The sequence below is a fragment of the Arvicola amphibius genome, chromosome 2, assembly GCF_903992535.2.
Source record: "Arvicola amphibius chromosome 2, mArvAmp1.2, whole genome shotgun sequence".
NCBI classification, from domain to species: Eukaryota; Metazoa; Chordata; class Mammalia; order Rodentia; family Cricetidae; genus Arvicola; species Arvicola amphibius.
In genome coordinates this window covers 34,759,166-34,977,817 of record NC_052048.2, presented here as the reverse complement: position 1 = coordinate 34,977,817, position 218,652 = coordinate 34,759,166, and the positions used below count along the sequence as shown (strand labels likewise).

Below are 218,652 nucleotides of genomic sequence, written 5' to 3'. Positions count from 1 at the left end.
AAAAAATGTGAAACACGCACATATCAGAGTCTGACAAATCACCCAGGTCCAACTATGAATTTACTTGAAAAAAGAAAGGAAGGGGGGAGAGAGAGCGAGGACAAAACCTATTTCTGGTTACATCTTGAACCTGTATGAATAATGAAGTCAATTATGTATTATCTGGTATAAATTCAGCAGTTTCAATATGTAAGACAACTCTTTCTGCATATAGTAATTCAGTAACTATAATGAAAGGTTCTTCAAAGTCCCTTAGTACCATGAGAATAGCATGCAATCCTGCCTTTTGGACAGAATTGTAAGGGCTTTTTTCTACCTTACTTAATTCTTCTGATTTGTAACCTGCATTTTCTGACTTATTTGCATTAGTATAAAATGTACAGGCTCCAGTTATTGGTACATCACATACAATTTGGGGTAGAATCCAAGTAGTTCTCTTTATAAAATTAATTCTATCACTTTTGGAATAATTACTATTAATTTCTACAAAAAATAGCACAAACTCTTTGCCATGGTTCATTGTCTTCCCATAACTTTTTAATTTTACCAGCAGTAAGAGAAACTGTAATCTCTTTTTGATCTATACCTGCTACTTGACAAAGTCTCAATTTTCCTTTATAATTAATTCAGAGACATTTCCCACATAAATTTTTAATTTTTTACTTGGTTGATATGGTAAAAATATCCATTCTAAGACAATATCTTCCCTTTGCATTAAAATTTCTCAAGGGGGGCTGAAGAGATGGCTCAGAGGTAAAGAGCACTGGCTACTCTTCCAGAGGTCCTGAGTTCAATTCCCAGCAACCACATGGTAGCTCACAACCATCTGTAATAAGATCTGGTGTTCTCTTCTGGACTGCAGAATACCTGTAGGAAGAACCCTGTATACATAATAAATAAAAATCTTTTTAAAATAAATTTCTGAAGGGGAAACTCTGGAAGGCAATATGACTAAAATGCAATTAAGATTTGGATTCACAGCCGGGCGGTGGTGGCACGCCTTAATCCCAGCACTCGGAAGGCAGAGTAAGACGGATCTCTGTGAGTTCGAGGCCAGCCTGGTCTACAAGAGCTAGTTCCAGGACAGGTTCCAAAAGCCACAGAGAAACTCTGTCTCGAAAAACCAAAAAAAAAAAAAAAAAAAAAAAAAAATTTGGATTCACCCTATCCACATATGCCTCCTGTAATTTTTCTTCAATGATAATCAATTCCTTTTCTGCTTCAGCTTTTAATTCTCTGGTACTATTTAAATATTTGTCACCATCTGAGGTTTTGTTTAAATGAACTATCAGATTAGGTGTTATTCCAACACCTGGTCATAGACTGGAAATGTTGCCTAACAATCTTTGAAAGTCATTAAGAGTCTGCAATCTATCTTTCCTAATTTGTGCCCTAATTTTCTGTAAACCTACTTTATAATCTAGGTAATTGACAGAATATCCTCTCTGTATTTTTTCAGGAGCAATATTTAATCCCCATTTTTGCAAAACTTTCTTTGCTTCTTCAAACATTCTTCTAAAGTATCTATGTTTGAATCAGATAGCAAAATGTCATCCATGTAATGGTAAATTACAGATTTAGAAAAATTTTTATGTATTATTTCCAATGGCTCACTTACAAAATATTGGCATAGGGTGGAGCTATTGAGCATTCCCTGTGGGAGACGGTCCACTGAATCTCCTAGAAGGCTGAGAATTATAAGTAGGCACTGCAAGGCAAATTCTTCTCTGTCCTTTTCTTGTAAAGGTATAATGAAGAAAATATCTTTCAAATAAATAACTATAAAAGGACATCCTTTTGGTAATAGAGAAGGAAGAAGAATTCCTGATTGTAGAGGGCCCATAGGTCGAATTACCTTGTTGACAGCTCTTAGATCTGTCACCATTCTCCATTTACCAGATTTCTTTTTAACATCAAATACAGGAGAATTCCAAGGACTGGTTGATTCTTCAATATGGCAAACATCAAGTTGCTCCTATACCAGCTGTTCTAAAGCCTGCAATTTGTCTTTCATTAAAGGCCATTGTTTAACCCTTATGGGTTTTTCAGTTAACCATTTTAAAGGCAAGGCTGTTAGTACCTCTGAAATCTTGCTATTTGCTTTGTGTTCTTGTTCAGCCTGAATGGCTGGTGACCTTTGTTTATACTACCTTATAATAACCTTCCAAGAAATATGAGTTTTGGGGACTGCAGGAATGTTAACTGGGTATTCCATTGCTGCAATAGGTCAGGACCCCATAAATTCACTGCAATATTAGCTACATATGGCCTCAGCCTTCCTTTCTGTCATTCTGGCCCTTTGCATTCAACCCACCTCATGCTTTGTTTCACTTGAGATACGGTTTCAATTCCTAGGAATTGAATATCTGCTTCTTAAAGAGACTTATCTCGATGCCAAGATTCTGGAATAATGATATTCACGTCCACACACCTAGTAATCCCTCAATTACAATGTCATTTATACACACTCATGGCTTTGGTCTTTGATCATTTTATAGAAGTCTGCCAAAATATGCATTTCCTATTTCCTACTGAAGTTTTTATTCATCCTCCATGTCTATTTCATCATCCAGTACAGTTTGGTTTTTTATTGATTTTTATTGAGCTCCTCATTTTTCTCTGCTCCCCTCCCTGTCTCTCCCCTCCCCTTTAACTTTCTGCCAAGGTCCCCATGCTCCCAATTTACTCAGGAGATCTTGCCTTTTTCTACTTCCCATGCAAATTAGATCTATGTATGTCTCTCTTAGGATCTGCATTGTTGTCTAGGTTCTCTGGAACTGAGAATTGTAGGTTGGTTTTCTTTGCTTTCTGTTTAAAAACCACTTATGAGTGAGTACATGTAATAATTGTCTTTCTGGGTCTGGGTTACCTCACTCAAAATGTTTTCTAGCTCCATCCATTTGCCTGCAAAATTTAAGATTTCATTTTTTTCTGCTGTGTAGTACTCCATTGTGTAAATGTACATTTTCCTTATCCATTCTTTGATCGAGGGACATTTAGGTTGTTTTCAGGTTCTGGCTATGGCAAACAATGCTGCTATTTATGTAGTTGAGCACATGTCCTTGTGACATGTTTTAGCATCCTTTGGATATATATCCAAAAGTGGTATTACTGGGTCTTGAGGAAGGTTGTTTCCTAATTTTCTGAGAAATCACCACACTGATATACAAAGGGGCTGTACCTGCTTGCACTCCCACCAACAATGAAGGAGTGTTCCTTTTACTCCACAACCTCTCCAGCATAAGTTGTCATCAATATTTTTGATCTTGGCCATTCTTACAGGTGTAAGATGGAATCGAGTTGTTTTGATTTGCGTTTCTATGATGACTAAGGATGTTGAACATTTCCTTAAGTGTCTTTCAGCCATTTTAGATTTCTCTGTTGAGAATTCTCTGTTTAGGTCTGGACTCTATTTTTTATTGGATTATTTCTTCTTTTGATGACCCATTTCTTGAGTTCTTTGTATATATTGAAGACCAGACCTCTGACTGATATGGGGTTGATAGAGGACTCTCATTGGTTAATAGAGAAACTGCCTTGGCTTTTTGATAGGGCAGGATTTAGATAGGTGGAGCAGACAGAACAGAATGCTGGGAAGTTAGTCAGATGCCATGCCTCTCCTCTCTGGGACAGATGCCAGGTCTGAATCTTTCCCGGTAAGCCACCACATTGTGGTGCTACACACATTACTAAATATGGGTTAAAGCAAGATGTGAGAATTAGCTAATAAGAGGCTGAAACTAGTGGGCCAGGCAGTGTTTAAATGAATACAGTTTGTGTATTGTTATTTCCAGGGCTAAGCTAGCTATGCAGGAGCTGGGCGGGATGAAAAGCAGGCCTGCTCGCCTCATCACTACATGGGGTTAGTGAATATCTTTTCCCATTCTGTAGGCTGTCATTTTGTCTTGTTGACCATATCCTTTGCTTTACAGAAGCTTTTCAGTTTCAGGAGGTACCATTTATTAATTGTTTCTCTCAGTGTTTGTGCTATATAGTATGTTTTTTTACAGTAGGCATTGGATTTTTTAATTTTTCTGGTGAGACATGTTCTCCACAGTGACTTGGAATAACTGAGCCTTTTTGACATGGGGGCCTGTGAGAGGCCCCCCCAAGGAGTTTTCCAATGGTATCAGGTTGCTTTGTCTGTCTCTTGTCGACCTACATTCATTAGTCCAATGTTGGCCTTTGCCACACCTCCTACATACACCAGAAGGCTGAGTCCTCCAATCTTGTCATACCTATAGGAGACATTATTCCTAGGAATTCCTTGTCTAAACTCCCTTCTAAGATGTCCTGTTCTACCACAATTAAAGCATTTGGCATTTTCGTGTCTCCTCATACCACCGGAAATGGCTTCTCCTACCCATGCCTCAGTAGTATAATCAAATGTTTCAACATTCATTGTATGCAAGATCCATTCATCTATGGGTGTTGATCTGACCTTTAAAGGCCCAAGTACCTTCTTACATTCTAAGTTGGCATTTTCAAAAGCCAAAGATTCAAAGTGTATGCCTAGCTTCAGGGTCTGTCATTCCTACTTGTATAGTCTTAGTCAATCTTTGTAAGAAGTCACTAAAGGGTTCTCTTTGGCCCTGTTTAACCCTGGTATATGATTCAATCCTCTTTCCTGGTTCCTGAATTACAAGGAAACTGTATTGTTTTAAACACTGCCTGGACCATTAGTTTCAGCCTTTTATTGGCTAATTCTTACATCTTGCTTTAACCCATATTTAGTAATCTGTGTAGTACCACGAGGGGTGGCTTACCAGGAGACATCTTAACCTGCGTCTGTCTCAGAGAGGAGAAGCATGCAACTGCCTGAGGCGTCTGCCCAACTCTGCTTTCTTTCTCCCACAATTCTGTTCTGTCTACTTCACCTACCTATGTTCTGACCTATCAGGCCAAGCAGTTTTCTTTATTAATTAACCAATGAAAGCAACAGATAGATAGAAAACACTCCCACATCATTTTCACTTTGGAAAAGTCCTTCTTTTGTTTTCACAGAGGATGAGACCCTGTGGATTGCTTCTATCCCAATATGGTATGATAGACCACGCCCTCCTGAAAGGTTGCTGTGGACACCCTCAAAAAATTACTTTGCTCAACTGCCAACTGAGATGAACCTAGGAGACAGGTTATACCATGAAAGATCTGATTAACAGCACCCCCATTCAGCACGAAGCAGATTGGAGAGAAAAATCTGTGCCCATATTCCCAAATATTGTTTACAAATGTTCTTTTACATTTAAAGGGGGATATGATAGAAATATGAATAATTTGCATTAATATGGATTTTGCTTTAGTGATTTAAATTTAAGGTCAATTTTATTGTATGTATATGTATTTCTGATCTTGATTTAGCTATTGTGATTGTGTAGTTCATTTAAAAATGTAATGTTTAGGTTGTTAATGGATAATCATCAATAATAGTCAAGCTTGTAGTCATGTTAGTTAGATTTTCTAGATATATAGAGATATATTTCAGTTAGATAGGCATTCTTCATATCTTTAAAGACTATAGAATATGGCATTTTAAATGTTTTAATAACTTAGGGCTTTTCATGACAATGAGACACATCTGCTCCTGGCAGCAACAGCTACTTCAAAAGGAAGGTGGGTATTGAAGAGGCTCCTTATGGAGTTTGATAGCCATTTGGGCAAGAAACTGCTCTTGCCTGGACAATTGCATGAACTGGACACAGAGAACTCTCAGAGAGAGGACTGCCGAACTTGCCTAAAGGTGAGATGATCTTTCGGGGTTACTGATTCATGAAAGAGTCTGCAAGACATTCTGCAGGACACAGCAGATAGTGACTGAACTGCCTTTGAAATTTCCTGCTTCATAGAAATGTCTGCTGGAAACTATGGGCCTGTAGGCCGAAGATGGATGCCCCAACGGTACAGAGGAACTTTGGGTGACTGTCCAGGAAGCAAGATGTCTCTGTGTGTAAGTTGCTTACTTCTCATTTACTTAGGCAATATTATATCCTTCTGGAGTCTTTGATGGAGTTGAAGAATAGATAGGTAGTTATAGTTGTTTTCCTTTGTATGATAAAAGATAAAATAGATATAAATATTGTAACTGTAATTTTTACTTGATAACTGTTTTGTTATATGTAATTTTGCTATGTTAAAGTTAAAGCCTTCTTTTTTTGTTGTTTAAACAGAAAAAGGGGAAATGATGTGGGAGGGTCTTCTGTTTTGTGTTTATTTCATTGGTTAATTAATAAAGAAAACTGCTTGGCCTGATAGGTCAGAATATAGGTAGGCAGGGAAGACAGAACAGAATGCTGGGAGGAAGAGGGAAGTGAGGCAATCGTCATGCCTCTCCTCTCTGGGGCAGTTGCCATGAAGCCAGCCACCAGGTCAGACATGCTGAATCTTTCCCGGTAAGCCACCACCTTGTTGTGCTACACAGATTATTAGAAATGGGTTAAGCAAGATTTGAGAGTTGTAGTGAGGAGCTGTGGGTTGCATTCCCACCTGCCTGTCTACCTTATGCCCCGAAATAACAACACACAAATTGTATTCTTTTAAACACTGCCTGTCCCATTATTTTCAGCCTCTTACTCACATCTTGATTAACCCATATCTAATAATCTGTGTAGCACCACGAAGGGGTGCCTTACCGTTTAGTTTCTAGCATACATCCATCTTGGGCTGAAGCTTCATGGCGTCTGGCTTCTCTCTGAGCAGAGGCATGGCAGTCTGTCTAACTTAGGAGAGGCGTAGCATCTTACTGATCCTTCTACCTCACTTCCTCTTCCTGTTCTATCTACTCCACCCACCTAAGGGGCGGTCTATCAAATGGGCCAGGCAGTTTCTTTATTAGCTAATGGGAAGCCTCCATCATTTCCCCTTTTTCTGTTTAAGCAAAAAAGAAAGGCTTTAAGTTTAACATAGTAAAATTACATATAACAAAACAGTTATCATGCAAAAATTACAGTTACAATATTTATATCTACTTTATCTTTTATCATAACAAAGGAAAACAACTATAACTAATCTATCTATTCTTCTTCAGCTCCATCAAAGACTCCAGAAGGACACATTATTACCTAAGTAAATAAGAAATATGCAATTTCCAAACTCTAGAAATGATAGAGACATCTCGCTGCCTGGACAGTCACCCAAAGTTCTTTTGTACTGTTGGGGCATCCATCTTCAGCCTTCAGGCCCATAGTATCCAGAGACATTTCCATGAAGCAGGAAATTTCAAAGGCAGTTCAGTCAGTATCTGCTGTGTCCTGCAGAATGTCTCGCAGACTCTTTCATGAGTCAGGAACCCCAAAGAATCATCTCACATTTAGGCAAGTTCAGCATTCCTCTCTGTGTCCAGTTTATGCAAGAGTCCAAGCAAGAGCAGTTTCTTGCCCAATGGCTATCAAACTCCATAAGGATCCTCTTCGATGCCCATTTTCCTCTTGAAGTAGCTAGTGCTGCCAGGAGCAGATTTGTCTCATTGTCATGAAAAGCCTTAAGTTATTAAAACATTTAAGTGGAATATTCTGTAGTCTTTGAAAGATATTAAGAATGCCTATCTAACTAAAATATATCTCTATATATCTAGAAAATCTAACTAACATGACTATAAGCTTTACTATTATCGACAATTATCCATTAACAACCTATATTTCCTAATTATACATTACATTTTTAAAAGAACTACACAATCACAATACCTTAATCAAGATCAGAAATACATATAACAAGATTGACCTTAATATCATTAACCAAGATTCACAACAATCCAACTTATTTATATCTATATCATCTCCCCCTTTAAATGTAAAAAGAAACATTTATAAACAATATTTGGGAATATGGGCGCAGTTATTTCTCTCCAAACTGCTTCCTGCTGAATGGGGGCACTGTTAATCTGATCTTCTATGGTGTAAACTGTGTGCCAGGTTCATCTCAGTCATCAGTTGGGTGAAGTAATTTTCTGAAGGTGTTCACAGCAACCTTTCGGGAGGGCGTGGTCTATCATACCACATTGGGATAGAAGCAATCCACACGGTCTCATTTTCTGTAAAAACAAAAGAAGCATCTCTTTTCCAAAGTATCATATCCTTAGATCCAAATTCTGAAGTCAAGGTATTTTCAAAATATCTATGTTGTATTAGTTCAGCAGCATTTATAAACAAATATCTTTTAGCAGCTGTTGCTTCTTCCTCAGCATTCAAACAATTCAAAGAGAGCATAATAGCATACAGTATCAAGATTATCTGTGTATTTTCCATCTTTGTGCGGCTTTATTTTAACCTCTATTTCGTTTATTTTTGCTTTTACTTTTTGAGACAGGTTCTCTGTATATCTTTGTCCTGGAATAACTCTGTAGACCAGGTTGTCCTTGAACTCTCAGAGATCCACTTGCCTTTGCAACCCAAGTGCTGGGATTAAAGGCGTATGCTACCACACCTAGAACTCACAGAGATCTGTCTGTCTCTGCCTCCCAGACATTGGGATTAAAGGTGTGTGCTGCCACACCTTGAAGTCACAGAGGTCAATCTACCTCTGCCTCCCAAGTGTTGGGATTAAAGGTGTGTACCACCACAACAAACTACTTCCTTTTTTTTCTTTTTCTTTTTCTTTTTTTTTTTACTTTTAAGAACTTTAACCTTAGCCTGCATATATTTTAACACGGTGTAAACCACTTAGACATTTTCTTTGACTTTGAATTTTTCTTTTACTGTATATCTCTCTTTCTGACTACATGAGTCTTTACTTTACCAAACAATATCAGTAGGACTAAAGCCGTGACTTTGGCGGCTAGATCCAGCTCATTCCTTAGCTTTCCAGCCTCATGGCAGAGGTACCACAACTCTTTGGCAGTTCAAGGTCCCTGCCAGCAAGCAAGCTGCAACAGTGTTAAACAACACTCAAAAGCTCCATAGTCAGGACCGCCTGCTTGAAAGAGTCAGAGTTTGCCCTGGCAGGATGGCCCAGAAAGCCGGCATTTTAAAAACAGCACAAACTTTTTTCCTGCTACAGCTGAAAACTGAAAAGCTTTTCATCAACACCGTTTAAGTGTTTTGTAGCAGGACCTCTTAATGAGCTGCAGGGTTTTGCAGCTGAAGCTGAGTCAGGAAGCCTCTCTTAGATGAGAGCGCTTGCTCAGACCCGAGAAATTGCTGTTACCGAAAAAACATGCTTTACTCTAGTATTTCCCAAGCTTTCTCAAGCTTTCTGTGGATTCAGTTATCCACGTGGGCGCCATTCTGTAGTGGGGAGCTGTGGGCTGGATTCCCGCCACCCTGCTCCTGCCATGTTTAGCTTTACACGTGAAATAACAACACACAAATTGTATTCTTTTAAACACTGCCTGTCCCATTATTTTCAGCCTCTTACTCACATCTTGATTAACCCATATCTAATAATCTGTGTAGCACCACGAAGGGGTGCCTTACCGTTTAGTTTCTAGCATACATCCATCTTGGGCTGAAGCTTCATGGCGTCTGGCTTCTCTCTGAGCAGAGGCATGGCAGTCTGTCTAACTTAGGAGAGGCGTAGCATCTTACTGATCCTTCTACCTCACTTCCTCTTCCTGTTCTATCTACTCCACCCACCTAAGGGGCGGTCTATCAAATGGGCCAGGCAGTTTCTTTATTAGCTAATGGGAAGCCTCCATCAGAGAGTTAGCCAGTAAGAGGCTAGAGCTAATGTGCCAGGCAGTGTTTAAATGAATACAATTTGTGTGTTGTTATTTCAGGGCATAAGCTAGCCAGGCGGCCGGGAGCCGGGTGGGAATGCAGCCTGCTGCTCCCATCACTACAACTGGAAAGTGAGCAGAATTAAGATGCATCCAAACTGGGGTGAAATCCCCAGGACTCAATAAAGAAATTATATTTTTAGCTGGGTGGTGGTGGCACACACCTTTAATCCTAGCACTTGGGAGGCAGAGACAGGAGGATCTCTGTGAGTTGGATGCCAGTCTGGTCTACGAGAGCTAGTTCCAGGACAGGCTCCAAAGCTACAGAGAAACCCTGTCTTGAAAAAATCAAAAGAAAAAAATTATAATTTTAAAAAATTACATTTATTTGTTTGTTTGTTGGAGACGTGTGCCACAGTGCGCATGTGGCAGTTACATGACAACTTCTGGGAGGTGCTTCTCTCCTATTATGTTAGTCTGAGGGCTCCAACATGGGTCACCGGGCTTGACTGCAGATGCCTTTACCCAGAGTCATCTCTCAAGCCAAAACATGCTTTCTTTTTAAAAATTTATTTTTATTATTTTTTCAAAAAACTTATCTATTTTTATTTAATGTGCATTTGTGTTTTGTGTATGTCTGTGTGGGGTTGTCAGACCCCTATAACCTACAGAGTTGTGAGCTGCCATGAGGCTACTAGGCATTGGACCCAGGTCTTCTGGAAGAGCAATTAGTGTTCTTAACTACTGAGCCACTCTAGAAGCCCTAAATTTTTTATTTTAAAAAATATTTCTAAATTTACTCTTTAATGTATTATTTTGTTGTATGGGTATGAGTGTTTTGTCCGCATGTATGCGTGTGTGTCCGTGTTGGGACTGGAGTTACAGGTGGTTACTTGTGAGCAGCTGAGTGTGTACTGGTCCTCTGGAAGCACAACCAGTTCTCTGCTCACCACTGAGCCAGCTCTCTAGCCTCCCAAACTATCTCCTTTGGATCCATTCGTGATCACCACAACCAAAGTGACCTCCCTGAAATGTCAGCCCTGTTGAAAACACTTCTGTGAACCAGACATGGTGGCTGTGGTGGCTTGGGTGGGGCGTCCCCTGTAAGTCTTAGCTATTTGAGTACTTGGTCCCCAGTTGGCGGCTGTTTGGAGAGGATACAGGTGGTGTGTTGAAGGTCTCAAACAATTCACGCCAGTCCTCTTGTGTCCTGTGTCCAGCTTGCAGTTCAAGGTCTACATCCTTAGATACGGCTCTGGACTCCCGCCAACGTGGACTTCAACCCTCTGGAGCCTTAAGCCCCAAATGCACTCTTGTGCAAGTTGCCTTGACCCCACTGTTTTTGCACAGTTGGAAAGTAACTAATACATTGGTGTTCACCTATAATCCCAGCATTTAGGAGCTGAGGTGGAAAAACTACTTTGAGTTCAGCCTAGCCCTGGCTACACACCCGAACCCAGTCTCACAAACAAGCAATTCTTGCCAGGGGTGCTGGTGCACACCTTTAATTTTTGTACTTGGGAGGCAGAGGCAAGCGGATCTCCAAGTTCCAGGTCAGCCTGGTCCACATAGTGAGTTCCAGGTCAGCCAGGGATACTCAGGTAGATCCTGATCTATTTGCCCTCCAATAATTAAGCAATCTCCCACTGTTCGTGAGTCTGAGCTTAACCCCAGGTTTATATCTGACCCCTCCACACCTCACAGGCTGTGCTTCAACTTTCCAGCAATGCTTTCAGTCTCTCAGGGATATGCCCTGCCCACCTGTCTCTCAAGCTGCCTTCTCTCCCACTGTGGCCTGTCCTGCTCTTGTTCCCACACAACAGAACTTCACCCGAATCCACTCATTCCATCAGAAGTCATGTAAGGTGCCTTCCCTCAGAGCACCCACAAATACCTGGCTGTTAGCAGAGTCCACCGTGTTTTGGCATGTTCATCTCCACATCCAGATGCACTCTTAGGGTGCTTGTTACGATGTGTGGTCCACTGTGCCTAACGGCTTTCATTCCCTAATCGCCTTACCATTTCCTGCAATGTGGTTAACGGTGCAGTTCTTGTCTCTTCAGTGAGGACTTTTACTTTTTCCCTTGTCTCCGTGTTGTTCTAGAAAGAGCTAATCTGACTTCTCCAAGTCCCCACAGGCACACAACCAAAGTGGAGCCTTGGTTGTTGTAGGTCCTGAGGACAGAATCAAGGCTGTTCCACAGGAGTGTACACAGGCTGCCAGTGCCTCTTGTCACAGAACCCCAGTTCTACGAGGGTTGGTAGCATGCCCAACTAACGTTCCCAGCCTGGTTCAGCTATGTGTGCCAGCCGACTCAGTCCTTGGCGGCTTCAGTGGCTTATAGCCTGGAGCACCAGCAGCCCCTTGAACCAGGAGATAACTAATGTATTGGGTTTTCCTTTTTAAATGTTCTTTCTTCCTCCTCTCCCTCCTCCTCCCTTTTCCCCTCCCCCCTCCTTCCTTCCTTTCTCTCTCTCTGTCTCTGTCTGTCTCTGTCTCTGTCTCTCTGTCTGTCTCTCTCTCTCTCTCTCTCTCTCTCTCTCTCTCTCTCTCTCCTCTCTCTCTCTCTCTCAACATGCTCTCACTATGTAGCCCTGGCTGGTCTGGAATTTGTTATATAGACCAGGCTAGTGCCAAATTCACAGAGATCCACCTGCCTCTGCCTCCTGAGTGCAGGGTTTATTAATGGCCTGTGCCACAATCCTGACTTTTAATTTTTTTTTAATTTTAATTTTACATGCAAGGGTGTTTTGTCTACATGTATGTATGTGCTGATGTCAAGTATATGCAGTGTCCATGGAGACAAGGAGAGGGCATCAGCTCTCCGGGAGCAAGAGTTGCAGGTGCACAGGGGTGATGGGAATTGAACCCAGGTCCTCTACAAGAGAGCGCTCGTCGCTGCTGAGCCATCCCTCCACATCCACCCAGACCACTGTGGGGGATTCTGGAGGATGGGAGCGAGGACTGAAGTGACAGTGCAGACGGACAGACAGACATGGCACCTCCGGCCATGTTCTGGAAATGCCTAGACTTTTTTTCGTTCTTGAGACTAGATCTCTTCACGTAGCCTGGTGTGGCTTTGATTTTTACAATCCTCCTGCTCCAGTCTTTCGAGTGCTGAGATTGGCATGCCCTTTTGAGTGGCATGCCCCACTAGGCCCAACTTTTTTAAGGCTGTTGTGACAGAAACTGTCATTAAGTCACAGTGAGCACTGGGGCTCCATGAATTTGCAGCCATTGATACAAAAGGTTGGGCTGTATCCCACTCATGAGGCCCTGGGTCTTGATTCAGGAGCAGCAGCCAGCATGGGTGATATAAATTGTGTCTTTATTTGAACATCATTCCACCTGCACTGAAGCTCAGATCCAGCAGCAGCAGAAGGGGTCAGGACCAAAAGAAATGTTACCAAATTGGACAATGAACATCAAGGACACAGTCAAGACAGAACTTACTAATGGGGTGTAGACAACACCAATCTATCCTAACACCCAGCACGGGGCCTCGGAGGGCTGTCGGAGTCTTAGGGAGGGCTGGCCGCTCCTGATCACTTTCTCAGGAAAACTCCAGTCCTACCCTAGCTCTGACTGAGCCAGGCAAGAACCCATAGAAACTTCTTGTACTAGAAGGAGCCCTGCCCCTCCAAAAAGAGGGTTTCCCTTTTCCACACCGGAAGCTGGAGAAGGCCTAGTGCCCTCTGTGCTCAAGGGGGACTCTTATTTCTGGGCTCCTTCCCCAGAGCTCCAGCTGCCAGCCGTCATCTTGGCTTTGTGGGCCCCAAAAAGATGTCAATCTTCCCCACATCTGGACGCCCTTGGAAGGCTCTCCTCCATACTGTGGTCCTCTGAGAGGTGAGTTCTACTTGTCACAGCCCCAAGGACCAGTCTAACCAGTGTTTTGAATCAGAGACCAGACCCCCTCGAGGTTATGGCTGCTTTCTTCACTCTCTGCCAGGAGCAAAGAAAGTCAGAAACAGGAAAGAAACACCAGCGTCCCTGTCCAGCCACAGCTGGCTGAGGACTTTTAATGACCTAAAGTCAGGAAGCTCTTAGTTGGTGATCAGAAGCAGAGATATCGACCTCCCTAGCCTGTCCCTTCCCAAAGGCCAACACTGGCTCACCTGCCCTAACTGTGCTGCTCCAACTGCCAGATCGGCCAGAGCCCCACCTGAGCTCTTGGATGAAGCATCCATTCTCCCTGTCCCTACCGCTTCTCAGTCTTCAAGACCGCAACTTGGTCCACACTGCTACCTCTCTTCTTTCCCCGTGCTACCCTGGGGCTCCTGCAGACTTCAGCCCACCAGCCTGAAACTCCACAATGGATCTCAAATTGCTGGGCAATAGCCGGTTGGCTACGGTATGGATGGGAACACTGTTAGACGGCTCCCCAAAAGGAATTAGTTTCCTTCCTCCCCTGTGTGGTTACCCTACTGCTGACACAACCTGGGCTGCTCGCGCGCGCGCGCGCGCGCACACACACACACACACACTCTCACACACACACGTGCGCTCGCACACACAGACACACACAGTCTCTCTCTCTCCTCCACAAAGGAACAAAACTGCTTGGACCACAGACCTCCAGTCCCTTGACCTCCATGGAGTCATTTCTAGCCTGTCCACCAAAGCATGGGGCAGGGGCTTGGACAGCAGGTGTCCTTAGGGGAACAGTCTTCAAGCACCCACATGGTTGCCCTCCTCACCCCACCTCCAGCATTTCTTCTTCCCCCTCCTCCTGCCGACCCTCTTCTCTACATTTTATTCTTGCCCACTGTGAACCACACCTCCATCTCCCACTTCCTGTTCCTCTTCACCCACTGCCCGCTAATCCACGGAAACCCCTCTCCAATTCTTCTCTTCCCCAACTGTGTGTGTCTCTCTAGATCCCTGCTTAACTCCTGCATCACACAGCCCCTCCCTCGCCATGCCTGTCTCCCATCTCATTTTGCTTCTCTGGCTCTGCTCCTGCTTCCTCCCTGCCTAGTTCCCAATCTGTCACCCACTCCTGGCCCCTGTTGTCACTACCTTGCCCCCCTATCTTCTGGTTTGAATATGAGGGACTGACTCCTGCTCCCTTCTCCTTCATACAAGCCCCACCCCATCCATTCCCAGTCTCCTGGCCACCTGCAGAAGACAGCTGGGGCTCCAGGAAGGGACTAGATGGGAACAAGTGTGTGCAGGGGACACAGGGCAATCACCAAAGCTCGGGAGGAGGTATCTGTCCTGGAAGAAAGAGGAGGAAAAGTGGAGATGCAGTCTGGAAAATGCCAGGTATCAGGAATCCTTCCAGAAGCCAGCATCAGATTCCAGTCAGGGTCTGAATGGGGCAGCCTTGGGTCGTGGGTCTTGCTCACAAATCCTAACTCTCAGCTCCAAGTCCTACGAAAGTGAACACAAGGACAGCAAATATGTGGACTACCACCCTTCCAACTCTGGCTGAGGCCCACGTGACACACGGAAGTGATGATAGGGGCCACCTACTCCTCAACACAGGGACCACGTAGCAGGCCATGCCCCAGGAGGCATTATGCTAGATGAAGCTAGTATGCCATCCCTCCACTAGGGACAGAAGGCTTGTCAGTGATGAGATGGCTATGCCACCAGGTCTATAAGGTAACCAAGGATGGTCCAAAAAACACCTGGAATCTCCCTCATTTTCTCTCTGCTAATGGGAGGAGGGAGGAGCCCCCATGGTGAGAGAAGAAGAGAGATCTTCTCATCTGCCCCTCCCTAACACACACACATGCATACATGTACATATGCACGTGTGCACACAAACACACACTCACACACACACACACACACACGCACGCACACACACACACACACCTCAGTTCCAAGCACTGCCCATGAGGTTGCAGACCCTGGGCATATCACAAGGCGAGAGTGGGCAAGGAGGAGAAAGAGTCAGGGACAGGGTAACAGGGCCTGGGATGGGGACAAGGGTACCCTGTTCAGAGGTGACCTGCAAGTTCAAGTTAGGCAGAAAAGTATCAAAGACGCAAGACAGTCCCTGCCTTTGGCAGATGTCCGAGGTGTAGGAAGCGAGAGGAGAGAGGATCCCCTAACTCCACCTCTGAGCCCCCTCTCCACAGCCACCGACCCTGACAATGGGCCCGAGAAGTCTATGCTGTACAAAACAGGCCAGAGTCAAGGGCTCAGTCACTGATGAGCTATCCTGGTAGAGAAGGGGCCAGGCCAGTCCCAGGCTGGGAAACTGGCAAACTCCAGCTGCGGTGATCAGCTGCCTCCTCCCACAGCCTCCAGAGCCTGTTTCTCCCCTCAGACTCTGAGGTGATGAGGGATTACCAGCAGTGGGAAGGAAGACCCTATCTTTTCTCCCTCAGCACGGCTTCGGTTCCTTTGAGAGCTGGGTGCAGGCTTGAATGAGGGAGTCAGAAGAGGCCCCGTGGGTGGGGCTGGTGGCACCTGGAGCTTTGTGGCAGATGTGGTGGGACCATCATCAGCAAATAAAAATAAAGTAGGAAAAAGTCTGGCCCTCCTGGGGCAGTGTCTTGAAGGAGTCTCTTTAGGAGACCAGGACTGGGGAGGCAAGGACGCAGCAGGCAGCCTTTCAGACTGAAGGGGTCTGAGGAGCCCGCCCTGCAGAGCTTCCTTTCCCGGGGGTCCTCAGGGACCTCCAGCTAGTCTACACAGGAGAGAAGGAAACCGAAGGACCAGAGAGGGAGAGCCAGGCTCCCTTAGGAGGCAGGACTAGAATGAGGCTCCCTCAGGATCTCAAGGGCCTCTGCCTTCAGCCAGGCTGCCACCCCACCCCCGCCTCTCTTCAAAGTCTGGAGTTGTGTGCAGTCAGAGATTGGGGTCCGGAGCTTGACCGCAGGAACGAGAGGGCAGCAGACGAAAGATGCTGAGATCGGGCCAACTCCTGGGCTACAGTCCTGGCTCTCAGGGTCCCTGTGTGTGAGCAACAGGGCATGGCAGGACTCCCCATCCGGAGACATCACCTCCTGGCCGCAACACCGAACTGACTGTAGTGCCTACAAAATCTGAGGGAGAGAAGAGAGAATGTTAGAGACTGTCAGGTCACAGCTGTCCCCTCGGCCACTCCCCAAAACAGCAGTGGGTAAAGAAGGACTACAACCAAGTTGTTGGCTGGCGGGGAAGCCAGCACCCTATTCAACCTCCGACTTCACAGGGTCATGCTAAAGGTTCCAAAGAGCGACCATGCAAGTATTTGGCACCCAGGAAACAGTGGTGGCGTAGTTTAGCTTTTCCTTTGGCTCAGAACTGAGCTTGAAAGTCCAACTTCATGCACCAGTGAAGGCTGGAGACTTCTTGGCATTGAAGAAAGCAGGTCACTTCCTGTATTACCCGCAAAGGGAATTTCCGGTGCGGGGTGGGGGAGGGGGAGACTGTCTATAACCTAGGCCGGCTTGGAACTTACAGGGTAGCAGAGGCTAGCCTTGGCCTCCTGATTCTCCTGTCTCTGCCTCCAGGGTATGAAGATTACAGGTGTACACCACTATGATTGACCTCCCAGATCTTGTTTAAGAGTGAGCTGCAGCCGGGCGGTGGTGGCGCACGCCTTTAATCCCAGCACTCGGGAGGCAGAGGCAGGCGGATCTCTGTGAGTTCGAGACCAGCCTGGTCTACAAGAGCTAGCTCCAGGACAGGCTTTCTAAAGCTGCAGAGAAACCCTGTCTCGGAAAAAAACCAAAAAAAAAAAAAAAAAAAAAAAAAAAAGAGTGAGCTGCAAAGACTTGCCACAGGCTGGGGAGACTCCCTGGGCTACACAATGAGTTCTAGGGTATTCTAGTCTACCCCAAAAGGCCATGTCTGAAAAGTAAATGAACTTGTGAGAGAGCCATCAGGAGACAGGAGAGAGACACTGGGTGGACCCATTCGTTGCTGGTTACACCTATCAATGCCCAGATAGGTTGGTCTTGCACTTCTGGGAATTACCACCAGGGGGCAGGTCCTGACCTCAAACCAAGACCAAAGAAACTACCCGGTGGGAGGGATCTGTGGGAGCTCTTATGGTCCTAGGTATTGAAACTGGGGACAAGAAGGACCTAGTCTCGCTGGGCTGAGACAGGTAGTGTGACTGCCGGGGTGAGCTTTGGCTCTGGACTGCACTTCGAGGACTTTGGGCAAGCTCCCAACTCTCCACACGCTCATCCGCTGGGGGTCTTGTGTTCTCCTCTGTAAAACAGCGATCGTGATGCCTGCCTGCAGAGGCCTGTGAGGTCTGACCGCTTTGAGCAAAGTGTCAGCCCTTGGTGGCCACTTTGCAGGCACAAACTTTCCCCTCAAAAGTCCGTCCTGGGAGACGGATCTATTCTTATCACCCCGCTTGTATGAAGCACGGGAAACTGAAGCTTGAGGTGAAGCAACCTGGTTTCGCTATAATCTGCGCTCACCACTCAAGACTTCAAGCACAAGAGGGCCCCTGCCAGATGAGTGGATATGGGGCAGCATACATTATCTCATCTAATCCCATTGTATGGTGAGCCAGACCCGCAAGAAATGACTATAGTGAATGGCTTTGCTAAACATAGACCGGACTGTGGAAGCCACTACTCTGGATCTCAGTCTAAGGACTGTGTGGCCATACACACAAACGTTCGCCATAATAACGCTTCTCTGGGCACTAGGGGTAGGCTGACATCAGCGTCAGAAGACCCTGCTTGGCTTCAGCCCTTTGATTATCTGGTACTGTCATTACATTTCACTTCTGGAGACCCCAAGAACACACTTGGACATGAGTGTGTTAAGGCAGAACAAAGATATCCCAGTAGCAGCAGCAGGAAACCTTGGACCCTCCCTACAGGAAGAAGAATTAAATAAACCGTCATTCAGCTTGTGCGCTCTTTTTAATTAAGTGAAATTTGTTATCTGTGTTTGTGTGAGAGTGTGTGGAGGTCAGAGCACAGCCTGTGGGAGTCGGTCCTGGGCATCAAAGTGGGGTTATGAGGTTTTCATAGCAATCCATCTCAATGGCCCTGAATAGTTTCTTTGTTGTATTATTGTCATCAATATGCACAATATACAACCAATATACAATATCGGTGCATTAATATGCACCAATTATACAACATGGTGTAATGAATTTGTGAATGGCCACCATTCCATATCAAAGCTGTGACCATTGGTAATTTGCATATACTACAAGCTCTGATCTCATGGCCCAGATCCTTCTTCTTCAGACCCAACCTGATAACCACCCCCTATAGTCTGTATTTATCATGTATTTATTTATGTGTGTATATGCTAGTGTAAGCCACGTGCGTTCAGACAGATGCCTATGGCAGCCAGAAGAGGGCACTGGCCACCAGGAGCTGGAGCCACAACATGGGTGCTGGGAACCAAACACAAGTCCTCTGAAAGAGCTGCAAGTGCCTTTAACTACTGAGCTACCTCTCCAGCCCCATTAGTTCTTTGACTTTAATAAACATATTTCTTATACATTTGAATATATTAAGTTTTATAAATTATTAAATATATTATAAACACATATTATAGGGCCTAATAAAACACACCGCTCTGTCACTTCACAGTCACAGCCACGGGGCATAGGATGATGCCCACAACCTCTGAACTTCAATTCCTGTTCTCTAATTATCTTCAGGGTGGCTGTGTGTGTCTAAGCTGGAGAACAGTTTTTGGGAGTCTCCTACCACTGTGTAGGTCCTGGGGATCAAACTCAGTCATTAAGCTTGGTAGCAGGTGCCTTTACCTGTTGAACCATCTTAATAGTCCCTATGTGTAACTTTTTAAATCATTTTTTAAGTTTTTATTGTACGTGTATGGGTGTTTTTGCTTGAGATGCATGTGTGCATTGTGTGTGCAGTGCCAGAGGAGTCCAGAAGAGGGCGGTAAACTGGAGTTAAAGCCCCTTATGTGGCCGAGAATCAGCCCAGCTCTTCTGGAAGAGCAGCCACTGCTCTTCACAGCCAAGCCATCTCTCCAACCCTCTGGGTGTAATTTTTGCTTCATTTTTAAATGTTTATCTACGATTGACCTGCCCCGCCCCCGAGCGGGCCTTACCCTCAGGTCCGGGCACATACCTTTGTTCTCCTGTTTGAGCTCCTCCTGCAGCAGGTCAGTCTGCCGGTTGCCCAGCACAAAGGCGAGGAAGGACAGGATGAGCGCGTTGAGGATCCCGATGATGGCCAGAATGTACGCCCAGCGCACCGAACAGTCCCCCAGGGAGTACTTCCCCGTCTTGGCCCCGCACATGTCCCGGATGGTCTCGGCGTCCCAGCCATCGGGGAAGATCATGCAGCCCAATACGAGGCACAGAGCTGGGCATGGGGGAGCGGGTCCACACCGAAGTCGGGTCAGGAAGAAAGAGAAGGCATTATTACTTCCTAAAAGCGAGGAGGTGGAAGGGGACTGAGTCCTGAGGATTCCCCAGCCCCATCTAGCAATCTGATCACTTGGTAACTGAAAATACAGTAACTGGGACCCTTGACCTCTCCTGCCTAACCCGGCCTTAAAGGAATAAGAAAATACCAAAGCCAGGCCACATCCCCTGACATCCTCTGGGTTCCTCTTATTCTTACCCATCCTCAGCACTTCAGTTTTTGTGAGTCTGGCTTTGGTTTAGTTTTTCTTTTGTTATTCATTCGACAGTGGTTCACTGACAATCACTTTGCATTCATTCAAAGACGCTCTGCAGGCAGCAAAGGGTGACAGTAGAGCTTCCCTCCCTCCAGCTGTGTCTGGGAGATGGGAGGTCCTCGGCTACCTCCTCGGCTAGTCCTTCTGTAGAATGGGAGCCATGGTGCTCCAGGGACATTTAGCAAGGTGCTAACTTGGTCACTCATTGCTGAGGGTCTAGTGTGTGCTGGGCATTAGAGCAGAGCTCAGGGAGGCACCCAGGTCTGTGTTTCTTGAAGCTTGTATGGGAGAGAGAAGGGCTGCAGCACAATGGTAAGGACTCAACTGCTGGCCCAGCTCTCTGCAATGTTTGTGGGCCTCATTTCCTCTGTCTTTGTGCTTCAGTCTCCAAATCCGTAAAACAGGGGTGATTAAGAGTACCACCAAATGACGGTAAAGATGACAGGGAGCCTCTAAGTGCTTTTCACAGCAGCTCCCACATAATGCTACTGCTGATATCAGAACTCGTCCTAACAAGCGCTGGCTGCTCTTGCAGAGGATCCCGGTTCAGTTCCCAGCACTTACTAGGCAGTTTGCAACTGTCTGTTACTTCAATTCCAGGAAATCTGACACCCTCTTCCGGCCTCCATAGAAACTGTACTCATGCGGTACACATGCACACAAGCAGGCAAAATACTCACACTCATAAACTAATTCAGGGCCATCGTTAGCTACACAGTTATAAAGCCAGTTTAGCCAACATGACACCATCTCAAAACACACACACACACACACACACACACACACACACACCAAAAACATTAGTCATAACAAAAATAATAATCACACAAATGAGGAAATAATGCAATAGGTTTCAGGTGAGGTGAGACAGATAAAGTAGAAAGGGTGGGTCAAGATGGCCGTGTTAAATAGCTCCCTTGTCCAACCCACTCACTTGGGTTACTCTACCAAGCTCTCACCAGCCTAGGTTGGGAGGGGGTGGGGCAAGTCTGAGCCAATCATCTCGCTGCATTCCTTTGGTAATGGTGATTGACTAGGAGAGCGGCGCAGGCCCCATAGCAGGCCAATCAGAGGCTTCAGGTTCAGTAGGCCACTGGGAAGGCTTGGTCTGCTCAGTTCCACCCCCCCCCCAAGAGGATTAAGTTTGCAGCTTGTGCAGAGCTGTTTGAGTTGTGTGACCCTTGACACCTCCAGGCTCGACCTGGATATTAGATGACAGCATTGACAAGGTTTGGTTGTTCTCAGTCTGTCACTATATGTGGCCCATCCAGCCCCCACAGTGGGAGAGGGGCAAGAGCCTTGACACTCCTTCCCCCAGCTCCAGTACAAAGGAGTGCTCCCTAAGTGCCAGGCTCCTCCCTCCCCAGAGTTCTGAAACTTGGATTCCATCCCACACCCATCCTCCATGTCTGATGTAATGTTCCCAACAACACTGTCATCAACCTCTCTTTCTACTGGAGCTGCCTTCAGTTTCCAAGACAATAATCCCACCCCCTTGATGGGCATAAAGGAAATACTCTGCTCTACAGCAGAACCAAGCCAGGCAAGCTAGAGGATTAAATAGTCTGAAGATATACCTAGGCATGCAGATAAAAATTCAAGTGCAGACCCCTACTCCCCAGGGGGCAACAGGAGCTGGAGATTAACCATGGAAGCTTCAGGCCCCCATGGGCATTTAAATTCTGGTGTTAGACATTGTTGAAACCCAAAAGTAGGCATGAGACTAAGCCCTTTGGTGCTCTGTCATTGATTGGAAGGGAGGAGGAGAAAGAGGAGGAAAAAGAGAAGGAAGAGGAGGAGACTTTAATGTCTGTCTCCCTACATACCGTTTGTCTCTCCATCCCTGGGCTCAGATTCTCCAGCGAAAGGCAGGAGTAGGGTTAGAAGCTGACAGGGAACAGACACACACCCCCTCCCCGCAGTTGCTTCCCAACCTTCCTCTCCCTAGGTGCCAGAGTGGCTGGCCTCACTGTAGTCTGTTTTTGCTCACTCCTGGTGCATCCTCATCTCCATGGAAACCGCTCCTGTATCCCAGCTCCAGCTTCCTCCCCCTTCCCAGCACGGGCACTGAGACCTCAGTAAAAAATTTTTTCCCCTGTGCTGCTTTTGAGTTCTCATTTCCTCTCTCTCTCTCTCTCTCTCTCTCTCTCTCTCTCTCTCTCTCTCTCTCTCTCTCTCTCCCTCCCTCCCTCCCTCCCTCCCTCCCTCCTTTGAACCTTTCACAAATAAATTTCGGATATCTTTAACCCCACACTGGGCCCACAGAAGCAGTGTGTCACAGACAGAGGCAGACATGATGTCTATCTTCAGCATGAAGGGAAGCATAAAATCAAGTCATTCCACTGATTGCCATATATGTGAAAGACTGTCTCAAAGGATCAGACTGGGGGCAGAGGCCAGAGCATCAGGGGCAATGGGAAAATGCTGAGATAACCTCCCTGCCTCCTTGGCTTGGCAGAGCATCAGATGATGGCTTTGGAGCCTTGGTGACTTCTCGAGCAATGGGAGGGAACAAGCAGTCAAACCACTTGAGAAAAGCCGGGCTGAGATGGTTTTTCTTTGTCTGGAGGAAGGGAAGTGATCAAAATAGGTTATCCTTGCCCAGGAATCTCAACCTTCAGGGAATGGCACACCACAGACAAAGCAGGCTTACCCATCTGCAGGATGAGGATTCCAAGACTGTGGTCTGTGGCCTGCACCTTTTGGGAAGTGCCAGCTGCTCCCAAGTCTGATACCCAGGGGCAGGATGTAGCATGCCACAAGAGTTCTCAACCCAGACTGACACTCATGTGCAGATTATAGTGTGCCGCAAGAGTTCTCTACCTTCAGCCTAGAAACTTCATGGCAGGGGCTGCCCTGTCTACCCTGAGATGCTCCTTCCCTAATCTCCACCCACCAGATCTCAGGGGAAAACACGTACTGTTGTTTTAAAATCCATCCAAATATCGGTCAGCATCCCCTGAGAGTAATGATTGCTTACTGAAAACCACTGGTGTAGAGGCGGGGGTTCTGGGGTACAGCATCCCCATTCATAGACTCTACAGTCTGGGGTACAGCATCCCCATTCATAGACTCTACAGTCTGGGATACAGCATCGCCATTCATAGACTCTACAGTCTGGGATACAGCATCCCCATTCATAGACTCTACAGTCTGGGATACAGCATCCCCATTCATAGACTCTACAGTCTGGGGTACAGCATCCCCATTCATAGACTCTACAGTCTGGGGTACAGCATCCCCATTCATAGACTCCTCTACAGTCTACTATTACCCTCTGCAGGCAGCCAGGAGGCATTATGAAATATTAAGATTGATAATATCAGCATGGAGTGTAGCTCAATGATAAAGTGCATCCATAAGGCCCTGATTTCAGTGCCCAGTTCTGTAACAATAATAACAACAATAATAAATAGTAATAATAAGTAGTTTTTAACAACATCAATTGAAGATGGGTATGAGGGCCCACACTTATAATCCTAGAACTGGGGACAATGAGGGAGGGTTATGAGCATGAGGCTAGCCTAGACTACCTAGCAAGACCTATGTCCAAAGATAAATAAACAGCATTGAGCATTGAACTATATGTCAGTGTGCTAAGCGCCTACATTTCTCATCATCTCATTTAATCCTATAAAAAAAGTTAAAGGCCTGACCAGACCCTATAGTCATACTGATGAATATCTTGCATATCACCATAGAACCTTCATCTGGCGATGGATGGAAATAGAGACAGAGCCACACATTGGTGCACCGGACTGAGCACCCAAGGTCCAAATGAGGAGCAGAAAGAGGGAGAACATGAGCAAGGAAGTCAGGACTGCGAGGGGTACTCCCACCCACCGAGATGGTGGGGCTGATCTAATCGGAGCTCACCAAGGCCAGCTGGACTGGCACTGAAAAAGCACGGGATAAAACCAGACTCCCAGAACATGGCGGACAATGAGGGCTGCTGAAAAGCCAAGGACAATGGCACTGGAATTGGATCCTACTACACATACTGGCTTTGTGGGAGCCTAGCCTGTTTGGATGCTCACCTTCCTAGACCTGGATGGAGGGGGGAGGAACTTGGACTTCCCACAGGGCAGGGAACCCTTAAAGCTCTTCGGACAGGAGAGGGGGGGTAGAGGGGGGAGGTGGGGAGGAGGTGGAAATTTTTAATAAAAAAATAAAGTTAAAGGCCTGAAAGATGGTTACATTTGTAAAGGTGCCTACTGTGTGTGCCTGATGACCCGAGACTCATCCCCAGAACCCTAGTAAAGGTAGAAGAGAATACTGACTCTGCAGAGTTGCTTTCTGACCTGTATGTTGCAGCCTGCGATATGTGTGCCCATGCGTACACTGATGTGGGTTTCCCCTCCGTATGCTGTGAATATGCTTTATTACTATTGGTTGATAAAGAAGCTGCTTCAGCCTATGGCAGGGCAGAATAAAGTCAGGCAGGAAATTTGAACAGAGATATATAGAGAAAGTAGGCAGAGTCAAGGAGATGCCATGTAGCTGCCAAAGGAGAAAGACATCCAGGAACCACAGCCTCGTGGTGATACACAGATTAATAGAAATGGGTTAATTTAAGATGTAAGAGTTACTTAATAAGAATATTGAGCTAATAGGCCAAACAGTATTGTAGTTAATGTAGTTTCTGTGTGATTATTTGGGTCTGGGTGGCTGGGAAATGAACGAGCAGTCTCCATTTACAAAATGGTGCCCACTTGTCTGGGGCATGGGGTCCACATAAGATCTAAAAAAAGAAATCTTAAGAAAAAATAAGAGGGCTTCTAGACCCGTATAAATGGGAGCCAAGTACCTCTTGGTAGCTGCATTTTTTGTTTTCAGATAGATTCTGTTTGCTGGCTACAAGCAGAGATGTAGCTCCTTTAAGGGAAGGCTTCCTGGTTCGTGTTGGTAGCATGAATGGCTCTGACTTTTCTGGAGGTCCTGTACTTAAATGGGGTTTATGAGCAGTGTGCTACTAGTCGCTCAATGGTAAAATAGGCCCACTGAATCCCTGGAGCTGGGGCAGTGAGCATGGCTCACAGAAATAGTGGACGTACCTCTACCATGTTGGATGGAGCAGAGCCTGAAACAGAGGGAGGGCGCTTGTTCATCCCAGCCACCCAGAACCAAAATAACTACACAGAAACTATATTAATTAAAACATTGTTTGGCCCCTTACCTCTAGCTTCTTATTGGCTAACTCTTATATTAATTTAACTCATTTCTATTAATCTGTATATCACCATGTGGCAGTGGCTTACCGGCAAAGATTCAGCATGTCTGGCTCTGGCGTATCCATGGCGTCTCTCTGACTCTACCTTCTTCCTCCTGGCATTCAGTTCTGTCTTCCCTACCTAAGTTCTGCCCTGATATAGGTCCAAAGCAGTTTCTTTATTCATTAACCAATTAAAGCAACACATAGACAGAAGGACCTCCCACACCAAGAGCCAACAGGCAAGGCTGTGGAGTCGGCCCTAGCCATGTCCACTTTGCTTTTAAAAGAAAAAAAAAAGTGCTCCTGATCAGAAAAAAAAATGATTATAGATATGCAATAAAGACAGATTCAAACAAAAAAATACCCCTGAATGGGTCACAGTGTTGGATTAATGTACATAGGCTTGGGAGAGAGAGTAAAAAGAGTATAGACAATTATAAAAAGAAGTAAATAGTTTTTAAAAATAAAACAAAGTCTTTAAAGAGACAGTAAAAGTAATGTAAAAGAGTTCAGACTGACATGGATTAAAGTAGTAAAATTAATAAAAAGGTCATGTAAAGATGGAAAATTCACAGCAAGTCTAGATTATGTGTATTACTGTATTTTCTTTCAATTTTTTGACTGTGAATAAGCTAACTACAGAGTGACATTTCATTGTATGTGCTGCTAAGCTAAACCAACTTATCTATTTTAAAGGTATTTTGAATATAAGGATATGTAACCTTGAAAAAGAGGTTCTGCTTTTGTTTCCACAGAAGATGAGAACCTGTGGGTTCCTTCAAGACTAATGTGTTTTGATGGAACAAGACCCCCCAGAAAGGTCTCTGTAAACCCTAAAAATACTTAACCCCCAAAACAGCAGAAAGCAGTTTAGAGAAAACTATGCCCAAATTCCTAAAATGATGGCTTATAAATGTTTGTTTTCATTTAAAGGAGGATATGATATATAGATGAATACTTGGTGTTGGTATGGATCTTGGTTTATTGATACAAATTTAAAATTGATTTGTTACACTGTGTATATGTATTCCTGCTCTTGTTTAAGGTATTGTGTTTGGCTCATTTAAAAATGTAATGTATTATTAAGACATACAGGTTAATAGATAGTCATCTATAATAGTCAAACATGTAGTCATGTTAGTTAGATTTTCTAGATGTACAGACATATATTTCAGATGAATAGGTAGTCTTCAAACCTTTCAAAGACTTACAGAATATGACATTTAGAATGTTTTAAGAACTTAGACTTTTGTTAACAGTGAGACATGTCTGCTTTTGGCAGCACCAATTACTTCAGAGAGGTTGATGGACATTGAAGAAACTTATTATGGAATTTGCCTTCAATGTGACAAGGACAGTCATTTAGACAAGAAACCGCTCTTGTCTAGACTGATTGACAGTATGCTGTATGAACTGGACATGCAGAACCCACAGAAAAATGACTGCTGAACTTGCCTAAAGAAGGTGAGACAGTCCTTTAGGGTTCCTGCTTCATGAAAGAGTCTGCTAGACATTCTGCAGGATACAAAAGAAAGTGACTGACAAACTGCCAAAACAGGCACAGCAGTCTTTCAAACTTCCTGCTTCATGGGAAAGTCTGCCAGATGCTATGGGCCTGTAGCCTGAAAATGGATGCCCCAGTGTTGCAGAAGAACTTTGGTAGCAAGATGTCTGTCAATTCTAGAGTTTTGAAAGTTGCTTACAGTGCACTTCCTGTTTACTTAGGTAATATTATATGCTTCTGGAGTCTTTGCATTGTTGAAGACAGTTATAGTTTTCCTCAGTTATGATAAAAGATAAATTAAATATAAAACTTTAGACTTATAAAGATAAGACAGATGATAAAGTAGTTTCCTTAATTTGCCAAATGTAAATGGACTAAATATTGTAATTGTAATTCTTGCTTGATACCTGTATTGCTATATGTGATATTACTATGTTAAAGTCAAAACCTTTCTTTTTATTTAGACAGAAAAGAAGAGATGATGTGGGATTCTCCTGTGTATACTGTGAAAATGTTTTATTATCATTGATTAATAAAGAAGCTGCTTCAACCAATGCCAGGGCAAAATAAAGCCAGGCAAGAAATCCAAACAGGGATAAATATAGAGAGCAGAAAGGAGTCAAAGAGATGCCATGCAGCTGTCAAAGGAGAAAGATGCGCCAGAACTTTACAGTGGACACAGACGAATAGAAATGGATTAATATGTAAGAGTTACTTAATAAAAATGTTGAGGTAATAGGCCAAACAGTGTTGTAATTAATATAGTTTCTGTGATTATTTGGGTCTGGGTGTCCATGAACAAATGAGCAATCTTCCATTTACAGTACATATCATGGGTACACACAATAATAATAAAGTTTTTTAATCTATGAGATTGACGAAAACATGACCCCCACTTACAGATGAGGGAACTGAGGCCTGGAGGAACTCAGTCTCTTTTTGTATGCCACATAGCTGGGAATGATGAAACCTGCATTCAAGCCCAGAGAGGTACTTCATTACATCTTTGAACAAACTCATTTACAATTCTATGTTTGTTTGCTTTTCTCTGTGTAATCCATGCTGTCCTGGAACTCACTTTCTAGACCAGGCTGGCCTTAAACTTATAGAAATCCTCCTGCCTCTACTTCCTGAGTGTATTTAAAATATTTTAATTAATTAATTTAATGTATATGTGTTTTGTCTGCATGTACATATGTGCACCATTTGTGTACATAGTGCTCTTGGAGATCAGGAGAGGCCATTGAATTCCCTGGAATAGATGGTTGTGAGCTGCCATGTAGGTGCTGGGAACTGAACCCATGTCCTCTGCAAGAACAGCAAGTGCTCTTAACCACTGAGCCTCCTCTCCATCCCCTTGAATATGCTTTCCTCTGTTCTGCATCTTGGAATATGAATGTAAGAGCAAGGGATCATGCAATCATTTTTAACAATGAAGATAAGAATCACATCCCAGGAGTAGTGTAGGAGCAGAGAGTGAAAGTCACTAACAACTCCAGTTGTTCTTGTGCTGGTTCTGGGTTGCCTAATTTTTGAACATTTGTTTTATCTACAAGTCTAGAATCAGGGTGGAGAGATGGCTCAGTGTTAAGAGTGCTTGCTGATTATTCAGAGGATCAGAGTTTGGTTCTCAATACCCACATTAGGTACTTATAACCTTCATTAACTCCAGTTCTGTGGGCAACACAAACACATGCACGTGCGTGTGCATGCGCGGGCACACACACACACACACACACACACACACACACACGCTTGCACAGCACACACAAATAAAAATAAAACTTTCTTAAAAGAGAAAGACTAGAAGCTTAGATTATTAAGCTAAAATTGTTTAGGGTTTCTCAATCACGCACAAAAACCTAGTTCTGGGATATATAATAATATTCTTTTTAACTTTCTATTATTTTTATTTAGTAAGGGGAAAAGCAGTTAGCTATATGTCACTGGGGAAGTCCCTTCAGCTCTCTGAGCCTTGCAATCCTAGGAATGGTGGTATCTACGTCTCGTGGCCACAGTGTAGAATGAGTGGTTATCAACATCAACTGCAACACAGGCACACCCATTGCTTAGATAACATTCCCTCTTTAGATATTCTTACCCCAAAATCCATAATTAGTTTGTTTATTTATTTATTTATTTATTTTTTGAGGCTACATCTAGCTGCAAGGTAGGCTGGACATTTTTTCCCTTTGACCCCACTCTCTTCATCCCCACTCCCCTGTACATGTACAGAAAAGAAATGCATACAATGGGTTGACTACACAGCCATTTTTACAGCACCGGTGTGAACATGCCTATCACAAGGGAGCTTGTTATATGAATTATAGTGTATCCATACCATAGAATATTACTAATTCAATTTACTAAACTGTTTCTAGTTTCTTGATACAGAGGCTTAAATGACTGGCTTAAATTTTTGTTTTAGACTAAGCATGTGGCTCAGTGGTAGAGTTGCTTAAAAGTGCAGGTCCCTAGATTCGATCCTCAGCACTGCAATGTGGATGAACCTTTGCTTCTTTTTCAGTCTATGCAGTCAATGCTACAACTTTCCCTCTTAACAATTCTGGTCACAAATCTTGTATTTTTGTGTAATTAAGAATATTCACGCCAGTTGTGGTGGCGCACGCCGGTAGGATTTGCTGAAGGAGGCAGAGGCAGGAGTTCGAGGCCGGCCTGGGCTACATATTTAGCCGGGCGGTGGTGGCGCACACCTTTAATCCCAGCACTCGGGAGGCAGAGGCAGGCGGATCTCTGAGTTCGAGGCCAGCCTGGTCTACAAGAGCTAGTTCCAGGACAGGCTCCAAAGCCACAGAGAAACCCTGTCTCGAAAAACCAAAAAAAAAAAAAAAAAAAAAAAAGAATATTCACAATTCCTGTGATTTGTTCTTGGATCTATTTATTAATCTACATGCTACTCAATAAAAGTGGAGGACATCTCTGTGAGTTTGAGGCCAGCCTGGTCTATACAGCAAGACCCTGTCTTTAAAAAAACTGGAAAATGATCTCTGATATCCAAATGCTGTCCAACGTTCCAGCTATCTTTCTGTTATTTCTGGCTTATGTCAGATCTGAGAGCAGGCACTGTGGCTTCGAGTTTTATAATTGCAAAGCTGTGATTTGGGGTCCAGAATGTGGACTGTCTAGGTGAAAGTTCCATTTAAGCCCGAGAAAAATGTGTTCCCTGTTGCTACTGACTACATGAGCCTCCAGCCAGTTCTGGATCCTGCTGAGTCGGTCATGTTCTGAGTGATTTCTCTGGCAGTTGGATTTCTTCTCTTTTCATCATTGTTGTATTTGAAAACAGGGTCTCATATAGCCCAGGCTGGACACAAACTCACTGTATAGCCAAGGAGGGCCCTGAACTCCTATCCCCACTGCTTCTACTTCCCATCTGCTGTTACTACAGACATATAAGACCAAGCCCAGTTCATCTATTTACTGTTAATTCATGTTTTTTGTAGGTGAAGTGTGTTTCTTGATGTTTTTAATTATGCACTTGGACCAGTGACATTCAGCATGATCGCTGATACTGCTAGACTCATACCTACCATGTTTATCACTTTCCTATGTGTTGACCTTGCTATTTAATATTTTTAAAGAGATTTACTTATTTTTATTTTATAAATAAAATAATAAAAATGAATATTTTAAAAAACCTAAGATGGGCAGTGGTGGCACATGGCTTTAATCCCAGTGCTCAGGAGGCAGAGAGGCAGGTGGATCTCTGAGTTTGAGGCCAAGCTGGTCTACAAAGCAAGTTCCAGGACAGCCAGGGGTACATAGAAAAACCCTGTCTCAAAAAACAGACAAACAAAGCTTGGTGGTGGTGTATTTGTAATCCAAATCTCCAGGGAAGTGAAGGTAGGCAGATTCCTGGGGATCTCTGGTGAGCTAGTCTAGGCTAATTAGAGAGCCCCAGGTCTCAATGAGATAACTAGTCTCAAGAGAATAGGTGGATAGCTCCTGAGGAATAACACTTAAAGTTGTCCTTGGTCTTCACAGTCACCAGCACACAAACACACACACACATATACATACACGTGTGCACACACATATACAGGTTTATATGGTTATTATGATACATCCATTTATTGGATATTGGGACTCAGTTTTTTTCTTCATATTATATCCTTAAGAAAATGGTTTGATAACAGAGTCATGAATGAGGCACTTTTAGAAATAATACCATCTTTACAGACTAATAATGAACAGCTGGCTGACAGGACTAATACCATTGAAAATCAAAAGTTACCTGAAAAATTAATACTATTGAAAAGGGTACCATTAATTTGACAGACAAAATTGAATCCATGTCAATGGATACTGAGAAAGAATTCATACTGTTGAATTTGACAATCAAAATTTGTTTAAAAGTTATGATAGGTTAGCAGATAGAGTATCTCTCCAGGATGGCAATCTGCATGCTATCCAAATAATGTCCAAGGATGACGTGTTAGCTTTAAAGGAAAAACTTCAGACCTTGGAATCACATACGCTAGATGCCTCGGTAAATCACTAGAAATATATACAGGCCAGAAGATTCAGGCTTTACAAAAGACAGTAGTAAAAAGATTTGAAACGATTGAGGAAATTATTGGAGCTGATGAACAGGGAAAGAAGGCACAAGGACAGGATTCAACATCACCAGTAACTGTCAGAGATGACTTACCCAGGGTTTTAGCTTTCTATCCTGTAATCTACTCTGACAAAGCATCAAGTTCTAAAGACCTAAATGGATCCAAAGAAGGTAGATGGATACCTATAGGAATGAATGATCTAAAAGAAATTAAGCAAGCTGATATAACTTATGACTTGTATTCTGCATTTGTTAGGGAGATGATAAAGACATGGGCCTCTAGCATTAAAGCAATGCCACATGACTGGCTTCAGTTAGTGTCAGCAGTCCTGGATGACAGGCCTCAAATGATGTTTAAATGATATTTCAGAGGAGAGGTGAAAATTTTAGAACAACAGGGAAAAGCAAAAGGACTTGAGACTTCCCAAGATCAAATTCTTGGTGAGGGCACTTATGCTGACCCACAGGCTCAAGCCCTTTACAATGAACAAATCTTGTTTCTATGCCACAAAGCAGCGTAAATGCTTGGGACAGGTTTCAAGAAGCAGGAAAATGAATTGAATCATAAACCAAGGTTAAACAGGGCTAGAGAGAACTCTTTAGTGACTTTTTAATAAGATTAACTAAGGCTGTACAAATAGGAGTAATACCTAGATGCTAGATGAGTACTTATTGAATCTCTGGCATTTGAAAATGCCAACTTAGAATGCAAAAAGATACGTGGGCCTTTAAAGGTTAGATCAGCATCAATGGATGAATGGATCCTTCATACAATGAACACTGAGACATTTGATTATATTACTGAATCTTGGGTAGGAGAAGCAATTTCCAAAGATATGAGGAGACATCAATATGCCAAATGTTTTAATTGTGGTAGAATAGGACATCTAAGAAGGGATTGTAGACAAGGAATTCCTAGGAATAATATCCCCTCTGTGAATGGCAAGAATAGGAGGACTCAGCCTTCAGGTATATGTAGAAGGTGTGGCAAAGGCCGACATTGGACCAATAAATGCAGATAAACAAAAGACAGACAAGGCAACCCAATACCATCGGGAAACTCTTTGAGGGGCCTCTCTCAGGCCCCCAAGCCAAAAGTGGCCCAGTCATCTCCAGTCATTGTGGAAACATGTCTCACCAGGAAAATTTTAAAAATCCAGAGCCTTCTGTAAAAAACTATAGTGTTATAGATGATGGCATAAACACAGAGGGTAAATCAAAAATTTCTACAGGAAATAAGAAACATATATTCTAGCAGACTTCTATAAATGATCAAAGACCAAAGCTAAGAGTGTATATAAATGGCATTGTAATTGTGGGTTTGATAGACATGGGTGTGGACATGAGTATCATTACTCCAGAATCTTGGCATCCAAATTGGCCTCTTCAAGAGGCAGATGTTCAATTACTAGGAATTGGAACCCTATCTCAAGTTAAACAAAGCATGAGATGGGTTGAATGCATGGGGCCAAAAGGTCAGAGAGGAAGACTGAGGCCATATGTGGCTAATATTGCAGTGAATTTATGGGGTCATGACCTGCTGCAGTATTGGAATACCCAGATTAACTGCAGTCCTAGGAACTCATAATCCTTCTAGGAAGGATATTATAAGGTTCTATACACCAATGTCACCAGCCATTCAGGCTGTACAAGAACACAAAGCAACTAGCAAACCTTTAGAGGTACCAAGAGCCCTACCTTTCAAATGGCTAACTGAGAAACCCATATGGGTTAAACAGTGGCCATTAACAGAAGACAAACTGCAGGCTTCAGAACAGCTGATACAGGAGCAACTAGATGCTCACCATATTGAAGAATCAACCAGTCCTTGGAATTCTACTGTATTTGATGTTAAAAAGGAATCTGGTAAATGGAGAATGGTGACAGATCTAAGAGCTGTCAACATGGTCATTCAAACTATGGGCCCTCTACAATCTGGGATTCCTCTGTCTTCTCTATTACCCAAAGGATGGCCTCTTATAGTTATTGATTTGAAAGATTGTTTCTTCACTATACCTTTACAAGATAAGGACAGAGAAAAAATTTGCCTTCACAGTACCTACTTATAATAATTCTCAGCCTACTGGGAAATATCAGTGGACTGTCTGCCACAGGGAATGTTCAATAGCTCCACCCTATGCCAATACTTTGTAAGTCAGCCATTGGAAATAATATGCAAGAGATTTCCTAAATCTGTAATTTACCATTACATGGATGACATTTTGCTATCTGATTCAAACGTAGATATTTTAGAGAGAATGTTTGAAGAAGTAAAGAAAGTTTTACCAAAATGGGGATTAAAAATTGCTCCTGAAAAAATGCAGAGAGGAGATTCTGTCAATTACCTAGGTTATAAGATAGGTTTACCGAAAATTAGAACACAAAAGGCACAAATTAGGAGAGATTGATTGCGGGCTCTTAATGACTTTCTAAGATTGTTAGGAAATATGTCCAGCCTATGACCAGTTGTTGGATAGCCAAAGGTTAGAAAGTTTTGGGACTTGTTTTTAGTTTGAGATTATTGTGCTTCTAACTAAAAAAAAAAAAAAAAGTTCCACCTAGTTGTAAATCAGGCTACTGTAAACAGGTGTGGGTAGTTGCCAGACCTCGTGCTCCTGAAATAGGGAAGCAGTTGGCTCCTACCTAAAACAAAAGTCTAAGGATTGAACTAGGTTCTAGCTCCCTTTATGGAAATTACTTGTGATTCCACCCAGGGAGTGGTTTGCCTACATAGTGTTTGGTCTAGGGCAAGAGTCAAGGGCATGAGCAAAGAATGTACCTGATGACTTTCAATTTTGTAAGTTAATGCAGTCCTTTTGTTCTACTCCTACCTTTTGAAATCAGGGGTATATTAAACTGTTGGAAAATTAAACACAGACGAATTTTAGTACTCACTGAAATTCCCCCCTGATACTATCCTATGTGTTTCTTCATTTTATTATTTTCATTCACGTCTTTGTACTCTTTACTGTATTTCTAATTCCCATGCCTCCATTCAGGAAGAAAGGTATTTTGCCAAAGCTGGCCCCCAACATTGGGATAATAATTCATTTAAACAAAACCTTAGATGGAGATAAAGACTTGAATAGTCCCAGATAATTAACAGCTGAAACAAAAAAGGAATTGATTGTTGTTGAAGAAAAATTACAGGAGGCACATGTGGATAGGATGAATCCAAATTTTAATTGCAATTTAATTATATTGCATTCCAGAGTTTCCTCTTCAGGAATTTTAATGCAAAGGGAAGATATTGCCTTAGAATGGATATTTTTACCGCATCAACCAAGTAAAAAATTAAAAACTTATGTGGAAAAATCTTTTAATTAATTATAAAAGGAAAATTGAGACTTCATCAACTAGTAAGCATAGACCCAGCAGAGATTATAGTTCTCTTTACTGCTGAAGAAATTAAAAAAATATGGAAAGACAATGAACCATGGCAAAGAGCTTGGCTAATTTTTTGGGAGAAATTAATAGCAATTATTCCAAAAGTGATAGACTTAACTTTATAAAGAGAACTACTTGGATTCTTCCTCAAATTGTACATGATGCACCAATAACTGGAGACTGTAATTCTATACTGATGCAAATAAATCAGGAAAGGTAGGTTACAAATCAGAAGATGTAAGTAAGGTGAAACAAAGACCTTATAATTCTGTCCAAATGGCAGAATTATATGCTATTCTCATGGTACTACGGGATTTTAAAGAACCTCTCAATATAGTTACTGATTCTCAATATGCAGAAAGAGTTGTCTTGCATATTGAAACTGCTGAATTTATACCAGATGATGCAGAATTGATTTCATTATTCATACAGGTTCAAGATATAATCAGGAATAGGCTTTGTTCCATATACATAACACACATCTGATCCCATACGGGTCTGCCAGGTCCTCTAGCACAAGGTAATGCAGAAATTGATTGATTATTGATTGGAAGTGTGCTGAAGGCCTCAGAATACCATAAAAAACTTCATGACAATAGCAAAGGTTTAAAGAAAAAGTTTTCTATTACATGGCAACAAGCTATGGAGACTATAAAGAGTTGTACTATTTGCTCTTTCTATAACCAAACACCACTGCCTGCAGGGAGTAACTCAAAGGGTACTCAAAGGAATAAAATATGGCAGATGGATTTGTTCCACTTTGTAGAATTTTAAAAGTTAAAATACGTACACCACACCATTGACACTTATTCAGGTCTTCAGTGGGCAACTGCTTTGAGCTCAGAAAAAGCTGATTCAGTAATCACACATATATTAGAAATTATAGACATCATGGATATACCTGCACAAATAGAGACAAATAATGGTCCACCATATGTCTCTAAAAAAATGAAACAGTTTTTTGCTTATTATAATATAAAGCATATTACAGGTATACCACACAATCCTACAGGTTAAACAGTTATAGAAAGATCAAATCAAACTATAAAGGATATGGTAAACAAACAGAAAGGGATGGAAAATACCCCCAGAAATAGATTACATAATGTTTTCTTGACCTTGAATTTTCTTAATGCTGATGTGAAAAGAACAACAGCAGTAGACATCAGAGAGACATCAGATAGTAGAAAAATTTTCTGAATTAAATCAGCTGGTGTATTTCAATGATATCTTGACCTCACAATGAAAGCCAGGAGATGTGCTATGCTGGGGAAGGGGTTTTGCTCTTGTTTAAACAGTAGAAGAAAAGTTAAGGATACCATCAAAATTAATAAAGATTCTGTTTGAAAAAGATAAATCTCTTGACAAATGACGGCTCATCCACAGAGGTGACAACCAATCAGGTGGTAAGGAAACCTCATAATGGGTGGGGCATGGTTCTGCTCTTGTCTTTACAGGAAAAATCACATTTTCAAAAATTCAAGAGACCCTGGATGTTTGGATGTTGACAGAAGGAAAAATAACTGTCCAACAAGGATCATCAAGAAAAAGAAATATGACTTACAAGGACAGGTGATAAAAAATATATACATTTATGAATATATAGAGCTGGCTTTGGAGTTGGGCAATGGCTCTGTCCTCTAAATTCAAGCATGTTGTTAAAAGAAAATTTCAGAATTTCTGTCTCATGTCAGGAGCCGTTTGGTATGGGACAGAAAGAAAAACGAATTTAGAAAAAATTTACATTTCTTCATAGCTATTTTTGTCTCTATCGTATCTTTCATTGAGTATATATGTTTGTATAAATAACGTCTAAGTTTTCTACAATGAACAACGAATTTTCCTACAGTAATCTTTGAATTTTCCAGGAAGAAGATGGAGCCCCACAACAACTCCACCTGGCTGATATGACATCATGATGCTGATAGCGCTACTATAAGACCTGTTTGGGGGTACCAGCTGCTCAAGATGGTTCCAACTAGGTTAGCTGAAATCATGCACTTTTTACAATGTTCTGGCCAGATCTCCAAATAGGAACCTCAGAAAAACCCTACCAAATACTCAGAGACTATTTGCAATTATACCAGACTGTAATCTTGGAACTTAACCATCATTTTACTTTCACAGGATCCCATAGAATGAACATTGCCCCCATGACAGTTGGAAGTAATTCTAGAAGACAACATCCCCTCTCCCAACAAAGTTTGTCCTCAGGATTAGGGACATCATTTAGGGGTTGATTAGAATGGTTATAGGGTTGGGGGTTGGGGTTGGGGGAAATTATGGAGGCTCAGGAAGATCTTTGGGAAAAAAGGGAAATTGGATGGGATAATAGATTAGTGTGAGTTTACTCACACTAATAATAGTGAGTAATGGAGTAAATACTTGTGAGTTATTATTTACATTAGTATAGATACAAACTTAATTTATATTGAATTAAATTATATTGAATATGTTCCTATTTTCAACTACAATATTTGTAGACCTAAGCAAAGTTATTTTGTTATAGTGTATGCATGCATGCATGCTTCTACCTCTCCTTAAGACATTTTGTATATTGATACAATTTTAGGATATATTGATCATATTGCAATATACATTTCTACCTCTGATAAAGATACTTATACATTGTTTACATTTTGAGATCATTGTCCTCATTTGTTACACAGTTGTTTAAAGATTGTTTAATGGTCAAATCTTAAAGACTTAAAATCTTAGTCTTTAAGTTATATAGGTATTAAGAATTATAGGTCAATAGTCATCCATGTTTATCATACTTATAGTTAGACTAATCAGGTTCTTTAGATAGAGATTATATTCTGCATAAATAGGTAATCTTCAACCACTTCAAAGAGCTGTAGAATATGGTATTTAAATAACTTAGGATTCTGTTGACATGAGACATGATTGCTCCTGGCAGCACCGATATATTCAAGAGAATGTTGAACATCGAAGACACTCCACTTGAAGCTTGTTTTCTTCTTGGCAAAACTGGCCTTTGGGCAAGGAACTGCCCATGCATCGACCACTGACAAAATGTGCAATGTCCAAACAGGACAAGCAGGATACAAGAAAAAAGACTGTCAAATCTTGCTAAGACAAGGTAAGAAACTTTTTGAAAATTTTCTTGCCACTGAAAATTGTCTGTCAGTTACTCTAGGCCTTAGCCAAAGTTGGTTTCTCCAACATTGCAAATGAGACTTTGGGTGATTGCCCAGGTATCTGTTGTCTCTGTCATTGGTTGCACATTTTAGAAGTTGCTTGATTACACTTCCTGCTTACTCAAATAATATTATTTCCCTTCTTGGGTCTTCAATGGGGTTGAAGACTAGATAGTTACTTTCCTCTCATGACTTGGCCAAGTTATTTATTACACAAGACTTAAACTCCTTAGGATAGGATAATTATTGAAACATTTATCACATGTTTCTTGCTTGATATATTTGTTCTTATTGTATATAATTTTGTATTAGGCTTAGAACTCTTTTATTTAAACAAAGTGGGGAGGTGCTGTAGGAATTCCTATATCCAGTAGACTTTAAGTTACCTGCCCACTTGGGTATGGCCTCATATACTATATACACCGATGTAAAGCATGCGTTTGGTCTCTTTTCTGGTTGCTGGAATCGGTTGCTGCTCCCTGTTCAAGCAGAAGATTTGATCTGTGAGTCTACACCTAGATAAATATTTTTTTATTATACTCAATTCTGAGCTAGTGTGGGATTTCTTTTTTAGTGTCCCTCTTCACATACACATAACTTTGTAAGACAGGTATACTTTAAAGAAAGTTCCTCAGATTTCCTTGTTTTGCAGTCATGATCTTCCTGTTTTAGCCCTCGGAGTAGCAATGATGACAGGGAAATGCCACTGTGCCCAGCTTTCTTCTTCGTTTTGAAGGATAGTTTCAAGTTTGTACTCAAGCTTCCAGGATGGGAGATGTACAGTGGCAGAGGACTTGCGAAGTACCCGCTGGCCTGGACAGTCGCCAGCACTGAACTGAAAAGCCTCAGCTCTTCTCACCTCTCCAGGTGGTGCCAGGGCCTCCCTTCAGGATGGTCTCCTTCTATGTACCTTCCTCAGCTTCTCACTTGCTGCTTGCCCTCTACTGCCCAAATTCCTTTCTTAGCTTCCTTTTCTGGCTTCTCTGCTGCCTGTCCTATGATGGATGGTGTTCTGAGATAGTCCCTCTTCTCCTTCCTCACCTTTTCCCAGGGCTCTTTTGTTCACACTCAGGTTCATGGGATGATACCTCAGACCTTCAGCTCCACAATGGACCTCTCTCTCTCTCTCTCTCTCTCTCTCTCTCTCTCTCTCTCTCTCTCTCTCTCTCTCTCTCTCTCTCTGACTCCAGAGTGAAACATCTGGTCATCCTTGGACTCTCCCTTGCATATCCTCCAGGGCCCCCAAATTCAACACTTCCCCCAGAGGAGCTCGTCTTGCCCTGTCACAAACATGGTCCGCCTCCTGTATTCTCTGAGGATGCTACTTCAGAGCCTCAGCCATGCACAAAGCAAGCTAGGCACCAGCCCACAAAACCCCCAGTGGTCCCCCAAATGGGCTCCTCACCCTTCCACATCCTCACATCTTTCCAGAACAATCACTTTCACATTCATCTTCTCGGCTCCCAGCCTCCTAGGAAGCCTTCATTCATTGCACCTTCCCAGCTGCCACCACCGCCACCATCTTCCTAAACCCATGCCTGTCTCTGCTCACTCACACTCCCAAAAGTGATCGCCACGACCTGTAAATAAGATCCAACCTCCAAAGCTGGACTCCCAACGTTCTTGTGAAGCTCCTCCTCCAACCCCTTCTACCTTTCACGTCCCCTTCCCTCTTCTAGCACAGACAGAACTTTGGTGGGAAAATGATTTGACATGGGTCACACAACAAAGATTAACAACCACGAGCATTTACTGAGTCAGGGACTCACTGTGCCTGTAACAACCTTCCAATGGCTCTGCAGAGTGGTATCTATTTGTCTCTGCCTAAACATGTTCCCCACGGATTACAAAACTGATATGCAAGCCGGGCGGTGGTGGCGCACGCCTTTAATCCCAGCACTCGGGAGGCAGAGTCAGGCGGTTCTCTGAGTTCAAGGCCAGCCTGGTCTACAAGAGCTAGTTCCAGGACAGGCTCTAGAAACTACAGGGAAACCCTGTCTCAAAAAACCAAAAAAAAAAAAAAAAGCATAAACAAAACTGATATGCAATGTTGGCAGGGGGACCTTTCAGACGTGTCCAGGAGTTGATCCCCATAGAAGAATTCAGTCCCTTCTGCTCCCAGTCCTGTAATGCCTTCTGCATGTTATGAAGCAGCAAGCAAGCCCTTACCAGATGCCAGCCCCTCAGCCTTGTACTTCCCAGCCTCAAGAACCATTAACCAGCTGGGTACACTCAGTAGTGGAGCATGCTTGCCTAGCATGTGTGAGGCCCTGGTATCAATCCCTAGCACCATACACAGACATACTGTTTTTTTCACATACACATTATAATTATAATTATACTGGCCTGCCCTGTCACCTGGGTACCCTGTCCCTTTAAGAAACAAGCTCTGCCCACTCCCAATCTCCCCCTTCCCACCAAGGCAAGCTGATCTTGTGCCCCCTCTCTTTCTCTGTCCATTCTTCTTCTAAACAAGCAGCCTCTGCCTCTCCCTTCTCCTCCTTCTCTTCCTCCTCATCCTCGTTCTCTTCTTCTTCTTCTTCTTCTTCTTCTTCTTCTTCTTCTTCTTCTTCTTCTTCTTCTTCTTCTTCTTCTTCTTCTTCTTCTTCTTCCCTCTCTTTTCCTCTCCTCCATAACCCTCCTACCTTTATACCCTCCCAATACCCACTAAATAAACTCTATACCCGAGTTCTCTGTCCGTCTCCCACCTGCCACAGCTTCTCCCACCCCCAGTGAGACCTGCCAGGGTCACCCATGCTGCCATAAGTCATAACACACACTTTTGAAAAGGGTGTCTTGTGAGATACAGCCAAGTTCTCCAGGAAAAGAAAGGAGGGGCATTCCTGTTATACAGGCATAGTAGCACACACCTGTAACCCTAGCCAATGAAAGGAATCACTGGCAGGAAAAACATGAGTTGAAAGCTCATACAATGTCTGAGGCCAGCCTGGGTGCCATGAGATTGTTATAAACAAACAAAGACACACAAACATAACTGGGTATGTCACTTCATGCCGCATGATCCCAGAACTCAGGAGGCAGAAACAGGAGGATGCCTATGAGTTTGTGGCCAACCTGGGCTACATAGAAAAAGTCTGTCATAACAAGCCAAAACAAATAAATAAACCTCTGCTCATTAAAAGTTTACCCATGTAATATCCTGTTTCTGCAGTCCAAAGCCAGCAAAGACAGTATGAGTCTGCTCATTTAATATGACAGGAAACTGAGAGATGATGTAAAATCCCTAAGAACTAGTAATTGATGATATCATCATAAATCAGCACCAGGTACTGCTCCCTCTGAAGGAGTGGGTGATAGAGCAAGGACTTACATGTCATCTTTCACTCGTCCACTCGACTGGACACCTGTGGGTGCATGGTGGCTCATGCCTGTACTCCCAGCACTTAAAAGGCTGAGACAGGAGGATTGCCACAAGTTTCAGTCTAGCTGGGCTACATAGCAAGATGCTGTATAAAAAATAAAAAGTACTAAAAACAAACAACAAAGCAATTAGGCAACTACTAAGCACCTACTACAGATATGCTGGGCACAGCCTTCTGGCCCAAGATGTTCACTGTGTCACTTAAGTAGGGGAGAAGCAAACAGATATGGGCTGGGCTGGGCTGGCAGTGGCAGTGAACTAAGGCTGGAGAATTCTCCTCCTCTTCCTCTTCCTCTTCCTCTTCTTCCTCCTCCTCCTCCTCTCCCTCCTTCTCCTCTTCCTCCTCTTCCTCTTCCTCTTCCTCCTTCTCCTCTTCCTCCTCCTTCTCTTCCTCCTCCTCCTCTTCCTCCTCCTCTCCCTCCTTCTCCTCTTCCTCCTCCTCCTTTTTCCTCTTTCTCTTCCTTTTCTTCTTTTGAGACAGGGCATCTCTGTGTAGTCCTGACTGTCCTGGAACTCATTCTGTAGATCAGGCTGACCTCAAATTCAGACATCCTCCTGCCTCTGTCTCCCAAGTGCTGAGATTAAAGGTGTGCACCACCACTACCTGGCTGGGTTATTATTTTTCTGAAAGTTTCTTGATTTCATCTTCTCCCCATACTTTCCATTTCATGTATTTATCATCAACAACTACTTAATCCCAGAGCAGTTTACTTAGGGCCTCTAGAAGAATAACACTAACCCGGAAGCTAAAAGGGAGCATCAGTATTTTGCTTGTGTTAACAACAACAACAATCTCACTGCATGGGAGGAATCTACAGACAAAGTCAAAAGATAAAGACAGAACAAAATCTGCAACTCTGGTCACAAAGAGCTAACTTTTATTTATTTACTTATTTTTGAGCCAGAGTCGTACATAGTCCAGGTTGCCCCCAGACCTACGGAGATCTACTTGCCTTTGCCTCTTGGGTGTTGTGGTAAAGCTGTGCTCTACTACACCCTGCCTATATTTTTGACTTTAATTTTTTAAACTTACTTTGGTGTGTGTGTGCTGCAGTACTCCACAGTGCATGTGTAGGTCGGAGGACAACTTGAGGAGGCTGGTCCTCTCCTTCCACCATGTGGTTGTAGCCTCACAAAGGATGCTCAGGCAGAACTACCTGCCCCTAGCTGCTCCATTCTGATTTGTGGGACTCAGAACCCCAGACCTGTTTTTTTTTTTGTTTTGTTTTTTGTTTTTTGTTTTTTGTTTTTCGAGACAGGGTTTCTCTGTAGCTTTGGAGCCTGTCCTGGAACTAGCTCTTGTAGACCAGGCTGGCCTCGAACTCACAGAGATCCGCCTGCCTCTGCCTCCCGAGTGCTGGGATTAAAGGCGTGCGCCACCGCCGCCCGGCCTGTTTTTTTTTTTAACGGGGGCGGGGGATATGCATGCCACTGTGCATGAGTGGAGGCTAGAGGACCAGAGGATGACTTGAAGGAATCAGAGCTCTACTTCCTCTCTGTGGGTTCCTGGCATTGAACTCAGGTCCCCAGGCTTGGTGGCAGCAAGGGCCTCTACCCACTGAGACACCTTGTCTGCCCCCAGTTCTATTGCTGTTGTAGGGGGTAATCTGTTAAGCAGCGATTGATACCTACCTGTGAGACATTCATGCTTTGTATGCTTTTTTTTAAAAGTTTGCCTTTGCTTGTGCATTTATGGAATTCTCCAGAGAAGACACTCAACAATGGTCACTTCTGGCAGAAAGAAAGGATGGTGGGAATCAGGTGTGTGTATGACCGCAGGCCTCCTTACCTTTCAGGTTCTCTGCTATGTGTGTTAAGCTTTCCAAACAGTCCATGAAAGTCTTGGGGGTGGGTAGAAATAATTTGCACGGGTGTGGGGGGGGTATTTTGGTTTACAGACTGCAGGAACAGTGCCCCATGTTGGGGAGGCGTAGCAACAATCGCTCAAGCTAAGGCTACAGGTACCTAAGGCACTGGTCATATGGTATCAGAAATTGAGTGATGAACACCCAACTTTTTTAAAATGAAAGAAGTTGTTTTTGTTGTTGTTGTTTTACCTTCATGATAAAGGTCTTGGAGAGAGCAGGGATACAAGGAACATACCTAAACATAATAAAGGCAATATACAGCAAGCTAACAGCCAACATCAAGCTAAATGGAGAGAAACTCACAGCGACCCCACTGAAATCAGGAACAAGACAAGGGTGTCCACTCTCTCCATACCTCTTCAATATAGTTCTTAAGGTCTTAGTTAGAGCGGTAAGATACCAAAAGGAGATCAAGGGGATACAAATTGGAAAAGAAGTCAAACTCTCACTATTTGCTGATGATATGATAGTTTACATAAGTGACCCCAAAAATTTCTACCAAGGAACTTCTACAACTTATAAACACTTTCAGTAATGTAGCAGGATACAAGATTATTTTTTTAAAAAATCAGTAGCCCTCCTGTCCACAGATGATAAAAGGGCTGGGGAAGAAATCAGAGAATCAGCGCCCTTCACAATAGCCACAAATAACATAAAATAACTCAGAGTAACTCTAACCAAACAGGTGGGAGACTTGTACAACCAAACAGGTGGAAGACTTGTATGACAAGAACTTTAAATCTTTGAAGAAAGAATTTGAAGAAGACATCAGAAAGTGGTAAAATCTCCCATGCTCTTGTGTAGGTAAAATTAACATAGTAAAAATGGCATTCTTACCAAAAGCAATCTCCAGATTCAATGCAATGCCCAGCAAAATCCCAGCAAAATTCTTAACAGAACTTGAAAGAATGGTACTCAACTTAATTTGGAAAAGCAAAAAAACAGGATAGCCAAAACAATCCTATAAAATAAAAGAACTTCTGGAGGCATCACAATACCTGACTTCAAACTCTACTACAGAGCTACAGTACTTAAAACAGCCTGGTATTGGCATAAAAACAGACAGGAAGGCCAATGGAACCAAACTGAAGACCCAGATATTAATCCACACACCTACAAACACCTGATTTTTGGCAAAGAAGCAAAAATATAAAATGGAAAAAAGAAAGCATATTTAACAAGTGGTGCTGGCATAACTGGATATCAACATCTGCCACCATGCACAAAACTCAAGTCCAAATGCATCAAAGGCCTCAACATAAAGCCAGCCACACTGAACCTCATAGAAGAGAAAGTGGGAAGTACACTTGAATGCATTGGCACAGAAGATTGCTTCCTAAATAAAACCCAAGTAGCACAGACACTGAGAGAAACAATTAATAAATGGGACCTCCTGAAACTGAAAAGCTTCTGTAAAGCAAAGGACATGATCAACAAGACAAAACAGCAGCCTACAGAATGGGAAAAGATCTTCACCAGCCCCACATTAAACAGAGGTCTGATCTCCAAAATATACAAAGAACTCAAGAAAAATGGAGTACAGACCTAAACAGAGAACTCTCAACAGAGGAATCTAAAATGGCTGAAAGACACTTAAGGAAATGCTCAACACCCTTTTAGTCATCAGAGATATGCAAATCAAAACAACTCTGAGATTCCATCTTACACCTGTAAGAATGGGCAAGATCAAAAACACCGATGACGCTGGGTGGTGGTGGCGCACGTCTTTAATCCCAGCACTTGGGAGGCAGATGCAGTTGGATCTCTGTGAGTTAGAAGCCAGCCTGGTCTACAAGAGCTAGTTCCATGACAGGCTCCAAAGCTACAAAGAAACCCTGTCTCGAAAAACCACAAACAGAAAAAAAAAAAAAAAAAAAAAAAAAACAAAAAAACGCTGATGACAGCTTATGCTGGAGAGGCTGTGGGAAAAGGGAACACTCCTGCATTGCTGGTGGGAGTGCAAACTGGCACAGCCCCTTTGGATATCAGTGTGGTGATTTCTCAGGAAATTTGGAAACAACCTTCCTCAAGACCCAGCAATTCCACTTTTGGGTCTATATCCAAAGATGTTCAATTGTGCCACAAGGACATGTACTCAACTATGTTCATAGCAACATTGTTTGTCATAGCCAGAACCTGGAAACAACCTAAACGCCCCTTGACCTAAGAATGGATAAAGAAGATGTGGTGCATTTACACAATGGAGTACTACACAGCAGAGAAAAATAACGACATCTTGAAATTTGCAGGTAAATGGATGGAACATTTTGAGTGAGGTAACCCAGACCCAGAAAGACAATTATTAAATGAACTCACTCATAAGTGGTTTTTAAAATAAAGCAAAGAAAATCAACCTACAATTCACAATGCCAGAAAACCTAGACAACAAAGAAGACCCTAAGAGAGACTTACATAGATCTAATCTACATGGGAAGTAGCAAGAGACAAGATCTCCTGAGTAAATTGGGAGCATGAGGACTATAGGAAAGGGTTAAAGGGGAAGGGAGAGGCAGGGAGGGGAGCAGAGAAAAAATGTATAGCTCAATAAAAGTCAATTAAAAAAAATAATAATAATAATAAAGAAAACAGAAGGAAGGACAATTGGGGGGAGGTAGGGGAGGAGGGACAGCAGGAATAATGAGGGAGGGGTGAATAAGAACAAATTACAATGACTCATTTCTTAATGTACCCAAATGAAACCCTTTGCTTTATGAGCTAACTTTAAAAATAAAAAGAGCAAACAAAAGAACCAAATCTAAAAAAAAAATAATAATAATTTCTTTATTTTAGTATGTTATGTGTACGAGTATTCTGCCTGCCTGCACGTCTGCCCTTAGCTGCGGGACTCCCTGTTCAGACACCCTAAAGCACACCTCTGATCCAGGCACTTAGTGTTGTGCCAAAGACTTGAAGATCCCTTTCCTGTTCTGAGCTCTCAGACGCTGAGCAAGGTTTGTTACCTGGTGTTCCCAGAGCCCAGCACAGTGATGTACACAGGGGGTCTTCAGGAAAGGGGTGGTGTGACGGAGAATAGGAGGGAGACAAACATGAAGGAAGCCAGGGAAGAAGAAGGAAGAGAAAGAGAGAGAGGGAGAGAATCCCTTCCATGTACACTTTAATGTATCAGTATATATCCAATGTAACTAAACAACTAATCTTACTGCATGAATAAAATCTAAAACCTGTCCAGATGTGGTCACAGTGGGCCTGTATCCCTGCCACTAGACAGACTGAGACAGGAGGATCATTGCAAACTAAAATTCAACTTGGGATACATAGCAAGAACTTCTTTTTTTTTTTTTTTTTTTAAGAACTTCTATAAATAATTAAGTTATTCATTCCCAAAAGCAACCTAAACCAAAGTCAAGGACACAGTAGGGAACATGAGTACATGTTCTGAGTTTCTGTTATGGCAACTCCTATGACCTCTGGTCATAAATCCTGAGACCCTGGTGACAGACACAGCTAGAAGCTGCTTACTTCTGCAGGGCACTAGCTGACACTCCCCTTCCACCCCCACCCCACCCCTGCCAGTCTCCACACACCAGGCAAGGCCTGATATGTGCACACACTCATGACCTGGTGAACCATGGCCTGGAATATGCACACATTCATGACCTGGTGAGCCAGGGCCAGGTTCATCTTCTTTCTGGGAACATAGGAGAAGCCTAGGTTCCCATCTCTGTGACCATTCAGGTGTTTGTTCTCTTTGGGCCTCTTCCTTCGTTCATAAATTGGAGGAGTTAGGCAAGCCAGTCACTCCCCCAATCTACTGTCAGCTGATGACTTTTCAAGTCTCATGGCCACTGCAGAGAGTTCAAACTCAGCGTCAGAGTCTTGACATACAAACGGCTTGCCTCAGATGATCAAAAGTACCTGCTCCACACTGGGGGCCATGTTAAAAACCACCGTTCCCTACTCCCCTTCAAAACAATAAAGAAAATTGTAGAGAGCCAGGCGGTGGTTGCACACACCTTTAAGCCCAGCACTTGGCAAGTGAGTCGTTTCTGTGAGCTTGAGGCCAGCCTGGTTGACAGAGTGAGTTTCAGCACAGCCAGGGCTACACAGAGAAACCCTGTCTTGAAAAAATAAAGAAATTTTTAAAAAAGGAAGAGAGAAGCACCAATCCATACATTTCTATCATTCTCTTGGGAGCAGGTACAATAATAACTATTTTGCAGATGAGGAAACAAATTCGGAGAGACAAATCCACTTGACCAAGACTACACAGCTGAGAAGTACCAGCCAAGTGCTCTATTCTGTTAAATCTGAGGCACTAGGGACTGAAGCCAAGGCCTTGTGCATGACAGACAGGCAGTCACAAAGACAGAGTCCCAGCTCTTCTGCTTTTGTTTGGATAGGGTCTCACGGTGTAGCCCAAACTGCCCGAACTCATCATCTCTGGCCTCAGCCTGTCGGTGCTAGGATGTGCCACCACACCAGGCTAAGTCCTCACCCGTCAGGCTTCAGGTTGGGTCTCCTGTCTGTTCCCTGTGGCTCTCCTTGCCCCGCTTCCGACGCTGCTCTCAGCTCTAACTCACCGCCGGAGGATTCATTTCCCTAGGTCCAGTTCAGCGACAGAAGGTAGGTTTTGGATTCATCAGGACTGACATCGAGACTCAGCTCCCACTTTCTCCCAAAAGTGTGAAACTGGACAAGCTATTGTGATGAAGAAAGGACGGGACAACACGGTGCAGAAACATCTAGCGTAGGACCTGGCCAGAGACCGCGCCGCAGGTGTAAACACTTGCCCTAAAGCCTGAAGAACAGAATTCAGTCTCCAAGACTTTGTGGGCGCCCGGTGGGAGGCCTCACCCTCTCTAAGGAGTGAATAGGGGGGTGAGTGGGAAGAAGGTGGGAGGAGTGGGAGGAGGGGAGGGAGAACTGGGATTGATTTGTAAAATTAAAAAAAAAAAAGATTGTTTAAAAAAAAAGCCGGGCAGTGGTGGCGCACGCCTCTGCCTCTAATTCCAGCACTGGGAGGCAGAGGCAGGAGGATCTCTGTGAGTTCAAGGCCAGCCTAGTCTACAGAGTGAGTACCAGGACAGGCCCCAAAGATAAACAGAGAAACCCTGTCTCAAAAAACCAAAAAGAAAAAGAAAAAGAAAAAGAAAAACCAACCAACTAAACAAACAAACAAAAAATAAAAATAAAAAGAATCTTACTCATGATCCCTCTTTTCCAGTCTCTGTGGGGACCCACCTTTCTTACTACTGGTTCACATGTTTGTTACAGGGATGAGCACATTCAAGTCTTAGACAAAGTCACTGTGATTCATTAGAAGGCATCTTCCTGGCAGAAGCTGGGCTGATAGGAATCAGCCCTGGAACTTTCGCTGGCATCATTCTTTCTTTGTTTTTGTTTAGTTTTTGCTTTTTGAGGCAGGGTTTCTCTATATAGTCCTGTCTGTCCTAGAACTCACTGTGTAGGCCAGGCTGCCCTTCAACTCACAAAGATCCTACTGCCTTTGCTTCTGCCTCTGCCTCCTAAACGCTGGGTTTAAAGATGTGTGCCACCACACCTTGCAGCTGGCATTCACTTTCCACAGCCATTGCTAACCTTGAACTATGCAAAGTCAGAGCTGCTGGTAGCTTTATTTCTTACCCTTAAGAGCAAGTGGGATTAAACTGAACCAGCACAGAGGAACAAACAAAAAGAGGTGGGTGCCTCAGACATGACCTGAGTATCCAGATCCACCCTGAAGCCAAAAACTCCAGATTTTCAAATCATGTGAGACAATAAACTCAGCACTCTTTATTTCATTTTATTTATGATGGTGTGAGCTGAGTTTCTGTTGCCAAGCGCTCCAAGGCTGCTGACCAATATCATGACCCAAACAGGCAGCAAGCTTTCTGAGAGCAGGGACTGACTTCATAGGCTTAAGATCCTTGGGGTCAGGCTGGAGAGGTGACCCAGTGTTTAACAGCACTGACTTTTCGACCAGAGAACCTGGGTTCAATTCCCAGCATCCACATGGTAGCTCACAATCATCTGTAATTCCAATTTCAGAGGATCTGACATGCTTCTGATCCCTGTGGACACCAGACATACATATGATGCACAGTCACACATGCAGGCAAATATCTGTACACATAAATTTTTTTAAAAAAAGATCCTTGTACTCAGATGTGGTGACATTTTTCTGAAAATATCTCTGAACTCCAAAGGTACCAAATTTTTTTCTGGACTTCGCAGCTGAGTCAATAATATCTTGAGATTATTTAAGACTATGTACTTAACCTGCTATCCTACTGTGTGCTTAGGTTTATGGTTAAACTGCCTTTAAGAGAACATTGTAACCAACCTTACAATGCGTTGGATTTCCCGTGCAAGCATCGTTTATAACCTAAGCTAATACATATTTTTAATCTTAAATTGTGTACTCTTACATGCTCCTGACCCAGAATAATGTATGTATGTATGTATGTATGTATGTATGTATGTATGTATGTGTTTTGTTAATCATTTGCTGATAGCAGCCAACAGGTTGAAAGCAACATTATATAATAAGTATCTTATAAATGTTGGAAGCCACACATGGATTCAGGTTGATTACATTGCTTGCAGTGTTTTGTGCTATTCTTGAGCATCAAAAGCCACTCCATTCCTTCTAAAATTCTGTTAAGATTTCTCTAAAGAACTTCTCATTTCTTTCCCATACCATGTTTTCTGTGCATTCAATAAAAACAGAGTGAAGTCCTTTGCGAGGGACAGACACACAGATGCAGATTCAAGCACACACAGAAATACAGGACAGACACAGGTAATGGCAACAGGGCACACACAACAGACTACAGACCTATCAGTAGCCACAGACAGAAGACAATAGGAGAGACATGGAGACTTCTAATTATGGCTTTATCTTAGTCAAGCTAATCCAAAAGGACATCTGAGTTTTAATTTGCAACACTAACATCATCAGGAATGGCCTGTGCACCCTATTGTGGTGGTTTGAATAAGAATGGCCCCGATAGGCTCATATATCTGAATTACAGCCTAAAAAGTACAACTTTTTAGTTGTACTTCCAACCAACCAAGTGACAGTCCTCAGTCCCAGATGGGAAAACGGAGATTAAAACTAAAAAGGCTTATTTAAGATATAAGGAGAGGGTTGGCAAGATGGCTCAATGTATAAAAGTACTTGCCACGTGACTTTACTAACACAAATCCCATCTGAGGTCCCATGAGATGGGGGGAACTGAATCCTCAGGTTGTCCTCTGACCCCCATGCATGTGCCACAGTGTAATCACACCTGTGCTTGTGTATATACATGTGTGTGTGCACATACAGACATAGACATAAGCAAACAAGTAAATGCCAATAAAAAGTAAAAAGTTGAAACACTTTTAGCCCACGACTAGTAGCCCAGAGCTGGCCTGTTTCCTAGTGCCACTTCATTAAGCAATGAGAACCAGCCACTTGTCTAGAAAACTCAGAAATCTCTAGGCAAAATGCAATCTAGTTCTCAACTCTGCCAATTGCCCCTCAGACCTCAAGGAAAGAAAAATGCCCTGGACCTGGAATCATACACTAAAAAATAAAAAGTGACCATAGATTGAATTCACTCCCACGTCAGTGCTGACTTTGTAAGTCTCTCACATAGAGGTAGGTCAGGTGCCTCTCTGAATCAGGGGGAAGTGGAGGTGCAAATTGAAGGTAGTGATTTCTAAGATCACCAAATTTTAGTGATTGCACTGTTGGACTGCCCATCAAATCCCAAGATAAAATCCCACATGGTTCACAGAGAATTTGAGGGCCAAGAGGTCAGCAACCCCTCAGCAGACTCCACAATAAAGCTGATGAGTTGGGGTTCAAGCTGAGCATATAGTCTTTCCAGCTTGTCTTCAAGAGAAAACAGAATGAAAACACACATTGTCACCTCTGGGCCCCATTGGAAAGCGTTGAATGGCATCCCCATTCCCTTCATTTCTATTTCTTGTTCTTTTCAAAGGTTCTTAAAGAGCCACATTTAGAAGGATCTACTTCTGAGGACTGGATAGACCACTCAGTGGTTAAGAATGCTAGCTGCTCCTACAGAGGGCCAGAGTTCAGCTCCCAGTACTAATGTTTACAACTGCCTGTAACTCCAACTCCAAAGGATCCAATGCCCTCTTCCAGCCTCCATATTCAACTGCCTTTGAGTGCACATTACCACCACCACCACCACCACCATCAACCACCATCACCACCACCACCACCACCACCACCACCATCAACCACCAGCACCACCACCATCATCCACCACCACCATCAACCACCATCATCCACCACCACCACCATCACCACCACTACCACCACCACCATCAACCACCATCACCACCACCATCATCCACCACCATCACCACCACCATCATCCACCACCACCACCACCATCAACTACCACCATCAACCACCACCATCATCCACCACCACCACCACCACCACCACCACCATCAACCACCATCACCATCACCACCACCACCACCACCACCATCAACCACCATCACCACCACCATCATCCACCACCCACCATCAACCACCATCATCCACCACCACCACCATCACCACCACTACCACCACCACCATCAACCACCATCACCACCACCATCATCCACCACCACCATCATCACCACCACCAGCAGCACCAGCACCACCAGCAACCACCATCACCACCATCAACCACCACCACCATCAACCACCACCATCACCTCCATCAACCACCAGCACCAGCAACCACCACCAGCAACCACCACCACCAGCAACCACCAGCATCCACCACCACCACCACCACCACCACCACCATCAACCACCATCACCATCACCACCACCACCACCACCACCATCAACCACCATCACCACCACCATCATCCACCACCACCATCAACCATCATCAGCCACCACCACCACCAGCACCACCACTACCACCACCACCATCAACCACCATCACCACCACCATCATCCACCACCACCATCATCACCACCACCATCAGCACCATCACCACCATCAACGACATCACCACCATCAACCACCATCACCACCACCACCATCAACCACCACCATCACCTCCATCAACCACCAGCACCAGCAACCACCACCAGCAACCACCACCACCAGCAACCACCATCATCCACCACCACCATCAACCACCACCACCACCAACCACCATCACCATCAACCACCACCACCATCAACCACCACCACCACCATCAACCACCACCACCATCAACCACCACCACCAGCAACCACCATCACCATCAACCACCACCACCACCAGCAACCACCACCACCATCAACCACCATCACCATCAAACACCACCACCACCATCAACCACCATCATCCACCACCACCACCATCACCACCACCATCAGCACCATCACCACCATCAACCACCATCACCACCACCACCATCAACTACCATCACCACCACCACCACCACCACCACCACCACCATCAACCACCATCAACCACCACCATCAACCACCATCATCCACCACCATCACCACATACACACATATATACACATAATTGAAAACAAAAATACGCCCTTAAAAAAAAGAATGTCCATATCTGAGTATATAGCACTTTCCTTCAACCAGCCCTTTTTAGATGGTAGGCCTCCCCCAGTAGGGGTAGGAATTCCTCCTTACCTTTGTAAAAGTCCTCCTGGGGAAGCAAACTAGCCTCATGACTTTGACTTCACCCCTGGCCTTCTGCCCAAGTGACAAGTCAAATTTTCTAATTTGACCACTATTGTATTCATAGCACTTGACCCTGAGTGACTTCCAGCTGTTTTGAAAACCCGCACTCCTCCTTGAAAAGATGGAGATGTGTTTTCAGGGGAAAGACTCAAGTGAACACACACCACGCTATGGAGCCAAACCCTATGACGCTTCCTGCAGTGGCATTGCCAGCAAGTTGCTATCACCTTTCCTTTGGGGGCAGCTCTTTTGAAGGGCTGACCACTTGTTGAATGTTCCCAAGTGCTTTCTGTGAAGAACCGTCTCTAATGCACCATTATCAAATCTTCTCTTCTTTTCCATCCCTGGGAGGCTCCAGACATTCTCCTGGCCTCCACCCATCTTCCTTCCCACCCTGCCATTCCCAGGCTCCTCTTTGCCCTGCCCAACTCTCTCCTTTTCTGCAATTAGGCAAATGCCCAGGTTGCTGAGTTTTCAAAATGCGACTGCGATCGAAGAGTGGGCGGGGACGTAGGACTCTAATGGATCAGAGGAAACTGTCTCAGCATATCTTGTTCCCAAAAGGCCTTTCCTTAGGGAAAGACGACCGCCCCAGGCAAACACTTCAGAGACTTCAAGGAACTCATCACCGTTGAATGTGACACAGAACCCTGCCTGAACAAGGATCAGGGAGAAGGAGACCTTTTCTCCGGGGGCTCGTGCTGCAAGCTTTCCACATAACAGCTCCCAGTACCAACACCACAGACAGCTCCCCGACTCTCAGGACAGGTCTTTAACGTTTACCAAAGACCCCTTCGTTTATCCTCTGTACTGTTTCACAGATGAGGAAACAAAACCTCAAAAAAGTCAATAATGCCAGTGAGTTCAAATTTCAAGCCAAGTATCTTGACCCCCCCAGTTTATGTTTTCCTCCCAGCATAACAGAAATTGACTACACTAACAGTAAGCCCTCATGGGGGGAGGGTTTTTTTTCTCAAAGACAGCCAACAGAGACCTTCCGAAACACGAACATACCGCTAACCCATCAGTTGGCCCAGCCCCTGCGCTTCCAAGCAGACAGACCCAAAGACCATTTCTAAGGATTTGCCCCTGCCTAAGGTAGCTCTGCTGTTGAATATTCTCCCCAAAAGATGTCCTCTAAGAGTCTCAAAACAGAGCAGAAGAATATAGCTCTGACTCTTCCAAGAAAGAGTTCCTGTCTGCAGCATCTTTGCCGAGGGTCCCGCGCCCCACTCCTCCCCTACCTGCCAAGAGTTGCATCCAGGCGCAGATCTTGTAGACGGTGGCGGTGTTGCAGAAGAAGAAAAGGGCGAAGCAGGTGATGCAGCCGAGAATCAGCACCATGGAAAGCAACACGAAGAAGGCGGCCGCCTTGAAGGCGCTGGACGGGATGGTGCTGAAGTCGGTGAAAGAGCCCCGGCAGGTGAGCTCACGGCCCGCTAACCCGCTGCCCACGCAGTAGTGGAAGAGGCCGAAGTAGCCAGGCTTGGGGGTGCTCACGCTGTCTCCTACCCAGTAGGGCTGGATGAAGACCACCACGTTGATGATGGCGAAGCAGATGGTGAAGATGGCCCACAGCACGCCGATGGCCCGCGAGTTCCGCATGTAGTGCTCATGGTAGAGCTTGGAGGCCTCCTGCGAGGGCAGCATGGTGCCCGGGGGCGGGGCCGGCGGCGGCTGCTGGTAGGGGGCCGCCGGCCCGGGATGGACCACCGGGCTGCGGGGCGGGAGCTGGGGACGCACGCGAGAAGCAGCCCTGAGTCAAGGAACTCGCAAGGGCGGGGCCTGGGGCGGAGCTGGGGACCTGGGGGCTGGTTGGATAACTAGGAGGGGGTCATGACAGGGTTGGGGCGGCGACTTGAAGGACTAGCTAAGGTTTCGTACTGGGGGGCCTAGGAAGAGGGGTATGGGAAAGTTGGGGGCTGAGAAGAGGACGTGGGAGTTGGAAGTAGGGGGGAGTACCAGAAAGTGCTGGTGGGGGAGTTGGAGAGGGGGCTTGGGAACTGGTGATGGGATAAGAGGGGACCGTAGGGAGATCTAATGAAAGATGGAGATCAATACTGGAGCATTAACAGGCACCTAACAGAGATAGCTGGGGAGGGCATACTGGGGCTGTTTTTAGGGGTAGCGGGTCTGGGACTGGGTGTCTGAAGGGGATCTGACAGACGCTTTTCCATAAGGAAGGGGAGAAGAGGTTGTCAGGGGCTGGTACTGAGGGCATGAGGAAGGTTATAGTAGGGCCAGGCAGGGGCCAGGAACTGGTAACCAGGGCTAAGTGTTGGAATCAGGATGAGGCTAGTGTGGAATCAGGGGCTGACACTGGAGGGTCTGCACGAGTGATGGGGAATGGGGGGTGCTCCTTAGAAGCAGGGGCTGAATGTCGGCTGCGGAGAGGGGGGGGGGGTGTAGTCTAGGATTGGCGGGCCAGGGCCGGGGAGAGTGGCTTTTCAGGCCAAGGAGACAGGGAGCCCGAGGCCAGGGGGCAGTCTGGGCCTGAAGGGGAGGGCAGCGGGCAGGGGCCGGGCCGGAGCGCGGGGGAGCGGCTGGGCCCCGGTAGGGCCGGAGCTGGGGGGTGGCTGCCCTGCACGCAGGCCGGACGCGCGCGGAGGCTGCGGCTGCGGAGAAGGGATGCGGGAGGACCAACCTGGGCCGGGTCGGGATGGCCGATCCGGGGCCGGCAGGGCTCAAGCGCCGGGGCTCGGTGCTCCAGGCAGTGGATGCCTCGGCCCAGGCGGCGTCCTCTGCGTGGCCTCCATCTTGCTCGGGCTCTCCCCGGGGCGCGCTCCCGCGCCGAGGAGCGCGCTCCCGTGCACTGGCACGGCGCAGCCGGGGCGCGCTCCCGCGCGGGCGTAAAGAACTGAGCAGAGTGGAACCGGGGCGGGGGAGGGGCGCTTCAGGTTCTGGCTGTCAGAGGAAAGTCAGGCACGGTGACCCTGAGGTCCCTCAGCCAGAGTCACACACCCCATCCCCACCAGACCGCAGGCCTCGGGACTGCCGGGACGCCCTTCTGCCAGCCTGAGTTGAGGGGTTCTGGCTCCCCACAAAGCCCGTGGGCATGGGGGAAGGGCTCGAAAGAGGATTGTTTGATAGGCTTTGAACTCAATGTCTTGATTCCAGATTTCCACCTACCACCTATGACAATGCCTTCAGTCTCTCCATTCTGCTTCCACGCCTTTGTGTCTTGGAGGCGGTGAAGGTTTCCAGAGTTTCCTAGGAAACTGTCAACACCCCCCTGGGAGAGGGAAACTCCTAAACTGTTAACACCCCACGCCAGCCATGGGGATTCCTTGGCCCACACCACAAGGAGATAGGGCCAGGGAACAGGACCCAAACCAAGGACAAGAGAAAAAGGGCCTGAGAAAGTGGGTGTTTCCTCTTTCCATCCTCCCCAGTGCCCAAACTGATGTGTGCATCATGAAGTTCTAAACATCAAAGCCTCAATGTCAAGGCCGGTGATCAGGCCAAAGAACGACCCCAGGGACACTCTTGCAGGCTTTTGGAACCCGGGGAAACTAACACTAACTGTGACCTTGAATTTGAACTTTTTGAACCTGTTTCCCCATCTATAATGTGGCCAAATTATGCCCCACTTTCCAGGTGTGTGTGTGTGTGTGTGTGTGTGTGTGTGTGTGTGCAAATGGTCCATGTTAGTGCATCCCAAACCCTGGGCCACACTCAGGAAACCCTTTGTTATAACTCACATCTATATGCAAAAATTCATATGGTATTTTCAAAATGTCTTTTTCCAGTGGGATAAGAAACTGTTTTGTTAGACAGTGGTGGCACACGCCTTTAATCCAAGCACTTGGGAGACTGAGGCAGGCAAATCTCCAAATTTGAGGTCAGCAGGATCTACAGAGAGAGTTCCAGGACATTCACGGCTACAGGAGAAAAAGAAAGAAAAAAGAAAAGAAATAAAAGGAAAGAAAGAAAGAACAAAAGAAAGAAAGAGTGAAAGAAAGAAGAAAAACAAACAAAAAAGAAAAGAAGGAGAAAGAAAGAAGGAAGAAACTTTTTTCTGTAAAAGTCTGTCTCACTTCAGGGAGAGGTGTGTTCAGACAGTCTTGTTAAGTAGTCTTTGCTAGCCTAGAACTCACTATGTTAGACCAGGCTAGCCTTGAACTTTCAGGAACCCTCCTGCTTCTGTCTCCAAGTGCTGCGATTATAGCTATCCCCCAACACACTTGGTTTGTGTGGTGCTGGGGATCAAACTCAGGGCTTTGTATCATCCCAGACCAAAATTTCCAACTTTTTGTTGGTGGTGGTGATGATGGTTTTTTGAGACAGAATTTCTCTGTGTACCTTTGGAACCTGTCCTGGAACTCACTCTGTAGACCATGCTGGCCTCCAACTCATGGAGATCTGCCAGCCTCTGCCTCCCTGCGTGCTGGAATTAAAGGCCTGAATCACCAATGCCCAGCCCAAAATTTCCAACTTTTAAGAAATGGTAGTAATAGACGGGAAGGGGTATTTCTTCTTAATATCTCTGTAAGAAACAGGAGATTTCAATCCCAAATTGTAAAGGGAGAATGATCTATGAAATTCCACAGTTAGAGTCCTCAGGTCCATGTGAATTCACCTTCCCCAGGGCCAGACTGTGGGCCTTGAATTTGGTTTCTCTTTCCACTCTCTCTTTGAAGAAGGCTCCCTTTTCTCCCTCCAGGTATCCTGCAGTCCTGGAACCATGAGCAGGAGTCACGGGACAAGGAATCTCCTTCCCACACACTTCTTCCCACTCTACAGAGGGAAACAGAAGCCAAGGAAGAAAACTGACATACCCATGCAGAGAGAGAGCTACCCTGTCAACCTGACTCATGAATTTACTCATCCATCTGACATGCAGGGAAGAGGCCCCTGGAGTGTGGCACTCCAGCATGGGGCACTGGAGACATGAAGCAGACAGGTGGAGTCCCAGATTCTCTGGGGAAAGGGAAGGTGTAGGAAGGAGAGGACAGGAGGGGTCAGTCTCATCTCCAGGGGTCCTGTGTGGATGCTTCCGGTTTGGATGCTCTCCAAACGGTCTCCTTACTCCATTCCCCACTTTGTCTGAGTTGTTCTTTTCCTAGCCTGCTGAGCCAAGCTAGGCAGTCTAGAACAAAAGGACATCAGAAGGTCCTCTGAGAGTTCTTGCTGGGCAGGGTCCATGGCTTTCCATCTGCAGAGCAGAGCGCTCTGGGAAGCTCCGCCCACAACTCTCTGACGCTTTGCCCCCATAGAGCCCTCCTCGCTCAGCTCCTGGATTGATCCTGGGCGAGCCAAAAATTTTGGTTTCTGCTTATGTCAGTTTCTCTTAAGTTTTTGTTGTTGTTTCGGATCCAGATAGTCCTAAATAATTCATCTACATTCCTCCAAAAGTGCTAGCAGGAGCTTATATATTGATCTGGGGATTTGGTGAATCTGTAACCAGGCTACCTCAAACTTACAGCACAACTGAGGATGACTTCAAACTTCTGATTCTCCTGCCTCTGCCTTCGGAGTGATGGAATTGTGGACATGTATTGACCAGCTTCAGTGGGCTTTTGCCTGCTGTTTCTTTCTTTGGTTTTTCGAGACAGGGTTTCTCTGTAGCTTTGGAGCCTGTCCTGGAACTAGCTCTTGTAGGTCACGCTGGGCTCAAACTCACAGAGATCTGCCTGCCTCTGCCTCCCGAGTGCTAGGATTAAAGGAGTGTGCCACCACTGCCCCGCTGCCTATTGTTTTTTTTTTAATAGAAGAATGCCCGAATACATGAGCTACTCGGACACATGAGAACTAGGAGATCAGAATTTGAGGCCAAACTCTGCCACATATGAGCTGTGTGGCTCAGATGCCAAACACCACATTTTCAGGGGAGAGGAGGTGTGAGAGGAGGATTGAGACAAGTAACCAAGGTTGGTTTTGAACTCATTCTGATCCTCCTGCCTCAGCCTCACAAATGCTAGGATTACAGGTGTGCACCCCTCCCCAGGTTTTCTGTTGTTGGTGATGGTATTGTTGTGAGTCAGGGTTTTATTCTGACGCCCTGGCTGGCCTCCAACTGTAGCAATCCTCCTGCCTCGGCTCCTCAGGTTCTGATGCTACTCTTGAGAGTCTTATTTTCTTCATTTGTAAAGTAGAGAAAAACACACTTCCTCCTCACAGATGCTGGGAGGAGTAAAAGAGATAATGGATAGAAAAGAGCTTTGTAAATGGAATAGGGGCTATAAATATAAGTGATTATCATTAAATTTTAATAATAAATGACTTCTCCAAAGAAGAGATACAGCAGGAGCCTTGGAGAGTCACCTGCTGAGCTGTGAGGAGGGGAGACGGGTTGTGTCCCCATTTTAAAGGAGAACCTAGAGCGGTTGCCGAAACAAAATGTGAGATCCGTTCACAGGAAGAGCACCTTGTTGGAACCAGGAAGGGGCCAGACAAGGAATGAAAGTCCCCGACACGGTGGGACACACTTGTAATCCCATGTTCCAGAGGCCAAGGTAGGAGGATGAGAAGTTCATAAGCTGTATGACAAGAGCCTCGCTGTCTGTAAAGCCGGGGTGCAGCTCATAAGGCTGGGGTGCAGCTCAATGGCATGTTTTCCTGATGTTGGTGAGACCCTGGGTTCCACCCCCAGCAGAGAAAGGAGAGGTGTGTACATTGTGTGGGGTACGTGTGTTTAATTCCAGCATGTGGGAGATGAAGGCAGAGGGGCAAGAGGTCAAGTTTATCCTGAACTGTATAACAAGCCCCAAACTTGACTATGTAAGATATGCAAAAACTTAAAAAACAAACATAACAAAACAAGGCTAAGCAGAGAGACCTCAGGAAAAAAACAAACAACTGCAAGAAGCTTAAAACATATAAACTTGCTGGACATGGTGGCACATGCCTTTAATCCCAGTACTCAGGAGGCAGAGGCAAGTGGATGTTCTGTGAGATTTTTATTTTTGGTTTTTTGTTGTTGTTTTGGTTGGTTGGTTGGTTTTTTGTTTTGTTTTGTTTTGTTTTGTTTTTATTTTTCAAGACAGGGTCTCTCTGTGTAGCCCTAGCTGTCCTGGAACTCATTCTGTAGACCAGGCTGGCCTTGAACTCACAGAGATCCACCTGCGTCTGCCTCCTTAGTGTTAGGATTAAAAGTATGCACCATTACTGCCCAGTGTTCTGTGCGTTGAAGGTCAATTTGGTCTACACTGAGTTCCAGGTCAGCCAGGACCTGGTGTCTCAAAAATAAATACACACAGGCAAATAAAAAGACCCAAAAGTGATTGGCAAAGACTATGATATAAATTATTCTTGAATAAATTCTTGCCCTGGATGGTAGTATACACCAATGATTCTAGCACTTGGGAGACTGAGGTAAGAAAATAGCTATTTTTCTCTGTGGCTTTAGAGCCTGTCCTGGAACTAGCACTTGTAGACCAGGCTGGCCTCAAACTCAAAGAGATCCACCTGCCTCTGCCTCCCAAGTGCTGGGATTAAAGGCATGTGCCACCACTGCCTGGCTGAAAATAGCTATTTTTAAAGCCAACTTGAGCCACATAGTGATAATTTGTCTTAAAGCAAACAAACAAAACAAAGAGAAGAAGGAAAAAAGGAGGTGGGGGATCACTGGATTGTCCACTGTGATTGCTAGTCTTGGTTATTGACTAAGAGTCAAGTCTCTGGAACCTGTAACCGACTTTCTTTGACCAGGTCACTTGAAGTGGGTTGTCCTACCCTAATGTGGGCGGCACCTTCTGGTGACAATCTTCTACGCGGAGGTTGAAGGAGGAAAAACGTTTGCTTTTTGCCCCCTTGCTTTTCCACTGCTATGGAGTTCATCTGCCCTGCGGCTGCCACTGCTCCCATCACCATTTTTCAGTGACGTCAGAACCCAGCTTCTTCAGCCTTCTGATGTGAACTGGAGACCAGGGACTTTCCAGTGGTCCTCCAGCATCAACACCCAGCTCTAACTACTAAAGCATTCAACCTCACGAACGGAGCAACTACTGAGACGTCAGCCTCTCTAGAGAAGGCAGCCCTTGATGACCTACCGAAATGCTAAGTCAATCTAGTAAATCCCCCATTTAATATGTACTCATTCTAACAGTCTGTTCCTCTGCAGAACCCTGACTAATACATTGTCTTAATTACTGTTCTATTGCTGTGAAGAGCATTTAATTGGGGGCTTGTTTACAATGATCATCGTAGCAGGAAGCAGACGGGCATGGTGATGGAATAGTAACTTTACGTTCTGATCTTTAGGCAGCAGACAGAGAGAGAGAGAGAGAGAGAGAGAGAGAGAGAGAGAGAGAGAGAGAGAGAGAGAGAGAGAGAGAGAGAGAGAGAGACAGAGAGAGAGACAGAGAGAGAGACAGAGGCAGAGAGACAGAGAGACCAACAGAGAGACAGAAAGACAGAGAGACTGAGGCTGTCATGGGCTTTTGAAACTTCAAAACCAAGGTGCGTGGTGGTGGCAAACGCCTTTAATCCCAGCACTTGGGAGGCAGAGGCAGGTGGATCTCTGTGAGTTCGAGGCCAGCCTGGTCTACAAGAGCAAGTTCCAGGACAGGCTCTAGAAACTACAGTGAAACCCTTACTCAGAAAACCAAAAAAAAAAAAAAACAAAACAAAAACAAAAAAAAGCCTTTCAATCCTTTGAAATGGTAGCACTCCTTGGAGACTATATACAAGCTTATGAGGGCCAATTTTATTCAAACCACCACACTGATGACCAGGGATGTGGTGGTGTCAGCCAAATAAACCCCCTCCTCCCTAAGTTGTTTTTGCTCAGTGTTTCATTACAACAGTAGTGACCCTAAGACACAGAGGATCCAACTACAGTTCCCAGCACCATATAGGGGAGCTGACTTGCCAGTTCCAGGAGATCTGATGCCCTCTACTGGCCTGTGAGGACACACACACACACACACACACACACACACACACACACGAAAACCAAAACTAAATAAACAAACTTTCATATCAGTTAGGCTTTTAGTTACTGAAGCTGAGAACACTGAGATGGTGTAAAGGAGGCTGGAATCAAAACTAGAAAACTAGAATCAGGCCAGGTATGTAGCAGCACAGTTGCAGAACACATGCTGAGCACATGTGAGCACATGTGAGGGCCTGGGATAGTCTTCCAAAATCCTAAAAATACCATTTCAATGTGATTAGGTAAAATAATACAGACTAAGAAAATAAAAGTGAAAAAGGGTTTTTTTTTTTTTTGGTTTTTAGACACAGAGTTTCTCTAGAACTCACTAGAACTCACTCTGTAGACTAGGATGTGGCCTCAAACTCACAGAGATTCACTTGCCTCTGCCTCCCAAGTGCTGGGATTAAAGGTGTGTGCTACCACCATCCAGCAAAAATAAATCTTTTATTATTTTTTTTTTTTTTTGGTTTTTCCAGACAGGGTTTCTCTGTGGCTTTGGAGCCTGTCCTGGAACTAGCTCTGTAGACCAGGCTGGTCTTGAACTCATAGAGATCCACCAGCCTCTGCCTCCCGAGTGCTGGGATTAAAGGCATGCACCACCATCGCCTGGCATAAATCTTTTTAAAAATATCAAAAAATTCAAAAAATTAAGCAATAGCCAGGTGGTGGTGGCACATGCTTTTAATCCCAGAACTCAGGAGGCAGAGGCAAGAGGATCTCTATAAGTTAAGATCATCTTGGTATACATAGTAAGTTTCAGGTCAGCCAAGGCTAGGTGAGCTCCTGTCTCAAAAGCAAACAAACAGAACATATAAAGGAATGGGGTTATAACTTGGAGGTAGAGTGATTCATTAGGACTTTGTTATGTGAGAAAACATTTCCTGGGGAGACACAGGGCACACATCTACTTTCCCCAGATAGGAAACCACTGCAGACGAAAGTACAGATCCCACCAAAGTCCAGCATGGCAGACCAACGGATTTAAGTGGCGTTATCTACAGGAATATCGGTGATGGGTTTCTTACAGGAGCAGAAATGACTCAAAGACAGCTGTGTCACCAAAGTCCACCTCAGCGTAGGTGACAACCTGGAACGTACTCCAAGCAGCTCAGCAAGCTGGAGAGTGTCCTTTCCAGGTGGCTCAGGTGGTCTAAACCTGCTCTAGGCGGCCTGGCTGGTCTCTGCTCTTCCGGGCAGCTGTTAGGGGTTCAGTCTTCCTTGCAGCTCAGCTTCCTTTTGTCAGAGAAGGTCTCTCAGTTTTTATTGTTTACTCTGGCAGAGAGGGGCCTAGTAAACCTGCTCAGTCTCAGGGACTTCCTGAAACTATTTTGTCTTGTCTACCTTCCTGTTCAGGCAGCTTTCTGCGAGATGGAATGTTTCAACCCTGGGAGGAACCTATTACACAACACTTAGCAGGGCCCTGGATCCCAGTTTCAAGGCCTCTATGTCCATCCTATGCAAGTGCCAAACTCTTTTGAGTTAAGAAATAGTTTTACCTTTTAACATCTTAATATGAGTGTCGCTTGGGAGGTGGAGGCAGGAAGATCAGGAGTTCAAGACCATCCTTGGCTACATACAATGAGTTTGATGCCATCCTGGAATATGGGCGACCTTGTCTACAAAACATCAATTAGTCAATCAATTGTAGTACTCTAAATTGTCACTTCTGTACTGCGGTCAAATTGTACTTTGTTCCTGTTTTAGAAAATTGGCCTTTTTATGTCAATGAATTTCACTTTGTCATTTTTCTTTAAAAGATTTGGATTAAAGCTGGCCATGGTGGCTCAAGACAGCCCGACCTATAAAGCGAGAACCTGTCTCAAACAAACAAAGATGATGGGAGCTAGCCACACGTGGTCAAACACAGCTATAATCGCTGCACTTGGAGAGGTGATCGGATGTTCATGGCCAGCCTCAGCTATATATTGAATCTGAGGCCAGCCTGGGTTACACGAGACCCTGCCTCAAATACAGAGACAATGAGAACCTGGCTTCCTTCTGGTTTTGAATTATGCAGCAGATTGGTGGCAGTAGGCAAGAGATGCCTGTATTTTATCTCTACCCTTGATTGTTTACCCTTAATTTTTAAACATGCACCGTTAACAGAATGGCTAAAATAAACTAGGCTGTCTGTACTCCACCTACACAGAAACAGAATGGATAGTGTTTTAGCTCGGATCCTTGCTATCCCATTCCATTGTTATGGCCGCTTGTGTATTTTTAGTTGCGTTTCTATCTAAAGTCCTCCAAACATATTTTAAAATCAGATTTATTGAGAGTTAGGCACCTAAAACACACGTTCTCCAGTATTGACAAAAGCATGCAGTTGTGTAACCACTACCGGAGACACAGAACATTTCCACTGCTCCCGGAACTCCCAGCTGTCTCCTCCACATTGGATCTTCATCCCACCTTGAGCCCTGTACAGCCATCTGTTTGTCCCTCCCCCCTTTGGTGTGTTTGTCTGTGTGTGTGTGTGTGTGTGTGTGTGTGTGTGTGTGTACACCACATGTATGCATGAGCCCACAGAGGTCAGAAGAGGGTGCCAGATTCCCAAAGACTGCAATTGCAGACGATTGTGAGCCATCATGTGGGTGCTGGGACCTGGCTCCTCTGGAAGAGCAGCCAGTGCTCACAAACTCTGAGCCATGCCTCCAGTCCCAATCTTCCCTTTTATACAATGTCACGTGTTTAGCAAATTCCAGGTTGTGCCCTTTAGAGTCACCGGGAATAGTCATTTGCTATTCAACACTATTGATGGCGTCAGTGGTTGGTCCATTTTGAGTGTAGATAAGTGAGCTCTGATGTGGATGAATCAGTTCTCTCCGTGTGCCATTTGGGGCATTTGGAGTATCTCCAGTTTGACAATAAAGCTATTGTAAATATCACTGTAGGAGGATTGCCAGAATTAGAGGCCTGCTTGGAACTTACCTTGTAGGCCAGGCTGGCCTCAAAAATCGCAAAGATCCACCTGCCTCTGTCTTCAAAGTGCTAGAATAAAGCCATATCACCATACCCGGCCTAATTCTGCCCCTCCCACCTTTCTGTGCATATGTGGAGGTGAGAACCCAAATGTTAGTGCTATTCCTTATGAGCTGTCTGTCATGTTAACAGAGACAGAGTCTTTCACCAGGACCCGAGACTCATGAAGAAGTCCAGCCTGACCAGCCAAGGAGCCTCAAGGATCCATCTGTCTCTCCCTTCCTAGTGCTGGCTTCACAATTATGCACTACCATACCTGATTTCTTAAACATAAATGCTAAGACTTAAACTCAGGGCTCTACTTTACCAACATTCCCTTCTTGTGAAATGTTGGGAGCTCTCCATAGTTCATGTGTATTTCCTAACTTGTGACTAACCTTTTCAACCTCCTTTTTGGTTGTTTTTGCTTTAATTAACTATCGGCATCGGCATCAGGGGCCATGTGGGCTGTGGTACACTCGTGGAGGCCAGAGAATGACCTTAGGACTCTGTTCTCTACTTCCACCGTGGAATCTGGAGGTCAAACTCAGATCATCAGATTTATGTGGCAAGTGCCTTCACCCATGGAGCCATCTACTGGCCCTATTTGTCGTTTGAGACTGGGTCTCACAAAGTAGCCCAGACTGACTGGAAATTGGGATCCTCCTGCCTCAGTCTCCTGAGCATGAGGATAACAAGGCATTATGAAACCAGGAACTTCTCTTGCTTTTAACAGTGTCTTTTGAAAAACAAATGTTCTTAATTTGGGTGAAGTCCCATTTGACATATTTGTCTTTTACTGATTACATTTTTAAATATATGATATCCGTCAGTGATGGCAGGGAGCTTTGCCACAAACAGCCTCAGGAGTTCTCTTCCTTCTTAGGTACCTTCATTCAGGTAAACCCAGACCCTTGACAATGCTGTTGAAAAGAGTTTTAAGAAGCATGGGAGTGAAGCAATCAGTGAGTTCATTAAGATAAGGAAGAATGAAGGCTTCAGGTTTAAACAGAAAGGGAGAGAGAAATAAAAACAGACAGACAGAGCCAGAGAGCCAGAGATGCTTAGGAAAATTACAGCACCAATCCAAGACAGGAGTGTAGACTTCTCAAGCCAGAGTCACATGAAGGTATCTTTACTTTACAATGGACAACATATATATATATGATTTTTGTGACTTTACATTGATCAGAGGATGTACTATTCAGCAAGGTTTAAATATTAAACAAACTAGCCGGGCGGTGGTGGTGCACGCCTTTAATCCCAGCACTCGGGAGGCAGAGGCAGGCGGATCTCTGTGAGTTCGAGGCCAGCCTGGTCTACAAGAGCTAGTTCCAGGACAGGCTCTAAAGCTGCAGAGAAACCCTGTCTCGAAAAAAACCAAAAAAAAAAAAAAAAAAAAAAAAAGAAAAAAAAAGATAAACAAACTAAACTTTAAATCAAGTTTTAAAGTAAGTAAAATCAGATGATCTTTGATGATTTCCCTCTTCAGTGAGGTTGTGAGTGGTTTTACGGGGTACACTCTTCAGAGTTAGGGATACGAGGGGGGCTGACACAGGAAAGCTAAAGGGCACAGACATCCTGGGCCTAGCAAGCACAGCTCAACTGTTGCTTTGAACGTTCTTGTTGATGTCTTTAGGAAAACAGACGTTAACCTGTGTAATTTTCAGTTGTGTTTTAGTTTCTCGATTCTCAACCAGCAGGAGACAAACTCAATCCCAGTGTGAGGGGCTTCTTTCCTTCTCATGGCCCCTTACTTTTCCCTGTCTTTCAATTCTGACCAAATACTTAAGAAAATATCTCCTGATTTATTTTCTTCTATACTTTCTTCTAGAGATGATGTTTTAGTCTACATATTGCAGTGATATTTTGTTTATGTTTTAACAAATAAAGCTTGCCTGAAGATCAGAGTGCAGAGCTAAGCCAATAGAGGTCAGGGAGTTGTGGCACACACCTTTAATCCCAGGACTCAGGAAACAGAGGTAGTCAGACCTCTGTGAGTTCAAGGTCATCCTGGGCTACACAAGATTGACTCTTTCTAAAAGGGATACAGAGCTCACACAAAGGTGATCCTGGCACTTTGGATCACATGCTTTTAATCCTAGCACTAGGGAGGTGGAAACAGTAGGGATATGACTGGGTGGAGAGAAGAATATAAGGCAGAAGGAGACAGGAGCTCAGGGCAGTCCAAGGTTTGGTGGAGACAGTTGCAGTCTGAGGACGAAGTCTGAGGACAGGATTGCTCCTTCAGTCTGAGCATTGGTAGAGGTAAAAGGTCTCTCGAGTAGCTAGATGCTTTGCTTCTCTGATCTTCAGCACTAACCCCTATATCTGACACTGGGTTTTTATTACTAAGACCAACTAGAGTTCATGCTACAGCATATTAAGTCTTTAAAATACACATTGGCTTTGTTTTTGCGTATGACGAAGTTCAGGAGGATCTTGCATTCTGATTCTACCGTCTCGGCCTCCCTGCATGCTGGAATTACAGCATTGCAGCACAGTGTCCAGTTTGTGTGGTGCTGAGACTGAACCCGGGGCTTTGGGAATGGTAGGCAAGCCCCCAGCCAACTGAGTAAAAAAGTCTACCCCCAAAATGCATAATAATTCATACAGCACTATTCATAGTATCTCCAAGGTGGAAAAAAGAAATAAATGTCCATCAACAGGTGATCAGTTCCATAAAACAACATGTATATAACCACTCAAAGGAATATTGTGCAAAATAAAAAGGAATAAAATGGAAATACACGCTATGATGTGGAGGAATTGAGAAAACAATGAGCTAAGTGATAAAAGCCGGTCATAAGTCAGCACTCTATAATGCCACGTCGTGATGTATCAAGATGAGAAAATCTACAGTGACAGAAAGTGAATGAGTGGGGACAGAGGAGAGGACTGATGATGGCTATGAGGCTTCTTTTGGCTGTTGGGAAATATCTTAACCTTAGATTTGGGGATGGTTACATAACTATGTGAGCCTAAAACCATTAAATTGTTTATTTTACTTCCATGGCTTTTATTATATATGAATTAGATTAAAATAAAGATTAAAAAAAAATCTTTTTGAGGGGCTGGAGAGATGGCTCAGAGGTTAAGAGCACTGTTTGCTCTTTCTAGAGGACCTGACTTCAATTCCCAGCAACCACATGGCGGCTCACAACCACCTGTAATGAGATCCTGTCCCCTCTTCTGAAATGCAGGCAGAACAGTGTGTACATAACAAACAAACAAACAAATAAGTAAGTAAGTAAGTAAATAAATAAATAAATTTTTAAAAAAATCATTTTGAGCTAGGCTTAAAAGGCTCACATCTGTAATCCCAGCATTTAAGAAGTTAAAAAAAAAAAAGAGGGTAGGAATTCAGTAACTCCCAGCTGCATTGAGAGTTTGAGTCCAACCTGGGTTATATGAGATCCTGTTTCCAAAAAACAATAACAAAAACACCTGAAAAAAAAAGTCAGTCTGTAATGGAGCATGCTGGCTCACACCTATAATCTCAAAACACTAGGACAGGAGGATTACCCCTAGTCACAGGCCAACCTGGAGCCTGTAATAAGTTCCAAGCCAGTGTGGACTATACAGTGAGACCCTGTTTCGGTAAATAAACAGGCAATAAAACTAAATAAATAAAAGCAAATTTGCCTTTGTATATTTGAGTCTTTCTCTGGAGTTCACCCTGCTCCATTGATCGATCTGATTGTTTGCTTGTTTGTCTGTGCCAGTCTCGCTACGAAGTCCTGTCCAGATGAACTCAGTGTGCAAACCAGGCTGGCCTTAAACGTGTTATCAGTCTTTTTGGTTTTGCTTCTGCCATGCTGGGAGTACAGCCTTGTGTCACCTCACCTATCTGGTGCCATCAACTTGTTTACTACTATCCCAGGGTCACTCTCCCTTGACCAGCGTAGCTCTGCAGTTAGACTTGATATCAGGTAGCATGACTTCTCCATAGCTATTTCTTTAAAACTCATTTTGGGGGCCAGAGAGATGGGTAAATGTTCTTACAGCCAGGCCTGCCAATGTGAGATTAATCCTCAGGGCCCATATATAGAGAAATGACCCCTAAAAGGTCCTCTGACTTCTCTCTCCATGGGTGCTATGAGTACACACACACACACACACACACACACCTTTTTTTTAAAATAATTAAAACTTTTAAAGACATTTTTATCATTCTAATTCCTTGCTTTTAGAAACCAACTCATTGATTTCTCCCAAAACTCTTGGTAAAATCTGAATAATCGTACTTAATCTATAGATCAAATCCAAGGGAAGTACATACCTTATTGTTAATAATCCCTTAATTATTATTAATTATTAATTATTGTTAAGTAATCCCGTATTGTTAGAAAACAATAGTCTTCTAACCCATAGGCATGCTGCCACTCGCTGTCTGTCTAACTCTGCTTCGATTTCGTGGATCAGTGTTTTGTTCTTTCAGACACCAACCATCCTGGCTGGTCTTTTGTGTCAACTTGATACAAGCTAGAGTCATCAGAGGAAGAAGTCTCGGTTGAGGAAATGTCTCCATGAGATCCTGGTGGAGGAGGGCCCAGCCATGGAGGGTGGTTCCATCCCTGGGCTGATGGTCCTGGGCTCTATTAGAAAGCAGGATGAGCAAGCCATAGGGAGTAAGCCAGTAAGCAGCTCCCTGCCATGGCTTCTGCTTCAGCTCCTGCCTCCAGGATCCTACCCGGTTTGAGTTCCTGTCCTGACTTCCTTCAGAGATGAACAGCAATTTGGAAGTGTGAGCTGAATAAACCCTTTCCACCCCAACTTGCTTTTTGGTCATGGTATTTTGTTATAGCAATAGAAACCCTAGCTGAGATGCCAACCTTGCTGGAGTTTGTTAGATTCACATCTGTTTCACGGTTTGTTTTGTATTCTTGCAAGTGGTACTACATTTTGCAATGTGATTTCCAGTTGTGCATTGATTGTAATGAAATCAATTGTCTTAAATTGGCTGTGTATCCCGTGACCTTGTAAAATTACTTATTAAACCTAGTAGGGTTTGGGGTATATATTTTTCAAATTTGAGGGCTTTGTTTTCATTTTGGAGAGGTTGTTTAATTATTGTTTTTATGATTTGTTTTGTTTTGTTCATCTGTGGCAGGGATTTGCCAGGTAGCTCTCATACTCAGGATCCTCTTGTCTCAGCCTCTCAAGTGCTAGGATTACAAGTGTGAGTGTGTGTGTGTGAGTGTGTGTGTGTGAGTGTGTGTGTGTGAGTGTGTGTGTATGTATGTGAGTCTGTGTGAGTGTGTGTGTATGTGTGTGAGTGTGTGTGTGCGTGTATGCACATGTAGGTGTGTTGGAGCTCATGGATGTGGATCTGTTCCAACTTGACCAAAGGTCAGATAGTTCAGGTCTATTCGTTCTCCTTAAAGGTTATGGCAGGAGATTTGGCCCAGGGTGTGGCTGCCTACAGGATGCTTGGCCTAAGGTGTGGTCATTGCCTAAACAACAGAATACTTAACTCAGGATATAGTTACTTGATGTTTCAGGTATTGAAGAGGTAATTGCTCTGTTTCTTCTTTGTACCATGGTAAAGCAGTCTTTTGCCCCCCCCCACTTTTAGATTTGGGTATATAAAGCATATGAATAATAAATGCAGGCAAATTCAGTATTCACTGGGTTGTCCTCCCAACTCTATTCTGTGTCTTTGTTCTCTTCTTTTGTATCTGTTTTTTCTACCTGACATTTCTAATCCACATGCCCCTGCCCTGGAATGTATGGGACCCCAACAGATGGCACATGGACATGTGGCCAGTGGTACAGGTGGAGAACGTGTTGGACCCTGCACATGAAGATCACACTGCAGGTGTAGAGGTGAGAAGTGAGCGCTCAAATAAATAATAAATGTGAATGGTGTGGGAATATCGGTAGTAAAAAAAAATTATATATCAGTGTAGATATGGGACAAGGAAAGAGTAGACAGCTCTTTGTACATTTGCTTGGGTGTATTTTGATAACCAGAGGAGCAGGGGTGGAGCAGAAACAAATGCAGAAAATTTTAGAATTTGTAGATAGTGTAAATATTCAGCTCCCTCCCCCACACGAGTGGCACAGCCACCACCATTTTCGGTCTGTTCCAGGATTCAGAGATGCCAAGGTGTTGCTCCAGCCACACTCCCAGTCAGTCGAACCTGTGGACACTGTGGTCTCAGAACCGCAGCTGCTACTGAACGAGCCAGGGAGCCACAGATCGCAGGGCACACAGACGCTGCTCAGTTCTCGCCAGGCAGAAAGCCGCACGGTCCCTCCCGGCAGACCAAGCCTGTGTCTGCTTTGATGCTGCCAAGATGGTGTTTTTGTTGTTAATTTTCATACTAGAATTACGGTATTGACCTGATAATGTTTGTAAATACTTTGGTTCACTATGAAGATGTTACTGATTAGAAAAAGATTAGAGCTTATCTGAGAAAAAAAATTTGATATGATGCCAATGAGTCCTTAGATTTGATATGTTTGATAAGACAAATTTGGATTTTGATGCGGCTAAAAACTGCCAAAGACAACCTAGACTAATTTAAATAGGCCATCCTATCTTGGCCATCCTCTACTTCTTTATTAGAAGATATTGTGGCTATAGGAGCTTGTGTATTGCAAAGCATTATCTGCTTGCCTATGGTTATCCAGTTATTTGTGAACTCTCTTGATGGAAAGTTGACTCAAATGTGCACAGTGTTTAACTATGCACCCTCCCTTAGCCCTTTATTAACAGAGGTTGTTAGTCAGTGACAGGTAAGACACCCACCCCGGCAGTCTAAGACAGGACGTGCATGAGGGAATGGTAAGTAAGTCTAAAGGGGAAGGAAAACAACCTATGCCAGGAACAGTTGTCTGTCCTGCAGCAGAAGCACAGGCTTTAACAGATAAATTTTATTTTTTGTTTGTTTGTTTGTTTTTCGATACAGGGTTTCCCTGTAGTTTCTAGAGCCTGTCCTGGATCTAGCTCTTGTAGTCCAGGTTGGCCTCGAACTCAGAGATCCGCCTGCCTCTGCCTCCCGAGTGATGGGATTAAAGGCGTGCGCCACCACCGCCCAGCCAACAGATAAATTTTAAAAGGGGGAAAATGTCAGAGCCCATGGATGTGGATCTGTTCCACTGTAACCAAAGGTCAGAGAGTTCATGCCTATTCTTGCTCCTTAAAGGTTATGACAGGAGATTTGACCCAGGGTGTGGCTGCGTACGGGATGCTTGGCCTAGGTGCGATCGCTGCACGTCCTGCCTAGACAATAGAATACTTAACTCAGGATTTACTTGATGTTTCAGGTATTGAAGAAGCAATTGCTCTATTCGTTCTTTGGTAAACAATCATTTGCCTTCTTCCCCCTTTTAGATTAGAGTATATAAGCATATGGAAAATAAACATGGACAAATTCAGTATTCACTGGGTTGCTCTCCTGACTCTACTCTGTGTCTCTGTCTTTTTCTTTTGTATCTATTTTTTCTACCTAACATTTTGTTTTTTATTGGTTTTTATTGAGCTCTACATTTTTCTCTGTTCCTCTCCCTACCTCTCCTCTCCCATTCAACCCTGTCACAAGGTCTCCATGCTTCCAGTTTACTCAGGAGATCTTTTCTTTTTCTACTTTCCATGTAGATTAGATCCATGTATTCTCTCTTAGGGTCCTCATTGTTGTCTGAGTTCTTTGTGATTGTAATTTGTGGTCTGGTTTTCTTTGATTTATGTTTAAAAGCCACTTATGAGTCAGTACATATAATAATTGTCTTTCTGGGTCTGGGTTACCTCACTCAAAATGAGATCCAACCATTTGCCTACAAATTTCAAGATGTCGTTATTTTTTTCTGCTGTGTAGTACTCCATTGTGTAGATGTACCACACTTTCCTTATCCATTCTTCCTACCTAATATTTCTAATCCACATGCCCCTACCCTAGAATGTGCAAACTGGTTGAGGCTGGACGCAGACATAGGTGGGCTTGCATATCATAGCACATATGTGGAAGTCTCTTCTGTCCTTCCATCTTTATGTGGCTTCTGGAAATTGAACTCAGGTCCCCCAGCTTATACAACAAGTGCCTTTACCTACTGAGCCATCTTGCTGGCCCTGTTGGGGATATTTAAATGTTCCATGATAACGTTGAATAAGGGTGGTAAAAGTAGATGTCTACAATTCTCAGGGTAGTTGCTTTTGAGACACGATCAGGATATTGTAGCCTGGTCTTGCCTCAAACTTATTTCCTCTGGCCATGGCCTCTCAAATGTTAGAACCACAACACATCTGTCTCAGATTTTCCAGTATTTTACCACAATGTATGATGGCACTGGTAGAACATGTGCCTAACATGTACATGCCTAACACCATGAAAGAAAATCGGTTAGATTTTGTTTTGTTTGCTTGTTTGTTTTTGCTTTTCGAGACAGGGTTTCTCTATGAAACAGTCCTGGCTGTCCTGGAACTCACTAGGTAGACCAGGCTGGCCTCAAACTCACAGAGATCTTCCTGCCTCTCCCTTCCCAGTGCTGGGATTAAAGGCGTGCACCACCACCTACCTTATTTGTTTTTCTTATTGACTGTATATTGTTGTGAATGCTCCTTTGTTCCTAATGCCCCAAGATTTTTCTAAGTATGTTGGACTTTTAACAGGGGTTTTGTTCTTGGGTGTCCTGAGAAGGACGTATAGTTTATTTTCAAAACCTCAGTTTCCTTGTTTCTTCCATGCTGTGAACCTTTTCATCCAGATGGCTGGTTTTCCTGTACATCATTTCTTCTGAGGTCCTGGAGATCAGCTCAGAGCTGTTGATGGAGACTTTTCTCCTTTTCACTGGGTCCCACTTCTCCACCCACCAGTTCCCACAACCGCTTATAAAATAATCACTAAGAGGCTAAGGTATTAAATATAATTGTTTGGCCAATGGCTTAGACTTCTTACTGGCTAGCTCTACCTATAAACTAAGCCATTTCTACTGGTGTGTATACTGCCACATGGTCATGGTGTTACCTCTGTTCTGACATCTTTCCCCTTAGGCTTTTGTTGACATCTCTCTTCTTGGGCAGCTACATGGCTTCTCCCTTACTCCACCTTCTCTCTCCTTGTATCTTTGTTTGAACTCCCCACCTAGCTATATTTTGCTTGTCCATTGGCTGAAACAGCTTTATTCATCAACCAATAAAAGCAACACATATAATAAAAGCTCCCACATCACGGAGCTTCTTCATTTGTTCCGGAGTCACACACACACACGCCCAGCTCCCTCTTCTAAACTTAATGTTGATGCTTTAAAATTTTTTATTACATTTATTTATTTGTGTGTGTGTGTGTGTGTGTGTGTGTGCACATGTGTGAAAGTCAGGCCAACTTTCAGTTCTCCCCTTTCACCTGTACATAGGCTCCTCAGATTGAACTCAGGTCGCCAGGTTTGGTGACAAGCACCTACACCAGCTGAGCCATCTTGCTGGCTCTCAGCAGAGATCTTTAAATGGTTGATTCTCTTGAGTTTTCCTTCTCCTGCTGTTAGTTAGTTTCCTATTACTATAACAAAACACCTGAGATAATGAAATTAATTTTAAAAAATAGAGTTTATTTTTGCTCATTTCACAAGCCCATGGTCATTAACCCTACTGCCTGGGGCCTCTGATAACATTGGCACAGTATATTATGATGTGTGTGGGCAGGGGAAACTGATCACCTCCTTCTGACCAGAAAGTGAGTGACAAGAAGGAGTACACTGTTCCCACACTCCATCAAGGGCCGTCCACCTATGGCCTAGCTTCCTTCTGTTAGGGGTGTGGAGGAGAACTATCCCCCTTAGGTCCATGTATTTGGAGATGCCATCCACAGTTGGCGATGCTGTTTGAGGAGGTTATGAAACTTTAGGCAGTGCAGCCTTGTTGGAGGAAGTGTCACTGGGGTGGGCTTTATCGACTCATTCTACTTCCTGTCCTCTGTCTGTCTCTGTCTGTCTGTCTATCTCTTCTGGTGTGTGGATGGAAATATGATCAGCCAGCTTCCTGTTCCAACCACGCACGGCTTCCCAGCCCTGATGGACTTTCTCTCTCTGGAACCTTAAGCTAAAATAAATCCTTTCTTCCAAAAGCCGTTTCTGCTCCTGCTTTCATCACAGTAACAGAGAAGCAGCTGATACACAAGCTGCATCTCCTGCATGTTCCCCTACCTTCCAATGGCACCAGAGGCTGAGGAGCAACTTTCAAAGCGTGGGCCCTAGGGGGCATCCAAGATGCAACTGCAGTACCCAGGCCTTTGACTCCCGTTGGAGAACTCCTCCCACACACCTGCTGCATGCCTGCATTCAGTCCCGTACCTCTTCTTGGCCTCTCACTTACTCCACTTTGTTGTGATGCATATAGATAATCAGATCAGATCTTGGAGTTCATTAATTTTTGTTGTATTTTTAATTATTTATTTTTATATTATGTACATTGCTGTTCTACCTTCGTGTGTGTCTATGTGAGGGCATCAGATCCCCTGAAACTGGAGTTACAGACACTTGTGAGCTACCATATAGGTGCTGGGGATTGAACTCTGGTCCTCTGGAAGAGCAGCCAGTGCTGTTAGCTACTAAGCCATCTCTCCAGTCCCCGATTCATTGTATATGTGTGTATTATAATGTATGTTATATATGTATATATACTTTCAAATGTATCTATTTGTGTATGTGTGTGTATATGGGTGAGGATACCAGTATGAGTGTCAAAGTCAGTTGGCATTTTGCTGCAGTTTATTCTCTAATTTCATCATGTGGGGTCCTGTGCATTGAACTCATATAGTCAGGCTGGATGGCAAGCACTGTAACCCACTGACCCATCTTACTGGCCCCTCTTTGGCTATATTTACTATGTAAAACTCATTCAGTGAAATTTCATTTCATTGATTTGCTGTTTTAAGAAGTTTCATTTGTTTCTCTCTTCCATTTGTTTTCTTCACATATACATATGACTTTTTTACATATGACTTTTAAAAGATTTTTTAAAAATTTTATGTGTGTACATGTGTTTGTCTGAATGTATGTCAATATATCACAAGTGTGTTTGGTGTCTGTGAAAGCCAAAAGACGACACCAGATTCTCTGGAACTGGAGCTATGGATGGTTATGAGCTGCCATGTGGGTGCTGGGAACCAAACCTGGGTACTCTGCAAGAAATGTGCTCTTAATGGCTAAGCCACCACTCCATCCCCCTCTGTCATCTTTGCATGTTCTGTGTATAAGCCTCATGGTTCCTTTTTCCTTTAACTCAGTAACATTCTAAACAATCTGTCCTAAAGATTTTCCAATTTTAAAGTCAGGAATAGTGGTGTTCTGCCCAGGCAGCAAAAGTTTATGATTCTCTACTTACAGGTCTGTGACTCAACAGTGACTTCAAAGGTGCAGAAATTTTGTTTCTCACACAATAATCCAGGTTGTCCTAGAGTTCACATCCCACCCCTCACTCCCTAGGTATGTAATGTCTATCACTGTGGTCAAGGAATGGCTTGATCCCACAGAGCTCTGTTACCAAAGGGGAACCTTTTCAAGAAGTCTCTTTGCAGACTTGAGAGTCGGTTATATCCTATCTTCAAGAGGTTAAGTCTCAGACCCTGGGACAAATGGCTGAGGTGCTTATTTAACGTATCAAAGTGGACCTGGCTGCCAGGTTCTCCCAGCATCCCTCAGTCCCTACCTATTATAGGGTTCAGCTGGCATACCCAACCCTCTACCCTGAACTCTCTAGCCCAGGGGTGGGGCTGCTCTTCCCTTAGATGCTCTTTCTTAAATAATCTAGCCATTTTGGTTACCTGCCTCCCCTTTTTTTACCCTTTGCCCTCTTGGCTGCTCATGTGGTTCCCCGCTTTCCCTCCTGCCTCTCCCACATGACCCAGCTCAGTCTGGTCATGTCCACTCTGGACTCCCAGATGCCCTTTCCTCTGCCCATGCTCTCCCTCCTATCTACAATAAACTCCTCCACACCTAGGAGCAATCACATCCTTCCTTTTTATAATGCACGAGAGTCACCACGAAGGAGATGGGTGTTTCCCAGTCTCTAGGAGAAGAGACGAACTCTCAGTGGTGCAGAAAGGGCAGGTGAGGCTCTGAACTGAGCTCTTAGCACCAAGCATGGTAGCTCACACCTGAAATCCCTTCCCTCAGCAGGTGAGGCAAGAGGGACTGCCTTGAGGTGGGTGCTAGTCTGGGCTGCATGGTGAGTTCTAGGGAAGTCGGAACTACAGAGAAAGAACCTGTTTCAAAAAGAAAAACAGACAGACAGACAAAAAACAAAACCAAAAAACAAACGAACAAGCAAAAAATAAGCTGTGCATGGTAGCACACACCTACAATACCAGCATTTGGAAGGCGGGAAGATCAGAAGTTCAAGGTCATCCTCAGCTACCTAGGGAGTTCAGGGGCAGCCTGGGCTACTCAAAACCTTGTGCCTAGGGGCAGGGAGAGAAACCAATATTGGCAGACACCTCCAAACATTTCTGTGAATAGGAACTGGGGGAAAAGCTATTTAATCACGATTCATCTATTGTACTGACTAACAGTCACAGACTCTGTAAACAGGCTGGCCTCTAGCATGCAGCAATCCTCCTGTCTCAGCCTCCCAAGTGTTGAGTTTACAGGTGTGCCTCCCACATCCAGCTTGGCTTTTATTCTTGGAATAGAGCATGGCTAATTTACACAGCCAGCTTCACCTCGTTCCAACCATGTCTCTAGAGAGAAGGCAAACCTTTATAGGAAGTTTAACTTACTTCAGAGGAAATGCCTCTAAAATGCCTTTGCTCACCAGGCTTGTATGGGTCTTTGCAATACTTCATTGCCATTGGTCCTTTCAATGACCCATTGAAAGAACTGACTGGGCTGTGAATACATCATTTTCCAAATGAGCGACACACAAGGCCACACAATCTGGAAGCCCAGCACGGTCAGATTTGCCTACCTGGTCCATGCTCTTTTCTCTAGGTAATTCCGCCTCTTTTCTCTCTGTCTCAACTTTTGCCTATTGTTGTTTGCTTGGTTGGTTTGTTGGTTGGTTTTATTTGAACAATTTCTCATGCAGACTGAGCTAACCTCCAACTCACTACGTAGTTGAGATGACCTTGAGCTCCTTGCTGTTTGAGCCGCCCTCTGCCAAGTAGTGGGATCTTAGGTATGGGCTATCATGACTTGATTGTCCCTGTTATTTATAAAGATAAGGAAACTAATTTCCTGGTCTTCATTTGGGCCTAAAACAGTCATCTCAGAGTCAGAAATAATCAGAGTGGGGCTTGGTGTTAAGTACTATAGCAGATTCCTTGATTAGCAGTGGCGTGGGAGACTGCACCACACTGCCTCTGGGGACGCCATTTAGCAACATTAAATGGAAGACATAAATCAGTCTGGCTAGACTCAATTCCCTCTCTGGTTGAGGCAACTGTCCTGAGAGAGCTATCCCCTGGGGAGCTCAGTCTTTGGTGTCACATTTTCTGTGGAGATTCCAGAAGCACCACGAATTCCCACACGCGCATACCCCTTCCCCGGTTTTTTGTCCTCAGTCTCTAAGCCTTGAGCAGCAAAGCCAGAGGATCCCGCAACCCTTGATAGTTCAGGCTTCTGGGCCCTGCGGAATGCCCAATACATATTAGTCCTCCGTCTATGCTTTATTAATTAATTAGTCAGCTCATTAACAAACATTGGCAACGCCAGCATTCAGTTCTCCCCGCATTATGTTGAAGTATGTGCTCAGAATGCTTAAAGCACTCTAAGGCGAGGTTAGAGCCAATAAGAAAACGTGTTAGCCTGCTTTCTGTTGCTAGTACAAGACATCACATCAGGGTGTGTTATAAAGAAACAGCAGCCAGGCATGGTTGTCTATACTTGTAATCCTAGCACTTGAGAAGCTGAGGCAGGAGGTTTGCTCTGAGTCTGAGGCCACATAGGCTACATAGTGTGTTTTAAGGCAATCTAGTTTAGAGTGAGACCATGTACCAAAAATGAATAGGATGAGATAGATGGCTCAGCGGTTAAGAGCACTGGCTATTCATGCAGAGGACCCAGGTTTGATTCCCAGCACCCACATGGCAGCCCACAACAATCTGTAACTCCAGTTCCAAGGCATCCAACACCCTCTTCTGGCCTCTGTGGGCACCAGGCACAAACGTGGTGCACTCACAATCATGTAGGAAAATACTCATAAAATAAGTAACTCCTTTTAAAAAGAGCTACTTGCTACATAACCAACTATCTGACAAAAGAGGTTGTTGGGATGACTCATCCAGCAAAGCACTTGTCTCCCAACCCTGACAACCTGGAGTCCATTAAAAGGTGGAAGGAGAGAACTGGCTCCAAAAGTTGTCCTCTGACCTCTGCATGTGTACTGTGGTACACTGTATGTGTCTAGGTATACTGTATTACTGTATGCATACACATATGCACATTATACATAAATGTAATTAAAAGTGTTTTTAAAAGGAAGAAGAAGGGCGGGAGGGAGAAAGGAAGGAAGGAGGGAGCTAAGGAGGAAGGGAGGAAGAACATGAAGAAGTCAAAGATGACGATGGGGCCTCACTCTTTTTAGCACCACCGGTTTTGGTTTGTTATTTCTTGAGACAGGGTCTGATATAGACCATACTGACGTCTAACTCTTTCAGTAGCTGAGGCTGACCTCGAACTTCTGCTCTTCGAGGTTCCACCTCCTAAGTGTGCTGGAATACAGGCCTCAGCCAGTACACTAAATCATTTTTTGTTTGTTTTTGTTTTTGCTTACTGAGACAAGTTTTCTGTATACAACAGTCCTGGTGGCTGTCTTGGAATTCTCTCTGTAGACCAGGCTGGCCTCAAACTCACAGAGATCCACCTGCCTCTGCCTCCCAAGTGCTGAGATTAAGGCGTGCACCACCACTACCTGCCCATTTTTTTTTAAAGACAGTGCCTCACCATGTAGATCAGGCTGGCCTTCAGCTCTGTTTGTAACCCAGACTGGCACTGACATTTCAGCAATCCTTCTGCCTCCTGGGATTACAAGCATATACCACCCAGCACCCAGCTTTAAATGTCTACTTTTATGACTAACGCCATTTGATCTCCAGAGAAATGCTTATCTGTAACTCTAAAGACAACCATGAGCTGAAGATTTTACTCAGTCAGTAGAGTGCTTGCCTGGCGTATACAAAGCAGTGGATTTGGTCACTAGAACCACATAAGCTAGGTGTGGTGGGCTAAGCCCATAACACAGGACCTGGGAGGTGGAGGAAGGGAGGTCAGAAGTTCAAGGTCATCTTCGGCTTCATGAGGCCTGTCTCAAAAAAAAAAAAAAAGAAAAGAAAAAGAAAAAAGAAAAAAGAAAATGTTCAGTGTGGGCAAAGAGCTCATCAGGTAAAGGTGCTTGACACCAGGGCTGATGACAGGAGTTCCATCCCTGGGACCCATATGTGCAAAGACGGATATCTTCTGATCTCTATCTACATACTGTCTACATACTCACTTTGTATATGTGTACAAATATACAAATATATATATATATATATATGAATGAAAGAGGGCTGGAGAGATGGCTCAGCAGTTCAGATCACTGGCTGCTCTTCCAGAGGACCCAGGTTCAGTTCCCAGCACCCACATGGCAGTTCACCACTATCTGTAACTCCAGAGGATCAGACATCCCTAGGCAGGCAAAACACCCATGCACATAAAATAAAAGTTTTAACAGTAACAAATATTTAAATAATAAGGACAGCCACAGTCTTCACATTGTTTTGTATGTGAATGAATATTTACCTCCGTGTACATACGTGCAGTATGCGCATGCCCAGTGCCAGGGCAGATCAGAAGAGGGTGTTGGATTTCCTGGCACTGGAGGCTGCAGGTGCTTGTGAGCTACCAGGTGGTGCTGGGAACCAAACCTGGATCTCTGTAAGAGAAACCTGTGCTCTCATTCACCACGGAGCCATCTCTCCTGCCCCAAGGCAGGCACATTTGAGTGGTTTTCTGTGGGTTGTGTCTCTGTTTACATCCAAGATCAGCATTCCTAACATGAATTAGTCAAATCCTTCCCTTTAGATGGCAGGAATACGATGGGCCTTGTTGTAATTTTGAAAATGGTGTGTCAAGAAAGATGCTGTGCAACAGAGTTCACATGGAGTTTATTTATTAGGGGAAAGGGAATGGAAAAATGGGGAAGGGGAGGGGAGAGACCGGCCTCTGGAGATAGGATCAGCAGAAGAGAAGAGAGAGGCTGGGGGGAGGGCAAGGGGAGAGACAGACAGGCAGAGAAGCAGAGAGAGAGAGAGAGAGAAAAAAAAGAAAGAGAGGAGAGGTGGGCAAGGCCTACATTTTCAAAGGGAACTCAGTGAATGTGCACAGGAGGTGCTCTTAGTGGCGGCAGCTAAGGGTGCATCCCGTCAGGACTCCAAAGGCAGACCAGTAGAGATGCCTGAAGACTAACAGGTCCTTGCGCAATGAGACCTTGTCCTCAGCTGTACCATGTGTGAAACCTTGGTGGCTCTGGACAGGCTCAAATTCTAGATTTGTACTCAGAAGGGTACACGCTGCAGGGTGGTAGAGGCGCATACCTTTGATCCCAGTACTCAGGAGACAGAAGCAGTCGGATCTCTGAGTTTGAGGCCAGCCTGGTCTACAGAGTGAGTTCCAGAACAGCCAGGGCTACACAGAGAAACTGTGTCTAAAACACAAAAAGCAAAGCTGTGGTTGTAACTCTCTGCAGGAACATTCTACAGCTGTGTCAGCTCTCTGGGGGGGGAGCGGGGAGAGCATTACATTTGCTTCTGTATGAGCACATGGCTGTGAGTGTGAATGAGCATGTTTGAAGGCCAGAGTGCGGCTCATAGCAATCAGATCTCTCCTCCCACCACGCGGGTCCCTGGGGTCAAATTCAAGTCATCAGGCTTGGTAGCAAGTACCTTTATCTGCCATCTCAGCCCTTCGTGACATCACGATTTCTCTTAGCTTTGCATCTGTGTTGTTCAGGGGTGAGCTAAGTTCTTGACGCTGACAGCCAGGGCTCCATCATTGATACTGAAGTTGCAAAGGTCTTGATGTTAGTGACTGTCAGACTCCTGTCTCTGGAACAAAAACGCTCAAGAAAACAACTTCAAGTGGAAGGCTGACTGTGACTTTCAGAGGTTTCAGTCCGTGGCCTTGTTTCAGCCTATTGCTTCCTGGAGTTGGTATTTCACAGTGGTCTGGGTCCTGAATGTCTGCTGCCCTGTGCTTCCTCACTCCCATTCGCATTTTGGTCCCTCTGGGTTCCAGAGAAGTCCACAGTGCAGCCGGCACTCAGAGATGAGCTTCTCAGTCCGAGTAAGATGAGAGTGAGATTAACTGGAACAGTGGATGCCAGGCATGCCAGCAATTCCTGCTGTCAGGAGCTGTGGCAGGAAGATCACAGGTTCAAGGTTAGCATGAACTGTATAGCAAGACCTTGTCAAGTAACAACAGTTAGAAAACCCAGCATGGTGACACACTTCTGTAACCAAGCATTTCGCAGGTGAAGACAGGAGGATCAGAAGTTCAAAGCCATCCTCGACTGTATAGTGTGTTGAAGCTGCCTGTGATACATGAGACACTATCTATAAGTACATCTATTTGTTTATTTAAACAGTAGAAAACTTGTTTTTAATGCCAGATGTTGTGGTACGTGCCTACGTGCTTCACACAAGTGACTGCGGCAGGAAGATCGTTTCAAGTTGAAGGCTAGCCTGGGCTACAGTGTATGCCCTTGTCTCAGATAAAACAAACAAAAGCAGATAAGCATGGTGCCACAGGCCATTAAATATTAGCACTGGGGAGGCAGAGGCAAGTGGATCTCTGTGAATTCAAGCCTGGTCTATCTGACCATGCCAGTTCCAAGCCAGACAGGGCTACACAGTCAGACCCCGTCTCAAGATCAAAAACAAACAACACAAAAAATAACTAAAGAACTTGGGAAACAAGATGGGAATATAGAATGAGAGTAGCATTGGACTGAGTGAGGAGATGTGGAGGGAAGAAGACAAACTCTGAGCCTGCCCCGTGGGGAGCTGAATGTCCCTTTTGCTGTGGTTTGGGTACATTTCCCCCCAAGGGGTACCCCAAGCTTGGTCTTCAGCTTGCACTACTAGAAGCAATGAAAGTTTAGAGAGGAGGAGCTAGTTTCAGGTCTTACATCATTGAGGGTGAATCCTTAAAGGGGCCCTTGGACCTCTGGTCTCTTTCTTTGCTTCTGTCAAGAGTTGAGGACTCCTGCCATGAGGTGAGGTCTCCCACCATGGCCTATTGTCTTACCACATGATCAGAAGCAATGGACCAACCAACCAAGGATGAGAGCTCTGAATTTTTGAACCCAACAAACTTTTCCTGCTTGTTTTGGTTTCTTTTATAAAGAACTATTTTATTTGGCCGGTTGGTGGTGCACACCTTTAATCCCAGCACTTGGGAGGCAGAGGCAGGTGGATCTCTGTGAGTTTGAGGCCAGCCAGGTCTACGAGAGCTAGTTCCAGGACAGGTTCCAAAGCAACAGAGAAACCCTGTTTTTTATTTAATACTCATATGTTTACATAACTTACTCAGATTAAATCTGTCCCCATTCCCACCCTTCCAATTTCTCTCCTATCCCACACTTTCCCTCATGTGCTCCCCCTTTCTTATTTAATTCCCATTGAGTTTTCTAGGGTACCAGTATGTGCACGGATATGGAACATCTACTGGATCATGAATAGTCTCTCAGGCCCACGTCCCTGAAGAAAAATAACTGTCCCTTTCCCAGTACCCCTCAGAGAGAGACAGGACTTTATAATTCCCTCTCCTATCTTGCTGAGGTTTTGGCTGGCTTGATCTTGTGCAGGTCCTGTGTATGGAGTCCCAGTCATTGTGAGTTCATGTGTACAACTACACTGTTGTGCCCATCAAACACTGTTTTGCTACAGACATCCAGTCATTCTGGCTCTTACCATCTTTCCACTCCTACATGATCCCCGAGCCTGGGGGAGAACGGATAGGACACGGGTGTCACATTTAGATCTGAGTGTTCCACATTCTTTGATTCTCTGAATGTTGACTGGCTGTGGGTATCTTTAAAAAGGCGTCTATGATGAAGACTGAGGGAGACACTTATCTGTGGGTATAAAGATAAGAACATAGGAGGCAATTTATTACAATGTCTATTTACCAAAATAATAGTGTTAGCTTCTCCCCTAAGGCCTATGACCTAGTCAGCCATGAGGTTTTGGCCCAGTCAACAGTACCATGCACGAGGCCCATCTTACATAGTGAGCTTTAATTCCTATTAGAACATGGTTGGTGACTCCCATAACATTCTTGCCAGTGGGTATATCTTGCCAGGCCAGTCATTACAGCTCACAGAACTCACAACCGGTAAGACTGATGATGGCTTTTCTCTCCCTGAAGCAGACATAGAACTTTCCAACATTGTTGTCATAGTTAGGGTTTCTATTGCTGTGAAGACCATGGCAACTCATAAGAGAAGACATTTAATTGTGACTGGCTTACCAGTTCAGAAGTTTAGTTCATTATCACCATGCCAGAAAGCATGGCAGCACACAGGCAGACACGGTGCTGGGGAAGGAGCTGAGAGTTCTACATCTGGATTGGCAGACAGCAGGAAGAGAGACTGACACTGGGCCTGGCTTTCCCAGTGATAAATTTCCTCCAACAAGGCCACACCTATCCTAACAAGGCCACAACTCCTTATAGTGCCAATCCCTGTCATTCAAACCACCACAACTATGAAAGCTAGTTCATAGAAATGAAGCTTCAGGTTGGTACTAGACTTATTTCTCCATGCCCTATGACTCAGATGTGTGATGGCTTCAACAATAGGGTCTTACCATCAGATAAGATGGAGAGCCACGAAGAACAATGGCAATAGCCTATAACATTCCTAGGCGGATCAATGGGACCCCACTGACCAATAACTCGAAACCCATACTTGGCATGGGACATTTTATTTACAGTCAGTGGTGGCTGGGGAGGCATTATCCCCCCCCATTATAGGGCAGCTCCATTTAAACTATGTATTTTTCCTATCGTCGCAGGTTTCCATACAGCACTTTCGAAGGACTGCTTACAGTCAATCATCAATCAAGCCCATCGCTCACCAGACACGGCCACAAGCCAATCCGATCTGGGAATTTGCTCAGTTGAGACATCCTCCGGCGACCCCTGGCCATGTCAAGTTTACAACTGGAACTAACAAGGACAAGATTCAAATACATACCACCCATTCCAAACCTGTCAATTTATAATGATGCTAAAAATAATAATAAAGTCTTAACCAGGTGTGGTGGCTCATGGTAGTAATTCCACTACTCAGATCAGTGAAGCAGGAGGATTGCGGTAGGTGTAAGGCCAGTTTAGGCTATATAGTGAGTTCTAGGATAGCCTGGGCTACAGAGTGAGACCCTGTCTCCACAAAACAACGCAAATCTTTGTTGGTTATTACAGTGCTTTGAATGAGAACGACCCTCAAAGACTCATATATTTAATGCTCGGTTCTCTGTTGGTGGATAGTTGAGAAGGATTAGAAGGTATGGCCTTGTTGGAGAAAGTGTGTCAGTGGTGGTGTGGGCTTTGAGCTCTCTCTCTCTCTCTCTCTCTCTCTCTCTCTCTCTCTCTCTCTCTCTCTCTCTCTCTCTCCTTCCCCCATTCCCTCTCTGCCTGCTGCCTGTGTATCAGGATGAAAACTCTCAGCTACTGCTCCAGGGCCATGCCTGTCTGCTTCCTGACATTAATGGACTCACCCTCTGAAACTGTAAACAAGCTCCCAATTAAATGCTTTCTTTTAGAAGAGTCGCACTGATAATGGTCCAAAAGAACAATAACTAAGAAAGTTATACTGCAAAAAAACAGTTAAGTAAAGGGAGAGAAGTCAAATTTTTAATCCTGTCTTAATGATCCTAATATTGCAGGGTAGTCAAATAGTTGATAAAGAACTGGGTACATGCACGTGCACACACATGTAGCCTGGTTTATGTGTGGAGAGAACAATTTTGTGGAGATGGTTCTCTCCTCTCCGTCCATCTTTGCATGGGTCCCAGGGACTAAATGCAGGTAGCCAGGCTTTCTCTGCAAGCACTTTTACCGCTAACTCATCTCATTGCCCCCTCCCGCCCCTGCCCCAGAGTTGTTCTTTAAAGCTGAATTCTGTTAGTAAGTATACAAACGTGGCATAATTAGAATGCCACAACTTTGTGACTTATCAAGAAGCTATTAATCCAGAGGGAGGCTGTATTGACGACAGTTATTGGGCAGGAGAGATGGCTCAGCAGTTAAGAGCACTTACTGCTCTTGCAGAGGACCTAAATATGGTTTCTAGAGTCCATATCTGGGCCTCACAACCACCTGTCAACTCAGATCCAGAGGACCCAGCACCCTCTTCAGCCTTCAAGTGTACTGCACTCATGTGTACATGTGCACAGAGCCATGCACAGACACATAATTAAACATAAAATAACTGTGGGGGGAGCTGATAAACACATGAGACAGCATAATCAGCGGGCAGATAAAAGCAAAGACAGTTTTATGCAGGTGCAGAATAGACTGGATCTTGAAAAATGCAGGTTCAGTCCACACAGAGTCAGCAATCCCACCTTGAGTTTACTCCTGCCAGGAAAATCTCTAAGACTATGTTGACCAGTCTGCAACCATTTTGACTTTTTTGTTTTGTTTTGTTTTTTTGTTTTTGAGACAGAGTTTCTCTGTAGCTTTGAACCTGTCCTGGAATTTGCTCTTGTAGACCAGACTGGCCTCGAACTCACAGAGATCGGCCTGCCTCTGCCTACCGAGTGCTGGGATTAAAGGTGTGTGCCACCACCACCCAGCCATTTTGACTTTTTAAAAAAGGACATTTTTTTCTTCAGGCATAGTAGTGCATGCCTTTAATCTCAGCACTAGGAAGGCAGAGGTAAGTAGATCTCTGTGGCAGAACTTTGAGGCCAGCCTGGTCTACATAGTGAGTTCAAGGACAGCCAGAACTACAAAGTGAGACCCTGTCTCAAAAAAACAAAAAACAAAACAAGAAAACCATTTTTCCCATTAATCTTGTTATGTGTGTGTGCCCTGGTGCATGTGGAGGTCAGAGGGCAACTTCCTGAAATTGGAACTCCTAGTATGTGGGTCCTGGGGATCAAACTCAGGTCATCAGGCCTGGTGGCAAGTGTTGCAAGGAGAGGGCCTGCTTGTTCTTCCCAGCTGCCTGGCTAGCTTAAACCCAAAATAACCACACAGAAATTGTATTAATTAAAACACTGCTTGGCCATTAGCTCTAACTTCTTATTGGCTAACTCTTACATCTTAATTAACCCATCTCCATTAAACTGTGTCGCCACATGGCAGTGGCTTACCAGAGATTCAAAACTGGCATCCGTCTCAGGTAAAGAATCCATGGCTTCTCTGACTCCGCCCTTCTTCCTCCCAGCATTCAGTTATGTTTTCCCTGCATACCCAAGTTCTGCCCAATCAAAAGGCCAAGGCAGTTTCTTTATTCATTAACCAATGAAAGCAGCACATGAACATAAGAACCTCCTACACCAGGCAAGCAACTACACGCTGAGCTATCTTTCCAGGCCCATTTTGATTTTTGTATTATCAGTAATGAGCTAATAATGGAGAACTTTCAAAGGGCTGAATCAAACTAAGAGCACCTGAGTCTCGTGATCAACATCAGAAATAGAGTGTAAGATAGTGGGTAGACGCCTTTAATCCCAGCACTCGGGAGGCAGAGGCAGGCGGATCTCTGTGAGTTCGAGGCCAGCCTGGTCTACAAGAGCTAGCTCCAGGACAGGCTCTAAAAAGCTGCAGAGAAACCCTGTCTCGAAAAACCAAAAAAAAAAAAAAAAAGATAGTGGGTAGATGCATCACACTTGGGAAATCCTTGCCCAGGTCACCATCCCATGTGCTGCCTCTCTAATGAAAACATTTGCTTTATGGAGTCTGCAAAAGATAGAGAAACTCACAGGATGCAAACATCACATACATACAGAAATAAAGAAAGAAAGGAGGGAGAAAGGGCAGGCAAGCAGGAAGGAAGGAAGGAAGGAAAGAAGGAAGAAAGAGAGGGAGGGAGGAAGGGAGAAAGGGAGGAAAGGAGGGAAGAAGAAGAGGTTAGGGCTGTAGCTCATTCAGTAAGTGATTGCCTAGCATGCACAGAATCCTGGCCTTGATCCCAGAACCACATAAAAAAAAAAGATAATGCAAGCCTATAATTCCAGCTTTCAGGAGGCAGAGACAGGTTAGAAGTTAAAGGTTGTCGTTGGCTACTTTGGGAGTTGAGTCTAGCCTAGAGAACATGAGACTATCTTAGAACAACAAAGCAAAACAAACAAAAACACCTAAAACTGAAGGAGAATGAGAATGTTTGAAAATAGAGTTGGAAATTTGGGAGATACACCGAATGCAAGTTCAAACCTTGTTTGAGTTTTTTTTTTTCCAGATAGTAGCTTGCTATGTAGCCAAGGCTGCCCTGAAACTCTCCATCTTTCTGCCTCAGCCTCTTGGATGCTGGATTACAGGTGCATACCATCACAGTCACTGGGTTTTTATTGCTGCGTTTTGTTTGATTAATTAAGCTTTATGTGCTGAGAACTTTTAACATTGGTGGCTCACACCTGTAATCCCAGGACAAAAGCAGTAGAATCTGCTCAAGGCTGAGGCCAACCTGAGCTACAGAGTAAGACCTTGCCTCTAAATGGTTAGCAGAAAACAATAACATTTTTTCCTGGATACAAGATTATGAAGCACAAAATAATCATCTCTAGCGTTAGGATCTGGTCATGTCCATGGCAGATGTACCTCTGAACAGCCTAGGCTTTCTTATCAGGCTCAGAGACACAACACCCGCTCAGTAGATATCTAGATTTTCCCCTCTTGCAAGCCTCCAAGGTACTTGTTCTCCAATCCTTTGGACCAGGCCTGTCAATCTTCAAAAGACTTCAGCACAGGGTAGCAGGTGCAGTGTGGAGGCAGGTGGAGGTAGGCTCAGAGATGCTGGCCATCCTCACTGGGAAGGTACCAGCAGAAATACTTGCAGATGAGCCATTCTTTCACAAAGCCTGGGGACTTGAGAGATACAATGTGTTCGACGCTGGAAGGCCATAATATTCTTGTCTGTGCTCCAGGTCCAGCATCTTTCCCAGCTACTTTCGCTCCTTCCTTAGAAGGAAGCTGTGAATGTCAGTCTAGTTCTTGCTGGGCATCAATATGGTGCCTGACACAAGGGGTAAGGCTTGAAAGGAAAGGCATGTCTGAAATTAATTTTAAGAGAATCTCATTCTGTAGCCCAGGTTGTCCTGAAACTCATTCTGTAGCCCAGGCTGGTGTTGGAGGAAGGCCGCTTGTTTGTGCCAGCTGCCCAGACCCAAAATAATCACACAGAAACTGTATTAATTAAATCACTGTTTGGCCTATTAGCTCTAGTTTCTTATTTGCTAACTCTTACATATTAATTAAACCCATTTCTATTACTCTGTGTATCACCACAAGGCTGTGGCTTATCGGCTAAAGTTCAGGAGTCTGTCTCTGGTGGAGCTACATGGCTTTTCTCTGACTCTGCCTTCTCTCTCCCAGCATTCAGTTTAGTTTTTCTCGCCTAGCTAAGTTATGCCTTGCTATAGGTCCAAAGCAGTTTCTTTATTAATCAATGATAATCACAGCATACAGAGGGAAATCCCACATCAGGCTGGAGTGAAAATCAGAGCAATCCTCCTGCCTCAGACTCTCACGGGTTGGAACTGTAAGTGAGAGACCATGCACTGTTCCTTGTTTGACTCTTTTATTATTTATTTATTTTGGATTTTCAAGACTGGGTTTCTCTGTAGCTTTGGAGCCTGTCCTGGAACTAGCTCTTGTAGACGAGGCTGACCTCAAACTCACAGAGATCTTCCTGCCCCTGCTTCCTGAGTGCTGGGATTAAAGGTGTGTGCTAGCACCGTCCGGCCCTGTTTGACTCTTAATGAGAAGAAAGGACCTATGCAAAGTGATAATTTTAAAAAGAGGTCACCCCTGACTAACAACAAAGGTTTTACTTTTAAATAAGTCTCTTTGAATCAATTAGGTAGTCTTGTAAAAAAAATATTAAAATAAAACTTTTGATATTGAAGCACCTTTAAAATAAAAGGGCTTATTGAGCTGCTTGATGTTAGTTACAGAAAGAACCAGGTCCTCAGACAGATTTTTACAACTCACAATAGTCAGAATAGATAGAAATTGAGAAAGGTCCCTGGGGACAGGAATGGTGGAGCAACTTGTCCAAAAAACAAACAAACAAACAAACAAAAAACTTGGAAAAAAGAAATTCCCTTTACTTCTATTTTACACTAAGTACAAAATTTCAGGGCTGGATGTAGCTCCCTTGGCAGAGTGCTCGCCTCGCTTGTAGGAAGTCCTGAGTTCCATCCCAGTATTGAAGAACAGGTGCAGCAGTGAGGCCAGAGGACCAGGAGTTCAAGGTTATCCTCAGTGAGACAGTCTGATGCCAGTGTGATATACGTGGGACCCCCCTTTCAAAAATAATTTAAAATCAATTTTAGAAAACAGTGGGAACTAGACATAGAAGCACCTGAATGCTAGCCTGGAACTCGCTGGGTATTCCAGGCAGGCCTGGATCCTGTTGCCTCAGCCTCCTGATTTGCTAGCGGGATAGGCATATGCTAGCCTGGGCTACATAGTGAATTCTAGGTCAATCTGGGACACATACTGAGTTTATGCCCACAATCCCAAAAGAAAAAAAACAAAACAAAACGAAGTGGGTAGGGAGATAGAGACGGAGGAAGAAAGAAAAATGGGCAAAAGATGTTTACAAGCACCCAAGAGAGAATATTCAAATCAGCAATAAATATGGAAAAGGTGATCAGCTTCATTAATCAGGAATATGCAAATTAAAGCCAAAATTAACTCTGCCCAAGAAGCCAGATGCAGGAGAGGACACGTTGTTTGATTCCATTTATAGGAACTTCTAGTGACAGAAAGCAAATCAGTGGTGTCTGGGGGTGGAGATGAGAGAGACCTACTGGCAGACTGGGAGTGACTTTTGTGGTGATATAAATGTTCAATGTCTTGGGGTAAGGATTTTATGATTTGTCAGCAGTCCTTCACAGGTACAATTAAAGTGGGCATATTCATGGGTATGTATTCTATACATTAATAAATAAACTTACTCTCTGACCAGATCCAATCCTTATTGAGGTCCTAAGGCAGGGAGATTCCTAGAGCTGCAGAGTCTATGGCCAGTCTGGATAAGATTCTGTCTCCAAAATTAAAAGAAAAGAGGAGTTGGGGTGGAGCTCGGTCCGTAGGGGGTTGGCCTATCACACTTGAGTCTTAGGCTAGACCCACAAAAGACTCTAGAAGGGCATGTCTCTAGAGTGCATGCTTGAATCAGCTAATAGGGAGCTTGAGGCCAGCCTGGGCTATATGAGACCCTGTGGAATGGAAGAAGGGAGGGGTGGAGGGAGAAAGGATGGATTTTTTTAAAGCCCAATAAGATATCACTACATTTTCATCAGAATTATTAAAAGTGGGACTGGTGAGATGAATATATATGTATATATATGGTATGTATGTTTTTACCAAAATATATCTACAAAATAGCTCACAGCAAGATTGAGATGTAGGCTTTCACTGTAGCTCAGCTGGCCTTGAACTTTCATTTATCCTTTGCCTCAGCTTGCCAAAGGCCGCAGTCACAGGTGTGTGCCATTGTGACCAGCTAGATAAATCTTAAAGACGTTCGTCCAATTAGTTTCCTGTTGCTACAATAAAAAACCATTCTGATCAAAAGCAACTTGAGAAGGAATTTATTAGGCTTACATTTGTATGTCACAGTCCATCACTGAGGGACATTAGGACAGGAACGCAAGCAAGAACCTGGAGACAGGAACCGAAGCAGAGACCATGGAGTAACACTGCTTACCCACTTGCTCCCCATGGCTTGCTCAGCCTGCTTTCCTTCACAGCTCAGGACTACCTGCCAGAGGACGGCACCTTCCACAGAAGGTGAAACCCTTCTTCATCAATTAGCAATCAAGAAAATGCCCCACAGACATGGCCACAGGCCAATCTGATGGAGGCAACTACCCAACTGATGGTCCATTTCCCAAGTAGGTAGCCAAGAATAACCATCACGATGTAGAAGACAAGAGATTAAAAACAAAACTGAATATATTTTGGTTCTATTTGACTAAGGCACCAAACAGTCTAAATTAATTTACTGTATTAGAAATCAGAATAGAGATCACCTAGTTGGGGGTGAGGAGAAACTAACAATCAGCAGGGCTTGTGATTTGTGTTTCTCTTAGATCCTTACAAATCTAAGAAAATGAGTAAAATTAAGATACTCTGTTAACTAAGTTACTATGTTTTAATAGCATTAATTTTATTTTGAGCTTTCTCTTAGAGCATAAGCTATATCTTCACCAAGTGCCTAGCTGATAGTCACCTTTGACAACTGTGTAACTAAAAGCCAAATGGGCAATTTTACCTCAGATATATAATACTTGATGAGGTCATAACCCTTTCTCTCCAAAAATTGATACCTGGGAATAGACATCACTTGAGACTATGAATTCTAATATTTTGGAATGACATTTGAGATACCCAGCACAGGGAACGCGAAGGCAGGTGAGTCAGGAATTCAAGACCAACCTTGGCTACACCACAATTTTTAAAGATTTATTTTATTTTTAATTGTATGTATATGTGCGCCCTGCAAATGGATATATGCATAGGTGAATGTAGGTATTATCAGAGTCCAGAAAAGTGCACTGGATCCCTTTGGAGCTAGAATTACAGGCTGTTGTAAACCAAGTAACACGGGTGCCAGGAACTGAACTCCGATACTCTGCAAGAGCATGACCTCTTAACTGCTGAGCCACGTTTGATACAAGTTTGAAGCCAGTCTGGGATACATAAGACCATGTCTAAAAAACCAACAAAAACGTTTGGTTTATACAGGAATTACAAGTGTGAGACTGAGGAGGTAACGCACAGGCTGAGCATTAGGACCACTTTTGGTTATGTTGTTAGCGGAGTGATGGCGTCTGCCTGTAAACCCTGGCTCAGGAGGCTGAGGCAGGAAGATTCAAAGCTGAAGGCAACCATCTGGGCAATATAATGGGCTTCAACTAACCTAGAGTAAGGAGAGGGAGATACACATATACACACAGAGAGAATGCTATGATATAAATAGCCTTGCAGTTATTTTGCTGGGGAAAAAAAAAAACCTGATCTGTTAGAAATAAATATTTATGTGTTCACTAATGAAATTAATAGCTGATATTTGCTTTAAAATAATTTCCAGAACAAACAACACAGACAACAGTAACAAACTACAAATAAAATAATTCTCTGGACAGGAGAGAATTGAGCGGGAGATTGGCATATATTGATTTATGATGGGAGCAGCTAATAGAAAATTGAGGGAAGATTATTCTATTACCTATATTTTTGTAAATATTTGAAATAGTTTATTTTTATTTTATTTTATTTTTTAAAGGTGTAGTCCAGGCTGGTCTCAAACTGGTGATCTTCTGGCGTCTGCCCAAAGTCAAGAAGAGCTAGAAAATCCTTTTAAAGAAAAAAGAATAAGGCAGTTCTCAAACACCTTCCTCAATAGGAAGATGATAGACTGCGCTGTCTTCGCAGGGACGTCTAGAGCAGCAGTGGAAGACAGGTGCCTTTTGAAATGCTGTCTGAATACCTGCAGTTTTTGTCCTTCTGGCTGCCAGCTCTGTCGGTTCTTTGCCCTCTCCGCTGCCTTCCAATGGTTCCCGCCGCCGCCCCTCCGCAGCCGCAATGGTTTAGCCCGGCTTCCCCCGGGGGAACCCCTTGGGCGGAGCGCGGCCCCCGCCGTGAGACCACTTGGATCCCTCCGCGTCAGGGGTGGGCCGGGGAACCTGTGGGCCGGGCACGAACCCGGGCTCTGATTGGCCGTCGCAGGAGTAAACATCCGGAGAGGTGGGGCGGGGCCGGAAGTGGACGAAGAAGGCGGCGGCTCAGGCGGTTCAGGAGGTTTTTTAGAGCTGGAGTCCGAGGCTCAGGTGCCATGGGCCTACTGAAGGAGCCCTGAGGGGACGCGAGGCGGGCATGGCGGGCGCTCGGGCCGCCGCCGCAGCCTCGGCGGAGTCCACCGCCTCTTCGGGAAACCCGCCGCCTCAGGAGCCGGGGCTTGGGGAGCTGCTGGAGGAGTTCTCCCGGACTCAGTACCGGGCCAAGGACGGCGGCGGGACTGGCGGCTCTAAGGTGAGCCCCAGAGGTGCAGCGACCTGGAACTGGTCCCAGGCTTGAGTTACTGAGGGAAGACGACAGTCAGGGATGGGAGGAGAGCGGGAAGGGACCTCCCTGGGAAGGCACAGAGGAGGAACTTATCCAACATGTGAACTCGGAGAGCAAGGGTCCGGCTTAACACCAAAGAGAGGACCAAGGCTCTTTTGTTTTGTTTGGGGGGGGGGGGTTACTTTAGACAAGGGGTTTGGAGGTCAAGGGTCGGAGCTGCGGGCCAGGTGCAAAGGTTAGACAGTAGGAAATAGGGAAAATTGCTACCCTTCATGAGCCTAGAACCTCTAAAATCAAAGTAAAAATGGGGAAGAGATTCTCCCAGCCCAGAGATCAGAGCAGGAGCCTGGAGTAGTGGGGCATTATGGAGCCCAGAGAGCAGCTGAGTTAGTCGCCTCCTTATAAGGTGCCAGCATGACTTAGGCCCTTCCCTTTCCTTTCCTGTAGAACAAGAAGACAACCCACATTCCCCTTCTGTTCCTTTTATCAGAAAGAAGTTTCTGTTGTTCCCCCCCCCCCACTCCCGGAATTTCCCTTTGTTCTAATTACCAGGCGTTGAAAGCTCCTGGTCTGATTGAAATATACTCACCTCTGCACACTGGTAGACCCTACCCCTTCTCAATTCCAGTGTGGTAGCTTTAGCATTTCGTTTACTGATTGGGGTTCGTCTATCCTGGACCATAAACTGGTTTGGCTCCAGAGGTTACCTAGGGGCTGGGACATGCTGTAGATGGCATCTTCTATTAGTCTCAGAGGTGACCTAGGAAAGACCAGTAATGATGGGGTAGTATCTCTCCAGATTAACTAAGTACCTTTCAGATTATACTTGGCATCATTTGGGGTACTACTTAAACACAAAAGTTTCTTGGTCTTAGATTCTCTTAAATCACAATTTCTGGTGGTCAGACCCTAGATTTGTAATGTGTGTTTGTGCAGATAGGTCTTAAACTTGTTGTATATCCAAAACCAAGTTGTGCACTCCTGATCCTCCTGTCTCCACTTCCCAACTGCTGGGGTTACAGGTGTGCACCTTCATGCTTGGTCTATGTGATGCTAGAGATTGAACACAGGTTTTTATGCATCCCAGACAAGAACTCTACCAGATGAGATGTATCACCAATCTTGCCTGTTTTGAGACATGGTCTTTCCCTGGGGCCCTGGCTTGGCCTCACATTCATTATGTATCCAGGATGGCTTGTAACAATGATCCTCTTGCTTGGCCTCCCAAGTACTGCTTACAGGTGTGAACCATCACACCTGTGGTCAAGGAAACTCATTTGAGTGCTTGCAGGAGGTATGTGATTTTTGACGGATCCCACCTCCCTCTTAATGTCTGAAGATTAGAGTTTTACAAGATAAACCTTTACTTTCATGTAGCTGGTCCTAATACTGCTCCAGGCATCATGGTGTCTTGCAAAGTTATGTTACAGGTTGTAAGCTTTTCTTCTAGTGGGCTCTTCTCTGAACTGTGAACAAAAGGAGTAACTTTAGAGGGAGCCTTGCCTTCAGTATTATAAGCAGATAGTAGGGAAGGAGCCAGCTGTCTGCAGCTTTTATTTTGCTGACTAGAGCTGCTTTATTTTTGTAGGAGTTATTGAGACATGGTCTTGAGATATATATATATATGATATATATATATATATATTTGATATATATATATATATATCCTAGACTGGCTTTGAACTTGCCATCCCCCTGCCTCAGCATCCTATGTACTAGGATTATAGGTGTGCCCGCCGTGTCTGACTGACAAAAGCTTCAAATATTATTATCTTGGGGCTGTAGAATAGGAAAGCATCTAGTGTCAAAGAAATGGAATGTGTTAAAGCTCTTATAGTAACCTAAAGCAAGAGTTACTGCTGCTTTGATTTTTGAGACAAAGACTCACTATGTAGCCCAGCTTGGCCTTGAATTCTTAACCCTCCTGCTTCAGCCTTCCAAGTGCCTGGATAACAGGCATGTGTCACTACATCTAGAAAGAATTTTTACATCTTATGAATGATAGACTCTCTCCAGTGTTAACTACAAACTCTCTCTCTCTCTCTCTCCTCTCTCTCTCCTCTCTCTCTCTCTCTCTCTCTCTTTCTGTGTGTGTGTGTGTGTGTGTGTGTGTGTGTGTGTGTGTTTTGTTTTCAAAATAGGGTTTCTTTGTACAGCTTTGACTGTCCTGGAACTCACTGTGTAGACCAGACTGGCTTAGAACTTACAGATTTGCCTGCATCTGCCTCCCGAGTGCTGTGATTAAAGTGTGTGCCACCACTGCCAAGCTGACTACGCATAGTCTTACATACAGTGTGGATGATGGGTTTAGATACCTTTCTGAAGCATACAATGTGAGTTAACATAGAAGGACCTATGGCCCAGCATTGTTTCTTCCCAACACTGAATGATAATCACAAAAGTACTTGTCACTTCCAGTGGCCTTTTTGTTCATGGGCCATTTAATTCTCATGACTTCAGATCCCAAGATTCTTCTTCATGCTCAAGTCTCCTTCTCTATGCAGGTTGAACGCATTGAGAAGAGATGTCTGGAGCTATTTGGCCGCGACTACTGTTTCAGCGTGATTCCAAATGTGAACGGTGATATCTGCGGCCACTACCCCCGTCACATCGTATTCCTGGAGTATGAGAGTTCTGAGAAAGAGAAAGACACGTGAGCATCCTGTGACCATGTCTGGTAGACCTGAGAAGCTCATCTCCAGGGTCAGGAAACTGGGCAGGGCATGCTCGCTTTCCCAGGTGGTGTTTAGTTACTGGCATCTTTGTTTACTTATGACTTTGAGTTTGACTGGCAGGGTAGTGCGGGATAGCATGAGAAGTGGAGTCATAGCACTGGATTTCTCTTTCATATTTGACTTTATTGACCTAAGATAACCAACACAACACTTTACTTCCCTGAAACAACCTCAGTGCTATCTTTGCTTGTCTTTAGCAGGCGTAATTAGAAGGAATGGTGACATATCGAGATAGACTGTATTTTATTGAGGTAGGGTATCATGTAGCCTGAGTTGGCCATGAGCTCTTTGTGTAGCCAAAGGAATGATCTTTAACTTCTGATCCTCCTGCCTCTACCACCTAAGTGCTGGCATTACAGGCTTATGCCGCCATGTCCGGCTTTCAAAACAGGCTTAAGAGTGTTTGCCATGTGTATGTCTTAAGAACTTAAGGTCTAAAGTCACACTACTTGAGTTAACATCCTGGTTGTCCATTTTCTGACCATGTAACTAACCCTAGACAAGTTATTCATCTTCTTTATCCTTAGGATTTCATTGGTAATTCCAAGCCTCATCAAAATTAAGGCTTGCAAAGACTAATTAAATTTCTAGAAAAGTGACTAGTGCAGTCCCTGATTATAAATGGTGCTAATACAAGTCTGATGTGTTTGCATTAAGAATTAAAAATAAGAGCTACCTGGTGCACTAAAGTCTTACACAGACTTGAGTGCTTTACATAGGTTAATAGTTCACAGCGGAGGAGACTTGAAGCACCTGATACAGGAGTCTCTCATTAGGTAGTCAGTAAAGGGTAATGGTTCTTTGGCACAACACTGAGACTCCATGTTTGCTCCCAGTTTCTTCACCTAAGTTTCCTGCTTGCTGTTTATCTTAAGGAAGTTCCAGGAGCTGCTATGTAAGCTTGGCCCTGTGGATGAGGTGATGGATAGGCTCCTGTCCTCAAAGCAAGGCCATTAGACCGAGACCTGGGGAGAAGCAAGGACTTTGGGGTTCTAGAGCTAGGGGGTCAAAAATCACAGCATACTAAGATGCTTAAGTAATTCATATGTGTGGTCAGTGTTGAGAAGTGCTACTGTAGGCAAATGGAGAATGGCTAATCCTGCCTGGTGTGTATGAGACAACTTCATGATAAGAGAGCCTGTGCAACAGGGCTTGGGAGGGTGATAGTGTATCCCCAGAGATCTTAGAACAACTTCTGAATAGGCTTTTCCTTTTCCTTTCTTTCCCCTGCCTTTTCCTTCCTTTCTCCTTGTCCTCTCTTCCCTTCACCCCTTTTTCTTCCTTCCTTTTCTCACCTTTCCCTTTCCTGCCCTCCTCCTGTTTTGTTTGCTCTGAGACAGGTTTCGCACTGTAGACCCAGCTGATCTTTATCTTAACTCTGCCTCAGCCTCCCAAGCTCTGAGATTACAGGTGTGAGTCTCCATTGTTAACTTGGTGTAGCATCTTGATCATTACCAAGGAGTGTGGACTTTTGGGACATGTAAGGATGTTAGTGCTTTTCATCAGTAACACCTGTGTACAAATGATGAGTACAGATTCCAAGATCCTCTCTTGGGCCTTCTAAACCAGAATGAAAAGTTAAGCATATTACCCTTCTGTGAAGATCCTAGAACTGGTATCACATCCTCCCTGGGCATCTGTGCTTTTTACAGCACCTTCCAGTACTGTTCATAGCTTTTCTCTTCCTAACTGCCCTTCCAAGGGTAGGGAAACTTAGCCTTTTACAATCATTCAAGGTGGTCAGTAAGTCTGTGTCTGTCTCTCTCTCACATACCCTCTCTGTCTCTTCACTATCAATATTGTCATCCATGTAACTAAGACTGGCCTTGAACTCATGAACCTTCTGCTTACATCACCCAAGTGGTGGAGTTAGAAGTCTCCACCATCATGCCTTGCCCAAATTACTATTTCTGAACAGCTCTTCTATTTATTTTTCTTCTGCCCTTTCCTACTCTTTCCTACAGTGCTGTCTGGCACTTAACCACTGTCCTCTGATAGCATTCAGATGTTAAGCTTAACACCCCAACTCTGTGAGTGAACCAGCAAGGCATCTTGTTACTGCAGAATATGATTCACTACCTCAGAGGTGGGACCAGGATTCGGCATTCTCTAATGAGCTCTCAGGTATGGTTAGTTGTTCTGAGAGAAACATGTTCAGTGTTTATTCATTCTAGCTTTAAAGAGAATAATCTCCAGCAGCTGCTGTAGCTCAGTTGTCAGAGTCCATAGGGCATAGAAGAAGCCCCTGGGTTCAGTCCTAGCACTATATAAACTGGCCATTATGGTGCATGCTTGTAATCCCAGGGCTTTGGAGGTGGAGGCAAGGGTATCAGAAGTTCAAAGTCAGGGGTCAGGGTTTTTGAGATGGTTCCTTGGGTAAAGACTCTTGCCGCTAAGCCTGAGGACCTGAGTCTTATTCCCGGGACCTACATCGTAGCAGGAGAGAACTGACTCCATTCTTGGCTACAAGGTAAGTCTGAAAGAAGCCTGAACTCTGCCCTATCTTGAGGTGGTGAGAGGGGTGGTATTTCTTGATTGCCTACTTGTTGTCATCTGTTAGGATTTCACACACCAGCTTATTTAAGTCCTGCAGTCACCTATGAAAAATATAGAATCACCCCCATTCTACAGAGGAAAAAGATGAAGCCCAGAGACAATTTCCCTTTACCCACAAGCCAGTAAGCAGAATGATTCCACTGTCCCCCTGTCTGCCTTTTCTTTCTTTACTGCCACCTTGTCCATGAGGGCCTCACTTTCCAGGAAAACGCCTACAAGACTGTTAGAATTTTATTTTGTATGTGTTTGGTGTCAAGATCAAACCCAGGGCTTTGAACAGTTTTTTAAATTGTGTCTGTGGGTATATGCATTGATTTGCAAGTACCAATGAAGTCCCTGCTGGAGCTGGAGCTTGCATGTGATTGTGAACTTCCTAGTATGGATGCTGGGAACTAAACTTAGGTCCTCTGGAAGAGCAGCATGTGCTCTTAATCAATGGATCATCTCTCCAGCTCCCTTTTTTTTCTTTTTGAGGTGGGATCTTGACCTCAGAACCCTCCCGTCCTGTGTAGCTGAGATCACGAGCGTGTGTCTGAGCCCTGTCTCTGTGTGTAGTCACTTTCCACTTCTCACATGCTCACTGTGTTACACTGAAGTGACTTTTAGTTGGCAGTGACTTTGTTGAAGGGAATAGAGTTTGAATATAATTGGGTAGCAAGAAATATGACTACATGCGTCTTAAGTATTAATGTGACACTAGTGAAACTGAGTTAAGCCTGGTATAACTAGATTCAGGAAGTGACTTGGCCTAGCTAACGAGCCTCCGCAGTTCTGCCCACCCTCTGTGCAGGCAGGCCACAGGGTTTTCTCTGAATGTTTGCTTAGCTGCCTCTCTTTGGTGGACCCCACGAATTCAATAGGAGAAGCCCCACTTGTGAAATCCTCATCCTCAAGCTTGGCGGGTGTAAACAAGCAATGGCAGTCTACAGAGGGCCTGAGCTCTTGGTAGTGGTTTAAACTGTGGACTCTAGCTGGGCTTACTGGTTCACTGTGGAGACTGAGATAGGATTGCTGTGAGTTCCAGACCAGCGTGGGGCATAGTGCAGTGAGATGGCCGAGCAGGTGAAAAGCACTTCTGTTACAGTTCCTTTCAACCCAGATGTGGGGACTCTGTCTGTAATCCCAGAGCTCCTATAACAAGATAGGAAGTAAATACAGAATTGACCAGGAACTCAGTTATACAGCACAGCAGCTGAAATAAGACCCTCCCTCAAAAAAACAAGGTGTCAGGAGAGAACCACCTCCTCAGCTTTGTCCTCTGACCTCTATATACCATAATGTATGCTTATCCTTTCCTCCTTCTCCCCCCCACAAATAAACAATCCTTTGAAAGGGCACACACACACACAGAGGAAATTTTAAAAAAACACAGAAAATAGTGTTGCTACATCAGTTCTGACAAGAAGTGTTCTTAACCTGTACAACATTCCTAAACTAGTTTGGTTGTTCCCGCACACACCTAGTCTTCCTGCCTTGGCCTCAAGGGTAATAACAGTTGTCATGTGTTACCACACCATGCTTTAAAAATAGTTTTGTGAGAAAATGATATTCATGAAGACTAAAAACCAATTAATACCGATGGAGGGGGCTAGAGATTTAATTCTGACAGGCCTTGGGTTCACTCTTCAACTGCAAATAAATAAATAGCAAAGGAAGTTTCACCACCTGGTTGTAGATACACGTGTATAAGAATACAGTGCTCATTTGGGTGTGGTTAATTCACTGGAAGTGAAAGAAAAAGAAACAGGAACTAGGGAGAAAGCAGAAACAGAACTGGTTCTTTGACTAGTGACCAGGCAGATAAGCCATGATCTAGCCTAATAGAAAAGGAATGTTGTTATACTTAAAAGAACTCAGAATCCAGCATAATCCCAGTCCTTGGGAGGCTGACGTAGGATTTTGAGCCTGCTAACAGCCTGGGGTACATAGTAGTGAGAATGTGTCTCAATAGCTCAGAACCCTGACAGTTCAGAGTTAAATACTGGTGCTATCTGTGTTGATGATGTGTGTGTGTTTGTGGGTTTTTTTTTATGAGACCTAGTCTTACTATGTAACACAGGCGGGTCTAGAACTCTTGCTTCAGCCTTCTGTGTTGCAAGAACTTAACCTGGAAGATGGAAGGTTTTGTATGTTAGGATTTTGAGACAGGATATCATATAGCCCAGGCTGGTCTTGAATTGTACATAGTCCCAAAATGACCTTGTTGAGTTCATGACCTTCCTGTCTCTACCTCCTAGTACTTAGAACTGGACTTGGTATGGTGGTGCCTGGTTTTCCAACCTCCCCCCTCGGCCCCAGAATGTGTGAATGTAGTATATGGGTGTGGTATAGGTGCGAGTGGCGGGGGGCAGTACATGTACCTGTGCCCAAGCGTGAAGTCCAAAGAACATTGTGTTCATCTGTCGCACTCTGCGTTATTCCTGTGAAGAAAGGTCTCTCCCTGAAAGAGTTCTCATTTTCCAGCTAGTCTGGCAGCCCCATTAGTGCCCACTGCCCTGTCCCCAACTATACTGGTGTTATAGTGGCACATGAGATCTTGCCCAGCTTGTTACGGTATTAGAATCTAGGCTTAAGCCACAAAGCTGTGCAGTGTTTTTAGCCACTGAACAATCTCTCTGCTTTTCTGTTCGTTTTTGAGGTAAGGTCTCATAATTTAGCCCAGGCTAACTGTAAACTCAAAGAATAGTTAAGGTTGATTTTGAACTCCTGATTCACCTGCCTCTACTTCCCACATTCTGAGATTAGGCCCAGAGGGGGCTGCTGTGAACTAGCTGAGGTCAGCGCAGCAAAGAGTGCTGCCAAGGCTGAGAGAAGGGTATGGTGACCGGATAGGTGGGAAGCTAGGCACTGGGAGCCAAGCTGTGTGCTCTGCTTGATATTCGTAGAATTTAGTGCTGCACTGTCTTGGACTAAGTGCCTTTACTTATCATAGAGAAAGCAGGGCAGGGAAAGCAGCAGCATCCAGCTTCTCAGCTGCAGGATTTGCTGGTGAGTCAGTGCTGTCGTGTCTGTGGGTACTTGATTGAAAAAGGCACCCTAGCCTCACAAAACTTGCCATTCTTCCTCCTTCATGAAAGAAAAAAGTTAACAAATTATTTCTTAAACCTGATCTTCCAGAAAGCTATACCAAGGGGTGTTAGTCTTCTTAAACCTCTTGGGTTCTTTTGGTTTTTGCAGAGCAATTTTTTTAAAATATTTATTTATTTATTATGTATACAATATTCTGTCTGTGTGTATGCCTGCAGGCCAGAAGAGGGCACCAGACCCCATTACAGATGGTTGTGAGCCACCCATGTGGTTGCTGGGAATTGAACTCAGGACCTTTGGAAGAACAGGCAATGCTCTTAACCTCTGAGCCATCTCTCCAGCCCTACAGAGCAAAATTTTTAAATTTATTATATTATTACTTTAAAAATTAGCAATCCAAATTCCCCCTCCCTCCTCTCCTACCACTCTTCTCCCTCTCCCTCCACAGACCCTGCCACCCCACCCCCTCCAATCCTAAGAGAGGGCCATGCACCCTGCCCTGTGGAAAGTCCAAGGCCCTCCCTACTACATCTAGGTTGAGCAAGGTTTGCATCCAAAGGGAATAGGATCCCAAGAAGCCGGTACATGCAGTAGAGACAAATCCCAGTGTCACTCACTATCAGTGGCCCCTCATTCTGTCCCAGCTGTCAACCCCCTTCAGAGGGGCTTGGTTGTTCCCATGCTCATTCACTCCCAGTCCAGTTGGCGTTGATGAGCTACCATTAGCTCAAGCAAACTGTCTCACTGGATGAATCCCTCATGGTCTTGAATTCCTTGCTCATACTCTCACTCTTTCCACTCTTCAACTGGATCTTGGGAGCTCAGTCCAGTGCTCCGATGTGGGTCATTGCCTCTGTTCTGTTGTTGGACAAAAGTTCTATGGTGATATTTAAGATAATCAGTCTGACTACAGGGTTCTAGCCATAAACAGAGGACATCGAGCCTGTAGTTCATGATCCTAGAGAAACTAAGTAATAAGGTGAACCCAAAGAAAAACATATATAGACCCACCTGGAAATTGGAATCAGACAAAAATTTAAGAGTAGGGGGGCAGAGGGATAGGAAGAAGGGGGAAGGCGAGGTTGAGAACTTGAAGGAATGGGATAGTTGAGATGGAGGAAGGACAGATATGAGAGCAAGGAGATATCTTGATTGAGGAAGCCATTATGGAGTTAGCAAGAATCTAGGCTCTAGAAAAATGCCCAAGAACCCACAAGGATGAGCCCAGCTAAGACCCTAAGCAATAGAGGTGGTGTCTGAACAGAGCAAATGTTTTAAATGGGAGTGAGAAAACCAAAAAGAGTAAGAGAGGTTCATAGGAGGAATGCTCCACTCCATCCCCAGTCTTCCTGTATGTTCTTATGATTGTTAAACTGGCTTTTGTTTGAAGACACATTCTCCTCTGCTACCTTATTTTTAGGTTCTGGGAATTGAACCTAGGGCCTCACACATGGTGGGCAAATGCCATACCCTAAAGCTATATTTTAAATTTTTATTTACTACTGTATGTATATGATGGAGGAGGTGGGGCAAACATGTGATGGAGCCCATTCTCTCCTTTCCTGTGTACATGAGGTCTTTGGACTGGACTCAGGTAGTCAGCTTGCATGGCAAGAACTTTTACTTTTACCTGCAAAACCATCTCACTAGCCCTTTTTCATTTTGAGACTGAGGTTTGCTAAATTTTGAAGCTTGACCTTAACTTCACTCTAGCTCAGAACTTGGATTTGTGATCAATCCCCCAGCTTTGCCTACCCCTCCACCCCAACTCTCCATGAAATAACTGAAATCTCAAGTGTGTGCTGCTAGGCCTGTCATAAGACGTTGTAAAATATATTTTAATGTATTAGAAATTTTCATACATGTATATAGTGTATTTTAATTGCCCTGCTTCTCCCAATCTCCAACTCTTCCAGACTTCTCAACCTTGTCCCTATCCCACCTCCCAGCCTGTCTTTAAAAACTGTTTTGACTTCTCTTTCAGATACTTCCACTTGACAGTCATTACAGTCTTAAGCCATGGTTTAGATCTATGTATAAACCTTTATTTTCCTACAGGAGGAGAGACAGGCATAGTGACGCATACCAAAAATTCCAGCACTTGGGAAGTGGAGGTGGGAGGCTCAAGAGTTTGAGACCAGCCTGGGCTATGTGAGACCCTGTCTCAAATGGAAGTCAGCTATGGGTTGTTTGGGATTTTTTTTGTTGTTACTGCTGTTGCTGTTGTGTGTACTGTTTTGTCTTTTGTTGTTGTTGTTGTTGTTGTTGTTAGATTGTTTTGAAATAGCGTCCCTACATAGGTCGTGTGGGTCCCTACTTGCTGTATAGTCCAGTCTGGCCTCAAAATTGCCTTCTGCTTCCTCCTGAGAGCTGGAACTATATGTGCCACCATGGCCCAGTTTATTTTCAAAACAGCTAAGCTTGTTTTTGGGGTGTTTTCTCTTTTAATGTTTGGAGGACTGGGGGAGTTGAGACAGGGTTTCTGTGTCACCCTGGCTTTCCTGGAACTCTTCTGTAGACCAGGCTGACCTCAAACTCAGAGCTCCACCTGCCTCTGCCTCCCAAGCGCTGGGTCTAAAGGCCTGCAGCACCACTGCCCAGCAGACTCATTTTATTTTTTTAAACACAGGGTCTTTGGTGATCAGGAACTCAAACTATGTAGATCAGGCTAGACTGTCTCTGAACGTGTGGCCATCCTCTTGCCCTTGCGTCCTGAATGCCGAGGTAACGGATGTGCACCACCAGCTAAGACTGCAGTTGTTATCTGCATTATCATTGGGGTCAGACCCTGAGTGTCACCAGTCCACCCTTCCTGAAACACTGTTCAGTCCATGTGCCCAGGGGAGCTGTGTGGTAACGGGAGAACCATCTGAAGGACCAGCGTGTGGAAGGGACTGAACTATCTGTAAGACTGGCCCAAAAGCCCAAAAAAGGAAAACCCTTGCCTTCCTTCCAAGTGGTCACTGTATAGCTCTTTCCTGCCTCTTGTTTCCCTTGGTATGCGGTGTTTGTATGTGAATGTTTGTGTGTGCATGAAGTGTCTGTGGAGGCAGTGATCTTTCCATTTCATGTACAACCTTGTAAGGGAGAGTCTCATAAAGCCTTGCACTCACCAGGTAGCCTGGCTGGCTAGTGAGCTTCTCCTGTACCCTCACACACATGCCAGTGCTGCTGCTTCTGTAGGGAAGTGTTGTTTGGTGCTGGTGTAGCTTGCTGGAGCTAATTTTTTTTTTAAGTGTTTTTTTTTAATTAATTAACCAGTTAATTTTTTATTTCTGTGTGTTTTGCTGTCTGTATTTTATGTCTGTATGAGGGTGTCAGGTTCCCTGGAACTGAAGTTACAAGTAGGTGTGAGCTGCCATTGGGTGCTTGTTAGGGACTGCGGACCACCAGACCCTGAATTTCTTGTAAACAACTTGTTTTCCTCTGCTCTGAGCAGTCTGCAGCTACTCTGAGCACGAGACCCGGATGTCAGGCTGGTGGGTTTGCAGCTGAAAGATCCCAAGAGCTGGGGCATGGCTAGAGCCCTATATAACCTGCCCCTGAGCACAATAAAGTGGGCATTCTTGGCACTGTTGTATCAAGGATGACCCAGGTCCCCATGTCTCTGTCTTTGTGCGTGTGTTTTTAAGTCTCCAGCTTAGTTTCCGGCTTGCGTACAGTACCGTAGTGCAGGCGCTACAGGTGCTGGGAATTAAACCTGGGTCCTCTGGAAGAGCAACCAGTGCTCTTAATAACCACTGAGGCATCTCCAGCCCCCATTTATTTGGTTTTGATTGTGTATGTGTGTGTGATTTTGCTGGGGAGGGAAATTGTGTTTTGAGGTAATCTTATTTGACTCAGACTGGCCTGAACTCACTATATAGCCCAGGCTAGCTTTAAACTTATAGCAGTCCTCCTGCCTCAGCCCTTTGCATGTCTTTATTTTTTTCATTAGAAAGGCTCTAAATCAGGGTGGCTTGGATTATAATACTTGTAACTAACAGTTTTTCTTTTCTGAAAAACTCAGTATATCAGTGATCTGAAGTTCAGAAATAATGGCATTTGCTAAATTTTTAGTGACTAAAGCTTGGTGTGGTAGACATGGCTGCGATCACAGCACTTGGGAGACTGAGCTAAGAGGTTTGCTACAAATTCAAGGCTAGCTTAGGCTATATAGTTTAATGCTAGCCTGGGCTACACAGTGAATTCAAGGTCTGCCTTGGCTATGTAGTGAGAACTTCTCTCAAAAACAGTCCCAGAGAGTCTTAACATATGTAGGCATCTTTGCATCTCCTGTGTGAGTACCCATCCGGAAGTCCGGCTGACCTGCCTCTTCTGCCTGTGTGTTAGGTTCCAGAGCACCGTGCAGGTGAGCAAGCTGCAAGACCTCATCCACCGCAGCAAGATGGCCAGGTGCAGAGGACGGTTTGTCTGCCCAGTGATGCTGTTCAAAGGCAAGGTAAGACCCACCCATAGCCTCATTTGCTGTCCCCTGTCCTTGGGTCACTGACTTCATGTAAAATTTAAAATTGTAGATCCTTTTTCTTCTTTAACAGTCAAAGGCAGGATAGTTGGTTGTTGGACACCTGGCACTGTGGGAAACAGGCCAGAGAAATAGACCATTTCCAACTGAAAGAGATTTTCAGATAGGGAAGGGATGGAACACCAGAGCCTTCCTACCTCCCTAACCCATGCTATAGAGCTAGACTGAGTCAGGTCCTGGCATTTTGCCTGCATGTGGCCTCAGTTTATTCCACAAGCCTACATCATTGGTTTACAGAGTACATTAAATCAGATAATATTATGCTGTTTGTTCCTTCTTTCAGTCCCGTGATTAGCCAAGTACTATTGAATGTGTACTTTGCGCCAGGTAGTATCTCAGAACTTGAAATATATCATCCTGTAAAGGAGACAAAAGTCCCGATCCTTGCAGTTCATGTTCTCAACAGGACTGTTAGGGTAGCTCCATAATGTGTCTTACTGACTGTTGGTTCAGAGTGGCAAACAACTTGATCAAGTTTACACAGCGAGAGAACTAGATTTGAGTTGGAAGGTAGAGGCAAGAGAATCAAGGAGTTTAGGGACAGCCTGGCTCCATAAGACCTTGTCTTACACAGACGAATGAGAAATACATTTATCCTGACTTCCGATGTGGACTTGTGAATGCATCAGTGCGGAGGCATTGACATAATTTCAGCTCTAAACTGAAGCAAAGACCTGGGTGGAGCTTTGTCATTTGGGAAATACCAAGAAATTCATGATTTTCTCTTTTTTAAAGTCAGTGTTTTGTTCAGTAGCCCAGGCTCTCCTTTAAACTGATAGCATTCTTTCTGCCTCACCCTCCCTGAGTTCTGGGATACCTTTAAGCTTCCATCAGAGTTCATCTCCTGCCTCCTCCCCATGACCATTCTTAGCATCATGCCTTATGAATGTGGAAAGTTGAAATTCTTCAATAGTTATGACTTTTCAGGCCTAGCCTATTAAGGGATTGTGAAATACTAGCAAGTAAATTCCCTCAACTTGTCAGGTCTGTGAAGCAAGGGGGAAGAAAATTAAAGCAGTCCTGCTACTTCAGCCTCCTAAGTGCAGGGATTACAGACCCTGTTAGGCATTATTTAATGTCTAAGAATGTGCTTGGAAGCTAAGGGTCAAGATTGGATGTCATTCTCTCAATCCCTGTCACCTTACTTTTGAGCCAATCTCTCTCATGAACCCGGAGTAGCCCCATTCAGTGGTGCTTCCTGACCAGTCAGCTCTACCCTTGTGCTGCTGTCTCTGCTTCCTAGCTCTAGGATTATATATGTGTACTGCCACGCCTGGTTTTTTATGTGGGTGTTGGTGACCCAAACGCAAGCTCTCATGGTTGCATAACAAGTGTTTTACCAACTAATTTTACTTTGAGACAGGATCTCACTTTGTAGCGTAGATTGACCTTAACCCGCCCCCCTCATCCGCCAGTATCCAACTCCAAAGGTGGAGTTTCCCAAAGATTTCAAACTTGTGCTGCCATACCCAACAGTTGACAGTTTAATCTGAATTTTGGATGCTGTTAGACCCAGGAAGTGTTAGCCCCCACCATAGTTCATTCTGCTTAGACCAGCAGGAAATTCAGCCCTAGCCATTCTCCATGGGCTTCTGGAACAGAGACTACAAGCAGAGATTGGTATAAAAATGCTATCCTGGAAGCAATAGTGGTCTCCTGACGGGGTCCCAAGAGACACAGGGAAGCAGATAATGCAAACAGGCCACATCTCCAGGAATGCACCCAGCTTGCCCCAGATGATACCCAGCTACTTATGTTTTGCCTGCTCTCACCGCCAGCAAGGCCAGACAGTTGACCTAGTCTGCACCCACTTCATGCAGCAGCCGACTCTACTTCTTTTACCTTATGTGAGGACCCTACAGTAGACAGTATTTTGTAATCTTTCAGAAATCTACTTTATACTGCCAGATTATGTCACACATTCAGAAACGAACTTTAATTGCTCTGTCATCTTACATCTTCCCTTTTCTCTTAATGCAGTGGGGGCAGTTCTCCTAGCCTTCAGTCAGACTAGATTGGCTGGCCTCTGTGTCACTCAACATCTCTCATTTCCCACCACCCCGAAACACTACTGGATTTCAACACACTATTTAAAGACATAGTCTTAAAATTAAATAATGAAGTTTAAAGGCCAGCAGGATGGCTCAGTGGGTAAAGGTACCCACTATACAAGCCTGGCAACCTAAGTTTGATCTTCAGAACTCACATAAAGGTGGGCGGAGAGAACTAAACAAAATTGTATACTCTGATACACACTGGCCTGAGTACCGACTGACACACATCATGCAGTTGTACAAATAGTCTTTTAAAAGAAAGATACTATTGCTTGGCTTTTAGAATTCCAACTCTAAAATGATCCCATCCGTGATGAAGAAAGTAAAAGAATATTTAAGCAAGGCAGTGGAGTAAATTTAGAGCACTATCCTAGCATGTACATGGTACTGGCTTCTACTTCTCATAGTCCTTTTAATAGCTACTATGTTGCCTTGGTAATTTGGAGGTTTGTTTTATTGAGGCACTGTCTCTCTATGTAGCCCTGGCTGTCCCATAGAACTTGGCTATGTAGACCAAGACCAAGCTTACTCTTTTTTTGGTTGTTGTTTTTGTTTTGTATTTTTTTTTAATTTATTAAAAATTTCCACCTCCTCCCATTTCCTTCCCCCTCCCTGTCCAGTCCTAAGAGAAGTTAAGGTACCCTGCCCTGTGGGAAGACCAAGGCCCTCCCCCCTCCACCGAGGTCTAGGAAGGTGTGCATCCAAACAGACTAGACTCCCAAAAAGCCAGTACATGCAGGAGAATCAAATCCCAGTGCCATTATCATTGGCTTCTCTGTCAGCCCCCATTGTCAGCCACATTCAGAGTCCGGTTTGATCACATGCTTGTTCAGTCCCAGTCCAGCTGGCCTTGGTGAGCTCCCATTAGATCAGTTACCCAGTCACCAGGCTTACTTTTAATTCATAAAGATCTGCCTCTGCCTTCTGAGTATTGGGAGTAAAGGCATGAACCACACTGAGCTTCCTTGGAAATTGGGTTTTTTGTTTTGTTTTGTTTTTGTTTTGTTTTTTATGATAGTCTCATGAACCCCAGAGTGGCCTCAGAACCACTGTGTAACTATGGCTGGCCTTAAACTTCTGATGTCACTGCCCTTACTCTTAAGTGCTGAGATTATAGCCACATATCATCAGGATTGTTTCAATAAGTTCATTTTAAAAGTTAAGATCACAGGTATTTCTTTTAATTATTTCCCTCAGTATAAAAGTTACTCTCTATGCTAAAAGTTCCAAATTAATAAGTAACAGGCCCTTGGAGGTATGTGAGCTTGGGCCAGTTCTCAACATCCCTTACCACCCTGGGCCAGTTGTTGTTGTTGTTGTTGTTGTTGTTGTTATTGTTATTATTATATTCTGTCTGCATGTATGCCTGCAGGCCAGAAGAGGGCACCAGATCTCCTTACAGATGTTTGTGAGCCACCATGTGGTTGCTGGGAATTGGACTCCCCAGAGGACCACTCCAGCCCCACCAGTTTTCTTCATCTATGAAATAGTGATTATCCTTGCTGCCTTCCATGTTTGTCTTATGAGAATTCAGTAAGATGGTGTCACTTGGCAGTACTGTGCCCAGTACCTGGTATATATGGACATTCTTCAAGTCTTACTTATTGAAGTAACACTGGTACCTGGAATCTAGGAGAGAGACCCCTTTGGTGTAGAGCCTTTAGGCTAATAAAAAGTTCTAGGCATCCTTCAGGCTGACTGTGATGGTCTCAGTACTGGTAAGGGGCATTAGGCATTCTTTAAGCTCTGCATGCTTCAGAACCATCTGACCCAAAAAATATTTGTCTCCCAGCACATTTGCAGGTCGGCCACCCTGGCTGGATGGGGAGAGCTGTATGGACGCTCTGGATACAACTATTTTTTCTCAGGTGAATATTGAACAGCCTTTTGTGGGTCTAAGACTGGGAACCTAGTGAGAGGGACTAGTCCTGCCACAGGCACAGTGGTGTGAGGAGCAGGTGTGATGAAGCAGGGTAGAGGCCAGGGCACTCCACTCAGCAGAAACGAGGAATTCACTTCAGATGCAAACAAACTACTACACAGATGGGCGTGGGATTCTGATGGAGATATGAGGGCTGAACCAGGGATAGGAGCAGGTTGGTACTGCCTACACTTTGGTCCTGCAAGAAAGGAGGCTGGTAAGAACACCTCTGGGTAGAGCCCATGATACCAGCCTCAGTGCTGACAAACTGGTTTCTCTGGCAGGGGGAACAGATGATACCTGGGCAGATGTGGACGATGTCACAGAGGAGGACTGTGCTCTTCGGTTAGTGCGGGGTCGGTCACTCTGGGTCGGAGGTTGGGTTGGGATGGGTGCCTGGTTGGTGGCAGCCGTGCTCTCTGGCAGTGGGTATTCATCTCTGGTCTGGATAAGTGGATTGGCTCTTAGCCCTTGCCTTCCATCTCCATACCCTCAAAACAGCAGTTTAAGTCCACCCAGTAGCTTCATCAAGACACTGCTGGATACCTGAGCAGTCTGCAGCTGGAATCCCAGTACACGATGACCTCAGGGTTTCTGTGCTGCAGGTCTAAGGTCAGCCCTAGATGTCAAGTCTTTGCTTGAGCCCTACACAGTGGCAGTATGCAGCTGGCCTGCTAAGTGTGGACTTTGCAGGTATCCACCTGGCACTGAATTACAGGGTTGTAGCCACTGTATCCCACAATTGTGTTTTGAGTCACACATACCAAAGAAGGAAAAGGGTGTGTGTGTGTTTGGGGGTAGGGGCAGCATTTGAGATGGTTTCATAAAACCACAGTGACTAGCTCTGGGTTTTTTGTTTTGTTTTGTTTTGTTTTGTTTTTGCATTTTGAGACAAGGTCTTATGTAGTCCAACCTAGCTTTGAACTTCCTATGTAGCCAGGATGACCTTGAACTCTCCAGTCCTATCACCATTTCCCAAGCTCTAGGACTATAGACATGCAGCACTGAGTTCCTTTAAAGGGAGAAAATGGGTACGCTCTACTCCTTTCAAATGGTCTTTTGTGAACAAGCCTACAATTATCTTTTGTGTGGTTGCTATCACATGGAAAGTCTTTAGCTGGTATCCAGCATCTCTGGAATGCACATGAGCACCCTAGTAAGATCTGCTGCCCAAACTGTGGTTCAGGTACTTTGCTAAGCCCAAGTTCTGCAATTGACTTTGAAAGCAGTAGCTCTGGCTTGTGCTCAAGAATGTTTGGCCTCCCCTGAGGTCAGGTGACTTCTGCCTTGGCCAGGTCATCTACAGCATACAGTTCTCAGGGAGGCAGCTGGCTCCTGGTAGTGATCAAGAAACAGGTATTAAAAACACATTGCAGTGACTGTTTACTCTTTCTGCTGCTGCCATATCTGTATGGTGGGACAGAAAGTAGCCTGAGAATTTTGGGGGGTTGTTTGTTTGTTTTCTTTCTCCTTGCTTCAAAGGCCTGGTTAAGTAGAAGTGACCTAGTATTTCACAACCAGCTGATCAGATCACCCTAAAAAGTCTTTATCTATTGAAAAAATTCAATCTGTTACATTCATAAGGCATATGGCTAAAAATGGTCCTAAATAGAGGGAAAAGGGGGAGGTGGAGATGAACTCTAATGGAAGCTTAAAGAGTCTGAGCCACCAGCCTGATGCCTTTTAGAACTGAGATTATCTCGAGTCTTCTGGCTTAATGTCAAGCAGTGCAGAGAGCCCTTTCCCTCTCTGGCTGCAAATTGCTCTTCTTTGAACCATGTCCCGAGACAGGAATAATCTCTTGGAAAGTCACCTTCCTTGCCTGCTCCCTCTGACTTCTGGATAATTGAACAGAGGTCTCCATCCATACTTTCCAAAATAGCTCCCTACCCCACACTTCTCTGGATCAGCTTGGATCTCAACCCCTTTCTCTGGCTATTATTTCAGAAGTGGTGACACACACCTTTTTGATAAGGTGAGAGGCTATGATATCAGGCTGCTTCGATACCTATCTGTCAAGTACATCTGTGACCTGATGGTGGAGAACAAGAAGGTGAAGTTTGGCATGAAGTGAGTATAGGGCATCTGGCATGAAGCAGGCTCAGGTGTGTTCATGATTGGCGGGGCTGGCTCATAGTGCATGGCCCTTCTGGCTTGGTGGGCTGGTGTGAGGGCCATCTGTGCAGACTCTCATTGCATTTTCATTCATTCCTGATGTGCCTGCATACACACGTATGTGTTGGTGCACGTGGAGGCCAAAGATTGACATCAGATATGTTCCCCAGTCATTTTCCATTGGATTTTTCAAGACACTCTTGCAATAAGCCTGGGAGCTCACCAGTTCAGCTCTTCTGGCTGGCTGGAAAGCCAGCGGATCCTCCTGTCCACTTTCACATCACCGCGATTACAGGTGTTTGCAGCCACTTCCTGCTTTTTACATAGGTGCTGGGGATCTGAACTCAAGACCTCATGCAGGCATAGCAAGTACTTTACCAACTGAGCTGTCTTCTGGCCTCTTTCATTTGTTTGTTTATTGTATTTTGGGGGGTTATTTTGGTTTATTTTGCTTTTTGTTATTTTGCTTTTCTTTGTTTTGATCTTTGTATTTTTGAGATAGTGTTTTTAAATATGGCCCAGACTGGCCTTGAACTCACTATGTAGCCTACACTGGCCCTGAATTTGTAAGGATCCTCCTGGCTCTGCTTCCCAGATCCTGGGATGAAAGTGTGCAGCGACGCTCAGCTCCATGTTCCCATGTTTAGGAGTGGCCTTTGGAGGTAGAGAAGTCCTTCCTACTGTCCGGCTCTGTCCCACCCTCAGGACCAAGAGTGGATGTGCCTCATGCCTCCATGGAGCTGTTATGGAAGGTTATCCTCCAACTCTGGGTACTGGCTGAGGCCTGCTCCTTTGTTAGAGTGAAAAAGACCTCTTAATTTGCGTTGTTGAAGGGGGACAGGGAAGAGTTCTTGTTTGCTGCTGACTGTCCTTCCTAAGTCTGAAGGACAGTTTTTTAGCAAGAAGTTCATTGTAAGAAATTGTTACACTTATTTGGGAGTCTGTATTTGTGTGTGTATAGGAATATCATAACACATTATGTCCCTGTCTTGTAGTGTAACCTCCTCTGAGAAAGTGGACAAAGCCCAGCGCTATGCAGGCTTCACTCTCCTCTCTATCCCATATCCAGGTAGGAGAATGGGGTCGAACTTTCTGTGCCTCAGTGTCCTGGGAACTGTTTGGGAGGAGCTGTATCAGGCAGCGTGGACATTTGGGCCCAGGTCACAGTAGTCATGCTTGAGGGTCAGGCAGGATCCTGCCGAGTTGTATATTTGTCCAAGAAGTGGTGGTCAGAGGTGGGACCTGGTGTTGGTATTCAGGAGCCACAACCTTGAGAAAGTTACTTCTCTGAGCTTCAGATTCCCTCAGGTATAAGTTAGAACTTGGAAAAGCTTAACTCCGGTTTGTCATAAAGGCTAGATCTGTGTATCCATATGGTCTATACACGTAAGAGGAAATGACATATTCATACACAGCCATCATTCATGCTGCTCTGACCCATATGGTGTGTGCCTTGTCACGAATGTCCAGAGCTATTTGTGGATCACCCCAGACAGTGCTGTTTGTGGAGCAGAAAAGCAAAAAGTGCTCTGTCGTCGGTAATTATACAGTAACCTCCCAATATTACAGGACACTTTGGTATCCACAGAGCCACTCTGGATCTCTGCCGCACAATCCTGTGTCTGTGGCCAGGCTATACTCTCACACTGAAAACTGCAGCCGTGTAGTAGTACTCTAGTTCCCCACCATCCCCGCTGGTCGCTGAACATCGTCCCAGGCTTCACCAATCACAGCAAGGTGTCCTCCCTCCTTGAAGCCTCTCCCACTTCTCAGCACTGGCATCTTCCTTCAGTTTGGGCTTGGATTTTACTTTCTAGTCTTAGAGCCCCGTAGTCAATATCAAGAACAGGCTGCAGTAGCCTCTTATAGAACTGCAAATTCAGCAAGCTTCTTGTGAGAGATGTCCTCATCAGACAGCTGATGGCCTTCAGACCCACTCCTGATGATCTGCATCCTCGGTGTCCTTCATGCAGTTTCATGGCACTCTTTTCTGCCAGCTGTGTGTGGCGTCCTGTAGGACTAGGTGTAGCTCCCTGACTTTGACACTAGGTGCCCTTGAACCAGCCCCTCAACCTTTCTGAGCACCGTTTTCATCCTTCATGACATGGGAATAATGACACTTGTTTCAGAATAAAGTGAGAGACCTAGCCCCAATAGACTAAATTGATGAGTTTGTGGGAAGAAAGGCTCTTGGAACTTTCTCTTGCCTAAGAGCAACTTTGGACTGATGTAGGTTACGAAGATGCCACTGGGCTTGACAGTGCTGGCAAAAGTTCCTTCTTCCAGAAGCATCCATTCCTCACTTGATGCCCTTGCATTCTGTACTAGACCATCAGTGGCTCTGCAGATGCTTCAGACCTAGTGTCGTCCTCCCAGGAGAAGCTGCTAGGGAGTAGCTTCAGCTACTCCACGTGATGTGATGTGCTCCCTAGGGAGAGGCATCCCTTTGCTTGTTTATAGCTGAGTTCCAAAAAGGGCATGGGTAGGAAACAACATAGTAGTTAGTACCATGTGTTAGTACCATTGCTTCATTCCAGTAGCAGTAGTACAGGGTCTCTTTGTAGTTTGGCAACTTACTACATACTCCTCAAATGTTAACACCCTTGTTAACCTGTCATTGGTCTACGGTCCATCTGGCTTAGGGCTGAAGATATTTAGCATGATGTCTTCCTGTAATAGCAAATTCACAGGGCATAGTCTCATTAACCAGAATAAGAATTAAGTAAATGATGGTACTTCCATAATAGAATAGAGCTCAATACAGTGTACAGGAGCACCTGGTGCAAACACCTGTAATCCTGGCACTTGAGAAGCAGAGGCAGAGAGACACTACAAATTCAAGGTCAAGCCTTATCTGTGTTGTCCGCTCCAGGCCAGGTGAGACCCTGTTTTAACAAAAGGTGAGGAGTAGGGTACAGAATTAATTTGGTTGATATCCCAGTGTGTTAAGGAAAATGTACTTACCAAAACTGAGCAGAAAAGATGGCATAAAGATCGTTCTGAACTTTTCCCCAAAATTTTTTGTACTTTATCTGATGATTTTATGAGTCAGGAGGAGGGTACAGGGACAATTAAAAAAGCCAGACACAGCCATAAGGGGTAAAGCAGCAGAAGCACTTTTTAGTTAACATGCTTCTGTTCTTGAGGTTTTTTTCATGTCTATATCACTGTACAAAATTGCTGTTATTGAAAGTCATACCTTTTATAGAAAGTGAAAGAAAAAGAAAATTGTGGTGTTGGATCAACGGTGACCACTGATTATATGCAATCCATGGATCATGACTGTAGGTCTGGGCTTCTAAGGTCCATACCAAGGGGGGGAAAAGCAGTCATACCTTTGATTTGACCTTTTAGGACTATCACTTGAGTCCTGTGAGGTCTTCAAGGCTCATACACGGACTAAAAATAGTATCAGTTTAACTTATAATGTAGATGGGCAGTGCTCCCAACTCTTCCTTCAGGGTGTGAGAATAGATGGGGCCAAACTACCCACACAAGACTGGTTTGTATCCTTTGGAGCAAATTGTTGCCATCCCCTGCTTTGTCCTTACTGGGTTCAGAAGCTTGTTGAAGTAATGACATCAGGCACAGCCCTGGGTACCAAGTCTGTTTTAATTTTGTCAGTTTCTCACAAAAACAGTGTATGCATCATGGGCTTTATCAGAAGTTGATCTAGCAAGTCAGGATGTGAGAAAGCAGATCACTTCATGGTGCCCTAGGAGATAATTGGTGTCTCCTCTTAGCCCAGGCTCATAAGCTCAAGGCCCCTGCCTGGTAGTTATAGCTGTTCTCTCTCCTGGTGAGGCACCCTAGAATAGGCTGAAGTATTATGACTGAAGATTATCTCCTGACTTCTCAATCATTAGTGAACCTGGGGGATTAGTATAAAATAAAAGCCAAATTTGGCACATGGGATTGGTCCCCACTTTTCTCTCCACAAAGACCCTCATTTTGCTTTGAAGCAAGCCTAAAAGTGGTTGTAGAGTTCCCTGAGTATTCAGCCTCTGGTCTCTCACAGAATTAAAGGCTCTCACTGGACTTGGTGTACCAAACCCATGTGCCTGCTGAAGTCTGCACACGCATTACCTGGGAAGCTCAGAGTAATTCTAAGAAACTGTTCCCTCCGCATTTGCTTTCCCCTGCCCGGTGACTTTATGTCACAGGAGCCCACTCAGCAAAATGACTGTGTTCATCCCACAAAGGCAGGCTGTAGCCCAGGGGCAGGCCTCCTCTCTGACCAAGACAACTGGCTGCTGCAGAACAAGATATTGCCTGAGTCTGTCATGGTGGTGCACTTAGGAGGTAGAGGCAGGTTTGGATCTCTGTGAATTCAAGGCCAGGATGGTCTACATAGCCAGTCCCAGGACAGCCAGAGCTATATAGACCCTGCTCAGAAAAACAAAACAAAAAGCTGGTTGACTAAGTCAGGAGGTTGACAATAAGAAATCCTGTCACAAGAGCAGTGTAGTGCCAGTTATGTATTTGGATTTGAATGTCACAGATACCCAAGCAGCTGTGCAACTGACTATACTATTTTATATGTATTACTGTATTTCAGCTAAAACCACCATCCCACAAGTAGGAAAACCAGGGCTTAGTGACTCACCAACTTATTCCCAGTCATAGGTATGGGTAAAACCATACTTTAAGTTGGGTCTGCTTCCAAAGCCTCTTCTCTGCACAGTTCCTCCCTCTGTTGCCAAGGCCTCCACCTGGTAGTTTCTGAGGAAGTTTGAATGATGAAGGTGCCCTCCACCTGCTGGGTTGATGGTAGTGATGTCCACTGAGCACTTGTCAGCTTGTAGGCACTGGTCATGCCTCTGGAGTAAGGATATGCAGTCCTCTCCGAAACCTGTAGTTGGGGATTGCTACCACTATTTCGAAGATGCTGCCTCAGCTTCTGGAAGAAAGTGAACTCCTGCTGTGAGCACTGCCTTTATCTGCTCGGATTGGCACTAGAAACTTGTAGGATGAAGGGACCTGCAGTGAGGGAGGGTGCCTCTGGTGACCAGGGAACCTTGTATAGCTGGAAATGGTGATGCTCAGGAGCTTTCAGTCAGCCTCAGCCTGCCCAGGGCCACAGTGCAGAAAGCCTGGTGAGCTCATGGCTCCTGAGTTCTCCAGCACCTATAGTCAAAGGTGGCAAGGGAGCTGTTGAGCAGGACAGGAAGTGCTAATAACGTTGCCTTCTTTTCCAGGCTGTGAATTCTTCAAGGAATATAAGGATCGGGATTACATGGCTGAAGGGCTCATATTTAACTGGAAGCAGGTATGAGTAACAATATTCAACCATGTTTCTTTTTAGCAGGAGACCCTTTTTTATTCTTCTTGCCTGAATTCATCTTGCTATTTCTTTCTCTTCCTCTGCTGCTTGTGTGTGTGTGTTACTATCTCACTGCACACCCTTTCTGCTCCCTTTTTCATGACTGCCTCTCCATAGAAGAAAGTCTTCCAAGCCAAATTGGGAACTATTAGCCTTCCTCTTCTTCTACTCTGTGAGGACTGGAAGCGGCATTGTTTCTTCAAGCAGGAGATCATGCACAGGGAATCTCCAGAGGCTGTGCGTGGCTTGCTCTTGCTTCTTGCAGTACCTGACAGATAAACTCCATTCAGCTATGGTGACCTGGTCACTTTGCTTTTTCAGCTATCAGTTCCAGAGGGCCCCAGGCATCTGGTCCAGAAGAGGCGAGCACTGGAGGGCTGTCCTACCTATGGGGGATACAGCTCCAGGGCTGGGGCCTGTTGTCGCCACAGCTATATATGCTGGCCAGTTACATCTCACAGTGTCATTCTGTTCTCAGGACTATGTCGATGCCCCATTGAACATCCCTGACTTCCTGACTCACTCTCTGAACATTGACTGGAGCCAGTATCAGGTGAGGGCCTGATAATGCAGGCAGGATGAGGGGATGGTGTAACCAAGGGACCCTGTTGTCCATCCTTTGAGACCTTGTGCAAATGTAGTATTCTGACATCCCACAGCCCAAACTGCTTGCCTATTGAACTGGCTTTTGTGTGTGTGTGTGTGTGTGTGTGTGTGTGTGTGTGTGTGTGTGTGTGTGTGTGTTGGGTTTGTTTTGGGGTTTTTTTGTTTTGTTTTGTTTTTTGTTTTTTTCTTAAGACAAGGTCTCATTGTATAGCCCAGGCTGACCTAGGACTATGTAGACCATTAGACCAGCCTTGAACTTGAACTCAGAGATCCTCCTGAGCACTGGGATTAAAGGTGTGCACCATCATGTACATCATGTGCAGCTTTCCTTATTTGCTCCAGACCCAGAGAGTCAAAAGTCTTCCAAACGTAACTCAATGATTTGTGTCCACCAGGGGGATCTGCTTCCAGGGAACTTCACAAAGTCTGCTCTTCCACATCTGGGCTTAGCAGCTTTTCATTTTTCTTTTTAATGGGTTCTGTTAGAGGAAGTACAGAGCTACCTGACCTCATTTGACTGCAGAACTGAAAGCTAGAGCTGGCTCTCCACACTGTTTAACCCTCACAAGCTGACAGCTGCTGGGAGGCTCCCTGCAGCCCGCCCCTTCTTAGCTTCCTCCTGTCTGGCTGACACCTTGTCCTTCAGGACTGGCTCTGTGTCCACTTCAGGAAGACTTTCCTGATTTGCCCCCTCTCCCCATCCCTGATGGTTGGATGTCTGCATCTACCTTCCCATTAACCCCCTGGGTGTAACTATCATGGAATTTTCCACTGAGCTATAGTTACTGGTTTAGAGATCTGCTTCCGTGAGCTCCATGAGGACAGAGAACCCACAGCTTGTGTATCTCTTCAGCACCCCCTGCACATAAAGCCAGGTGTTGGGGTACATGCCTATCATCCTTTACTCAGGATCATTGCAAGTTTGAGGCCAGCCTGGGCTACTTAGCAGATCCTGTCTCAAAACCTGTCCACCCCATACCCTGAAGAGAGAAAGAGGGAGAGAGGGAGGGGGAGGACAGCTAAGCTGGTGATTATCAAAAGTATCCTGCCTCCCTACCATTTTCATTTGTGCCCTGCATTGTACAACTCCCACACAGCCTTAAGGTTTCCTTTTCTCAGACCTGGCCTGCCTCTTAGGCAATGGGAGGCCCCATTCTCTTATGTTATATCCGGGAAGTTTGTAAAGGTTAAGAATTGTCTTAACCCAATTCTCTTCCTGCCATGCGGATTCCAGGGAATTGAACTCAAGTCATGAGGTTTGGTGGCAAATGCCTCTACCTACCATTCCACCTCGCCAGCAGGGATTTATCTTATCTCTGAATAACCTTAATAACAGCTTAGATGCCCAGCTATCTGGGTACATGCAGGTGTGGGGGGGGAGGGAGGAATGTCAGGTATCTCCTAAATAAGTGTTTCTATAAGAGCATCATCAGAGAGGGAAAGCAGGCTGGTGCTCTTCATTGTGATCTGAAGACTAGGTTTGTGGGGTCCTGTTTTCTGGGCTATGGTTTCACAGGTTAAATAGCCAAGTGGAGACTGTACACTCCTCAGTTTGTGTACTGAGCTCTCAGGTGACCTCTACCCTAAGCTGCCCTTCTGGTCTCTCTGGAGCTGCCTGTTTTCCTTAATGCAGGTGCCAAATGGATCTGATGAACTACTTACCTAATGGGGTGACGGGAGGGGGCAGTGTTTGTTGGTCCTGCTAAGGCTGTCTCTAGGGAGGAAGTAAGACCTCTGCTAAGTAGTTGGAGATGCTGCAGTTGGGCTCCTTGGCTTTGAACAGACCTTGCCTTTCTCTGAAGGTGGGGTTGGCAGCCCTATCCCAGGCCTCACTAGGATCTCTGAGTTGTAAGTGTTCTCTGAGAAGGCATGCTGGAGTGCCTTCACAGCAGTGAGAAGCAGACCACTAGTTAGCTGGCTGCAGAGCAGGAACGCCCATGTGATTCCAGGCATGCTGGTGGCAGGGTGGGCATGTCAAAGGAATGCTTCCTTGAATAAAGCAGTCAAGCCAGTTTGCCTCACTTTGTCTCTTCATGTCATCTTCAGCCAGGGGTGCACTCTGCCCTCTCTCCATGTTAACTTTGGGGTCCCAGATTCCTTTATACTTTACCTCACTGGTGGTTGAACTCTCTTGTTCACTCCGCTTTACACTCATTTTGCTCTGTTCCTAGAGGCTTTTTCATGGAGTGCATGGGATGAGCATCAGGGGTGGACCTAGGTTTTTAGCACACTGCTCACATTCAGTAGTCTCACGTGTTTTGTTTTTTACTCTCCTGTAAATCTTAGAGTCTAGTGGTGCCAGACCCATCCCTCAGCCCAGCTGTGCGGTTTGGGCCTTCCCAGTGCAGCCCTCTCCATGGATAACTAGGCCCAACCCTGCAAACATGCTGTCTCTTTCTGATCAAAGTCTCCTTTAGATCTGCACGCTTGGCGCTCTGCAGAGCCCCAGGCCTTGGTCCCTCCCCTCCCCTTGCTGCCGCTATCTTTACTAGCAAGCCTAACCTGAGGCTTTATGCTCCATGGCTCCTGTCCTCACTCTGCAGAAGCTCAGCTCAGAGGAAACCTCTTGGCAATAGTGTGTCAGACATGTTGAGCCAGCTGTGTAAAGAGACCCTCATGCTCCTGCTGGTAATGGCTTTATTAGCACAGTGCTGCAGCAGGTCTCTGGAGCTGCTAAAAGTGGGTCAGAACTCTCTGGGGGCATGGGAGGGTCAGGTAAATGAGTCTGCTTTAAATTCCTGGGAAAACCATTGCAATTACAGGTGCCGTGTTCCCCTCCCCCCCGGGAAGTGCTCTCTCGTTGGCTTGCGCCACCCTCTCTGCACAGCCCAGAACGCTGATAGGCAGTTGTGTCCTAAGAGAGCAGAGGCTGTCCCTAGCCAGGGAAAAAGGCTCTGCAGAACTGGGTCAGGCCCCTCTATGGAATTCAGATTGGGAGTGGGCTGCTCCAGAGTGCCTGGTCTAGCCCTCTCACTTGGCTAGAACAGATTCTTGGCAGCATTATATATTTCCTGACTCCCACCTAAATGAGCCTCTTAGTGTCTGCTAAATACACTGTATATATTATTTGTCTAGGAGGTGGTAGTACATATGTATAATCCCACCAGTCGGGAGGCAGAAGCAGAAAGATAGTGAGTTTCTGCCCAACCTAGGCTAATATAGGAAGACAATCAATCTCTAAAAAGGGAAAGGGGCCAGCCAGGTGGCTCAGTATGTAAAGGTGGTTGCTGCCAAGCTTTACACCCTGAATTTGATCCCCTGAACCCATGCAAAGTGGGGAAAAAAACGGCCCTCAAAAATTCTCTGAATATTCACACATGACCCTTGGCAGGAATGCATCTTGTTGTTGTTTGGTATGTATGGGTATTTTGCCTGCATGCCTGTCTGTGCATCACTCTGTGTAGTACCTATGGAGGCCAGAAGATAACATCCCCTGGAACCCCCTCAGGACTGCAGTTACAGATGTGGGCACAGGAAATTGAACCCTGTTCCTCTATAAGAACAGCTCTTAGCCATTGAGCTGTCTTTTCTACCCCAGGAGTGTTACACACGCACACATGCATGCATGCATGCATGCACACACAATGTTAAACAGTGATAAAGATAGCATGCAGTGAGCAGCAATAAAGGTAATGAAACGACGACTGAGAAAGTGTTTGTGTTGGTTTCCATGGTGTGGTGGCAGATGAAAGAATGACTCTTACATGGCTGTTTGGAAGCAGTGTCTACCCTAGACCCCTGCACTTAAAAGCTGTTGGCATGAGGTTGCTTAAGAACACCTGCTAGAGGCGTCTATCCCTCACTCTCCAGCACACTGAGTAAGGGAGGGTGGGTGTTGGATACAAGCAGAGCTCTTGGAGCTGAGCAATGAATGTCTCGGGTTACTTGGGGTTTGGGGCCTTTAGCTTAAGACCAAGAGCCTTGTTTACTTGCTGCCCAAAAATCATGCTTGGCACTATATGTAAGTTTGAGATAGGGCCTCATATACCAGGCTGGTATAGCTGAGGTTGGCCTTGAATTCCTCATCCTCCTGCCTAGACCTCCTAAGAGCTGAAGTTACAAAGGGCATATCATCACACCTGGCAACATTTTTGTTAGATTTTGGTGCTAGGATGGACCTGGCATTTCTTAAATGCAAAAGCAAAAGCATGTGCTCTACCACCAACCTACACCCCCTCTGGCATTTGTATTTGTTTGGGAATTTTTGAGACTCAGTATGTAGCTAAGACTGCTCAAACTCATGTTCCTCTTTCCTCTAAGTCCTAGTTAATATTTATTTCTCGATCATTCTCTTGTTTTGTCCAGAGTTGGGACCTGGTGCAACAAACACAAAACTACCTGAAACTGCTGCTTTCCATTGTTAACAGTGATGGTGAGTCTTAGGAGCCCAAGCCTGTGAAATGCTGGTCAGGAATGTAGGATTAGGTCTCTGAGAATCCCCTGAGTCAAGAGACTTTTCAGGCTGGATTCGTTCCCAGGGGTATGCTGATGAGATGTCTGTGTGGGAAAAAGCACTTGCTGCACAAGCTTGATAAATTGGGTATGATGCCCAGAACCATGGTGGAAGAAGAGAACCAATTTCCACAAGTTGTTCTCTAATCTTAGCCTGTGCACTCTTATGTGCACACAAACACAATGATAAGAAACACAGTTAAAAACAGAACTTCAACTAGAAGAAATATGAGAAACCACACTAGGTACTTCACCCATATCTAGGATGAGATTGGGGAATAGCCTTGGACAGGTGCCTGGGGAAGAGGACACTAAGCTGTCCTGGAGTCCTTTTCATCAACCCCTGTCTGGGTCTCTCATTTGGTGTTCCTGTTCTGCCACAGATGACAGCGGGCTGCTGGTACACTGTATCTCAGGCTGGGATCGGACCCCTCTTTTCATCTCTCTTCTACGCCTTTCCTTATGGGCTGTGAGTATGAATAAATGTCTTGGAGTCAGGGAACATGCAGAGATCATCTTCAGCTTTACCCTTTGGTGTCTTAATTATCTCCAAGATGCAGAGACGCTGTGGGGTGAGGGCACACTCTGCAGGTATCATGTTTAACCCTGTTCTTGGTCAGCGGGCACAGTCACCCAGTCTATGGTGTGGTTTGCTCCTGGGGTAAGGAGGTCTATACTAGGACCTTTCTGATCTTGCCACCTTTGGTCTCTCCCAGGATGGGCTAATCCACACATCTCTGAAGCCTGCTGAGATCCTCTACCTGACTGTGGCCTATGACTGGTTCCTATTTGGGTAAGTTTTCAAGGAACACCAGCCTTTGAGGTGTATGTGCATGGTATTTTTTATAGGGAACAGAGATAAGAAAACAGTTGGCTCCCTTTGGAAAAGATCAGAAATGTTGGCAGGCTTCATCTGATGCATTAGTGCCAAAGACTGGTCGGTCTGTCATGCACAAGCCTCCTACAGCCCCATGTTACAACCTTTGACTCCTCACTCTTCTTTTTCAGGCACATGTTGGTAGATAGGCTCAGCAAAGGAGAGGAGGTAAGTACCCCTCATAGACCTATACCACACCTTAAGACAGAATGACGTTCATTTTGGTTGCCATGCTGTAGAGGCAGTTTCTCGACCCAGGATACTTGGATGAGGTCACCATCTTCTTCCCTCAGACAGCGTTGGGGAGCAGAGGGGAAGCAAGAGCAGAGCCCCATGTGAACCTCAGGCTCCCTTTGTACTGCAGAAAAAGTTCTGGTCACAGCTGCTGTGATCTTTTAAGTTAATGTTCGTCCTTTCTGCACTTGGCTCTGGAACCAATGTATAGGGAGCTTTCCATGACCCCATGCTCAGGGCTGAAGCATGAAGCGCTACTATCTTCAGTCCTGCCATACACAGAATCCCTTCCCTTTCCCACGGTGTTGTGTGCACCCATGGTCCTGCCTACTTCTCATCTGTAGGCTTCCTCAAAGTCAATTTGTCCCTCTTGAGTGTGGTCAAATTCCTCTGCCATCTCCACATCTTTGTCTGCTTGTCATGGTTTCCCCAGCATCAAATCTTAAGTTGCGCTTGTATGTGTCTGCTTGTCCTGCTTATTGCCTAGGTGACCTTGAGCAGCATAACCTTGAGTCTCCTGGTGCCTCGCTCAGAGCTAGAGATGCCTATCAGGACAGTGTTGGCTTTGTTTCCCCTCATCTCCAATGTTCAGACGCATCCTTCTCTCCCTCCTGCTCCTGAGCTTGCTTCCTTCTTGGGCATCTTATCTCCAGCTTTCTTTTGTTGCTCCTGTCTAGCTGCTCGTCCCCCTTCCAAATCTCTCTGAGCACTTATGTGACTGCAGGGCTGCAGGGCTGCAGAGCTCATAAGCCCATTCCTTGGAGGCCCCATGAACTCTGCCAGAGGCAGAGCCTTCTGCATTGAAATCTGGGCAGAAGGCCTCTTTGTAAACTCTTGTTTGGAGATTTTGCTGGTGCTTTAGGACATTCTGTCCTCCACTCCATCTCCCTCCTCTCCCAAAGCAGGCCAGATGCTCCCTTCGGAAAATCAGGGCAAAGATGAAGCTGAGCTGCCTGGGCTGAGTCCCATTCTTTAGTCCCTCAATGTATGCAAAGGTCTCTGAGACTAGAGGGTTGGGCTTTACCTCCCCAGACTACAGAAACCTCTATAAAACAACAAGCTAAAAACAGCTACTATGTGCCTCTTTACTCTGTCTTCTGCTTCGAGGTTCCCTGGATATATTAGCACATTAAAGGCTGAAGAGCCTGATGGAACATCTGTGTCGTTTTATATAATAGAGCATTTTTATACTGACGAGATCTGAGCAACCCTCTGCCTGGTTTTTTGTTTGTTTGTTTTTTGTTTTTGTTTTGTTTTGGAGGGACTCTTTTTTTTTTTTTTTTTTTTGGGGGACTCTTACAGGGCCCTGTGGGAATGTGTGGGTGTTTCCCTGTATCTCATGGGTTGCATCTTTGGGGATCATTGGTGTGTTATGTAGGCTAAATAGACTGAAGCCTCTGGACTAGGGCACCGGCTGGGATTTACTCATGGGAATGGGGTTGCTGCCAGGATCCGCACCTCCTGCCTGTACTAACAGCAAAGACCTGGGCCTCACAGGACCTGAGCACAGCAGACTCTGAACTAGTCCATGGCTGCCCTACACAAGTTCTGATCCTGTGTCAGATCATGTGACCCCACCCCATGGAATGCCTTTCCACGTCTGCCTTATCCACTAATCCCCATGCCCAAGATACTTGCCCTCCCAGCTGTCCTTCCTGTCAGTGGCTCTCCTTGGGTTTAGTGGAAGTGGGAAGCTACTGTTACCTCTTCTTTGTAAAGATTAAGAACATGTATGTTGAAGATTTGAAAGCTCTACATTGGACTTCTGTGTCCTCAAGAAAGGAGCACATTCTTTCCTTCCCTACCCCATCTCATGGGCACTTGCCCACCCCTGCTGAGCCCTTTCTTTGACCCACATCAATCATAAACCCAGAAGATGGAAGATGCAGCAGGGTCTCCAAAGCAGGTCATTCTCTGTAAGAGGGATTAACCAGAGCAGCTAGCAGCCTAGTTCTGAATGTTCTGCTTTGTAGTGATATTTCATTTTATTTTAATAAATATGAATAAAGCTTGCCTGAAGATCAGAGAGTAAAACAGCCACACTGATCAGCCATACAGACCAGGCAGTGGTGGCACACACCTTTAATTCCAGTAACCACACTAGTTTGCCATAAAAATCAGGCATTAGTGGTACACGCCTTTAATCCCCCACTAGAGAAGAATATAAAATGGGAGGAAGACAGTTTTCAGAGAGTCTCATTCTGAGGATTCTTGGAGGCAGGATTGCCATTTTTGGACTGAGGTAGAGGTAAGAGCAAGTGGCTGGCTGCTTGGCTTTTCTGGTCTTCAGGTTGCCAATATCTGTCTCTGGGTTTTATTAGTCATGCTACACTGCTATCTCTATCTTTCCACTGGGGAAGGCTAGCTTCTCACTGTGTTCTGATTTTTCTCCTTCAGATTTTCTTCTTCTGCTTCAATTTTTTGAAGCATATCACCTCCGAAGAGTTCTGCCTGAAGACCCAGAGGTAAGTGGAGACCAAGCACTCAGGGGAACTCCTCCACAGTAGGGTATTTATCCTAGCCCTGTACAAATGTCCATGTTGAGGACCTAAGTGAACAGGGAATGGATGGTTTGATGAAGAACTGTGGTGCTGTAGGAAGAAACAAACCTGTGGACAGGACTCCTCACTTCTCACAGCCTTGAGCTGATGCTCATCATTCTTGGGTCCTATAGAAGGCCAAATGTGCTGGGATGTAGCTCAGTAGTAGAGTGCTCGCCTACCATGTTCCAGTCCCTGCATTCAATCTTTGGTACCATAAAAAAGAAAAAACTCAGACTATGACCCCATAGAAACTGAATCATACTCAGCTGGGCATCATGGAGCACACTTTATCCCAGCATCTGGCAGGCAGATCTGAGTTCAGAGCCAGCCTGGTCATTTGCACAGTGAACAGAAATCTGCTTTTCAGCCTGAAAAAGTCTTGTATGTCTGGCAGTTACTCTGGGACTATGAGTGTCTTTCTACCAAATTTGCCAATTGTTGGGTCATGATTGAAAGGAAAAGCAGACTGTGTTGACTTTAGTCTAGTGCGTGTAACAGGCAGAGCCAAGCTAGTAGATCCCAGAAGTGGGCCTGGTACTTGGCAGACTCTGTAGGTGGGACCTGTTCTGTGTGGTGCCAGTCGTTGGACCTGTCCTGCAGGCTGGGCAGGGTCAAGAGGAGGTGACAGAGAGCTCCAGCTGCAGCTCAAATTTCCTGCTTGGGGTTGTCATTCTAGGAGGAAGAGTTTGCCAACTCGGGATGCAGGCTTCACTGTGGAAGATATCTGCATGCTGAGTGAGTGCTGGCCCCTAACAGCCTTTACTTCTTCACCGTAGCCACCTGAGAATAGACCACATGGGGACCTGTTCTAGAAGCTTATCCATCCAGCCATGTGGTGTGGAAAAGGTGGGAGACTGGTAATGGGGAAGGTAACATGCTGACTTTCTGGCTGCTTTCAGGACGCAGAGACCGAGGCAGCACCACCAGCCTAGGCAGCGACTTCTCCCTGGTTTTGGAGAATTCACCAGGAGCCGTGGGGAGCTTCACCTATGAGGCTGTGGAACTTGTCCCGGCAGGAGCACCAACTCAGGCAGCTTGGTGAGGGGCCAGACTGAGACAGAGTAAACTCACAGCTGTGGCCCAAGGCCACCAGCCCTAGGGAGCCAAGCTGTAGCCCCAGGAACAAAGAGGGCTCTGACAGAAGGCTTGAGAGCACAGCTTCATCTCCTGCTGTCTGTACTGGGCCTCAGAGCCCAGCCATCTGGTTGGTGAGGGGCACTGCATGGTGGCCCAGGAGCATAAAGTGCTGGTGCTCCCAGTGGGACCAAGAAGCAGCAGTGAAATGAGAGGAACGAGTACCCTGTACAGTGTGCCAGGAGGTAGGGGGCCAGCTTAGCAAAAGGAAACAAAAGGTGGTGGGTACATACAATGGTAAGGGACCTGCTTTGAGGGTCCTCCCATGAGAATGTGGCAGGATCTGAGTCCTTAATATAGTCCTACTTAGACACATGGCAGAGTTTGTATAGCATTTACAAGCTAGGGAATAGAGCAGTTAGTACACACTAAGAATAATTCTCTAACATGTTCTGAGTCATGGGCCAGTGCAATTAGAATGCCTTAGAGTCTCAGTTAAAGTCCCAGCCCTTGTTGCCTGTGGCTTGAGTCTGGGAGAGGACCAAGTGTTTGTGCCTCCTGGGTATGAAAAAGTTCCCACATAGACAAAGTGGCTCTGGAACCCAGCTGACAGACAGCCTTGCTCTTCTGTCACAGGAGGAAGAGGCACTCATCCTCCCCACAGAGTATGCTCTGGAGCCGGCCACAACCCTCTGAGGACCGCCTGCCTTCCCACCATGGGCTGGCTGAAGCCAAGTCTTCCAGCTCTTCATCCTCAAACCATTCTGACTTTTTCAGGATGGGCAGCAGTCCTCTTGAGGTCCCCAAACCCAGGTGAGGAACCCCAAGGCATAAGGAGCCTGCTGGAAAATGTTACTGGCTTTCTTCCATTAGCAAAGTTGGAAGCAGGGGTCTAACATTGAAGCTGGGATTCCTTGGTTTGTGCCTGATGTAGCTCCTTAGGAGCCGGAAGAAGTGGATTGCTTAGCAGGCCCACTCTTTGAAGGATTGGTTGCTGTTGGGGCTCAGAGCCTTCACTGGTTTGTAAAAACTTTTGGAATTGCTTCCTGGAGCTCTGTGTAGTACATGGGTACACAAGTGATGTAATGGTTGTTATGTGACAGAGTCAGGGCTGCCTCCATTGGTCACCTTTGGAAGATCCTAGCCCTCTATGGACTGCCTATTGTTAATCAAAATGGGTCTGGACACTCTGGGTTCATTATGTCTCTCACCTTCCTTGTCCACATTGATGGAGAACCTAAAACAGATAAGGAGCCAGCCCAGATATGTGTCTGTGGAAAACCGTAGCAGCTCTATCTACTCCTGAGAAAGCATCGACCCGGCTAAGACAAGTGTGCCTGTGCTAAGGCCAGGACACTGTCTCCTGGGTAAAGTTAAAACTGAGTGTGCTCCAGGGCTTAGGAATGAGGGGTGCTCTGGCATGTGGGGAAAGCACTTCCCAGCTGATGGTTCTACTTTTTCCATCTCATATTTCAAGGAAAGTCCATGTGCTTGATTGCTTTCCTGTCTAAATCCTAGAGAATTCCTAGCCCTTCTAAAGACAGCAGAACAGTGTGGGGCCTAGAGATCCCTAAGAGATTCGCAGAATGGGCATGAGCTCTGGAGCCCAGCTTTGCCATGTAAGTCTAAATCACACTCAGACTTGTAGCTTTCTGAATTGGTAGCAGGCCTGTTAAAAGGCAGACTTGCTAATACTTCTGGTACCCTCCTTTACTCTCTGGACAAGAGGAAACAGTGGAGTATGAGGAGCCAAAGCATCCTCAGGGAGGCAGAGCAAATGAACAGTGGGCAAGCATGGTGGCCAGCTGCTCTGGCCAGAGGGGCCCCTCACCTCAGTGTCATCGGCAAGTGCTGGGGAGTCTAAGCCAAGACTGTAGCCCAGAGGAGACTTGGTGGCTGTCAGGGCCAGGCAGACAGCCCACATTGCCTGTGCCTGTTCACATCCTACATGTGGGGGCTGGCATGTGTGGCTGTTGCTGTGACCCTCACCTGCACTCGGCTGTTCTCGGGGCTACTCTGGTGTTGTAGTAGCACTGTGAGACTCTTGCTGTCTGGGCTGTTCATGGTCCCTGCCTCCTTTACTGCCTTTTCTGTGTAACATTACTGGTTAACTGGGCAGGAAGCAAGAATGGTCTACTTTACCATCTAGGCCTTGCCCCAACTGTAGACAACTCCTATGTTGATGGTCACTTTTTCTCACACCCACTTTTTATCATCCCCTTCTGCCTCCCAGGACAGTCAGTTTCCTTCAGTCTTACGGATTTTTTTTAACCTTCGAGTGACTCAGACTTTCTCATAGGGTCTAGGATGGCCGTAAACGTCCTTTCTCTGGGAGATGAGGAGTATTGGGGGATCCACCTTTTCACCTCAAAGCCCTATATCCTGAGGCCAGCCCAAGGCTAGCATGGACCTAAATGGGGATTGGGTAGACAGTGTGTGAGGCAACTGCTGTGAACCAGGCCCGGCTAGCCAGGCAACATAGTTCTCAATCAGATGTCTGCTGCCAGAGGTTTTGAAAGACTACACTATTCTGATTTAGAGCATTCTAATTATGTATTTCCATTAACATTAAAATTAATTTAGTCTCTTTTATCTTAAAGTGCCTGAGGGATCCTGTCATTAGCTGCTCTGCCTCTTAGGTAACAGTAGCCAATCAGGTCTTCAGTGCCACAGGCAAATCTATGTGGAAACCAGCCCTTTAGGAAAGTTATCCATGACTGCGACAGTCACTGCTGCTGTGAGGTGCTGGGTCTCATGTGTTCACTCTCTAAACCCTGCCTCTCCTAAAGCAGGACCCCCGTGAGAGGAATCGCAGAGGCTTTGCTACGAGTGGGGAGGAGAGCTCTGGAGTGGTGATTCTTACCAGGCTATGATTCCATTTTTCTCACAGGGAAGACAGTGACTTTTGGGTTTTTTCTCTGCTACCATATAATCAGCCACAGAACTCTTAAGTGTACATGTCTACTTCAGCCTTAATTAGGAAATCACCTGTTCGGCCTTAGCATGGCCTTAATCTTTGTTCTTATGTTCCTTAGGAGTGAGGGGTGGGGTTCTGGCACAGTGCTGTCTACTGAGGATGGTGCCACCACTGAGCCCAGCTTGATGCTAGGCTGCCTGAAGAGCAGATGAACTTGGCTGAGAGACACCCAACAGCCTGGTTGAATAGCTAAGTAGCAACACAGGAACTAACCTCTGCTGCCCAGTTAGCTGCTCCTCCAGGCACTGCCACCTGCTCATTATAAAGCTGCGAGCTCTGTCCCAGGCTCTTATACAGCAGAGAAGCCTGGCTGCTCTCGGCAGGACATAGATTCCTGTCCTGCCCCAGACCTGACATGAGTGCTGATGTACCTAAGGCAGTCCCAGCTTAAGACCTGGAGGAGGAAACTTTGAGCCCCAAGACTTTTCCTTGGGCTGATGTAGGAATGCAGGAGGCCTTGCTGGGCTGACATGCACATGTGTAAAAAGTCAAAGTCCAGGCTAGTGAGAGCCCCTTCCCAGGTACTTGGGCAGAGGTTGTATGGCCATCCTTGAGATGCATCACAGATATGCAACAATCAATGAATCAATGAGTGGTGTCAAGAGGATAAGTCTGGGTCCAATGACATATAGGCTTCCTCAAAGTATAGGACTTGGCTCAGATATTCCCTTCATGTCATTGTTCACCTGATGAATGGCTTTCCTTTTTATAATCTGTAACCAGAAACTTCAGACAGGTAACTATACTTTCAAGCATTCTGTGACACCATGATTATTGAGATGCTTTCAAAATACAAGTAACAGGAAGCACATCAGGTAGCCTTCAGGTATAGTCTTAAAGCATCCCAAACCTATATCCCAGTGGTTCCTTCTCCTCGCTGATTTGCTTCTTGGGCCACCTTTCTCCATCTTGCCAAAGTGACTGTTGGGAGCTCCTGAGACTGCCCCTGGCTTTCCTTTTTCACACAGAAGGCTTTCATGAAGCCTCTTCTTCCAGTCACACTTTTGCTCTCATGGTAATCATGTGCCCATTCATGAGCTAGCCCTACCCATATTGAGAAGGAGAAACAGCCAGCTTTTAATCCCAGCACTTGGGAAGCAGGGCTACATGGTGAGCACCTGTCATTGTCTCCTTCCCCCCCCCACCCCATGTAACAGTCCAGGCTGGCCTGGAACTCACCAGGCTGGCCTCAAACTCAGAGATCTCTGCTTCCCAAGTACTGGGATTAAAGGTGTGTGCCTGTACCACCTAGCATCTTTCTTTTTTTTTCTTTTTTTTTTTTTAAGGAAAATTGGCTAAAATGAACTTGGGCCAGACCTGATTTCAGTCACAGCTTTGGCCTTCCCAGCTGTGCAACTTGTGGGGGATCACTTTCCTCCCTCCAAGCTCAGTTTTAAATAAGAATAGTGATCTGAACCCTGTAAATAAGGGTGAAATGGTGTAATGAAGTAAGGTGTCTGTCAATCCTGACATAATAGATATTTGTTCTTCCTACAAATGTTCAGGAACTGCATCTGTTTTATTAGGAACTGTTCTTATCAATCATTTATCTGCCAGCCATGTCAGAGCACTGGGCAGCTGATAGAAGCCTGGTGCCTCACCCAGACCTATTCTTGCCTGAATTCAGCCAATATTCCTTGAATCTGTTTTCATGTCTCTCAGTACAGGAAGTAGTAGCTGGAAGCTCCCTGGCTATAACTGCCCTCAGCCAGGTGTTCTCCAGGAGTTAGGGAGGCTGAGAGCCACGGAAGAAGGGCCTGGGCTGGGGCCAGCTAAGGGAGTAAAATGTTACCCGGAAGCCACCATCCTGTGCAGAGGCTTTGGTCTTCCAGGCCCCAGGCTGAGAACAAAGCTCCATAGCTCCAATTTGAGGGCTTCTTGGCTATGTTCTTTCTGGTGCTTGACCAGGCGAGCACAGGGGGCAAATCAGACTTCTCTCTTCACAGCTTTGTTAACCCTTGTGTAAGGAGCCTTACTAAAGCTGGTGAGGGTAACCCAAATGCTGAGCATACTACAGCTCTCCTTCTCATATGCAGGCATAGGTCCCTCCAGGAGCACACTTACTTTTTGTCTCTAGCTGTCCCTCTCTGCTGTAATCCAAGTATTTTTGAGTGTCTCTCAAATGTAAGAGCTGAATGGTCATTTTACATAACCTATTATTTGACTTAAACCTCAGATAGGAAGATCTCGTGTGTTCATTCTTGAAAAATGTTGGTATCTCTCAAGAATGGCTGCTCAATGTGAGCTGTTTTCTGTTCCATAGGAGGGGATGCCCTCTTGCTGGTCCTTTTGCCTTATCCACCTGACAGCTACTCTGGCCTGACATTGCCTGTGGGAAGCAAAGGGAATTGACTACCCCGAGGAACCAGAGGGCTGAAGGGAACTAGGCTGTGATTCCCTGGGAATGGGTTTGGGGCTTGAGAAACTTGATGGCAGTCCCTGGCTCAGAAATGTCCCATCTTGCCCAGTTTGCTCTGCTCAGGTGCTCTACCCCCACTCCCAAATCTCCTTTGAGTCTTAGAAGCTGTTTCCCCATACGCTGCTAAAAATAGAAGAGTCTACTCTTCAGATGGTCTGTGGAGACTGAGGAGCCAGGCTTGTGCCTCTGGAGGGTTTGCACTGGCTGCAGGCCCAGCACTGCCAGGAGAACACCCAGGGCAGGCTTGGCTTCTCTTGAGAGGCTGGCTGTGATTCACAGGTCTGACGTTTATCTATCTAGAGGTCTGGCTTTGTGCACCTTGGGGCTTCTGTCAGGTAGTAGACCATGTCCTGTTCTAATCCCTGAAGACATCACACTAAGGTCCCCACAGTAATGAATGTGGCAAGGACCAGTGTTGGCAGGTATTCCAGTTCACAGCAGCTTTTACTGTGAAAAGCCATCTGTTTTCCTTTCTCACAAGGTGCTATACTTCTCGTTCAGGACAATCTGTAGTCAAACTCGAGTTTAAAAACTTCTTAAAGGGCTGCTGAGATGGCTTACCCAGTAAAGGCACTTGGTGCCAAGCCTAAAATCTAAGTTCAGTCCAAGAACCCACATGGAGATGGAGAGAACCAATGCCTGCAGGTTGTCTTCTGACATTCACAGTGGCATGTATACATGCACAAATGCACATAAACTTAAGCTCTTGTGTCTGGGTATGGTGGTGGTTCATGACTGTCATTCTTGCACTTGGGAAGCTGAGGCAGGACTGATACAAATTCAAGGTCCATTTGGCCTACATTGTTTGTTGCAAGCCTGTTTCAAATCACCAGAGCACATAGTAACATAGGTCACAGGTGCTTGACAGTAAGACTGACCAAACAGCTGGGAGGAGGGAAGGTAGGTGCTGTCACCTGAGGATCCACTGATGCCAGCAGCTAAGTGGGTAGGTATGTTTTTCCTCTGCTTCCTGATCCCACCCTGTTCATACTCTGGCCTTGTTTCTGCATCCTTGTGGGAGCCTTTCTGCTATTCTTAAGTTAAATAATAAAAGTTGAGTTAAATAATTAATAATAAATCAATCCTAATACTTGGGAAGCTAAGGCAGGAGGACTGCTCAAGTTTGAGGGCAGCCTGGGCTATGTAGTGAGTTCCAGGCTTAATGCCAGAGACTGACTTGCAGCCTCTCAGACGCCCACAGGTCAGCTGCTGTCCAGGACAGAGGCGAGGGCTTAGCTGTTGAGTAGGGAGGAGGTGGCAGCACAACTTCCCTCCCCTGCTCCCAAATCTCTCTGTCAGAAGAGGTCTGATGAAGCTGTCAATTTGCAGCCTGGTTTGATTCATCCCTCCCCTCTGGGCATAGTTGGCTCTGTGCTGCTCTTGAATACAAACTCTGGCTCCTGGAAGGAGCTGCAGAGGAAGGGGGACCTCGGGGCTCTATCTCTTCACTCTTCCATCTAGGTCACCACCCTCCACAGTTTCCAAAAGCCTTGTTCTCCCTCCCTTCTGATAAGATTTCAGTGGCCTGGGTTCCATGCTGCACAGATACTGTTACAAAGAGGGTGACTGCCCTTGGGGCCGGCTTCAACCTGATCTGTCAGCTGCTGTTGAGGTGGCACTTAACTGCATCAGCCCCCAGGAAAGGCACATCGGCCACAGGCTTTGGGTCTGGTTTACCTCTTGTTGCCTTGCTTTGCTCTTGGTCTTTGGCTTCGTTATCTACACAAAGCACTGTCCTCACAGCCCAGCACACCTTATAGTCTTCTTTCTCTCTCACCCCTTACCCAGCTTTGTTTGCTCTTTTGGAGAAAGTAGTTGGCTTTCAGCTGCTCCATCAGAACCTCAGAGCCATGGCACAGGGCCATTGTGCTGCCCACCCTTCCCTAGGGTACCCCTGTCAGGCATGTGACTGACTGCATCGTCTCCCCTCTCTCTCCTCTCTGCCCCAGATCAGTGGACCATCCCCTGCCCGGATCCTCTCTCTCCACAGACTTTGGCAGCTGGCAGATGGTAACGGGCTGTGGCAGTATTCAGGAACGGGCTGTCCTGCACACAGACTCCTCTCTCCCTTTCAGCTTCTCGGATGAGCTCCCTAACAGTTCTCTGTAAGTGTCTTGCTTGAGAAGGCAGGATACTTCCCTGCCCATGTCAAAAGCTGGAGAGCAATCAGGAGTGCTGGTCAGGAGTGAGGCAGAGGCTGACCAGAGGGAGCAGCTCGGGGTGTCTGCCCCTCCCCATTTGTCTGCAGCCTCTGGATCCCCAGGGTAGAAGGACGCCTGTGGCAGCTCAGCAAGTACATTTGGCTTCATGTTCACTCTTTCGGCTCCCAAAAACCCATCCACAGATGTGTCGGGTGTGCCCTGAGGAAAAGCTAACTGGACTATAACTATAGAGGATTCTATTTATGTGTGAGGCTTTGCCTGACATGAAAATCCTTTGAAAGCTGAACAGTGTGGGGTAGGAAGCTAGGTGTATGTTGAAGACCAGAGCAAAATGGCACTGGGTTAGCCTGGCTCTGCAATCCAAGCAAAACCAAGAGTTACTTTCCACCCCCACTCTTCCACTTTTGCCTCAAGACAGAAAATAAGGACTGTATGGTACTGCTAGATCACATGCTTCTTCCTCAAGGGAAACCACATGTACCCTTGCCATCTTTGGTGGCTGGTAGTTGTCAGACAGGAGAGACCCTCCAGTTCGTGGGGAGTAAGGCCTGTTCCTCAGATGTACAGGCTCCTGAGTAAACCTTCCTTCTCATTACCAGCTGTGTTGGGATGGCTTGAAATTCTAGGGACTCGCCCATCACCACTGCTGGTGACAGTTAACACCCAACCCTTTGCTGTCTAAGTGGAGGCAAGTTACTCTGGAAATAGGTAAAGATGAGGGTCCACCTGAAGTCAGGCTGGGGCTAGACAGACAGTAGGATACCTGGATAATACTTTTCAGATCCTAGCCCTGAAACTGGGACATCACCTTAGGGCTTCCAAATCCATTGCTTAGTCCCGCCTCCCTGGAGTCAGGCCCCAATCCACAAAGATAGATCTTAGATTATTTAATGTGTTTTTGAGATAGGATCTCTAGCCCAGTGTTGGATATAGTAGTACTCAAAGGGACAACCTTGAACTTATTTTCCATTCCTCCTGAATGTTGAGGTTACAGCACTCTACCAAACAGGCCACATCCCCAACCCAATTTTGGAGGATAAAATAAAAATCCTTAGATGTTTCTATAAAGAAGTGTTGCCGGGCAATTGTGGCACAGGCCTTTAATCCCTGCACTTTAATCAGGAGGCAGAGGCAGGCACATGTCTTGAGTTCGAGGCCAGTCTGGTCTACAGAGAGTTTCAGGACAGCCACAACTGTTACACATAGAAACCCTGTCTCGAAAAAACAAACAAAAAACACAAAGTCTTCTCCTGCCAGACTGGTGAGAGAACCCTGTGGGACAGCGTGGACCACCACCTGCCTGCCTGTCAGCCCTCCTCACCTCAGAGGAGCAGGCGGTCCACAGCCCAGGTCATCTAGCCTAGAACCTGCAAAGAGCCTCATGCTGTCTTGAGCTGCCCGCCAGGCCCCCAGATCTGGGGAGTTCTCAAAGGACAGAAGATTCTGTGATCTCAGAGCCTCCAAGATTGAGTGGAGTCTCTGTCCTTGAGGAAGCAATCTAAATCGTAAATGCTTTGTTTCCCCATCTATGGTCTTGAAATCTTGGCCTTGACTTTCCCAAGCCTGTTGGCCTGCTCTTGAGAGAGAGACGGTTGTTGTACCAGCTACATTGCCCATTTGTGTACTACGTACGTCAGTCTGTCTCAGCTGGTTTTCTTGTCTCTAATCAGATCGGTCTTTGTCCCTTCTGCTGCCTGAAGGTGGAGGGCTATGTGAATACACATGTAGACCCCCAGATAACCCCTGTTCCTTGTATTATGTGGATACAGCCTTTTCTCCACTGAACCTGAAGAGAAGCTGAGAGACTTGCACATGGCCTCCAGCCTGGGAAAAACCTGATTAGAAAGGTTCAAGGACATGTCTCTCCCCACAGTGCCAGCAGAGCCCTCGGGGCTGCTCCTGGATTGCAGGGGTTGGCATCACCTCATTTTCCTTGTGCTGCTGTTGGATTGGTTTGACTTTGCTTTGCCCCCTGCTGCTCTCTTCTGCCTCTCACAGACAACTCCCACCAGCCTATTTCCCTAGGGACTTTTCTGTCCTTCCCCCTACTGGCCTCAAGACTGTCCTCTATTCCCAGACTTCCGTTTCCCTAGGACCTAGGCTAACTAGGAGAGGGCATGTTGCTGTTGCCTCTGACAGAGTCGGGGAAGGATTCTCCAAGGATGGCTTCCAGAAGGCAGAGAGTTGGGACGAGCTGGTGTGGTCCTTGTCGGTCTTCATGCCATGGCTGTGGGGACATCTAGGCCTGTGGCCCTAAGAGGCTCTCCAGCAAACCCTCTAGCAAAATGTCTTCATGTGCCTGACCTTGAGTCCAGAGGATGGGTGCAGTGATCATCTCAAGCCTCTTCTGGTAGAGACCCTAGGGCATCAGACAACCCCATGTGGAATTCACACATGGATAGGCTGGAGTTGTGTATGCTTCTTTCCCTTTTTGACCTGTAATTCCAGATAGCAGAGTGAGACTTTTGGTCTGCCATGTCAGTGCCCTAACAGGGAAGGAGAAAGAATGAGAGCAGCACCTTTCCAACTCTTTACCTGGGAAGCCCCAGGACTGAGGTGCAGTTGGAGCCCAGGCTTTCCACTGGGAGGTCCTGGCCTCTTAGGGCAGCTGGTTTTCCTGTGACCAAAAGCTCCCTCCAGAAGGTATCTGGTTTTAGCCACAAGAAGGCTATAGTCTGCTAGCAGCTGAGTCCCACTACCATATCTTGGGTGTCTCCTTACAGGCAGGCACACAGTATGTGCCTCAGCTTATTCTTAGAGGGAATGGGAACCAGCAGGTGTCGGAGCTAATAATTCCACTGCTTAGCTCCCCCTTCCCCACCACCAGAATGACTGTTTGCCCAGCAGAAAGTAAAGTCGGTGCTCCAATAAGTTGTTCTGCAGTGGAAGAACAGACTGAGAACTGAAACTTAATTACTGTGTAAGGAAATATATGTGGAGTCCGTGCTACAAGCTAGATGCTGACTTCGTGCAGTTGAAGTTTGAGATTAGGCCATGTGAAATGAGGTTATTGGATCCTGTCCTGTGGTAATCTCTTCCCCTCTCTCTCTCCTTCCCCTACAGACTTACAGCTCTGAGTGACCGGGAGACACGGCTGCAGGAGGTGCGCTCTGCCTTCTTGGCTGCATACAGCAGCACAGTGGGGCTTCGGGCAGTAGCCCCCAGTCCCTCTGGTGCCATCGGGGGCCTGCTAGAACAGTTTGCCCGTGGTGTTGGGCTCCGGGGCACAAGCACCAGTGCCTTGTGAAGTTGACAGCACACAGCCGTTTCCTGCTCCTGTCGCAGTTGAGCCGTCAGTGGAATCAAGCCATGCCTGGCAAAGGGGCACTTGGAGAGCAGAGGGAAATCTCACACCCTCCTTCTCTGTGACGCACATGGCAGCCCCAAACCTGAGCAGGCCTGAGGATGGGATCTTCTAGCTCCCAACCTCCTGACTGGTGACCACTCTCGTCACTGCCTCCCTCCAACCCTGGTCTTTGGATTCCTATCAACTCTCAGAACTGTTTGGTGTTTTCCTACGGCCTTGGAGCGGCCATAATGTTGTAAAAACCCCGTTCTGCAGTTTTTGTTTCCTGGGAAGGAGAGTCACCTGCACTGAAAATGAGGCAGTTTCACATCAATCACAAATAAAAGCAAGGTCTTTTTGAATGGCTCTTGTCTGGCATCTCATGTGGTTGTGACTGTCAGAGCTGCTCAGAACCTTATGTCCTCTCTCGTGCTGGATGAAGGTTTTGAGACTTTGGGGAGTTGTGATGCAGGAAAAGCTGTACCTGGATTTGTCTTTGTTTTCTGTGCTGGGGACAGAAACCAAAGCCTTGTGTATGGTAGGCCAGATGCTCTACCACTGAGCCAAATTTCCAGTCCCCATCAGTCAACTCAAGCAATAAAGGGAAGCATATGAATTCATAAACCTGAGATGGGAGATGGGTCAGCAAGCCTGAGTGAGCTTGGTGACAGCCACTATTCATCTGTGTAGGTTCTGGGGCTCCTTACCGACTCTGGATGTGGACTTTCCATCCTTAGCAGGTTCTGAAGCAACTGTCCTGGGATGAAAGAGCTGGGCTAATTAATAGAGGGACATAGCTTCTGGGCTATGGAGGTGGCAGTGGACACACATGGGAGGGGAAGGGAGTCTGGGTTTTTTTGAGGGGAGAGGATTTTGTTTTTCGAGACAGGATTTCTCAGTATAGCTTTTGGAGTCTGTCCTGGAACTCACTCTGTAGACCAGGCTGGCCTTGAACTCAGATCTGTCTCTACCTCCCTAGTGCTAGAATAAAGGCATTGCACCAGCACCACCAGACTGGGGGGTCGGCTTTATGAATGTCAAATTTCAAAGGCATCGAGCTAAGGGTTTCATAGTCCTTCACCATTCACTGATCCTCTCACACCTGTCCTGGGATGGAAACCAGGGCTTTGCATACAGTAGACAAGTGCTGTACAATGAGCTATGTGCCCAGAGCCCTGATCTGACAGGCCATCAGTGTGAATACCCAGAAGTTACCAAGCCTATTAAAATACCCCAATAGTACCCCAGTAACTGCTATTAGGGTCTTAACCACTAATACTGAATAACTTGCTCAAGGTCACATGGATATTAAGGGGATAATGAAGCTTCCAGAGAGGAAGGTGGGCCAGGAAGAGGGAAAGGAAGAGATTTTGGGAGCCCCTCACAATCGGAGGTGACCAACTCCCACATGCCACCCCAAATGTTTCAGGACCATGGATAGTACTGAGCTTTTCAGCACTCCCGAGGTGGCTCCAGAGGAAGTGTAGGTCAGAGCTGGGGTCTGGGTGAGGTTTCCAACCAGCTCCTGGCTGCTCCAATGGGGCGGGGGCCGCCTGCAGGGCCGGGCGGGGCTGTGCTGCCATCTGGAGCCGCTGCTGCCAGCGGCCACTGTCAGGGCGCGAGCAGTGGAGCGCACACAGGGCTGGAGAGAGCACCGCTGCCTTGGCACATGGGCCGTCCTCGCCCCTAGCTCAGGTGGCTGGGGTCTCGCAGCCAACCCTCACCCCCACCCCCGCGACTTTGGCCACTGGACCAGCCATGTCTCTCAGCGGAGCCTCGGAGCGCAACGTCCCGGCCACCAAGATTGAAATTACTGTGTCGTGCCGGTGAGCGGGCCATGCTAGGGAGGGCTTAAGTGCTGGCAATGCCTCAGCCCCACGCAGCTGTAGGCTCGGTGTGGCCAGGGGGCTAGACCACAGAGGGGGCCACCACAAGCGGGAAACAGAACCAAGGCTGAAGGCGGGAGTCATTGACAGGATGCGGGGGGGGGGAGGTCTCCCTGTGCAGCCCCACCCTATAAAAGCGGGCTCGAGCCTACCAGCTCAAAAAGGTGGGCTGCAGGGATTTCGTAAGAGCTAGACCACAAGGGGCCAAAGTTCTGGGGCGAACCGCCTTCCTGGACCCTTGGAGACAATATGAGCATATATGCAGCCAACTGGCAGAGATTTCTGGTGTTGTCCCGAATGCTGACAGTGTGGACCCCAACATTCACTGGGGATAGTGATAGGGCGGAAGTACGATCTGAACCCCATGTCTCTTCCAGATGCCCAGTTTAGGACTGTGTCAGGTGGCGGGCTGCAGAATGATCTAGCCCTCTGTCCGTCTGTTTGTTGCTTTTCTCTAGAAATCTGCTAGACCTGGACACCTTCTCCAAGTCGGACCCCAGTAAGCGGCTCCAGGGCCTGGAGGAGGAACCCGGGGTGTAGGAGCGGGTGGGGCGGTAAGGGGTGCGGGCCGACCTGACGAGCTTCCCTCCCCTGCCCCCACCCGCAGTGGTGGTGCTTCACACGCAGAGCCGGGCCAGCCAGGAGTGGCGGGAGGTGAGTCCCAGAGTCCCAGCCTAGCTCAGGGCCGCTCCCGGGAACCTCCAGCCCGGCTGCCCGTGCTCATCCTCCGTCCCCCCGCCCAGTTCGGACGAACGGAGGTGATTGACAACACTCTGAACCCAGACTTCGTGCGCAAATTCGTCCTCGACTATTTCTTTGAAGAAAAGCAGAATCTCCGCTTCGATGTGTGAGGCTCCTAGAATCCTGTCTTGGTCTACCGCCCCTCCTCCCAAACCTGGATCAGTTCGGAAGTCTGCCTGGTCCCCACCCCCATCCCCACCTTCCTACCTGGCTCCTCCCCCAGGCCCAGGACCCTCGCCAAAGGGCTTCGCTCTGGTCTTAACTCCGCCCCCACACCCAGGTTGGCTCCGCCTTAGAAAGGTTCCAACCCAAGCCTGACCCTACCCACAACCCTGCCACCTAATTTAGCTCCACCCCAGGCATGACCCTCTCGACCCTTACACACATGTCCCAAACCAGACCCAGGTTCAACTGGGGTCTACTGCCCCTCTTTTCACCTATAATTTTAACCAAGACTGAACCTAACCTCTTCAGACTTTCTCCCACCCATCCCCACCCCACACCGGTTCCACTCTCTTTTCCAGGTACAACGTTGACTCCAAAGCCAACATCTCCAAACCGGTAAGCCTGCAGCGACTGGCAGGTTGCCTGGGCACACAGAAAGGCTAACCTATCAAAGGACTTCCCTCCCCACCTCCCAACATCCTCCACCAGCACACCAGCCCTTCTTAGGTCCTGGCCCCTCTGGCCTCCCTCCCACCAACCCCAACCCTAGCTCCTCCCTTGGTCTGCTCCAGCCTTATTCACTGCTGTTCTTCCTTCCCTGCCTACCTCCTGGAACCTGAAGAAGGTGAGAATTTGATTGGGAGCTCATCAAGAAGCAGAAAACATGTGGGGCTGTGGCCCTGACAATGGCCCTCTGTCACCTGCACTTCGGAGTTATCTTGGTCAAGAGCAGCAGCATCACCGGGTGGGCTTGGTTGGCACTCAGTGCCCCCCTCCCCAATCTGGCTGACTCCCTATCTTGGCACAGGATTTCTTGGGACAAGCGTTTCTGGCCCTCGGAGAAGTGATTGGAGGCCAGGGCAGTCGAGTGGAACGACCTCTTACGTGAGCTGAAGGGAAAAGGGTCCAGGGAGGGAGGGTCTCTCTGAGTTTACCCTTCCAGCAAGATTGCTGGCAGAATGGCTGGTGGGACTGCAGAGAGTGTCCCAACAGGAGCTTTGCCTAGCTCCCTTACTCCTGTAGAAAGTTGGACTCTATTCAAATCAATCTCAGGCTGGACCTGTTTCCTCTTCATTCTTTTTCTAAGTTTGATTCGATGTTTAAAGCTTTCTTCCAAGCCCTACTCCATCGGGAAGCTTCCTGGAATAGATCAGATCCTCAGGTCTTGCCACTATACCCGCTCACTAGACAGTGCATTAGCCACATTCCAAAGCCTTGCCCAGATTCTGCCCCTGGACAAGCCTCTGTCACCCACTGTTTAATGGGCTAAATTAAGCCAGTTGGAGGGAGGAGGTGGAAATCAGTGCAAAACAGACAGTAGACATAGGAAACAATATATGGAGAGAGGGATCAAAGAAGAGGGATGCAGGAGAGCTGGTGGAAGAGACATCATCTTCAGTCATTTGGGCAGCTGGAAGGCTAGTAACCCTGGAGCAGTACCTGAAGGTGAAGAGTGAGTTCTGTAGACATAGAGGAAACAAGCCTAATCAACCTACATCAGAGCAAACCGGCCAGTGTGGGTGGAGCCAAGAGAGGGACAGGGCAGGAGGCAGTAGATTAGGAGGTTCCCAGTCAGGCCCTTTTAGCTTTCACTCTGAGATCCAAGCTATGTGAGGTTCTGAGCATGAGGAGTGCCATCATCTAACTATGCTGACCACTGGTTAAGAATAAACCCTATGTGGACAAAGACAGAAGCAGATGGCAATCAGAAAGCAGCCATTGTACTCCAGGGAGGAAATATAGTGGATGAGAAGCTGGTCAGATTCTGGATGTACTCTGAAGGGGGAGCCAACAGATCCAAAACCCATGAAATACAGGAGGGAAAGGAAAGAGGCCAGCAGGAAAGATGAAACTGTACTACCAATTAAAATGATTTGTTTTGGGGTTTTGGTTTTAAAATGAGTATACTGCCATGCATGGTGGCCCACCCCTGTAATCCCAGCACTCCGGATGCTGAGGCAGGATGCCACAAATTGGAGACGTGCTCAGGTAACATAGTGAGCTGCAGGCCAGGCTGTGCTACACAGTGAAACCTTGTCTTGTCAGAGAGAGAGAAACAGAGGCAGAGAGAAAATCTGAGCCAGTTTGGAGGAACTGATTCAGCATGGACTCGTGTTCTATTAGATTCCAGGGGGTTTTGTTTGTTTGTTTGGTTGGTTGGTTTGGTTTGGGTTTTGGTTTTTGTTGTTGTTTTGTTTTTCTTGAGACAGGGTTTCTCTATGTAGCCATAGATATCCTGGAACTCACTCTGTAGACCAGGCTGGCCTCGAACTCACAGAGATCTGCCTGCCTCTGCCTTCCAAATTCTGGGATTAAAGGCGTGCGCCACTACCACCTGGCATAGATTCCAAGTTTTAAGATCAGATTCCCAGGCTCACACTGCAAAAAATAAAATAAAATATTTTTTTGAAGAAAGGTACTGGAATGTAGCTCAGTGGTAGACTGTATTCTTAATATACATGTGGGTCTGAGTTTGATCCCAACACAATAAAAGGAAGAAAGAGGAGAAAGTAGAGGAGAGGGAACCAACCACACTTAATGTTGCTGCAGCTCAAATAAAATAAGAATTGGAAATTACCTTTATATCACTGCTGGCTGACAAGAGGAGGTAGAGGTTAGAGAGTTTTAGAAGGTGGAAAGGGGGCATAGGAGCCAGAGAAATTCCAAGGAGTTTTTGCTGTAAAGGGAGAAAAAGAGATGTGCATATGGCAGGCCTGGGGTCAGGGATGCGTTTACAGGGCTGCTGACACGACTCAGTGGCTAAAAACGTTTGCCACTTGATGACCCGCATGACAGAAGGAGAAAAGCAAACCCCACAAGTCACACACACACACACACACACACACACACACACAATGTAAAATGATGCTCTATGTAGCCCTACCTGTCCTGGAACTTGCTCTGTAGAGCAGGCTGGCCTCAAACTCACTAAGATCCACCTGCCTCTGCCTCCCGAGTGCTGGGATTAAAAGTGTGCACCAGCATCGCCTGGCTTAGATTCCAAGTTTTAAGATCCTAGTAATCCCAGTACTTAGGAAGCTGAGGCAAGTTTTGAGGTTCAAGATCAGCCTGGGCTACATCATGAGAACCTTTCAAGAGAAAAGAGATTTATAATTTTTTAAATTATGTTTTTAAATTAGCATGCAGAGTAATGGGCTTCATTGTATCATCTTTGTATCAATATTTAGGTTTGTAGTTTGTGACATGAGAAAAATCTCACCACATTTGTAATTTGAAGTGCCCGGGCCAGTAGAGACTGAGACGCTGGTGGAGTAAACGGAAGGGGAAGCCAGGCAGGTGTGGCAGCTCGTGCTTATAACCCTAGCTCTCAAGAACAGGACTGCCATGAGTCTGAGGCCATCCTGGTCTACATAGTGAGTTCCAAGTAATCCTTAGCTATAAAGAATCTCAAAGAAAAAGAAGGGGGAGCATTGCTGGTGTCCTTGTGCAGACAAGACTGAGAGCGGATAGTAGCTAGCAGAGGGTGAAGAGTCACGTGACACTTCATTTCTAGCAGCTGTAGGAAGGCTCAGCCATATGGGTGAAGATGCTGGTGGCAGGACAGCATGGCGGTGGGTGGACCATCTCTTCTGGTTGCTTCAGTTTTGTCAGCGAGTGGGAATCCAGGTCACTGGCTGAGAGAGGATGAGAGGAGGCCCTGATGCTTGAGGGGAGAAGAGTGACTCTTCTGTGTGACAGAACGGGAGAGAGAGGCCATGAGTGCTCAGTAGGGTTGCTGTGCAGTGGTAAGGACGAACCTGAGGTTTGTGGCCATGTGTCTGAAATGGAGACTGGTTAGATTGTGTGGCCATGCTCTACTGTGTGTGCAGTAAGAGCTAGACAGATTTGGGGTTAAACAGGGCTGCGGTTCTGCAAATTAGTATGTTAAAGTCAGAGCAGTGCTGGGAAGGAGGCTGCAGTTCAGCCTGGGTGAGAGGCCAAGGAGAGCACGGCGAGAACACAAGGCGATGCAGTCAACAGCTGGTGGTTCATTGTGCTGGGTGCAGCTCCATCCACAGTACACACCATCTGTTAAAGTCTGCAGGGTCAGGATTTGAAGGAACTAAAAAAGGTAGCTGGGAGGTGGTGGCACAAACCTTTAATCCCCGGATTCAGGAGGCAGAGACAGGTGGATCACTAAGGCCAGCCTCTACAGAGAGATTTCCAGGATGGCCAGGGCTACACAGAGAAACCCTGTCTCAAACACACACACACACACACACACACACACACACACACACACAAGAAACTAAAAAAGCAATTCCTTTTATTTGTTTATTATCTTTAATTTTTTCATTGTTGTTTGAGACAAGGTTTCTCTGTGTAGCCCTGGCTGTCCTCCTGCCACTCACTCTGTAGACCAGGTTGGCCTCAAACTCAGAGATCCACCTGTCTCTGCCTCCCAGTGCTGGGATTGAAGTCATACATCACCATGCCCAGCTGAAACAATTCATTTTATTTTATTTTGATTTGTTTGTTTGCTTCTCCAAGTCCAGGCTGACCTTGAAGTCTCTTTGTAGAGGAGACTGGCCTTAATTTCTTATCCTGTTGCCTCAGTCTCCCAAATGCTAAGACTGCAGGCATGTATCACTACATCACATTTTATGGTTATTATTTTTTATGAGACAAAGGTTTTTTAATTTTAATTCATGTACATTGGTGTTAGGGTGTCAGATCACCTGGAACTGGAGTCATAGGCAGTTGTGAGCTACCATGTGGGTGCTGGGAATTGAACCCAGATCCTCTAGAAGAGCAGCCAGTGCTCTTAACTGCTGAGCTATCTCTCCAGCCCTGAGACGAGGTTTTTATGTAGCTCTGGCTGCCCTAAAACTTGCTTTGTAAACCAAGCTGGTTGCAAACCTAGATGATCCTCCTGCTGGCTCCTGAGTACTGGTGTTAGGTGTTATAGGTGTGGCTGTCATGCCCAGCTGAGCTCTCTCACTTTAAAGATGGGGAAGTCACATAGCAAGTTAGGGCCAGGACTTGAACCCACAACTCTCCTTTTTTATTTTTTTGTTTTGTTTTTCTGTTTTTTGTTTTTGGTTTGGTTTGGTTTGGTTTGGTTTTTTGAGACAAGGTTTCTCTGTATAGCTTTGGAGCCTATCCTGGAACTTACTCTGTAGACCAGGCTGGCCTCAAACTCACAGAGATCTGCCTGCCTCTGACTCCTGAGTGCTGGGATTAAAGACATGTGCCACCATCACTCGGCTCCTTATTTGTAAGGGGGCAGGCACACATGTGCCACAGAGGTCAGAAGAAAACTTGTGGGAGTTGGTCCCCTTCTTCCACCAGGCATGTCCTAGGAATCAAACTCAGGTTGGCAGGCTGGATAGCAAGTACCTCCATCCCTTTACCCACTTAACTCACTTTGCCAGTCCTGGGGATTCTTGGACTAGCTTCCCTGAACATTCTGAATCCCTTCGGGAATCATGATTCACAGGCCTCTATCACAGGGTCCCTTAATGCTTAGGGACCCAGGCAAATCAGAAATGAGGATCCCTGGATCCACCCTTTGTGCACAGGGAAATGTCCCTTCGGGAGCCAGGAGAGAATAAAGCTTCTTTTGTCTTTTTCATTTTAAGTCCTTTGTTGTTTGGGGAGTGGAGATGGGGTTGTTACTGCTTGCAGTTTGGTCTTTTGCTTTGAGGCTTGGTCTTGCTATGTATCCTAAGCTGACCTAGAACTCACTGTGTATCCCAGGCTAGCACCAGGCTCACAGCTATCCTCCTGCCTTAACTTCATATGTGCTAGAATTATAGGCATGTGTTTCATGTCCAGTTATGTTTTGTTTGTTGAGACAGAGTCTGACTTAAGCAGCCTAGGCTAGCCTCAACGTTTTGATCCCCCTTCTCTGGCTTCCTGAATCTTATCTCCCATCTTCAAAAGGCAAAGCAAGATTTTGTATCTTGATGTAAACTGAAATTCCTCTTCTCATTCAGAACTGTCCATAACACTCCACTGTCTATAGCATCTAGCAGGCCACACCCTAGAAGCTCCCCGAGGGCAGAGTCTGGCATATCTGCTGAGTGCCCACTGGCCCCTCCCAATCTAGGACAGTGTTTGGCCTGGGATAGGCGGTCAGGGTTGTTTGAAGAATGCACCCTTCACATGTACAAGGCTTACAAATCACTTGCCTTCCAGGCACTTGTTCAGATCCTGCCATCCCCATTTCATAGAGAGAAACAATACCCTACAGGAGTCCAGCAGCTTAGAAACAATGAAACACACCCGCAGTCTACTACATGCCTTTGCCCCACTACTGTTAATGTGATACCCCCTCAGCCAGTTTGCAGCAAATCAAAGCAGGCCTTTTCCCACCAGGAGCTACTCAGAATAGAAGTGGGGCATACTTAGGGGATTGTCAGCAAATAGAAAACTGGCCCACAGAAACCCAGACTGATCACCCCAACTCTCCCTTCTCTCTGTAAGGGGCCTTTTCTGCTTCCAGGGGTGTGCCGGGCAAGAAGTGTGGAACCATACTGCTGACTGCTGAAGAGCTCAGCAACTGTCGGGTCAGTGAGGACCGCATGCTAGACCATAAACTCCTTCATTTCCCAAACTCCCTCAACCAGCTGAAGGTTCCAGACTAGTTGGGTCTCAACAGCCCCCTCTATCAATCCTTAGGACATTGCAACCATGCAACTGTGTGCAAACAAGCTGGACAAAAAGGACTTCTTTGGGAAGTCAGACCCTTTCCTTGTGTTCTACAGAAGCAACGAGGATGGCACGTGAGTCACCCCATACAGCACTGAGGCTAGGAATGAGGTCCATGCTTAATGAGTGGGAAATCTTGGGATCCTCTGTAGGTAGTGGTCTCAGTGCCACTCCAAGGAATTTTCCAGTTTCCTGCCTCCCCCCAGGTTCACCATCTGCCACAAGACAGAGGTTGTGAAAAATACACTGAACCCAGTATGGCAGCCCTTCAGCATCCCTGTGCGGGCACTCTGCAATGGAGACTATGACAGGTCTGGTTCAGTATCAGCTGCTCTTTCAGGGGACCAGGACATGAGTGAGGCTCCCTCTGAAAAAAGGATGAGGTTCTTGAGTCCCAGAATGAGGACTAGTAGGTGAAAGAGCAGGGGAACAAATGAGCGAGCAGATACAAGGATAGATGGTCAGAGGGGCAGCTAAACTGGGAATGGTTGGGTGTGTGGAGAAACTGTAAATGGGAGTATAAAGGGGTGGAGGGTGGGTAGAGGAGAAGATGATGAAAGCATAGAAAACGAACAGAAAATTCGACTGGTAGGTATATCAGCAGACGGAGAGAAGATGGGCAATTAACAAATGGAGATGTGATAGACGAGCATGTAAGAGTTGATGAATGGCTGCAGAGTGGCAGACACATGAATGGAAAGCCAAGTAGAATAGAAAAGGACAGGTAGAATGACAAGAGGATTGATGGCCAGACAGATGAATCATGGATGGATGAACAGATGATTAGTGGATGAATCAGCTGATGGATGTGCGTAAAGGAGGTGGCTGACCCAAAGGAACTACTGAGAGGGTGGTACAAAGAGTGGTGGGTGAATAGGGTAGAAGGACTGAAGGGCACCTGAATGGCTGCTTATGCAAATGAATGGACAGACATTAATATGGTGGGGTATTTATCTGAGTAGATTAACAGACAGGTGGGTGCTTGTGTGTGGTAGAGTTGGTGAATGATGGGTTGTATGGTTTGATGGGTGAATAAAGGGGTAGATTAATAGGTAATTGTATTGGCATATATATGAGTGAACGGATGGCTGCATAGCTTGGTGGATTGAACTTAATAGATGTGTGGTGACACATGTTTGTAACCTCAGGACTCAGGACGTTGAGGCAAAAGGATCTCGAGTTTAAGGTTAGCCTGGGCTATACAGCAAGGTTGTTGAAGGAAAGAAGGAAGCTCCAGAAGGAAGGAAGAAAAAGATGAAGTAAGGGTAGGTTAGGGTCTTTGGAAACAGGATGTCTGGGGTTAATATCAGCTCAGTGACTTCCTAGCTGTGAAATATTAGCCAAGATACTTAGATTTCTGGGGTGAGGAGTAGGGGGAGGATATATAGCAACTTTCTTATAAAAACCACGACAATAGTACTTACAGAGAATATTTGTTACATTAAATGAGACAGTCTGAAAGTGTTAAGAACACTGCCTGGAGTAAAGGGAGATTCACATGGCAAATACGTGTGGGGTGTGTTGGCTGTGTATGGTGTGTGTGTGTGATGTGTGTGTGGTGTGTATGATGTGTGTGTGGTGTGTATGTATGCATGTGTGATATGTGCTGTGTGTATGGTGTGTGTGGTGTATGTGTGGTGTTTGATGTGTGGTATGTGTGTGTGTGGTGTGTGATGTGTGTTGTGTGTGTGCATGTGTATATGTGTGTTTTCCATAACAACAGTAGTAACAAGGTCAGGTATGTGCATGAGCTGAATGAAAAGGTGGAAGGTTGAAAACGAGCAAGCGATAGAAGGACAGATGGATGGGGGATGACAGAGTACAGGGAAGTGGCTGGGGTGTCCCTGGGGTTTGGCATGTACACACAGCCCATGTTTGGATTTATCATGTGCATTTCAGGACAGTGAAGATTGACGTATATGACTGGGACCGAGATGGAAGGTAGGTGCATGAGCTGATGTGCTCTTTCTCCTGTGCTCACTGGAGCAGTTCCTAGACCACGTGGTACATTCACTAGGAACCTCAAAGCAGCTCTGAGCCGGAAGGGTGAAGGCAAACACACAGCTGATCTGCTAGATAGCTCTCTAGTACACTGTTTTCCAGCTTTTTCTTCCCCATCTAGCTCCACCCCCACTGCCCTGTAGCCCAAGCTAGGAACTCAGGCAGTAAAAGCTCTAGGGTTCTGCTCGGGCTCTGTACCAGCAGCTGCTGCTTACCCACCCATGGCCTCATTGCAGCCATGATTTCATCGGCGAGTTCACAACCAGCTACCGGGAGTTGAGCAAAGCCCAGAATCAGTTCACAGTGTATGAGGTGAGGGCATGGCCCTGTTATTTTGCCAAGCGCTCTGTCCTGGGCAGCTGGGTATAACTGTCACTGTGACCATCCAATACTTAGGTACTTAACCCTCGGAAGAAATGCAAGAAGAAGAAATATACCAACTCGGGGACCGTAAGTATTCCCTGGACTCGAGCCTCCCCAGTCCTGTTTTTAATCAGTGGTGACATGCATGGCAAATAACGGAGGCAGGACATCTAGGGGCACAGGTCATCTAGGACAGTAACACTGAGGATAAGGTGACACCACTGAACTTTTGTTGTTGTTGTTGTTTTTGTTTTCTCACCCAGAAAAATTTCCTATTGTTATACTTTTGCAGGATTTAAAAAAGTACCCTTAGTTGCATTTCCAAATTTAAATCCCAGGATGCACCTGACAGCTTCTCCCTTTATTCTTTCAGAGACTAAGTAGGGTGGGAGCAGCTGGGCAGGAGTGGAAACACACATGTCCTATCATGCACTTTTCTCCAAAGCTGTACTAGGTTCCCTCTTTTGCCACCTCAGCTGTGCTTGCAAAAGTGACAGGGCTGCCCTCTTGTATTCCACAGGTGACACTCCTTTCCTTCTCTGTGGACTCAGAATTCACTTTTGTGGATTATATCAAAGGAGGGTGAGTCATGGCCAAGCCAGTAATGAGTTCTCTCGCTTGTGAATGGGCAGGGCCCACTGAACTTTGCTTCTCTGAATTTCACTTTTCTCCTATGTAAAATAGGTATTTTAGTTATTATTTCAGGACCATAGCATTACTTACATTAAACTACACACAATACCCTAGTCATGAGAATAATCACTTAATTCTGCTGCAAAGTATGATCCATGGACCACCACCAGTAGCAGCAGCAGTATTTGGTACTTTGTTGATGCCATCAAGACTGCCTGGATTACTATCTGCAATTTAACATGGATTTATGTTTGGGAAATACTGATGTTGTGGGTATTGGTCCCTCAGTAATCAACCTATCTACTTCTCCACTAGGACACAGTTGAACTTCACAGTAGCTATTGACTTCACTGCTTCCAATGGTGAGCCATGGGTGAGATTGTGGGAATGGGCAGAGTCTAAGGGATTCTTTAAAGACTGGCCTAGATTCCTACCTGGGTTAAGACTTTAACTACCCAAGAAAGCTACACTATGTAAAGCCAATCCAGGATGGCACCTGGACAGGTGTGATGGAGGGAAAGTACTGGGTGCCAAGGTAGACAGAGGGTAAAGGAATATGATGGGTATCTAATCAGGTAAGGTTGAAAGGCTAGCTTGCTCAATTAGCCAGTGAGGAAATGGACAGGGTGGGAGAAAATGGAGTTATCAGGAGAGGATAAACAGATTGGTGGGTAGGTACTTACCAGGATCAATTAATAGGCAGTGAATGATTAATGAATGGACAAATAAATGAATAAATCATGGGGGAAGGATTTGTGAATGAGTGCACTAAGGGCATGTCGGTGTGTGTGGCTGTACAGGCAGATAGCTGTTGTTTTAGTTTAAGGAAGTAACAGGTAAGTGCATTAGCTAGGAGAGTCTGGCAGGGGAATGGATCCGTATGAAAAGAGAATGGAATAGACAGGGATGGCTGAATAGTCAGAATATCATAAAGATGGAAAGGAAGAGAAATGACAGGTAAGCAGGAGGCTGGCTGCCTGGATGGGTACATAGACAAGATGATACAAAAGTAGATGGACAGAAATGAGTAAATAGGCTGAAAACTGAATTTGCTGCCTGGCAGATGGGTTGGAGGATGTATGGGTAGACGTATAAAACATACAGAAACAAGTGAGAATTTCAAGAGGGGAATATGAATAGATGATGGAGTCACACACAGAATGAGGGAGTCCATAGGTAGAGGTGGATAAATGGATCGGTGGGTGGATACATACAAGGACAAGCAGGTGACTGTGAGATCTGAGCTCCTGTGTCTCTACAGGGAACCCCCTGCAGCCCACCTCACTACACTACATGAGTCCCTACCAGCTCAGCGCCTATGCCATGGCCCTCAAGGCAGTGGGAGAGATCATTCAGGACTACGACAGTGACAAGCTCTTCCCAGCCTATGGCTTTGGAGCCAAGCTGCCCCCAGAGGGGCGGATCTCTCACCAGTTCCCCCTGGTACAGTATGGACAGAGCCTACACTCAGTGCCCCTCAGATGGATGACTGCTGTTAATGTGTTGTGAAGGGCAACAGCCAAGGAGGACCTATGGCACGGTGACAGGACAGGGAGATGGGGCAGTGTGGAGAAGAGCATGCAAGGGTCTAGGGTGGGAGTGAGCTGGGATCAGAGCACCCCTGAGTGTCCTCTGTGTGAGCTCAGCTGGGCTGAACCTCATGTTTTTTTTGGCAGAACAACAATGATGAGGACCCCAACTGCGCAGGTATTGAGGGCGTGCTGGAGAGTTACTTCCAGAGTCTGCGCACAGTGCAGCTCTATGGGCCCACCTACTTCGCTCCTGTCATCAACCAGGTGGCCAGGTAAGAGGACTGGGTGGCAGTGAGGGGGGAAATGATTGGACCCAGACACAGGCAGACACACTCTGAGTGAACTTAGACTTTGGAGGGAAGGGGAAGTATTCAGTGTACAGTGATCCAGGACCTGGTACCAAGATGGTACTCTGCCTGTGCTTAGAAAAAGTATCAAGAAGCATCCTTAGCTGCTGCTTGAGAGCCACATCCCAAGCCACAAGGTGGTCTTGATGGCCCTGACTTTGTCTAAAAGAGAGAAGAGCCTGTGGGGCAGCGGTGAAGGCACCAGCTTTGCTACGAGACATAGCTGTCAACCTGGCACTAACCATGTGACCTTAAGTAACTTGTTTTGTTTTTATTTTTATTTTCTTTTCTGAAAAAGGGTCACATAAAGGCCAAGCTGTTCTGGAATTTGCTATGTTGGCAAGGCTGCCCTTGAATTCCTGATCCTCCTGCCTCTGCCTCCTAAGTGCTGGGATTGTAGGTGTGACACTACTGTGCCAGCTAGCTTAACCTCTGTCTTAGTCATTGTTCTATTGCTGTGACCATAACCAAGGAAACTCTTACAAAAGAAAGCATTTAATTGGGGACTTGCTAATAGTTCTAGAAGTCATCCATTATCATCATGGCAGGGAGCATGGCATGGCAGCACACAGGTGGACATGGTACTGGAGAAGTAGCTGAGACTTCTACATCTTAATCCATAGACACACAGAGAGACATGCTTGCCCTGGTATGGGCTTTTGAAGCATCTAAGCCCACCCCCAGAGACACATTTTCTCCAACAAGGCCACACCTCCAACAAGGCCACACCTCTTCCAACAAAGCCACACCTCTAATTCTTCAAATCCTTCTCAAAAAGAGCCACTCCCTAATGATAAACATTCAAATATATAAGCCTGTGGGGGCCATTCATTCAACTCAGCATTGGCTCTTTTGTTTGTTTGTTTGTTTTTAGGTTTGTTTGTTTTTTTATTTTTTTTATTTTATTATTATTTTTTTTTTTTTTGGTTTTTCGAGACAGGGTTTCTCTGTAGCTTTGGAGCCTGTCCTGGAACTAGCTCTTGTAGACCAGGCTGGTCTCGAACTCACAGAGATCCGCCTGCCTCTGCCTCCCGAGTGCTGGGATTAAAGGCGTGCGCCACCACCGCCCGGCTTTGTTTGTTTTTTTAAAGACAGGGTCTCAGTATCTAATCCTGGTTTTCTTGAAACTCACTCTGTAGACAAGGTTGACCTCAAACTCACAGAGATCCACCTGTCTTTGCCTTCTCAGTGCTGGCATTAAAAGCATGTGCCAGCATTGCCTAGCTCTCTACCTTCTTTTTGTCTGTCTGTATTTGGTACAAGATCTCACTATATAGCCAAGGCTAATATCTATCCCCATATAGAGTCCAAACCATTGGCCTACTCCAGCCTTCTAAGTGCTGTCATGACAGGCATGCAACACTATACCCAGTAATATTAGCTTACTTGCCGAGTTATTATGAGGTTAGGTAGTAAAAAAAGTTGTTAGATAATGATTTAAGAGGTAACAGCATAGCATCTGACCCACAGAAGGTACAGATTAGATTTAAAACTATGCAAAATTTCAGAATAAACACAAGCAATGAATGAAAACCCAGATTTACCAGTCAGTTGTGTCACACACCTTTAATCCCAGCACTTGGGAGGCAGACACAGGCAGATCTCTGTGAGTTCGAGGCCAGCCTGGTCTACAAAGCAGGTTCCAAGACAGTCAGAACTGTTACACTGAGAAACTCTGTCTCAAAAAACAAACAAAAGAAGTAAATGCAGGGGGCTGGAGAGATGGCTCAGAGGTTAAGAGCATTGCCTGCTCTTCCAAAGGTCCTGAGTTTAATTCCCAGCAACCACATGGTAGCTCACAACCATCTGTAATGGGGTCTGGTGCTCTCTTCTGGCCTGCAGGCATACACACAGACAGAATATTGTATACATAATAAATAAATATTTTAAAAAAAGAAGTAAATGCAGAAATGGTGGCACACACTTATAATTATGAGCCGAGGCAGAATGACCTCAAACTCAAGGTCAGCCTGGGCTACATATAGACATCCTGTCTCAAAAACAAGACAAATTAACCATTACACACTGAGTAAAAGAGATCTAGCTAAAGGACCTGGAGAAATGACTCAGCAGTTAAGAGCACTTACAGAGGTCCTGAGTTCAATTCCCAGCAACCACATGGTGGCTCACAACCATCTATAGTAGGATCTGATGCCCTCTGCTGGCATAAAGGCATATATGCAGATAGAGCACTTATCCACATTAAATTACCAAGCAAATAAATCCACATTAAATTACCAAGCTAGCAAATAAATAAATCTTTAAAGCAATCTAGCTAAAACAACGTGTCTCAGAAAGCTTGGAAGTAAAGGAATGGGGGAAAGACAATAAATGCAGGTTGTGGGTGTACTCAGTTGTTAGGGAACTTGCCTCGCCTGCAGGAAGCCCTGGGTTCAATCCTCAGCACTCCATAAACTAGCATGGGGAAGTAGAGTCAGGATGATTAGAAGTTCAGGTTCTTCTGAAACTACAAAGTGAGTTCAAGGACAACATGGGCTACAAGTGACCTCATCTCAAAAAAAAAAAAGTAACAACAACAAAAATATATGGTTAAAGGTTTTCTGAGAGATTTTTAGGTCTGTAAACTTCCCATTCCCTATAGAAGACTGGATTACTTTCTGGTGTATAATGAGGATATCAGTTACTTTAATTGTAAAACTAACATAATATTCCTGAAGAAAACATTAAGGTCAGGGAAATGAAAGTTTTAAATAAAAGCAGGGCATAGTGGCACACACCTTAAGTCCCAGCACTTAGAAAGCAGAGACAGGCAGATCTCTGTGATTTTGAATCAGCCTGGTCCACATAGTGAGTTCCAGGCTAGCTAGGACTACACAGAGGAATCATCTCTCAAAACAAACAATAAAGGAAAACTAAAAGACAGAACATGTTACAATCTGATCACATAGAATATTTCACAAACAATTTTTTGACACAAATTTTGGAATCTGTTCATTTCTGTTATTGTTATTAAACAGAATTCTTAGACATTATCTTGGGCAACTACACTGATTCATTCACTTATTTATTTAACAAACATTCATTTAAGGATGATTCTATCAAAAGTGTAGATTCTGGAGTAGAGTTAATACATCAGCGCTCACTCTTACTCCTCCCTCTCCCTCCCTCTCCCTCTCTCTCCCTGAGACAGGGTCTCCTTTATCCTAGACTGCAGCCTTCTGGTCCTCTGCTTTTCTGCCTTCCAGTGCTGGGATTACAGGTGTGCACCACTATACTCAATATGTGTGCTAGACAAGCTACCAACTGAGCCATTAGATCCAGCACATTGGCCATACAGTGTCATACACTGGTTTTGTGGCTTTGGTCATTTCTCTTACCACTCTGTAAAATGAGAATGCTAAGAATACTTACAATGCAGGGTTGTTATGAGGACTCGTTAGCATACGTCAAGCACTCACAAGAGTGCTTGCCCTTGGTAAGTGCTGTAACAGTAGTTATTGCTGTTCCTATTATTATCATTACCACTATTCAAAGGGCAGCTGCTGTGTGCTCAGTGCTCTGCTGGGGCACTGGGGACTCACAGATGAATCGGATTTAGTCCTTGCCCTCGGGAGCTCCCGCCTTGGTGCAGGAGACAGAAATATAAATAAATCATCACTTCTGTAAGGCAAAGCTCCCCAGAAATTTCTAGCGAGTTGCCTGGTGGCAAAAGTAAGACAGTGCATTCCCTGGGGGTGTTGGGGGGAGATGGAGGGCACAGCTGAAAGCAGTCAGACTGTGAGGGACTTTGAAGTCCAGCGTTTCATCTTACAAATGCATGCAAACTTTCTATTCTTCTCCCATTGTGTCTGTGTTTGCTCTAATTACTTTTTTTTAAAAAAGGAGCTTTGAGTGTACTTGATTCACTGGCTTCATCTACACATTTCATTTTTAAGTCCCCCTCAATACCCTCAGGGTTTGAAGAACCTCTTGGAGAAGCAGAACACCCATCTCAAAGGATGGGGCTGCATCCTAGAAGATAGGAGTACAGGTTACAGCACAAGGGCTGTGCAGCCAGGTCTACAAGGCAAGCTGGCCTTCATCAGGAGAGGGCTAGTCGACCTGGCAGTGCTGACAGCCTGTGAAAGCACTAAGTGACAAGTTTGGGAGTTGCTGGGTGCCCAGATGTAATGAAGACAGGTGATCACATGGGGAAGTATGCAGGAGCATGCCAGGGCAGACACACGTGGTCACCAGCTTCTTTTACCCTGGAGACTGCTGCTTAGTGTTTCTGAATTTCAGCTTCCTCGTTTTAAAAATAGGATAAACTAGGTGAGGTGGTGTACACCTGTAATCCCTGCAACTAAGAGTCCATGGCAATGGGATTGTTGAGAGTTTAGAAGCCAGCCTGGGCTATACAGTAATTCTAAGCCAGCCCGTACAACTATTCTGTATAGTCCAGAGAATGATCTACAGTAGCCAGACTTTTGATTTGGAATGAGAGAGTTTATTATTAAGTAAATAGCAAGGTGGGTGGATGTTATGGTCTGAGCCTTTAGAGGCAGGTAGATCTCTGTGAGTTCAAGGACAGTTGGCTCTACAAACTGAGTTTCAGGCCAGATGGGGTACCTGGTGAGACCCTGTCTCAAACAGCAATACCAAAAAAAAAACCCCACAAACAAACAAATAAAACACACACACAAACAAAAGCATATACAGCAAGCAAAATTCTTCCTGGGTGCATGCTTAGCACAAAGCTCTGTTACCTCCGTTACCACACAAAGCAGGTTTTAGTGACTATCTGTGGAATGAGCAAGCGATAAAAGATAGCACGAGGCCAGACCTCCCATGAGGATGGGCTAGGATGCAGGAGTGCACAGGGCCTTCCTCAGCCACACCCACTCTGGACCTCAGCACACCTGCAGAAGCATCTGACTCTGCACTGTCACCATGCCTTTCCCAATCTTCTGAGACCAGGGTAAGCACCAGCACTGCCTAAGAAAATGTCCTATAGTGATGGAAGTGGCCTACATCTATGCTCGCCAATATAGTATTCAGCAGCCACATATGGAAAGGGAGCCCTTAAAGGTAACTAGAGTGACTAATGATGGAATTTTTCATTTAGTTTAACTTAGTTGATTTAAGTCTTCACATACACATGTGAACAGGGACAATGCATTTGGCAGCACAGATCAATTGTTTCTAGTTCACTTAGGATGTGAGACAGAGGTTGGGGGGCCAGGTAAAGTAAGTGGATAGACTGAGGATGTCTGAAGTCCTTTTCTGGATTCAGAGATGGATGAGAGAGGAAAGAGGGTGCTGATCTACTTGGTGAATCATTACTATGATCCAGCAACTGAGAGGTGGAAAACAGGCAGGAGGATTAGTTAGTGTCTGCTTCAGTTACAAGAGTGACCCTATCTTAAAATTAGATACAGAATAGAGAGATGACAGACAAGGGCCGCAGTCAGGTCCAAAGAGTGTGGGATCCAGAAGCCCGTATGGTGGCTACTACTCTTATGGTGGCTGTAGAAGCAGGGTCTGAAATGTGACCAGGGACTCTCTGGTGGCCCCTGCAAACCTTGGTCTTTCATGCAGGGCTGCAGCCAAGATTTCAGATGGCTCCCAGTACTACGTTCTGCTCATTATCACTGATGGCGTCATCTCCGATATGACACAGACCAAAGAGGCCATTGTCAGTGTGAGTCTGAGGAGGAAGGCCTGGGAGGGAAGGGTCACTGTCCATACTGTGAAGAGGCTGAGATGTTTATTCCATGTGTATCCTAACAACTTCACCTGCCAGTTTCAGAGATGCCTATTGGCTGGTGCACACTTGCTTGTGACTCTCTAGGTCCCAGCATGATGCCACCAGATAAACCCACTAAGGAAATGAACTTAAGCAATGCTAGTCTTTTACAATCAGCCAAGAAGCATGCCTGCCCTTTGTCCCGGGAGGGCAGAGTCCCTTTTATGTTATTTTTTTTATCTGCTTTTAATTTTTGTTTTGTGACAGGGTCTTACTATATAGATCCCTATATAGCCTAGACTGTCCCGAATAATGGCAATCTTTCTGCCTCAGCTTCCCAAGTGCTGGGGCTATAGGTGTGAGCCACCATGCCTTACTAGTTTTGTTTGTTGGTTTGCTGGATTTAGAGGGTTGTTTGTTTTTGGGTCAAGGTCTGACTATGTAGCTCGAGCTGGCCTGGATCTAGCTATAAAGACCAGGCTGCTCTTGAAATCACATGATCCTCCTACCTCTCCCTGAGTCTTGGAGAACAGGCACGATATACTGTGCCTAATGTGCCTAATGTGGCTATTTTGCTGTCATTGGGGTTTGTCTTTGTTTTTTTTTTCATGATAGGGTCTTACACTGTAGCTCAGACTGGCCTAGAATTCATTATTTATTCATTATTTAACCCACGTTGCCTCAGTCCCATGTGTCTTAAGATTATAGATGAATGTCACCATGTCTGGCAGGAAAATCTTTTTTAAATAATACTGGAAATATTCAAGGTCAACCTGAACTACAGAGTGAGACTTTGTCTCAAATATACAAACAAAATAATGGATATAAATCAACTAGCTATATGTTCTACCCAAAAGCACCTGTTATGCATTCTGAGATCATCTGAACAAAAGTATCAGTATCTTTGCTCACAGGAGCACATGAGACACACAGACAGCCCAGTCACTGCCCTGTCACTGATGTTACAGCTGCTCACTCAGCCCTTCCTCTCCCCACAGGCCTCCTCACTGCCCATGTCTATCATTATTGTCGGCGTTGGACCTGCTATGTTTGAGGGTGAGTAGGATGGTGTGTGTGCATGAGGGTGAATAGGAACTGGAGAGAACAGGAGGGATCTAGGCATTAGGCCCTCCTCACAGACAGGACAGACTGGCACCTTGGTGAACTCAAACATGTTTCCTCTCCATAAACATGGCTGCTGATGTTAACACTTTCCTCTGCCTTCCCAGAATGGGACATGCAGGAAGGAAAGCATAGTAAGGACAATGATAACAATCCCACACCACTGTGAAGTGCAAGCATCAGCTCTCCCCATGAGGAATCTGAAGGGCTCTAATGGGGAAGGGGCAGAATGAGTTGGAGTTGGAGAGACCCATCCAATGATCCCTGCCTGTCTATTCTGCAGCAATGGAAGAACTGGACGGTGATGATGTACGTGTGTCCTCCAGGGGACGCTATGCAGAGCGGGACATCGTTCAGGTAGCCCTGAGAGTAGTGAAATCCAAGAGAAATAAGGGGAAGGAAAGGCTTCCAAGGAGCCACTCCCCTTACTCTTTCCTAGTCACTCCCTGTCTCCCCTCACTCTTTAAAACCTTCCTCACTCAAAGAGCAGGTTCATTTTTTCATTTGTTTGTTGCTGTTCTACTTATGAGACAAGATATTGTTAGATAGCACAAGCTGTTCTGGAACTCCTGATCCTCCTTCCTCAGCCTCCAGAATACTGGATTTACAGTACTGCAACATCACATCAGGTTCTGAACAGTTCTTTTAGGGTGGATTAAGCAGGTTGCTGTTATTCTGAAGGTTGTCGGTACAGGAGGGCCAAGTCTCGGCCCTCTAGCGGAGATGACCAGCATTACACAGACAGACCAAGAAGCAAATGCAGCTGTTGTCAGCAACAGTTGTCAGGGAAGGCTTCTGTGAGGCTGTGATGTGGACATCGAGGTGAAACCTGAGGAAGGTATCAGCTTCACAGGCAGAAAAGGAGCACGTAAGACCTGCCAGAGGCTCAGACCGGGCTAGCAGGAGTGTCTGGCACGGTGAATATCTGAGGTTTGATGGTCAGAATTCATTCTTAATTATGTATCCATCCATGTATTTATTGTTTGTTTCATTTTGTTTTGTTTTAGATAGAACCTCACTATATATGGAACTTCCTATGTAGTCCTGCCTAGCCTAGAGTTCATGGCAATCCTACTGCTTCATCCTCCTAAGTGCTAAGATTAGAGATGTTTGCCACCATGCCCAGCTCAAACTACATTGTAAAAGGACTTCTCTGGCTGTTGCCTTGTGGTGTGCTGTGGTAGGGCCAGGGAAAAACCAGGAATCCATTAGCAGCAGCAAGGATGACTGGGGATGCGTGGAGACAGAACAGTGATCATGGTCAGAAGTAGCCAATTCAAAAGATGTTTAGAGGCTGGGAAGCAGTTCCATTGGTAGAGTACTTGTCTGGTGTGCATGAGGCCAGGGTTTGATCTCCAGCACTGCATAAATCAAGTATGTGCTGGCAATCCCAGCACTCAGGAGGTGGACACAGAAGGCTAAGAAGTCAAGGTCAGGTCAGTGAGATGGGGGCATTAAATACTTGCTAAGCAAGCCTGATGAAGTGGGTTAGATTCTTGGGATCCCATGTTAGGGGAGAACCCACTCTAAAAGTTGTCCTCTGGCCGGGCGGTGGTGGCGCACGCCTTTAATCCCAGCACTCGGGAGGCAGAGGCAGGCGGATCTCTGTGAGTTCGAGGCCAGCCTGGTCTACAAGAGCTAGGTCCAGGACAGGCTCTAAAAAAGCTGCAGAGAAACCCTGTCTTGAAAAACCAAAAAAAAAAAAAAAAAAAAAAAAAAGTTGTCCTCTGCCGTCCACAAGTGCACTGTTGCACACTCATGCCGGCATTCACAATGCACATTGAATACATATAATAAGTCATAAATAATTTTTCAAATTTCAAGGCCATTTCGCTATACAGTGAGTTCAAGGCCAGCGTGGGCCTGTATGAAACCCTGCCTGAAAAAAAGAAAAAATGTTTAAGAGCTGTGCATGGAGGGGTGTGTGTGTGTGTGTGTACCTGTAATTCCTGTATTCAGAGGCTAAGGGATGAAGACTAAGAATCACATGCCAGCCTAGGTTATCTCAAAAGAATAACAAAACAAAATAAGATACTTAAGAACCTGTTTCAAGACTTGATGACTTGTGAATACAGTGATAAGGAACTGAATGGCAGCTTCAAGAATGAGTCTTAGTTTTCTAGTGACAGATGTCCCACTGACTGGGTCGGGGAAATCAGAGGAGGGGATAGAGCAAGACAATCAGTTGGTAACACTGGGCTTGGGGGATCTGTGATAACCGAATGTGTGGTTCCGGGTCAGGGTCAGGCAAAGTGGCTACAGCCCTAACTAGTTAGGAGGCTGAGACAGGAGGATCACAACACAGTGAGATCTCATCTTGAAACAAAACAAAATAAGAAGCCAAGGATAGAGGTAAATATGGGGCCCCAGGAGGTAATTCCTCCTTTTCATTTTTCCCTCCTTTTACCAACCTTCTTTCCCCAGGCAAACTGTTCCTCCCCTTCAATCGCAACAACTGTCCTTCTCTCGTTCCACTCACTCTTTCCAAGCACTCAGGAGGCAAAGACAGGTGGATCTTTCTGAAGCCAGCCTAGTCTACATAATGAGCAGCTAGGGCTACATAGAGAGACCCTAGAGGGGAGAGAATGAGTTCCGAGCACAGGAAGACCCAAAGGAATGGGAGCTGAGATGGAGTACAGCTTCCAGAAAAGTAGAAGAAAAGAGTGTGGTGTCAGGCATGGGATTTGGGCTGCAAATGTGGTCCAATGGTAGAGAGCTTGCCTTGTATACACAAGCCCCAGCACCCCACACAAAGAAGCAGGATGTATCCAGAAAGATGGCATTCAAGTGTATGGAAGCTAAAGAGACTCTCAGCAAGACAAAGACTGAAAATTATCACCCACTGCACTGATTTAAGTCTTATAGGGCTATTAATGACATTAGCAAGAGTAATTTCAGCGCTGTGTGAAGTCCAATGAAAATGAGTTGAGGGTGAATAGAAAGTGGGGTAGGGGGCTGGAGAGATGGCTCAGTGGTTAAAAGCACCGCCTGCTCTTTTAAAGGTCCTGAGTTCAATTCCCAGCAACCACATGGTGGCTCACAACCATCTGTAATAAGATCTGGTGCCCTCTTCTGGCCTGCAGGCATACATACAGACAGAATATTGTATACATAATAAATAAATATTTGAAAAAAAAGAAAGTGGGGTAGGGATAGAGTGGGTGGAAAAACAGATATAGAAAACAGCTCAATATTAAGGGAGAAGAACAGTGATACTTGGAAAGAGATGTTAGGAATCAAAGATGAATCCTGGGTGCTTCCCACTCTCTTGGCCAGAACTCAAAACTCCTTTCTTGTCTGTCCCAGTTTGTTCCCTTCCGAGATTATGTGGACCGATCGGGGAACCAGGTGCTGAGCATGGCACGACTGGCCAAGGATGTGCTGGCTGAGATTCCTGAGCAGCTGCTGTCCTACATGCGCACCAGAGATATCCAGCCACGGCCTCCACCCCCGGCCAACCCCAGCACAGCCTCAGCCCCAGAGCAGCCCTGAGGACTCCACACATCCAATGCTTAGCAGTCTGCTTACCTGCCCACCCACTGGAAGCTAAAGGCACCTGGAGAGAGATCTGGACCTCCCCAGAAGAGCCAGCTAGGTTGATCAGTGCTGGCTGACAAGTTTTCTGCCCCCTGACTACAGAAAGGCCTGGCATGATCACCACCTACCTGCCTCATGCCAATAATAAAGCTAATCTTACTCCATCTCTGTCTCATGGGTGTTGGAGAGGGAGACTAGGGGACCCAGGGCCTGAGGCCTCACCTAGAAGTAGGGAGCCAGGATAGCTTCAGCTAGGTTAACATCCATCCCAACACACTGATCCAGTCACTTCTATGTCAAACTTCAGTTTTTAAAACTTTGTGTATGTACTTTTACATTTTTTTTCCTCAGGAGAGACCCATAGCTTTCATCAGATTCTCATAGGGGTTCTTCACCCCAAAAGAGCTGGCTTTAAGACAATATGCAGACCTAGTGGTACAAGCCTGTAATCACAAGTTCAAGGCCAGTATAGGCAATTTATTTGGACCTTGTCTTTAAGGGAAAAAAAAAGGTGGTGGCACACACCTTTAATCCCAGCACTCAAGAGGCAAAGGCAGGGAGATATCTGAATCTGAGGCCAGCCTGGTCTACAGAGCAAGTTTCAGGACAGCCAGAGCTACACTGAGAAACCTTGTCTCAAAAAAGAGGAGGAGGAGGAGGAGAGGGGGGGGAGGAGGGGGGGAGGAGGAGGAGGGGGGAGGAGGAGGAAGGGGGAGGAGGAGGAGGGGGGAGGAGGAGGAGGGGGGAGGGGAGGAGGGGGAGGGGGGGGAGGAGGGGGAGGAGGAGGAGGAGGAGGAGGAAGAAGAAGAAAGCTGTCAGTGATAGATCCCTGGCCTTGTATGTGCAAAGCCCTCGGCACAATGCGGGGGGGGGGGGATCTATATAACTCTTCTATTCCTTTATTCTGGTTGTTGTTTTTTTAGAGAGCGTCTTGCAGTGTAGACCAGTCTGACCTGGAACTCGCAGGCAGTCTAGGCAATCCTACCACAGTCCTCTTGAACGCTGAGATTACTGCTTATTTTGAACTTTCTGGATGAGTATAATAGCTAGTATTTTTTTTTTTTTTGCAAATACGAGTCTTATACATTAGACACCGTTAGGCGATTTACAGATCTCATCTGTTTTAATCCTTATCATAATCCCGGGGAAAAGGTACCTTATATTATCCCCATTTAATCACTCAGTTACACTAAGCCATTTTTTTTTTTTTAAAAAAAGAAATTCCGGTTTTAATCCAGACCTCACGATTTAAACAAGAAACAAGTTCCTGGAGTGCCGGTTTTATTGGCATTTGTTGGGGGAGAGGCGTGATGTATGAAAACGTGAGCTTTAGGGTGCTGAATACCAAGCCTGCATGAAGATAAAACTTAACTTTTCAGGGACCCTAGCACCTTGGAAGACTTTTTCATACTCTTCAATGACACAATTGCAAACACTGCTTAACAATGATGACCCCTGACGTCCCAAGTTCTCTGAAAGCCCCACGAATTAACAGTAGAATTTTCAAGTTCCGGGTTTACAAATAAGGTACCCGAAGAATTCAGCAACTTAACCATGTTCACACTGAAAGTGTCAGTCATAGTCAATGGGCTGTGTGTTTTGACACCGTCTTCCAATCAGCAACCGGTAACCCTGTTGTCTAGCGCTGCCAATCTAAATTCCTCTGCTTTACCATAAAGGACCGGGAACCTCCCCAAACTCAGTTCCCTCGCTGGTGCCACGCCTTCCTTCCGCCAGGTCGCCTTTCCATCCCACACTACGTCTGTGGCCCCACCCCTTGCTTCCTTCCCTAAGTCCCGCCCTTTCACCGTAGTTTTGTAGGGGGTTCCTTCCCAGTCCTATCTTCATCCCTGATTCAGCTCCACCTTCCAAGCTCACCCAAAGCTCCGCCCTTTTTTTCTTGGGACCCTCAGGCCCACTCTTCCGGCGGCCGCCGTTGCATCAAGGAGCCGCTTTCCGATGGCTCCGCCTCCTGGGCACAAGCCCCGCCCATGCCGGCCTATTCTTCCCGCCCCGCCCCGCCCCTGCCCATAACTGCGGGCCCCTGCGGCTTCGGCGGCGTCCCTCGGGCTCCGAGCCCTGCCCCCAGCTCCGCCTCGCCCTGCGCGCCCGCCCCGCCCCGTCGCCTTCCTCAGAGACCAAGGCCAGGTCCCTACCGCAGCCGTCGCGCCAGTAGGAGGGAGGGAGCAGGAGGCGGCGGCAGAGGGGGAGGGGAGAAGGGCGGGCTCCTCACACCCAGCCTCGCGCTCCCCGTCCGTGTTCGCAGATTCGCCACAAACGGCCCGAGGACCCCCGCTCCCCACACTGTGGCTTCAGTTTCCAGAAACTCCCCCTCGAACATGGAGGCACTCCCGGGACCTATGCGGTGTTCAGACGTCTTTTCCAGACCCATAAGATGGTCGCTTGCGCCTCAGCGGACCGGCGGAGAGTCGTGGCGAAAGTGCGCCTATGCAGCGCCACGGGGCCGCGTTTACCCTAGCGGACGCCGTCGCCGTCGCTGCTGCTGCCGCCGCTGCCACAGCCTTTGCCGCCACAGTCCCGCTGCCGCTGTTCCTGTGCCGCCTCCGGGAACCCCCTTATTGTCCCGGTGGCACCGGGTTCCAAGGCCAGAAGACCCCAGAGCTCGGGAAACGCGAGGGTGCTTGCGGAATTGCGACACTGGGGCGCCGGCGGGACCGGGAGCGGCAGGGGTCAGCGCGGGAAGCCGGGCCAGAGCGTGCGGGGCAGGAGCCGGGGTGCCCAGCTCCGCGTCCCGGAGTTCGGGTTTCCCCTTCCCGGACCGTCTTCCCCGCCGGCCTCCTCGCGCGGGGTCGGAGCCCCGGCGGGCGCCCCCGGCGATGAGCCCGGACTGGAGGTGGCCGGTGAGTGCGGGCCGGGTCCGGGCGGCGGTAGCAGTGGAGAAGGGGCCACCTTGGAGAGGCGCGCTAAGCACCTCCTGGACCCCTCGTGCGGGGAAAATTGACAGGCCCTTCGTTCGCGGCGAGCGTCCGCTGCGACAGTGTATGTCCTTTGAGTCTGCCTGGGCCAGCGGCAAGAGGGAAACCTTGTTTGACTTGTTACACTTTGACGAAAAGGAAGCGGCGCAGCATCCGGGAGACCCGGCTCCGCACCACGGCCCTGGTCCCACCCCTTGTGCCCTGCTTCCTTCAGCTCCTGCAGTTCCTGGGAGTAGATGCTTCCTCCATACCTCTGGGCCCAGGGCTTTCAGAGCTAAGTTCTGGTCACACCTTTGTGCCTCTGACACCAGGTCCCTGGGGACACTGTGCCAGTTTGGGAACCAGGCCAGCAAAGCCAGAGCGGCAGCGTTCACCAGGGACCCGGCTTGGAAAGAGTTGAGTTTGTTTGTGCCTGTAATTGCTTTAGTGCTTAAAGGTACAGCAGCAAGTAGGAAATAGAAGTGAGTTGGAGTTAAACGTGAAGCTTGACTGACTTGGAAGTCAACAGAGGGACTAACCTCAAGAGGAGAGGCTGAGAGTCAGTGTTTTTCAGGGAGGTCAGGCAGGCTTTGCATTGGTGGTCCCAAGCACCCTAGTTCAACTCATCCTAAGAGAAATTGGGGCAGTGACTAAGCTGGGCTCTCTGGGGTTTGGTGCCATCTGCTGTCTCTACTCACCCAGAAACATCAGGGTGGGGGAGGGTTAGCCCTTGAGAACCCTGGAACATAAAGCCTAGATTTTTGTGTTCCTGTTTGTGCCCTTAGGGCCTGGCACTTGGTAGGCCCTGAGTTAATGTTGCATGAATATGTAAATGAGGAAGTAAGTGTAGCCTGTGCTGTTTTCCCTGGGTAAATGACTGTTGTCGCATAGTTCCTCCCTATATCCCCCCACCCAGCTCCAGGGCCAGGATGAGGATCCCTGTGAAGACCTCAGCAACGCACTGATGATGCAGTCCAGTGGTTTCTGTGGGCATCCAGGGCTCATCATTGGCAATTTACATATAGGCAGTTTTTATCCTTCCGATTTGGTGGTCTTCTCATTCAGTTATTCATTCAACATGATTTTCATTTATTTGCCAAGGCTTGAGAGTTCAGTGCTTGCTAGAAACTTGGGATTTAGAAATAGATAGGTCTGGTGTCTACTGAAGATCTCTCAGTAGACTGGGAGAAGATAGAACTGGAAAGTGTCACACTGGAGGTGAGACTAGAAGGCTGTGGGAATAATTTTTCCATGCAAGAGTCAAAGAAGCCATAATAAAAGTATCAGTTGAACTAGGTTTTGAAGAATTTGTAGGAGCCAACCAGTCAGCATTCCTAATAAAGAGAGATTATAACACCTTTGCACCTTGAGAGATTATAACATTCAGGGAATGGTAAGGTAATGTGCGTGTAGACAATTAAAACTTCTGAGAAGAATCCAGAAAGGAAGACTAGAGCCAAACAGTGAAAGAAATCCCTCGAATGTTATCCTAAGAAGCTGGCACAGCGGGAGCTTTTAGTTGTGTCACTGGTGTGACCACTGCTACTTGGTAGAAGATCACTCTTGTCATTTTATGTGAGACTTGTGAGACATAGGCAGGATGACCAAGCAGTAGGTCTTGAGGACCTGTGCCAAGACCTTGGTAAAGGAGCTGGCACTTGGAGATGCTCTAAAGAGAGGCTGGCCAGGACATGTGACCTTGTGAGAAGGGAAACTGGAGAAAGTGGGTTGTATGGTACAGAGACTGAAAGCTCTTGCCAGGCCTGTGCTAACTGATCTGTATATTCCAGATGTGACAGCATGGGGGTAGACTTTGATGTGAAGACCTTCTGCCACAACTTGCGGGCAACTAAGCCACCATATGAATGCCCTGTGGAGACCTGCCGCAAGGTTTACAAGAGTTACAGTGGTATTGAGTACCACCTATACCACTATGACCACGACAGCCCACCACCACCACAGCAGACTCCACTGCGCAAGCACAAAAAGAAAGGGCGTCAGTCACGACCAGCCAATAAGCAGTCACCCAGCCCCTCTGAGGTCTCACAGTCACCAGGCCGAGAGGTGATGAGTTATGCTCAGGCCCAGCGCATGGTAGAGGTGGACTTGCATGGCCGTGTCCACCGCATCAGCATTTTTGACAACCTGGATGTGGTATCAGAGGATGAGGAAGCCCCTGAGGAGGCCCCAGAGAATAGCAGCAACAAAGAGAACACCGAGACACCCACGGCTACACCTAAGTCAGGCAAGCATAAGAACAAGGAGAAACGCAAGGACTCCAACCACCACCACCACAGTGCTCCCGCCAGTGCTGCTCCCAAACTGCCTGAGGTGGTGTATCGAGAGCTGGAGCAAGACACCCCTGATGCACCACCCCGGCCCACTTCCTACTACCGGTAAGGACACTACACCCTCCTACCTGTAGAAAACTAGTCAAAACCAAGAGAGGTGATGGCCTGATAGGAAACAGAGTAAAGGACAGCACTAGCCGTGAAAGGGAGTGTGAACTGAATGCAGCCCTGTAGGCACATGCTAGGTCCTGTGTTTGTGCTTTATAGCCATCTCGCCCCTCTTTTTTTGTTTGTTTGTTTTTATTTTTTTAAATTACTATTTAATTAAGGTTTGGTTTGAGGGGGTTGTTTGTTTTGGTCTTTTGAGACAGGGTTTATCTGTGTAAACAGTCATGGCTGTTCTGAAACTTACTATGTAAACCAGGCTGGCCTCAAACCAACAGAGATCTACCTGCCTTTTATCTATCTCCCAAATGCTGGGATTAAAGGCATGTGCCACCACTGCCTTGCTTGTTTTTTGTTTTTTTTTGTTATTTGTTTTTGTTTTTGAGATGGCCTCACTGTTTCTCTGACTGCCTGGAACTGACTGTAGCTCAGGCTGACCTTGAGCTGACAAGTGAACCGCCTACCTTTTGCCTTCTGAATGTTGTATGACATTGCACCAGCTATAGCCACCTCTTTATTCCCAAAACTCTCTCAAGCAGTCATTGTTCTCATTTTAGAAAGTACCAGGCCTGTCAAAAGTCACTTGCTAGGAATCTCTGAGCTGAGGTTGAGACAAGTCCTCCGAGCCTCAAAGCCACACTGTTCTCCTACACCCAACATCCCAGCTCTGATTTCTGACCTTTTTTACTTTTTCACTGTGTGGCCATGGCCTGATGTTGTAGAAACCTATCTGCAGGGCAGGTGCAGTGTTCCTCACTAGGGCAGAAGACATTGGCTCAGAAGGCCCTAAATGCAGGTGATGTCTGTGATGAAATGCTCTGTTACTGCTACTTGTCCTTTGTCAGCTTTGTGAGCAGTGTTTCCACTGCTGACACAGTACCTCGTCAGTGACTCTTTTGTTTATTTACTTATTTTTCTTTGGATTCCATTCCTTCTAAGAGCTAGTCTTAGTGGCTTCTATTGAATTTGCAGGCATTCTTAATATTTTTACAAAAATCTTTTTTTATAAAAAATAAGTAATTTTTTATTTGTGTGTCTACACATGCATTTGCATCATAGCACCTGTGGAGGCTGGAGAACTACTTGTGGGGGTCAGTTCTCTCCTGCCATGCACTCTCTCCTACCTACCCACTTAACTGTCTTGCTAACCCGAAACCACAGACAGACAAAATAAAGCTAATTCTTTTTTCTTTTTTTTTTTTTTTTTTTTTTTTTTTTTTTTTTTTTTTTTTTTTTTTTTTTTTTTTTTTTTGGTTTTTTTTTTTTTTTTTTTTTTTTTGAGACAGGGTTTCTCTATGGCTTTGGAGCCTGTCCTGGAACTCCCTCTGTAGACCAGGCTGGCCTCGAACTCACAGAGATCTGCCTGCTCCTGCCTCCCAAGTGCTGGGATTAAAGGTGTGCGCCACCACTGCCTGGCAAAGCTGATTCCTTTAACATGAGTAAAAAAAGATGTGCAATGGGTGGGCAGTGTGGTGGTGAACTATATATAGAAATCTCAGCCACAGGATGTAATGAAAACCAAGTGGAGTTCTGGCTCCCAAAGCCAGGAGAGCAGTTTGTTCATTTGTCTTTATTGTAAAGGCTCTATGTAAAAGCGGCTTTTGCTTTTGTAGTCCACTTGATATGACAGTGACTGGGAACACAGTGACATACATATACATGTGTGTGTGTGTGTGTGTGTGTGTGTGTGTGTGTGCGCATGTATATATGTGTATATATGTGTGTATGTGTATATATATATATACATATACATACATACATACACACACACACACATATAACTTTTTCCTTGTCCAAGTTTTAGTAAATATTTTCTCTCCGTTTGGCTGTTTTCAGCCCAGTTCCCCCTCTATGATTTTCTACTCTTTCTCTTTTCTCTTAGAATTTACTACCATGCTTCTTCATCTCCAAATGTTTAGGCCTCTTTTGGGGCCTTCCTCTCCTCTAATGGCTCTTGGCATACATAATCTGTTCTCACAGGCAGTCCAGCCCAGCTTACTCAGCTTCTACTCTTCCCACCCCCCACAGTCACTTTTCTCTAGAGGAACAGTTTTCAGCTGGTGTGCTGCAGTCAGTCGGGGTTATGTTGTTGTAATTATCATAGTTAGCAAAATTCCCCGTTGTTTGGAAATGATTTACTTTTGCAAAAACTTGAGAAGGTCTGAGGTTGTCACTCTAATAACAACATTTTCTCTTGCTCAAATTCCAGTGCACTTCTTGAGGGGGAGGGAGGGGGTGGATTGCCAGCTAGTGTGCCAAGAATTGTACTTGACACACAGCCCACCTATCTGTGCCACAGTCTGTAATCTGGGTGCCTGTGGGAGTGTGTTATGTACCATCACATACAGTCATGTGTCATGGCAGAGGGACAGCCAAGACCTGATGTTTAAGAGAACTTGTCTAAGCCCTAGACCCATCTGGCTACCTCACACCAGCTCTGATCATATATTATTCCAGGGGCACAGGTTGAGCTCACCTTGGGTAAGAGGGAAAGGGCTACGGGAGAAGCTGCCTCCTACACACATTGTAGTCTCTTTCCTCCCTGCCACCCCCAAAATGCCTTTCAATTGAACAGCAGTGAGGACCTATTTCTGTACAGTGAATCAGACATGATCCCTGCCTCTGTCTAGAGGAGTTAGGCACAAGCAGCTGTAATTCAAGGCAAGGTGGGTTAGGGCTATATAAAGGCTAATAATAAATTGACATTTATTGAATATGTACTCCATGCGAAGCACTGTTCTAAGTGTTTCCATTTATTAACTTATTTCATGCTTACAATAGCAATGTCAGCATTATGACTCTGTAGATAAGGCCCAGAGAGTTTAAGAGGTTAAGGTTATAAACTGTCATACAGAGACGGCAAATGACCCCAGAGCTTCTCTGCACCTGGCCTGCTTGGAGGTCCACTTTCCATGTTCTGCTAGAACATGTTGTGTGCCCCATGATTTAGCCACCCCACCCCCTTTAAATACAGGGTCTCATGTATCCTAGGCTGGCCTTCAGTTCACAGTGTAGTAGCTTTGAACTCTTGATTCTTCTACGTCTACCTCTTGAGTGCTAGGATTTACAGCTATGCCATCATACCTGGTTTTATGGGGTGCCAGGGATTGAACCAGGACTTTGTGCGTGTTAGGTAAGCATTCTACCAACTGAGTATATCTCCAGCTCCATGGCTGTTCACTTTTTTAATATCATTAAAAGTTATCATTTACTGAATATAGCCTTCGATCTTTTATCAGTAAAGCTTTGATACAGGGCAGAGCAGTGCTTTCCGAACATGTCCAAGTGGCACAGACAAAGTTTAAAACCAGGTTTGTTAAAAAGCCAAACTCCTGTTCTTCTCTTGTACTCTATAGTTGACAGTCCTAGAGTCTAGGTGGCCTAAGGCAGGGCAAGGTGGGTACCTGCTATGTTTACAGCCACTTAGAGAAACCCTCTGCTCTAAGCCTGCTGGTCAGAGAGTGCCAAAGTGAATGTGAAAAAACTGGGGATAGAGACTGGATGCCAGCTCTGTCACTCCCTGGTGATAAAGCCTATCTGTAATAGGTTATTAACAATTTTTCTCAAAACTTTACTTTCTTCATCTACAAATAAAGATGATAAGAACACTGACCTGCTAGCTGTAATGAGAATAGCTGTAACTTGGCCTGGTGCCTGGCCCATAGTAAATGCCCAGTCAGTCCTAGCTATTATTATCTTTCAAGGCTCTCCAGAGAACAAACACAGTATGTAGCATTTGAGAGACCCCTAGCACCTTCTGAAAGAACATCCATGGTGTCTTTGGTACTTGTCAGCTTTGCTAAAACAGGCCTGTATTCATTTGCCATTGTTGTCCAAGGAACTGCCTTCCTCTGGCTGTACAGTCCCTCATATTCCCCTGATGGGTCCTTACTGTTCCAACATTGGCCCTTTTAGGAGTCTTGCGGAGCCTCTATACTTCATATGATGCCACAGTATGAGTACTAGAGAGGTAGGCCTGTATTTATGACCAAGCATTAGGGCACTTTCTTATAAGTAAGCTGAGCAAGTTAACTTCCCCCACATTTAGGTTTCCTTTTCTGCAAGACAGAAATGATTATAGTATCTACAAATAGGGGGTTGAAATTGAGGACGAAGATGAAGGCTAGAATGAGACATGTGTACCTGGGCAGAGGCTGAGTGCTTGGAGGCAAGCACAGTGCTTTATCTGAAGGGAAAAGATAGCAGCCATGTGATGCCAAACTACCTGTGTGCACTTCAGGTACATTGAGAAGTCTGCAGAAGAACTGGATGAGGAAGTAGAGTATGACATGGACGAGGAGGACTACATCTGGCTGGATATCATGAATGAGCGACGGAAGACAGAGGGTGTGAGTCCTATCCCACAGGAGATCTTTGAGTACCTAATGGACCGGTTGGAGAAGGAGTCTTACTTTGAGAGTCACAATAAAGGTGACCCCAATGCACTAGTGGATGAAGATGCCGTGTGCTGTATCTGCAATGACGGCGAATGCCAGAACAGCAATGTCATCCTCTTCTGTGACATGTGCAACTTGGCTGTGCATCAGGAGTGCTATGGTGTCCCTTATATCCCTGAGGGCCAGTGGCTGTGCCGCCGTTGCCTGCAGTCACCTTCTCGTGCAGTGGACTGTGCTCTGTGCCCCAATAAGGGTGGTGCCTTTAAGCAGACAGATGATGGCCGCTGGGCTCACGTTGTGTGTGCCTTGTGGATCCCTGAGGTCTGCTTTGCCAACACAGTCTTCCTAGAACCTATTGACAGCATTGAGCATATCCCACCAGCCCGCTGGAAGCTCACCTGCTACATTTGCAAACAGCGGGGCTCTGGAGCCTGCATCCAGTGCCACAAGGCCAACTGCTACACAGCCTTCCATGTGACATGTGCCCAGCAGGCTGGCCTTTACATGAAGATGGAACCTGTGCGGGAGACAGGTGCCAATGGCACCTCCTTTAGCGTCCGCAAGACAGCCTACTGTGACATCCACACACCCCCAGGTTCTGCTCGCCGCCTACCTGCCCTCTCCCACAGTGAGGGTGAGGAGGAGGAGGATGAAGAAGAAGATGAGGGTAAAAGCTGGAGCTCAGAGAAGGTCAAGAAGGCCAAGGCCAAGTCCCGGATTAAGATGAAGAAAGCTCGGAAGATCTTAGCAGAAAAGCGAGCAGCAGCACCTGTGGTGTCTGTACCCTGCATTCCGCCACACAGGTACATGTGCAGTGGGCAGGAAGGGGAGGGGAAAAGCCCTCAGAGGGACTGTGGGGCCTAAGTAGTAGAGTAGCCTGCTTGCCTTCCATCAGAGCTATGTGGAAGTGAGTCATCTACCTGACTTTTGCATTTGGAGCCAGAAACTCTGAACCTTTATCTGGTGGATAGAACACGTATTGAAGCTATCCCTCTCCCCTCCTTGAGACTGGGTTTTTATGTACCTTTGAATTCTGTCCTGAAACTTACTCTGTAGACCAGGCTGGCCTCAAACTCACAGAGATCCTGCCTCTGTCTCCCAAGTGCTGGGATTAAGTGTGTGCCCCTCTTTTTGATGGTGTGGTTTGTTAAGATGAAACAGCTGGTGCTGGAGAGATGGCTCAGCGGTTAAAAGCACTCACTGCTCTTCCAGAGGTCTTGAGTTCAATTCCCATCAACCACATGGTGGCTCACAACCAACTGTAATGATATGTCATGTCCTCTTCTGGCCTGCAGGTAGAACACTGGATAGAACACTGTACACATAATAATAAATCTTTTTTTAGAAAAAAAGGATGGGAAAATGATCTTCCTATGAAAGAATCAATAAAAAGTGGAGAGGAGAAGGCTCAGAAAGTTGTGAAGGGACTGGGATGCAGCTCAGTTGTCAGATATGCTTAGTATCCATAGAGATCTGGGTTCAGTCCCCAGTACAGGGGGAAAAAAGTGCATGACATAAGCAACTTGATCATGCACCAGAAATGCTGCAGTGTCCTCTATGTTCTTAAGGGCCACCTTCCCCTGCTGTAGACTGTGCACTGTGGAGTGCTGCTCAATCAGGCAGTGATTGTCAATTGTTTTTAGCTGTCTTGTGTTGTCTGGTTGACTTCACCATAGGTTTCTGTCCTTGTAATTTATCTTCACTTTATCTTAACAAAAGGCCAACAAGTGATGAGATACGTTATCTTCTCCACAGGCTCAGCCCACAAGATCAGAGTCTAACTGTGCCTTGGGCTGCTGTGGCTGAGCAGACTTAGAAAGGCAGACTGATGTTGTTCTACTCAATGCTGAGAGCTTAGTTTCCTCTCTGCTGTGTTGTGCCACTCAAGGCACTGTTGGTTATGCCATAAGCCCAGAATTCCAAACTGCTCCTTCTCCTCCTCTTCTTCCTTCTTTTCTTTTTTTTTTCTCATTTTTTTTTTATTAAAAATTTCCATCTCCTCCCCTCCTCCTCCCCCTTCCCTCCCCTCCCTTCCACCCATACCCCCACTCCACCCCTCTCCAAGCCAAAGAGCCGTCAGGGTTCCCTTCACTATGTTAAGTCCAAGGTCCTCCCAGCTCCCCCTAAGTCCAGGAAGGTGAGCAACCAAACTGACAAGGCTCACAGTGAGCCCATCCATGCTATAGAGTTCATGCTCATCGCCGTTGTCTTGGTTTCTCAGTCCTTCTCCACCGTCAGCCACATTCAGAGTCCAGTTTGGTCCCCTGTTCCATCAGTCCCATTCCAACTGGACTTGGTGGTCTCCCGTTAGATCTGTCCCACCGTCTCAGTGGGTAAACGCACTCCTCACGGTCCTGACTTCCTTGCTCATGATCTCCCTCCCAAGGTCCTGATGAGGAGCAAAAGGAGGGAGATCCTTCTTTTCTTTTTGAGATAGAATCTCTTGTAGTAGGCTGGGCTTGAACTCCATATAGAGCCAAAGATTACCTTGAGCTTCCGGATCCTTTTGCCTCCACCTCCTGAGTGCTGAGATTTCAGGTGTGAGTTCTGTGCCTAGCTTTCCAGACCTTTTTGATGAGTGTCATGGACCCCACTTGTCCTCATTCAGGAGCTCTTACTGGCAGTCAGGACGTAGCAGGTTTTTACTTTGTTCCCTGGTTTCCAGACTCAGTAAGATCACCAACCGCCTGACCATCCAGAGGAAGAGCCAGTTCATGCAGAGGCTACACAGCTACTGGACTCTGAAACGACAGTCACGGAATGGGGTCCCACTACTTCGGCGTCTGCAGACACATCTTCAGTCTCAGAGGAACTGTGATCAAGTCGGGGTACTGTGTCCAAATCCCTGAGGGCTGTGAAAACTAGTACCAGAAGGACAAGGACCAAAATTTGTAGTGATAGCCTCTAGCATCAAAGAGCTTAAGATTTTTCCACCTTTAAATTAACCCCTAAAGCAGGCTCAGCATGAAATCTACATATTACCAGGTTGGTGGAAAGGCATCATTCCTGTGTGGTCATTAACTCAACAAATATGCTGAGCATTATCTTGTGCTAGACCTTGGTAACACATAGATGGAGGTGCTATTGATAAATTACTGGGCTTTCTCCTTGGGCTTGCCCTGTTCTTGGCCTAGGTTTCTTGCTAGATTCTCCTCTGGCTCTCACCATCTGATGTCCCTTTACCTCCACAGAGAGATTCTGAAGATAAGAACTGGGCCCTCAAAGAACAGCTCAAGTCTTGGCAGCGGCTCCGGCATGACCTGGAGCGAGCTCGGCTGCTGGTGGAGTTGATTCGCAAGCGAGAGAAACTCAAAAGGGAGACGGTGAGTGCTCCTGGGCCAGTCCTGGTTCTCAAAGCAGAACCCAGCTCCAGAGGAGGGAGAGTGTATGTCCCTGGCTGGGAAGCACCAAAGCCCATACTGGCATTGAGTATCCCAGCACTATGTGCTTGTAGGCCTGTGGGAAGCTGAGTATCAAAGGAGACTGCACAGAATCCTAACCTCTGATTCAGGGAGCTCCGGCCAGGAGTTCAAGGAAGGGGACCAAAGTAGATAGAGACAGCTGTCTTTCATAGGGCCTGGATGAGAAAAACATGTTTCTAAGCCAACAGGGACCATTTCCTCTGCTGAGGGACTGGCCAGGGCCTGACTGATCCAGCCTTTTTGTGTGCCAGATTAAGATCCAGCAGATTGCCATGGAAATGCAGCTGACCCCTTTCCTCATCCTCCTCCGAAAAACCTTGGAGCAGCTCCAAGAGAAGGACACAGGCAACATCTTCAGCGAGCCGGTCCCTCTGTCTGAGGTAACCGAATTGGACGAAGTAAGAATCCCTTCCCCTCACTCCAACTTCTTTCTCTTCTCCCAGTTGGACCCCTGCTGCAGGTCTGGCCCAGGGACTAGGTGGGGACCTAGACATAAAGGGTTCAGTGGCTCTGGGTCTGATGAACTAGAGCCACACGTATCACCTGGGCTCCTGTCCTCATCACAACCCAAGAACTCAGAATGAGAGGCCATCTGCACTCCTCTCCCAGAGTCTGCCAGATGAATAATCACAAGGCAGGAAGATATTTCAGGGTGCCCAGCCCTAGAATGGAAACTTTAAAAGGCTCAGAATCTAAAGAGCCAGCTCTGAAGCCCTAGGTTCACTTTTCTCTCTGAGGCAGCAGCCTACCACAAGCCTGATAATGAGCAAGAACAACAGCAGGAATACAAAACTACAATTTTTAGCGAATTCTCATGGCCTTTTTCTTTCCCCTATTTTAGACAGGGTTTCTCTGCAGCTTTTTTAGAGCCTGTCCTGGAGCTAGCTCTTGTAGACCAGGCTGGCCTCGAACTCACAGAGATCCGCCTGTCTCTGCCTCCCGAGTGCTGGGATTAAAGGCGTGCGCCACCACCGCCCGGCTTCTTTCCCCTATTAAAGCTGCCCGTGGTTCCAGGAAATAGATTTGTGTGCATTTTCATCACCATTTTCCAGGAGAGGAAAATAAGGCCCAGAGAGGTTAACAGACTACTAAGGTCACACAGCTCAGGACTAGAACTTCCTTTGTACTACAAGCCTGCCTCTTAACTGTGGTGGGAGGAGGTTGCTAGAGGCATTTCAGGGGTGGCTGTTAAGAGTAGGGTTTGGGGGGAATAAGAACAGATCTCCACTTAGACACTTACCCTGCTCTCCCAGGTACCTGACTACCTAGACCACATCAAAAAGCCCATGGACTTTTTCACCATGAAGCAGAACTTGGAGGCTTATCGCTACTTGAATTTTGATGATTTTGAGGAGGACTTCAACCTCATTGTCAGCAACTGCCTAAAGTATAATGCCAAGGACACCATCTTCTACAGGGCAGCGGTGCGACTCCGTGAGCAGGGTGGCGCTGTACTCCGTCAGGCCCGGCGACAGGCAGAAAAAATGGGCATTGACTTTGAGACGGGCATGCATATCCCTCACAACTTGGCCGGAGATGAGGCCCCACATCACACTGAAGATGGTGGGTGATGGATCAGTCATCTGCATGCACAGAGGCCAATGCCAGGAATGGACAGGTCTCCAAAAGTCCTTTCCTGGGGACAGGCAGTACAGGCAGAAAGCAGCTGGGCTGAGCAGCAGCAGGCTCTCCCCAGGAATGCTCCCCCAAGAAGCAAGACTGGGTGAACGGATAGCTGGGCCACCATTCTGCATACTTGCGCTGCCATTTTTGTAGCTCTTCCTGGGAGAAGTCAATGGGAAGAGTGGGTTCCTGCTGCCTGCCCAGGTTCAAGGGGCCCAATGGGTTGCTCTGAGCCTGACCTTTCTCCCCCCAACTCTCCCTGGCAGCAGAGGAAGAACGGCTGGTCCTGCTGGAGAACCAGAAACACCTGCCAGTAGAAGAGCAGCTAAAGTTGTTGCTGGAGCGGCTGGACGAAGTCAATGCCAGCAAGCAAAGTGTGGGCCGTTCCCGCCGTGCAAAAATGATCAAGAAAGAGATGACGGCATTGCGACGGAAACTTGCTCACCAGCGGGAAACTGGCCGGGATGGGCCTGAGCGTCATGGTCCCTCCAACCGGGGCAGTCTGACACCCCACCCTGCAGCCTGTGACAAGGATGGACAGACAGACAGTGCCGCAGAAGAGAGCAGCAGCCAGGAGACAAGCAAAGGTCTGAACCCCATAGCAAGATGGACCCCAAAGCAAGTCAGACTTTGGCCCTGCAGTACATACTCAGCCCTGCTGTCCCCTAGGCAGAGGTCCTTCCTGCACAACTAGCTGAACTTTCTCCTTCATTTCCCAGTCAGGGGCCTCTTAGCTGCTCTCTGGTTGTTGGTATGAGTTGTTCTGAATCCCCAATCCCAATATTATTTCCCCAATTCTACACATAGTAATGATCCTATATTCCCAGGATGTTACCCTGGACATCTACCCTTCCTTTCATGTCAGGCCCCTCACCAACTCTCTTTCTCTCTTTCTCTGCTCCAGGCCTGGGTCCCAACATGTCCTCAACCCCTGCACATGAGGTGGGCAGGAGAACCTCAGTTCTGTTCTCCAAAAAGAACCCGAAGACAGCTGGGCCGCCCAAGAGGCCGGGCCGGCCCCCCAAAAACCGGGAGAGCCAGATGACCCCCAGCCATGGAGGCAGTCCTGTGGGGCCCCCCCAGCTTCCCATCATGGGCTCCCTGCGTCAGCGCAAGCGGGGTAGGAGCCCCCGGCCCAGTTCGAGCTCAGACAGCGACAGTGATAAGTCCACAGAAGACCCCCCAATGGGTGAGCCTCATCATCACCCAGCCCCTGCCCCAAGACAGTGAGCAGAGCTGCCATTCCTCCCAGCATACTTTGAGCTCTCCCTTCATTTCCCTGTAAAAGTCAACTAGAAGGGTCCTTAGGAGTCCTTTAATCCCATCCCCTCATCCTTCATTTGTGAAAACTGAGGCCCAAAGATACTGACCCAGCCAGGTTCCCATCCAAGCCTTTCTTCCCCTTATCACTTCACCTTTTCTCTTCTCTCCTTTTTTTGGGGAACTTCCTGCCTTTTAAATCCTTTGTGTCTTTAGGCTAAGGGAAGTTGAAGGTCAGTGCAAAACTTTGGCCTGCTATGGTAGAACTGCTTAGAGCTATCTCTGCTGGCCAAGGTTGGAGGAATTTTTCATCCCAGAAAGAGAACCCAGACTCATTCCACCTTAACCCCCATGCTGGCTCTGATCTACATCTTTCTGATCAGTTGGTTCCTTCCCTCTTCCAAGACTTACCAGCCAATGGCTTCAGCAGTGGGAACCAGCCAGTGAAGAAGAGTTTCTTGGTGTACCGTAATGACTGCAACCTTCCCCGGAGCAGCTCAGACTCAGAGTCCAGCAGCAGCAGCAGCAGCAGTGCCGCCTCAGACCGGACCAGGTACTAGCCCTGCAGATGGGAGGCAACCTGCAGGATGCCTTTCCAGGTTCTCCCATGGAAGCTAGGTGGCAGCCATTTCAGTCCAAAGGAACGAGTTCAAATCCAAGTGTCCCTATAAAATAAATGGGATAGATCAGTCACCCTAACAGAACAGAAGACACTGTCTTAGGTTAAGCTGATGTTTTAGAGCAAACTGTGCCTTATAGCTAGGATTTGGCCTTCAGACATACTTTATTTTGGTCACTAAGATGTTTCTAATAACTGAATACAGGGCTGGAGAAATGGCTTAGCAGTTAAGAGTACTGGCTGCTCTTCCAGAGGGACCTTGTCTAATTCCCAGCATCCATACAGTGTACTGGAACTCCAGTTTCAGGGGGATCGGATACCATCTTCTGGCTTCCATTGGCATTGCGTACACATGATACAGACATACATGTAGACGAAATGCCTATGCAGATAAAATAAAAACTGGGGTGGGGGATAGGATTAAATTTACTTAAAAGCAAAAAATGGAATCCACATAAAATTCTCTGTCTCTGTGTTCTCTTTAAAAATCAGAGGATCCTTTCGGGCGGTGGTGGAACACACCTTTAATCCCAGCACTCAGGAGGCAGAGACAGGGGAACCTCTCTCTCTGTGAGTTTAAGGCTAGCCTGGTCTACAGAGTGAGGTCTAGGACAGCCAGGGCTATTCAGAGAAACCCTATCTCAAAAAAGCAGGAAAGAAAAATCAGGAAGAGCTGGGTGTGGTTGCTCATACCTATAACCCCAGCTCTTGGGAGGTTAAGGTAGGATCACTGCAAGCTCAAGGTCAGCCTAGGTTATGGAATAAGTTCTGGGCCAGCCATGGCTACATATGTAGCAAGACTCGGTCTCAAGGACTGGGGATGTAGCTCCTTGCTGGAACACTTGTCTAGCTTGTGTGAAGTCCTAGGATCAATCTCAAGTACTTCAGAACAATAAATTAAAATAGAAGATCTGGCAGCTCTTGTCGGCATTGCTTATAGACAGGCGTGTTTTCCACTTGGTGACATTAGTCTGATTACTAGCCTAACCCCAAAGAGTGTGTTGAGTTACAAACTTTATACAGTCTCTGTTTTTCAAAAGTCGAGATTTGAGTGCTTAACAAGGAGAGGACCCCTGAGCCATGTAATTTTTCATTTTCCCCTCTGAGTTGCATTCTAATTGTCTTTCCATAGCACAACACCCTCAAAACAAGGCCGGGGGAAGCCCTCCTTCTCTCGGGGCACATTCCCAGAGGACAGCAGTGAAGATACGTCAGGCACTGAGAATGAGGCCTACTCCGTGGGCACTGGCCGCGGCGTGGGCCACAGCAGTAAGTACCCTCACCCAAAGTCAGGGGTGCTGGGGACCCAGTTTCAAGGCCTTGCCAGCCCCCCAGCTGCTGATCCACCTCCTCTCTCCCATTCCTGTGAAGTGGTAAGAAAGAGTCTGGGTCGTGGAGCTGGCTGGCTGTCAGAGGACGAGGACTCCCCATTGGATGCTCTGGACCTTGTGTGGGCCAAGTGCCGAGGTTATCCATCATATCCAGCTCTGGTAGGCCTATGGTTTCTCTTGTCCTTACCCCTGCTTTCCAGCCCTAGGACTTGGATTCATAAAGTGTAGCCTTGCCCTTTCCCTGCCAACTTACAGAGCACGGGGCTCCTTAGCAGGTTGACTGTTAGACAGATGTAGCTTGAGTACCCCAGAGAGATCCCAGTCAGTTTTCCATCTCTCCCCTATCTTTTCTCTTGCCCCCAGGCTCTGAAATAATTTGGCAAGGTCGACACTACAGCCCCAGTAACATATTCTTCAAATTCTTAGGTAGTGCTAGCTTTGGGGAGGAAGTGACCTAAACCAAACTGGGCTTGTATTATACTCTCAGATCATTGATCCAAAGATGCCCCGAGAAGGTATGTTCCATCATGGGGTTCCCATCCCTGTACCACCATTGGAGGTTCTAAAACTTGGGGAACAGATGACACAGGAAGCCCGAGAGCATCTCTACCTCGTTCTCTTCTTTGACAACAAACGAACCTGGTAAGGAAACGGGTGCATTTGGTGTGACTTAAAGCCACAGATATAATTACAGCCATCTGTGATGTGGGGGCAGATTGTCAAGAGACTCAGCAACAGATTATTACAAAGTATTGGGTGGGGGGGGGGCACGCTTAGAATAGCTCTAAGCAAAAGGGTGTGTTTGTCCTGAGCCTGATGGACTGAGTGGGCAGTAGCTGGCAAACAAGCTGTGACTAGAAGCTAAAGGACCATCAGTGACTGGCAAAGTTAGGGTGGCTCCCTGCTTATGCTCAGATGACTTCTAGACTTATTGTTCCCACTTCTTCCTTTATAGTAACAAGATGGGGAAAAGCAAGCATAAACATTTCGGCTTTATACTCAGAAGGCAGAGGCAGGCAGATCTCTGAGTTCGAGGCCAGCCTAGTCTACAGAGTGAGTTCCAGGATAGCCAGGGCTACACAGCAAAAACATGTCTCAAAAGACAAAAACAAAATATTCGATTTTAAATCTCTCTTGTCAAATTTTTGTTAATTGCCTGCAGATAGTCTCCCTGAAACAGCTGGGACAGGATACCTATTTGAGGCTTTTTGCACCCATAAAGTACCCTGTAGAATTTATATACTGTAGAATTAATATGTCTTCCCAGTGAGAAATCACTCCTCACACTTAAGAAATTAATAAAGGAAAATCTCTTTAACAATAGCATGCAACTGGTTCTGGCTCATGCACAAAAGGGAACCAGCCTCAAACAACATTTTACCAGCTTAAATAGGCTTTAGGTTTATAACATTCCACATACACAGTCATCCTTAAATCTCTTCCAAGTCATGACCCCACCCAGGTTACACTTTCAACAATTTAAAGAGAGGTAGGAGATTACAAGTCTGGCCACTTAGGCAAATGGGAGATTTATACAACAAAAAATTACCATAATTAAGTACACCAATGTTGTTCTTTTCTGGATAGTTCTAACCCAGGGTCATCTTGCCTACTTGGCAGAATTATGCTTTTCCTGAAAACAGGTTCACTTAATGGCAGACCAGACATTAATGGTGGCTCTCACTTGCACTGCCACCTTAAGATGCCCCTTAGAGGAATGTTCTTTGATATGGGAATGGGCCTAATGGCTGGTTTTACATCATAGTTGCCTCATTTTGTTCTGGGAATGGAGATTAATCTTGAGGAATCAACATTCCCAGAAACATTTTCTCAGCAACTCTAGACTGCCATAATGGTATAAGAGTTTCCCTCTGAGACAGGGTTTCTTGGTAGCCATGGATCCTGTCCTGGAACTTGCTCTCTAGACCAGCCTGACCTCAAGGGAGATCCACCTGCCTCTTCTTCCCGAGTGCTGGTATTAAAGGTGTGCGCCACCACCGCTCAGCTTTCCTACAGTTTCTACCATGTCTGGCTAGTCCACTACTCACCTTCCAGTCAGTCATATTGGAGGCAGAACTAACTCCCTTAGCTAACTTCTACTTTGTATAACTTAATATTTCCTAAGCAAGTCTTTTAGTATCCTTTGTAGCATCAGTTTTATTACTTCAGGTTTCTCCCGTGTCAGTTATTCCCCCTACTATTCTTTTCAATACACTACACAGTCCCTTGAGAGCAGAGATGCTGAGAATCAGGCATTTCTAAATGCATAGAGTGTGGAAGAGCTAGTATTTGTTCCCCCTGAAATCCATGCCTTATCTCATCTTTACCTTGTCTGACAGGCAATGGCTGCCCAGGACTAAACTCGTTCCTCTGGGTGTGAACCAGGATCTAGACAAAGAGAAGATGCTAGAGGGCCGCAAGTCCAACATCCGCAAGTCAGTGCAGATCGCCTACCACAGGGCTCTGCAGCACCGCAGCAAGGTGCAGGGTGAGCAGAGCAGCGAGACCAGCGATAGTGACTGATACTGTCAGAGCCCAGCTACAGTGCTCTATGACCTCTCTCCTTCCCTTTGCTCACTGTCCTGGAGTGATGCCGCCCTCTGCACTGATTCATTCCTGGTCTTGGGGCCAGTCTCAGGGGAAGTTGGGTAGGAGAGGTCCCTCCTGCCCTGAGTGCAGCTGGACTGTACAAAACACTCCAAGGGCCCATGGCTACTCAGTGCAAGGAGAGGAGAGATCCCACAGGTCAAAAAGAGCTCAAGACCTCATGGTGTTGTAGGGCAGGGTGGTGGGAGATGGTTAGAATACTGCATAAAACAGACCATACCACAACCCCTACCTGCTTTGCCAGGGGAATTCATAACTGCCTAGAGGCCTGAGGCCCTTGCAGGTGGTAAGGTAAGCCAGCATTATCCCAGCCTAGCAGTGGGACTGATGTCTGTCTAGCCTAGAAGAGGGGCACTAGGTGACCCCTCCCCTGCTGCTGTAAATACTGTAATTATCGGAGAATTTAAATTATTCTCATTTGTAACTGCGTTTCCGGGTCGCGCCAGAGTCATTTGGTACTAAAAAAGAGAAAAAAAAAAAAAAAGAACGGAGCTTGTCTCTATGTCCTTTCTTCCCCTCCCCCCTGAATCCTCCCTACCTTTCAAACTGGTTTGTATTTATTTCAAAGGAAGAAAATATATTGATTCTTAGAAAATAAAGTCTACTTAGAATTCTTTTTTCTTGCCTTCTACCATGGCAGAAGGATTCAGAGGAAGAGATCTGTGCCTCAGGGATGGGATGGGATGCCAAAGGGCTGCTGATTATAAGACAACACATTAGCAAGCTAGGTATGGTGGCACAGTCCTGTAATCCCTGGATTTGAGGTGCTGAGGCAGGAGGATTATCATGAGTTCAAGCCCAGGCAAAATAACATAATAAGAACCTGTTTTTTAAAAGTTTCTGCAACAAAACTGAAAGTATATTTCCTATGCCCGGAGTGTCAGGCACTGACTTAAGTACCTACATATACATAAATTGTTTCTAATCACTGTAGTAACTATGGGGTAGGCTAATTAATAATAGGCCAGTTACCTCCACAGTGGCAGGCCCATATTAAGTAACTGTAGGTACACTGTTGTGTAATCTTCACAGTAATTATGGGGTTGGTTAATAGCAGGTTGGTTATCTCAGATGCTGAGGTTTAGAAAAATGAACTAACTTGCTAAAGTTCTTACAACTAAGAAGTTGCAGTGCTAGGATTTAAACTCAAGATCATTTGTCTGGAAAGCTGGCTTTTCAGCTGGCATGCTAAAACCAAAGTCCATTGCTGATTTCCTTTGTGGATTCCTTCAAGTCCTTTATTAGGACCATAGCTTAAGTGCTTCAAACACTATAGTTGAGACCGTAATTGGAAACAGTAAGGTTGTACAAGACTGTTCATACACATCCAAACTTGGTGTTTTTCCAATTCAAACACTTGTTAGAAAGAATGCTTTCTAAGTGCCAGGCACCTGGAAGGTGACATGCCTATAGATGGGGTTACCAAAGTAAGATGTGGCTGCCCCAGGCCTTGCAGATACTTAGGAATGAACTGAGACAAAAGTTCCCATTTATTTGATGATGATGGTGAATGTGCTAGTGGGTGTGCTGTGCTTTGGTGTACATAGGACACAAAGATAAATCAGCAGCAGACCTTGCCCTCGAATCTGTAGTGTAATAATTTAGGTACAAACACCAAAAATTTCTGTTAAGTGGAAAATGTCCTCGTGTGTCAGGCTAATGTCTCAAGTTCATGCTTCCTAGCCTCCAGCATTTTTTAATATCTTCAAGAAAATTATAAGTGATGTAGTCATTTTTGGGTCAAGGTAACTGGTGCTGGTAGTTGAATTGGTCCGTTAGGCTGCCTGGGAGCCACATATTGGTACTGGGGCTCAGTGAACCCCAAAGAAAGCCCATACACAGGTCCTGTTCCACGCGGCGTGAGGGTAGATTGGGTATACTTGAAGGAACGTGCCCTGATTGAAGTGAAGAGCAGAAACTGGCCTCTCAAGCCTGGGAAGAAGGCAGGGATGGCACATTTGGAGCCGCATGGCAGGAGGTGGAGGGGGACAGCGCTAACAAGAGGATGTTCTGGGATTCACTCACACTGCCTCAGAAGAGAAGAGGCTCGTTGGCGAAAGGCTTGAGCAGGGGAGGATGAGGTAGGTTCTTGTGGTTTGTTTCTTGAGACAGGGTCTCGCCATGTAGCCCAGCCTTCAGCTTCGAACGTGCGGCCATCCTCCCGCCTGCCTCTGCCTACCTAGTGCTGGGACGACGTGAGTGTACCACCACTCCCTGCAAAGATGTGACTCCGGAGCGGGCCGGCCCGAGAAGTCGCAGGCCCTGAGATCACACCGAAAGCCCAGAGATGGCAGAGTCCGGCCGCCGGCGACTAATCGCCCACAGCGAGGCCGGCAAACCAACCGCTAAGGCGCCTCAAGACAGGCCCGCCCACTGGGCCACACCCGAGTTCTCATTGGCGCCTCTCACTTTCTCCTCGGATTGGCTACCTCTAGAATCAAATAAACCGGGGATTGGATTTACTTCCGTTGACAGTAAACTGGGACCCGGAAGAGCCTCACTGACGCAGCTTTCCAAAACTCCTTCGGATGCGCCGGAGGAGGAGGCAATAGCCGGGAGGCTTTGGGGCGGGGCCACGTCCGGAGGAAGAGGCGGGGCTTGCTCCACAGGCCTGCAGTGTGGGCCGGGTAGGGCTTTGGTTTCCTGCAGAAGGCCGGCCTACTAGGAGAGGGAGACTCAAACGGGGACCGGCCTTCCACCAGATCCAGAGTCTAGGACCCAAGGTGCTACCCCCTGAGGGGCCGTGGTCACTTGAGAGCGAGGCCTTAGAGCTCTGGAAGGTCGGGTTCTGAGTAGCCGGGCCGTGAAGTGCGGGAGGCTGCTATTCGAATGTTATTCGGCTCTTGTCTGCCTGGCAGCATGAGGCATCGCACCCTAACCTCCAGCCCGGGCCTCTGGGCCTCTGTCCCGTGTCCACGCTCCGAGCTGCGACTGGACCTGGTTTTAGCTTCTGGACAGTCCTTCAGGTGAGTGTCCGCGATTGGGCGGACCCTTCCCTGGGACGCTGACCCCTCCATGCTGCCCACCGGGAATGCAAAGAATGATGAGAGTAAGGATGTTGGGAATGATGGGTGAGGGAGAGCGCACTTTGGAGAATCAGCACTGGTGGAGAGCTTGCTAACTCCTGTGTGAAGCAGATGCAGGGCTGTGAGGTTCAGTAAAAGTCAGTGGGGAAGCTGAGGGATGCAGCTCAGTGATGAGTGCTTGATTTTCATGCACAAGGCTCTAGGTTCAGTCCCCAGTACCTTTTTTATTATTATTATGAAAACATACTTGTTTTTTTGATTTTTCGAGACAGGGTTTCTCTGTAGCTTTTGGAGCCTGCCCTGGAACTAGCTCTTTTAGACCAGGCTGGACCCAAACTCAGAGATCCGCCTGCCTCTGCATCCCGAGTGCTGGGATTAAAGGCGTGCACCACCACCGCCTGGCAAAAACATACTATTTTTACTTTATAACTAATAATCGGTTTTGGGGTGGGACATTTGTAAGACAGTAGGGACCTTAAAGAGCCCAAGATGGGTAACTGAGTGCTGGAACTGTCTTCTGGGTCTCAGGTGGAGGGAGCAAAGCCCTGCGCACTGGAGTGGGGTGTTGGCGGATCAGGTATGGACACTGACTCAGACCGAGGAGCAGCTCTATTGCACTGTGTACCGAGAAGACAAGAGCCAGGCCGGCAGGCCCACCCTAGAGGAGCTGGAAGCCTTACACAAGTACTTTCAGCTGGATGTCAGCCTGGCTCAGCTGTATAGCCATTGGGCTTCTGTAGACTCCCACTTCCAAACAGTGGCTCAGAAATTCCAAGGTCAGTACAGGGGGCAGGGATGGTGGCTTTTGTACATTGGTTAACTCACAGATCTATAACTTAGCTCGCCCGCTGTAAAATGGAGACACAGGGCCAGTGAGATGGTTCAGCAGATAAAGGTGCTTACCAGGCAAGCCTGATGGCCTTGTGTTTAAGCCCAGAACTCACAGTGGAAGGAGAACCAATTACCAGAAGTTGTCTTCTGACCTCCACGCAGGAGCCAAGGCTCTCGGTATGCCCACACTCATATACTCATGTTGATAACAAATAAATAAAATTTACTGATTAAAGTGATTAGACTGGTGCTTAGTACATTGCTGTTGTTATGTTGGTAATGATGATGATGACCGCCACAGTGAAATGATAAATAAATGGGGTCTAATCCTGGCTGTGTGTCCTGGATTCATTCTGTCAATGTATACAAGAGCGCATTTGCTCTTTGGGGCTATAGGGAGGAGGAAAATGGACACAGAGGCCCTGCTCCTGTGGTGATGGCATGGTGTCATTTCTTCCTCAGTGGAATGGGGTGGTCACTCAGACCTCACAAGATGCCACGAGGCACAAGAGGTCTAGCGTTGATTTCTCTCCCTCGTTCTCCTGCATCTCCCTAGAGGCTCTAACTGCAGTGTCTGATGTGGAGGGATTCCAGGAAGCCAGTCCTTAAACAGAGGTGTCTCCTACCCCTGCCTTTCTGATTTCTAGGTGTGAGATTGCTGAGACAAGACCCCACGGAATGCCTTTTCTCCTTCATCTGCTCCTCCAACAACAACATTGCTCGAATCACCGGCATGGTAGAACGGCTATGCCAGACCTTTGGACCTCGACTCATTCAGCTTGATGATGTCACTTATCATGGTTTCCCCAGCCTTCAGGCCCTGGCTGGTGAGTAGGTGGGTCCTCCTGAGCACTTGGATAGCGACCTGCTCCGATCTCAGAACTTCCCAGCATCCCAACACTGTCTCCCTCCAGAACTACCGTTCTTGGTCTGAGCAGTCCGTTACAGCTCATCCTCGGATTTCATCCTGAAATACCAGTGCTTCACTAGTTGGCTGTTTGCCAGTGTATCCAGTACCTCATTAGGGAAACATCTGTACACAGTGTTCAGTAGCTTAGGGTTACAGGCATGTGATCTGAGACATACTGCCTAGATTTGAATCCTAACTCTGACCCTTAAAAATGTTGTTTAGCATGTGTGTGCTTCAGACCCGAATCTGTGAAATGGAAAATAATGCTACGTATTCTGTCTGTCAGAATCGTGAGGATTGAATAAAGGGAGATACATCCTGCATCTAGCGGAGAATAAGTGGAAAATTCAAGCTGTTGTCACTAAAGTGAACCCAGCTCACTTGTCCTATAAGGCAAGTGTATTGGTTAGCAGATACGAGGACTAAATTAGATGAAGTGCTTAGGGACTAAGCAGCAAGAAGCCTGCCTTGATACATTCTCAAACGGGGTGTCTTTTGGTGCAAAGAAGGGTCTTAAGTCTCTGCTCTTGGTCTTTGCTGGGAGGTGGTGGCGCACACCTCTAATCCCAGCACTCAGAAGGCAGAGGCAGGTGGATCTGAGTTTGACTTAATTTATTTGTAGATTGGGAATATCAGTTTCTATTTGGAAGGGTTTGGGGATGGATGAATCGATGGTGAGGCATTGAAAGGAATGAGTTTAAGAACACAGGCACTACTGCCTCCACCTGAGAGATCCTATCTCCACCATGCCCTTTTTTTGTGTTGGGGGAGTGGGGGTCAATAGGTGAGGAGGTAGATAGTGTTTGCACGTATGTGTATGTATGTGTGCATGAGTGCATGTGTCTGTGGAAGTCAGAGATCAATGTCAGGTATTTTCCTCAATTGCTTAGGTTTTTGTTTTTTTATTTTAAAAATATTTATGTTCTATGTATGAGTGTTTTGCCTGCATGTATACATGTGCACAGTGTGTACATGTCTGGTGCCCATAGATGTCAGTAAAAGGTGTCAGATCCCCTAGAACTGGAGTTAAGTTACTGATGGTTGTGAGGCAACATGTGGATGCTAAGAACTGTAGCCTGGTCTTCTGCAAGGGCAACAAGTGCTCCTAACTGCTGAGCCAGCTCTCTAGCCTACTTAGCCCCTTCTAAGCCCTTATTGTTCTCTCTATAAAATAAGCAACATAGCCGGGCGGTGGTGGCGCACGCCTTTAATCCCAGCACTCGGGAGGCAGAGGCAGGCGGATCTCTGAGTTCAAGGCCAGCCTGGTCTACAAGAGCTAGTTCCAGGACAGGCTCTAGAAATTACAGGGAAACCCTGTCTCGAAAAACCAAAAAAAAAAAAAAATATATATATATATATATATATATATATACACACACACACAACATAATGGTGCTGTCCTTAGGATTCTGAAGTAAGCAGAATGTGCTTTCCAGTCACTGTGTAACACGCAGCCCTTGCTGTTACTGTCATTTATTCATGAGTTTATTTTGTGAGTGTGCGCATGTGCAACTACACACAACTTTTCAGATGTCAGTTCTTTCTTTTAGGGCAAGTCTCTTGTTTCATGACTGAGCTGCATGTCCCAGCTGGCTGGCCTGTGAGCTTCCAGTAGATTCTCCTATCTCTGCCTCCCCTCTCACCTTAGCAGTGCTGAGATTATAGATGTGAGCCTCCACCTGGCTTTTTATGTGGGCTCTGTGGACTGGGCTCAAGTCACTAGGTTTATGCAACAATTGGATTTACCTGCCAAGCCATCCACTGAACTTCTGCATCGGGTTTCTAGGCCATGGATGTGAGTGCTTCTTGAACAAAACTAAAGCGCTTAGGTGGGGGTTCCTCCAGAGCAGGAGTCCTCAGCCCCTGCTTCAGACCCTACACAGAGGAGGTTCTAAGGGAACATTTATGGGGACAGAACTCAGGTCTTAACTGTTTCTTTTCATATCCAACTGTCCAGTGACTCATAGAGGACAGTAAATAGGAAAGAGGTGCCTAGAAAAGCATTGGTGTGGGAGATATTATATACTAACCCGAGAACAGGAACAAAGCAAAGATACCTGACCCCTCCTTTCCTCTCTGCCCCCACAGGTCCAGAGGCAGAGGCTCACCTCAGAAAGTTGGGCCTAGGGTACCGAGCCCGCTACGTATGTGCCAGCGCCGAAGCTATCCTCAAGGAGAAAGGCGGGCTGGCTTGGCTGCAGCAACTTCAAGCGGCCCCTTATGAAGAGGCCCACAAGGCCCTTTGCACCCTGCCCGGGGTGGGCACCAAGGTGAGGCCCTAGAGAGGGAGGACATGCCCTTTTCACCCACACTGAGTCGGAGAAACAAGGCGGACCTGAGTATCCAGGGAAGCCTGGCTCCTGGAGGAAGTGTAGGAAGGACAAGAGTAACAAATGTTTTAGCAGAGATGAAAGAATCGAGTATAAAAGAGGCTGCCCTTTGGATACATTTTTAGAAAGGCCCTTTGTGTCACTCCTGTGTGTGTGCAGAGATTTCCACAGGGAAGAACAGGGAAGTTGGTGCTGTTTACTTTTGGGAAGACAAATGGAACAGTGTTTCTATTTTTCATTTTTTTTCTTTTCTTGAAATTCCATGTGCTTACAGAATGTTGTGTTGCTATCAGTAGTTTATCTAGCAGACAAGTGGAATTTACAACTTATCTTTATTTTTTTATACTCCTCTGTGACTTAAAATGGATTTTCAGAACTAAATAGATGGACCAAAGGTTAAGAACACTTGCTGCTCTTCCAAAGGACCCAGGTTTGATTCCTAGCACCCATGTCAGGTGGCTTATAAAATGAATTTTTGGTGCTGGCCACCAAGCCTGACAACCTGAGTTCAGTCCCCGAGACCCACATGGTCGAAGGAGAAAACTTCCGTAGTTGGTCTTTGACCTCCCTCGGGCCCCTGCCCCACAAATAGATAAGAACGTACAATTTTTAAATTTTTAAATGGATTTTCACTTAATTTTGAAATTAAAAAAGTTTTTTTTTTTTTCTGTGTTTGTGTATTTTGCCTGTATGTATGTTTGTCTACCACTTGCACGTATGGCTTGAGGAGGCCAGAAGAGGGTGTCAGATCTTCTGGAGTTACAGATAGTTGTAAGTGACCATGTGGGTGTTAAGAATAGAGCCCAGGTCTTCTGAAAGAGCAGCCAGTGTTCTTAACTGCTGAGCTATCTCTCCAGCCTCACTGACTTAAAGAATTTTTTTAATTTATTTAAAGATTTATTTATTCACTATGTGTACAGTATTCTGTCTGCATGTACGCCTGAAGGCCAGGAGAGGCACCAGATCTTGTTACAGATGGTTTTGAGCCACCATGTGGTTGCTGGGAACTGAACTTAGGACCTCTGGAACAGCAGGCAGTGCTCTTAACCTCTGAGCCATCTCTCCAGCTCCGTGACTTAAAGAATCTTTAATGGAGCAGGGCAGTGGTGGTGCATACCTTTAATCCCAGCACTTGGGAGACAGAGGCAGGTAAATCTCTGAGTTCAAGGCCAGCCTGGTTTACAGAGTGAGTTCCAGGGCCAGGGCTACCACCACCTGGCTCCCAGTTTTCTTTCTTTGTGTTCTCTCTCTCTCTCTCTCTCTCTCTCTCTCTCTCTCTCTCTCTCTCTCTTTCTCTCTCTCTCTCTCTCTTACACACACACAGTGTTGTATGCCCGCACACCAGAAGAGGGCACCAGATCTCACTACAGATGGCTGTGAGCCTCCATGTGGTTGCTGGGAACTGAACTCAGGACATCCCTGTGTAACAGCCTGACTGTCCTGGTTTTGTAGATCAGACTGTCCTCGAACTCACAGAGAGCTGTCTGCCTCTGCCTCCCAAGTGCTGGGATTACAGGCGTGTGGCACCACCACCTGGCTGAGGCTCTGGTTTCTTATCTCTGTAAAGAGTATGCTCATACCTTCTCCCCAGGTTATGTGAGCGGATGGCCTGCACAGGTGTTCACTCGGAGCACATCTCCGTGAAGCTATTTTTAGAAGTAATGGGTAATTGCTGCATATTGACTGAAAAGGCAGGACAGTGCTACCTTGATGGAAAGAGGAAGCAGATGGCTTTGGATGCTGGCCAGATCCTGCCACATTCCTCCACACAACAGTTCTCTCTTTGTCTAAGGTGGCTGACTGCATCTGTTTAATGGCCCTTGACAAACCCCAGGCTGTGCCTGTGGACGTCCATGTATGGCAGATCGCCCAGCGTGACTACGGCTGGCAACCTAACACATCCCAGGCTAAGGGCCCGAGCCCTCTGGCCAACAAAGAACTGGGTGAGGAGAATGTGTGATGCTGGGGCATTGGGCTGAGGTTGGAGAATCTCTGCATTCTTAATCATCTCTCCCATACTCCCCATCTGAGGATGGAGGGCATGTGGATCAATTAATGTAGCTTCCTTAATTGATCCTTAGGAAACTTTTTCCGGAATCTCTGGGGACCTTATGCTGGCTGGGCCCAAGCAGTAAGTATACCCTATACCTAGCTCAGACCCTAAAGGACTTCTCCCTCAGCCGACTTGACCCCTGGACTCTTCAGCAACCTATTCCCATGACTCCCCCTCCCACTCCCTCCCCAATTTATTCTCCATTGACCCCGGCCTGACCTCAGCAGCCCCTCCTTCCCACAGGTGCTGTTCAGCGCTGATCTACGCCAAGCAAACCAGGCTCAGAAGCCACCAGCAAAGCGCAGGAAGGGCTCTAAGAGGCCGGAAGGCTAGGTAGGACCCGGGGACAAAAGATGTCATTGGTATCTTTCCCTTTGTTCTCCACTTCTCTTCTCTTTCCCCACCCAGTTTCACACCAAGAAGAGTGACCACTCCTACCTCAGAGGGCAGCACCCCCAAGTCAAGCAGTTTTTACAGCAGGGGCAAGGGAACTGTTTGAGGAAACGGCTGTCTTGTTTTATCTTCCCTTTATTACAAGAAGGAACAATAAAATAGAAACATTTGTATGGAAAATGCAGTGAGGAGTGAGAGGGAAGGGGTGAGGAGGGATGGGGTAAGAAACTCCCCAGTTCTGGGCTGAGGAGGAAGCAGGCTGCCCCCAACCCCTCCCATGAAAGAAACCCTGACTTCCTTGGTGTTCAGTCCATGGCCCTAGAGCTTGGGGGTGGTGCAGGGGGCAGCTCCGAGCCTGGCTCCACACAGCAGTCTCGGCAGCAACAGCCAGCTGCTGGCCCTGTGTGGAAAAGAGAGCGGAGGTGGCTGTGGAGCGGCTCCAGCTCCAGCCTTACATTTCTTCATGGACCACCTGTCCCCACCCACAGGACCCTGGTGCTTACCCCCAGCCGTTGGTGTCAGCAGCTCCCCGTGGCTAGCTGTCTGTCCCTGCCCCTCCTGGCTGGTGCCCAGCTGCAGCTTCCTCATGTGCCGAACCACAGCCGTGGCATTGAAAGCTTGCTGTGGAAGAAGAGGGGGAACTGCTGAAAGGGTGCTTGAGGGCAGTGGGTCGGCAAGAGTCTCACATGTTACTCAGTGACTCCCTAAGTCCTACAAAGAAACCCTATAAGGCCTTACTAAATTATATTTGGTCTTACATGCAAGCACATGTATGAAGTGTGTACAAAGGAATTTATAGTCCTGTAACAAACAACATAACAATGTCTCAAGCACAGCTCTGAGCACACTGCATGGTTATTCATTCAATCCCCACAAAATTCTGTGAGGTAGCACTTATTATTTGGTTTTGGCTTTTTGGTTTTTGTTTGGTTTTGGTTTTTGTTTGGTTTGATTTGGTTTATGGTTTTTCGAGATAGGGTTTGGAGCCTTTCTCAGAACTCCCTCTGTAGACCTGGCTAGCCTCAAACTCATAGAGATCCACTTGTCTCTGCCTCCCAAGTACTGGAATTAAAGGTGTGCACCACTACCTCCCAGTCCCAAGTACTGAGATTAAAGGTGTGTGCCACTGCACCTGGCTCTGGCTCTGGCAAGCACTATTAATAGCATTGATTTCTTTTATTTTTTTTTTTTAACTGGGTTGTCGTGTAGCCCAGGCTGTCTTCCAGTACTACCTCTATTGCCTGAGTCCTGGAACTATAGGACTGTGCCACCACCGTACCCAGTTTTAATGGAATGCTAATGCTCCCACCCAGGGTTTCGTGCATGCTAGGCAGTCACTCTGCCAGCCGAGCTATATACTCACTCCTGCCCCCTTTTGAGGCAAGGTTTCATGACCTCACCCTCCCCAAGTGCTGAAATGGCATTAATTCCAAAGGAGAAAACTGGAGTGCAGAAAGGTTAAGTAATTTACATACTTGTTTGTTTCTCTAGCTTTATATTCCTCTTATCCACCTAGATGTCCTACATGTCTCTCAAGTTGACCATGTCTAAAACTAAACCTCCTCAAGACATGTTTCTACTCCTAGGATCAGTATCGTGGTCCACATTGTCCCCAGCCAGAAGGTTGGGGCAGCCCTTAGCATCTCACTCCCTCAGTATGCCTCCCATCTTTTCTTTCTTGTAAATCTACCTCCTGACATCAACCACTCTGTTCTTCTTGCTGCTTCTGAGTCAAGCCCCATTATCTGCTGCATCTCAGACACTATCGGGCCTCCCAGACTTCCCTCCTTGCCTTCTCTGCATCCCGAAAGCAGATCCTTCTTCAGGACAGGTTCCTGCTGCCAGTCTTTCTGGGACCATCCTCTACAACAGGTGGGTGCCCCACTGTAGCATGCAAGGATCTCAGTGACCCCTACCAACTTCTGCAGCCTGGGCTCTTGATATTTAGTTCCCCAAGTTCCTCCAGCCCCTCTAGTTCAGCAGGCTTAACATTCGGCCACACTCTCTTACCCAAGCCTCTTTGCACCCCTGGTCCCTCTGCCTCAGGCATATTCTCTACACCTGGTTAATTACTAGTCAACCAACAGATCTGTGACCACCTCTCGGACCCTTCTTGGGTCCCATGGGCTATGAATCCTGGAGAGTAGGACTGCCCCTCTAGAGAGGGACTTTAGAGGTCAAGTGGCCTCTAAAGTCCAGAACAAAAGGGATTCTTTGGAAAGCCTCCCTGGGCATATCCTGCTTACATTGGTGCTGTGTAAGTTGAATCTAGGGAGGACCAAGGATTAGGAATATATGCTAACCTTCCACTTGCTCTTGGCAAAATTCTTCTTGATCTGCTCGCTCACTGACTGGTGGATATTCTTATCCAGAGCTGTATCTCCTGCAATCCTAGAATGGGAGTATACGCAGATTTGCCTGTGAGGCTGGAGGCAGGCCTGGGGCCCCCAGGTCCCACCCTAACATATTGTTTGGAGTGGGAACTCTCACCATGGGTGTTGCAAGGCTTGCTCACAAGTGAACCTCTTCTCCGGGTCTTTCTCCATCAAGTGCCGTATGAAATCTTTGGCTGAAGCCCCAAGACAAAAGCAAAGATGCAGCATGACCATGCCCCTGGACACCCCCAAGACAGTGCTCAGTCCCTCTGATCTCACCTGGCAACAAGGCCTACTCTGCTATGCATCACCTCACACACCCCAGCCTTCTTGCTCCCTCTTTCTTGAGAACATATTTACAGAAGAATCCACTCAGTACACTCACACTACGATAATGGAAAACCACTGTGTGGCCATCACAAGCTGGTCCCTAACTGGGACATGAAATGGGAGATGGAAGTGTGCTGTTTAAGCCTCAGGGAAGGCAGCCTTAGGGGAGTTATTTTTGTAAATACTGTATTTGAAGACTGAATGAATGCCTACAGATCTGTCAGATTAGGGGCCAAATAGAGGGAACCTAAGGTGAAACATGACATTAGCTTCTAGTCTGGGACTAGGAGATACGACAGAAAACAGACAGTGGGGAGACCCCTAGAGCAGATGAAGAAGGCAAAACACCCAATACCAGAGTCAGAGATGTCGTCCCAGTAAGGAGAGTCAAACTCATACTCGGCCTTCAATATCTGTTCAAAGAGTTTGGCATCGTTTTCATCGTAGAAGGGCGGGTAACCACAGAGCCTGGGCAGAGAAAAACCCATTCTCATGTCAGCTTTAACTCGTTGACTTAGGGTTGGGGCTTTAGGACAGCGCCAAGAACCAGTCAGGACCTACAGGAATTCACTTCCTTGCCTTGCCCACTTCCATCTGGCAGTCTGGCCTCTGTCCTTTCAGCCTACTGTCCTAAGCATCTTTGTGTTTGACATTCTACCCACACCTAAATTGTCTGCATCCTTTACATCATTCAAAAGCTGTTCATGTGTCACCTCCACAAAGAGCCCTTGACTATCCAAAATGACATCTGTCCCCGTCTCCTAAGTGTTTGGTTTTTCTTCACTGATTTAGCAGGTGACAGTATTTTATAGATTTGTTTACTCATTGATTCTATGTGTCAACTCTCTTTTTGTTTTTGTTTTTTGAGACAGGGTTTCGCTGTAGCTTTAGAGCCTGTCCTGGAACTAGCTCTTGTAGACCAGGCTGACCTCAAAATCACAGAAATCCACATGCCTCTGCCTCCAGAGTGCTAAGATTAAAGGTGTGTGCACCACCACCACTCGGCTCTGTGTCAGCTCTTAAGGGCAGGCACTTGGTTTGGTTTGCCTTCTGCTAAATCCTTGGTGTTTACACAGTGCTGGAAACACTTGTCGTTTTGTGTGTTTGTGTGTTTGTATATGGATATTTTGCCTGCATGTAAGTCTATGCACCATGTACATGAACCCACAGAGACAAAAGAAGGCACCAGATTCCCTGGAACTGGAGTTACACATGGTTGTAAGCCACCATGTGGGTGCTGGGAATTGAACCTGGGTCCTCTGGAAAAACAGCATTCTTAACCACTGAGCCATCTCTCCATACCCCTGTTAGTATTTAGCTGGTAGCTATAACTACAGAAGGAGGGGACAAAGCAGGGAAGACAACTCTAGACACAGGCCACCTTAACTGTGCCCCCACTTACAGGATATAGGCAATGACCCCTATGGACCAGCAGTCCACGGCCTTGCTGTAGGGCTTCTGGGCCAGGACCTCAGGGGCTGTGAAGGGAAGGGGACATTGTGGTGACAAATGTCTGTCTTATAGTTCCTAGCTCTTTCCTCACCCCCAGCCCCAACCTAGGGCCCTGCACACCCACGTATCCTGGAGTCCCACAGGCTGTGGAGAGCACACTGCCTGGGTCCTCCATCTTGGAGAGGCCGAAGTCGGAGATCATGATTTTGGAGTCTTCATCCAGGCTGTAGTACAGCAGGTTCTCTGGCTTGGAGGGTAGGAAAGAAGAGAAGGGGCAGTCAGAGGTAGCCGGAGACTCTCAGCGCTGTCTGCTTCTGCTAAGTCCATTAGACACTAGCTAGTGGGCAGTTGTGCAGGATCGAGAGTTCAGTGTGTTCTCGGCTAATACTGAGTCCAAAGCCAGCCTGACATACACAAAACAAGTGGCAAAGGCCTGGATCCTAATTATTCCAGTGGCTGAGTCAGGAAAATGCAAAGTCCAAGGCTCACCTTGACCACAGTCAGTTCAAGGCCATCCTGGGCCATTTAGAACTTACCTCAAAATAAAAAGTAAAAAGAGTCATGGAATATGTGTAGCAGGGAGGCAGAAGGGAGACTTAACTGAACAAGAAGGGGGAGGAGGGGACATGGGAGAGAAAGAAAGTATAGTGACGCCTATGTATGAAGATGCCAAACTCATGACTTCGTGTGCTCACCTAAAAAATTGCTAACAAGGGAAAACAGTGGGATAGAGAAAAGAGGCTGGGGGGGGCGCATTTGGGCACGTAGGTAGAGCGCTTGCCTAATATCATACATAAGGCCCTAGGTAAATAAGCAGTGCCAAAGAAACCCAAGGAAATTCTCTAGAAGGTCACAAGTTTTAAAAAGGAAGATTGTGGGAAGGATTTTTTGTTGTTGTTTTGGTTTGGTTTTTGGTTTTTCGAGACAGGGTTTCTCTGTGGCTTTGAAGCCTGTCCTGTAACTAGCTCTTGTAGACCAGGCTGGTCTCAAACTCAGATCTGCCTGCCTCTGCCTCCCGAGTGCTGGGATCAAAGGCGGGCACCGCCACACTTGGCTTGGACTGAAATGTAGTTCAGTGTAAGCCCCTATCCATTTTTCCGAAGCTTTGCTGTCCTGCTTGTTCTCTATAAAGAGCAAATACGATCTTCATTATCAGAAAAGGACATGTGTGTTGTTAAGGTAAAATAACAGTCTAGCCCACATTTTTTGTTCCTGTCTGATCTGGAATAAGAGGAGTTGGTTTAGTGGGTCACAAGAAGTTCAGTTTGCAAATGGGAAACTGAGGCTCCAGTGAGGGGCTGAGAGATGCCCAAGGGCAGACAAGGTGAGTTAGCAGGGTTCCCCTCCTCCCCCTGGTGCACAGTTCACTAGACCCCTCAGAGCGCACCTTGAGATCCCGATGCACGATGCCCAGGTCATGCAGGTACTTGACAGCATCCAGCACCTGGAAGATGAGGCGGCTGGCATCCCGTTCTGTGTAGAATCCTTTCTCCACAATGCGGTCAAATAGCTCCCCACCTGAAACCCTGCAGCAAGGGACAGGAAAGTCTGGCCAAGAGAATAGAGCAGCAGAGAGAAGAGGAAGGATGGGCAGACAGGCCACTCACAGCTGCATGATGAGGTAGAGGTGGCCCCCACTCTCATAGATGTCATCCAGGGCTACGATGTTGGGGTGCTTAATTCTAGAAGGAAAAATGAGGTGGTTCAGAGCTTAGGATGACTCGCCCACCCCCCAGCACCTGCAGCCAGGGCAGGGCACCAAGGTTCTGGAACCTACTGGGGAAAAGCTGGTGTTAGAAGGTCAGAACAGAAGAGCAAGCACTGGGCTCTGGTATCAAACAGACCTGGGCCCAAATGCTGCCTCTGCCTAGACACATCTGGGTCCAGATCCTGCCTCTGCCACGTGCTGCTTGGGAGCTAGTATTTTCACTTTGCAACTTTGATGGGAATGCAGCTTCTAAGTTTTCCGTGTTACCCCTTTGCCAGCTCCTCTACCCAGAGGTCACCTCCAAGGAGAGGGAATGTCTGTCTAATTCAGCTCTCTTCTAGCACCAGGTACAGAGTAGTTGCTTGTAATGTTTGTGATGTTGAATAGAATGTCACCTCTCTGAGCCCGAGTGTCTTCATTGGTAAAAGACAAGTAACAGGCCTTCAAAAAGTCACATGAAGATTACATGACATAGGCAAGCAAGGTGCTTGGTCAGTCAGTGCCCCACAGATGAGCCAATAGCAATTGGTCTTGGTGGTAAGAGAGACCTGGCTCTCCCCATAGACTTGCTATATAACTTTGGGCAAGTCTCTTGCCCTTGCTGACCTCATTATCTCCCCCACTCAGATAAGAGAAATGAAGTAACCATCTCCTCTGTCAGATAGTTAGGAAATGGGAGGCACTGGAAGCAAATGGTTGCTATAAGCTTTGCAGCATGAGCAGGTTTCCTGTCAGCATGAACATTCCACTTGGTTGCTAGTCAGGGGGTCAGCAAATAGTCTGCTTTACTCTATGGGAGAAGCTTAGGTGGGTAGAGAACTATATGGGTGGTTGACCTTGAGACCCTATGAACGGATCATCCTCTGTAAACAAGCCCTGGCATCTCAGTTTCATCTGGAAGGTTAGTTCTGCCAATTACTCCCTGTCAAAAAGAAGTTCTCATCCTGTGAGGCCCAGAAGTCAAAGAATTTCTAAAGCAGGGGAATAAGGGGAAGGGGGGGATTAATACAGGACCCACACACTTGTGCAAGACGGCGATCTCATTCTCCATGCTTCCCTCTTTGCCCTCCAGGGCCTTCTTGGCAATGCATTTGATGGCCACCAGCTTCTGAGTCCTCTTGTCTTCTGCCAGGATTACCTCTGAGAAGGCACCCCTGTGAGATAGAGGTTTGCAAGGTGAGGAGCTAGAATCTCAGCTTCCCTTGCTCTCTCCTTCATCCGCCGTAGCCTGCATGACCGCCTGTGTCCTTCACTTTTCTACCCCCTGGCTCCAGAGGTGGTCACATAAGCCAGACCTGGCCAGTCAGAGTTGTCTGTCCCCTGACTCAATAACTGGTCACATACGTGCCCGTTTCCTGGCACTGGACAGGAGGTACTCGCCTAGTAAGTTAGTAGGATGTAACCCTGGAGTGGATGGCAGATAACTTTGTCAGTGCTTGAAGAGAATCTGCTTCAGACTGAAGCCAACCAGAGGAAGCCAAGCTCATATGATAACATGTGAGCCAACTGGGCCTGAACTCTACTCCTGTGACATTTGATTGTGTGTGATTGATTTTTTTTTCTGTTAAAGTCAATTTGAGTTGTGGGTAATTTAATGCCCTTTAGAACCTCAGAATTAAACCATTACCTGAGAGTGTTTTGAAATGCAATCTCAGGTCTCAACCACCCCAGACTTTCTATCAAATGCTGCATTTTAAATGGTCCATGCCTAATTTGTATGCTTAGTGTGTTTAAGAGGCAGGGGTTTATCCCAGACTCATAGCAACAAATAAATCCATTCATCCTGGCACTCACTGATCAAGGAGGATCTACATCTGTTTGTTCTCCCTGGGAGAATAAGAAGTCCTAAGTCAGAATCACCCCTCGAGGCATTCCAATCATCAAGGACAACTAATGACTGATCACAACAATGGTTTCCATTCTTGGCTCCCCAATTTTTTTCTTTTTTTTCAGATTCATTTGCTTTGAGGGTTTTGTCTGCATGCATACCTGGTGCCCCACAAAGGTCAGAAGAGGCCATCAGAGCCCCTGGGTCTAGAGTTACAGATGCTTGTGAGCCACCATCAGTGCTGAGAACTGAACCTAGTCCTCTGCAAGAGCAACTAGTGCTCTAACTATTGAGCCACCTCTCCTGCACCTATGGCTAGCCCTAAATGCCTTCCTCTATCCTGTGAAATGACCTCTTGCGTCCTTAGCCTGTTCTCAAGGCTTTGCATTCTCTGCCCCTTTCCATCTCTTGCAGCTTCAACTCCTCCCAGCCCTAACTCTGAGCTCCAGCAGACTCTACCTCTTTCTAAGGCAGCTTGGCCTCTGAGCCTTTGCATGCTTTGGTCCCCCTGCCTTGAGTTCCCTTCCTTCTTCCTGGCAAGCATAAGCCTGTCCTGTCCATCTTCCCTTTCAACCTCTGGATCTCATGTCTCCTTCAGGGAGTGTTCTCCAGCCAGAAGAGACGGCTCAGCCTCTACAGCCTCAATAAGAGCATAATATACATCTACCTGTCATTTTGTGTCTGTCTCTCTGAGACCAGCTTGTAAAGGAAGAAACCTGGGTTGAGTTAAATTTGGATTTCCACCATCAAGAACAGCCATGCCCAGCCTCAGTTTCCAAACCTAAGCCAGAACACCTGTTCTTGGCAGCAAGCTAGATAAATGACTTTCATTCTCCTGTGCTTCCTTCTCTTCATAAGGGATCTTTGACTATACGAGAGAGGCCCCATCTTATCCACTGTCGGCCCCAAACAAAAAGTTGGACTAGCCTACGTCATGCCACAGCCCTGGTCTGCTCTTAGGAAAAGGGAAGTGCTGGTCAACTGGTCAGAGGAAGCACCACCCCAGACTCAGCCTCTCCAGCCATCAGACCCAAGAGTGAAGCCCTTCTCAATTCCATCCCTAGCTCAGATATTGCTCCCCCACCCCACCCCCACCCTGAGACTCACGTGCCCAGCACATCTCGGAAGTCATAAATGTCCCTAATGTCTTCTGCCTGCTTCCACCTGGGGCCTTCCCCTGCCCCTGGCATGGCCCACTGCCCTCCAGCCACAGCCAGGGCTCCTGGAAGGGAAACGGAGGGAGAGATTCAGAGGGCCTGCCCTGTCTGAGGATCTACTACATGTCCCATTCTATCCAGCCAGCACGAGTTCATCCAGTCCTTGAACTGCTCATTGACGTGGCCATTCAGTCTTCACCAGTCATATGTCCACTCAGCAGCATCTGTTCGAAAAGTCTTATGTCTAGAAAAAAATCATTCCTGGTAACAGCAAAATTCTCAGTATTCATGCATTCCTTCACTTCTTCATTCTCCATTTTGCCTCAGTCTTGAATCATAACACCCAAGGAAACCCTCCCCTCAAGAGAGAGCAGATAAAACCACAGAGCAGCTAGAAGCAGCACCCTAGAGGAACCCTCTGCCCAGAAGCAATGATGCCCAAGTCTCATCCTGGGAAGGACTGGGGTGTCCTCTCCCTCCTCCTTGCCGCCCTAGCCTCTTGGAAATCAGGTTTCCGGCAGCCTGGGCTTCCAGCAATATCTCAGCCACGTTTTTAAATAGCTCTTTCTCACTGTTACCAAGGCAACATCAGCCACAGCTGGAACTCCCCAGGCCTAGCCCTCCTGACTCCTGTCTGTGTCCCAGCAGCCTGAAAACTGGTCCCACCCATCCCCTCTTGGTCTGACCTTAGTATTTTGGACCTTTCTCTAGACTTCTGTCTCTTCCTACAAGAGAGGGTGGGTTCTCTCCCCATATATCGTTTAGAAAATAGGAAAGAGGTTGGAGATGGACAGGGTGAATCCAAAGTTGTCCAAGAGACACCAGCCGTGGTCCCAGCTAAGCTTGCCAAGGGCAGAAGCTGTCTTCTGTTGATCCAGGAGAAAGCTAAACTGGGGATCACTCAGAAAATAATCTCTCGACATCCCAAAATCACAAAGGATGAGGCCAAATAGAGCCCCTTATGCGCCATAGCTCTGGGAAGATGCCCTCCTTCTGTTTCCTCGGAGAAAGATGAAGGAAAGGCACCCTGAGCAGAACTGCCCACTCCTTGATTGGGACCTTACTCTCCAGCATTGGCCAGCCAGCCAGCCAGCCCCGTGCCAAAGGAGCCAATGGTGAATTTAAGAAGTAAAGTCCGGCTCACCTGGAGGCCAGCACTAATGACCCTCATGGTTCCACACACTGCAGCAGACATCAACATCAGGAATTCTATGACTCGAGCCCAAACACCTGCATCTAGACAGCATACTGCGCACCATGGCACCTGATTATATGCATATACCCAGGCATCAGCATACATGTTCATATATATAGCCCCCAGGCACCCCCATGCTCTCGCACATACCTGTTTACACAAACACCCTCACCCAGACCCCTTACACTCCAACTGACTCAATGCACACACGAACAAGGTGGTATCCGTTCCCACGTACCAGACTTGGCAACTTCAATCCCATCCACTGCCCAGTGCCCTACACAGCAAACCAAGCCTTAACTCTCTACCTAACTCTGAACACCCTCAGAACAGAACCAAACCTCCCCCAACTCTGACTTACTACACTGCAAGCCAGACACCAGTGCATGTGTGTGTGTGTGGGGGGGGGGTAGTATCTTTGAATACCATATGCAACAAAATATGAATTTCCAGACTCCCTTACACAACTGAAGCACATGCCTGCTTCAGGGAACCCCTTACGTACCCTCCTCCCCCATCTACACTTCCAAATGCCCACGCCCTTTCAGTCCGGCCTTGCGCTTGGACATGGCGCGCGCATACACAGCCCCCCTCCCCACCCTGTTCTGACACCCAGGCAGTATCCCCGGAGGTCACCTAGCACCTGATGGGCCTGGGACGGAGGTGGGAGAGAAAGGCCCAGCTCTATTCAGTCCAGGGTTCAGGCGCCCCTCCCACCCTTGGGCTTCAGTACCCTGTGGCTGGGGCTCCCAGCGGCACAGAGCAGGGCGGACCCCGGCTGTACCTGCGGCTGCCCCGTCGGGGCTGGCTGCGAGGGGCCGAGGTGGCTAGTGCGGAGCTCCCGCCGGGTCTGTGCCTGGTCAGCCTGCCTGCTCAGTCGCTGGCGCTTGGCTGGGGCTTGGCTCTCTCGGCCCGCCTGCGGCTCTGATGTCAATGGAGGAGGAGCCTGAGGCAGAGGACCTGGGGATTGGGAGTTGAGGGGACGGGCGCTCTGAAGAAGGGCCCCTTGATTCCACTACAGCCCCTGCAACATGTTTCTTGCCCTTTGGTCTTCAGCAGGACTCTTATCTGCGGAGACAAGTGGGGTCCAGAGATGTCTTGAAATCAGCAGTTGGTCAGAGGCAGACGGTATTCAAACCGACATTTATGAGATGCCAGAGGCTAGCCAATTTGAGCCTGGAGTTGCTTTCAGAAGAGTTCTGGTACCTCCCTTAGGGTTCTTAGGCTTTTAGCCTCTCTGTCCCTCTAGTGATTAAAGGGAGCTGGGCCCATGGAAGGTTCAGAAGACTAATAACGGGCTGGTGAAATAAAGAGCTGCAGGATCCCATTTGATTGGCAGGTAAACTGGAGCCCCAAGTCAGTGGAAACAGAGCGGTTCTGCTCCCATACACTTGCAGGTACTGCTCAAAGGGACCAGGGGAGAGAGGTGGGAAGGAGGAGGTGAAGTTAAATCTGGCTCCTTAGGGAAGCGGGCCAAAGAGGACCACAGTGCCATGTGACAGACCCGTGGCTAGGAGCCAGAATGGGGAGGGTGGAGCAAATCTGCTCCTGGTGCTGCAGGCTTCAGGCCAAGGGACCTGACCCGACTTGGTTTAAGCAAGACTCTTTGGGAATAAATTGAGCTCAGGCTAGAAGGGGAAGCAATGGCCAGAAATTGAGGTGGGTATGTCCTAGAGCCAGGCAAAGGAGACACTGCTTCCCAACATGACCTACCTACCACACCTCTCACTCCTGGATCCAACATTTATTTCTCCCAGTGTGGCTGTCCATTGTCCTGGAGTAGTCAAGCCCGGAAAGATTGCTAGAAGGGTGGTCTGGCCACACTTACCACGCTCTACCTTCCGAAGCCTCACTTTCTTCTCTGAGATATGAAATTATTGATGACTGACTCAGAATTCTCTTAAGAGTTCTGTGTAATGGGTGTACAGTACTTAGACCACTAATTCAGAACTAGCTGGGATGGTGGCTCACACAATCTTAGCTGGCTGAGGATGGTGGCTCACACAATCCTTCAGAGGCAGAAGTTGATACATTATTAACTGTTCTAAGCAAGCTGGTGAGATTCTCCTTCAAGGGCAGGGAGGAAGGAAGGACAAAACAAGAGGATGTGCAGATGGCGCAGGATGAGGGTATGCTGCTCAAGCACACAACCCAAGTTCAAATCCCCAGAACCCATGTAAAAAAGCTGGAGGTGGCTGTGTGCTCCTGTAATCCTAGAACTATGGGGAAGCATGCGGAGCTTGCTGTCTCAAGGCAGGAAGTGATAGACCACAACACTTGCCATCCTCCTCTGGCTTCCATAGACTTGCACACTCACATACACAAAAGTAAAACTTGAGAACAAGATTCAGTATAAACCAGGGCTCAAAGACAAGACCTGATCTGACCAAGGTCAGATACTAAAGGGCATTTTCTTACTTCACATCTCAGCATCTTGGGTTTCTAACCCACTTCTGACCCAGGTCCAAACCTCTATTTTAACAGCCATCCAACATGCCATTGAGCAAGAGAGTAGTGTTGATACATTGTGTTTATTTCTAGAACAACAGTACTGGATGATAAGGTATCCCACTGAGGGCTAGTACAACATTTTTTTAAAGGTTTACTTACTTTTTCTTTTACATCTATGTGTGCTTGCCAGTATATGTGTGCACCGCGTTCATGCAGGGGCCCTTGGAAGCTGGAAGAAGATGTCTGATCACCCGGAACAGGAATTACAAGTGGTAGTGAGCCACCATGTGGGTATTGGGAAGCAATCCTGGGTTCTCTGCAAGAGCAGCAAATACTCTTAACTACTGAGCCACTGTCCAGTCCCAACATGTACAACTTTTATGTTCTTACACTTCTCCTGCTTTTAAAGCTTTTCTGGGGGCATTTAGGTATTCTTACTTTAAAAAAAAATTACTATATGTGCATGTGTGCTTCTGTACACGTTCAGAGGACGAGAACAACTTTAGGAGTTGATTCCCTCCTTCTACCATATGGGCTTCAGAGATCAAAGATCAGACTGATAAGTTTAATAGTAGATGCCTTTAACTATTGATTCATCTTGCCTCACTTTTTCTAATCTTTATTTTTCTTTGCTTTCTTTTTCGAGACAGGGTTTCTCTGTATAGCCCTGCTTGTTGTGGAACCAGGTTGTCAGGCTGGCCTTGAACTCACAGAGATCTGCCTGCTTCTACCTCCTAAGTGTTGGAATTAGAGGCGTGAGCCACTACTGCCTGGCTTTCTTTGCTTATGTTTATAGATTGAATTTTATTTTATGTGTATGAGTGTTTTGCCTGTATGTAAACCATGTGTGTGCAGTGCCCTTGGAGGCCAGAAAAGGGAATCTTATACCTTAGAACTGTAGTTACAGATGACTGTTAGCCTCTGTGTGGGTGCTGGGAGCTGAACCAGAGTCCTCTGCAAAGGCAGCAAGTGCTCTTAACCATAGCCGTGTTTCCAGCCCTGCTGTTTATTTTGTTGAGACAGAGTTTCATGTAGTCCAGGTTGACCTCAAATTTGCTATGCAGTCTGAGGATGACCTTGACTTTCTGACCTTCTGCTTCTACCTCCTTAGCTCTACGTTCACACACTTAAACCTTGATGCAGCAGAGCTAGCACAGATCAAATCACAATCACCAAGGTCCAAGGAATCGGGACTAGAACCTAGAGATGCTGAGCTCATGGAGCTGCCTTCTCTCCTGTTCTGATTTCTCTTCCCATACTGTCTCATTTCCAATACAGAATAATATTCTCTACCTGGCATAGAAGGGCTCTTGAGTCTCTAAATCTTTCTGAGTGATGTGGCTACAATGTTGCCAGGGGGAAAAGGCACCATATTGGAAAAATATTCTATGGTGGGTAACCAGCCACACGCAGGAGAGGAGTACCTGACCCAAAGGAAACGGGAGAACTAGGCAGGCAGGAACAAGGAATCCACTTCAGTCTTGTTCCTGTTAGTCACAGAGAGCCAGGGTAACTTTTTTTGGTAGCTATTCTTCCAGTGTTTCAGATACACCTGAATAAGTTTAACTCCTGCTTCAGCTACTTCCAGTGAGCAGTTAAGGACTGTCAAATATATGCAGGAAAAAAGGATATGATAATACTGTCTTCCTCTTTCCAAACCTGGGAAAATTGATCAGTCCTTCTTCATTTTTTTCTCTTTCAATTATTTTCTTGCCTTTCTTCTTCCTTCTCGTTCCCCAGCCCCCTCCTCCTTTCCTGGAGTTGGAGTCCAGGGTCTTGTACCTACTGGACAAATACTGTACTACTGAGATACAACTCCGGTTCTTCTGTCAATTCTTTAACCTAATGAGAATAATTTATCGGGGGAATGAATGGTCCTCTAACATTAGAGAAAATAGGAGAAACCACAAAGAAAAGATGGACAAGCTTGTTTATAAAAGTAAAAAAACTTCTGCCCTGCAGTGGCGATGCACACCTTTAATCCCAGAACTCTGGAGGTAGAAGCAGGTGGATTTCTGTGAGTTTCGGACCAACCTGGTCTTCAGAGCATGTTCTAGGACACCCAAGAATACACAGGGAAATCCTGTCTCAATATATATATATACATATATATATATATGTATGTATATGTATATATACATATAAAAGCAAATAAATAAACTTCTTCCACTTTTGTTGGTGGGGGAAAGTGTAATTTACCCTACTCCAAATCATGGTTAACAGTGGAAAACCAACTTCAGACTGGAGAAATAGCTCTCAAGACGTGGTGGCTCACACCTGTAATCCTAGCGTTTGGGAGGCTAAAGCAGAACCGCCACAAGTTGACAACCAGCCTGTGCTACAAAATGAGACATAGTCTCAAAAAGACAGTGGTTTAATACCTCCGTTATATAAACAGCACATAAAATTCATAATAAGAACCTAATAAGTCATCAAGGACATAGATGAGCTAGAGTAAGCGTAGGGCATTTTCTGTCTCGATAGTTAGAAAAGGATACAGCAAAAAGGAAAGGCCATTTAATAGCCTTTCACAGCTGAATTTTAAATAGCATTTATTCGGTGTGTGTGTGTGTGTGTGTGTGTGTGTGTGTGTGTGTGTGTGTGTGTGCGCACGCGCGCGCCTGTGGAGGTCAGAGATCAACCATGGGTGTTTTCTCTATCATTCTTCACTTTAGTTTTTGAGAGAGGCTAACTCACTGAGCCCAGAGCTCACCAATTGGCTAGACCGACTGGCCAGCAAACTTCAGCAGTCACACACTACCGAGCCTAGTTTTTTACACAGGCTTTCGAATCCAAACTCAGGTCCTCACGCTTGTGCAGCAAGCACTTCACTAACTGAGCCATCCCTCGGCCCCAAGAAATATTTTTATGACAACAAAATTACTAGGTATAGTTGCGGGGTGGAATATTTAACAGCTTGTAATTGGTGGCACTATGACCTATTTATAGAAGGACTAAGTGCTTTTGAGGTTAAGCAGGTATGTTGTATGGCAACTTCAAAGTAACATGCAAGCCACAGATTTATTCACAGTGGAGTAGAAAGGACACCACAAATGTTAAGGACAGTTTTCAGAAGTTCTCTTACTTTGTTTTACTTACATGTCTCTATTCCCCAGTCTTGTGTTGTTGTTGTTGTTGTTGTTATTGTTGTTGAGCAACACTAACTGTACATTAAAAAAAAAAACTCTCCTAAAAATTATTTAAACTGCTGGGCGGTGGTGGTGCACACCTTTAATCCCAGCACTCAGGAGGCAGAGTTAGGTGGTTCTCTGTGAGTTTGAGGCCAGCCTGGTCTACAGATAGAGTACCAGGACAGGCTCCAAAGCTACACAGAGAAACCCTGTCTCGTAAAAACCAAAAAAAGAAAAAAGAAAAGAAAAGAAAAAATTATGCTAGGCCATGTCTGATGGCAAAAGTTTGTAATCACAGCTACTTAGAGAAGCTGAGGCTGGAAAATCACAGCTTGGGCTAGCAAGTGAATTCAAAGCCAGCTGGAGTAACTTGGTGAGACCGTGTCTCAAAAAGTAAGGAGAGCTCTGGGGGTGTAGTTCAATAACAGAGTGCTTGCCTGGCACCTGTGGGCCCTGGATTTAACCCTCAGTGCCAAACTGGGTGTGGTGCCATCAGCTCACAATCTCATCACCCAGGAGGCCACGACAGGAGGGTCAGGAGGTTTTGTTTTGTTTTTAAGAAAGATTTATTTTTATTCCTTTGGAACTATGTATATATATATATATGCATCTGCATCTATGTACATGGGTGTAGGTGCCCACAGAGGACAGAAGCATCAGGTTCCCCTGGAGCTGGAGCTGTAGTAACGGGTACCAGGAACTGATGGATCCTGGGACAGAGCAATACCTTCTCCTAACTCCTGACCACCTCTACACCCTGGATAGGAGTCTGAGGCCAGCCTGTTCTCAGAACAGTTGTTTCACAGATGCTGGCTCTGTACTGTACCAGTCTGGTGTTCAATTAATTATATTTTCACTTCTATTATTGTTTTATTTTATTTTTTGGTTTTCAAGACTGGGTTTCTTTGTGTAGCCCTGGCTGTCCTGGAACTCACTCTGTAGACCAGGCTGCCCTCAAACTTACAGAGATCTGCCTACCTCTGCCTCCTGGGTGCTGGGATTAAAGACATGAGCCAACACCACCTGGCTTTATTACTATTTTGTTTTGGTTTTGTTTTTATTTTTTCAAGACAGGATTTCTCTATGTAGCCCTGGTTGTCCTGGAACTCGCCCTGTAGACCAGGCTGGCCTTGAACTCAGAGATTTGTTTACCTATGCCTCCTGAGCGCAGGGATTAAAGGCATGCATAACCACTGTTTGTCATTATTATTATTATTATTAATTATTATTGGTGTTGTTGTTGTTATACTGTGTTGTGTGTAGTTGAAGGTGTGCAGCTTAAGTGTGGAGACTTTCATGGGATCTGGAGATCAAGCTCATGTTACCAGGCCTGCATAACAAGCGCTTTTACCCATTAAGTACCCTCCTCACACACACCAACACATATACACCAACACACACACACACACACCAACATATATACACCAACACACACACCCCCAACACATATACACCAACACACACACCCCAACACATATACACAAACGCACACTCCCCAACACATATACACCGATACACACACCAACACATATACACCAACACACACACCCCCAACACATATACACCAACACATATACACCAACATACACACACCAGCACATATACACCAACACACACACCAATACATATACATCAACACATACACCAACACACACACCCCAACACATATACACCAACACACACACAACACATATACACCAACACACATACCAACACACACACCAACACATGTACACCAACACACACAACAACACACACATACCAACACATATACACTGACACACACCAACACACACACCAACACATATACACCAACAGACACACCAACACATACATACCAGCACACACACACACACACACACAGGCTTTCACTCTGTAGCCCAGTCTATTCTGCTGTCTAGAACTCACTATTAAGCCCGGGGTGGCCTTTAGCTTGGGCTGATTATCCTGCCCAGCCTCCTCGATGCTGGGTTACAGGTGTGAGATTCCACACTTGAATTGAGATTATTTAGATTTTTGTTTAAAAAATTATAAATAGCTCAACATAATAGCTCATGCCTGTAATCTCAGCACTTGGAGGCAGAGGCAGGAGATCCACCACAAGTTCAAAGTCAGTCTCAGCTATATAGTGCATTTCTGGTGGCCAGGAGTGAGATCCTGTCTCAAAATGCTCAACCCCCAGAAAAGAATGGAGTAGAAAGGGGAAATTTTCTTTCCTAGACAGCAGCTTTTCTAAGAGAGCTTAGTTTCAAATTAGTTCTCCTTTTGTGGAATTTAGTCATGCTCTGTATTTGGGGATCTCCCTCTACCTTTTTGGTGCCTACGCTCAGTGTCTCAGGAACAGCCTGTCTGAGGGAACCAAAGGTCCCTTCAGACTCCCAGTCTCATCAGACCTCAGCAGTCCCCTGGCCGGCACAGACCTCCTCTTGTGCCTTCCTTCTGACCCTCCAGCCTCATGCCTGACTTTGTTATGAACTCATGCAAGAGGACCCAGAGACAGATGTACACAATGGGCCTTTACAGTTTGGACCCAGCTTACCAAACTGACTCGGTGCCAGCTATCTGATCTGGCCCTTCCTCTTTCTACACCCCAGGTTCCTCATCTCAGACAAAGGAGAGCCTTTACTTGCTGGAACATAGTTGTTGTCTCATGGTGCCCCCCCCACTTTGCTCTCACTCTTCCTGAAGCTCCTCTCCAAGGCTTACGTTTATTTATTTTTTCATATTTATGTATTTATGTGTATGTGTGTGTGAGAGTGTAGGTACTCCCACCACATGTTAACAGGAGCCCACAGATGTCAGAAGAGGGTGTTGGATCCCCTGAAACTAGAGTTACAGGTAGTTGTGAGTCTCCTGATGTAAGAGCTAGGAACCAAGCCTGGGTCCTCTGCAAGAACAGCAAGCATTCCTAACTGCGCAGTCATCTCTCCAGCCCCTCTACTTTTGGGAAGGGAAGCCTCTTCTTCTTCTTTTTTATGACTTAGATGTAATCATTGGACGCAAACTAAATAGAACTCTTATAATAGAGAAGAGTTGCATGTCAGGACTTTTTGAAAACTGAGATGGGACAGACTGGGGACTGCCCCTCTATCCGATCCTTTGTGAACGAAGCTGTCTGTCTACAGTGTTCCTGGAACTCTGGCTCAGGAAAGGGGAGAGTGCTGGTTCTGTGTATGACAGTCCCCTTGCTCACAACTCACTCCTAGCTGGCATCTCGACCACCGCTTTGCCGGCTCTGGCCATCACACTTTTTCTTGTGACCAGAGACAATGTCCTCAATCCACAGAAACAGAATTGGAGTCTCCACTGCTGTTTTGTATGTTTGTAGCTTCACAGCCAACAGCTCCCATCTAGCCAACTTTCTCACGTCCACCAGTCACACCCCAGGGCTCCTATGCATGCTTGGCCCCGAGGGAGGTAAGCAGACAAATGGTGCTGGCCCCCCAGTTCTGGTTCAAGGTACAAGAAATGACCTCTAAAGCCTGGGTCACAGCTCTATATGGCCATTGTTCCGCACCAGTCATGGCCTTAGCTTTTTCTGTCAAGGCATGGGCCACAGCCATCTTCACCACCAGACACCAGCTAACAGTTCAGGAGAATGCTGCGGCACGCTTGCATGGCATCCTGTAGGTTGGGTTCTACTTCTGAGAGTATCTCCTGTTTGGCTCCTCTATGCAGAATGGTGCAGGCCTCGGGCCTTTGCACTCAGTTATGAGTGTGAAGTCCTCATCTTCAGTCTTCTTGACTTCCAATAGGCCTGCCCCTGCCCCAACATCTCTCAGTTCCTCTGGTCGGCTGACTATCCACACCCCAAAGGCTCTAGCAGTGATTACTGTCTGTCATCTAGACTCTGAATGGCTGTGATATTGACCAGCATGCGGTAGTGCTGAGCTAAACCTGAGATTCCCTTTTCCAAGATGACCACAACTAATAGATGCACTCTTCTTCCATTTGCAGGATTTGGGTGAAATCCTCTTGTGTAACCTCAATGTCAGCCTAGCTTGCTGCTTTCTCATACTTCAGAGAGGAATCCAGCAGCACGATTTGAGGGTTTTTAATGTAGTCGGACGTTTGTGGATGGTCACATCCTTGACTCCCATAAGGCACACGATTCTTTGGTGATGCTCCCAGGTAGCTTTCCCACCCTTGCCTACTTCTTGACATCAGTTTCCTTTTGGCCATTGTCTTCAAGGTGCACTGTCTGGACAGCATCCAGGGCAATGTTGCATGCCAAAGAGGACTGCTGACCAATGACTTTCATATTGATAGAGCTGTCGATGATATCCAGCGTCATGTCATGGTTATTGACACCAGCAGGGGCACTGACTTTCTTCAGAATCCAGTGCCATGCGGTAAGCACTGAGCACCACTGTTGGGTGCATCTGAGCACTCTGGGAAGTGCTCAGCCATAGACAGCATTTCTCTCCACAGAGTCCCATCCCTGTCCTCTTCATCCTGGTCCTGCTAATTTCAATCATAGACGTGGCTGCTGGATGCTCGAATTGAGTATCTTGAAGAATGTCATTGCTATCGTTGGTCATCATGATGCATCCCATTGGGTTCAAAAGCATCTTCATCATAGATTTAGGTTCCAAACGTGTCCAGATTACATCTGCTATTATCTTAGCAGCATTGATATTTCTGGATAGAATTTTTCTTCCCTATTCATGCTTTGTATTCTGATGAGCATGAGCATTGAATGGTGGCCCATCATGGCGGGGAAACCTCTTCTTCCTTTTAAGACTCTGATAAGCAGCTTTGGACGTATTGTACCACTTTCTGATGTCTTTCCTCTCTTTCCCACCTTGGGGCCTGATCATAGCGTTGAGTCTTGTCTTAGTCACTGTTTTTGTTGTTGTTGTTGTTTTGTTTTTGTTTTTGTTTGTTTGTTTATTTTGGTTTCCAAGACAGGGTTTCTAGAACTCGCCTCGTAGACCAGACTGGCCTCGAACTCACAGAGATCTGCCTGTCTCTGCTTCTCGAGTGCTGGGATTAAAGGCGTGCGCCACCACCACCCAGCCTAGTCACTGTTCTGTTGCTGAGAAGAGACACCATGACCAATTCAATTCCTTTAAAGGAAAGCATTTAACTGGGGCTTTCTTAGATTTTCAGAGGTCCATTATCATCACAGTGGGAGCGTGGTGGCCTTTGGGAGGACCCTGAAGCAGTAACTGAGAGCTACACCCTGATCCATAGGCAAAGACAGACACTGGGCTTGGCATGGACTTTGGAAACCTCAAAGCCTAGCTCTAGTGATACACTTCCTCCAGCAAGGCTAAACCCACTCCAAAAAGTCAGCACCTCCTAATTCTTCTAAGCATTCTCAAAGAGTGCCTCTCTCTGGAGACTAAGCATTCAAATGTGTGAGCCTATTGGGGCCATTCCTATTCAAACCACCTCAACACTTTCTCTCAATAAACCTTATTTATGAAGGAGATTCTGTGTCATGTGTCTTTCCAGAACTGGCTACAGCCACTTTATTATTTCTCCTTTATTATGCTATTTTACCAGTTTTAATGATGCTGGCCAGTTGCAGCAAGGGAAGCTAGAATATGGTGAAGTTGAAGCAGCAAAATAAAAGTTTTAATTTAAATGTATTTGTGTGTGTGCATATGCACAAGTGTGCACAAATTCCACAACACACTCTTGTGGAGGTCAACTGGGGGAGTTGGTTCTCTTCTGCCACCCTATGGGTCCCAAGGATCACACTCAGGCTGTCATGGTGGCAAGCTCCTTTACCTACCGAGCCTTTCACTGCCCCTGTATAGGTCTGTGACAGGACAAATAACTTATTTGTGCAAAGTATATTACTCGCAAAGGTCCTTCACTGAAACGTCTTCCCAGAGTATATTTTAATGGTATGCCCTGAACTTTATCAAAGGTCACAATGGGGGGAGCTGGAGAGATGGATTAAGAGCACTTACTGCTCCTGCTGAGAACCAGGGGTTTGGTTCCAGCACTCGCATAGGGGGCTCCGAACTGCTGCAGCTTTAGTTCTGGGGGTTAGAATTCTCTTCTGGCCCTTCAGAAAATCTGCGTGCAGGTGGTGCATATAAACTCACAAAGGGTGCACACGCCCATAAATAAATAATAAATCAGTCTCTCTCTCTCTCTCTCTCTCTCTCTCTCTCTCTCTCTCTCCTCTCTCTCTCTCTCTCTCTCTCTCTGTGTGTGTGTGTGTGTGTGTGTGAGAGAGAGAGAGAGAGAGAGAGAGAGAGAGAGAGAAACAGACAGACAGACAGACAGACAGACAGAGACAGAGACAGACAGACAGAGGGGGGGGGGACACTCACTTTGAACCTTTGGCTGGCCTGAAACTATAGACTAGGCTGACCTCAGATGCACAAAGATATTTTCCAGCGCTGGGTATCAAGAATCTTTAAGAAAGGTGGGGTGGGGAGCTGTGGATGTGGCTTAGTTGTACAGTGCTTGCCTGTACAGCCTTGGGTTCAATACCCAGTACCATGAAACCGGATGTGGTGGAACAGTGGTACAGTATGTAACCCCAGCATTCAACAGGTACAGTCAACAGAATAAACTCAGGGCCATCCTCAGCTACATATTGAATCTGAGGGTATCTTGTCTTAGAGAGGGAGAGGAAGGAAATAATCTCCCCTGAAATCCTCACTCCATTTTCTGTCAGAGGTGCCGGGAACATCTCAAAGCTTCATTCTAATGAGATATGAAATTTCGTTCTAGTCATCTTAGAAGCCAGCACAAGAATGAATCTGAGGGACCTGGAAAGATGGCTCAGAGATTAAGAGCACTTCCTGCTCTTCCAGAGGTCCTGAATTCAATTCCCAGCAACCACATAGTGGCTCACAACCATCTATAATAGGATCTGATGCCTTTTTCTGGTGTGCAGGCAGAATACTGTATAAATAAATAGAAATATAAATAAATACATCTTTAGCCAGACTGTGGTGGTGCACACCTTTAATCCCAGCACTCAGAGTCAGAAGTAGGCAAATCTCTGTGAGTTTGAGGCCAGCCAGGTCTACAAGATCCAGAACAACAACAACAACAACAAAAAACCTACAGAGAAAGCCTGTCTTGAAAAAAAAATGAAAATGAAATTGGCTCAGAATGTTTGACTGTAGAGGAAAAGATGGCGTCCAGTTGGCTACAAAAATTCGGATCATTTCTTGTATAGAAACTGGAATGACGCCGGGCCATGGTGGCATATGCCTTTAATTCCAGCACTCGGGAGGCAGCGGCAGGTGGATCTCTGTGAGTTTGAGACCAGCCTGGTCTACAGGAGCTAGTTCCAGCATAGGCTCCAAAGATATAGAGAAACCTTGACTCAAAATAAAAAAAAAAAAAAGAAAAGAAAAGAAACTGGAATGAGGGGATGGTGGGGAGGTGGAGGTGGTGTGTGTAGAGGCAGTGGATTTCTCAAAGTTTGAGGCAAGTTCCAGGACTGCCAGGGCTATACAGAAAAACCTTGTCTTGAAAAACCAAACAACATTTTTTTAAATAAAAACCTGAATCCTTCCACCGTCTTATTTTATTTTGTGTGCGTGTCTGTACACATACTCTGAGTATATGCAGGTGCCCACAGGAACCTGCGGAACTAATGGAAAGCCTTGGAGCTGCAGTTACAGCCACTGTGAGTCACCTGACTTTAGCGCTGAAATCTGAATTTTGGTCTTCATCATTGAGCGGCAAGTGTTCTTAACTCCTGAGCCACATGTCCAGCTCCGATCTCTATTCAGTTACTTGTCTAAATGGATCTCTCACTGGTCCTGAAGCCATCAGTGTAGCTAGGCTAGCTGGCCAAACTTCAGGTGGCCTCCACACCCCTCCAACAAGGTACTTTTTGTATGGGTTTTGGGGAATCTGAACTCAGAGTCTCGTGCTTGTGTGGTAGGCCCTTTACCAGTGTTTGAGATAAGATTTCATTCTAGCTCAGACTGACTCAGAACTCACTCTGTAGTCCAGACTGGTCTTGAACTTATGGCAACCCTCCTACCTCGTCCTCCCAAGAACTAGGTTTACAGATGTAAACTACCATGCCCAGTCTAACTGTCTGTCTGTCTGTCTGTCTGTCTGTCTGTCTGTCTGTTTGTCTATGTATCTATCTGATTTTATGGGGAAGGCTATCCTATTTTGCACAGGCTGCTCCAAACTCCTGAGTTCAAGTGATTCTCAAGTGTCGACCTTCTTAGTGGCTGGACTTAACTCTACCATCTAACCTGCCTCAGAGGACATTTTAAAACTGAGATAGAGTCACTGTCTCAAAACTAAACAAAATAAACTGAGATACTTGGGCCCCAGCCTCAGAGTTTCCAGGTCTGTAGGTCAGTGGGTCCGGGCCTGAGAATTTTTTCTATTTTATCGGGTTCCCAGGTGATGCTGAGTCACACACATCCAGGGACCACACTTTGCTGTTTTTTGTTTCTATGTTATGTGTATGATTGTTTGGCTTGTATGTATGACTGTGCACCACATGCATGCAAGTGCCCACAGAGGCCATAAGAGGGCCTCAAGTCCCCCTGGGACTGGAGTTACAGCTGTGCTAGGAATTGAACCCTGGTCTTCTGGGAGAGCCTCCAGTGCTCTTGACCACTAAGCGATCTTCACAGTCCCTAGGGACTACTTTGGAAACCATTCGCCTGGGGAATAAAATCTGCGTTGGTTTTCAGCCTTTCCCAGCCTGTTGCTAGCCTACTTTGCAATTTCATCTGCCCTTCCCCTTCCCTGCACACACCCAGGAGCTGAAGTTCTCACCTCCCAAAGACAGCTGCTCACACCTCTGCATTTTATTCCTCTGTCTGGAATGTCATCTTCTGTTGAACGGCTCTTCCTGTCTGAGGCTCCCTGAAGCCCCTCTTGGCTCTCTGAGCTGCTGGTGAGTCATTCTCTGCCCCAGGTCCCTGGCAGCTTGCTCACACTCTTCTGGGCCTGCTCTTACCGCCTGCATCTCCACTGCCTGTCATGGGAGCCTTAGTCACCTGTGCCTCTAGAAACAGCTGTGGAGTAAGGGAGCAAAGGTGTGATTGAGGAAGTAGAGCAGGCAAATGGAGTCAGTGGTACCCAGACAGGTCACATCATACCAGGGGGCCATTTGTGCCTGTTTCTCTCTGTGCAGTCTGGAGCCCTAGGCCAGGAGGGGACTTTATCTGCTGACCAAAGTTCTCTGACATCACCCATGACATCTTCACCTGGAGTTCTTTCAGGAGCGGGCAGTCTGGGACCTGCCGTTGCACAAGCTTATCTCTCTGTGCTCA

General features: G+C 46.2%; 6 protein-coding genes, 1 non-coding gene and 1 pseudogene across 19 annotated transcripts; 5 read left to right on the top strand and 3 right to left on the bottom strand.

Moving 5' to 3' along the window:
• Window positions 1-15,442: 15,442 nt before the first annotated feature.
• Window positions 15,443-55,775, bottom strand: Lhfpl4 (LHFPL tetraspan subfamily member 4). The gene is made up of 4 exons (XM_038319604.1): window positions 55,652-55,775; window positions 54,252-54,738; window positions 19,679-19,915; window positions 15,443-16,657 (listed from the first exon to the last, which is right to left on the bottom strand). Exons 2-4 carry the CDS (start codon window positions 54,655-54,657, stop codon window positions 16,557-16,559), a joined length of 744 nt encoding a protein of 247 aa, XP_038175532.1. The 5' UTR covers window positions 54,658-54,738; window positions 55,652-55,775; the 3' UTR covers window positions 15,443-16,556.
• Window positions 55,776-93,767: 37,992 nt separating this feature from the next.
• Mtmr14 (myotubularin related protein 14) lies at window positions 93,768-139,317 on the top strand. 3 transcript variants are annotated; one of them, XM_038318392.2, is made up of 19 exons: window positions 93,768-94,036; window positions 96,574-96,722; window positions 106,720-106,828; window positions 110,759-110,834; window positions 111,172-111,232; window positions 112,835-112,957; window positions 113,998-114,071; window positions 118,201-118,271; window positions 118,804-118,878; window positions 123,237-123,303; window positions 123,767-123,852; window positions 124,100-124,176; window positions 124,392-124,428; window positions 126,892-126,959; window positions 127,714-127,772; window positions 127,937-128,075; window positions 128,748-128,924; window positions 135,457-135,612; window positions 138,733-139,317. In XM_038318392.2, the coding sequence occupies exons 1-19, from the start codon at window positions 93,881-93,883 to the stop codon at window positions 138,914-138,916; spliced, it is 1,944 nt and encodes a 647-aa protein (XP_038174320.1). In that variant the 5' UTR covers window positions 93,768-93,880; the 3' UTR covers window positions 138,917-139,317. The 3 variants fall into 3 exon arrangements, with proteins under 3 accessions (XP_038174320.1, XP_038174321.1, XP_038174322.1); XM_038318393.2 differs by lacking the exon at window positions 135,457-135,612; XM_038318394.2 differs by lacking the exons at window positions 93,768-94,036; window positions 96,574-96,722; window positions 106,720-106,828; window positions 135,457-135,612 and having other exon boundaries at window positions 110,802-110,834; window positions 112,835-112,862.
• On the top strand, window positions 116,240-116,311 carry LOC119808562. The gene has a single exon (XR_005284486.1). It is a non-coding gene; the product is annotated as a small nucleolar RNA SNORD113/SNORD114 family (small nucleolar RNA).
• Window positions 139,318-140,713: 1,396 nt separating the features above from the next.
• On the top strand, window positions 140,714-163,577 carry Cpne9 (copine family member 9). Its single transcript, XM_038319623.1, has 21 exons — window positions 140,714-140,781; window positions 141,300-141,340; window positions 141,449-141,495; window positions 141,585-141,688; window positions 142,107-142,143; window positions 142,370-142,372; window positions 142,556-142,632; window positions 148,196-148,259; window positions 148,372-148,475; window positions 148,608-148,712; window positions 150,301-150,342; window positions 150,639-150,714; window positions 150,799-150,852; window positions 151,286-151,347; window positions 151,714-151,760; window positions 152,660-152,841; window positions 153,075-153,202; window positions 158,816-158,918; window positions 159,962-160,019; window positions 160,369-160,442; window positions 163,392-163,577. The coding sequence occupies exons 1-21, from the start codon at window positions 140,714-140,716 to the stop codon at window positions 163,575-163,577; spliced, it is 1,662 nt and encodes a 553-aa protein (XP_038175551.1).
• Window positions 163,578-166,096: 2,519 nt separating this feature from the next.
• On the top strand, window positions 166,097-184,851 carry Brpf1 (bromodomain and PHD finger containing 1). Of its 6 annotated transcripts, none has more exons than XM_042054588.1 (14): window positions 166,097-166,483; window positions 168,328-168,933; window positions 173,234-174,193; window positions 176,056-176,218; window positions 176,582-176,713; window positions 177,064-177,192; window positions 178,066-178,375; window positions 178,702-179,022; window positions 179,340-179,624; window positions 180,101-180,248; window positions 181,447-181,583; window positions 181,686-181,804; window positions 182,133-182,287; window positions 183,985-184,851. In XM_042054588.1, exons 2-14 carry the CDS (start codon window positions 168,338-168,340, stop codon window positions 184,166-184,168), a joined length of 3,639 nt encoding a protein of 1,212 aa, XP_041910522.1. In that variant the 5' UTR covers window positions 166,097-166,483; window positions 168,328-168,337; the 3' UTR covers window positions 184,169-184,851. The 6 variants fall into 6 exon arrangements, with proteins under 6 accessions (XP_041910522.1, XP_038176016.1, XP_038176015.1 ...); XM_038320088.2 differs by having other exon boundaries at window positions 177,064-177,210; XM_038320087.2 differs by having other exon boundaries at window positions 178,705-179,022; window positions 181,447-181,804.
• A 2,020-nt stretch (window positions 184,852-186,871) lies between these two features.
• Window positions 186,872-202,220, top strand: Ogg1 (8-oxoguanine DNA glycosylase). 4 transcript variants are annotated; one of them, XM_038319045.1, is made up of 8 exons: window positions 186,872-187,218; window positions 187,807-188,054; window positions 188,757-188,936; window positions 191,108-191,289; window positions 193,142-193,292; window positions 193,431-193,480; window positions 193,646-193,735; window positions 200,733-202,220. In XM_038319045.1, exons 1-7 carry the CDS (start codon window positions 187,082-187,084, stop codon window positions 193,733-193,735), a joined length of 1,038 nt encoding a protein of 345 aa, XP_038174973.1. In that variant the 5' UTR covers window positions 186,872-187,081; the 3' UTR covers window positions 200,733-202,220. The 4 variants fall into 4 exon arrangements, with proteins under 4 accessions (XP_038174973.1, XP_038174977.1, XP_038174974.1 ...); XM_038319049.1 differs by lacking the exons at window positions 193,142-193,292; window positions 193,646-193,735; window positions 200,733-202,220 and having other exon boundaries at window positions 193,431-193,484; XM_038319046.1 differs by lacking the exons at window positions 193,431-193,480; window positions 193,646-193,735; window positions 200,733-202,220 and having other exon boundaries at window positions 193,125-193,287.
• Window positions 193,915-204,772, bottom strand: Camk1 (calcium/calmodulin dependent protein kinase I). 3 transcript variants are annotated; one of them, XM_038319043.2, is made up of 13 exons: window positions 204,625-204,736; window positions 203,790-203,909; window positions 202,596-202,710; window positions 200,683-200,814; window positions 199,560-199,634; window positions 199,340-199,478; window positions 198,073-198,199; window positions 197,903-197,978; window positions 196,856-196,968; window positions 196,286-196,364; window positions 196,099-196,186; window positions 194,299-194,416; window positions 193,915-194,195 (listed from the first exon to the last, which is right to left on the bottom strand). In XM_038319043.2, exons 3-13 carry the CDS (start codon window positions 202,676-202,678, stop codon window positions 194,101-194,103), a joined length of 1,125 nt encoding a protein of 374 aa, XP_038174971.1. In that variant the 5' UTR covers window positions 202,679-202,710; window positions 203,790-203,909; window positions 204,625-204,736; the 3' UTR covers window positions 193,915-194,100. The 3 variants fall into 3 exon arrangements, with proteins under 3 accessions (XP_038174971.1, XP_038174970.1, XP_038174972.1); XM_038319042.2 differs by lacking the exon at window positions 203,790-203,909 and having other exon boundaries at window positions 204,625-204,772; XM_038319044.2 differs by lacking the exons at window positions 203,790-203,909; window positions 204,625-204,736 and having other exon boundaries at window positions 200,679-200,814.
• A 7,852-nt stretch (window positions 204,773-212,624) lies between these two features.
• Window positions 212,625-214,136, bottom strand: LOC119808231 (annotated as a pseudogene).
• Window positions 214,137-218,652: the final 4,516 nt, after the last annotated feature.

What these genes read in the sequence shown, in the direction of transcription:
- Camk1 (XM_038319042.2), bottom strand. Translation starts at nt 202,678, where the DNA reads ATGCCAGGGGCAGGGGAAGGCCCCAGGTGGAAGCAGGCAGAAGACATT. An exon ending in CAAGCCTTGCAACACCCATG is followed by an intron (nt 196,187 to 196,285) that starts GTGAGAGTTCCC and finishes CTCCCATTCTAG; the next exon opens with GATTGCAGGAGATACAGCTC. An exon ending in TTGCCAAGAGCAAGTGGAAG is followed by an intron (nt 194,417 to 196,098) that starts GTTAGCATATAT and finishes CTTCTTCCACAG; the next exon opens with CAAGCTTTCAATGCCACGGC.
- Cpne9 (XM_038319623.1), top strand. Translation starts at nt 140,714, where the DNA reads ATGTCTCTCAGCGGAGCCTCGGAGCGCAACGTCCCGGCCACCAAGATT. An exon ending in TGACTTCACTGCTTCCAATG is followed by an intron (nt 151,761 to 152,659) that starts GTGAGCCATGGG and finishes GTGTCTCTACAG; the next exon opens with GGAACCCCCTGCAGCCCACC. An exon ending in CCAAAGAGGCCATTGTCAGT is followed by an intron (nt 158,919 to 159,961) that starts GTGAGTCTGAGG and finishes CTCTCCCCACAG; the next exon opens with GCCTCCTCACTGCCCATGTC.
- Brpf1 (XM_038320084.2), top strand. Translation starts at nt 168,338, where the DNA reads ATGGGGGTAGACTTTGATGTGAAGACCTTCTGCCACAACTTGCGGGCA. An exon ending in GGAACTGTGATCAAGTCGGG is followed by an intron (nt 176,219 to 176,581) that starts GTACTGTGTCCA and finishes TTACCTCCACAG; the next exon opens with AGAGATTCTGAAGATAAGAA. An exon ending in CCCACATCACACTGAAGATG is followed by an intron (nt 178,376 to 178,701) that starts GTGGGTGATGGA and finishes TCTCCCTGGCAG; the next exon opens with CAGAGGAAGAACGGCTGGTC.
- Mtmr14 (XM_038318392.2), top strand. Translation starts at nt 93,881, where the DNA reads ATGGCGGGCGCTCGGGCCGCCGCCGCAGCCTCGGCGGAGTCCACCGCC. An exon ending in TGATGCTGTTCAAAGGCAAG is followed by an intron (nt 106,829 to 110,758) that starts GTAAGACCCACC and finishes TTTGTCTCCCAG; the next exon opens with CACATTTGCAGGTCGGCCAC. An exon ending in AAGGTGAAGTTTGGCATGAA is followed by an intron (nt 112,958 to 113,997) that starts GTGAGTATAGGG and finishes CCTGTCTTGTAG; the next exon opens with TGTAACCTCCTCTGAGAAAG.
- Lhfpl4 (XM_038319604.1), bottom strand. Translation starts at nt 54,657, where the DNA reads ATGCTGCCCTCGCAGGAGGCCTCCAAGCTCTACCATGAGCACTACATG. An exon ending in CTGGATGCAACTCTTGGCAG is followed by an intron (nt 19,916 to 54,251) that starts GTAGGGGAGGAG and finishes CCCCATGCCCAG; the next exon opens with CTCTGTGCCTCGTATTGGGC. An exon ending in GCTCAAACAGGAGAACAAAG is followed by an intron (nt 16,658 to 19,678) that starts GTATGTGCCCGG and finishes TCTCTCCCTCAG; the next exon opens with ATTTTGTAGGCACTACAGTC.
- Ogg1 (XM_038319045.1), top strand. Translation starts at nt 187,082, where the DNA reads ATGTTATTCGGCTCTTGTCTGCCTGGCAGCATGAGGCATCGCACCCTA. An exon ending in CAGCCTTCAGGCCCTGGCTG is followed by an intron (nt 188,937 to 191,107) that starts GTGAGTAGGTGG and finishes CTGCCCCCACAG; the next exon opens with GTCCAGAGGCAGAGGCTCAC. An exon ending in ATGCTGGCTGGGCCCAAGCA is followed by an intron (nt 193,481 to 193,645) that starts GTAAGTATACCC and finishes TCCTTCCCACAG; the next exon opens with GTGCTGTTCAGCGCTGATCT.